Raw genomic sequence first — 286,193 nt, forward strand, 5'->3', positions numbered from 1 at the left:
CCGCATTTGTTCTGTGAATCAAGGTCTGTGAGTTTCGCTGGTGTCGCGAGCACCGATTCCTTCTCCCTTACGAGGATGTGAAGACATATCACCTCATCTATCAGAGACAGTTTTTCGCCCGTTTCCTTTTCGAAATTTTCCTCATTCCATAATCTGTCTGTCTGCCTGTGCGAGAAGGTATGAGTCCAGTCTTGCTATTTCTGCAGTTTTTACATCGTGTTCACTTTTGTTACATTTTATCAAGTCCTTAAGTAGTTCCTCTCGATGTGTCTTAATGTCATTGATACAGCTCCCCTCCCATGTGTCTCTCTGCCTTGTCTGCTCTGTAGCAGACCGGCCTATACGTTTTAATACGAGTTCCCAGTATTCCGCAATCCATTCATGTGTGGCATAAGCTACTCTGGTATTCCACTTCAGAGTGCATATAAAAACAATTGTATCACAGAATGCAGTCAGTTCGACTCGAGCTACTCTGGTATTCCGCCTCAGAGTGCGTATATAACTTTCTTATCACAGGATGCAGTCAGTTTGACTCGAGAAAATGATCTTAATCCAACTGTCTTTGTTCTAACCCTGCTACTCTGGAATTTCGCCTCAGAGTGCGTTTTTTTTATGCCCGTTTACAATCACAAGGCAATGTTAGATCACAATACTCTGGTTAACACAACAGTGATTCATTCTTTCATTCATGCATAAACTGTCTGCGAGAGATCCCGGACGAGGTCCCCATTATGTTGTATATGTCGGGTTTTGAAAATTTAATACAAATAAAAAAAAAAAAATGAAGATTGGAAAAATTGCGTAGTTAAAGGAAATTATGCTAATGTATGCACTTATGGCATGTATTATGCAAATAGAGGAGATAATGTATGCGAATGTATGCGACTATGCAAATTTAGGTAGTTATGATAATTAGGCTTAGCTTCGTTGTCTAGCGTATCAATCGGGACAATACAATTATTTTCGCTTTGACATTTACTGATTATGTCTTAGTGTGTTTATGTCAGGTCTCCAAATTCTAATCTCAACGCAGGAAACAGTTCTCATAATTAAGATTATTATGCATGAACTCAGGAAGGAAGCACTCAGACTCTTCTGTGTTAAACAATTTTAATTCTAAACAAAAACGTAACACTCTAATATGCGAACTCTCATGCTTGGAATTATCCACAGTATCACCGGGGAATTTTCCCTCATTGATCCGTACATTCAACCATCAACCGAACAATTGATTAATTCCACGGAGTAACGAGAGCATATACGGCGATAGGGAAAGTCCTTAAAACATGCATGCGACGATATTCATACGAAAGGCAATAAAAAGCAAATTATTACATCCCGAAGGCAAAAGTATACGTCAATGGATTCATCGGCAAGATTATATAATTAACAAAATTTCTTGGGACAATGTGTGCATCCGTGTACACCTGCTTATGCAAGATGCTTATCTTTTGGCTAAGCTTCAATTAATTCGTGGGCAAGATTCTGTGATCCAACAAAAGGTTTAACACAATATTCTCCCTGTGAGCATGTAGATTCGTAACGAAGGTTTCAAACGTTTAGTTTACCTCGATGAATCTACAGTGAGACCTCGGTTCACGAACGCTTCGGTTCACGAACAACTCGGTTCACGAACAGAAAATTTCATAAAATTATGCTCCGGTTCACGAACTCCGCTTCGGTTCACGAACAGGAGCCGCGGCCATTTTTATGCTAATTCCAGGCTGTCACATGGTCGTGACTTCCTGTAGGAAGATCGTGGAGAGAAGCAGAGACACAGAAAGAAGTACTGTGAGTACTGTGAAGACACTTTCAGTGACTTTTTGATTTTTGGTGTGCTTTTACAGTACTGTACTGTACAATACTGTACTTACTGTATTGTACAGTTCACCCGTTTGAGTGCTTACTGTTTCCCACCCGCCTCCCACCTGCCTCCCACCTGCCTTCCTCCATGCCAGAAGTCATCTCAAGCAAGGTTAGTGTTCTCTCTTTATACATTACTATACTGTACAGTACTACAGTAATGTGTATTGTCATTTGTTTTATATTTTTGTGCTTCAAAAACCAAAAAAAAGGTCAGAACGGATTAACCGGATTTACATTGAACCCTATGGGAAAATGTGCCTCGGTTCACGACCAATTCGGTTCACGACCAGAGTCAGTTCACGAATTAAGTTCGTGAACCGAGGTATCACTGTATTGGTAATTTTGATGCGATTAAAAGAAAAGTAACGACTAATGTACTTATAGACGACCATGTTCATATCACTCGATGAGCAGTGATGCTTTCACAACCAGCTAATGGTTCATGTGTGTGTGTATATTGTCTCCTTGATAAATGATTTGTATTAAGCAGACGCCGGGCGCTGCGTCGTGGGCTTGTGAGGGTGGGGGAGGGGCATACAAACAGCTGCTTGCTCTTTCTCTCGCTCGTGTCCGCTGCTGGATGACGAGTCGGCACGACACTCGCCATCGGCGGTGCGCGATGATTCCGTCGTCAGATAGCACGCATAGCTCGTCCGCTGCTGGATGTCTTAGTTCCCAGCTGGTGCCGGATGGTGTGTGTGCTCAAACACACGGCGCTCTCGCTGGCGCTGACACCCTTGCTCACAGGCGGCTGGAGCTGTGATGCTGGCTTGGTCGAGATTTGGCGCTTTCCGCCCTTTCTCGAGGAGGATTGCTGGAATTCTCGTCAGTTCAACTCGAACTGCAGTGGCTCGCGGGAGCGGGCACTCATGGCAGAATGGCTTTCGAGCGATACTTCTTCAGTCAGCGCTGAATTCGCACTGGATAGCACATCGCTACTCAACGAGCCTCACCATCCTGGTTGATTGCTGGCCATTCTTCTGTTGCTGGAGTCTTCTTCTGCTGGCAAGCTTCTTCTCTCTCAAGGCTTCTGTGTTGGTGGTGTGTGTGGTCGAGCCCACGGTGCTCTCGCTGGCGCTGCTTGTGTGCTGGCACTCAATCTCAAAATTTGTGAATTGTATTCGCATACCTCTTAACTGTGAAAGCTTAGTACAATACAACCTTGACTTTGCGAGCGACTCAACACATCAGGATAAATGTAGAATAAAACTTTCAGCGATACATTGTCGGCTCATGCCGAACTCAGCTCTTAACAACACATCGGCCCTTCTCTCTGCGAGACACGACACCCATGGTTGATGTCGGGGCCTGCTCCCTCGCAAGCCTCCCTCGCAAGCCTCCATCGCAAGAATACTGCCCCTGCTCCCTCGCGAGACTGAGTCCACACGATCTGTGTTCGTGCTTAAAAATGTATAATTCCCTCCCCTCTTTCTTTCTCTTCTCACAAAGGACCCGAATATCCTTTGATGTCGCTTCGCTGTGGGGGGGGGGGGTGGGGGGGTTGGACGTGTGTCCGTGTGTGTGTGTGTGTTCTGATTCATTAAGCCATCTGTTTAGTCTCCTTCCCCAAGCCATCTTTTCATCCGTGTGTAATGCGAGCGTATGCTGGGTTTCGCCACCCCAGCCCCTAAGCCAACCAGGCGCCACGCGGAGCCCGCGGGCGTTAGGGGGTGGTATTATCTAGAAAGTTCTTAAGGGGTGTGGCGAAGGGTGGAGTCTGGGTGACGTGGGAAGAGGATATAAGAGGAAGGGGCTCGGGGTCAGTTGGTGGAAGCTGGAAACTGGGCCACGTCAAGGGTCTCCGCGAGCCATCGGCCACGTGGCGACGCGGAGATGGCTCCCAGCGCGCCGTCTGCCAGCAGTGCACGGGAGCGGGGAAGCGAGAAAGCGGCATGCGAGCGGGACGTCAGTTCCCGCGATGTGCCGCGGAACGACCGGGAGAGCGGAACGTGAGCTATCCAAATAACGAAAAAATAAAGAGACGGAGACACAGTCGCTTGTCGTCGACCTGCTTTATTATAATTGGGGTCAGAAGTGATTCTTGACATATCCAAGCATCTCAAGAAAAAAATTGCATCGTTGGGCGCAGATGGCCGCTTGGACGGGTGACCCTGCCATGGACGGCAACCCTACGGGACCGGCGACCTCGCGGCCGCTGCGGGCCACTGGATCCGAGGAAGGGGACCGCGGCGCATTCGGGCGCTTCGTCGGCGCCGCTCCGGGACGTCGGGGGGGCCGACCGGCGAGCCGGAATGGCGTGCTTTCGATGTGGCCGGCTGGGCCACTTCGCGCGGGACTGCGGCCGGCAACGGTCCTGGCTCATGCCACTACCGCGTTTACGGTCCACGATGAGGATTGGCAGCAAGGGTTGGCGGCGGCGGTTGAGCCTCGGGGAACGGCCGACGATCGCTGGATCGCCGAGTTGTGTCCTTGGACCACGCAGCAAAGGAGCGTGCTTCGGGCGCTTTTGTCCAATTACTCCGATGTTTTTAGCAAAAGCGATTTCGACCTGGGGCGCACTTCACTGTTGTCCCATCACATTGATACTGGGGGGGCGAGCCCTATACGGATGAATCCACACTGGCTGAGTCCCTCAGAGAGGGACCATGTGCGCGGCGCGGTGGACGACATGCTAGCCGCTGACATCATCTCCCTGTCGAATAGCCCATGGGGCGCTCCCGTTGTCCTTGTAAAGAAAAAGGATGGCAGCCTCTGCGTTGATTTCCGAAAGCTTAATAAGGTTTGGATGACTCCCTTGATGCCTTGTCGGGAGCGCAATACTTTTCTACTCTCGATCTCTCCTCTGGGTTTTGGCAACTTCCCCTCGACGAGTCGTTGAGGGAAAAGACAGCGTTTCGTACGCCTCAGGGGCCGTTCCAATTTAACTGTCTTCCCATGGGACTGAACGCCGCTCCTGCCACGTTCCAGCGGTTGATGAAACTGGTGTTGACCGGGTTACAATGGGACGCGTGCCTGATATACTTAGACAACGTCATTGTGTTCAGTCGTACGTTTGAGGAACACCTTCGGAGATTGAGGGCTGTTTTCGGCCGGATGCGTTCCGTGATTCTCAAATTCAAACCTAAAAAGTGCCACCTCTTGCAACGCTCCGTGCGCTATTTGGGACATTGTCAGCTCGGACGGTGTAGCCACGGACCCGGACAAGACGTTGTGCGTCCAGGACTGGCCGACCCACACCTCAGTGGGGGAGGTACGTCGGTTTGTCGGGTTCGCGTCCTACTACCGTCGATTCGTACCTAATTTCGCCACTATCGCGAGACCGCTGCACCTCCTCACAGCGAAAAATCAGAGGTTCAAGTGGGGACCGGAGGAGAAGGCGTTCCGTGACCTTCGCGATCGATTGGCGACCGCGCCGACACTTGATTACCCCGATTTCTCATTGCCCTTTATTCTGGACACGGACGCCAGTGATACGGGCATTGGCACCGTCCTGTCCCAGTGTAAAAATGGCGTCGAGCACGTGGTGGCGAATGGGAGCCACGTTCTCTCGTCGGCGGAAACCCGCTATTGTGCAACCCGTCGGGAATTATTGGCGATTGCTCATTTCGTTTGCCAATATCGGCCATACCTATAGGGCAATAAATTCCTGGTGCGCACGGACCATGCCGCCTAGCAATATTCCTTGAAAATTGAACAGCCCTCTGGCCAGCTGTCGCGGTGGTTGGAGACGCTGCAGGAATTCTCGTTTGACATACAGTACCTACAAAGGTTCTCGTCATGGTAACGCGGACGCCCTCTCCCGCTTACCACAGGGATCCTCTTACGCGTGCGCCTCGGGCACTAATCGGTGCACGCGCCCCCCTCAGCCCCTTCGGCCAGTCATGTCCACGATGGCGGATCCCACGGACCCGACCTGTCCGGAGTTTGACAAACGTAATCATTGAGGGTTAAATGTACGGATCAATGAGGAGAACATCTCCAGGAGTACTGTGTTGACATATACATACACCTCCATAATTAGCGTACATTATGTGCACAATGACATAAATTAACATAAATTCGGATAATTACACATTTTCCCATTTTCATTTCTTTCTATTTTTAAGACCCGACATATACAACATACCTACCCACACTAACCAACCCACTCACTCACCCACCCACCTACTCATGCACTCAGCCACTCACTCACTCACCCACCCTCCCACCCACCCAATCACCTACTCACTCAATTACCGACTCACAGACACTCACCCGTCCACTCACTCACCTGCCCACTCACCAACCCAGACACCCACTCACCAAAAGTACAAAAAACAACCCAGAGCCCTGGCATATTGACGATATCATAGGCCTTGATCAGGTCAATAAAGTAGAGATGTAGGTCCTTTTGGAATTTCCTATACATCTGCTGTAGCAGACGTAAAAAAGCTATGGCGTCTGTGCAGGACTGCCCTGGCCTGAAAACCCCATTGGGGCTCCGCAAGCCTCTCCTCAGCATGCTTGGCAAGACAATGTTGAATAATCCTTGCCAGGACCTTTCCCAGCTCACTGAGGAGGATGCCCTGTAGTTAGTCTGTGCGGTTCACCTTCAAGAGGGGGACCACCAGGACATCCTTCTATTCTTGCAAAACTCGTCCAGTGGTTCGGACAGTTGTGATGATGTCGTATAAAAGTCCACACAGACGTTACCCTCCCTCTGCATTTCACTTGGGAGATCGTCTCTGACCAGCACTTTTCCTGTTCTCAGACTCTGGATCACCTATGAAACTCTCAACAGATAACACAATACCGCAGCCCCAGCAGGGTCATCCCCACCTCACCTCTCCCAAGACCTGACAGAAATGCTCAGCACATTAGCAAACCTGTTCCAGCAGGTGAGAGATCGGATCACCGTTCTTTCCCCGAAGGATAGTAATAGGTGTGGTTCTGCAGGTAAAGTTTTTTTTAACGTAATTAAAGAGTGAATTGTGATCACGGGATACTTTGGCAGATTCCATCTCTTCAGCAACCCGGTACCACCACTCATCCTTGCAGCACCGCACAGCTCTCCAAACCTCCGAGCGAAGGCTGCGGTAAGCCTCATTTTCCAGCGTGGGATGCAACTTAGCACCAACACCATCAAATGGCCAAAAATACCTGGATATTGATGTGCTACTATTGATGCCGTTCCTAAAACCAGTTGCTTATCTCTGCAACACAACATATGAAGAATTGACGAATGTGTTGAGCCTTTTGAAAACATCATAACCACAAATAGGAATTGTCACTTGCTCTTTATTCGTAACAATACATTTTCGAACTGCACAGTTCGAGTTGGTTTTACTTTACATTTTTCAAAAATAACTATTGTGCACTCGCAACGACAAATAGCTATTGTGCACTAGCAAAAACAAAGCCAGCTGCTCGATTTCATTTTCAGAACAAGTCCCTGTTCTAAGCACTGATCGAATAAAGTAAATGGTCCCACGGTCTATGTACAAAATAAAATGATAGTCTTTGTGGCAACTGTTCCACCGAAAAAGGTGTGGCTATAGAAATCGAGGGGGGGGGGGTAGATAAGAGAGGAGAGGGGCTAAGGATAGAAAGGGAGGGCGATATGAAAAGGCCCTCAAGAAGCATCGGCTGGCGCTTGTGTTAGAACCACACAATATAAACTGTTAAACTGTATTCAAGTATTTTCAAATATTAAATAATTTATGTTTACCAGTCAAACGTGCCAGTTTTGTATTCATGGTCCTTTGTTCAAATACATTTACAGATTGATATCCGTATACACTCTGCACCAACAGTACGCTGGCATTGCAGCAATCACCTGCTTTCGCGTGTGCTCTCTACACCACGATGAACAAGCAGCAGGGCGCTGTGCAAATGCTCACTGGGACCCGCGTGCCTATTGGTAGGAATAGGAATAAACTGCTCAGAAAAATACCTGATCAGCACAGAAAGCTGACCTCCAAATCAAACGGCCGACACTTGCTTCTCAGTACAAATACCAAACGAAGCAAAGGAACGTGCGCGTTGCTTTTCTCTGTGGCCTGGGAATTATTGTTGTTATGATTATTGTTATATCGTAGAAATTGTATCCAGTAATTTAGGATTTATGGAATAATTCATGTGTTATCTTTAAAATATCTATGACTTTTTTGAAACCTTGAACACATCCTATTTTAAGGCTGTCTATGTTTCCAACATAAGAACATTGTAACAATTTCAAGATATACAATTATTCTAAAGATGTAAACTTGCGTGTATTTTGTACACACCAAAATGAACACTCCCGAAACGCCAAAACATAAAAAAACACCTTGTGCTATTTTTGCTCTTTGTATCAAGTAGGAAGTAGCTGTATGTTGATACACTGGCCTAAGCCCACTCCAGCAGCTTTCTTCTGGTGGTGGAAAATGCTTACAATAAATAAAATAAATAAAAAGGGAATATTTTGTTATGCCCATCTGTATTGTGGATGTGCAAAATATAACAAGGTCATATTACTCGTTATGTTTGGGTTTGGCCACAAACATCTGGCCAAATTTCTGCTGCTAGAGCCTCCACCACCCGACATAGCCAAACTAATTAAATTATGAAGCGTTTACGTGTTTAACAATAAGCCAATTCTTCACGTTTCAGTTCGCCAGTGGAAACAATTCTTACAATTGCACCATATCAAATCATTTGCTGCAAAAACCTACAGGCTAAGGTATTTTAAATTTTTAATTCCACAGCCTTGATCAAAATTGAAATTTTATTCGGGTGTGCATTAGCTCTGCACTCAACTTGTAACATTTACGATCTCAGTGAATTCCCACTCCTAATTCGCCAATTGAATTTCTGGTCTACGAAGGAGGTGACTTAAGCAACAACCGGTGACGCTGTCGAGGTGTCGTTGGCATCTTTGTCGTCGTTGTGAATCGGCGAGAGGGCGGCATGGCACCAGCTAGAGCACGGACTCACGGCTGGGCTCCACGATATCGCCATTGCCTGGCATGAGTGGCCGGTCTTCGTGCCACGTCTTCCCATTGGGCACTGGCTCGCACTTCACCTCCTGCAGCTCCTCTTCTCTGCCACGTTTCTTCTGGTCGCGTTGGCTCAGCACGTGCAGGATCCCCGCCCCGATCGCGTCACCCTCCACGTTAATCACGGTGCACGTCCGGTCCCTGGCACAACCAACAATGGCCTCGTTAGTGTGAACCCCCTCGCAATGGAGGATATGTTACCAGGGAGAAAACGTACCATTTTTATTTATAAACTCAATGCAATAAAACAACAAATCATTATCACCAGACTTGCTCAATACACTTCTGGGTAAAGGTTTCCCCAAGCCATCTCGCACAGTTTTGCGATGTAACAATCTGTCCGGCACCTGCAAACGAGCCAATCTCATCCCTCTGGACTTCCTCTCGAGCGTGTTCACTCAGTGGGCTGCCATTCCATCGTTAGTCTCAACCACTGGCCAAAACCCTTTCTAGTGCTGTGAATTTGCCCAAGACCATTTACTTTTATCAAGCTTTTTCCATTCCGATGACAAGGGTATGTCATCAGTTTTTCAATTCCGTTCTAGAATCAGAAGGCCATGCGGGAGGGTGTGTGGCACAGTTTGGTGCCAGCTATCATAGAGTGTGTTCGTGTGGCTACAGTTCTCTGCGGCGAGTACAGTACGTCTCTAAAAACTACGGCATTATGCCTCTAAATAAAATGTACGCAAACTACTTGCGCGTTCCGAGATTCAGCAGTGAACGGGACCCACCCTGCAACTTGCAGACGTCTCGGAACAGGAAAGGGTTAATCAGACAATGATGTCACTAACAGGACATAATTAACATTCAAAATATTAATTCAGAAGTCTAATTGTTTTCGAGCACATTCTTATGACCCAGAAGGTGATACTCATTTTATTGAGCCCAAAGGGATGAAACGCTGAGTCGACTTCCAACCAGGATTTGAATTCTCAACCTCTGGATTGCGAGCCACTCGCTTGAGGGCTGAGCCACCTGGCCGGATAGATGCAACACAGAGATGTACTGTGACCACAATAGGCAAATAACAACGTCTAGATTTATAGCATGTTTAACCTTTCAGGGCATCCTAAATTAGAGTGACAACCAGTTTGAATTGTCTATGCCAGCGGTTGCCAGCCTGTGCTCCATGGAACTGTTGCAGACACAACTTATGTTATCAAACATCACAGTTTGGATGGGTGGGTGGGTTGGTAATTGAGCGAGTGGTTGAGTTGGTTAGTGAGCGAGTTTGTGAGTGAGTGGATTGGTTAGTTGATGAGTGGGTGGGTGGGTGTACTGGTGTGTTAGTGGTAGAGCCCAACCGATGCCAGATTATTGGGTCCAATGCTGATACTGATTTTGGAGTACTAGTTCACCGACTGCCGATATAGACCGATATTGTAAAAAAATGCTACATTTTCTAATACATTTTTTATTCTTCTACTTTATTAAACTTTAAATATTTGAGAACATTGAACTGAAATTATACTATGAACAAGCAAACAAATAAAAACACACATCAAGAAGTTTTTTAATGGATTCAACATAAAACTAATAGTAAAAAATACTTTCAAATTTAACGTCAGCTATTTTGGCCAAGTCTGGCAGTGCTCGCACATCAGAGTTCATGTCTCTAGTCATGCCACTCGAGCAGTTGCAGATTGTAGTGAAGATAACAGCACCTCTGCATTCTCACTACTGCATGTTGAAGTGCACATTAATCAACACCTTTTTTGTAGCAAAATTGAAGAGGCCACGTGCAGAGACTGATGGCGGGGAGAAGAGTTGGTGAGGTAATGATGGGTCATGCACTGCAAGCATCGTACGACCCCGAATATGCTAGTGACTTAAGTGCACGCCTCAGCTGCGCCACCTCACGCTTGTAGTATCAGAGCTCCCTCTACCAGATCATTTAACAAATAGCAATACCAACTGCCAAACGTAACATTTACAGGTACAAGAATCGATTTATTTTTGGTTCATTATATATGTAATCGTGGCACATCAGACTGTTGACCGATACCTCGGTTAAGCCAATAACATCGGTTAAATCTATGTATCAGTCGGGCTCTAATTCGTGGGCAAGTGGGGACTATGATAGGTCGGACACCACAGGCACAGGTGTGGGGAATGCAAGTGCACTGGAGAACTCACACGAGCCAGTCGACTGCCAGGATGAGGGAAATGTCGTTGGTGGGCAGGCTCACTGCTTCCAAAATGATGGCCAGTGTAAGTACGCCACCTGCCGGAATCCCAGCAGCTCCCACACTCGACGCCGTTGCTGTAACGCTGTCAGTAAGACACACAGCACAGCTTGTGTTAACACAGGGGACGGGGGGGGGGGGGGGCAACACCACGCCTGGCCGCCTTTATCTCCCCAGTGGAGATGTTTACACGTCACACCAGGTACTCATTTAAGGCGGAGTCGACCTAGGGGAGGCCCATGACCAGTTCAGATAATTGTTACTGGTGTTTGCCATGAGCAGGAATCGAACTCGGGTCGCTGGGTTCGTAGCGCAGGGTGCTAACCGCTACACTACCACTCCCTACACTCCAACACAAACAGCTGTCAAAATTCAGGCATTGGCTCCATATCGCATTCGCCGCTTGTTGCAGGAGATGAGTGGTTCAAATCCGGCAGGCCGTCCTGGTTAATACTGAAGTGCATGTTGCGAGTTACTCTGGCAGCAACATCACAAGGAAGAGATGGTGTAATAAGAACAGCTCATATGCGGAAGAAAGATGGATAATGGATTCTAGATTTGAAGCTTTCGTGACTGCAAGGATTCATACTCTTAGTTCTTTCGGTAAAGTCACGTAGGTAAAAAATTAAATTAATATTATTTTATTTTATTTTTATAAATTTTAATTTCATTTTTTACGTACGTGACTTTACCTAAAAAACTAAAAGTATGGATAATGGCATCGTAGGGCTAAAGGATGACAATGGCATGAGGAGGTCTTCATGCAATAGTGGTTAAATAATGGTTGACAATGATGGCACACAATCCAAAGCATTATTTTGTTGGGTGGAGTTAAAACTTAAATAAACCGGTTTTACTTTATCGAGACCATAAACCCACGTACAGGTTCCTGCGAGTGACTCTGGGTCATTGTCCCCCCACTGATGGCACAGCATCGTGATGAGTGGAGGCATTCAACTGTTCAATGCGTCAGCACCACGGACTACTCCTCACCACTGTACAGGCAATAGGCGACTCACAGGATGGTGAAGATCTGTCCGGCGTCCAGTGTCACGTTGTTCATGTACGCGATGAAGACGGCCGCCACGCACTGGAAGAGGGCTGCTCCGTCCATGTTCACCGTGGCGCCAATCGGGAGGATGAAGCGGCTGATCTTCTTGTCCACGCCATTGTTCTCCTCGATGCATTTGATCATCAGCGGCAACGTTGCCGAGCTGCACCCCAATGGCGAGTGAAGAAACCGAACCTCCTTTTAGCACGGTTGGCTACGTACGATGTGAAAGAAATTCAACTTACATGTACGTGGAAGAAGATAAATACACCCCCCCCTCCTGTACCCGTCCTTCCACGTAGGAGAGAAAATGGCAGCATGGTTACGTCTCTTCAAACATCTGGAGGCAACACAGGTCGCCCTTGCTCTTAAAGAGAGGCAATGGTGGCACAAAGGAGAGCGGCCAATGTGCGGTGCACCATGTAGACCGTTTAACGGCGTTGTGTAATACGTAGTGGTAATGTCCTGTTGCCTTGTATGTTGTGGGTACAGTGTACGATATTGCATTTGGTTCTTTCGGTAAAGTCACGTAGAAGGGAAATAATAAAAATTTAACATAATAAAATGAAATTCTCACGACGTTTCGGCCACAACGCAAGCAGCCGTCCTCCGGTGAAGAAACAGAGCTGTCGGAAAGACAGCGTCTTAATGACCACTGCTAAGCTTGGCAGCATATTTTAAGCTGGGTGGGAGGAGGAGAGAGCATTGACAAAGGAGTTTACATATCAACATAGGAATTTAGCATATTGATGACAAATGCAGATATGGGGTTAGTCACTCCTTGTGGAATGTGTAGGCGGTTTCTAAGTCATATTATGCTAGTGTATTATGTAGGATTAGCAGTAATAAAGGGAGGGAAATTTTAATAATAAAGAACTGCAGCAGTCAAACCACCGCGTATCAAGCTAGTGCATTATGTGAAAAACAAAAAAGGAGTTTCTAAAGAACTACAAATTCCTACCATACAATAAACCGATGTGAAAAAACTAAATATAAACTACATCAATATAATCAATGTACTCAATATACTCTCCAATAAGCTGAACTATTAACATTAAGTAACTGGGTATACACTACACTATTGAGTACATTGATTATATTCATGTAGTTCATATTTAGTTTTTTCACATCGGTTTATTGTATGGTAGTAGGGTATTTGTAGTTCTTTAGAAACTCCTTTTTTGTTTTCCACATAATGCACTAGCTTGATACGCAGTAGTTTGGCTGCTGCAGTTCTTTATTATTAAAATTTCCCTCCCTTTATTACTGCTAATCCTACATAATACACTAGCATAATATGACTTTGAGACCCCCCACCGCCTACACATTCCACAAAGAGTGACTAACCCCATATCTGCATTTGTCATCAATATGCTAAATTTCTCCATTTATATGTAAACTCCTTTGTCAAGCCTCTCTCCTCCTCCCACCCAGCTTAAAATACGCTGCCAAGCTTAGCAGTGTTCATTAAGACGCTGTCTTTCCGACAGCTCTGTTTCTTCACCGGAGGACGGCTGCTTGCGTTGTGGCCGAAACGTCGTGAGAATTTCATTTTATTATGTTTTATTTTTATTCTTTTATTATTTCCCTTCTACGTGACTTCACCGAAAGAACCAATAATATGAATCCCTGCAGTCACGAAAGCTTTAAATCGAAAGGTATTGCATGTATGCTTAAGTGTTTGCCATGCTGTGTACGCAGCATTCATTGTGAAACATCCCGCACCTCCGATTAACACGGTTGGCTACGTACGGTGCAAAAAAAAGTTGTACACGCATACATGCGTAGTGAGTATTGTTAGCGTAATACGCCATCACCACTACCGACCTGATGTAGCGCCAGCCATGGGTCAAGAGGGGGCAACAGCGAGTCCGGCCTGCATGAAGTAACGCCGTTAGGCCAGGGAACCCAGAGGGTGGTTGGGAACCGGAGGTACACACCCCCAGTGGGGGCTGGGGGATTACGCAATAATCCAGGTACCTCCAGAAGGTTCTAGAGAGTAGGTGTGGCCAGGGGCGGAGTGACCCTGGGCACCGTAAATAAGTCGGACCTCTGAACAGGTTTTCCAGTTGTCGTCAAGCAGAAGACCAAAGAGCCAGCCCAGAATAGAACCCTGGGAACCCCCGGACCCGAAGTCCTTGTCAGGGCCGGGACCGAGTGGGCCAGTGGTCGGGACCCGAGGACCTTGGCTAGGTCGGGTCAGGCTAGCCTCCCCTGGGTCCCCCCGAGCTGGAGGGCTGTGATATAGAGAGTGGTCCCAGTGATTAGGGCATGTTAGCCCGGAGGCTATACCTCCTGTTGTATAGGAGCCTTTTTCCAAAATTCATACTAAGAATAATTCCGCCAATATATATATTTTTTTATAATATATAATGAAACCAAAACATTTAACCCCGCAGCGCACTCTCAAGCACCAAGCATCTGGAGGTCGTAAAATGTCATTAAATAATAAACTCGGGGCAAAGGAAGTGGCTCTCACAAAGGGTTTTATTGCAGTTTGGCATCTGTTTTCCGGATTAAAAGATGGCTCGAGGAAGCAAATTATCACCCCCAATAAACTAGAACAAACACACGCACACACGGACACACATACCACTCCCCCCTCCCCAACAGCAAAGCGACATCAAAGGAAATTCGGGTCCTTTGTGAGAAGACGCGCGAAGAGGGGAGGGAATTTCACGTTTTTTGTTTAAGCCCGAACACAGAGGGTGCACTCTCAGTATCCTCGCGACGGAGGCTTGTGAGGGAGGCTTGCGAGGAAGCAGGCACCGACATCAACCATGGGTGTTGTGGCTCGCAGAGAGAAGGGGCGATGCGTTGTTAAGAGCTGAGTTCGGCATGAGCCGACAGAGTATCGCTGAAAGTTTTATTCTACATTTATCCTGATGTGTTGAGTCGCTTGTAAAGTCAAGGATTGCGACAAGTTGTATTGTACTAAGCTTTCCGCAGTTGTTTAAGAGGTGTGCGAATATAATTAACAAATTTTGAGAGTGCCAGCGAACGAGCAGCGCCAGCGAGAGCACCGTGGGCTCGACCACACACACCACCAACACAGAAGCCTTGAGAGAGAAGAAACTTGCCAGCAGAAGAAGACTCCAGCAACAGGAGAAGGGCCAGCAACCAACCAGGATGGCGAGGCTCGCCGAGTAGCGATGTGCTACCCAGTGTGAATTCAGCGCTGACTGAAGAAGTATCGCTCGAAAGCCATTCTGCCCTGAGTGTCCGCTCCCACGAGCCACTGCAGTTCGAGTTGAGCTGACGAGAATTCCAGCAATCATCCTCGAGAAAGGGCGGAAAGCGCCAAACATCGACCAAGCCAGCATCACAGCGCCAGCCGCGCCATCGAACAAGGGGTCAGCTGCCAGCGGACGAGCGACAAGAGCGACCAAGCATCTTCAAGGACAAGCATCGTGCCGACGCAGCTCATTCAGCTGCGGAGAGAGAAGGCAGCTAACAGCAAACACGCCCCAAGCGAGAGAGAGGGCTCTCCGAAGCCGTTCGTATGACACGCCCGCATTCACACGCCAACACGCATCGCCGGCATCTGCCTGACGCAAAGAATTGATCAAGGGAACCAAAACCACACACACACATATACATACCCGGACTAACACAATCATTTATCAAGGGGACAATCCAACACACACCCACATGGAACCAACCCGAGCCAATCATAAGAAGACTAATTATAAGAGTGCATGAACCATTAGCTGATCGTGAAGACATTGGTGCTCATTGTGTGATAAGAATACGGTCGTTTATAAGTAGTACTTATATTAAAAAATTATTTTGATCGCGTAAAAATTACCAATAGATTCATCCATGTAAACTAAACTTTTGAAACCTTTGTTACGAATCTACACGCTCACAGAGAGAATAGTGTTAACCCTTTTGTTGGATCACAGAATCTTTCCCACGAATTAATTGAGGCTTAGCGAAAAGAAAAGCATCTGCGTCAGCAGACACACACCGCCGCACACCATCGTCCCAAGACATTTAGTTAATTATATAATCTTGCCGATGAATCAATTGACGTAAACTTTTGCCTTCGGGATATAATAATTAGCTTTTTATTGCCTTTCGTATGAATATCGTCGCATGCATGTTTTAAGGACTTTCCCTATCGCCGTATATGCTCGCGTTACTCGGTGGAATTAATAAATTGTTCGGTTGCCCAGTTTAACAATGCAATCATTGATGGTTAAATGTACGGATCAATGAGGGATATTTCCCCGGTGATACTGTGGATAATTCCAAGCATGAGAGTTCGCATATTAGAGTGTTATGTTTTTGTTTAGAATTAAAATTGCTTAAAAAGTCTGAGTGGTTCCTTCCGGAGTTCATGCATAATAATCTTATTTATAAGAACTGTATCCTGCGTTGAGATTTGAATTTGTAGACCTGACATAATCACACTAAGACATAATCAGTAAATGTTAAAGCAACTCATTGAATTGTCCCGATTGATAATACGACCCTCGACAACGAAGCAAAGCCTAATTATCATAACTACCCACATTAGCATAATCGCAAACAGTCACATAAATTAATAATATTAGCTTTCAAAACCCGACATATACAACACTCCCCAGGGTTAGTGTTAGGGACCTTGTATTCCCGTTATTATTGTTATAAATAAACGTGTTGCCTTCAGAAAAGACCGAGTCTCCATCTGTACCCAATACACATGCATACAAAATTGACACATTATGCTGTACGTACAGTGGCTGGCATGCATCGTGTATTTTGAAGTGTTTGTATATATCGTTTGTACAGATGACGTTTCGTTTGCATTGCGTATATTGCCCGCAGTATCTACCATGTGGCTTTAGAATAAGTGCCATTATGAACAGTCTCATCCGCCCCATTCAACCTGCCCCAAGTCACATGGCAACAAAGGAAGCAGCTGTGCTGGAGTCCAAAATCCTCGATATTTGCGTAGGGGCTTAAAACATTACGGCTATGTCATTCAAGTTGGTTAATGGAGTGAAACCCTCCCACGCCGTGGCACCCGTACGGTTTTCAGGATGAAGCAGTAACACGGTGCAAGATCATACAAGCAATGTGCAAATTCAACAACCATTAAAAGAACCAGGGTCGCGTTAACATTGCAAAGTTAATGAACCCCATCGAACCCATGATCAACTAGTTGACCACGTAACTCACATATTTCTCAGGAAACAGGTCTGTTTTGAAAACTGTACAATCGACTGCAATAAAACTGTGCAATCGACTGCAAGATCAGTACCAGCTCTCAGTACAAATCAATTTGTAAATATCGGTAACCATGTCAACATTGACGCCAATTCCTCTACTGTCCGGGTCAAACCTGGAGAGGTGGGGACCCTAGCAGAGCTGTCTGACAAGGGCCTAAACCATCACCTACGCGGTGCAGCAGACAAGACCGTCTTGTGCACAGATGTGTCCCTCCACATAAAACATACAAGTATTTATTTGCACATACAATCGGTATTATGATGCACTTACAACTGGTAGTGGATCATTTCAGCAGTATTGGTCCAACACAAGAAAACTCTGAACAGTTTTCAACATCGTCTCGTAACAGCAGAGTCCCAGCTTATTTTGACCAATGTTGGTGAATTGCCAAATGTTATAGGCAAGGAACCCCTCTGTTAAATATTGGGTCTTAGCTTGACGCAAAACTAAATACACAACACAAAATAATCAATGGCTAACAAATATTTTTACTCTGTGGGTCTCTGTGCGAGTCTACGGATCTGTGCGCAATTCCAACGATTGGATAATATATTCTCCAATAACAACAGAATACGTGCCTTGTGGTCTCGACGACAACATCAAACAGAAGAAGCGAGCTCGAGGACACGACAATTACATTCACCTGGACGCAGTGCCGAATGCCGTTGTGAGGGGGGTGATGATGCCCAGGAGGAAGCGGTACGGGTTCTGCCTCGTGCACGCAAAGTAGATGAGAGGTAGGATGATGCCGCCATGCATGGCATGTCCCAGAATGCAGCACAGGATGTACTTCCCCAGGCTGGTGATGAGCTGCACCAAATCGTCCATCTCCACAATCTTGCTGGCCACCAGAAACATGATACCCAGGGGCGCATACCTGAGGGGAAGGGAACACAGGACATAATTATTAGTGCGGTTCAGCAACCGACCAGGCGGCTCAGCGGTGGAGCAAGCGGTTCGCCAGCCCGAAGTGTTGAAAGTTCAAACCCTGGTTGGGGGTTGACAGCCCATCATCCTTCCAGGGTAGAAACAATTAATACAACTTTTTATGGAAGTCAACAGTCCTATGGACAGACTCATACCCTCCTTGTAGATGAGTAATTTTCACCACTGGCCCAGGGCTATCATCAGCAGTGCTTGCGAAGTAGACAGCAGAATGGTTTGTTTATTCTTCCCCCCTTAGTCATTTTGCTCAAGCGGCAGGCCCTTGGCGGCCATCTTCCCCATCCTTTTCCGTTTCTGCAGTCTTCTTCATTCTCACAAACGCCGCTTCTTTCAGCTCCCCCAACATCCCAACCCTTGGTTTTTCTCTCGAACCTTTCCATCTCTAACCTCCATCTTCATCAAACTGTGCCCTCCTAGCATGGGAACAATCCAGTTCTGCCCTTTCCTTCGAATGACTTCCATTAGCGTTATTATTTCATTGATGCCATTCAAGATTACTTTCTTGATCTTCTCGGTCCAGCTCACTCCAATTCCTTCTCCACACTATTCTAACCGTCTCAGTTGGCTCTTTCTCAAGGTCCACATTTCCACTCCATTTAAAATGGAATCTTTGTATGGATAAGAAACTAGTGGTTTATTTAATGCAAAACTATGTTTTGTGTTGGATCAAAGCCTTGGCTCATTGACAGAACAAGTTCACTGCACTTTACAAGGCAGTGTGAAGATAAGTATCGGTGTTATTAAGGTTAGTCCCTGATTTATCGCATGCCATGAAACTTCAATAGCTTGCAAGGTATAACTCTTTTTCAGAAGCGACCTGGCCATAAATGATAGCTCAAGAAAGTGGCTTATCACGTGTAAATTTATAGCAGCCAAATACTCTAAAAGCATGTTTCTAAATGTGGAGGGAAAAACCGGAGGACCCTGAGAAAAATCCACGTGACCACGGGGAGAACATGCAGGCGTCAGGGTCGGAATCAAACCCACGACCTCCTGTATACCTGACAAAGTAGTTAACACCTCGTCACCGTTTGCACCCTTAAATGATGCACAATACCTATTTGATGCACGATATGTGCCGAATACACACAGGCAGAGCGAAGGACACACACATACCACATGATCCAGGACACCAGTACCATCGTGGCCTCGTTGAAGCTGTTAAAGAACACGATCAGAGCTTCTCCCTCAGGGCCCAATTTGCGCAGAGCGATTCCAAAGCAAATAGCGAACATCACGAGACCCAAGATGTTCATTCCATCAGCATCAGAACCCATGGGCACCTGCAAATAACAAAAAGACAACGATCAACACTGAACAGTTGTCTTCAGTAACTAGCTTCGCATAAAACGAGTGGGAAAAAAAACACAATTACAGTGAGCAACTTAAAGATAACATCACGGAAATTACTCCAAGAGGACAATACAGTAAGAAAACTTCCGTAACTTCTTTGTCAGAGACTGCGAGCAGCTGCTCTAGTTTCTTGCATTATTCTTGACTTAAAGCTTTCGTGACTGCAGGAATTCATACTCTTTGGGTCTTTCGGTAACTCTTTGGGTCTTTTGGTAAAGACCCAAAGAGTATGAATTGCTGCATTATTAATTTCCAAACGTTCACAATAGCTAATTAGTAGCTCGTCGGCCAGATAGCTGTGGTAGAGCAAACCTTCTGGTTCTTTCACACAAATGAACTAGTCAGTCTATCTGACGACATCCATCTCACTGCATCTTTAAACTTGACTAAATCTCCATCCAAAAACATTACCATTCGGCTTCAATTAAAATCCGGCCTGGTTTCCAAATTCAGTGTTTGGCACAAAACTTAGAGCTAATGGCACCCACAAATATAATTTGAAATAGTTCCATTACAGTTAAGTTAAAAGTCAATGTTTATGAGAACTAGATGTGCTTTAGTATAACTGCTGAAGACACTGTGGAACTATGTCACTCACCTTTTCTTGTTTGATTATTTCCATCGTTCCATTATCGGTGGTCAAATTAATCTTAATGAACACCGTCTCGTATTTTGTTGCGTACTGAAAAAATATTAAACATCGCAAACTTAGAGCTAATGGCATACATCGAAAACAACAGTCATTTATAATACGTCATCTCCCATATAATTTGATGTTATTTTACAACTTGGTGATAAAATTGTTAAGTCGTCATGTCCTGTAAACCAGGACAAATGGCACAGTTATGTATGTACATAGTCAACCGTGATAATCGGAGGTTCATGAGAATATTCCACAGAAAGTCTTGTTTTGCAAAATTCTTACCGACTGGAATGCTGCAGAGACCAGATTTGCAGGAAATATGTTTCTGTTGAAAGAAAAACCAAACGGTGACGATCATGGAAAACAAAGATTAAGACTGCAATTGTGAACCACGTCCAGTCATATGCGAGCGAGTGACATAAAAGTATGAGGCTCGAGAAGAGAATAAGAGTTGAAAACATTGCAAAAACGTTGCCCCCCCCCCCCACAAAAAATGTAACGACAAAACATTTTAAACGTATATTGACTTCGGCCTGGCAAGTTTTCACGTTGTTTTGAAAGGTGAGCAAACCATAATTTTCAAAGTATCAACCATTGTTATTACAAAGGGACAGTTAAGATGATTGTAATTATGGAGAAGGATTCTTAATCTCTCCATGAACCAGATAAAGTTTTAAAGTTCATCTGAGAGAGTTTCCCAGATAACACTGGCACTGTGGCTTGACTTGTATTTTCCAAGTATCCAGTTGATGTTCTGATGCAGTTGACAGTTACACCACCGGTGTCTTCGAACAATGTCAAAGCCAGCCGAAGTCTGCGTTCTTCAACTCTGTTCGCCAACGTTCTTCCAGATCTAGGCGAGATTTTTTTGGACAGTGAAACAGCAGCACGATCCCAGAAGGGGGATCTGGACTAGTCAGCGACGAGGTACATTGTTGAGGTCTTGGTTGATGGCTAGGTGGTTGCCATAGGCAAGAAAACGTGGAAGATCCCTTGCAGTTTGCGTAACGTCTCTGCGAATATTTGGTGGCAGAATGTTCACCAGTCATTTCCAGTGTTCTGGTTGGTATGTACATCGCATTATTCCATTGTGCATCTAGCAGTTTTGTCTACAACTTCCCCGACCAGGCTGGAGTGCAGGGACTGCCACTGAGTAAATCAGTGAGGGGTCGGCAGTTCGCAGCACATCACCTGAGACACCCCTAGGTCGTTCGTGCAAGTTTCTATAGCAGGGCAATTCTTGATTTTTTATTTTCACAGATCTGTCTTTTGTGGAGCTTGAAAGTCTGTTCATGATAACACAGAGATATCTGGGAGTGAGGTTATAGTGCAGTGGGCTACCAACAAAAGGGCGCATCAAATGTTGCACCTGCTGAATTATAGCTGAACTCCTGTAAATTTGTAAAAAATATAACTTTATAGTTCATTGGATTCCTCCAGTATAAATAAACATTCTGATCGGATTCTGATTGTTTAGGTGGACGGATTATATGCCTCCAATAAAGTGAGATCCGCTGCTAGAGTATTGGCAATGTTCTCGACGTTTGTGGCCTGTGCAGCAAGGCCCATGCCACCTGCATAAATTAACTTGCAAAACGCTGAGCCTAGAGGGAGACCATTGCGGCCGAGCTCACCAGTTGCTGAGCATCTCGTCGAGTAGGGTTCATAAAGTAAACATCTCAAACACTAAAAGAACAAATTCCAAAAATATATATAGATATAAAATCAAAACAATTGGTCGTGACGTCCAACGCCGAAGGCACACACCACACCCGTAGTTTGCATGGGCGGCGCAGCCATGTCGACAAACACGTTTACACTCCATCGCTGACGCGTTTCAACATTCCAGCACTCACTGACATTTATCTTGTTTCAGTGAGAGGGTCTTCGTCTATAATTGCCAACATTGCTTTGCGCAAGAATGACTACCGACGAGACACTGAAATATCAAAACGGGTCCAGAGTTTGTATTAAATAAATGCTGCTGAAATTACACACTCCCAGATGGCCGCGTGGTTAACGGGGAGTGTAACAATACCTTTATGTTGTATGTGGAGGGGCAATTTTGTGAAGGAGCTATTGGTTTCTAATGGAGGCCGAGCGATCTACACGTGGCAGTACTTTTTGGTATGGATTCCAGCTGAAGCAGTCACTTCCTGTAGGCCACTGCAAGTCGCCCAGGTCACACGAGACCGTGGTTTAAGGCAATAATAAAAGCTCCTTGTGTAAGATCCTGCTTCCTGCACAACCACTCGCTATGGTGCGATTCCCATGTTTCAAAGAGAGACTTCATTGTCTCGCGTGTTTGCATTGTGGTTTTGATTGCCGTCAATATTAAGACTAATTAATGGGAAATTAAGGGTGACTGTGCATACTTTTTCCAAAAAATAATATTAAGAATAATTCGGCCAATATATATTTTTTTCTTAAATAATAAATAAGTAAACCCAACACTCTCAATCTGCTACCCCTCACAAACCGCACCAAGCATCTGGAGGTCGTAAAAGGCCATTAAACAATAAACTCCCAGGGCAAAGAGGGGTTAACGACGATCTGCGAAATCTCTAGGTTGTCAGACGACCATATGCCATGACCTCCCTAAACGTTTTGGACAGTTCACAAACAAATCTCCAGAGCCACAAATGGACATGATAACTGGAATATTTTTTTTAATACGGTAAAAGTTCGAAGCTTGATGAGAAGAATAAGTCGATATTATAGACTGCAGTCTACATTCGTGGCTGTATTATCAATTCCCTTATTTTACTCTTATTCACCGCATATGTATACATTTTGTATCTTTCTATCTACGTGACTTTACCAAATTAACCAAAGTACATGAGCTCCTGCAATCACGAAAACTTCAGTGTAAACTAAAGCTATCTCTCCAACCTCCAGATATCAAAATATAACTCGAGAATAAACACACACCGACAAGCATCAGCTGGGAACCAATGCAAGAGTGAGGAGTGGCGACCAGCAGACGAGCTGCACGCGCTATCTGACGACGGAATCGTCGTGCCGACTCGTCATCCAGCAGCGGACAAACAGCTGCAGACGACGCTCTGAGCGAGACAGGGAGCAACGAAGCCGTTTGTATGATACGCCCAACCTCACACACTCACCGCTCTGCAGGGAACAAACTAAATTTTGCTACAAGGAATGCCCAACCTCGGCATCTGCTTTACGCAGATAATTGATCAATGAAGACACACACACACACAACACGCATATCGGGACGAATAAGATTGTTCCAAAAATTATCTTTGTGTTTCAAGAAGGGTTGCCATTCCAAAATGGTGCGTTAAATATCAACTGATAGTGAAAATAATTTCTGCCGTCGAGTTACATGAATACGATTGTTAGAAGTATTTTAGTCATTCGTTTCGTTAATTGCATAATCTTGCCAATGAATTAATTGATAGCTACTTTTGCCTTCGGGATATGTTTCTCTATTGCCGTTCGTATGAATATCGCCGCATGCATGTTTAAGGACTTTTTCCTATCGCCGTATATGCTAGCGTTACTCCGAGGAAGTAATAATTGTTCTGATTACCCAATTTGACAACATAATCATTGAGGGTTAAATGTACGGATCAATGAGGAGAACATCTCCAGGGAGTACTGTGTTAACAATTCCAAGCATAAGAGTTCGCATATTAGAGTGTATGTTTTTGTTTAGAATTAAAGTTGCTTAACACAGAAGTGTCTGAGTAGTGCCTTCCTAAGTACATGCATAATAACCTTAATTATATGAACTGTATTCTGCGGTGAGATTTGAATTCGGAGACCTAACATAAACACACTAAGAAATAATAAGTAAATGTTAAAGCGAGAATAATTGTATTATCCCGATTGATAATACGACCCTAGACAACGAAGCTAAGCATAATTATCATAACTGCATACATTATCATAATTGAATACATTTACATCACTTAATATGATAATTACATTAAATTGCATAATTTCGGATAATTACGCATTTTTCCAATCTTCATTTAATTTTTATTATTTTTATTAATTTTCAAGACCCAGCATATACAACAATACCTCTCCTGCCATGCCGATCTATTTTAATTACTTTTGATCAAATGTGTCTCAGCTGGTTTAGACTTGACTTGTGGTGCTTCGGCGTGGGAACACAAAATCTGAATATTTATTTAGACTTGAGAAATCCGAAGAGCTAGAAAACTCTTTTTTCACAGATGTCCAGTAGGGGTGGGTCATAAAATTACTACAACAACAATCAATACAAAAACACGATCAGAGTGCAAAGTATAGGAAAGGAAAGCAAATCACAAAAAATACGTAAAATAGATCAAGTATGGAAGTTAAAACTCCCAAGCTTGAGCAAGACAGCACAACAGCAAGAAACAGTCCCAGACCACACCAAGACAACACACAGTCCCTTGATAAAATTTCACATTACAATTGAACGACTGAACACGCACACACATCGTTACCGCTTTATTATTTCAATGCTGACATATTATCTCGTTCTGATCGGACTTTTGGAAACATTACCGAATTGTGGTGCAGTGCTTGCATTGTCTTTATATATAGACTACCACCGCGTATACCTAAATTATTGGCTTAAGGTTTTCAAATACTGTATGTAATAGCCGAATAGTATATATCGTGGCTGCACCGGGGGTGCCCTTCAGCTGCTACGACTGTGCTACAGCAATAACAGCAACTCAACGAGTACTACAGCATTAATTACAGCTACTTTAGCAACAGAAATAACTACAGCAGTAATAGAAACAACCGCTTACAGCATAAACAACCACCACCAACGACTGCAACAGCAGCAACGACAACAACTGGCAACTACAGCAACAAAAACAAGTATTACACCAGCAACTAAAACAATAACAGCAACTAACTACGGCACAAACGGGAACAACTACTACAGAAAGCAACCACTACAAAAACAGCAGCAACTACACACAGTTATTGCAGTAGCTACTACCGCAAAACCATTGCCAATTACTGCTGCATAATCTCCAACTAGAGCCAATGAAGCAGTAACTTTAACAACCACTACAGCAGTAACGACCACTATAGCAACTACTCCCACGGAAATAACTACAACTATTAAAAACTATAAACTATTTTTATTTTACTAGGTAAGGCCCATTCAACTTTCAGGCTCGTTTTCAGAAGCCACCTGGCCACAAATGATGACCCCAACAAAGTGGTTTATTAAGTGGAAATGTATAGCAGCCAAATAGTCTAAACGCATGTTGATTATAAATGCAGAGGGAAAACACGGTGGACCTGGAGTAAAAACCAAACGACAACGGGGAGAGAGACATGCAAACTAAACATATACAGCAGGCGTCAGGGTCGGCATCGAACCCACGACCTCCTTCATACCAGGCGAGGGAGTTAAGACATCGCGACCGTGGCGCCCAACGACAGTTAACAGAAAATCAACAACTTACTACAGCAGCAACTGCGACGACAGCAATATCTGCTGCGACAACGGTGTTGTGAACACACATTTATCGTCTGCCTCGCACGCCTGGAATACCCACTTGTAAGTCTTTCAGTCGCTGGTTTTAAGTACAGACTATTATAATCAGCCGTAGCGGTGATGATGCCAACCTACTACTACACACGCGTGAGCAGTTCCTGCGCAACTGCCCAGATGTCTCCCCACTGAGAAGGGCACGCAAGGGCAAGGCTGCCATCTTTCGGCTCTGCCTATAGCAGCCACTGGATCGGCGTGCACATCATACAGAGAACGTGGCCGTGGTGTCCGATTCCATCTCCATCTCGTGTTTTAGCCCCACCGGATCCACTGCCTTATAGCGAAACTGCCGCACTACCTGCGACGGCTGGGCGACGGCTGGGCAATCGGCCGTGCTATCACCCACCGTCATGGAGATAGAAACAATAAAATAACACTTTACAACTATGAACTATTTTTATTTTACCAGATAAGGCCCACAGTGCTTTATAGTTGTTTTTCAGAAGCAACCTGGCTATCACAAATGATAGCTCAAGGTAGTGGCTTATCGTGTAGAAGTGTAGAGCAATCATATACTCTAAACGCATGTTTCTAAATATGGACAGAAAAACCGGAGGACCCGGATAAAAATCCACACGACCATGGAGAAAACATGCAAACTCCAAATATACAACAGGCGTCAGGGTCGGGATCTAACCTATGTGCACTGGCATACGAGGCAAGGGAATTAACATCTCACTACCACGGACAGCTACCACCGGTCCAGACCATAAATCACTCTGCCAGTGCTGCTGCCCCCTTTGGCCTGTGTAATTCGGTCTCCTAAATACACGGTCCATTGGAAACAAGTCATCGTTAAAAAGGTAGCTACAACGTGTTCCTAGTCACCGAGACGTGGCATACACAAGCGAAGATACAGCACTAAATCGGTGCACACCACCGGGCTACGTCTGGACGTACCACGCCCATAACAATGCGATGCCAGGACAAACCATGGTGGAGTGGCAGCCATCGCGTCCAAGAAGCTGGCGTGGAAGATCATCCCTCCACCATTTGCACCTGAAGACGTTCCGGGTCCCTGTGCTTCTCGGTCACCGCGTCCTCTAGCACAGCGGTCCCCAAACTTTTTGGCACCAGGGACCGGTTTCGTGGAAGACAATTTTTTCACGAACCGGATCTTTCCCCATTTTCAAAGAAGCTCTCCAGCGATGTTTGTTTTTTACTCATTTTGGATCGGGTTAGCTTGTGGGCTTACCAAAACTGAGACTGAGACAAGTGCGCAGTGCGGGAAAGAGGCGTGGTTGGAAGTGGTAAATAAAATAATGGGGCGGGCCACGTGCGGACTCGCCACTCACCTCCTGCTGTGCGGCCCAGTTCCTAACAGGCCACAGACCGGTACCGATCCGTGGCCCGGGGGTTGGGGACCCCTGCTCTAGCACTATCGTCCAGCTGCTTCTCTATCGCCCAAGGGTCATCGCTCATTCCCCGACACGTTCTTCGTCGAGCTGTTGAGGTACCTTCAAGCCATCGCGCTGTACAAGTGGCAGATCGTATCGGTCGGTGACTTGAATATTCACATTGAAAGAGCTCATGAGCCACACGCCATCCACATAAACTACATGCTCACTCATGTGCAACACGTGCCACAACGTGCCCACACACCGTGATGGTGGAACACTGGACCTTGCGATTATGTAGGTCGGAACTCTCGAGGAAATATTGGTTGAGCCACCAAACGTTATCTCAGACCACAGTCGAGTTCGCCGATACCTTTCATTTCCCCACCAATCATTGACGACAGTGTGGCGAGAGGTTAGCTGGGGAGTGCTAGATAAGGAAACATTCCGGACTGCTATCATCAACTCAAAGCTCTTCAGTGCTCACGAGCCAGATAGCGCAGACATTTTATTTTTTATCTGTGCTAGAGTACTCTCCAGTCCCTGGTTGATGAATTTTCACCAGTGGGGAAAGTGTCATTGGCCAGCAACTTCTGGCTCGGGGTAACTCCCAAGTGCTGCCAACTTCGATGACACTCACGCATGCAAGAGCAACGCTTCTGTTGAACAGACTTATCTTCGGATAGGCAGGTGGGCCGAAACGTGAACGGCACCGTGTCTCCCGTGGGAAGGAGCCATCGTATTGGAACCGCAGATTCACGGAGCGGTCTGCTCAGCCGAGTAAGCCGTTGAGCTCCAAGGCGAATCTTCTGGGAACAAACATGGTGGTGAAACCAGGAATGAACTGTCCATCAGCGCAGAACCTAATGACTTCTCTCACTGAAAAGTTTGCTGAAGTCCGTAGAGAAACAGAAGGCAATACCCCAGAGTAATTCCTGTCACCAGTCCCAGCCATTCTGGATATGTTCATGCCATGTTCAGCCAAGAAGATCCAGAGAATCATAATGATTGCTCCAACGAAGTTCTGTGGGCTGGACCCACTGCCGAATCAAGTCATGAAAGGAGTTCCTTCCAGAGCTTCTGCCGTTCATTAGGCACACGTGAAATACTTCAATTGTTCAAGGTTGCCTACCAACTTGCCATGTCGTCAATGAACAGTTGAAGAAGGCTAAAGCAAACCCTTCGGACATCAATAACTCCAGGCAAATTTCGAATTTAACATTCATGTCGAAGATAATTGAGAAAGTAGTGAATCGTCAGCTTGTGGATTTTCTTAAGCAAAACAGCCCCATCCCAAGCCTGCAGTCAGAATACCGACGCAGTTGCTCAACAGAAACGGCAAAGCTGAAGATCATCCGTGATGCATTTATGGCAACTGACCGTGGTGAAGTCACATTGCTCTGCCTACTGGACCTGTCTGCTTCGTTTGATACGGTTGATCACAGCATTTCAGTCAATCGTCTTCGGAGTACCTATGGCATTCAAGGTAATGTACTCTTATGGATTGAGTCCTTAATTACAGGTCTACACTATGGGAACCTCATTTGCCAGTAAAAATATGATAATTGGTCATGTTTGCGGTCTATGCAAACATGACTCCTTGTAAAAAGGTGTCAGTTTTGTTGCCAAATAGAAGGGTAAAAAAACAATTATCATATTTTTACTGGCAAATGAGGTTCCCATAGTGTAGATGCTTGCCCCGAGCTCTCATACTCTGATGGTGCATTGTCTTTGAGTTGTGCGCCTTTTGGCGTCATCTGGTCCAACCCATGTGAGACTAGGCTCTAAGGAAAGCTGTCTCGGGTGTGGACCAATCAACTTCAAGGACAGTGCACATTATCAGAGTTATGTTCTTTTGTTTGTATTATGACTGCAGGTATTGCGGTCTATGCAAACATGACTCCTTGTAAAAAGGTGTCAGTTTTGTTGCCAGATAGAAGGGTAAAAAAACAATTATAATATTTTTACTGGCAAATGAAGTTCCCATAGAGGAGAGACTTGATAACTCATTAACCCATTTGTAACTTTGTGTAATTATAACATGTTGCCATCGTGAAATATACTGCTTTGAAATTGGGTTCATATTTTTGAAACACCCTGTATAAATGACAATACAGACTTTCAGGGCAGAATTTGAAGGTGATTTGAATTAATTTTATCACATGCCAAATGTTGCATTATGCACCTCTCATATCTGGCCCTCCATATATACACACACAAGATATGTGGAGCAGGAAAATGTCCTGCGTGTTTAATTACTTGTATTGCCCACAACGATGGCAATGGTTATTTTGTATTGCCATTCTATGTTTGTGTATGGCAATATGGTTCAGGAGCCAGATGCCAATGTCGAGGTCTGCTGGTCACGAGGGGGCTTCAGGAGAGCGAGTTGGTGGACATTTGCTCTTCCTCCTCCACTGATGGAGTGCCGACTACTATGTGGGCCCATAGATTGCCACTTGTTTACTTTTTCACTTATCCATGTGCAATACTCACTTTTGAAAGCGTAAACATTGCGTAATGAATGCCTCCAGACTGGACATACAGCATGACTTGGATAAATATCAATGGGCTGAGTCAGCCTCAGTATTTGTGTTTGATAAGGGCTGCCTCGCGTCCAGCCAGACTTTGAAAAGCCTGCGAGTCATTTCCCCATCCCACGCATCCATAGAGGGATCTATCCACAACTAGATTACACACCATGTGCCACGTGCCATGTCAGCACTTGTATCCAGGACTGAAGTGCGATACAAACCAGCAGGGGGCAACGACACATCAACCCATCGATTAATATCGTTAGCCAATATTCTTCCTTCACATACTTGTCCCTCCACATAAAACATATATACCTATATATACTTTAAACATACCATTGGGCACAGCCCAATGTTATGTGGAAGTGCATAATTCCAGCAGCATTCAGTCAATACAAAAAACTATGATCCGTTTTCAAGTCTCAACAGCAAGTCAGGGCTTTCTTGAAGCAATATTGGTGAACTGCCAGATGTCTATAGGCAGGGTCCCTTTCTCTTACAGATGGGTCCTCATGTCGATTATTGTTGTGTGCAACACAAGGAACTGGAATCCTAGATCCTTCTTGCCAGATCCCCATTAACTTGAGTGTAACACTTCCAGTCACCTCATAGCTAAGTTATCCATAAAGCGATGCAGTCTTTAGGATCAGGCTCCTTTCCAATCCTCCAGACTCACGCTCTCGTAGTCCTGGGTTTAGGTGAAAGTGTATACAATTATCTCTAATTTTTAGGCCAGAAGATAAAGCGTGTGCTTTTAGATTTTGACGTCTTATTGACGCCAACAGATTCCAACATCCACACACAAACTGTAACACTGGTGGCGGTGGTTGTTGAAGGTTCGAAAAGAAAAAAGGTTGGCTCAAATTTGAAGTTAAAGATTTTAAATATATTTGCATACGGGTCTTTACCTGTTTGCCATGCATTGCACGAGTGCGTGTGTGCGTGTTTTTGGGGAGCGGTGGCACAGTGATTAATGCACAGCACAACGATTCCCGCTCACGGTCAACACCAGCAATGTTTATATCCGAACCGGTCCTGGGCCTCCCCTAGGTCGACTCCGCCTCAAATGAGTACCTGGTGCTGGGTGTAAACATCAACACTTGGGAAGACAAAGGCGGCCGGGCGTGGTGCTGGCCACCCACGCCCTCGTGTGCCGTGCCGGCCTTCAGAGGTGCTCGCTAACAGCACTTGGCACAAGTCTGTTAAGACTATACGGCAGGGGCGGTTTCTTCATTAGGGCGATTGGGCGACGCACCACCAATGTCATTCAACCACAGAGTCACGCTAGCCGTCACTGTCAGCCTCTGGATATAGTCCAATCAGCGTCATGTCACGTTCTGTGGAGTACCGCCTCTTTTTGGGCGATTTCACTACGGCTGAGAATCGCCCCGAGTGGCCCCATAGACTTACATTCAAAGATGTTTTTTTTCGAACGGGGGCGCTGCAATGCATTCTCTATGGCTTCCGGGAGGGCATGCACTAACGTGCTTACGTCATCATACGTGATAACGTCAGCATACGTAAGCACGTTTCATCCAACAATATAATTTATCGCCACCTAGTGGAATCTTTAATAAAATAAACTTGAGTGGTTTGTTTTAATAGTGAGTATATAAACAAACAAGATGTATTGTAAGAGTCACTTTATTTTTCATTAATATTAAAGAAGTGAAGTTGCCTTTACATGCTTAAGCTGTTAATTTATTCATTGCATGGGTGGACCTTATCCTTATCAATCATCCAGACATTTGCCCCCCCTGAGAGATTTTGCAGGAGCCGCCACTGCTATACGGGGGATGTTTGTCTTTTGTGTTAGTGAGAGATGCAAGTGAGAGTGAGTAGAGGTGAGTACGAGAGCCAAATGAGAGAGACGTGATAGTGATATGCAAGCGAGTAGACGTGTTTGTAAGATGAAAGTGAGAGCGTAGACGTGTGAGATGCAAGCGAGAGAGTAGACGTGAGTATGAGAGATGCAAGTGAGAGTGAGTACACCGTGTAAGAGATGCAAGTGAGAGAGTATACTGTGTGAGAGATTCAAGTGAGAGTGAGTAGACAAACGTGAGTGTGTGTGTGTGAGATGCAAGCGAGAGAGTAGACGTGAGTGTGAGAGATGCAAGTGAGAGTGAGTACACCGTGTAAGAGATGCAAGTGAGAGAGTATACTGTGTGTGAGAGATTCAAGTGAGAGTGAGTAGACAAACGTGAGTGTGTGTGTGAGATGCAAGCGAGAGAGTAGACGTGAGTGTGAGAGATGCAAGTGAGAGTGAGAACACCGTGTAAGAGATGCAAGTGAGAGAGTATACTGTGTGAGAGATTCAAGTGAGTAGACAAACGTGAGTGTGTGTGAGATGCAAGTGAGAGCGAGTTAAGACTATGCGCGAGTGGGTTGAGTGCATCACGGAGCGCGCGTGAGTCACTCAGCCGGGGAAGTCGCAACCATCGAACCCATCAACGCACGTGGCGGCGGAGGCGGATGATGTTGGCGGTGCCGGGAGCGACTCGCTCACGGCTCCCTCCCTCTTCGGGGTCGAGCGCCCTGGGGCCTCTTACCTGGCGAGGTCCAGGAAGGAGTCCACTGCCTCCTTCGACTGCGGCAGGACGACCGCGCCCGTGTACACCACGGGCTTCACGCCGCCCGCGCCGGGCTTGAGCATGAAGGCGAAGGCGACCCCCACGGAGGAGGCGATGAGAGTGGTGACGAGGAAGAAGAGGATGGCCAACCCACCGAGGCGTCCGAGCGAGCGCGGGTCGAGGCTAGCGGCTCCGGACACGAGGCTGCAGACCACGAGCGGGATGATGATCATCTTGAGCATGCGGATGAGCAGCTCGCCGGGAAAGGAGAAGTACGTCTTGGAGGCGAGGCTCAGGTCGGCGTTGCGCACCGCCATGCCGATGCCAATGCCCAGCAGCACGCCGGCGACCGTGAGCAGCACGAGGAGGTTGCCGCGCACGAACGCGCGCAGCCGCGAGCTCCACGGTCGCCTCTTCTCCTTGGCGGGTGCCATTCTTTCTCGTCGTCCCAACGGGGTTTTACCTCTCGAGGCAGGGGGGGTGATGGTGAGCAGGCCGGGTTTGCGAGCACAGAGAGGGGTGGGGTGGATAGACTGGTCCCTGGACAGCGGCGAGGAGAAGCGGCCGAGTGGATGAGCGCTCGGGGCGAGGAGAGTCGGGAGGGATTGTTGGTTGACAAAGAGGGGGGTCGGACAGTGAGTGAGGTGAGCAGCTGCAGGGAGAGAGGGCGAGCGAGTGGCGAGAGAGAACGCTACTTCAGCTACTTAAGGAAGGCGGAATGACGCAACCATTGCGATATCCTGCATCGAGTGACGGTGGGGGGTGTGGTGGGGGGAGCGGTGGGACAGCGGTTAGCGCTGCGCTTGCGCCCCGAGTTCGATTCCCGCTCACTGTGTGTGAATGTCGCCTCCTGGGGAGACAAAGGCGGCCGGGCGTGGTGTTGCCCATCCACACCCTCGTGTGCCGTGCCGGCCCTTCAGAGACGCTCGCTAACAGCACTTGCCCCAACAGTCTTAATAAGGCTATACGGGGGATCTTTGTGTGGTGATGGTAGGTGGTGTGTGGTGATGATGGTGTTGTGTTTTGGTGATGATGGTGAGGGGGGATTGGTGATAGTGTGATGATGGTGAGGGGGGATTGGTGATGATGTTGTGGTTAATGGTGATGTTGTTCGTAGCGGGGCGTGTGCGTCGACGTCACATTTGTTCACATTCCAGGACCCACACACACCATGACGCCGCGAGACTGCCGTGAAATATCATCCACTCCCAGTATTGTGTTGGAGGGCGAGGCTCCGTTGATGGGGCAGAGTTCAGCCTACTTAAAGTTATCCTGCCTGGGGAGTTATCTCAGCCCATCATCCCTTCAGGATCGATATATATATAAATGAGTACCACCTTGCGTGGGAAAGTCAACAGTGGCGGTCCCATGTAGAGACTCGTCCCCGCCATAGGAATGTTGAATTTCCACCACTGGCTTAAGGCCTCGACTTGGCCATTCCATCAGCCACACACACGGAACTCTGTGAGTACATTGATTTAAGCAATCTCTGGACGAGTATCGCCAATGTAGTGTCCCATCAGCAGTCATGTTTGACTGAAACAATGCTGAACTACCGGATAAGCCAGCCCTGGAAGCTACAGCCTGCATGTGGCGCGGTAGTTGACACAATGGATCACTTTAATTGTTCCCCCTTAGCGCGTGGATGCACCACAAGTATCGTGTGGCGAGGTAAAGCGTGGGTACCCCTGCCAAGACGTACGGCCGGTGTGCCAGAGGAGGCCAAATAGCGTCAGTTTAAGTGTTGTCATCACAACTACGCCTCTAAGGAACGAAACAAGTGGACTTCACAAATCTGGCTGTCGCCTGCCTGATGAAGCTAGTTGTAATTACACTGGTCTACAGCCAAAATGCTTCCGAAATAAATGTAGTCCAACTTTAATTCTGGGTCACTGAGAATGAAAATGATGCTTACAATTGTTGATTGGCTCTAGTTTTCAAGATATGCTACTGGGTCAGTATATACAACCCTTAACTTGGTAATGGCGGAGGATAAGTGAGTTATAAAGGGAAGGGGTCTCAATTTACACCAGAAATTACTAAAATACATCTTTGACTGGATCTATGAATAAATCTATGACTGGTTTTGGACAGTAATTTATTTTTGAGCAAAACAATGAATGATGCAATCTGAACCTGGTATTGCTTCACACATGATATGAATTGCATCATGTTATACTGGTAGGAACCTCCTGGTTACACCAGCCCACAAGGGATTATTGTGTCCGTCCGTCGTGCAGGAGGGGGTGGGTGGGGAGGGAGGGGCTGGGTGGGGAGGGGCTGGGTGGGGCTGGGTGGGGAGGAGCTGGGTGGGGAGGGTGGGGCTGGGTGGGGGGTGGGAGGGGTGGAGCTGGGCTGGGTGGGGAGGGGCTGGGTGGGGTGGAGCTGGGCTGGGTGGGGAGGGGCTGGGTGGGGAGGGTGGGGCTGGGTGGGGTGGGGCTGGGTGGGGAGGGGCTGGTCACCCCGTGGTGCCCTTAAACTCAACGTTTAACCTACTCACGCCGGCTTGTGCCCACCCTCTCAGTCGGGCATATTTGCGGAATACACCACGCCACCGTTTACCCTGGCCATTGACCGAGCAACCCAACGTTCCTACCAGCTCCCTTTGCAGGAATGTGTTTCTTAGAAGTCATGGCTGATGTAATTATAACTCGGTTTACATCCCTCTGCTCAACAAATTGCCCTATATCAGCTCTAGAAATCATGCAGTCTCGTGCTGTCTTATTTGTCAGTGTTTGATTTTGCAAAGGGACATTTTCTGTTTAGCCAAAGTGATCAGAGATGTCTCGTACTTGTGTAAACAAAGCAGATAGCTTCTGCTATGTTTGTGGTGAAGTGACTTTCGCACCACAAAAGCACATTATAACCACTATGCTTAAGAAAGCCCATCACCTTTATTTTGGCTGCAAAATTGTAGATCAGGACAAGATGTGAACCCCACACATATGCTACAACACTTGTGTAACAAATCTTCGCCAGTGGTTGAACAGGAAAAGGAAATATATGCCTTTTGTAGTGCCAATGATTTGGAGAGAGCCAACAGGTCATGTTATTTCTGCATGGCGCCTCCAGTTGGGAAAGGTGTATCATTGGAGAAAAAGTGGACTGTGCATTATCCTAACATTCCATCAGCTATACGCCCAGTACCCCACAGAGAATGACTGCCGGTTTCTGATGAACCAGAATCAATCTCACTTGAGTCAGACAATGAAGAGGAAAAGGATGAACTTCTGGCCATGAACCATCAAGGTCACATGACCCATATTTTCTCCCATCCTCTTCCTCTGAACCACACCTCATAACACAAGGTGAACTGAAAGACCTTGTCAGGGATTTGGAACTACCCAAGAGTAAGGCAGAGCTTTTGGGCTCCAGACTGCAGCAGTGGAATCTCCTGGCAGGTGATGTTAGGGTTTCCATGTTCCATGACCGTCAAAAGCATATTGCCCCATTCTTATTCATGGAAGGTGATCTTGTAGCCTACAACAACATCGATGGTGTGATGGCAGCCCTCAACATCGTTCATGATCCAGATGAGTGGAGACTGTTCATTGATTTATCGAAGATGAGTCTTAAAGCTGTTTTGCTGCATAATGACAATGTTTTGCCATCCATTCCAGTTGGTCATGCAGTCCATATCAAGGAAACCTATGACAACAGGAAACAACTTTGGAGATGCATACACTATGACCATCAGTGGCAACTTTGTGGCGATTTGAAGGTTGTTGCTCTCTTGCTTGGTCTGCAGACTGGATACACAAAGTACTGCTGTTTTCTCTGTGAATGGGATAGTCATGCGAGAGATTCCCACTACATCAAGATAAATTGGCCACACCAATAGTCATTGTAGCCTGGGAGGAAAAGTGTTCAGCATCCACCACTTGTTGAATCAAGGAAGATTTTGTTTCCACCCTTACACTTCAAGCTGGGTCTGATGAAGAACTTTGTCAAAGCCATGTACAAAACACAAGCAGCTTTTAAGTACCTCCGTGGAAAATTTCCAAGGTTAAGTGAAGCTAAGATAAAGGAAGGTGTCTTTGTTGGTCCTCAGATTCGTGAACTTCTTTGAAATAATGCATTTGACAGTGCACTGCGTAGCAAGGAAAAGGCGGCATGGAAAGCCTTCCAGTTAGTGGTACATTTTCTCGGAAACAACAAGGCAGACAAAAGCCTTGGTTGCAACGTGTCACTAACGATACATTTTATGCATATTCTTAGGTTTTTTCGGTAAAGTACGTAGGTAAAACATTAAAATTAATAAAAGTAAAATAAAATAAAAATCACGACGTTTCGGAGGCAACACAAGCTTCCGTCTTCAGGTGGAACCGTCACAGCCACGACAGCTGTATCAAGTAAATGAGAGATTACAAGAGCTACCACTCCGTATATATAATGGTTGGAGAGGGGGAGGGCCAAGTACGGCACACTTTTTATTAATATGGTAAGGTGAGGCTTAAGACTAAGAATAGACTTGCATAACAAAAGGCTGAGCCTTTGTTATGGAGAGGTACGGTTTGTGATTAAGCCTGGCCTACATAACAAAAGTGTGAAAAACGAAACTAAACCTGGTAAAACAAGCCTGGCTGTCTATCAATAACCTGTAATAGTTGTCTGTCAAATAAGATGGTCCAAATAAGTGTAGTTAAATCTTTTTTGCATGGTTAATCACATCTTTCCAATGATTACTCAGTTTGTAACCACCATCACGGTTGAAATTATGTCTGTGTTTGTATATTTGTATGGCTTAGTGTACAAACCTTTGATGGTAGCCAGGAGGTTTGCAGAGCACCTTGGTTTCGGAAAAGACAATTTTATGCACTCTCATCTAAAAAAATTCCCACCTAACTGCAGAGCAGTGAGCGACAAGCATGACGAGCGATTTCACCAGGACATTGCAACAATGGAGAAACCCTATCAGGGCAAATGTAGCCGATCAATGCTTGCAGAATTTTGCTGGCCATAACGGTTTTTGGGTTGGATCGCGTCTACTCTTACCTATAAACGTCATTCTTTGTCTGCGTACGCTCGTGCTTGTGGGGGATTTGGCTCTCGGACCGTGGGGTTGACGAATAATTTTTTTTGCCGGAAGGCACGCCCCGAGCCCAGCGGTGGGAATAGGCATTTCCGTTTTTTCATTCCTAAACTTTAAAGTAGTTTAATTGTCGATTTAGTGCGGTTTTTCTTTATTCATTTACTTTTGCTGACCGGCGCCCCTGGCAACGCGCGCACGCCGTCGCTGCAGGATGGACGCCATTTATCACTCACGTTAAAAATGCACACGCATTTACACGCAACGCTGAGGTAAATTAATCAAAGTTTCACGACCTCTTCTCTCCCTCCCACCCCAATGTGTGCACTTACTATTATAGGGTCGGTAGATAATAAAATTATAGCGATTAGACAGTATTATTGTAGCGCGAGGGGGGGTGGTAGCGGCCCAGCCCCCAGCCTCGGCCGGTTGGGCAATCTAGGCGAGGCCGGAGGCTCTGCACAGTACTAGGCCTCGACACGCCACTCTGTCAGGCGAGGACTTTGTGCTATCGAGTCGATATACCCAGCGTTGCCCGGGGCGAAAATATATTTAAAAACTGCTGAAAACTTTAAAACATAACATACCAATGAAAATAAAACTCAGTTATTAAAAATTAAACCCGAGCGTGCCAAGAATCGATTCTTTGAATCGTGCAAAGGAATCGAAGATTGTAGATTACTTTAGAATCGCCCTATTCCCGTTTTAAAAACTGCATGTCGCCAAGTACTGTATGCTTAACATTTCGAACAGACACACACATTCACAAATTTACCTTTTACATTTAACATACATAACGTCAGCATGTACTGCTGTCATCATAGCAGGTACCACCACCACAGTATGTACTGCTGTCATCATAGGCAAAAATATATACACCCTCACCACTCTCCCTCACCACTCACCCTCACCACTCACCACTAACCCTCACCACTCACGCTCACTACTCACCCTCACCACTCACCCTCACCACCACCACTCACCCTCTCCTCTCACCCTCACCACCACCACTCACCCTCACCCACTCACCATCACCACTCACCCTCACCACTCACCACACCATCCTCGCGCTGTTGTTCTTTTGCCTCGGATCTTACCTTCCTTACCTCCCTTCTCCCAAATTTCTGCCTTATTCCTATTACAAATTTTATACCGTCTGTGTATTGTGAAGTGCCTTCCTACAGTACAAATAAATACGTGTTTTTCTACCATTAACCATATACTTACGACTCATCGGATTCAATAAAAAAAACAAAGGCATATCATACAAGTAAAGTATGACCTTGAGTTTTGATTATAGTGTACTGATCTGGTGATTTCGAAAACATATGGTTAAGCCATGTTTGTTTAAAGTATAGAGTTAGCCTGATAACTTTAATCTCAATTGTTATATGGTTGTTATTTTGCACACAGCGTTGATATACGGCGGTTTATTCTGGAAGATTTTGCTGTTTTTTCCTGGATGTTTCTGATGCGCGTCGTCACTTTAAGATGTTCTTTGTTCATGTTTTTATTTGTTGCGGTTGCACCTGAGTCAAGAGCTGCATGGCTCAAAGGGCTATACCGATTGAATGAAACTGAAAAAAGGCACTAAATAAATGTTAACTACAATTAAATACATGTTTCTGTTTGTCTTCTGGTGTATGGCACTTTTGGAGAGCTAAATGTCAATGTTCAGGTCTGCTGGCAATGAAAGGGCTTCAGGAGAGAGCTCATGCAAGTCCTGTTATTCCTCTATTAAAGAGACGGAGACCACACTGGCTTATTATGTGGTCCATCATTTGGGTTCACAGTTCCATTGCTTATTTAGTATTAGTTTTTATTCTCCTAAACACGTTAAATTCATACACAAATACTTTTTACATACATGAAACCTTTTTTGTGTCTGTGTATGTATATGTAGTGGTGGTGTTGACGTGCGCCGACAGTGATGGATTACGGGGCGGCGCGGGGTGCGGGGTTGGGCACGCATGTGGGCGTGGTGTGGACGCGCGCGCCGGGAGTGAGTGAGTACGGGGCGGCGCGGCGTAGGGGATTGTGCGCGCTGACACGAGGTGAGAAAAGGGGATCGTGGGCAGCGAGCAGTGATTGGTCAAATGGGATGGGTGCTCTCAGCGACGTCCGCAGGATGGACATAAAAGAGGACGCGCGGGAGCACTCGGGGTTGTTGTTAACCAGTTGAAGATTGAAGACGGAGTTGAAGAAGTAGTGCCCTGAGACCCCTAGTCCCGCTGTCCTTGTCAGGACCGGGGCCCTGTGTGGCTCGGAGGCGAGACTGTGGGACCCGTGGTCCGACGCCCATGTGGGTCGGGACTGTGGGACCCAGAGTCGAGACGGACACCCCGGCTGGGTGTGTTCCGAGAGGCTACGGGGCGTAAGAGCCCGTGTTGGTGTAGCCAGGAGAACCGTGTGGGTTAGGCTGGTGTTAGCCAACCGTGTAACTAAGTGGGTGTTGGTCACCCGAGTAACTATAGCTGGTGTTAGTCACCCGTGTAACTATAGTTGGTGAAATAAAAGAGTGTGCTACCCGTGAAGTCGTCTCCCGCCGAGTTACTACATTACATATATGTAAGGTTTTTAAGAGAAGTCTTGTAATATATTTTCACCCGGGCAACGCCGGGTACTTCCCGCTAGTAATTAACCCTCAACCATTCTAGATTTGAAGCTTTCGTGACTGCAAGGATTCATATTCTTAGGTTTTTTCGGTAAAGTTACGTAGGTAAAACATCAAAATAAATAAAAATAAAATAAAGATCACGACGTTTCGGAGGCAACACAAGTCTCCGTCATCAGGTGGGACCGTCACAGCCAGATTAGCTGCATCAAGTAAGGCAATGATTCAAGATGTAATCCCTTAAAAGCAAGTTGAGGGGGGAGGAGAGGGGGGGGGGAGCTCATCAGAATGTGGTAGCCAATGAATGGAACGTATCGGGAGGGAGGGGGGCGGGGCTCAAGGACGGCACGGAGTGCCACGTACAACGCATCGGGAGGGGGAGGGGGCGGGGCCAAAAGGATGGGCGACGGCGTGGACGCGGTTGAGCGCAAGCGACTACTGCTGCACACGCCAACGCATTGGACAGAGAGGGGGAGGGGAGGCCTGATACACATGATAGAAAATAACGAAAATGCCCATGTTTATACCAATGCTGGCTGAACAATGAAGAGAGTACTGTTAAACACTGGGGATGTTAACACTCGGTAAAGTAAAGTAAAATAGTGCCTGTCAGATAAGATGGTCCAAAAAAGTGTAATTAAGTCTTTTTTGCGTGGTTGATAACATCTTTCCAATGATTACTAAGTTTGTACCCATCATCACGGTTGAAACTTGCTTTTAAGGGATTACATCTTGAATCATTGCCTCACTTGATGCAGCTAATCTGGCTGTGACGGTCCCACCTGATGACGGAGACTTGTGTTGCCTCCGAAACGTCGTGATCTTTATTTTATTTTATTTTTATTAATTTAGATGTTTGACCTTCGTGACTTTACCAAAAAAACCTAAGAATATGAACCCTCAACCACCTGACACGGCCAATCAGTAAAAAATGTGTCACGTTCACAAAAGACAAATAGTTCACTGCTTTAGCCCAACGGTGTGTTGAAGAGCAGATCCACAACATTTACAATTCGAGTCCGATGTTTTGATGAAAATTACATCCAGCATCTACGGGCGATTTGCCAGAATAGTGAAGCCATCTACCGGATTCCGGTCTTAAATAGTGCAGGATGACGTCATCATTGTTGAACCTCATCAGGATTCTAGATCAGAGGCGGGGGTGGGAGTGTATGCAATTATGTAATAGATCAGTAATCAGCCACTTAGCATGTGACTCACCTGTAAGGAATTGCATATGTGTTGTGTATTACTTAATAATATGCTTCCAGGCTGCGCTTAGTCGAAAGCTATCACAGCGGTTGAAATTATTTGAATTAGTCTCAATTTCAATTGATTTTCCGACTAATCTTGGCCAGTTATAATTGTTTCTGCATAACACTTCAACGCTATCAAAATCAATTGAATGTCCTTGTTGGCAAGCATGCTCTGCCACTCCTGACAACTGTGTTTGGGAAAATGTAATGTTCCTTTGGTGTTATTTTAGTCTTATGCTAATGTTACGTCCCGTCTGTCCAATATTACACTTACCGCCTAAGCAATTGATCTGGTATACACCTTCTGTTGATAACTTTGGTAATTCATCTTTAGTACAAGACACTAGTTTTATTATTTTGTGTACCGTACCAAATCTCACTTTAATGTTTTGCTTTTGCAAAACAAGGGCTAATCTGTCAGTAACTCCTGAGATATACGGTATTTTAATTGTTTTGATAATCTGATAACTTTCAGCAGTATTGTTGTTTGATCTTGATTTGGCATTCAATGCTCTGTTAATTTGATCATTATTGTAGCCATTCAGTCGCAGTGCTTCCTTAACATGTTTAATCTCTTTTCTTAAACTTTCACCATCTGACACTGTCTTTGCCTGATGTATGAGCGTCTTGATGAGAGAGGATTTTTGTGCTGGGTGATGATGCGCATCTGCATTCAGATATGCATCAGTGTGCATACCCTTTCGGTAGACGCTGTTTGTTATTTTGCCATTTTGACCACGTCCAAGCAAAATATCCAGGAAGGGGAGTGTGTTGTTCACCTCCATTTCCATGGTGAACTGAATGTCTGGGTTTTGCGCATTGAGATGATTTAAACATTCATTCAGTGTATCTTTACCATGTGGCCAGACAACCAAAGTGTCATCGACATATTTAAACCACAAAGATGGGTTTAATGTACTTGAGGCAAGTGCTCTAGTGAACTATTTGTCTTTTGTCAACGTGACACATGTTTTACTGATTGGCTGTGTCGGTGGTAGAGGGTTGCGACACATTTATAAATAACGCGATCTAACCCAAAAACCTTTATTATGAATAATACTGGTCGCGAAAGCCCACGTTTAAACTATTGCTGGACATTTCGATTTAAAGCTTTCGTGACTGCAGGGATTCATCTTCTTGGTTCTTTCGGTAAAGTCACGTAGAAGGGAAATAATAAAATAATAAAAATAAAACATAATAAAATAATTATCACGACGTTTCGGCCACAACGCAAGCAGCCGTCACCTGAGGACGGCTGCTTCTTTGTGGAGCTCTTCAATAATTTCCTGTTCATTGTTATTGGTTATGACAGCAGGATGTCAGTGAATTTGCGCTGATTATTGCTTTCTCTGTTTATATTTGTACCTTTATTTCTCCAAATTTGTGTTTAAATATATCATGTTCTGTTGTTATGAATCGCCAATGACAATCACCCAGAATGCGGTCGCCTATATCTCGTCGGATCTTGGAAGCCACGCCGGGTTGAGCCAGAATCGGGTTTACTGCTCCGAGATAGAGGCTCCCCACTCATGAATAAATTAAGTGTTTAGTTTGTTATCCTCCCCCCGCACCTCCAATTAGCACGGTTGGCTACGTACGGTGCGAAAGAAGTTCAACATACAGATACAGACAAATACATTCCTCAGCAACTAAAAGTGCCTTACATGGCATCTCATGTCAACCAATCGAAAGGGGCCCCCAGTGGCAGCTGTCCCTGTGTGCAGGTGGGTTTTAATCTTCCAGGTATTTTTTGTATACATTTAGACCGTGACACGAGCACACGTAGCCGAATATTTTTTTTAGAAATGACGTCAAGGGATCTTTAACGCCCTCTGTGAAGCAGATGCGCCCATAGTATTTACGGTTAATATACCCACCATACAGTATTAACCAGGGCAGCCTGCGGCTAACGCGCTCAGGCTAGGCCACGTCTCACCGCCCACCTTGACGTTTGTGTTTCGGTGCATACATGGGCAGCAGCAGAAAGAGCAGCATTCAAACATTGTTTAGCTGAAGATGACAAACAAAAGCGGGCTAGTGCCGTGGGCGGCGCGTTCTGAACGAAGCAGCGAGAATCAGGTTTTGTCAGGTGAAGGCTGTGGTTCTCCCACGTCGCGTTGCCCACGTGGAGCCACGTGCTCAGTATTCAGTTTCCTATCCAGGCTTTCACATCGCATTGTTGCGGGCGCGCCTGAATGAGTTGACGAGAAGACGGCCGCCGCACCTCAGTGGTGGAGGCGCTCAACAAGCGCAGCAGCCTGACCCCGGAACACCACGCGTGGATTTACTAAGCGGCTGCGAAACCTCGTGTGTTTAAAAATAAAAATCCCCACACAGACGGTAGATGCCCGTGGATTTGGAGGCAGGTCCGCGAATCTAAACAGATGTTTAACAGAGAGAGGCAATCCAAATAGCTGTGAATTTAATAATAATTAAGTGCATCGTTCGTCAAAAAACAACAGTTACATAACACACTAACCTTGAGCATTGCTGTGCAGTATATGCTTAGCAACATAATATGCAGGCAGTTTGCCTCCTGCACATAGTCGCCTCTCCACACAAATTAGCAGTGTCTTTTTACACGCATCCTGTCAACCAACACAACCTTATGAGTGCATAATTTCAGCAGCATTTATTTAATACAAGCCAACTGTGGACTTGTATTAATTCTAGATTTGAAGCTTTCGTGACTGCAAGGATTCATATTCTTGGGGTTTTTTTTCACACGCTGGTTTCCTGCTTTAAGTTTTACCCACCAAGCAACATAGCAGGAGGCTGTTTCTTCCTGACCGGCTTTTTTGCTTTTACCATCTAAATAGCAGTGGCTCAGTCCCATTAGCAGCAGCCGCACTTTAACAACTCTGGCACCCCCCCTCTCAGCCAGTCTACATAACAAAGGCTCAGTCCTTTGTTATGTAGACTAGCCGTAGCTTCAGCCGCACCAACCTTACCATAAAAACTCCTATCCAGGGACGTGCCCTAGCTCCTCCCCCCTCAACCACCGGGTCGGATCTCTTGGAATTTTGGAATTTCTCATTTACTTGATACAGAAAGCGTGCTGTGACGGTTCCACCTGAAGACGGAAGCTTGTGTTGCCTCCGAAACGTCGTGATTTTTATTTTATTTTTTATTTTACTTTTATTAAGTTTAATAAAAAAAAATTACCTACGTGACTTTACCGAAAAAACCCAAGAATATGAAGACTTGTATTAATATTCAGTGTCTCTACAGCAATCAGGCTTGCGTGAACTAATGATAGTGAACCGCCAGATGCTTATAGGCAAGGACCCTCTCTTAGATGGGAGTCCTGGTTCAAAGCAGACTCTCTAATGGATAATATTCAGTGTCTCTACAGCAATCAGGCTTGCGTGAACTAATGATAGTGAACCGCCAGATGCTTATAGGCAAGGACCCTGTCTTAGATGGGAGTCCTGGTTCAAAGCAGACTCTCTAATGGATAACACGAAGTAATAAAGCCCTGTGGCCAATCAGTTGTGTAAGAAAATACCCTCAGTATGTGGGGAGACAGAGACGGGAAAGTTGTATGGTCTGGTTATCCACATTGCAGTGAGACGCGTCCTTCATGTGTCACACTGCACTGCCAACGGTGGAAAACCACCCAGGGTCTAAAGACAGTGCATTCCACCAGTAACCATACACGCAATAATAATTAACCACACTCAGATTGGGGTTGTTTTTTTTTTGTTACAAAGAAGCCACATTGAAGCCTGTCGTAAGACTAGAATTAGACTTGTGACTCAAGCACTGATGAAACGCGGTTCAATTCGTTTTGGAGAAAATTTGACAAGAGCCCGGTCACGCTGCAACTACATTGGCAGTGGTGCACAAATAAAAAACATCACATTCCTCAACAACACTGCCTCATGTGCTATGTAGGAGGAGGGTCATTGTCCCAAACGTCACCAATCGCGATGGTGTTCCTCTTCACGGCCACATATTTATCACCAGACTGGTTAGCACGGCTGGTAAGGAGATAAAAGTTCACGAAGTTCCACCCTCGAGGTGTGGTGATCTTTCCCCAAAGTGGGAGATGTTCATCCCCTGCCTCTCCCTGTCCCCTCATTGAGCCACCGCAGCGCCCTTATTGGGGCAGGAGATTACACCCGACGCCTGTATGATCGTATCGTTCGTATGTGCACTGTACAGGACTGGTACAGGACTGGTTGTTTTGAAACGCGTGATTAAAAATGTGGATACGATTGAGAGCACCGCGGTGATGAGATGGTATCTCCCTCGCCAGGTATGCAGGAGGTCGTGTGGTGGATGCTGAACCTGACGCCTGTTGTATATGTTGAGTTTGCGTGTTCTCCCCGTGGTCGCGTGGATTTTTTTTCCGGGTCCTCCGGGTTTTCCCTACACATTTAGAAACATGTGTTTAGATTACTCGGCTGCTATACATTTCCACATTATATCATTTGTGGCCAGGTCGCTTCTTAAAAAGCGCTACATAGCTCAGTGCGCTTTACCTGGTAAATAAAATACTATTAGTTTAAAATAGAGTTGAGGCGACTTGTGCACGAAGATTGTTGCTGCTGCTTCTCCCAAGAATCTGCTCAGCCTCCCCACTCGACTTTTTGAAGGTGTTTTCACCATTACTGGTCACCACGTGAAAATAATTGCTTAAAAACATGGTCACAAAGTTTGCTATAAATGTCTAGAGCAATAAACACGATAGCTTCACCTATTTAACTCAGAAACCAAGGGACCTGCCGCGGTGGCGTAACCGTCATTGGACTTGCAATCCAGAGTCTCAGGTTCGATTCCATCTTCTGGGGCGGCATCTTTAACTTTTATCAAGTTTCTTAACTCCCCCGCCCCCACCGTCTCTATCCACCCAGCAGTGCACGGTCGTTCGGCAGGTCGCGAGTGGTGGGATTCTATTCTCGCGGCTGGCACTACGTTATAAAGGCTCGATGCCAATGTCGAGGTCTGCTGGCACCGGGAGGGCTTCGGGAAAGAGAACGCGCAGTTTTTCTATTGTTGGGGTAAAGTGTGGGTACACCCACCTTTTCCAAGACATCGAGTCAGCGTGGAGGAGCTGACGATGTTCAAGAAAAATTAACTGCGGCGCCCAAAGGAATGGAACACAGCTGGGAGGATGTCGACCCTAGGAGATGGAGCGATGAAATAATTTCAGGTGCTGGATGGTTTGTTGTATCGCTGGATCTGGAGAGGTGGCAGCAGCTTGGGGAGGCATTCATCCAGCAGTAGATTGACCGTCGCTGATGATGATCTGTCACAGACAGTATCGTGTGGAAGAGTTTATGGTTGGATGCTAGTTCCAGGACTTTAATGCTGATGCCAGATTTCGCTTGTCGCGAATCCAAGTTTTGCTGACTCAGAATGACTTGTTTAAACACTAAGCAAACAAATTACTCAGCGGGGTGTTGAACAAGCTGCAATTTGTGATTAGTCACGTTAGGATGACTATGCCAACGGCATTGGAAGATACACATATCAGAAGCCATGCGACCACTGCAGCTTGAGCTTTCATTTTGGCCACTTTATCATGGCGTGACGTAACTTGCGCAATGTAACGAAACGCCACAACACGTCATTTGTTTTATTTGCCGTCAAAGCTCCCCACCCCCCCTTGAAATGCATAATCCATGACAGTGCTTTTTATCGTAAGGTTTAGTGTTGTGACATCAATTTCATTATTTATCTCACCTAGGCATATAAAGGTGTTGCTTAGAGTCATCAAATACTCAGGTATTTGATTTTAACTACACTGTATATTGTTTTCCTGTCAAAAGAATGTGCGCTCTTTGGCCAACAGGTTGCAGATCGATCATCAGAATTTGCTGAGGACAGAGACGTCTCTATCCACAGAGACATGCAAACTGCAAGGGAGTTTCCACCTTTTCTTGCCAAAGACGACCACATACCCATCAACGAAGACCTCAAACATGTACCTCGCCGCCGACTCAAGTCCAGATCGCCGACTCAAGTCCAGATCGCACCCCTTCTGGGATCGCACTACTGCTGCTGCAGTCACCATCCCAGAATCTCATCCAGATCCAGAAGAACGCTGCTGGCAAACAAAATGGAACCCGGAGGTCCAGAACAAACTCCTCCTGGCTTTGACATTCCTCCTCAAAGACCCCTGTGTAACCATCAATCGCATCAGACCGTTAACAGTTCGATGCTAATGTAATACGAGAGCTCACCGACGGTCCCCGATCGGTGGGATTGGCTCCGCGGCTTCAGCCATTAGCCAATCAGATGGATGCGATCAATTGGGCCAAAGTTTAAGGGCGGAGCTCAAGGGTACTTGTGGGTAAACACCGAGAAGGTTCGTAAGGGGGCATGGCTATAGGCGGGGCTTTTTGACGTAGGTGAGGGGTTATAAGGCGAAGCAGGAAGGGGCTCGGGGTCAGTGTGTGGAGTCTGGAAGCGGGACCACATCTCGCGCCTCCGGAATGCCAGCGGTCACGTGGCGGGCCGGAGGCTGTCTCCTCGCACGCCGTCTGCCAGCGACGCGCAGGAGTGGCGAGCGTGAGCGAGCCATGCGCGGAACAACAACTTACGCCGCGGAGCGAGGTGGAGCGGTGTTACTGTGAAGAGAACGCGGAGCTGTCCAGCCGTCGAGAAATAAATAATAAAGACACGAACTACAGATCATCGTCGAAGTGATTTATTACAAGTGGTGTAAGTGACTCTTGAAATCGGACGAAGCAGGCGCTGCGACAATGTCCAAGCATCTCAAGAAAAAGAACCCACCTGCGCCATCTTTGGACGACGATGACGACTCGCTCAACCAAGACCTACTGACCCCGGGTGCTGCAGACCCGGTTACTGTAACCGCGGCTGGTGCGGCTGGCGCGGCCGGCCAAGGATGTCGGAGCGGAGCCGTCTTCGCCTCCGGCTGTGGACGACGGCTGGCGCGGCTGGCGCGGCCGGCCAAGGACGTCGGAGCGGAGCCGTCTTCGCCTCTGGCTGTGGACGACGGCTGGCAGCGGGTGGCGGAGCAGATCGATTCTCTCCTCGCAGTTCTACTCAACCTCGTGATGCTGGTCACCTCATCCACGGTGCCTGGACGTCCGCAGGAAACGCTGCCGAGGGGTGACGAGCGGGGCTCCCGTCGGGGGGTCTCGGAGGGTCCCCTCGTGCAAGACTCGGCCGCCATGGCGCTTTTGGAGGGACCATCTGCCGTCACAGTCATGGCGGCCGCCACGTGGCGCAAAGCCGCCATCTTGGGCGTGGCTGCGGGTGCGCAGTCAGAGCCCGCCATTTTGCCAGAGCCACGTGGCGTGCGGACGGCGGGGGCAGCTTCGCCCAAGGATAGCGGTGCGGGACGCAGCCATCGCCTTCCGAATATAAAGGAATTTGTCACGGGCGGCGACTGGAGTGCTTTTAATTGGCGGTTCGAATCCGCTTTCCGTTCAGTGCGGTGGATGGAGGAGGCGTTGGACACCTTGCCTACTCTTCTCGACGACGTCTCGTTGGCGGTGTTCCGCTCTATTCCCTCGGAGAAGAAAAAGACGTTGAAGGCCGCGTTCGCCGAGATGGCGGACGTTTACGAACCACCGTCCGACGCTCAGAGGAAGTTCATGCACCATCAACAGGGGTCCAACGAGTCTCCCCTTGCCTACCGGGGGGCCCTGTTAGCGCTCGCAATGGCCGCTTACCCCGATGCCACGCCTGACGTGCTTGACCCTCTGATCCTGGCGAGGATGTTAGTTGTCCAAGGAAATGGGTATCTCGCTGCCGGTGTGCGGCCATGAGTCGTTAACGTCCCGGTGGGCCGCTAGATGCCTCGATGCTAAGGACAACTTGCGTTGTTGGGCGCAGATGGCCGCCTGGACGGGGGACCCTGCCAAGGATGGTGAGCCAATTGGATGGGTGCCATCTCACGTTGTCCACGTTCCGCATGACGCAGGAGTCGAGGACCAAGCCGCCGCTGCGCCCCGCTAGGTGCCGTGGCGGGGACCGGTGGGACGTCGGGACGGGGCCTCGACGCTGCGCAGGGATGGTGATGGGGCCGCCCGGCGGGCTGGGACGACGTGCTTCAACTGTGGCCGGATGGGCCACTTCGCGCGTGACTGTCAGTCGTCTCCATCCCCCATCGTCTCCTGTGACTCCGTCTTTGGCGTCGCCTCCTTGGACGGACCGTGACCCCGGCCAGGCAAGTCGGCATGCATCAGACACCCGGCATATATTGACACCTCATGCATCGTCCCAAGCGTGTAATGTTCCATCGGTTCGCGATTCACACGGTGCCGTTGAGGGATTGCCGCGTACGATCACTCAATGGAGAAAATTGGCGCTTCGCGTTATGGCGGCTGCGGCGGCATCCTCCACGGTGCCGGATACTATACAGGGGGTGGACGTTCGGATTTTGGTAGACATCGGCGACTATCATATCCGACGTCATCTTCCACCTCCTGTCTATTCCTGCTTCGTATGTGCGGCCGGCTTTCGATGCGTGCATTGCCGCCAATGGGGGGGGAGTATGGGCATCATCGGACAGGTAGAGGTCCATGTCGCCATTGGTAATGTAGCTGCGTCGGGGACGGTTTTGATTTCGAGGTCCTTGGCGGTGCCCTGCTTGTTGGGCACTGACTTTCTTCGTAGAATGTTCATTAAAATTCTTGTTAACCAGGGCTGTCTGGAGTTGCCAGAGGGGTGGAAAATGTATTTTTTGCCATCCCCGTTGAATCGTCCATCGCCGTGCGTTGCTATGCAGGCGCTCGCAGAGGTCACGGTGGAGATTCCTCCGGGCACCCAAATGCTCATTCCATTACGATATCGGAAACGTTTCAATGAAAGTGACGCGTGGCAGGGGTTCTACTGTCCCCGTCCAACACCGCCACCAACAATTTTTCTCTTGCGGCTGCTCAGACGAATGTCCGGGCTGGTCAGGCCCCATTTTTGCAAGTTTTGAACGGGGGTCCGGAAGGCATTTTGGTCCCGGCCGGTACAGTTTTGGCTCACGCCACTACCGCGTTTATGGATCACGAGGATGGTCGACCGCACATATTGGCTGGCGGAGTGGATTACGGTGCTAATTCCGACGATTGGTGGATTGGATGGATGCGATCAATTGGGCCAAATTTAAAGAGCGGAGCTCAAGGGTACTTGTGGGTAAACACCAAGAAGGTTCGTAAGGGGGTGTGGCTATAGGCGGGGCTTGGTGACGTAGGTGAGGGGTTATAAGGGGAAGCAGGAAGGGGCTCGGGGTCAGTGTGTGGAGTCTGGAAGCGGGACCACGTCTCGCGCCTCCGGAACACCAGCGGACACGTGGCGGGCCGGAGGCTGTCTCCTCGCGCGCCGTCTGTCAGCGGCGCGCAGGAGCGGCGAGCGTGAGCGAGCCATGCGCGGAACAACAACTTACACCGCGGAGCGAGGTGGAGCGGTGTTACTGTGAAGAGAACGTGGAGCTCTCCAGCTGTCGAGAAATAAATAATAAAGAAGACACGAACTACAGATCGTCGTCGAAGTGATTTATTACACTAACATCTCCTTCATGAATTACAAATTAAAGCAAAGCCTCAGTAGTGTGATTGTGGCCATGCAACCCAAACTATGGACCATGTAGCTAACCCACTATAGTCTGCGCTCCTTCAATGGAGGAGGTACAGCAAACTGGCACGAACGAACTCTCTCTGATTTAAAGCTTTCGTGACTGCAGGAATTCATCTTCTTGGTTCTTTCGGCAAAGTCACGTAGAAGGGAAATAATAAAATAATAAAAATAAAACATAATAAAATGCAAAAGAAAAAGTTTAGCTGGAAGCATATTATATTTTTTGCGATGTAGAATTGTAATGTATTACTTACTGTTAGTTGCTCAGCTTATTGGAGAGTATATTTAGTATACTGATGATACTATGTAGTTTATACTTTAGTTTTTTTACGTTGTGGTTTATTTACTGCAGCTACATACTATTAACATTCCTTCCCTTTATTAATGCTACCCCTATCCCCTCCCTTTGATGCTGCTAATCCTGCATAATGCACGGGCATAATGACTTTGAAACCCCCCGCCCACCTCCTACACATTTCACAAGTAGTGACTAATCCCATATCTGCATTTCCCATAAATATGCTAAATTCCTCTTGATATGCAAATTATTTTGTCAAGGCGCTCTTCCTCCTCCGACCCAGCTTAAATATACGCTCCAAGCCTGGTGGTGTTTCATTCAGACGCTGTCTTCCTGACAGACCTGTTCTTCACCTGAGGACGGCTGCTTGCGTTGTGGCCGAAACGTCGTGAGAATTATTTTATTATGTTTTATTTTTATTATTTTATTCTTTCCCTTCTACGTGACTTTACCAAAAGAACCAAGAAGATGAACTCTCTCTGCTGAAGCCCTCTGGTCGTGGCGAGCAGCAGCATGACATTGGCATCTCGCTCCTGAACACATTGCTTGCCAACATCACCAAGCGAGAACATAATGTAATTGCTGTTGGAACGCATACCTGAATCATATCAAACGTTTAGTTATTTGACAGCCTTAACCATGCTGACGAAGAGAAATCATGCAAAAAATGTTTCATACTGTATTCAAATATTTCACCTGGAAAATCCCTTGAGATAGAACTCATTTGCAAGGTTGACCAGGATGTCAAGCGAAACATGCATAGCACGCACACGACAAACTTAGATGCACCTCCGATTCGCGCGGTTGACTACGTACAGTGCGAAAGCAGTTCAACATACATCATACATAGGTGCTGTGGTATTGTTTGAATCAAATTGCATGGTTTATCGGTGCAATGTGGCTTTAAACGAAAGGCAGAAACTGGGATTAAATCTGTTCTCTTTGATGTTTGCTAAAAATGTGGGATTAAAATCGGGTGATAATTAGTGATGGAGCTCTAGGCCATGTGACGATTTAGGCAAGACATATCGGTCTTGACATTGAATCCCAAACGAAATGGTGATTCGGGGTAAAGAGAGGGGGATGAATGCTTCTGCTTTGTTCACACGGTCGCTCCGTCACATTTCCCAGCACGTGGTCACTCGGATTCTTGGCAGAACAGTCTGAGCCCTCAGGAGTTGCACAGTTAATTTGGTTTGGGCTGGATTCTTAAAATTTTAGCTTCTTTTTATATTTCACTGTAACCGATTATAAACTTTGCACAGCAAAGCAATGCGTTGTGCTGCGATGTTTGAGAGTGGATTTCATTTTTGTTGATGTTTTTTTTGAAAACATTTTCTTTTTGTTCATCAGTATTTATCCAAACTTTGTTTTGCACGTGTTAGTGTGTGTACTTTATTACGTGGGCAGTTGCACATGTGCTGTGCCCAACATGCAGGCTGTTAAAGCTTCTCAAGCGCCTGTGGTATCAACAAAGCTTGGACCAGCGGTTTCATCCCGGGTCGATGTTTTCTGAGGGCTTCACAGGGGAGGGTTGTTTACAATAGGCCTCGTCGCCTTGCCTGCCGCGTGTGTTTGGAGAACGCCAACGCTGTGCTAAGGTCAAGAAAAGCCTCACGGCGTCTGAGAGTACAGAGTCAAATAAAACAGCAAGCGTTAACAATAGCAAGCGTTAATCATTAGATCATTTCGAGTTAGGCCACGTGATTATCTGACCAAATTGGTGTTATGATCCTCCACCACCCAACACAGCAAACACATTCATTGGTGTGCGGACGCGCGTTTAACGCACCAACTGTGATTGTTTCAGCTCAACGGCGAGTTGACAAATTGTCAGACTCGTCGTTGTGAGAATAAATAACGGCTCATAATTGGCTGCGCAAATGTGCACGAGTTTTAAGAGATTATTGTCTTACTTTGTTTTTATTTAACTCGCCTTGTTCTACAATTGCTCTTTCAATCTGTGTCCATGTTTTGTGTCCCTTACTTGGGTGCCCTTTTTTGCAACCCATCGCGAGAAGTCGTAACCTCTCATCAGGCTCTCACCCGGGAATCAATAAACTTCCTCCGTGTCTCCCCAAAAGACACCCCCCCCCCCCGTCTCAAGGTTAACTGATTTGTTCAATTTCGATTTAAAGCTTTCGAGACTGCAGGGATTCATCTTCTTGGTTCTTTCGGTAAAGTCATGTAGAAGGGAAGTAATAAAATAATACAAATAAAACATAATAATAAAAATAAGAGAATTATTTTATTATGTTTTATTTTTATTATTTTATTACTTCCCTTCTACGTGACTTTACCGAAAGAACCAAGAAGATGATTTGTTCAAGTTGAACTAAGTTCAATGTTTAAACTAAATGGAGAAGCCCAACATGTTTCCGTAGGGGCTGTGTGCACGTATGAGCACGCAAGCGTGTACTTGCCAGGGTAGGCGTCTGGTTTCTGCACGCCAAACTTACAGTGCTCGCTTTGGCATATCGCGAGATCTCATTTGCTCAGGGATGTAATTAAAACATGTTGATACATCATTCGTCTCCAATTAAATAACCTTACTACCACACAATGTATCAACTACCCATGGTCCACACGCTTCACTAAACATCCACATCACAACTTTGATTATGTTTAAATGCACATTTTAGTCCCATTTGAGCCAGCTGAGGACTGTAACTGGGCCAGTGCCTGCATCACCGGATACTCCACAAAAGGACAAGCTCCAGGCTGCCTTCCTGTCTGAAAGAGTCAGCGTGGATTTAGCAGACCAGCAGTGTGGTAATCCTCTCACCCACTGTGTTGGGTTCCGTTTCAACAATTTGGGGCCAAATTAAAACAAAACGGGGGCCAAATTAAAACAAAACGGGTTCCAAAAGCATTCCAATACTGAATGTAAAAGAACTGTGGTTCAGTTGTTCTCTTGGAGATTTGATTCTTTTCAATGTGCAGCAGCCACTTTGCTGGAAAATCAACAGTGGTTGACGCGGATAGACTCACCCCCATCATAGGAATGGAGAATGCCCACCACTGGCTCTACAGGCCTGTAAAGCAGCAGATGACCACTGCCCCGTTGCCCATTTGATATCACTTTGGCTTGGAATTGACAATTAATAAGCTTCGTAATTGTTAGGGTTGTGAGTTTTTGTGTCCCTTCAGAAAATTCGCTTTGCTTGGCAGAGCTCCCGCGCATTGCGTGCCAAGGACACTGCTGCCTCAGCCACGCCACACGTCAGGTCTGGGGCACGCTTCAGCCTGCGAGGGCGTTATGTAACGACGGCCATTTTCGACTCCACAGATCATCAGCAGACGATGCTGGTGCATGAGTAAGACTAACCGTGTGCGCTAGGGTCACTCGACGAACCTGGACACGCTTGCAAACGACACATTCCCCATCTCGAGCGATATTCCAGGTGAAATATTTTAACAAAATAAAAAAATACGTTAATTTGACACTTAAATGTGAGTTTGTACCTCGTCCAAAATAAATAATTAATCACGTTAAATTTCAATCTTGATTTGAAGCTTTCGTGACTGCAGGAATCCATACTCTTTCGTTCTTTTGGTAAAGTCACGTAGGTGGAAAATTAAAAATTTTAAAAATCACGACGTTTCGATCGCAACACAAGCGGTCGTCCTCAGGCGGAAAAAAATAACCCAGCAGTAGAATTGCTGAACCAGGAAGAACACAGCGAGAGAGCTGTTACAACAAGAAGTTATATATGTTGGCGAAGGGCAAGCAGGCGGGGTCTGAGCTGGAAAGGAATTCCATCCCCACACGCAAGCACGTCAATTGTGTTAATGGGGGAGATTAGGGAGAGATGAGCATGAAATGAGCTTCCGTCACCGCATAAGAGTATCGTCCCCGCATATGTGCACAATAGCAGTGTTAATGGAAGATTAGCACAATGTTGATGGGAGAGATTAGGCAGAGAGATTAGGGAGATTAGCAAGTTAATGTCATGTCTATGTGTAACACAAGCTGCGGCGCTGTAAGAGGCAAGCGCGTCAACGCAAGAGAACCACCGCAACAGTGGTCGCACCAGTGAGACACACAGCCCATCACACAGCCAGAACCATCGAGGCTAAGGGAGCAGAGGTGGCCATGTTAGTGAGATCCCAGCCCGTTAATGCAGGCACCCAACTGGGCAATGCAACTCAGAGAGTTGGAGATAACAGCCAAACGGCAGGAAGGCTGGAAGCACCACAGCAAGTTACGACTTTGCTTGGTTAATAACGTCCTTCCAATGATTGCTCAGCTTATACCCATCTTCTCGGATGAAATTGTCTCTGTTTATATATCTGGATGGCTTCATGGACAAATCTTTGATGGTAGCCCGAAGGTTTGCTTTCTACCTACGTGACTTTACCGAAATAACCAAAGAGTACGCTACATTTCACACTTAGATGTGGATTTGGCAGCGTGGAAGAGTAGGTCAAAACACCTTCTATCTCTCGAGCTTCCTGGAGTGGAGGCTGCTCCGCCAGCAGTGGCGAAAGTAAGCAATTGCAGGACTGTACCATTATTTTTAGCTGTAGGGTTTGACGTCTTTCAGTCCACAAGGTTTCAAAAGAAATTCACTTTGGAGTTGCCTCTAGTGCATCCAAGCCAAGCGTTCAAGTTCATTTTTGTATCCGGGTGAGAGCTCAAGAGACCAGGATGAGTGTCATTTGCAATGAGTGACCTGGTTTACCAAGATGGCAAAAGCAAAACAAATCAAATAAAGGAATGCACAAAAATCAGGGAAAACACAACTGTCACATGAGGCATTTAAAAAAAATTGCACAAACATAAATCAATGTTAATTAATACACTCCCTGTAGCACAAGTCTCTGCTTGTGAATATTATTTTTAAGCTTATCATGGAACCATTACAAGTTACAGGCACATGAAACAGATATATTGTGCCTTTTGTTCGAATATTTAAATACACGGATATAAGAGTGAAGTTATAAAGAATCTACAGCTTAGCATAAAAGTGGGATATCCCTGTGCAAATGTGAAAAGGGTGTTCACATTTCCACCCACACATCCATCACCACAACCACAACACCCTTGCAGCCAGGACTGATCAGCGTGCCATAATTTTGTAACTGATTGCAAAAAAGCGGTACTGTTTTATCTATTTCTGACTAAAAAACAGCGACCTTCGTGACACTTCTGCTTATTCCGATGTGCTCCTAACTGGCCAAAGTAAAATAGGTTTAGAATGGAAGGGAAACGATGACGTTCGTACATATTTCCATTCCGACAGTTCACACGGCCTGGTGGATCGGGCGGCTCTCATTCGGGAAATTGTGAGTTCGAATCCTGGTTGGGAGTTCTCGGCCCATCATCCCACTGGGGTCAATAAAATTGATACCGCGCTGTGGGGAAGTCAACAGTAGTTTTCTTATGGGTAGACTCAACCCTGCCTTAGGACGCTGGAGTTCCCACCACTGATTCGAGGGCTGTAAGCAGGATATCAGCAGCGTCTAATTGCTCATTGAGTACGAATTCACTCGGCCTATGCAGAGTGGAATAGAGCCGGAGTTTTTGATTGTTATAAGAAAAATAATAACCCGAGTACAGCAGTGCCACGAGGAGTGTGGAGGTTGTGAGGGGTCAGTCAGAGAGGAGCCCAGCTTCTGTAAAATCTGAAGACACTTGTGTCAGTGGAAACTGATGCAATTATCCGAGCTATTACAAACCAATACTGTAATTCTTAAATTAGAAATATGCTTAAGTTACATATATATAAAACACACCCATTTGTTGAGATGGACCAGTTACACAGATGTGTTTTCTTAAGAAAGCAAAAAAAATACAAATAAGGAGTGAGACAAGGAGGCTCTTACACGAGATCTAAAGGCACCTGTGCATTAATGTCATATACAAATTATACAAGCATGGCCTCTCACTGCAGAAGAGATATGAATATATAGACAGACACGTTAAAACAGAATCAAGCAGACAAGTATGAGTATGTTTCACAAGTCCCGTCAACAGCACGGCATTGTTGAGAGCGCATAATTTAACAGCATTTGTGTACACAGTACAAGCAAACTGGGGACTGACGTCAACATTGAGTGTCTTCTCAGCAGTCAGGCTTGCTTGAGCCAACGCTGGTGAACCGCCAGATTTTACAGCGTTGGCAAGGACCCCCGTATGTTAGATATGAGACGAAGGTCGATGCAAAATTATATGAAGCACAACACAAGATGAAGGGTTGGAAGCTTCTGGACCCGAAGGCAGTGGCTTTCCCCTACAGTGGACACATCGCGTTTGTCAATCACACGAACGAGCAGAGCATGTGCTTCCCATATTTGTCTCTCCACATACACTAAGAATGTTACACATCCCATCAGCCACACGGCCTTCTGGCAGTGTATTTCAGAAGGACATGTGGCTGATGAGATGTGTACTATTTTAAATAAATATCGGAAGACACACGGGGAGGATCCGTACGTCTGCTTCTTTATTTTGTTGCTGATATCCTGCACAACGATGTTCATGATGGCGTGGTGTTGTCTACATTTGTCAATAGCTGGGCCACTGCCTCACACTTTGAAGTGTCCCAGTTTTCTCAGAGCCTCACACTGTGCAATTTTTTTTTTTATAATACTTTGAAATTATGTTTTTAATTAACACAACAGACTTGATTATTGTGCGGTTTTAAATTTAGCATTCTCAATATCTAAACATTATAAACGTGGACAATTGCACACACACAGTACATGAACTCAGCGCTCTTTCGCTGTACTACAATGACCCAAATTGCTCCGGGACCCACAATGCGCAGCGCAATCTCCAACGCAGGTTCAGTCAATCTCTCTCCGCTCTCTCCCTCTCTGGCAAAGGACCATTGCCCAAAACGTTAGCCTGATACATTTGTCGTCCATCGTACGGCAGCGCTCTGGACAAAATGTGGCACGTGGCATTTTACTCCAGGTCACTCCCGTAAATGAGATTGCTGGTCTCTCGAGTTGTCAACAAACTACTGTAACTTGAAAGACTGCGCTTGTGCACATACCACCGCCAAAGGGGGCCCTCGACGTTATAGTTCATTACAAAGCACAGTGACATCACTGAAGTCTGCACACTCATTTAAGGTACAATGAGTGGGACAAGTTACCATATTACTCCGTTGCTGCCCTCGAATGGCAGAAATACCCCGTGGTTGGTACCCTGTATTAGGAACCCGGTGACTCGATCAGTGTGCGAGTCAAGGCTAAACCTGCCTGCCATGATCAGCGTGGTGAAGTATGGTCGAACACACCCCAAGACTTGCACAGGGTGGGGGAGACCGTCATCCAGCAGTGGATTGACATAAACCTGTGGTTTAAAAATAAAAGTAGGTAGATACCTTCCAGCTACTTGCAAAACAACCAAGAATCTCTCAGCATTTCCGCAGGCATGACATTGGCATACCTACAGACCAGTGCCATACCTACAACCCAGTGCCATACCTACAAACCACTGTCATACCTATGCGCCAGCGACATATCTACAGACAAGTGCCCCGAGCATGTGCATACACGGCGCCCGTATCTAATCTTCCAAGTGAGAATTGCGGTTACGATCTCACGACCACCATGCTACGCATAATAAACGAGTCATTGTGAACTGATAATAGATGTGTTGCTCCCTACAGAAATAACTCAAATATATCATCTACGTGCATACTACAATGGATGTGAGGGCAACGTTAAAGCTAATTAATACATCTGGTAACGTAGCATTATTTTAATTGTTTGTCTTCATCTGCTTTTGCGCAAACCACAATAAACCAAAATGAATGCGACTGTATCGATGTATTGGATCTTGGGAGCCAGACGCTAATTTGCATCCTGTTGTGTTTCCGTGACGTAGCCTCCGCCAAACACCAACGTCCGTCTCGGATTGCATCAGCTGCCTGCTGCTGCCTTTCGCATAAATGAACACAGATGTCTGTATAAAAACTCACGCAACCGTAAGGGTGAGTGTTATCATAGGAGCGGGGTGGTGGCAGAGCGGTGAGCGCACTGCACTATGAAACAGGTAACCAGAGTTCGATCCCCAGCCATGGCCATCATCAGTGGTGTATTAAATCTCCGAACCGATCCCGGGCATCCCTCTTCACCCACCCGCACTGAGCGGCGTGGTGAAGTATGATCGTGACCGTCATCGCTGGGGAAGGCTTTCATCCAGTAGTGAATTGACCAAAGGACCAGGTGGCTAAGCCACGGAGCAAACGGCTAATCGGGACGTGCGAGCTCACATTCTGGTTTGGGATTGACGAAGCCCATCAACGCTCAGGCCTCCAGGGTTATTAAATTGGGTACCACTTTGTGGAGGAAATAAACGGAGTCTCGCAACGTGGAATTTCCCCCACTGATCTCAGATGAGCACAAACTATTGGCTCGTTTGAGCAGCAAATCACTGAACGTTTTATGTTGTACATCATTATTAATGTAATATATTCCGCTAAGTGTAATTGAAACGTATACTGTGACGCAATGAACGTGTTTCAATTATACGTTTGTCATTTAAATGATTCGACCGTTACAAAGGTCACCGAGATCGCAGCTCTCTCCAATAATTGACTATCAAAAGCAGCTGGGTGGTAGGAGCTGCAACCCAGCCTCTGCTGGGGCTGTCTACATCCACTCCACGTCGGCATCCCAGCCCAGGGGGAGCTGTGGGTACCTCCTGCACTTGAACACGAGCACCTGCCTCCCTCCACCCGGGCACGAATCTCAAGTGGGCAAAATAAGTCAGCGCTGCGCGGGAGCTCCCACGACTGGCCCGGACGTCTATTTACCCCAAGCCCACACCAAAAAAGTTAATCTCCCTAGAATTGAAATGCAATAAAATGAACAGCTACAGCCATAGCAGCCACATTGCCACTTAAACGCACCACTATAAAGTGGCAGGAAAACACATTCCTACTTAAACTGCATCGTCGCCAAAGGCAATGCGATCATCATCTACCCAGCTCAGCATCACCATCATTGTCATGACCATCATCACAAATTCCATTTACATCAACATTGTCATCAACATCATCCCCATCATTAACAATTCCAAAATTGTCACCATCAATATCTGCATTGCCTCATCATCATCACCCTTGCCAACATCAATACCTAAACGTAACAGCGTCAGCATTATCACCTTCATCATCAACATCACCAACTTCATGCTCGTCAACATCAGTAGCATCCCCAACTTCAACATCACCAAACAATGTGTGTACGCTGAACCTCTTTCGCGCCGTACTTAACCGACCGTGCTAATCGGAGGGTGCAGTTTACAAACACCCAATTCTGCAGGTTCAGGGAGCATGCGCACTCCTAATGCAGAAGCCGATGATGCCACCACACCTCCTCGCTACCCACGAGTCCTCCTCTCCGCCAGATGCCGCAGCTGCAGTAGCAGCACAGTGAACGCGCAGCGACCTCGAACAACTAGCCTGAACGTCTCACCCCCTCCGTCTGTCCTATAGCTAATGAACGTAAAAGCATCTGCTGTCATTGTGGATAAAGAAGTAACAAAAAATAAACACGCAGACAATATATGTGTTCCTTCCGCATAAAAAAATTACACATCCCATCGACCAGTACGTAATTTCACCGGCATTGGTTCAACAGAAGCAAAATAGGGTCAATTTTGACATGTCTCATCAGCACTCGGGCTTGCATGAACCGATGCTGGTTAACCGTGATGTTAATGCATGTGAAAATATATAACTGGTCGTGACTGATATAACTTATAACAATGTTCCAGGACTAGGGAGCTGAACCTTGAATGCGTACATTGCCGAGTCTAGTGCATAGGTGCTGCTTGAGTGGCTGCCGGTAAAGCTGGTTTTCAAGCAGCATGCGGAGCACTTCTAGACGGCGAAATTCACGCGCAACACGGTTTCCCTTTTAATGGCGGATATCCGAGCGTGTGGCCGGCAACGCGAGACACCCAAAGTGCACCCCCGCCCCCCATGGACACTCACATACCGTACGGGAACATTGAGAAAGCTTGGCTGGAATGATCTGGGACATTCGGAAGAACCCAGACTCAGCCACTTCAGATTTCCATCTCTCTGGGCATGTAATAGAAGCTCCAAATGGGAGGCTGTGAAGAGAGTGGTGCCATTACGGTCCAAGGACCAACCATAAGACGTCTGTGCCGATGGTGACCTTGACGGTCATGGGCACCATGGTGGCGAGATGTTACCTTATCTGGTATACAGGAGGTCGTGGGTTCAATCCCGATCCGACGCCTGTATAAATGCAGTTTGCATGTTCTCCCCATGGTCGCTTAGATTTTTCTCCAGAAGCTCCGGTTTTTAACTCAACATTTAGAAACACGTGTTTTAGACTATTTGGCTGCTATAAATTCCCCAGAACGAAACGCCATTTCGTTAAGCTATCATTTGTGGTCAGGTCACTTCTGAAAAAGAGCTATATAGCTCAGTGGTCCTTACTTGGTAGAATAAAAAATATATAGTTTATCGTTAATTAGTTTGTAGGCGGTTATAAGAAGTAGAGTTCAGTAGAGGTGACCATGCAGAGAAAGTCTGTCAAGGTGATGGCAAACATGTTCTCTGAAAAACCCTCGTACTTTTTATGTCATGATTTGAACAAAGACATCAACCAAACTTTGTGTTTGAAAAGTGAACATGTTTACTTTAATCAAGAAAATTATGCATCGAGGACACCGTGCAAAAATTATGTGATTTTAAGGAAAAAGCAACTTGAATTATAAAAAAAACATTAGTAACTGCTCTGTAATTTGAATCACAACACTATTACAACTATCACATACGTACATTGACTAAACCAAGCCCATGTGTACCATGTGTGCGTTTGTCAAAGTTCATTGTGCTGTCGATTAATCGGCCGGGAGAGGCGAGTGGAAAGATCCTGGTGCAACTTCTTGACCTGTAACCACACAGTGCCACAGAACACGCACCGTGACCACCAGCGATCAGCATTGCATGTGCTGCGTACGTTCTCATCAGAACCTCTACGGCCATTCCTGAACATTATGATCATTATTTTGAATGCATTAAGCATTCAACTTTCATATTCAGCACTTACATAATTATCATCCGCCACAATCGATCCACTGCTGGATGAAGGCCTCCTAATGCTGCCATGGCCGCCACCTCTCACGATCCTGCGATGCAACAATCCACCCAGCACCGACCGGTACGCAAGCTGCTCTCATCGCTCCATATACTCGACGGACATCCTCTCGGACACGGTCCATTCCTAGGCTGCCACTCTGCTAAAGCCACTTCCAAGACTGAAAAATCTCGTCACCGCTGGCCAAGTTGAAGACGTCATTGTGGCCAACGCCATTCAAGGCAACCATCACCACACCCCGCTGCCAAAGTTCTCTACCCCTCCGCTAGATCTCGCAGCTGCTGTAAAGAGGAAGACGGTTACATCCCAGTCTCCCACCGTCTGCTCTTTGGTCTTCCGCTTGGTCACTTGATGTGATGTTAATGCTGCACTATTGCAGCAAAAACTACGAGGTAAATGTCGTAGTCATTGGCCCTTCAGAGCAGGGAGAGGGTGAGTGGATAAAGCATTTCACAATGTAACGCTTTAAACGAGTTTAATGTTTTCATCTGTACTTGAAATTTGCAGAGATAAAAAAATATCTTCGATTGAAGATATTCGTTAGCAATAACATGAAAATAAATATATAAAAAACTAAGCTCAAGCTGCCTCTTCAAGTAAAATAATTTGTAGTTAAAAAGCTTATTTAAAAAATTCCTTTGAGCAGGTTATATTTCTCTAACACAAAAGCCTTACAGCTCATTTGCCTCAAAGTGCCACTGGAGAGACAATGCAGGCAATGATAAAGTTGTAACGTGGGAGAGAAAATGGCTGCAAGGCCATGGGTGAATAACTCGTGCCTTGTAAACATGGGATCGCACACAGATGTCACCATGGGAAGTATAATCAATACATACATTGCAGACTCTTTAAACGATCCATAAATAACGGCAATCATTAGCATCGTTGTGAATAACAAAATAAATACAGAATTCACCTCCTTCACATATTTGTCCCTCCATGTAAAAAAATATATATATTTGACACATCCCATCAGCCAACAGGCTATCTGGGAGTATACTTTTTGGTTTTTTCAGTAAAGTAAAAACCAGGTAAAAAACAAAAGAAATTAAAATGAAAACAACTAAATTAAATCACGACGTTTCGGAAGCAACACAAGCCTCCATCTTCAGGTGGAACCGCCACAGCAAAATTACTGTAGTGAATAAAGAGAGCTGTTTAGAGACCTGTGATTATATAGCGTAAGAGGGGGGGGGGACCAAAGAGTGGGGGGGGGCGGGGGATTAGCTGATTAATAGTTAAGATAAGGGTAAGTGTAAGAGAAGTGAAGTACCGCTTAAGTGTGCCTAATAAATGGCTGTGACGAAGGATTATACAGCTGCGGCGGGGAGAGGGGGGGCCAGGGTGAGTGTGGGGGCGGGGTGTGCGCTGAGAGGTGCGCATGTGATGCAGGGGGCAGAAGTTGAACTGGTTGATAAGAAAGTTAAATTAAGCCGATTAATGAAATAATTTGTTATGCTGCAGGGGAGTAAATTAGAGTTGCTAGGGAGCTAAGCTTGCACGCTCAAAACAACGCGCGGCAAATTTCCAAGTGATGGGAGTAAGCAGGGCTTGGAGTCACATTTCTTAGTGATGGTAGTGTGTAAAGCTGGGAGTGAAAGACTGGGAATATGGATATGAATATGAACTAGCTGCCTTGCAGTTTACTGCAAGACAGCTAGTTGTGTTCAGCTAACAGTGGTCAGCTACGGCCGAAGAATGCGTCCTACCGTGTTTCAAATCTGACTTGTGCTCGAGAATGCGGTCAGAAATGTCGTTTCATTGCCCCGATATAACAATCACCACAGATGCAACTCAGTTTGTAGACACCAGGGTATTGTAAGTCAGGAATGACATCGTTTACGGATGGGATCAGATCACGGATTTTGTGTACTGTACTGAATCGGACCTGGGTCTTGTGTTTGTTTAGAATTTTGGAGATCTTTTTGGTAACGCCTGCTATGTTTGGCAACATAATGATTTTGATCGAATTCTCAGGGGGTTGTTTCTCCACGGTAGGAGAAACAGCTTGGCGGATAGTACGGTCCGAGTATCCATTCATCTTACGGGCCAGGTGTACATGTGTAATACGAGAGTTCACCAACGATCGGTGGGATAGGCTCCGCCGCCTGGGCCATCAACCAATCAGAGGGATGAGCCGAAGTTCAAGGGCGGTGCTCAAAGGCCCTGGGGAGTAACCATCTAGAAGGGTCGGGAAGGGGCGTGGCTGTAGGCGGGGCTTGGTGACGTAGGTCAGGGGATATAAGGGGAAGCCGGAAGGGGCTGGGGGTCAGAGTGTGGAGTCAGGCAGAGGGACCACGTCGCTCGCCTCCGGGACGCCAGCGGCCACGTGGCGGGCCGGAGGCTTCCTTCCAGCGAGCCGCCTGTCAGCGGCGCGCGGGAGCGGGAGAGGATGTGAGCGAGCTGGCGCGAGCGAGAACATCTAACCGCGCGGGAATGGGAGTGCAGCCGTGTCAGAGTGAAGAGCGTGGAGCTGTCCAGCTGTAAAGGAATGAATAAATAATAAAGAAGACACAAGTTACAGATCGTCGTCGCAGTCACATCGTTGTGGAGACTTTAATGATATTTATCCATGACCCTGTAGCCAACACATTCAGTGGAAATAATTGTAACCTATGTAAACAAATTCTCACCTTGTACGCTAGCGAGCGTGTCTTGTCCGTCAACTCATTATGCCTGCGTTGCATTTCACCAAGACGATCCACATCGTGCGATAGTTTTACGTTTTCCCGTTTACTGTCCTGTGCCGTCTTGTCAAAGGGTACATCGTCATACGTTGCCTTGGCGTGCTGAAGTTTCTCGTGGGACACCTGCAGCTGTTCGCGGAAATGGCTGTGTTTTTCTGAGATTCGCTCCAACGTCAAGAGTTCCTCCTGGGGATTCAAAAGACAATGCTTACACTTGGACAAAAACGAGATCGTACGCAAACATGTCAGACACGGTGTCTTTTAACACAAGCCAACATTCTAAACTATTCGTAAACATTCAAACACAAATTTAATTGTAGCTTGCTGACTTAATTATGTGAACAAAGCCTACTTTGGGCCACGAAAAAACATTGAGGACACTCCCTTAAAAACTGTAACAAACCTTCATGACCACCTCCATACCTTGACTCCATACACCAAGATAAATAAGTTATTAATCGGCACATAACACCTGCTACAACATACGGTTCAGAAACATGGTCATTTATGAAAAACACAAGAGAAGACAATGGAAGAAAGCGCAAAGATGTATAGAGACGCGTGCAAGTTCTTCTGTCACGTGGATGTTTTAGCTCCAATTTTTATTTGCTTAATTGTACTTGTTTTTGTGCGACTGCTTTTGTCATTGTGGTGACCCAGGTCAGCATGTATGTTGAACTTCCTTTGCACCATACATAGCCAACCGTTCTAATTGGAGGTGCGGGGAAAGGACAACAAACTAAACACAAAAACATGTCCTTGCAAATGAGGCTGACCTAGTCTCTCGAGTTATGTCCTCGTTAAACAAAATGAACTTGAGTCACGTACCTTTACATCGTGCAGCTCTTTCTCAGAGAGGTTTGCTTGTTGGGCCATTTCCCACAGTTCCATTGCAACAGGCTCGGTGAACTCTGTGCAAATACGAGATATAGAACAATGTGGAAATATTGTTAGAGCAACATAATCCAGTTCTACGCCAGCTGTTCCTGATTTGCAAAGTGCAATTTGCAGCATCAACACTCAGGAAAGATCATTAGTGTCCCCTGTCAATATTTAATGTATTTTGAGTTATCCAGCACTTTATACTTCATAGCTATGCAGTGCTGAAAGGGGAAGTTACCTTTCAGATATAGTTTTAAACGAGACAAATTATAACACGACCTATCACCAGATGTTTAAGACTGATATAAAAAAAGTCTAAGTGATTTCCAGCTCAAATGAGCATTGAGGTGGTGCTCTTCTCCTGTTCACAGCCTTGAGGCAGTGGGGGAAATTCCATATTCCTATGACGGGGGAGAGACTACCTATGGATCAATCATTTTTGACTTCCCAACAAAGTGGAACTTGTTCCATTGACCCCAAAAGGATGATGGGTTGAGTCAACCCTCAACCAGAATGTGAACTCGCGACCTTCCCGATTGTGAGCCCCTCACTCTACCACTAAGCCACCCGGCCAAACAAAACTAGAGCAAGACAAGCACATGGCACTTTTACTGCAAATCTCTTACCTACAATTGGATTGTATCCCTATACATTACAGCTTTAGATGACCTCTACTGTTAACAAACCTGAAAATTATGTTTAATGAAGGCATTAATGAGGCACAATCTTCGACGCTCCATGATGCTCGTGATTATATTGTGTTGCGTGATAATTAGTTGAGTCGACCTAGAACCCATATTTGAGAGGGTCCTTGCCTATCACATCCAGCAGTTTACCAGCATTGGTTCAAGGAAGCCTGATTCTGCTGATGAGACATTAAATGTCTAAACCAGTCCAGAATTTGCGTTGAACCAATGCTACTGAAATTATGTACTTCCAAAAGGCAGTGTGGCTGGCAGGGTGTGTAAAACATACTTTGTATGTTTCATGTAGAAGGACAGATATGGAAGAGATTTGTCGGCTTAGTTATCTTGTAACTCATGAGACAGCCTCGCCTAATGTGCGCCTCTATCCAGCACTGTGCATTACCGCTGTTCACGTATCCCATGCTCATCAACTCTCGCAGGCGCTGCAAGGAGTTATGCAGTTTACTTCTCTCTTCCTTCAGCTGCTTATCTGGGATTCCAGCTCCATCAACTGTGTTCATGTTGTGTCCTGAAAGAATGACAAGAATGGGTGCCTTTTATTATGACGACCAGACGAGCTGGCTCAGCGATATAGCAAGCAGCTCCCAATCAGAAGGTTGCCAGGTCACATCCCGGTTGACGGTCGACTCGGCCAAACATCTCTGCAGGATCAATAAAGTGAGTACCACGTTGTGCAGAAAGTCAACAGTGGTTATCCTCCTGATACACTTGCCACTGTCAAAGGAATGTGGAATTTTCACCACTGGCTCAGGGCTGTAAACAGGAATGAGCACTGTATCAATGCTCATTTGTGTAGGAAAAAACTTTATTTATGTTATGATAATCATGCACATGGCCATTGATGTACATTCGTTTTTTTGTTTATATATACCCTGAGGCAACAACATGGCAATTTGTGTTGACCGAGAACAGCCTCAGGAATGTGTTTACTTGGAGTTCATGAATTACTTTCCTGTGTCAACTCAGAACATTTTCAAGTTTCAAGTTTATTTTTTTTAACCACGTAATAACTCAATAGACCAGGATAGGAGCCTCATTAGGGTGACAGGGTGGTTCATTCATAACACCCAGTGCCTTACAGCAAGAAGGGCCTGGGTTCGGTTCTTGACTTGGGCACATTTCTGCATGGAGTTTGTATGTTTTCCCCATTCTACAAAGCAAAAGATAGTTAGTATGCATGAGTGAGAGTGGAGCTTGTTTGTTCTCTCCACTCGAAATATTGAGATAGTTAGTGAGAGTGAGTGTGCATTAGTGTGAGTGTAGTTTGTTTGGTCTCCTCATTTATCAAGTGAGAAAGAGAGAGTGTGCATGAGTGAGTGACTGTGCAGTTTGTTTTCCCAATTTTAGAGAGTGAGTGAAAGTGAGTGTGCATAACCGAGTGAGTGCGAGTGGAGTTGAATTATTCTCCCCATTCTACAAAGCGAGAGTGAATGTGAGTGGAGTTTGTTCTCTCCATTAACAGAGTGAAAGTGCATGCCATTCTACAGAGAGTGGAAGGAGGGTGCATGAGTGAGTGTGAGTGAAGTTTGTATGTTCTCCCCATTTGTCCGTCCAGTGCTCGCCGAGCTGCATTGGCTTCCAGTTTCCAAACGAAACATTATAAAGTAGCACTCATTACACACAAAGTGCTTGCCACAAATAAACGACAATACCTTGATGATCTTGTCAGGAGCACGAACCATCACGCAAACTCTGGTCACCCTCACAGTGGCTTTTGGCTAACCATCGAACAAAGACAGTCACTGCATAACGCGCTTTCATATGTGCTTCTGCGGCCGTCTGGAACGCTCTTCCTTCCAATATTAGGAAGCCAATTGAGCTTTGTAATTTTAAATCTAGATTCAAAGGTATTTTTTTATAACTCCTTTTTGTGTTTAGTTTATTGTCCTCCCCCCACACCCCCAATTAGCACTGAAGGCTACATACGCGGTGCAAAAGAAGTTCAACATACATACATTCTACAAAGTGGGAGAGTGAGTGAGTGGAGTTTCTATTTTCTCCCCCTGTTCTGCGTCAGTTTCCTCCACATTCTGCATTTTTTTCATACAGCTAAAATAAACCATGCAACGGGTATTGGCCAAACATCCCAATGCTCAATAATTACCTGAACATACTCAACTGGGATTACACGTAGCAACATTGCCGGACTAGGAAAGGTTTTTAGGACACTCCTAAAACAGTCTTTATATATTTGGAGAGTTGTTTGTAGCTGCGTCTATTTTGAGAAGCATTCGCTACAGGGTGCCGCAGTGGCGAGATGTTAACTACCTCGCCTGGTATGCAGGAGATCATGGGTTCGATCCCGACCCTAATGTTTTTACATTTGGAGTTTGCGTGTTCTCCCCATAGTCACGTGGATTTTTCTCCGGGTCCTCTGGATTTTCCCTCCACATTTAGAATCATGCGTTTAGAGTATTTGGCTACTGCTAAAAATTTCCACGGGATAAGCCACTTCGTTGAGCTATCATTTGTGGCCAGGTCACTTCTGAAAAAGAACTACGTATGCCGAACTTCTTTTGGAACGAACGTAGCCAACCGGGCTAATTGGAGGTGTAGAGGAAGAACAACTAAACACAAAAAGCATTTGTAAAGAAATTAGTTTTCAATCTAGCTCAGTGGGCCTTACCTGGTAGAATAAAAAATAGTTTAGTTTCGGGTGGATGTACTGAACATGGGGTGTGGCGGAAACCTTAACACCGTTTGATGTGGTGATGGTGCCTGTAAATTATCACTTGAATTAAACCATGAATCAGCAGGCAATACGTATCCTTCCCATATCTCATCCTCCACACAAAAATATAAATATTTTTACACATCCTATCAGCCACATGACCTTCTCGGAGTAAACCAATGCTGATGTATTGGAATACGTTGGGAAAGGGTCCTTGCCTACACAGGATATATATATCTCTCTCTGACAGTTACAACTATTATTGGTTTAGCCTGACTATTCATGAAACACTGAAAGTCAAAACCAGTCAAGAGATTGTATTGCACCAATCCCGGTAAAGATATTCACTCCCAGAAGGCCGTGTACAGACCATGCTGTGGAGGAACAGATATTAGGTTATTTATTAAATATCGATAATTTACAGGCATTACCACATCACCCTGTGTGCAGTAGATCCAGCCTGTAACAGATGCATCTCAAACAGGCACAGCTACAGACGATTTGCCAGATTTAGCAGTCCTGCCTCGCACAGCAACACATAAATAACCTCCTTAAAAATACTGCACAAACTTTTCATCTTGCGTTCACATGGAGAAGACAGGCTATTGCAGGTCAACAAATACATTATTAATAGAGGCGAGTGGGCCTCCGCAGGACATGCTAACAAGAGACAATGGACGCCTATCAAAAATAATAACGCAACCAAGGAATTGAGACATCGAATGGGCCATCTACTGAGGAGATGGAGCGATGGAATCAGCTCGTGTGCAGGTGCTGGATGGATTATTACATCGCAGGATCGCGAGAGGTGGCGATTTTTGGAGGCCTTCATCCAGCAGTGGATTGACCATGGCGACAATATGTCGAGTATGTAATTGTCATGCTCTGTACATGGGTGTGTACGTACCTGTCGATTGGATGACCATCGCCTCGTACTCTTGTATTCGCTCATCATGGAGATGGAAATCTCGCTCTAAGCGCTGCAAGTCGCCGGCATTTTCAAACCTCCCAGAGGCACGCGCCTAGTGGGTGCCACATACAAACGTAATGCCCTAAATGTAACAGGTGTGTAGGATTACGCGGAGGAATTTTCACCAATTTTTTTTTATCCCATTCAAGAGTTCACTCACAGTTAGCATTTATCGACAGAATTAAATAATTTAACACGTTGGCTTTCGCAAACCAAATAGGTGGCGTGATGTGATTAACATGCCCAAAACGGACGAGGACATCCATTGAGGAGATGCAGCAACGAAGTCAGTTTGTGGTGAATGGATTGAACTAATGGTGGAAAACTCCACATTCCGAGGGCAAAACCAATCTCACTCGCTGTCCACCAATGCACTCACCTTCTCCCACATCTTGTTGAGTTTTGGGTCTCTGAACGGCTTGCTGTCTCCAAACTCCATCAGCCGGTTGGAATTAAGCCCGAAGTTCTCCTTCTTTCCTCCATCCAGGCCGTAGCGTGCCAACACAGCTACGTTACACAGCATGAGTGTAGACATGCCACCCATTTTAATTGATTAAAAGCCAGTCAATTCATTAACACCACAAGAAAAAATACATATGCCCACGTGGCAACTTGATTTTTGATTGGCTTTGTCAGGTGGCAGGGGGTAAAGCTGAAAGTTGGCATTATATGCACACAATCTAACCCAAAAGTATGAAATTATTAATCAAGAAAGATAAGTTTTGATTGAAAGCTTTCGTGACTGCAGGAATTAATATTCTTGGTTCTTTCAGTAAAGTCACGTAGAAAAGAACCAAGAATAAGAAAGATAAGCTTTCACAATATTTACCATAATGTAAAAAAGTAAGATATTGCTAAAAGGCAACAAATGGCAAAGAATAAAAACCAGATCATCAGCAAGTGGCACCAAAATGAAATCAAAGCAAAAAAATTAGCTGTTTTTAGTCACCTGTAAACAATATATAAATATTGACATTCTGCATAAACAACCGCAGCTGTTTAAAAAAATATTCCACTTAATCAGAAGGCAGTGGTTGCTTACCAAAGACAAAAATCCCCCATATAGCCTTAACAGGCTGTTGGGGCAGGTGCTGTTAGCGAGCACCTATGAAGGCCGGTACAACAGCACATGAGCGGGTGGGTGGCCAGGACCACGCCCTGGCTGCCTTTGTCTCCACAGTGGCGATGTTTACTCACCACACCCGGTTAAGTCGACCTCGGGGAGGCCCAAAAGCAATTCAAATAACCTTTACTGTTGTTGGCCGTGAGTGGGAATCAAACTTGGGTCACTGGGTTCATAGCGCAGCGCGCTAACCACGACACTACCACTCCCCACAGGTAGTTGTACCCACAGTGCATGACAGACTCTGGATGTTGAAGCCGATCGTCTATCCTAGTAGTTTTCTCCCTGTGCTCTGCAGAACTACCATTTAATTCCTAAAACACCACAGGTTTTGCTGTCGATCAATCAGTCCAAGATTGGTAACACGCCATATTCAGCAAGAATTTGAGAAATATTTAATTAAGTTAAACCAAACAAAAAAGAAAATGAATGTATTCATTCCGGTCTTAAAAGAACCGATTGTCACAGCTGAGTGGACTTCAGTGGGCAGACTGTTCCCGATGGAAACCTCCATTTCCATTGTCATAAGTAAGTACATTTTGTACACAGCAGGTCCATATCAGATGAGCGTAGGTGTCGTAAAGGTGCATATGGGCGATTGGTATCACTTAGGTAGGTTGGTTGACCGGCTGTCTTTGCTGCGACCTTAAACTCAACTCTCTTATGCACTGGTGACCAGTGGAGCTCCTTCAAAAGGTTTGAGGAGCTCAAAAGAGATGGGGCCGGGCAAAGGACTCTGGCGAGGAGGGTGTTTTGGAGACACTGGAGACGTTTGCTGAGGCGAGTTACAAAAGTAAAAGGCATGTGGCACCAAGACGATACACGAAAGTATTTGTGACACCCTTATCTTTGCAATTTCTGATGTGACGTCGAGGTTGGGTGTGTTAAGTGCAAATCCGGATTAACTCACTGATATCTTTCGATTTAAAGCTTTCGTGACTGCAGGGATTCATCTTCTTGGTTCTTTCGGTAAAGTCACGTAGAAGGGAAGTAATAAAATAATAAAAATAAAACATAATAAAACAATTCTCACGACGTTTCGGCCACAACGCAAGCAGCCGTCCTCAGGCGAAGAATGAGAACATTATCAAGCTAGGAGCTTATATAGGTGTTGCGAGGAGGAGCGCCTTAACAAAAGAATGTGCATATGAAGAGGAATTTAGCATACCAATGGACAATGCGTAGGAGGTGGGCGGAGGGGTTTCAAAGTCCCATTATGCCCATGCATTATGCAGGATCAACAGCACCACGGGGGGGCGCAAGGAACAGCGTTAATAAAGGAAAGGAATGTTAGTGATATGTAGCTGCATTTACCAAACAACCACGTAGAAAACCAAAGTAAAAACTACATAAAAAACTAAAATATAAACTGAAACTTACTATACTCTACAATAAGCTGAGTTACTAACAACAAATAATAAATTACAATTCTACGTCGTAAGAAGTATATAATATACTTCCATCTAAACTTTATTCTCTTAGCATATACAGTACTATATACTGCCATAGATAAACCCAACATTAAATTATATACTGTATTGCTGTAAACCACCCTATACTTTATACATTTTAATATAACACTATGTATTATTCAACTCACCCTAATGTGTATCGAAATGGTTTATTACGTCCTTCCAATGATTGCTAAGCCTGAATCCATCTTCTCGGTTAAAATTGTCTCTGTGTTTGTATATGTGAATCGCCTCATGAACGAATCTCTCATGATAGCCAGATGGCTTGCAGAGAACCTCCGTCTTGGAGAAGTCAATGTCATGTGAGCCCACTGAGTTGTAACAGTGGTCTGCCACGGCTGAGGTGTTTGTCCTACCGTGTTTTAGATCAGCTTTATGTTCACGAATGCGGTCTGAGACGTGTCGTTTGGTTTCCCCAATGTAACTGCTACCACAGAGGCAACTTAGTTTGTAGACGCCAGGGTACTGTATGTCTGGAATCACATCTTTTACAGATGGTACCAGATCACGGATTTTATGTACTGTGTTGAATCGGACCTGGATCTTGTGTTTAATCAGGATTTTGGAGATCTTTTTTGTGACCCCAGCAATGTAGGGTAAGGTGATGGTCTTGAAAGGCTCCTCAACAGGATCTTTCTTGATGGTTGGAGTGATGGCTTTGCGGATTGTGTAGTCGGAGTAACCATTAGCCTTAAGAGCTTGGCGTACGTGTTTGAGTTCCCTGGAAATGTGTTCATGGTCGGAGATGCATTGGGCTCTATGATATAGAGTCTTGATGAGGGAATTCTTCTGGGATGGATGGTGGTGGGAATCCGGTTTTAGATAAGCATCCGTGTGGGTGGCTTTCCTGTAGACAGAGTGGCTCATTGAACCATCAGGTCTCCTTTTGATTAGGACATCCAAAAAGGGTAGCTTGCCATCATTTTCGACTTCCATGGTGAATCTGATGGCTGGGTGTATGGAATTGATGTGGTCGAGAAATTGGTCTAGAGCAGGCCGGCCATGTGGCCAGATGACAAAAGTGTCGTCTACGTACCTCTTCCATAAGGTCGGGCGTAGAGTGGCAGTCTGGATGGCGTCCGTCTCAAATTTCTCCATGAAGATGTTGGCTACAACCGGAGATAGGGGGGAGCCCATTGGGGTGCCCTCAATTTGCTTGTAGAAGGTTCCATTCCAGGTGAAGTATGTATTGGTTAAGCAGTGTCTCACCAGGGGGGGTACCCCAGCATTTAGTCCTTGATGAACCAAGTCTTCAATGATTGCGATGGTGTCAGGCACAGGCACCTTTGTGAACAAGGAAACCACATCAAAACTGACAAGCAGGTCGTCTGGGGACAGGGCAATCCCCTTGATTGTCGATACCAGGTCAGTAGAGTTTAGTACTGCAGGTGGTTTTTCCAGTGAAAGGCCGTAGGATTTCGGACAAAAAACGAGCCAGTTTGTAAGTGGGGGAGTTGATAGTAGAGACAATGGGACGAAGAGGTGTATCTTCTTTATGTATCTTTGGCAAGCCGTACAATCTTGGTGGCCTGGCTGCAGAAGTTTTCAACGAGAACTGTTTGGTCTGATCAATTAATGCGGTTGAAGCAGAAATGATGTTGTTGGTTTTGGAGACGAGGCTGTTGGTGGGGTCTCTTTTTATTTTTGTATAGCTGCCATCGTTGAGTAGTTCTTGAATTTTGTTGTTGTATTCTATTTTGTCCATGATGACAGTGGCATTGCCTTTGTCGGCTGAGAGGATGACAATGTCATCCCTCTTTTTTAATTGAGCTAATTCAAAACGCTCATCTTTGCTGATGTTGCTAGCTGGCATCTCTGTAACCCTCAAAAACGCTAAGATGCCAGCTAGCAACATCAGCAAAGATGAGCGTTTTGAATTAGCTCAATTAAAAAAGAGGGATGACATTGTCATCCTCTCAGCCGACAAAGGCAATGCCACTGTCATCATGGACAAAATAGAATACAACAACAAAATTCAAGAACTACTCAACGATGGCAGCTATACAAAAATAAAAAGAGACCCCACCAACAGCCTCGTCTCCAAAACCAACAACATCATTTCTGCTTCAACCGCATTAATTGATCAGACCAAACAGTTCTCGTTGAAAACTTCTGCAGCCAGGCCACCAAGATTGTACGGCTTGCCAAAGACACATAAAGAAGATACACCTCTTCGTCCCATTGTCTCTACTATCAACTCCCCCACTTACAAACTGGCTCGTTTTTTGTCCGAAATCCTACGGCCTTTCACTGGAAAAACCACCTCTGCAGTACTAAACTCTACTGACCTGGTATCGACAATCAAGGGGATTGCCCTGTCCCCAGACGACCTGCTTGTCAGTTTTGATGTGGTTTCCTTGTTCACAAAGGTGCCTGTGCCTGACACCATCGCAATCATTGAAGACTTGGTTCATCAAGGACTAAATGCTGGGGTACCCCCCCTGGTGAGACACTGCTTAACCAATACATACTTCACCTGGAATGGAACCTTCTACAAGCAAATTGAGGGCACCCCAATGGGCTCCCCCCTATCTCCGGTTGTAGCCAACATCTTCATGGAGAAATTTGAGACGGACGCCATCCAGACTGCCACTCTACGCCCGACCTTATGGAAGAGGTACGTAGACGACACTTTTGTCATCTGGCCACATGGCCGGCCTGCTCTAGACCAATTTCTCGACCACATCAATTCCATACACCCAGCCATCAGATTCACCATGGAAGTCGAAAATGATGGCAAGCTACCCTTTTTGGATGTCCTAATCAAAAGGAGACCTGATGGTTCAATGAGCCACTCTGTCTACAGGAAAGCCACCCACACGGATGCTTATCTAAAACCGGATTCCCACCACCATCCATCCCAGAAGAATTCCCTCATCAAGACTCTATATCATAGAGCCCAATGCATCTCCGACCATGAACACATTTCCAGGGAACTCAAACACGTATGCCAAGCTCTTAAGGCTAATGGTTACTCCGACTACACAATCCGCAAAGCCATCACTCCAACCATCAAGAAAGATCCTGTTGAGGAGCCTTTCAAGACCATCACCTTACCCTACATTGCTGGGGTCACAAAAAAGATCTCCAAAATCCTGATTAAACACAAGATCCAGGTCCGATTCAACACAGTACATAAAATCCGTGATCTGGTACCATCTGTAAAAGATGTGATTCCAGACATACAGTACCCTGGCGTCTACAAACTAAGTTGCCTCTGTGGTAGCAGTTACATTGGGGAAACCAAACGACACGTCTCAGACCGCATTCGTGAACATAAAGCTGATCTAAAACACGGTAGGACAAACACCTCAGCCGTGGCAGACCACTGTTACAACTCAGTGGGCTCACATGACATTGACTTCTCCAAGACGGAGGTTCTCTGCAAGCCATCTGGCTATCATGAGAGATTCGTTCATGAGGCGATTCACATATACAAACACAGAGACAATTTTAACCGAGAAGATGGATTCAGGCTTAGCAATCATTGGAAGGACGTAATAAACCATTTCGATACACATTAGGGTGAGTTGAATAATACATAGTGTTATATTAAAATGTATAAAGTATAGGGTGGTTTACAGCAATACAGTATATAATTTAATGTTGGGTTTATCTATGGCAGTATATAGTACTGTATATGCTAAGAGAATAAAGTTTAGATGGAAGTATATTATATACTTCTTACGACGTAGAATTGTAATTTATTATTTGTTGTTAGTAACTCAGCTTATTGTAGAGTATAGTAAGTTTCAGTTTATATTTTAGTTTTTTATGTAGTTTTTACTTTGGTTTTCTACGTGGTTGTTTGGTAAATGCAGCTACATATCACTAACATTCCTTTCCTTTATTAACGCTGTTCCTTGCGCCCCCCCGTGGTGCTGTTGATCCTGCATAATGCATGGGCATAATGGGACTTTGAAACCCCTCCGCCCACCTCCTACGCATTGTCCATTGGTATGCTAAATTCCTCTTCATATGCACATTCTTTTGTTAAGGCGCTCCTCCTCGCAACACCTATATAAGCTCCTAGCTTGATAATGTTCTCATTCTTCGCCTGAGGACGGCTGCTTGCGTTGTGGCCGAAACGTCGTGAGAATTGTTTTATTATGTTTTATTTTTATTATTTTATTACTTCCCTTCTACGTGACTTTACCGAAAGAACCAAGAAGATGAATCACTGATATCTGATTCAAAGGTGAGATCTTTGTTGAGTGTAATACCCAGCAACTTGAGATTGCTGTGGTGTTATGCAACTACCCACCACAATGATGAGGTGCAAGGATCATGGCCTCAGAGTTTGAGGGGTTGATTTGCAGGTAGTTTAGCATCAGCCAGTGTTGTGGAGCTGATGCAAATTCTGATAGCAATGTTATTATGTCCGTATCAGAAGTTTTCAAAGGAGATGTGGAGCTGGGTATCATCAGTGTACTGATGTACGTTTACACTGACACTCTTGAGCCTGGCTACTGGAGACGCATGAGACACATACGCTGACAAGAGAATGGGGCCAAGAACAGATCTCCCTGCACATTGTGTAATGATTTGGATTAATAAACAAAAAAGGAGGTTAAATATTTTCTTGACATCTTTTTCCCTTGACATTTTAATTCATGTTACAGAGCGTTTTTATGGTGGGGTTTTTTATTTGGAAAAAAATATGTTGGGTGTGTGCTTGGTGGCGGGCGGTGACTGCGTGTTCAAGTTTCTTTTGTTTGAACAGGTGGAACTAAAGAGGCCGGGATGAGTCTCATTTGCAAGCGTGACCTGGATCACCAACATTAGAATAGCAACAACAAAGTAAATAACAGCAATGAAGAAATATAAATCAGCACAAAAATAACTATCACAAGAGAGCGATCGAAAATATTGCACAACCATAAATACATGTTAAACGAAAGATAAATATTCAATCCCCTGCAACACAAATCGGCTAGGACAGATCATTTATAAATTCATCAAAGTATAATTACAGAATTAAATTACAGAAACATTAAACATATTATAGGGTGATTATAGTACCGACAGGTAACAGACGAGGATGAATGTCAAATGCACGTGCGTCAAAAGTGCTGAGGGTTGACAGTGAGTGAGCGAGTGGTGCGTGGGCCCAGAGAGGGCAGGAAGTCTAGACACCCTGTAGCTGTGACTGTGTAAAACTATTCACAACGTGATTTCACGAAACTGATCAACTCCAAAAGTGCTAAATCGGTTCTACTACATTGGTCGCAAAATGATGGCAAGTAAAAACTGTGCCCTCTCTAGGGTCTGCAGAAATCGATGCCAAATAAGTTTAGCCTATGTTGATACAACAGCCCTTGATAACATATGTTATCCTATTATTGATTTTTTTATTTTTATTTTCTATTGTAAAAACAATCTAAACCAAAAACCTTTTATAATGAAAAATAAATAGTTGTTAACATGGACAAACTGAATAAAAAAAGCGGAGAAATCACCGAGTGGCGAGCAACAAAGGTCAGTGCAGTGACCAATCGGCAAAGATCGACTTATCACGCAGGTAACGTTGAGCAAAGCCATCACAAAAAACACCGCAAGCAACACTCAGTGATTTTTCTTCGTGGCAATAGAGGGAGTTAAGATGACCCAAATAAGATGCAGATAATGTAACTGCAGTAGCTATAAAATGTATTTATCGATTACCAAACGTAGAATGGGGGCGAAAATGTAGATTGCAATGACTGCTTTTGTTGCGTCGTAGAACCACGCGGAGACGGAACTTCTTGTAAGGGCTTTCACCGTTTATTAACACGGTTTAAACACTCGGCTCACACCAGGGGTAGGTGTTCGCTATACTTGGTCCTTCCCGTGGACCCCCAAGCTCTACTCGTCGAAACGTAGGCTATCCCTTGGGCTCTCCCACTTGTCGACCCCGGACGGGGGTTCAGCCAAGACCGTCTGGTCACGAGCGGGAGAGACCTCCTTCAGCTGATCCACACTCCGGGCTCCCACAACGACCACGCCTTTGTTACGGGGTCCCCTTTAAGTACCCCTTGGGCAGCTCCTTCCCTTCACTCGGACCGCCCCTGTTGTCGAAGGTGTCTCCTTACAGCGCTCATGACATGACGTCATCACACTACTCCTCTACACTTTTATTGCTTCTTAAAGTAATCCGTTTATTTGCCGATGTGTTTAATGTCCCATGGGCAGTGACTGAACCTCAAAGACTGAGCAACGTACAAAACCAGTGTGCACTTGTGTAAATATATTTATTATTTTTGAGCCCAGTTAATCCAAAAACCCGGATAATCCACCCATGTCTAATCAAGGGCCAACTGTAATCGACAAGAGAACTGCCAAAAAGATACGTTTTTTATATGTAGTTCAGACAAATATATATTTTATGTGGAGAGACGTATATGAAGGAGGCGTAATGTCTTCTTATTTATTTTGATACTCGTGTTCTCTACAACGCTATAATTTGTGTTACGTATTATATTATTTCGCATCAAACGAGGACCCGATCTTTCAAAGAGGGCCTTTTTCTACAAGATTTGGCAGTTCACCAGTATTGGTTCACGCAAGCCTGACTGCTAATTAATAAATGAATGTCAAAGCTGATCCAGAATTTGCTTATATTGCACCAATGCTACAAAAAACATGCCCTCCCAGAAGGCTATGTGGCTCAGGGAATATATGGAGAGACAGCTATGTGAAGGAGGCGAATTGTTCACATCAGCAATTAAAAACTAATGCCTAAAGAAGAAAGTTTTCAATCAGTGCCGATGACTTGCGATAAAATATGGATCACATACTATGGAGAAAATGGAACCGATGCAAATATGCGAAGGAGGCGTTTTGTCTGCGTATTGATTTTGTTGGTCAATTGGGCGCTGATTGCTTTCTAGGCTTGCCCAAGCAGAGCGAGTGGCCTTACGGCTCTGTGACTCTCGTACCCAAAAGGTTGCGGTTGAGCTGCTCTGTCTGCTGCTCCTCCACGTGGCCGTCCCGCTTCACAGAAAGCTCCTGCCGCTCCAGCATGCGCAGCTCTCCGTGCAGGTCCGACAGCTGCACTGCCGATAGCTGTATCTGTTGCCCCAAAGACAAAGATCCCCAGTATAGTCTTAACAGACTGTTGGGGCAAGTGCTGTTAGTGAGAACCTATGAAGGCCGCAATGGTACACGAGGGGGTGGGTGGCCAGAACTACGCCCAACCGCCTTTGTCTCCCCAGTAGCGATGCTTAAACATTTCACCAGGTACTAATTTGAGGCCGAGTCGACCTAGAGGAGCCCCAAGACAGTTCAGGTAATTGTCATTGGTGTTGGCCATGAGCGGGAATTGAATTCGTCTTGCCAGGTTTATGGCACAGTGCACTAACCACTACACTACTGCTCCAAAAATAAACAAAGGCAAATATCCCCTGTATCGCCTCCATAAACTTTTGGGGTAAGTACTGTTAGCGAGTACCTATCAAGGCCACCACACTAACCACCACACTATCACTCCACTCACAAACATGTGCTTAGTTTTCTGGGGCAAACAATGTCAGCAAAAAAAATTGCGAGACAGAATAAAAAACGATTATCACAAATAATAACCGAGTGGCAGCCTAGGAATGTAAAGCATCCGAGAGTTTTCTAGTGGAGTAGATGGAGTGATGAGGTCAGTTTATATGCAGGTGCTGGATGGATTGAAGAAATGCATTGTGGTCCTTTTGTCTTTGGTCATCTCTTGCAAACTTTACAGCAGCCAGCATTAGTGACTATACTGTGCTGATGAGTCCTAATGAGAATAAAACCAGTCTACAGTTATCTGTCTCGATGCTGCCTGGTATTCCATCACATTTGCTCAAATGGATGTTTACATATGACAAGAGGACCACAATTCAGTTCTTCAGGAATTGCTGATGGGTTTTTTTCATAACATACAAGGCTGAGGAGTACTTTTTGATCACGTGTCTATGTGTTTTTGAAACCGTACTTGCCTAAAAAAACCTATTAACACCAACACGGAGGGAAAGACTGCAAGAGGCTGGGCTACGGTGCAGGGTGGCGCGCACAGTGCCAACACTTTTTCGGGCACCTTGCTGTATTATCTGCCCATGATCTGCATGGGTTTCCGCTGGGTTCTCTGGTTTCTTCCCAAAGCTACAAACATAGGATGTACTGAATGTATGTTGAACTTCTTCTGCACTGTACGCAGCCAACCGCGCTCATCGGAGGTGCAGGATATAATTGGTATTGGTCAAATAACCCAATGCAAGACCCTCCTGAAAAAAGCATCTTCGGACATAGCAGTGGCTTTCAAAGGTAAAAGGTTAAATAATAAATAGGGTGCAGCGGTGCACGTAGCTACGTCTCGAGCGCCACCTTTTGTGCGTGTGATGCAGCTCTAGGTGGCCCAGAGGCTGCGCCAATTTATTATATTTTTTTAATAAAATAAAACAAGCCATGCAACCCAACCTTTAGACCATACCGTAAACCCATATAGATTCAGAGATACATACAGACTCAAACAAATCCAGAGACACAAAGATACATTAAAGACAAGACACAGTGGTGCGATTGTCGCCATGCAACCCAACTTATGGACCACAGAGTACACCCATTAGATCCAAAGAGATACAGAGACACAGGGAGACATTAAAGAGAAGCCACAGTGGTGCGACTGTGGCAATGCCGTTCAAACTATGGACCATATCCCGGAGAAAATGCCGAGCTCCTCCGTTAATAGAGAGTGAATAGCAAAATCACAAAATGCTCTTTCATGAAGCATCTAGCTCCTGAACATCTTTGCTGTCATCATATGCAAGAACAAAAAGTTGTATCCAGCACTGGTCCAGTTGAATGTTGCCACTCAAGGGTTCTGATGTAATTAATATATAACTATAATTAATAATTAAGATACAGTGCTCATTTATTTACCCGCGAACCACCTCACCACCAATCCACCTCATTTTAAAACGTCGAGGGTATGTCCTACTAAAATAAGAATTGAGGCGCTGCTCATCTACTGATTATATCCCTTAGCCATTCAAGTGATGGAAATTCCACAATCCTATGGTGGAGGCGAGTCTATCCATAGGACAACCGCCGTTGTCCCAGATACTCTATAACAAAAACAAAGTCGATACACCACACAAACATAAATCAATATTACGTAAATACATTTCGCATATGTAAGTTGGGCTATAATTTCCGATATGGAAGTGGGGATATAACAATGTATGTAAAACTAACATGTAGAATGAGGGTGAAGTTCCGTTAGTTTTAAAGCGTAGTCATAGGTCACGAGTTATAAGGTAATACGTGAACCATTGCACGTGGTAATGGGGAATGATAGGAATGAATGTTAGATGTGTTACTTTTTTACAAGCAGAGTTAATCTGCAACCACAATAAAGGGGTTAATTGTATAATTAACCAGATGCAACCTCAGTGGTTTTGACCAAACATCACAATCCAGGACACTCCGCGAAAAGTCGTCACTCGAATTGAACATCTTTGGAAAAGAGCTTCATACTTCATCGGATTCCTCCAGTCTAAATACAACATCTTAAATGAGCAGAAAATTCGCCTCATTCCCAAATCCTGGGGTTAGAAAATAAATATTAAACTCTTTTCTACACGTGCCATCAGCCATACGGCCTTCGGAGAGTGCAGTTTCAGCAGCGTCGGACCAACACAGGCAAACATGGGACCTGTTTCGACATTCAAGTGTCTCATCAGCAGTCATGCGCGCTTGGTGATCTGCCAGATGTTTATTGGCAAGGACGTTCTCTCTTCGACATGGGTCCTGGTTCAACACAAATCTATTTCAGACCTCATACAAAGACATCAGAAGCGCCGTGACACAAGGGCGAGGCCAGATGGGGCTCTGATTAATGCGACACAAAGCGGAACGTTTGACCCCGCAAATCCTTAGTCATAGTAATGCCCCTAGTGATGTCCCGCTCAAATAAACACTGAGGGTACACATCCCGTTTAAAGCCCTGAAACCAGTGTTGGACATTCCACATTCCTATGGCTGGGGCAATTCTCTGCATATGACAAGCACTGTTGACTTCCCCATTAAGTGTTAATCGAAGCGAGTAGAAAGAGAGCACACCAGGGTGATCCAGATGTCATGTGACCCCGATGTTCAAACGTAGTATTGTTGTATACCAATGAGTTTGAAAACATGAATTAATACGCAAAGGAAAAAACAATTCGGGGTCAATTATTTGGGCGGTCACAAGACATTTTGACCACACTGGTACTGTAGAGACAACCCTTTGCCAATCCACTGCTGGATGATGGTCTACCCGATGAAGGCGAGTGCCTGCGTGAGGTGGGATGGTGGTCAGTAGTCGATGGTGCTTACTGCCCCTGTGGGGTATGATGTTGGTGAGGAGTGATGTTGGTGAGGAGTGATGTTGGTGAGGAGTGATAGTTGGGGTTGAGTAAGAAGTAAGGAATTATGGTGGTTAGGCGTTATGGTGGGTGGGTGAGTGGTGGGGAGGAGTGAGGATGGGGGAGCGTTTGGTGGGGAGTGAGGAAATGTCGGTGGTGAGTGATGGTAAGCAGTGATGGTGGGGAGTGATGGTGGGGAGTGATAGTGGGGAGTGATCGTGAAGAGTGATGGGTGGGGAGTGATGGTGGGGAGTGATGGTGGGGAGTGATGGTGGGGAGTGAGGAGTGATGGTGGGGAGTGATGGTGGGGAGTGAGGAGTGATGGTGGGGAGTGATGGTGGGGAGTGAGGCATGATGGTGGGGAGTGATGATGAGGAGTGATGGTGGGGAGTGATGGTGGGGAGTGATGGTGGGGAGTGATGGTGGGGAATGAGGAGTGATGGTGGGGAGTAATGGTGGGGAGTGAGGAGTGATGGTGGGGAGTGGGGAGTGATGGTGGGGAGTGATGGTGGGGAGTAAGGAGTGATGGTGAGGAGTGATGGTGGGGAGTGAGGAGTGATGGTGGGGAGTGAGGAGTGATAGTGGGGAGTGATGGTGGCCAGTGAGGAGTGATGGTGGGGAGTGAGGAGTGAAGGTGGGGAGTGGGGAGTGATGGTGGGGAGTGGGGAGTGATGGTGGGGAGTGAGGAGTGATGTTGGGGAGTTAGGAGTGATAGTGGGGAGTAATGGTGGGGAATGAGGAGTGATGGTGGGGAGTAATGGTGAAGAGTGAGGAGTGATGGTGGGGAGTGATGGTGGGGAGTGATGGTGGGGAGTGATGGTGGGGAGTGAGGAGTGATGGTGGGCAATGATGGTGAGGAGTGATGGTGGGGAGTGATGGTGGGGAGTGATGGTGGGGAGTGAGGAGTGATGGTGGGGAGTGATGGTGGGGAGTGATGGTGGGGAGTGATGGTGGGGAGTGATGGTGGGGAGTGATGGTGGGGAGTAAGGAGTGATGGTGGGGAGTGATGGTGGGGAGTGATGTTGGGGAGTGAGGAGTGATGGTGGGGAGTGATGGTGGGGAGTGATGGTGGGGAGTGATGGTGGGGAGTGATGGTGGGGAGTGATGGTGGGGAGTGATGGTGGCGAGTGATGGTGGCGAGTGATGGTGGCGAGTGATGGTGGCGAGTGATGGTGGCGAGTGATGGTGGGGAGTAAGGAGTGATGGTGGGGAGTGATGGTGGGGAGTGATGGTGGGGAGTGATGGTGGGGAGTGAGGAGTGATGGTGGGGAGTGATGGTGGGGAGTGATGGTGGGGAGTGATGGTGGCGAGTGATGGTGGCGAGTGATGGTGGCGAGTGATGGTGGCGAGTGATGGTGGCGAGTGATGGTGGCGAGTGATGGTGGCGAGTGATGGTGGCGAGTGATGGTGGCGAGTGATGGTGGGGAGTGATGGTGAGGAATGATGGTGGGGAGTGATGGTGGGGAGTGGGGAGTGATGGTGGGGAGTGATGGTGGGGAGTGATGGTGGGGAGTGATGGTGGGGAGTAAGGAGTGATGGTGGGGAGTGATGGTGGGGAGTGATGTTGGGGAGTGAGGAGTGATGGTGGGGAGTGATGGTGGGGAGTGATGGTGGGGAGTGATGGTGGGGAGTGATGGTGGGGAGTGATGGTGGGGAGTGATGGTGGGGAGTGATGGTGGGGAGTGATGGTGGGGAGTGATGGTGGCGAGTGATGGTGGCGAGTGATGGTGGCGAGTGATGGTGGGGAGTAAGGAGTGATGGTGGCGAGTGATGGTGGGGAGTGATGTTGGGGAGTGAGGAGTGATGGTGGGGAGTGATGGTGGGGAGTGATGGTGGGGAGTGATGGTGGCGAGTGATGGTGGCGAGTGATGGTGGCGAGTGATGGTGGCGAGTGATGGTGGCGAGTGATGGTGGCGAGTGATGGTGGCGAGTGATGGTGGCGAGTGATGGTGGCGAGTGATGGTGGGGAGTGATGGTGAGGAATGATGGTGGGGAGTGATGGTGGGGAGTGGGGAGTGATGGTGGGGAGTGATGGTGGGGAGTGATGGTGGTGAGTGATGGTGAGGAGTGATGGTGGGGAGTGATGGTGGGGAGTGAGGAGTGATGGTGGGGAGTAATGGTGGGGAGTGATGGTGAGGAGTGATGGTGGGGAGTGAGGAGTGATGGTGGGGAGTGAGGAGTGATGGTGGGGAGTGATGGTGGCGAGTGAGGAGTGATGGTGGGGAGTGAGGAGTGATGGTGGGGAGTGAGGAGTGATGGTGGGGAGTGGGGAGTGATGGTGGGGAGTGAGGAGTGATGGTGGGGAGTTAGGAGTGATGGTGGGGAGTGGGGAGTGATGGTGGGGAGTGAGGAGTGATGGTGGGGAGTGAGGAGTGATGGTGGGGAGTGGGGAGTGATGGTGGGGAGTGAGGAGTGATGGTGGGGAGTTAGGAGTGATGGTGGGGAGTGATGGTGAGGAGTGAGGCGTGATGGTGGGGAGTGATGGTGGAGAGTGGGGAGTGATGGTGGGGAGTGATGGTGGGGAGTGATGGTGGGGAGTGATGTTGGGGAGTGAGGCGTGATGGTGGGGAGTGATGGTAGGGAGTGACGAGTGATGGTGTGGAGTGACGAGTGATGGTGGGGAGTGATGGTGAGGAGTGAGGCGTGATGTTGGGGAGTGATGGTGGGGAGTGAGGAGTGATAGTGGGGAGTGATGGTGGGGAATGAGGAGTGATGGTGGGGAGTAATGGTGGGGAGTGAGGAGTGATGGTGGGGAGTGATGGTGGGGAGTGATGGTGGGGAGTGAGGCGTGATGGTGGGGAGTGAGGAGTGATGGTGGGGAGTGATGGTGGGGAGTGAGGAGTGATGGTGGGGAGTGATGGTGGGGAGTGATGGTGGGGAGTGATGGTGGGGAGTGAGGAGTGATGGTGGGGAGTGATGGTGGGGAGTGATGGTGGGGATTGAGGTGTGATGGTGGCGAGTGATGGTGGCGAGTGATGGTGGCGAGTGATGGTGGGGAGTGATGGTGGGGAGTGATGGTGAGGAGTGATGGTGGGGAGTGATGGTGAGGAGTGATGGTGGGGAGTGACGAGTGATGGTGGGGAGTGGGGAGTGACGGTGGGGAGTGACGGTGGGGAGTGATGGTGGGGAGTGATGGTGGGGAGTGATGGTGGGGAGTGATGGTGGGGAGTGAGGAGTGATGGTGGGGAGTGAGGAGTGATGGTGGGGAGTGAGGAGTGATAGTGGGGAGTGATGGTGACGAGTGAGGAGTGATGGTGGGGAGTGGGGAGTGATGGTGGGGAGTGGGGAGTGATGGTGGGGAGTGAGGAGTGATGGTGGGGAGTTAGGAGTGATGGTGGGGAGTGATGGTGAAAAGTGAGGCGTGATGGTGGGGAGTGATGGTGGAGAGTGGGGAGTGATGGTGGGGAGTGATGGTGGGGAGTGATGGTGGGGAGTGATGGTGGGGAGTGAGGCGTGATGGTGGGGAGTGATTGTGGGGAGTGACGAGTGATGGTGGGGAGTGACGAGTGATGGTGGGGAGTGATGGTGAGGAGTGAGGCGTGATGTTGGGGAGTGATGGTGGGGAATGAGGAGTGATGGTGGGGAGTAATGGTGGGGAGTGAGGAGTGATGGTGGGGAGTGAGGAGTGATGGTGGGGAGTGAGGAGTGATGGTGGGGAGTGATGGTGGGGAGTGATGGTGGGGAGTGATGGTGGGGAGTGAGGCGTGATGGTGGGGAGTGAGGAGTGATGGTGGGGAGTGATCGTGGGGACTGAGGAGTGATGGTGGGGAGTGATGGTGGGGAGTGATGGTGGGGAGTGATGGTGAGGAGTGATGGTGGGGAGTGATGGTGGGGAGTGAGGAGTGATGGTGGGGAGTGATGGTGGGGAGTGATGGTGGGGAGTGAGGCGTGATGGTGGGGAGTGAGGAGTGATGGTGGGGAGTGATGGTGGGGAGTGAGGCGTGATGGTGGGGAGTGAGGCGTGATGGTGGGGAGTGATGGTGAGGAGTGATGGTGGGGAGTGATGGTGAGGAGTGAGACGTGATGGTGGGGAGTGATGGTGGGGAGTGAGGAGTGATGGTGGTGAGTGATGGTGGGGAGTGATGGTGGGGAGCGATGGTGGGGAGTGATGGTGGGGAGTGATGGTGGGGAGTGATGGTGGGGAGTGGGGAGTGATGGTGGGGAGTGATGGTGGGGAGTAAGGAGTGATGGTGAGGAGTGATGGTGGGGAGTGATGGTGGGGAGTGATGGTGGGGAGTGAGGAGTGATGGTGGGGAGTGATGGTGGGGAGTGAGGAGTGATGGTGGGGAGTGATGGTGGGGAGTGAGGAGTGATGGTGGGGAGTGATGGTGGGGAGTGATGGTGGGGAGTGATGGTGGGGAGTGATGGTGGGGAGTGATGGTCGGGAGTGATGGTAGGGAGTGATGGTGGGGAGTGAGGTGTGATGGTGGCGAGTGATGGTGGCGAGTGATGGTGGCGAGTGATGGTGGCGAGTGATGGTGGCGAGTGATGGTGGCGAGTGATGGTGGGGAGTGATGGTGGGGAGTGATGGTTAGGAGTGATGGTGGGGAGTGACGAGTGATGGTGGGGAGTGGGGAGTGACGGTGGGGAGTGACGGTGGGGAGTGATGGTGGGGAGTGAGGAGTGATGGTGGGGAGTGAGGAGTGATAGTGGGGAGTGATGGTGGCGAGTGAGGAGTGATGGTGGGGAGTGAGGAGTGATGGTGGGGAGTGGGGAGTGATGGTGGGGAGTGGGGAGTGATGGTGCGGAGTGAGGAGTGATGGTGGGGAGTTAGGAGTGATGGTGGGGAGTGATGGTGAGGAGTAAGGCGTGATGGTGGGGAGTGATGGTGGAGAGTGGGGAGTGATGGTGGGGAGTGATGGTGGGGAGTGATGGTGGGGAGTGATGGTGGGGAGTGATGTTGGGGAGTGAGGCGTGATGGTGGGGAGTGATGGTGGGGAGTGACGAGTGATGGTGTGGAGTGACGAGTGATGGTGGGGAGTGATGGTGAGGAGTGAGGCGTGATGTTGGGGAGTGATGGTGGGGAGTGAGGAGTGATAGTGAGGAGTGATGGTGGGGAATGAGGAGTGATAGTGGGGAGTAATGGTGGGGAGTGAGGAGTGATGGTGGGGAGTGATGGTGGGGAGTGATGGTGGGGAGTGAGGCATGATGGTGGGGAGTGAGGAGTGATGGTGGGGAGTGATGGTGGGGAGTGAGGAGTGATGGTGAGGAGTGATGGTGGGGAGTGATGGTGGGGAGTGATGGTGGGGAGTGATGGTGGGGAGTGAGGAGTGATGGTGGGGAGTGATGGTGGGGAGTGATGGTGGGGAGTGAGGCGTGATGGTGGGGAGTGAGGAGTGATGGTGGGGAGTGATGGTGGGGAGTGAGGCGTGATGGTGGGGAGTGAGGCGTGATGGTGGGGAGTGATGGTGAGGAGTGATGGTGGGGAGTGATGGTGAGGAGTGAGACGTGATGGTGGGGAGTGATGGTGGGGAGTGAGGAGTGATGGTGGTGAGTGATGGTGGGGAGTGATGGTGGGGAGCGATGGTGGGGAGTGATGGTGGGGAGTGATGGTGGGGAGTGATGGTGGGGAGTGGGGAGTGATGGTGGGGAGTGATGGTGGGGAGTAAGGAGTGATGGTGAGGAGTGATGGTGGGGAGTGATGGTGGGGAGTGATGGTGGGGAGTGAGGAGTGATGGTGGGGAGTGATGGTGGGGAGTGAGGAGTGATGGTGGGGAGTGATGGTGGGGAGTGAGGAGTGATGGTGGGGAGTGATGGTGGGGAGTGATGGTGGGGAGTGATGGTGGGGAGTGATGGTGGGGAGTGATGGTGGGGAGTGATGGTAGGGAGTGATGGTGGGGAGTGAGGTGTGATGGTGGCGAGTGATGGTGGCGAGTGATGGTGGCGAGTGATGGTGGCGAGTGATGGTGGCGAGTGATGGTGGCGAGTGATGGTGGGGAGTGATGGTGGGGAGTGATGGTTAGGAGTGATGGTGGGGAGTGACGAGTGATGGTGGGGAGTGGGGAGTGACGGTGGGGAGTGATGGTGGGGAGTGAGGAGTGATGGTGGGGAGTGAGGAGTGATAGTGGGGAGTGATGGTGGCGAGTGAGGAGTGATGGTGGGGAGTGAGGAGTGATGGTGGGGAGTGGGGAGTGATGGTGGGGAGTGGGGAGTGATGGTGCGGAGTGAGGAGTGATGGTGGGGAGTTAGGAGTGATGGTGGGGAGTGATGGTGAGGAGTAAGGCGTGATGGTGGGGAGTGATGGTGGAGAGTGGGGAGTGATGGTGGGGAGTGATGGTGGGGAGTGATGGTGGGGAGTGATGTTGGGGAGTGAGGCGTGATGTTGGGGAGTGATGGTGGGGAGTGAGGAGTGATAGTGAGGAGTGATGGTGGGGAATGAGGAGTGATGGTGGGGAGTAATGGTGGGGAGTGAGGAGTGATGGTGGGGAGTGATGGTGGGGAGTGATGGTGGGGAGTGATGGTGGGGAGTGAGGCATGATGGTGGGGAGTGAGGAGTGATGGTGGGGAGTGATGGTGGGGAGTGAGGAGTGATGGTGAGGAGTGATGGTGGGGAGTGATGGTGGGGAGTGATGGTGGGGAGTGATGGTGGGGAGTGAGGAGTGATGGTGGGGAGTGATGGTGGGGAGTGATGGTGGGGAGTGAGGCGTGATGGTGGGGAGTGAGGAGTGATGGTGGGGAGTGATGGTGGGGAGTGAGGAGTGATGGTGGGGAGTGATGGTGGGGAGTGATGGTGAGGAGTGATGGTGGGGAGTGATGGTGGGGAGTGATGGTGGGGAGTGATGGTGGGGAGTGATGGCGGGGAGTGAGGAGTGATGGTGGGGAGTGATGGTGGGGAGTGATGGTGGGGAGTGAGGCGTGATGGTGGGAAGTGAGGAGTGATGGTGGGGAGTGCTGGTGGGGAGTGAGGCGTGATGGTGGGGAGTGAGGCGTGATGGTGGGGAGTGATGGTGAGGAGTGATGGTGGTGAGTGATGGTGAGGAGTGAGACGTGATGGTGGGGAGTGATGGTGAGGAGTGATGGTAGGGAGTGATAGTGGGGAGTGATGGTGGGGAGTGATGGTGGGGAGTGAGGAGTGATGGTGGGGAGTGATGGTGGGGAGTGAGGAGTGATGGTGGTGAGTGATGGTGGGGAGTGATGGTGGGGAGTGATGGTGGGGAGTGATGGTGGGGAGTGATGGTGGGGAGTGATGGTGGGGAGTGGGGAGTGATGGTGGGGAGTGATGGTGGGGAGTAAGGAGTGATGGTGAGGAGTGATGGTGGGGAGTGATGGTGGGGAGTGATGGTGGGGAGTGATGGTGGGGAGTGATGGTGGGGAGTGAGGAGTGATGGTGGGGAGTGATGGTGGGGAGTGATGGTGGGGAGTGATGGTGGGGAGTGATGGTGGGGAGTGATGGTGGGGAGTGATGGTGGCGAGTGATGGTGGCGAGTGATGGTGGCGAGTGATGGTGGCGAGTGATGGTGGGGAGTGATGGTGGGGAGTGATGGTTAGGAATGATGGTGGGGAGTGACGAGTGATGGTGGGGAGTGGGGAGTGACGGTGGGGAGTGATGGTGGGGAGTGAGGAGTGATGGTGGGGAGTGAGGAGTGATAGTGGGGAGTGATGGTGGCGAGTGAGGAGTGATGGTGGGGAGTGAGGAGTGATGGTGGGGAGTGGGGAGTGATGGTGGGGAGTGGGGAGTGATGGTGCGGAGTGAGGAGTGATGGTGGGGAGTTAGGAGTGATGGTGGGGAGTGATGGTGAGGAGTGAGGTGTGATGGTGGGGAGTGATGGTGGAGAATGGGGAGTGATGGTGGGGAGTGATGGTGGGGAGTGATGGTGGGGAGTGATGTTGGGGAGTGAGGCGTGATGGTGGGGAGTGATGGTGGGGAGTGACGAGTGATGGTGTGGAGTGACGAGTGATGGTGGGGAGTGATGGTGAGGAGTGAGGCGTGATGTTGGGGAGTGATGGTGGGGAGTGAGGAGTGATAGTGGGGAGTGATGGTGGGGAATGAGGAGTGATGGTGGGGAGTGATGGTGGGGAGTGATGGTGGGGAGTGATGGTGGGGAGTGAGGCGTGATGGTGGGGAGTGAGGAGTGATGGTGGGGAGTGATGGTGGGGAGTGAGGAGTGATGGTGGGGAGTGATGGTGGGGAGTGAGGAGTGGGGAGTGAGGAGTGATGGTGGGGAGTGATGGTGGGGAGTGATGGTGGGGAGTGATGGTGGGGAGTGATGGTGGGGAGTGATGGTTAGGAGTGATGGTGGGGAGTGACGAGTGATGGTGGGGAGTGGGGAGTGACGGTGGGGAGTGATGGTGGGGAGTGAGGAGTGATGGTGGGGAGTGATGGTGGGGAGTGATGGTGGGGAGTGATGGTGGGGAATGATGGTGGGGAGTGATGGTGGGGAGTGAGGAGTGATGGTGGGGAGTGAGGAGTGATGGTGGGGAGTGAGGAGTGATAGTGGGGAGTGATGGTGGCGAGTGAGGAGTGATGGTGGGGAGTGGGGAGTGACGGTGGGGAGTGATGGTGGGGAGTGAGGAGTGATGGTGGGGAGTGATGGTGGGGAGTGATGGTGGGGAGTGATGGTGGGGAATGATGGTGGGGAGTGATGGTGGGGAGTGAGGAGTGATGGTGGGGAGTGAGGAGTGATGGTGGGGAGTGAGGAGTGATAGTGGGGAGTGATGGTGGCGAGTGAGGAGTGATGGTGGGGAGTGAGGAGTGATGGTGCAGAGTGGGGAGTGATGGTGGGGAGTGGGGAGTGATGGTGCGGAGTGAGGAGTGATGGTGGGGAGTTAGGAGTGATGGTGGGGAGTGATGGTGAGGAGTGAGGCGTGATGGTGGGGAGTGATGGTGGAGAGTGGGGAGTGATGGTGGGGAGTGATGGTGGGGAGTGAGGAGTGATGGTGGGGAGTGATGGTGGGGAGTGATGGTGGGGAGTGATGGTGGCGAGTGATGGTGGCGAGTGATGGTGGCGAGTGATGGTGGCGAGTGATGGTGGCGAGTGATGGTGGCGAGTGATGGTGGCGAGTGATGGTGGCGAGTGATGGTGGCGAGTGATGGTGGCGAGTGATGGTGGCGAGTGATGGTGGCGAGTGATGGTGGCGAGTGATGGTGGCGAGTGATGGTGGCGAGTGATGGTGGCGAGTGATGGTGGCGAGTGATGGTGGCGAGTGATGGTGGCGAGTGATGGTGGCGAGTGATGGTGGCGAGTGATGGTGGCGAGTGATGGTGGCGAGTGATGGTGGCGAGTGATGGTGGCGAGTGATGGTGGCGAGTGATGGTGGGGAGTGATGGTGAGGAATGATGGTGGGGAGTGATGGTGGGGAGTGATGGTGGGGAGTGATGGTGGTGAGTGATGGTGGGGAGTGATGGTGGGGAGTGATGGTGAGGAGTGAGGAGTGATGGTGGGGAGTGATGATGGGGAGTGATGGTGGGGAGTGATGGTGGGGAGTGATGGTGGGGAGTGATGGTGGGGAGTGATGGTGGGGAGTGATGGTGGGGAGTGATGGTAGGGAGTGATGGTGGGGAGTGAGGTGTGATGGTGGCGAGTGATGGTGGCGAGTGATGGTGGCGAGTGATGGTGGCGAGTAATGGTGGGGAGTGATGGTGGGGAGTGATGGTTAGGAGTGATGGTGGGGAGTGACGAGTGATGGTGGGGAGTGGGGAGTGACGGTGGGGAGTGATGGTGGGGAGTGAGGAGTGATGGTGGGGAGTGAGGAGTGATAGTGGGGAGTGATGGTGGCGAGTGAGGAGTGATGGTGGGGAGTGAGGAGTGATGGTGCGGAGTGGGGAGTGATGGTGGGGAGTGGGGAGTGATGGTGCGGAGTGAGGAGTGATGGTGGGGAGTGATGGTGAGGAGTGAGGCGTGATGGTGGGGAGTGATGGTGGAGAGTGGGGAGTGATGGTGGGGAGTGATGGTGGGGAGTGATGGTGGGGAGTGATGTTGGGGAGTGAGGCGTGATGGTGGGGAGTGACGAGTGATGGTGTGGAGTGACGAGTGATGGTGGGGAGTGATGGTGGGGAATGAGGAGTGATGGTGGGGAGTAATGGTGGGGGAGTGAGGAGTGATGGTGGGGAGTGATGGTGGGGAGTGATGGTGGGGAGTGATGGTGGGGAGTGAGGCGTGATGGTGGGGAGTGAGGAGTGATGGTGGGGAGTGATGGTGTGGAGTGAAGAGTGATGGTGAGGAGTGATGGTGGGGAGTGATGGTGGGGAGTGATGGTGGGGAATGAGGAGTGATGGTGGGGAGTGATGGTGGGGAGTGATGGTGGGGAGTGAGGAGTGATGGTGGGGAGTGATGGTGGGGAGTGATGGTGGGGAGTGATGGTGGGGAGTGATGGTGGGGAGTGATGGTGGGGAGTGATGGTAGGGAGTGATGGTGGGGAGTGAGGTGTGATGGTGGCGAGTGATGGTGGCGAGTGATGGTGGCGAGTGATGGTGGCGAGTGATGGTGGGGAGTGATGGTTAGGAGTGATGGTGGGGAGTGACGAGTGATGGTGGGGAGTGGGGAGTGACGGTGGGGAGTGATGGTGGGGAGTGAGGAGTGATGGTGGGGAGTGATGGTGGGGAGTGATGGTGGGGAGTGATGGTGGGGAATGATGGTGGGGAGTGATGGTGGGGAGTGAGGAGTGATGGTGGGGAGTGATGGTGGGGAGTGATGGTGGGGAGTGATGGTGGGGAGTGATGGTGGGGAGTGATGGTGGGGAGTGATGGTGGCGAGTGATGGTGGCGAGTGATGGTGGCGAGTGATGGTGGCGAGTGATGGTGGGGAGTGATGGTGGGGAGTGATGGTTAGGAATGATGGTGGGGAGTGACGAGTGATGGTGGGGAGTGGGGAGTGACGGTGGGGAGTGATGGTGGGGAGTGAGGAGTGATGGTGGGAAGTGAGGAGTGATAGTGGGGAGTGATGGTGGCGAGTGAGGAGTGATGGTGGGGAGTGAGGAGTGATGGTGGGGAGTGGGGAGTGATGGTGGGGAGTGGGGAGTGATGGTGCGGAGTGAGGAGTGATGGTGGGGAGTTAGGAGTGATGGTGGGGAGTGATGGTGAGGAGTGAGGTGTGATGGTGGGGAGTGATGGTGGAGAATGGGGAGTGATGGTGGGGAGTGATGGTGGGGAGTGATGGTGGGGAGTGATGTTGGGGAGTGAGGCGTGATGGTGGGGAGTGATGGTGGGGAGTGACGAGTGATGGTGTGGAGTGACGAGTGATGGTGGGGAGTGATGGTGAGGAGTGAGGCGTGATGTTGGGGAGTGATGGTGGGGAGTGAGGAGTGATAGTGGGGAGTGATGGTGGGGAATGAGGAGTGATGGTGGGGAGTGATGGTGGGGAGTGATGGTGGGGAGTGATGGTGGGGAGTGAGGCGTGATGGTGGGGAGTGAGGAGTGATGGTGGGGAGTGATGGTGGGGAGTGAGGAGTGATGGTGGGGAGTGATGGTGGGGAGTGAGGAGTGGGGAGTGAGGAGTGATGGTGGGGAGTGATGGTGGGGAGTGATGGTGGGGAGTGATGGTGGGGAGTGATGGTGGGGAGTGATGGTTAGGAGTGATGGTGGGGAGTGACGAGTGATGGTGGGGAGTGGGGAGTGACGGTGGGGAGTGATGGTGGGGAGTGAGGAGTGATGGTGGGGAGTGATGGTGGGGAGTGATGGTGGGGAGTGATGGTGGGGAATGATGGTGGGGAGTGATGGTGGGGAGTGAGGAGTGATGGTGGGGAGTGAGGAGTGATGGTGGGGAGTGAGGAGTGATAGTGGGGAGTGATGGTGGCGAGTGAGGAGTGATGGTGGGGAGTGGGGAGTGACGGTGGGGAGTGATGGTGGGGAGTGAGGAGTGATGGTGGGGAGTGATGGTGGGGAGTGATGGTGGGGAGTGATGGTGGGGAATGATGGTGGGGAGTGATGGTGGGGAGTGAGGAGTGATGGTGGGGAGTGAGGAGTGATGGTGGGGAGTGAGGAGTGATAGTGGGGAGTGATGGTGGCGAGTGAGGAGTGATGGTGGGGAGTGAGGAGTGATGGTGCAGAGTGGGGAGTGATGGTGGGGAGTGGGGAGTGATGGTGCGGAGTGAGGAGTGATGGTGGGGAGTTAGGAGTGATGGTGGGGAGTGATGGTGAGGAGTGAGGCGTGATGGTGGGGAGTGATGGTGGAGAGTGGGGAGTGATGGTGGGGAGTGATGGTGGGGAGTGAGGAGTGATGGTGGGGAGTGATGGTGGGGAGTGATGGTGGGGAGTGATGGTGGCGAGTGATGGTGGCGAGTGATGGTGGCGAGTGATGGTGGCGAGTGATGGTGGCGAGTGATGGTGGCGAGTGATGGTGGCGAGTGATGGTGGCGAGTGATGGTGGCGAGTGATGGTGGCGAGTGATGGTGGCGAGTGATGGTGGCGAGTGATGGTGGCGAGTGATGGTGGCGAGTGATGGTGGCGAGTGATGGTGGTGAGTGATGGTGGCGAGTGATGGTGGCGAGTGATGGTGGCGAGTGATGGTGGCGAGTGATGGTGGCGAGTGATGGTGGCGAGTGATGGTGGCGAGTGATGGTGGCGAGTGATGGTGGCGAGTGATGGTGGCGAGTGATGGTGGCGAGTGATGGTGGCGAGTGATGGTGGGGAGTGATGGTGAGGAATGATGGTGGGGAGTGATGGTGGGGAGTGATGGTGGGGAGTGATGGTGGTGAGTGATGGTGGGGAGTGATGGTGGGGAGTGATGGTGAGGAGTGAGGAGTGATGGTGGGGAGTGATGATGGGGAGTGATGGTGGGGAGTGATGGTGGGGAGTGATGGTGGGGAGTGATGGTGGGGAGTGATGGTGGGGAGTGATGGTGGGGAGTGATGGTAGGGAGTGATGGTGGGGAGTGAGGTGTGATGGTGGCGAGTGATGGTGGCGAGTGATGGTGGCGAGTGATGGTGGCGAGTAATGGTGGGGAGTGATGGTGGGGAGTGATGGTTAGGAGTGATGGTGGGGAGTGACGAGTGATGGTGGGGAGTGGGGAGTGACGGTGGGGAGTGATGGTGGGGAGTGAGGAGTGATGGTGGGGAGTGAGGAGTGATAGTGGGGAGTGATGGTGGCGAGTGAGGAGTGATGGTGGGGAGTGAGGAGTGATGGTGCGGAGTGGGGAGTGATGGTGGGGAGTGGGGAGTGATGGTGCGGAGTGAGGAGTGATGGTGGGGAGTGATGGTGAGGAGTGAGGCGTGATGGTGGGGAGTGATGGTGGAGAGTGGGGAGTGATGGTGGGGAGTGATGGTGGGGAGTGATGGTGGGGAGTGATGGTGGGGAGTGATGTTGGGGAGTGAGGCGTGATGGTGGGGAGTGACGAGTGATGGTGTGGAGTGACGAGTGATGGTGGGGAGTGATGGTGGGGAATGAGGAGTGATGGTGGGGAGTAATGGTGGGGGAGTGAGGAGTGATGGTGGGGAGTGATGGTGGGGAGTGATGGTGGGGAGTGATGGTGGGGAGTGAGGCGTGATGGTGGGGAGTGAGGAGTGATGGTGGGGAGTGATGGTGTGGAGTGAAGAGTGATGGTGAGGAGTGATGGTGGGGAGTGATGGTGGGGAGTGATGGTGGGGAATGAGGAGTGATGGTGGGGAGTGATGGTGGGGAGTGATGGTGGGGAGTGAGGAGTGATGGTGGGGAGTGATGGTGGGGAGTGATGGTGGGGAGTGATGGTGGGGAGTGATGGTGGGGAGTGATGGTGGGGAGTGATGGTAGGGAGTGATGGTGGGGAGTGAGGTGTGATGGTGGCGAGTGATGGTGGCGAGTGATGGTGGCGAGTGATGGTGGCGAGTGATGGTGGGGAGTGATGGTTAGGAGTGATGGTGGGGAGTGACGAGTGATGGTGGGGAGTGGGGAGTGACGGTGGGGAGTGATGGTGGGGAGTGAGGAGTGATGGTGGGGAGTGATGGTGGGGAGTGATGGTGGGGAGTGATGGTGGGGAATGATGGTGGGGAGTGATGGTGGGGAGTGAGGAGTGATGGTGGGGAGTGAGGAGTGATGGTGGGGAGTGAGGAGTGATAGTGGGGAGTGATGGTGGCGAGTGAGGAGTGATGGGGGGGAGTGAGGAGTGATGGTGCAGAGTGGGGAGTGATGGTGGGGAGTGGGGAGTGATGGTGCGGAGTGAGGAGTGATGGTGGGGAGTTAGGAGTGATGGTGGGGAGTGATGGTGAGGAGTGAGGCGTGATGGTGGGGAGTGATGGTGGAGAGTGGGGAGTAATGGTGGGGAGTGATGGTGGGGAGTGAGGAGTGATGGTGGGGAGTGATGGTGGCGAGTGATGGTGGCGAGTGATGGTGGCGAGTGATGGTGGCGAGTGATGGTGGCGAGTGATGGTGGCGAGTGATGGTGGCGAGTGATGGTGGCGAGTGATGGTGGCGAGTGATGGTGGCGAGTGATGGTGGGGAGTGATGGTGGCGAGTGATGGTGGCGAGTGATGGTGGCGAGTGATGGTGGCGAGTGATGGTGGCGAGTGATGGTGGGGAGTGATGGTGGGGAGTGATGGTGGGGAGTGGGGAGTGATGTTGGGGAGTGATGGTGGGGAGTGAGGTGTGATGGTGGCGAGTGATGGTGGCGAGTGATGGTGGCGAGTGATGGTGGCGAGTGATGGTGGCGAGTGATGGTGGCGAGTGATGGTGGGGAGTGATGGTGAGGAATGATGGTGGGGAGTGATGGTGGGGAGTGGGGAGTGATGGTGGGGAGTGATGGTGGGGAGTGATGGTGGGGAGTGATGGTGGTGAGTGATGGTGAGGAGTGATGGTGGGGAGTGATGGTGGGGAGTGAGGAGTGATGGTGGGGAGTAATGGTGGGGAGTGATGGTGGGGAGTGATGGTGGGGAGTGATGGTGGGGAGTGATGGTGGGGAGTGATGGTGGGGAGTGATGGTGGGGAGTGATGGTGGGGAGTGATGGTGGGGAGTGATGGTGGGGAGTGAGGTGTGATGGTGGCGAGTGATGGTGGCGAGTGATGGTGGCGAGTGATGGTGGTGAGTGATGGTGGCGAGTGATGGTGGGGAGTGATGGTGGGGAGTGATGGTGGGGAGTGATGGTGGTGAGTGATGGTGAGGAGTGATGGTGGGGAGTGATGGTGGGGAGTGAGGAGTGATGGTGGGGAGTGAGGTGTGATGGTGGCGAGTGATGGTGGCGAGTGATGGTGGCGAGTGATGGTGGCGAGTGATGGTGGCGAGTGATGGTGGGGAGTGATGGTGAGGAATGATGGTGGGGAGTGATGGTGGGGAGTGGGGAGTGATGGTGGGGAGTGATGGTGGGGAGTGAGGAGTGATGGTGGGGAGTAATGGTGGGGAGTGATGGTGGGGAGTGATGGTGGGGAGTGATGGTGGGGAGTGATGGTGGGGAGTGATGGTGGGGAGTGATGGTGGGGAGTGAGGTGTGATGGTGGCGAGTGATGGTGGCGAGTTATGGTGGCGAGTGATGGTGGGGAGTGATGGTGGGGAGTGATGGTGGGGAGTGATGGTGGGGAGTGATGGTGGGGAGTGATGGTGGGGAGTGATGGTGGGGAGTGATGGTGGGGAGTGATGGTGGCGAGTGATGGTGGGGAGTGATGGTGGCGAGTGATGGTGGCGAGTGATGGTGGCGAGTGATGGTGGCGAGTGATGGTGGCGAGTGATGGTGGCGAGTGATGGTGGCGAGTGATGGTGGCGAGTGATGGTGGCGAGTGATGGTGGCGAGTGATGGTGGCGAGTGATGGTGGCGAGTGATGGTGGCGAGTGATGGTGGCGAGTGATGGTGGCGAGTGATGGTGGCGAGTGATGGTGGCGAGTGATGGTGGCGAGTGATGGTGAGGAATGATGGTGGGGAGTGATGGTGGGGAGTGATGGTGGGGAGTGGGGAGTGATGGTGGGGAGTGATGGTGGAGAGTGATGGTGGTGAGTGATGGTGAGGAGTGATGGTGGGGAGTGATGGTGGGGAGTGAGGAGTGATGGTGGGGAGTAATGGTGGGGAGTGATGGTGGGGAGTGATGGTGGGGAGTGATGGTGGGGAGTGATGGTGGGGAGTGATGGTGGGGAGTGATGGTGGGGAGTGATGGTGGGGAGTGATGGTGGGGAGTGATGGTGGGGAGTGATGGTGGGGAGTGATGGTGGGGAGTGATGGTGGGGAGTGATGGTGGGGAGTGAGGTGTGATGGTGGCGAGTGATGGTGGCGAGTGATGGTGGCGAGTGATGGTGGCGAGTGATGGTGGGGAGTGATGGTGGGGAGTGATGGTGGGGAGTGATGGTGGTGAGTGATGGTGAGGAGTGATGGTGGGGAGTGATGGTGGGGAGTGAGGAGTGATGGTGGGGAGTAATGGTGGGGAGTGATGGTGGGGAGTGATGGTGGGGAGTGATGGTGGGGAGTGATGGTGGGGAGTGATGGTGGGGAGTGATGGTGGGGAGTGATGGTGGGGAGTGATGGTGGGGAGTGAGGAGTGATGGTGGGGAGTGATGGTGGGGAGTGATGGTGGCGAGTCATGGTGGCGAGTGATGGTGGCGAGTGATGGTGGCGAGTGATGGTGGCGAGTGATGGTGGCGAGTGATGGTGGCGAGTGATGGTGGCGAGTGATGGTGGCGAGTGATGGTGGCGAGTGATGGTGGCGAGTGATGGTGGCGAGTGATGGTGGCGAGTGATGGTGGCGAGTGATGGTGGCGAGTGATGGTGGGGAGTGATGGTGAGGAATGATGGTGGGGAGTGATGGTGGGGAGTGGGGAGTGATGGTGGGGAGTGATGGTGGGGAGTGATGGTGGGGAGTGATGGTGGTGAGTGATGGTGAGGAGTGATGGTGGGGAGTGATGGTGGGGAGTGATGGTGGGGAGTGATGGTGAGGAGTGAGGAGTGATGGTGGGGAGTGATGGTGGGGAGTGATGGTGGGGAGTGATGGTGGGGAGTGATGGTGGGGAGTGATGGTGGGGAGTGAGGTGTGATGGTGGCGAGTGATGGTGGCGAGTGATGGTGGCGAGTGATGGTGGGGAGTGATGGTGGGGAGTGATGGTGGGGAGTGATGGTGGGGAGTGAGGTGTGATGGTGGCGAGTGATGGTGGCGAGTGATGGTGGCGAGTGATGGTGGCGAGTAATGGTGGGGAGTGATGGTTAGGAGTGATGGTGGGGAGTGACGAGTGATGGTGGGGAGTGGGGAGTGACGGTGGGGAGTGATGGTGGGGAGTGAGGAGTGATGGTGGGGAGTGAGGAGTGATAGTGGGGAGTGATGGTGGCGAGTGAGGAGTGATGGTGGGGAGTGAGGAGTGATGGTGCGGAGTGGGGAGTGATGGTGGGGAGTGGGGAGTGATGGTGCGGAGTGAGGAGTGATGGTGGGGAGTGATGGTGAGGAGTGAGGCGTGATGGTGGGGAGTGATGGTGGAGAGTGGGGAGTGATGGTGGGGAGTGATGGTGGGGAGTGATGGTGGGGAGTGATGGTGGGGAGTGATGTTGGGGAGTGAGGCGTGATGGTGGGGAGTGACGAGTGATGGTGTGGAGTGACGAGTGATGGTGGGGAGTGATGGTGGGGAATGAGGAGTGATGGTGGGGAGTAATGGTGGGGGAGTGAGGAGTGATGGTGGGGAGTGATGGTGGGGAGTGATGGTGGGGAGTGAGGCGTGATGGTGGGGAGTGAGGAGTGATGGTGGGGAGTGATGGTGGGGAGTGATGGTGGGGAGTGATGGTGGGGAGTGAGGAGTGATGGTGGGGAGTGATGGTGGGGAGTGATGGTGGGGAGTGAGGAGTGATGGTGGGGAGTGATGGTGGGGAGTGATGGTGGGGAGTGATGGTGGGGAGTGATGGTGGGGAGTGATGGTGGGGAGTGATGGTGGAGAGTGATGGTGGAGAGTGATGGTAGGGAGTGATGGTGGGGAGTGAGGTGTGATGGTGGCGAGTGATGGTGGCGAGTGATGGTGGCGAGTGATGGTGGCGAGTGATGGTGGGGAGTGATGGTTAGGAGTGATGGTGGGGAGTGACGAGTGATGGTGGGGAGTGGGGAGTGACGGTGGGGAGTGATGGTGGGGAGTGAGAAGTGATGGTGGGGAGTGAGGAGTGATGGTGGGGAGTGATGGTGGGGAGTGATGGTGGGGAGTGATGGTGGGGAATGATGGTGGGGAGTGATGGTGGGGAGTGAGGAGTGATGGTGGGGAGTGAGGAGTGATGGTGGGGAGTGAGGAGTGATAGTGGGGAGTGATGGTGGCGAGTGAGGAGTGATGGGGGGGAGTGAGGAGTGATGGTGCAGAGTGGGGAGTGATGGTGGGGAGTGGGGAGTGATGGTGCGGAGTGAGGAGTGATGGTGGGGAGTTAGGAGTGATGGTGGGGAGTGATGGTGAGGAGTGAGGCGTGATGGTGGGGAGTGATGGTGGAGAGTGGAGAGTAATGGTGGGGAGTGATGGTGGGGAGTGAGGAGTGATGGTGGGGAGTGATGGTGGCGAGTGATGGTGGCGAGTGATGGTGGCGAGTGATGGTGGCGAGTGATGGTGGCGAGTGATGGTGGCGAGTGATGGTGGCGAGTGATGGTGGCGAGTGATGGTGGCGAGTGATGGTGGCGAGTGATGGTGGGGAGTGATGGTGGCGAGTGATGGTGGCGAGTGATGGTGGCGAGTGATGGTGGCGAGTGATGGTGGGGAGTGATGGTGGGGAGTGATGGTGGGGAGTGATGGTGGGGAGTGGGGAGTGATGTTGGGGAGTGATGGTGGGGAGTGAGGTGTGATGGTGGCGAGTGATGGTGGCGAGTGATGGTGGCGAGTGATGGTGGCGAGTGATGGTGGCGAGTGATGGTGGGGAGTGATGGTGAGGAATGATGGTGGGGAGTGATGGTGGGGAGTGGGGAGTGATGGTGGGGAGTGATGGTGGGGAGTGATGGTGGTGAGTGATGGTGAGGAGTGATGGTGGGGAGTGATGGTGGGGAGTGAGGAGTGATGGTGGGGAGTAATGGTGGGGAGTGATGGTGGGGAGTGATGGTGGGGAGTGATGGTGGGGAGTGATGGTGGGGAGTGATGGTGGGGAGTGATGGTGGGGAGTGATGGTGGGGAGTGATGGTGGGGAGTGATGGTGGGGAGTGATGGTGGGGAGTGATGGTGGGGAGTGATGGTGGGGAGTGAGGTGTGATGGTGGCGAGTGATGGTGGGGAGTGATGGTGGGGAGTGATGGTGGGGAGTGAGGTGTGATGGTGGCGAGTGATGGTGGCGAGTGATGGTGGTGAGTGATGGTGGCGAGTGATGGTGGCGAGTGATGGTGGCGAGTGATGGTGGCGAGTGATGTTGGCGAGTGATGGTGGGGAGTGATGGTGAGGAATGATGGTGGGGAGTGATGGTGGGGAGTGGGGAGTGATGGTGGGGAGTGAGGAGTGATGGTGGGGAGTAATGGTGGGGAGTGATGGTGGGGAGTGATGGTGGGGAGTGATGGTGGGGAGTGATGGTGGGGAGTGATGGTGGGGAGTGATGGTGGGGAGTGATGGTGGGGAGTGAGGTGTGATGGTGGCGAGTGATGGTGGCGAGTTATGGTGGCGAGTGATGGTGGCGAGTGATGGTGGCGAGTGATGGTGGCGAGTGATGGTGGGGAGTGATGGTGGGGAGTGATGGTGGGGAGTGATGGTGGTGAGTGATGGTGAGGAGTGATGGTGGGGAGTGATGGTGGGGAGTGAGGAGTGATGGTGGGGAGTGATGGTGGGGAGTGATGGTGGGGAGTGATGGTGGGGAGTGATGGTGGGGAGTGATGGTGGGGAGTGATGGTGGGGAGTGATGGTGGGGAGTGATGGTGGGGAGTGATGGTGGGGAGTGATGGTGGCGAGTGATGGTGGCGAGTGATGGTGGCGAGTGATGGTGGCGAGTGATGGTGGCGAGTGATGGTGGCGAGTGATGGTGGCGAGTGATGGTGGCGAGTGATGGTGGCGAGTGATGGTGGCGAGTGATGGTGGCGAGTGATGGTGGCGAGTGATGGTGGCGAGTGATGGTGGCGAGTGATGGTGGGGAATGATGGTGGGGAGTGATGGTGGGGAGTGGGGAGTGATGGTGGGGAGTGATGGTGGAGAGTGATGGTGGTGAGTGATGGTGAGGAGTGATGGTGGGGAGTGATGGTGGGGAGTGAGGAGTGATGGTGGGGAGTAATGGTGGGGAGTGATGGTGGGGAGTGATGGTGGGGAGTGATGGTGGGGAGTGATGGTGGGGAGTGATGGTGGGGAGTGATGGTGGGGAGTGAGGTGTGATGGTGGCGAGTGATGGTGGCGAGTGATGGTGGCGAGTGATGGTGGCGAGTGATGGTGGCGAGTGATGGTGGGGAGTGATGGTGGGGAGTGATGGTGGGGAGTGATGGTGGTGAGTGATGGTGAGGAGTGATGGTGGGGAGTGATGGTGGGGAGTGAGGAGTGATGGTGGGGAGTAATGGTGGGGAGTGATGGTGGGGAGTGATGGTGGGGAGTGATGGTGGGGAGTGATGGTGGGGAGTGATGGTGGGGAGTGATGGTGGGGAGTGAGGAGTGATGGTGGGGAGTGATGGTGGGGAGTGATGGTGGCGAGTCATGGTGGCGAGTGATGGTGGCGAGTGATGGTGGCGAGTGATGGTGGCGAGTGATGGTGGCGAGTGATGGTGGCGAGTGATGGTGGCGAGTGATGGTGGCGAGTGATGGTGGCGAGTGATGGTGGCGAGTGATGGTGGCGAGTGATGGTGGGGAGTGATGGTGAGGAATGATGGTGGGGAGTGATGGTGGGGAGTGGGGAGTGATGGTGGGGAGTGATGGTGGGGAGTGATGGTGGTGAGTGATGGTGAGGAGTGATGGTGGGGAGTGATGGTGGGGAGTGAGGAGTGATGGTGGGGAGTGATGGTGGGGAGTGATGGTGGGGAGTGATGGTGGGGAGTGATGGTGGGGAGTGATGGTGGGGAGTGATGGTGGGGAGTGATGGTGGCGAGTGATGGTGGCGAGTGATGGTGGGGAGTGATGGTGGGGAGTGAGGTGTGATGGTGGCGAGTGATGGTGGCGAGTGATGGTGGCGAGTGATGGTGGCGAGTGATGGTGGGGAGTGATGGTGGGGAGTGATGGTGGGGAGTGATGGTGGTGAGTGATGGTGAGGAGTGATGGTGGGGAGTGATGGTGGGGAGTGAGGAGTGATGGTGGGGAGTGATGGTGGGGAGTGATGGTGGGGAGTGATGGTGGGGAGTGATGGTGGGGAGTGATGGTGGGGAGTGATGGTGGCGAGTGATGGTGGCGAGTGATGGTGGCGAGTGATGGTGGGGAGTGATGGTGGGGAGTGAGGTGTGATGGTGGCGAGTGATGGTGGCGAGTGATGGTGGCGAGTGATGGTGGCGAGTGATGGTGGGGAGTGATGGTGGGGAATGAGGAGTGATGGTGGGGAGTAATGGTGAAGAGTGAGGAGTGATGGTGGGGAGTGATGGTGGGGAGTGATGGTGGGGAGTGATGGTGGGGAGTGAGGAGTGATGGTGGGCAATGATGGTGAGGAGTGATGGTGGGGAGTGATGGTGGGGAGTGATGGTGGGGAGTAAAGAGTGATGGTGGGGAGTGATGGTGGGGAGTGATGTTGGGGAGTGAGGAGTGATGGTGGGGAGTGATGGTGGGGAGTGAGGAGTGATGGTGGGGAGTGATGGTGGGGAGTGATGGTGGGGAGTGATGGTGGCGAGTGATGGTGGCGAGTGATGGTGGCGAGTGATGGTGGCGAGTGATGGTGGCGAGTGATGGTGGCGAGTGATGGTGGCGAGTGATGGTGGCGAGTGATGGTGGCGAGTGATGGTGGCGAGTGATGGTGGCGAGTGATGGTGGCGAGTGATGGTGGCGAGTGATGGTGGCGAGTGATGGTGGGGAGTGATGGTGAGGAATGATGGTGGGGAGTGATGGTGGGGAGTGGGGAGTGATGGTGGGGAGTGATGGTGGGGAGTGATGGTGGGGAGTGATGGTGGTGAGTGATGGTGAGGAGTGATGGTGGGGAGTTATGGTGGGGAGTGAGGAGTGATGGTGGGGAGTAATGGTGGGGAGTGATGGTGGGGAGTGATGGTGGGGAGTGATGGTGGGGAGTGATGGTGGGGAGTGATGGTGGGGAGTGATGGTGGGGAGTGAGGTGTGATGGTGGCGAGTGATGGTGGCGAGTGATGGTGGCGAGTGATGGTGGCGAGTGATGGTGGGGAGTGATGGTGGGGAGTGATGGTGGGGAGTGATGGGGGGGAGTGATGGTTAGGAGTGATGGTGAGGAGTGATGGTGGGAAGTGACGAGTGATGGTGGGGAGTGGGGAGTGACGGTGGGGAGTGATGGTGGGGAGTGAGGAGTGATGGTGGGGAGTGATGGTGGGGAGTGATGGTGGGGAGTGATGGTGGGGAGTGATGGTGGGGAGTGATGGTGGGGAGTGATGGTGGGGAGTGAGGAGTGATGGTGGGGAGTGAGGAGTGATAGTGGGGAGTGATGGTGGCGAGTGAGGAGTGATGGTGGGGAGTGGGGAGTGATGGTGGGGAGTGGGGAGTGATGGTGCGGAGTGAGGAGTGATGGTGGGGAGTTAGGAGTGATGGTGGGGAGTGATGGTGAGGAGTGAGGCGTGATGGTGGGGAGTGATGGTGGAGAGTGGGGAGTGATGGTGGGGAGTGATGGTGGGGAGTGATGGTGGGGAGTGATGGTGGGGAGTGATGGTGGCGAGTGATGGTGGCGAGTGATGGTGGCGAGTGATGGTGGCGAGTGATGGTGGGGAGTGATGGTGGGGAGTGATGGTGGGGAGTGATGGGGGGGAGTGATGGTTAGGAGTGATGGTGAGGAGTGATGGTGGGAAGTGACGAGTGATGGTGGGGAGTGGGGAGTGACGGTGGGGAGTGATGGTGGGGAGTGAGGAGTGATGGTGGGGAGTGATGGTGGGGAGTGATGGTGGGGAGTGATGGTGGGGAGTGATGGTGGGGAGTGATGGTGGGGAGTGATGGTGGGGAATGATGGTGGGGAGTGAGGAGTGATGGTGGGGAGTGAGGAGTGATAGTGGGGAGTGATGGTGGCGAGTGAGGAGTGATGGTGGGGAGTGGGGAGTGATGGTGGGGAGTGGGGAGTGATGGTGCGGAGTGAGGAGTGATGGTGGGGAGTTAGGAGTGATGGTGGGGAGTGATGGTGAGGAGTGAGGCGTGATGGTGGGGAGTGATGGTGGAGAGTGGGGAGTGATGGTGGGGAGTGATGGTGGGGAGTGATGGTGGGGAGTGATGGTGGGGAGTGATGGTGGGGAGTGATGGTGGGGGAGTGAGGCGTGATGGTGGGGAGTGATGGTGGGGAGTGACGAGTGATGGTGTGGAGTGACGAGTGATGGTGGGGAGTGATGGTGAGGAGTGAGGCGTGATGTTGGGGAGTGATGGTGGGGAGTGAGGAGTGATAGTGGGGAGTGATGGTGGGGAATGAGGAGTGATGGTGGGGAGTAATGGTGAAGAGTGAGGAGTGATGGTGGGGAGTGATGGTGGGGAGTGATGGTGGAGAGTGAGGCGTGATGGTGGGGAGTGAGGAGTGATGGTGGGGAGTGATGGTGGGGAGTGAGGAGTGATGGTGGGGAGTGATGGTGGCGAGTGATGGTGGCGAGTGATGGTGGGGAGTGATGGTGGGGAGTGAGGCGTGATGGTGGGGAGTGATGGTGGGGAGTGAGGAGTGATGGTGGGGAGTGACGGTGGGGAGTGAGGAGTGATGGTGAGGAGTGATGGTGGGGAGTGAGGAGTGATGGTGGGGAGTGATGGTGGGGAGTGAGGAGTGATGGTGGGGAGTGATGGTGGGGAGTGATGGTGGGGAGTGATGGTGGGGAGTGAGGAGTGATGGTGAGCAATGATGGTGAGGAGTGATGGTGGGCAGTGATGGTGGGGAGTGATGGTGGGGAGTGATGGTGGGGAGTGAGGAGTGATGGTGGGGAGTGATGGTGGGGAGTGATGGTGGGGAGTAAGGAGTGATGGTGGGGAGTGATGGTGGGGAGTGATGTTGGGGAGTGAGGAGTGATGGTGGGGAGTGATGGTGGGGAGTGAGGAGTGATGGTGGGGAGTGATGGTGGCGAGTGATGGTGGCGAGTGATGGTGGCGAGTGATGGTGGCGAGTGATGGTGGCGAGTGATGGTGGCGAGTGATGGTGGCGAGTGATGGTGGCGAGTGATGGTGGCGAGTGATGGTGGCGAGTGATGGTGGCGAGTGATGGTGGCGAGTGATGGTGGCGAGTGATGGTGGCGAGTGATGGTGGCGACTGATGGTGGCGAGTGATGGTGGCGAGTGATGGTGGCGAGTGATGGTGGCGAGTGATGGTGGCGAGTGATGGTGGCGAGTGATGGTGGCGAGTGATGGTGGCGAGTGATGGTGGCGAGTGATGGTGGCGAGTGATGGTGGCGAGTGATGGTGGCGAGTGATGGTGGCGAGTGATGGTGGCGAGTGATGGTGGCGAGTGATGGTGGCGAGTGATGGTGGCGAGTGATGGTGGGGAGTGATGGTGGGGAGTGATGGTGGGGAGTGGGGAGTGATGGTGGGGAGTGATGGTGGGGAGTGATGGTGGGGAGTAATGGTGGGGAGTGATGGTGGGGAGTGATGGTGGGGAGTGATGGTGGGGAGTGATGGTGGGGAGTGATGGTGGGGAGTGATGGTGGGGAGTGAGGTGTGATGGTGGCGAGTGATGGTGGCGAGTGATGGTGGCGAGTGATGGTGGCGAGTGATGGTGGCGAGTGATGGTGGCGAGTGATGGTGGCGAGTGATGGTGGCGAGTGATGGTGGGGAGTGATGGTGGGGAGTGATGGGGGGGAGTGATGGTTAGGAGTGATGGTGAGGAGTGATGGTGGGAAGTGACGAGTGATGGTGGGGAGTGGGGAGTGACGGTGGGGAGTGATGGTGGGGAGTGAGGAGTGATGGTGGGGAGTGATGTTGGGGAGTGATGGTGGGGAGTGATGGTGGGGAGTGATGGTGGGGAATGATGGTGGGGAGTGATGGTGGGGAGTGAGGAGTGATGGTGGGGAGTGAGGAGTGATAGTGGGGAGTGATGGTGGCGAGTGAGGAGTGATGGTGGGGAGTGGGGAGTGATGGTGGGGAGTGGGGAGTGATGGTGCGGAGTGAGGAGTGATGGTGGGGAGTTAGGAGTGATGGTGGGGAGTGATGGTGAGGAGTGAGGCGTGATGGTGGGGAGTGATGGTGGAGAGTGGGGAGTGATGGTGGGGAGTGATGGTGGGGAGTGATGGTGGGGAGTGATGGTGGGGAGTGAGGCGTGATGGTGGGGAGTGATGGTGGGGAGTGACGAGTGATGGTGTGGAGTGACGAGTGATGGTGGGGAGTGATGGTGAGGAGTGAGGCGTGATGTTGGGGAGTGATGGTGGGGAGTGAGGAGTGATAGTGGGGAGTGATGGTGGGGAATGAGGAGTGATGGTGGGGAGTAATGGTGAAGAGTGAGGAGTGATGGTGGGGAGTGATGGTGGGGAGTGATGGTGGGGAGTGATGGTGGAGAGTGAGGCGTGATGGTGGGGAGTGAGGAGTGATGGTGCGGAGTGATGGTGGGGAGTGAGGAGTGATGGTGGGGAGTGATGGTGGCGAGTGATGGTGGGGAGTGATGGTGGGGAGTGATGGTGGGGAGTGAGGCGTGATGGTGGGGAGTGATGGTGGGGAGTGATGGTGGGGAGTGATGGTGGGGAGTGAGGAGTGATGGTGGGGAGTGATGGTGGGGAGTGAGGAGTGATGGTGAGGAGTGATGGTGGGGAGTGAGGAGTGATGGTGGGGAGTGATGGTGGGGAGTGAGGAGTGATGGTGGGGAGTGATGGTGGGGAGTGATGGTGGGGAGTGATGGTGGGGAGTGAGGAGTGATGGTGGGGAGTGATGGTGGGGAGTGAGGAGTGATGGTGGGGAGTGATGGTGGGGAGTGATGGTGGGGAGTGAGGAGTGATGGTGGGCAATGATGATGAGGAGTGATGGTGGGCAGTGATGGTGGGGAGTGATGGTGGGGAGTGATGGTGGGGAGTGAGGAGTGATGGTGGGGAGTGATGGTGGGGAGTGATGGTGGGGAGTGATGGTGGGGAGTAAGGAGTGATGTTGGGGAGTGATGGTGGGGAGTGATGTTGGGGAGTGAGGAGTGATGGTGGGGAGTGATGGTGGGGAGTGAGGAGTGATGGTGGGGAGTGATGGTGGGGAGTGAGGAGTGATGGTGGGGAGTGATGGTGGGGAGTGATGGTGGCGAGTGATGGTGGCGAGTGATGGTGGCGAGTGATGGTGGCGAGTGATGGTGGCGAGTGATGGTGGCGAGTGATGGTGGCGAGTGATGGTGGCGAGTGATGGTGGCGAGTGATGGTGGCGAGTGATGGTGGCGAGTGATGGTGGCGAGTGATGGTGGCGAGTGATGGTGGCGAGTGATGGTGGCGAGTGATGGTGGCGAGTGATGGTGGCGAGTGATGGTGGCGACTGATGGTGGCGAGTGATGGTGGCGAGTGATGGTGGCGAGTGATGGTGGCGAGTGATGGTGGCGAGTGATGGTGGCGAGTGATGGTGGCGAGTGATGGTGGCGAGTGATGGAGGCGAGTGATGGTGGCGAGTGATGGTGGCGAGTGATGGTGGGGAGTGATGGTGAGGAATGATGGTGGGGAGTGATGGTGGGGAGTGGGGAGTGATGGTGGGGAGTGATGGTGGGGAGTGATGGTGGGGAGTGATGGTGGGGAGTGATGGTGGAGAGTGAGGCGTGATGGTGGGGAGTGAGGAGTGATGGTGCGGAGTGATGGTGGGGAGTGAGGAGTGATGGTGGGGAGTGATGGTGGCGAGTGATGGTGGGGAGTGATGGTGGGGAGTGATGGTGGGGAGTGAGGCGTGATGGTGGGGAGTGATGGTGGGGAGTGATGGTGGGGAGTGATGGTGGGGAGTGAGGAGTGAGGAGTGATGGTGGGGAGTGATGGTGGGGAGTGAGGAGTGATGGTGAGGAGTGATGGTGGGGAGTGAGGAGTGATGGTGGGGAGTGATGGTGGGGAGTGAGGAGTGATGGTGGGGAGTGATGGTGGCGAGTGATGGTGGGGAGTGATGGTGGGGAGTGAGGCGTGATGGTGGGGAGTGATGGTGGGGAGTGATGGTGGGGAGTGATGGTGGGGAGTGATGGTGGGGAGTGAGGAGTGAGGAGTGATGGTGGGGAGTGATGGTGGGGAGTGAGGAGTGATGGTGAGGAGTGATGGTGGGGAGTGAGGAGTGATGGTGGGGAGTGATGGTGGGGAGTGAGGAGTGATGGTGGGGAGTGATGGTGGGGAGTGATGGTGGGGAGTGATGGTGGGGAGTGAGGAGTGATGGTGGGCAATGATGGTGAGGAGTGATGGTGGGCAGTGATGGTGGGGAGTGATGGTGGGGAGTGATGGTGGGGAGTGAGGAGTGATGGTGGGGAGTGATGGTGGGGAGTGATGGTGGGGAGTGATGGTGGGGAGTAAGGAGTGATGGTGGGGAGTGATGGTGGGGAGTGATGTTGGGGAGTGAGGAGTGATGGTGGGGAGTGATGGTGGGGAGTGAGGAGTGATGGTGGGGAGTGATGGTGGGGAGTGAGGAGTGATGGTGGGGAGTGATGGTGGCGAGTGATGGTGGCGAGTGATGGTGGCGAGTGATGGTGGCGAGTGATGGTGGCGAGTGATGGTGGCGAGTGATGGTGGCGAGTGATGGTGGCGAGTGATGGTGGCGAGTGATGGTGGCGAGTGATGGTGGCGAGTGATGGTGGCGACTGATGGTGGCGAGTGATGGTGGCGAGTGATGGTGGCGAGTGATGGTGGCGAGTGATGGTGGCGAGTGATGGTGGCGAGTGATGGTGGCGAGTGATGGTGGGGAGTGATGGTGAGGAATGATGGTGGGGAGTGATGGTGGGGAGTGGGGAGTGATGGTGGGGAGTGATGGTGGGGAGTGAGGCGTGATGGTGGGGAGTGAGGAGTGATGGTGGGGAGTGATGGTGGGGAGTGAGGCGTGATGGTGGGGAGTGAGGCGTGATGGTGGGGAGTGATGGTGAGGAGTGATGGTGGGGAGTGATGGTGGGGAGTGAGGAGTGATGGTGGGGAGTGAGGAGTGATGGTGGTGAGTGATGGTGGGGAGTGATGGTGGTGAGTGATGGTGGGGAGTGATGGTGGGGAGTGATGGTGGGGAGTGATGGTGGGGAGTGATGGTGGGGAGTGATGGTGGGGAGTGGGGAGTGATGGTGGGGAGTGATGGTGGGGAGTAAGGAGTGATGGTGAGGAGTGATGGTGGGGAGTGATGGTGGGGAGTGATGGTGGGGAGTGATGGTGGGGAGTGAGGAGTGATGGTGGGGAGTGATTGTGGGGAGTGATGGTGGGGAGTGATGGTGGGGAGTGATGGTGGGGAGTGATGGTGGGGAGTGATGGTGGGGAGTGATGGTAGGGAGTGATGGTGGGGAGTGAGGTGTGATGGTGGCGAGTGATGGTGGCGAGTGATGGTGGCGAGTGATGGTGGCGAGTGATGGTGGCGAGTGATGGTGGCGAGTGATGGTGGGGAGTGATGGTGGGGAGTGATGGTTAGGAGTGATGGTGGGGAGTGACGAGTGATGGTGGGGAGTGGGGAGTGACGGTGGGGAGTGATGGTGGGGAGTGAGGAGTGATGGTGGGGAGTGAGGAGTGATAGTGGGGAGTGATGGTGGCGAGTGAGGAGTGATGGTGGGGAGTGAGGAGTGATGGTGGGGAGTGGGGAGTGATGGTGGGGAGTGGGGAGTGATGGTGCGGAGTGAGGAGTGATGGTGGGGAGTTAGGAGTGATGGTGGGGAGTGATGGTGAGGAGTGAGGTGTGATGGTGGGGAGTGATGGTGGAGAGTGGGGAGTGATGGTGGGGAGTGATGGTGGGGAGTGATGGTGGGGAGTGATGTTGGGGAGTGAGGCGTGATGGTGGGGAGTGATGGTGGGGAGTGACGAGTGATGGTGTGGAGTGACGAGTGATGGTGGGGAGTGATGGTGAGGAGTGAGGCGTGATGTTGGGGAGTGATGGTGGGGAGTGAGGAGTGATAGTGGGGAGTGATGGTGGGGAATGAGGAGTGATGGTGGGGAGTGATGGTGGGGAGTGAGGCGTGATGGTGGGGAGTGAGGAGTGATGGTGGGGAGTGATGGTGGGGAGTGAGGAGTGATGGTGGGGAGTGATGGTGGGGAGTGATGGTGGGGAGTGAGGAGTGATGGTGGGGAGTGATGGTGGGGAGTGATGGTGGGGAGTGAGGAATGATGGTGGGGAGTGATGGTGGGGAGTGATGGTGGGGAGTGATGGTGGGGAGTGATGGTAGGGAGTGATGGTGGGGAGTGAGGTGTGATGGTGGCGAGTGATGGTGGCGAGTGATGGTGGCGAGTGATGGTGGCGAGTGATGGTGGCGAGTGATGGTAGAGAGTGATGGTGGGGAGTGAGGTGTGATGGTGGCGAGTGATGGTGGCGAGTGATGGTGGCGAGTGATGGTGGCGAGTGATGGTGGCGAGTGATGGTGGCGAGTGATGGTGGCGAGTGATGGTGGCGAGTGATGGTGGCGAGTGATGGTGGGGAGTGATGGTGGGGAGTGATGGTTAGGAGTGATGGTGGGGAGTGACGAGTGATGGTGGGGAGTGGGGAGTGACGGTGGGGAGTGATGGTGGGGAGTGAGGAGTGATGGTGGGGAGTGATGGTGGGGAGTGATGGTGGGGAGTGATGGTGGGGAATGATGGTGGGGAGTGATGGTGGGGAGTGAGGAGTGATGGTGGGGAGTGAGGAGTGATGGTGGGGAGTGAGGAGTGATAGTGGGGAGTGATGGTGTCAAGTGAGGAGTGATGGTGGGGAGTGAGGAGTGATGGTGCAGAGTGGGGAGTGATGGTGGGGAGTGGGGAGTGATGGTGCGGAGTGAGGAGTGATGGTGGGGAGTTAGGAGTGATGGTGGGGAGTGATGGTGAGGAGTGAGGCGTGATGTTGGGGAGTGATGGTGGGGAGTGAGGAGTGATAGTGGGGAGTGATGGTGGGGAATGAGGAGTGATGGTGGGGAGTGATGGTGGGGAGTGATGGTGGGGAGTGAGGCGTTTATGTGGGGAGTGAGGAGTGATGGTGGGGAGTGATGGTGGGGAGTGGGGAGTGATGGTGCGGAGTGAGGAGTGATGGTGGGGAGTTAGGAGTGATGGTGGGGAGTGATGGTGAGGAGTGAGGTGTGATGGTGAGGAGTGATGGTGGAGAGTGGGGAGTGATGGTGGGGAGTGATGGTGGGGAGTGATGTTGGGGAGTGAGGCGTGATGGTGGGGAGTGATGGTGGGGAGTGACGAGTGATGGTGTGGAGTGACGAGTGATGGTGGGGAGTGATGGTGAGGAGTGAGGCGTGATGTTGGGGAGTGATGGTGGGGAGTGAGGAGTGATAGTGGGGAGTGATGGTGGGGAATGAGGAGTGATGGTGGGGAGTGATGGTGGGGAGTGATGGTGGGGAGTGAGGCGTGATGGTGGGGAGTGAGGAGTGATGGTGGGGAGTGATGGTGGGGAGTGAGGAGTGATGGTGAGGAGTGATGGTGGGGAGTGATGGTGGGGAGTGATGGTGGGGAGTGAGGAGTGATGGTGGGGAGTGATGGTGGGGAGTGATGGTGGGGAGTGAGGAGTGATGGTGGGGAGTGATGGTGGGGAGTGATGGTGGGGAGTGATGGTGGGGAGTGATGGTGGGGAGTGATGGTAGGGAGTGATGGTGGGGAGTGAGGTGTGATGGTGGCGAGTGATGGTGGCGAGTGATGGTGGCGAGTGATGGTGGCGAGTGATGTGGCGAGTGATGGGGGCGAGTGATGGTGGCGAGTGATGGTGGCGAGTGATGGTGGCGAGTGATGGTGGGGAGTGATGGTTAGGAGTGATGGTTAGGAGTGATGGTGGGGAGTGACGAGTGATGGTGGGGAGTGGGGAGTGACGGTGGGGAGTGATGGGTGGGGAGTGAGGAGGATGGTGGGGAGTGATGGTGGGGAGTGATGGTGGGGAGTGAGGAGTGATAGTGGGGAGTGATGGTGGCGAGTGAGGAGTGATGGTGCAGAGTGGGGAGTGATGGTGGGGAGTGGGGGAGTAATGGTGCGGAGTGAGGAGTGATGGTGGGGGAGTTAGGAGTGATGGTGGGGAGTAAGGAGTGATGGTGGGGAGTGATGGTGAGGAGTGAGGCGTGATGGTGGGGGAGTGATGGTGGAGAGTGGGGAGTGATGGTGGGGAGTGAGGAGTGATGGTGGGGAGTGATGGTGGGGAGTGATGGTGGGGAGTGATGGTGGGAGTGATGGTGGCGAGTGATGGTGGCGAGTGATGGTGGCGAGTGATGGTGGCGAGTGATGGTGGCGAGTGATGGTGGCGAGTGATGGTGGCGAGTGATGGTGGCGAGTGATGGTGGCGAGTGATGGTGGCGAGTGATGGTGGCGAGTGATGGTGGCGAGTGATGGTGGCGAGTGATGGTGGCGAGTGATGGTGGCGAGTGATGGTGGCGAGTGATGGTGGCGAGTGATGGTGGCGAGTGATGGTGGGGAGTGATGGTGAGGAATGATGGTGGGGGAGTGATGGTGGGGAGTGGGGAGTGATGGTGGGGAGTGATGGTGGGGAGTGATGGTGGTGAGTGATGGTGAGGAGTGATGGTGGGGAGTGATGGTGAGGAGTGATGGTGGGGAGTGATGGTGGGGAGTGATGGTGGGGAGTGATGGTGGGGAGTGAGGAGTGATGGTGGGGAGTGATGGTGGGGAGTGATGGTGGGGAGTGATGGTGGGGAGTGATGGTGGGGAGTGATGGTGGGGAGTGATGGTGGGGAGTGATGGTGGGGAGTGATGGTAGGGAGTGATGGTGGGGGAGTGAGGTGTGATGGTGGCGAGTGATGGTGGCGAGTGATGGTGGCGAGTGATGGTGGCGAGTGATGGTGGGGAGTGATGGTGGGGAGTGATGGTTAGGAGTGATGGTGGGGAGTGACGAGTGATGGTGGGGAGTGGGGAGTGACGGTGGGGAGTGATGGTGGGGAGTGAGGAGTGATGGTGGGGAGTGAGGAGTGATAGTGGGGAGTTTATGGTGGCGAGTGAGGAGTGATGGTGGGGAGTGAGGAGTGATGGTGCGGAGTGGGGAGTGATGGTGGGGAGTGGGGAGTGATGGTGCGGAGTGAGGAGTGATGGTGGGGAGTGATGGTGAGGAGTGAGGCGTGATGGGGGGGAGTGATGGTGGAGAGTGGGGAGTGATGGTGGGGAGTGATGGTGGGGAGTGATGGTGGGGAGTGATGTTGGGGAGTGAGGCGTGATGGTGGGGAGTGATGGTGGGGAGTGACGAGTGATGGTGTGGAGTGACGAGTGATGGTGGGGAGTGATGGTGAGGAGTGAGGTGTGATGTTGGGGAGTGATGGTGGGGAGTAAGGAGTGATGGTGGGGAGTGATGGTGGGGAGTAAGGAGTGATGGTGGGGAGTGATGGTGGGGAGTGATGTTGGGGAGTGAGGAGTGATGGTGGGGAGTGATGGTGGGGAGTGAGGAGTGATAGTGGGGAGTGATGGTGGCGAGTGAGGAGTGATGGTGGGGAGTGAGGAGTGATGGTGCAGAGTGGGGAGTGATGGTGGGGAGTGGGGAGTAATGGTGCGGAGTGAGGAGTGATGGTGGGGAGTTAGGAGTGATGGTGGGGAGTTAGGAGTGATGGTGGGGAGTGATGGTGAGGAGTGAGGCGTGATGGTGGGGAGTGATGGTGGAGAGTGGGGAGTGATGGTGGGGAGTGAGGAGTGATGGTGGGGAGTGATGGTGGCGAGTGATGGTGGCGAGTGATGGTGGCGAGTGATGGTGGCGAGTGATGGTGGCGAGTGATGGTGGCGAGTGATGGTGGCGAGTGATGGTGGCGAGTGATGGTGGCGAGTGATGGTGGCGAGTGATGGTGGCGAGTGATGGTGGCGAGTGATGGTGAGGAATGATGGTGGGGAGTGATGGTGGGGAGTGGGGAGTGATGGTGGGGAGTGATGGTGGGGAGTGATGGTGGTGAGTGATGGTGGTGAGTGATGGTGGGGAGTGATGGTGGGGAGTGAGGAGTGATGGTGGGGAGTGAGGAGTGATGGTGGGGAGTGATGGTGGGGAGTGATGGTGGGGAGTGATGGTGGGGAGTGATGGTGGGGAGTGATGGTGGGGAGTGATGGTGGGGAGTGATGGTGGGGAGTGATGGTGAGGAGTGATGGTGGGGAGTGATGGTGGGGAGTGATGGTAGGGAGTGATGGTGGGGAGTAAGGTGTGATGGTGGCGAGTGATGGTGGCGAGTGATGGTGGCGAGTGATGGTGGCGAGTGATGGTGGCGAGTGATGGTGGCGAGTGATGGTGGGGAGTGATGGTTAGGAGTGATGGTGGGGAGTGACGAGTGATGGTGGGGAGTGGGGAGTGACGGTGGGGAGTGATGGTGGGGAGTGTGGAGTGATGGTGGGGAGTGAGGAGTGATAGTGGGGAGTGATGGTGGCGAGTGAGGAGTGATGGTGGGGAGTGAGGAGTGATGGTGCGGAGTGGGGAGTGATGGTGGGGAGTGGGGAGTGATGGTGCGGAGTGAGGAGTGATGGTGGGGAGTGATGGTGAGGAGTGAGGCGTGATGGGGGGGAGTGATGGTGGAGAGTGGGGAGTGATGGTGGGGAGTGATGGTGGGGAGTGATGGTGGGGAGTGATGTTGGGGAGTGAGGCGTGATGGTGGGGAGTGATGGTGGGGAGTGACGAGTGATGGTGTGGAGTGACGAGTGATGGTGGGGAGTGATGGTGAGGAGTGAGGTGTGATGTTGGGGAGTGATGGTGGGGAGTGAGGAGTGATAGTGGGGAGTGATGGTGGGGAATGAGGAGTGATGGTGGGGAGTAATGGTGGGGAGTGAGGAGTGATGGTGGGGAGTGATGGTGGGGAGTGATGGTGGGGAGTGATGGTGGGGAGTGAGGCGTGATGGTGGGGAGTGAGGAGTGATGGTGGGGAGTGATGGTGGGGAGTGAGGAGTGATGGTGAGGAGTGATGGTGGGGAGTGATGGTGGGGAGTGAGGAGTGATGGTGGGGAGTGATAGTGGGGAGTGATGGTGGGGAGTGAGGAGTGATGGTGGGGAGTGATGGTGGGGAGTGATGGTGGGGAGTGATGGTGGGGAGTGATGGTGGGGAGTGATGGTGGGGAGTGATGGTAGGGAGTGATGGTGGGGAGTGAGGTGTGATGGTGGCGAGTGATGGTGGCGAGTGATGGTGGCGAGTGATGGTGGCGAGTGATGGTGGCGAGTGAAGGTGGCGAGTGATGGTGCCGAGTGATGGTGGGGAGTGATGGTGGGGAGTGATGGTTAGGAGTGATGGTGGGGAGTGACGAGTGATGGTGGGGAGTGGGGAGTGACGGTGGGGAGTGATGGTGGGGAGTGAGGAGTGATGGTGGGGAGTGAGGAGTGATGGTGGGGAGTGATGGTGGGGAGTGATGGTGGGGAATGATAGTGGGGAGTGATGGTGGGGAGTGAGGAGTGATGGTGGGGAGTGAGGAGTGATGGTGGAGAGTGAGGAGTGATAGTGGGGAGTGATGGTGGCGAGTGAGGAGTGATGGGGGGGAGTGAGGAGTGATGGTGCAGAGTGGGGAGTGATGGTGGGGAGTGGGGAGTGATGGTGCGGAGTGAGGAGTGATGGTGGGGAGTGATGGTGAGGAGTGAGGCGTGATGGTGGGGAGTGATGGTGGAGAGTGGGGAGTGATGGTGGCGAGTGATGGTGGCGAGTGATGGTGGCGAGTGATGGTGGCGAGTGATGGTGGGGAGTGATGGTGGGGAGTGATGGTTAGGAGTGATGGTGGGGAGTGATGGTGGCGAGTGATGGTGGCGAGTGATGGTGGCGAGTGATGGTGGCGAGTGATGGTGGCGAGTGATGGTGGGGAGTGATGGTGGGGAGTGATGGTTAGGAGTGATGGTGGGGAGTGACGAGTGATGGTGGGGAGTGGGGAGTGACGGTGGGGAGTGATGGTGGGGAGTGAGGAGTGATGGTGGGGAGTGAGGAGTGATGGTGGGGAGTGATGGTGGGGAGTGATGGTGGGGAGTGATGGTGGGGAATGATGGTGGGGAGTGATGGTGGGGAGTGAGGAGTGATGGTGGGGAGTGAGGAGTGATGGTGGGGAGTGAGGAGTGATAGTGGGGAGTGATGGTGGCGAGTGAGGAGTGATGGGGGGGAGTGAGGAGTGATGGTGCAGAGTGGGGAGTGATGGTGGGGAGTGGGGAGTGATGGTGCGGAGTGAGGAGTGATGGTGGGGAGTGATGGTGAGGAGTGAGGCGTGATGGTGGGGAGTGATGGTGGAGAGTGGGGAGTGATGGTGGCGAGTGATGGTGGCGAGTGATGGTGGCGAGTGATGGTGGCGAGTGATGGTGGGGAGTGATGGTGGAGAGTGATGGTTAGGAGTGATGGTGGGGAGTGACGAGTGATGGTGGGGAGTGGGGAGTGACGGTGGGGAGTGATGGTGGGGAGTGAGGAGTGATGGTGGGGAGTGAGGAGTGATGGTGGGGAGTGAGGAGTGATGGTGGGGAGTGATGGTGGGGAGTGATGGTGGGGAGTGATGGTGGGGAGTGATGGTGGGGAATGATGGTGGGGAGTGATGGTGGGGAGTGAGGAGTGATGGTGGGGAGTGAGGAGTGATGGTGGGGAGTGAGGAGTGATAGTGGGGAGTGATGGTGGCGAGTGAGGAGTGATGGGGGGGAGTGAGGAGTGATGGTGCAGAGTGGGGAGTGATGGTGGGGAGTGGGGAGTGATGGTGCGGAGTGAGGAGTGATGGTGGGGAGTTAGGAGTGATGGTGGGGAGTGATGGTGAGGAGTGAGGCGTGATGGTGGGGAGTGATGGTGGAGAGTGGGGAGTGATGGTGGGGAGTGATGGTGGGGAGTGAGGAGTGATGGTGGGGAGTGATGGTGGGGAGTGATGGTGGCGAGTGATGGTGGCGAGTGATGGTGGCGAGTGATGGTGGGGAGTGGGGAGTGATGGTGGGGAGTGATGGTGGGGAGTGATGGTGGTGAGTGATGGTGAGGAGTGATGGTGGGGAGTGATGGTGGGGAGTGATGGTGGGGAGTGAGGAGTGATGGTGGGGAGTGATGGTGGGGAGTGATGGTGGGGAGTGATGGTGGGGAGTGATGGTGGGGAGTGATGGTGGGGATTGATGGTGGGGAGTGATGGTGGGGAGTGATGGTGGGGAGTGATGGTGGGGAGTGATGGTGGGGAGTGATGGTAGGGAGTGATGGTGGGGAGTGAGGTGTGATGGTGGCGAGTGATGGTGGCGAGTGATGGTGGCGAGTGATGGTGGCGAGTGATGGTGGCGAGTGATGGTGGCGAGTGATGGTGGCGAGTGATGGTGGGGAGTGATGGTGGGGAGTGATGGTGGGGAGTGATGGTGGGGAGTGACGAGTGATGGTGGGGAGTGGGGAGTGACGGTGGGGAGTGATGGTGGGGAGTGAGGAGTGATGGTGGGGAGTGAGGAGTGATAGTGGGGAGTGATGGTGGGGAGTGATGGTGGCGAGTGAGGAGTGATGGTGGGGAGTGAGGAGTGATGGTGCGGAGTGGGGAGTGATGGTGGGGAGTGGGGAGTGATGGTGCGGAGTGAGGAGTGATGCTGGGGAGTGATGGTGAGGAGTGAGGCGTGATGGGGGGAGTGATGGTGGAGAGTGGGGAGTGATGGTGGGGAGTGATGGTGGGGAGTGATGGTGGGGAGTGATGTTGGGGAGTGAGGCGTGATGGTGGGGAGTGATGGTGGGGAGTGACGAGTGATGGTGTGGAGTGACGAGTGATGGTGGGGAGTGACGGTGAGGAGTGAGGTGTGATGTTGGGGAGTGATGGTGGGGAGTGAGGAGTGATAGTGGGGAGTGATGGTGGGGAATGAGGAGTGATGGTGGGGAGTAATGGTGGGGAGTGAGGAGTGATGGTGGGGAGTGATGGTGGGGAGTGATGGTGGGGAGTGAGGAGTGATGGTGAGGAGTGATGGTGGGGAGTGATGGTGGGGAGTGATGGTGGGGAGTGATGGTGGGGAGTGAGGAGTGATGGTGGGGAGTGATGGTGGGGAGTGAGGAGTGATGGTGGGGAGTGATGGTGGGGAGTGATGGTGGGGAGTGATGGTGGGGAGTGATAGTGGGGAGTGATAGTGGGGAGTGATGGTGGGGAGTGATGGTGGGGAGTGATGGTAGGGAGTGATGGTGGGGAGTGAGGTGTGATGGTGGCGAGTGATGGTGGCGAGTGATGGTGGCGAGTGATGGTGGCGAGTGATGGTGGCGAGTGATGGTGGGGAGTGACGAGTGATGGTGGGGAGTGGGGAGTGACGGTGGGGAGTGATGGTGGGGAGTGAGGAGTGATGGTGGGGAGTGAGGAGTGATGGTGGGGAGTGATGGTGGGGAGTGATGGTGGGGGATGATGGTGGGGAGTGATGGTGGGGAGTGAGGAGTGATGGTGGGGAGTGAGGAGTGATGGTGGGGAGTGAGGAGTGATAGTGGGGAGTGATGGTGGCGAGTGAGGAGTGATGGGGGGGAGTGAGGAGTGATGGTGCAGAGTGGGGAGTGATGGTGGGGAGTGGGGAGTGATGGTGCGGAGTGAGGAGTGATGGTGGGGAGTTAGGAGTGATGGTGGGGAGTGATGGTGAGGAGTGAGGCGTGATGGTGGGGAGTGATGGTGGAGAGTGGGGAGTGATGGTGGGGAGTGATGGTGGGGAGTGAGGAGTGATGGTGGGGAGTGATGGTGGGGAGTGATGGTGGCGAGTGATGGTGGCGAGTGATGGTGGCGAGTGATGGTGGCGAGTGATGGTGGCGAGTGATGGTGGCGAGTGATGGTGGCGAGTGATGGTGGGGAGTGATGGTGGGGAGTGATGGTGGGGAGTGATGGTGGGGAGTGATGGTGGGGAGTGATGGTGGGGAGTGATGATGGGGAGTGATGATGGGGAGTGAGGAGTGATGGTGGGGAGTAATGGTGGGGAGTGATGGTGGGGAGTGATGGTGGGGAGTGATGGTGGGGAGTGATGGTGGGGAGTGATGGTGGGGAGTGATGGTGGGGAGTGATGGTGGGGAGTGATGGTGGGGAGTGATGGTGGGGAGTGAGGTGTGATGGTGGCGAGTGATGGTGGCGAGTGATGGTGGCGAGTGATGGTGGCGAGTGATGGTGGCGAGTGATGGTGGCGAGTGATGGTGGGGAGTGATGGTGGGGAGTGATGGTGGGGAGTGATGGTGGTGAGTGATGGTGAGGAGTGATGGTGGGGAGTGATGGTGGGGAGTGAGGAGTGATGGTGGGGAGTGAGGAGTGATGGTGGGGAGTGAGGTGTGATGGTGGCGAGTGATGGTGGCGAGTGATGGTGCCGAGTGATGGTGGCGAGTGATGGTGGCGAGTGATGGTGGGGAGTGATGGTGAGGAATGATGGTGGGGAGTGATGGTGGGGAGTGGGGAGTGATGGTGGGGAGTGATGGTGGGGAGTGATGGTGGTGAGTGATGGTGGTGAGTGATGGTGAGGAGTGATGGTGGGGAGTGATGGTGGGGAGTGAGGAGTGATGGTGGGGAGTAATGGTGGGGAGTGATGGTGGGGAGTGATGGTGGGGAGTGATGGTGGGGAGTGATGGTGGGGAGTGATGGTGGGGAGTGATGGTGGGGAGTGATGGTGGGGAGTGATGGTGGGGAGTGATGGTGGGGAGTGATGGTGGGGAGTGAGGTGTGATGGTGGCGAGTGATGGTGGCGAGTGATGGTGGCGAGTGATGGTGGCGAGTGATGGTGGCGAGTGATGGTGGCGAGTGATGGTGGGGAGTGATGGTGGGGAGTGATGGTGGGGAGTGATGGTGGGGAGTGATGGTGGGGAGTGATGGTGGTGAGTGAGGAGTGATGGTGGGGAGTGAGGAGTGATGGTGGGGAGTGATGGTGGGGAGTGATGGTGGGGAGTGATGGTGGGGAGTGATGGTGGGGAGTGATGGTGGGGAGTGATGGTGGGGAGTGATGGTGGGGAGTGATGGTGGGGAGTGATGGTGGGGAGTGAGGAGTGATGGTGGGGAGTGATGGTGGGGAGTGATGGTGGCGAGTGATGGTGGCGAGTGATGGTGGCGAGTGATGGTGGCGAGTGATGGTGGCGAGTGATGGTGGCGAGTGATGGTGGCGAGTGATGGTGGCGAGTGATGGTGGCGAGTGATGGTGGCGAGTGATGGTGGCGAGTGATGGTGGCGAGTGATGGTGGCGAGTGATGGTGGCGAGTGATGGTGGCGAGTGATGGTGGCGAGTGATGGTGGCGAGTGATGGTGGCGAGTGATGGTGGCGAGTGATGGTGGCGAGTGATGGTGGCGAGTGATGGTGGCGAGTGATGGTGGCGAGTGATGGTGGGGAGTGATGGTGAGGAATGATGGTGGGGAGTGGGGAGTGATGGTGGGGAGTGATGGTGGGGAGTGATGGTGGTGAATGATGGTGAGGAGTGATGGTGGGGAGTGATGGTGGGGAGTGAGGAGTGATGGTGGGGAGTAATGGTGGGGAGTGATGGTGGGGAGTGATGGTGGGGAGTGATGGTGGGGAGTGATGGTGGGGAGTGATGGTGGGGAGTGATGGTGGGGAGTGATGGTGGGGAGTGATGGTGGGGAGTGAGGTGTGATGGTGGCGAGTGATGGTGGCGAGTGATGGTGGCGAGTGATGGTGGCGAGTGATGGTGGGGAGTGATGGTGGGGAGTGATAGTGGGGAGTGATGGTGGTGAGTGATGGTGAGGAGTGATGGTGGGGAGTGATGGTGGGGAGTGATGGTGGGGAGTGAGGAGTGATGGTGGGGAGTAATGGTGGGGAGTGATGGTGGGGAGTGATGGTGGGGAGTGATGGCGGGGAGTGATGGCGGGGAGTGATGGCGGGGAGTGATGGTGGGGAGTGATGAGTGATGGTGGGGAGTGATGGTGGGGAGTGATGGTGGGGAGTCATGGTGGCGAGTGATGGTGGCGAGTGATGGTGGCGAGTGATGGTGGCGAGTGATGGTGGCGAGTGATGGTGGCGAGTGATGGTGGCGAGTGATGGTGGCGAGTGATGGTGGCGAGTGATGGTGGCGAGTGATGGTGGCGAGTGATGGTGGCGAGTGATGGTGGCGAGTGATGGTGGCGAGTGATGGTGGCGAGTGATGGTGGCGAGTGATGGTGGCGAGTGATGGTGGGGAGTGATGGTGAGGAATGATGGTGGGGAGTGATGGTGGGGAGTGGGGAGTGATGGTGGGGAGTGATGGTGGGGAGTGATGGTGGTGAGTGATGGTGAGGAGTGATGGTGGGGAGTGATGGTGGGGAGTGAGGAGTGATGGTGGGGAGTGATGGTGGGGAGTGATGGTGGGAAGTGATGGTGGGGAGTGATGGTGGGGAGTGATGGTGGGGAGTGATGGTGGGGAGTGAGGTGTGATGGTGGCGAGTGATGGTGGCGAGTGATGGTGGCGAGTGATGGTGGCGAGTGATGGTGGGGAGTGATGGTGGGGAGTGATGGTGGGGAGTGATGGTGGGGAGTGATGGTTAGGAGTGATGGTGAGGAGTGATGGTGGGGAGTGACGAGTGACGATGGGGAGTGATGGTGGGGAGTGAGGAGTGATGGTGGGGAGTGATGGTGGGGAGTGATGGTGGGGAGTGATGGTGGGGAATGATGGTGGAGAGTGATGGTGGGGAGTGAGGAGTGATGGTGGGGAGTGAAGAGTGATGGTGGGGAATGAGGAGTGATAGTGGGGAGTGATGGTGGCGAGTGAGGAGTGATGGTGGGGAGTGATGGTGGGGAGTGAGGAGTGATGGTGGGGAGTGATGGTGGGGAGTGATGGTGGGGAATGATGGTGGAGAGTGATGGTGGGGAGTGAGGAGTGATGGTGGGGAGTGAGGAGTGATGGTGGGGAGTGAGGAGTGATAGTGGGGAGTGATGGTGGCGAGTGAGGAGTGATGGTGGGGAGTGGGGAGTGATGGTGGGGAGTGGGGAGTGATGGTGCGGAGTGATGGTGCGGAGTGATGGTGAGGAGTGAGGCGTGATGGTGGGGAATGATGGTGGAGAGTGGGGAGTGATGGTGGGGAGTGATGGTGGGGAGTGATGGTGGGGAGTGAGGCGTGATGTTGGGGAGTGATGGTGGGGAGTGAGGAGTGATAGTGGGGAGTGATGGTGGGGAATGAGGAGTGATGGTGGGGAGTAATGGTGAAGAGTGAGGAGTGATGGTGGGAAGTGATGGTGGGGAGTGATGGTGGGGAGTGATGGTGGGGAGTGAGGAGTGATGGTGGGCAATGATGGTGAGGAGTGATGGTGGGGAGTGATGGTGGGGAGTGATGGTGGGGAGTGATGGTGGGGAGTAAGGAGTGATGGTGGGGAGTGATGGTGGGGAGTGATGTTGGGGAGTGAGGAGTGATGGTGGGGAGTGATGGTGGGGAGTGAGGAGTGATGGTGGGGAGTGATGGTGGGGAGTGATGGTGGGGAGTGATGGTGGCGAGTGATGGTGGCGAGTGATGGTGGCGAGTGATGGTGGCGAGTGATGGTGGCGAGTGATGGTGGCGAGTGATGGTGGCGAGTGATGGTGGCGAGTGATGGTGGCGAGTGATGGTGGCGAGTGATGGTGGCGAGTGATGGTGGCGAGTGATGGTGGCGAGTGATGGTGGGGAGTGATGGTGAGGAATGATGGTGGGGAGTGATGGTGAGGAGTGGGGAGTGATGGTGGGGAGTGATGGTGGGGAGTGATGGTGGGGAGTGATGGTGGTGAGTGATGGTGAGGAGTGATGGTGGGGAGTTATGGTGGGGAGTGAGGAGTGATGGTGGGGAGTAATGGTGGGGAGTGATGGTGGGGAGTGATGGTGGGGAGTGATGGTGGGGAGTGATGGTGGGGAGTGATGGTGGGGAGTGATGGTGGGGAGTAATGGTGGGGAGTGAGTTGTGATGGTGGCGAGTGATGGTGGCGAGTGATGGTGGCGAGTGATGGTGGCGAGTGATGGTGGCGAGTGATGGTGGGGAGTGATGGTGGGGAGTGATGGTGGGGAGTGATGGGGGGGGAGTGATGGTTAGGAGTGATGGTGAGGGGTGAGGAGTGATAGTGGGGAGTGATGGTGGCGAGTGAGGAGTGATGGTGGGGAGTGGGGAGTGATGGTGGGGAGTGAGGAGTGATGGTGGGGAGTGAGGAGTGATAGTGGGGAGTGATGGTGGCGAGTGAGGAGTGATGGTGGGGAGTGGGGAGTGATGGTGGGGAGTGGGGAGTGATGGTGCGGAGTGAGGAGTGATGGTGGGGAGTTAGGAGTGATGGTGGGGAGTGATGGTGAGGAGTGAGGCGTGATGGTGGGGAGTGATGGTGGAGAGTGGGGAGTGATGGTGGGGAGTGATGGTGGGGAGTGATGGTGGGGAGTGATGGTGGGGAGTGAGGCGTGATGGTGGGGAGTGATGGTGGGGAGTGACGAGTGATGGTGTGGAGTGACGAGTGATGGTGGGGAGTGATGGTGAGGAGTGAGGCGTGATGTTGGGGAGTGATGGTGGGGAGTGAGGAGTGATAGTGGGGAGTGATGGTGGGGAATGAGGAGTGATGGTGGGGAGTAATGGTGAAGAGTGAGGAGTGATGGTGGGGAGTGATGGTGGGGAGTGATGGTGGGGCGTGATGGTGGGGAGTGATGGTGGAGAGTGAGGCGTGATGGTGGGGAGTGAGGAGTGATGGTGGGGAGTGATGGTGGGGAGTGAGGAGTGATGGTGGGGAGTGATGGTGGCGAGTGATGGTGGGGAGTGATGGTGGGGAGTGATGGTGGGGAGTGAGGCGTGATGGTGGGGAGTGATGGTGGGGAGTGATGGTGGGGAGTGATGGTGGGGAGTGAGGAGTGATGGTGGGGAGTGATGGTGGGGAGTGAGGAGTGATGGTGAGGAGTGATGGTGGGGAGTGAGGAGTGATGGTGGGGAGTGATGGTGGGGAGTGAGGAGTGATGGTGGGGAGTGATGGTGGGGAGTGATGGTGGGGAGTGATGGTGGGGAGTGAGGAGTGATGGTGGGCAATGATGGTGAGGAGTGATGGTGGGCAGTGATGGTGGGGAGTGATGGTGGGGAGTGATGGTGGGGAGTGAGGAGTGATGGTGGGGAGTGATGGTGGGGAGTGATGGTGGGGAGTGATGGTGGGGAGTGATGGTGGGGAGTAAGGAGTGATGGTGGGGAGTGATGGTGGGGAGTGATGTTGGGGAGTGAGGAGTGATGGTGGGGAGTGATGGTGGGGAGTGAGGAGTGATGGTGGGGAGTGAAGGTGGGGAGTGATGGTGGCGAGTGATGGTGGCGAGTGATGGTGGCGAGTGATGGTGGCGAGTGATGGTGGCGAGTGATGGTGGCGAGTGATGGTGGCGAGTGATGGTGGGGAGTGAGGAGTGATGGTGAGGAGTGATGGTGGGGAGTGAGGAGTGATAGTGGGTAGTGATGGTGGGGAGTGATGGTGGGGAGTGATGGTGGGGAGTGAGGAGTGATAGTGGGGAGTGATGAGTGATGGTGGGGAGTGATGGTGAGGAGTGATGGTGGGGAGTGAGGAGTGATGGTGGGGAGTGATGGTGGGGAGTCAGGCGTGATGGTGGGGAGTGATGGTGGGGAGTCAGGCGTGATGGTGGGGAGTAAGGAGTGATGGTGGGGAGTGAGGAGTGATGGTGGGGAGTGATGGTGGGGAGTGAGGCATGATGGTGGGGAGTGATGGTGGGGAGTGATGGTGGGGAGTGATGGTGGGGAGTGATGGTGAGGAGTGAGGCGTGATGGTGGGGAGTGATGGTGGGGAGTGATGGTGGGGAGTGAGGAGTGATGGTAGGGAGTGATGGTGAGGAGTGAGGCGTGATGGTGGGAAGTGATGGTGGGGAGTGATGGTGGGGAGTGATGAGTGATGGTGGGGATTGATGGTGAGGAGTGATGGTGGGGAGTGAGGAGTGATAGTGGGGAGTGGGGAGTGATGGTGGGGAGTGAGGAGTGATAGTGGGGAGTGATGAGTGATGGTGGGGAGTGATGGTGGCGAGTGATGGTGGCGAGTGATGGTGGCGAGTGATGGTGGCGAGTGATGGTGGGGAGTGATGGTGAGGAATGATGGTGGGGAGTGATGGTGGGGAGTGGGGAGTGATGGTGGGGAGTGATGGTGGGGAGTGATGGTGGGGAGTGATGGTGGTGAGTGATGGTGAGGAGTGATGGTGGGGAGTTATGGTGGGGAGTGAGGAGTGATGGTGGGGAGTAATGGTGGGGAGTGATGGTGGGGAGTGATGGTGGGGAGTGATGGTGGGGAGTGATGGTGGGGAGTGATGGTGGGGAGTGATGGTGGGGAGTGATGGTGGGGAGTGATGGTGGGGAGTAATGGTGGGGAGTGAGTTGTGATGGTGGCGAGTGATGGTGGCGAGTGATGGTGGCGAGTGATGGTGGCGAGTGATGGTGGCGAGTGATGGTGGCGAGTGATGGTGGGGAGTGATGGTGGGGAGTGATGGTGGGGAGTGATGGGGGGGAGTGATGGTTAGGAGTGATGGTGAGGAGTGATGGTGGGAAGTGACGAGTGATGGTGGGGAGTGGGGAGTGACGGTGGGGAGTGATGGTGGGGAGTGAGGAGTGATGGTGGGGAGTGATGGTGGGGAGTGATGGTGGGGAGTGATGGTGGGGAGTGAGGAGTGATGGTGGGGAGTGAGGAGTGATAGTGGGGAGTGATGGTGGCGAGTGAGGAGTGATGGTGGGGAGTGGGGAGTGATGGTGGGGAGTGGGGAGTGATGGTGCGGAGTGAGGAGTGATGGTGGGGAGTTAGGAGTGATGGTGGGGAGTGATGGTGAGGAGTGAGGCGTGATGGTGGGGAGTGATGGTGGAGAGTGGGGAGTGATGGTGGGGAGTGATGGTGGGGAGTGATGGTGGGGAGTGATGGTGGGGAGTGAGGCGTGATGGTGGGGAGTGATGGTGGGGAGTGACGAGTGATGGTGTGGAGTGACGAGTGATGGTGGGGAGTGATGGTGAGGAGTGAGGCGTGATGTTGGGGAGTGATGGTGGGGAGTGAGGAGTGATAGTGGGGAGTGATGGTGGGGAATGAGGAGTGATGGTGGGGAGTAATGGTGAAGAGTGAGGAGTGATGGTGGGGAGTGATGGTGGGGAGTGATGGTGGGGCGTGATGGTGGGGAGTGATGGTGGAGAGTGAGGCGTGATGGTGGGGAGTGAGGAGTGATGGTGGGGAGTGATGGTGGGGAGTGAGGAGTGATGGTGGGGAGTGATGGTGGCGAGTGATGGTGGGGAGTGATGGTGGGGAGTGATGGTGGAGAGTGAGGCGTGATGGTGGGGAGTGATGGTGGGGAGTGATGGTGGGGAGTGATGGTGGGGAGTGAGGAGTGATGGTGGGGAGTGATGGTGGGGAGTGAGGAGTGATGGTGAGGAGTGATGGTGGGGAGTGAGGAGTGATGGTGGGGAGTGATGGTGGGGAGTGAGGAGTGATGGTGGGGAGTGATGGTGGGGAGTGATGGTGGGGAGTGATGGTGGGGAGTGAGGAGTGATGGTGGGCAATGATGGTGAGGAGTGATGGTGGGCAGTGATGGTGGGGAGTGATGGTGGGGAGTGATGGTGGGGAGTGATGGTGGGGAGTGAGGAGTGATGGTGGGGAGTGATGGTGGGGAGTGATGGTGGGGAGTGATGGTGGGGAGTGATGGTGGGGAGTAAGGAGTGATGGTGGGGAGTGATGGTGGGGAGTGATGTTGGGGAGTGAGGAGTGATGGTGGTGAGTGATGGTGGGGAGTGAGGAGTGATGGTGGGGAGTGATGGTGGGGAGTGATGGTGGGGAGTGATGGTGGGGAGTGATGGTGGCGAGTGATGGTGGCGAGTGATGGTGGCGAGTGATGGTGGCGAGTGATGGTGGCGAGTGATGGTGGCGAGTGATGGTGGCGAGTGATGGTGGCGAGTGATGGTGGGGAGTGATGGTGGGGAGTGATGGTGGGGAGTGATGGGGGGGAGTGATGGTTAGGAGTGATGGTGAGGAGTGATGGTGGGAAGTGACGAGTGATGGTGGGGAGTGGGGAGTGACGGTGGGGAGTGATGGTGGGGAGTGAGGAGTGATGGTGGGGAGTGATGGTGGGGAGTGATGGTGGGGAGTGATGGTGGGGAGTGAGGAGTGATGGTGGGGAGTGAGGAGTGATAGTGGGGAGTGATGGTGGCGAGTGAGGAGTGATGGTGGGGAGTGGGGAGTGATGGTGGGGAGTGGGGAGTGATGGTGCGGAGTGAGGAGTGATGGTGGGGAGTTAGGAGTGATGGTGGGGAGTGATGGTGAGGAGTGAGCGCGAGATGGTGGGGAGTGATGGTGGGGAGTGACGAGTGATGGTGTGGAGTGACGAGTGATGGTGGGGAGTGAGGAGTGATGGTGGGGAGTGATGGTGGGGAGTGATGGTGGGGAGTGATGGTGGGAAGTAATGGTGGGGAGTGAGTTGTGATGGTGGCGAGTGATGGTGGCGAGTGATGGTGGCGAGTGATGGTGGCGAGTGATGGTGGCGAGTGATGGTGGGGAGTGATGGTGGGGAGTGATGGGGGGGAGTGATGGTTAGGAGTGATGGTGAGGAGTGATGGTGGGAAGTGACGAGTGATGGTGGGGAGTGGGGAGTGACGGTGGGGAGTGATGGTGGGGAGTGAGGAGTGATGGTGGGGAGTGATGGTGGGGAGTGATGGTGGGGAGTGAGGAGTGATGGTGGGGAGTGAGGAGTGATAGTGGGGAGTGATGGTGGCGAGTGAGGAGTGATGGTGGGGAGTGGGGAGTGATGGTGGGGAGTGGGGAGTGATGGTGCGGAGTGAGGAGTGATGGTGGGGAGTTAGGAGTGATGGTGGGGAGTGATGGTGAGGAGTGAGGCGTGATGGTGGGGAGTGATGGTGGGGAGTGACGAGTGATGGTGTGGAGTGACGAGTGATGGTGGGGAGTGATGGTGAGGAGTGAGGCGTGATGTTGGGGAGTGATGGTGGGGAGTGAGGAGTGATAGTGGGGAGTGATGGTGGGGAATGAGGAGTGATGGTGGGGAGTAATGGTGAAGAGTGAGGAGTGATGGTGGGGAGTGATGGTGGGGAGTGATGGTGGGGCGTGATGGTGGGGAGTGATGGTGGAGAGTGAGGCGTGATGGTGGGGAGTGAGGAGTGATGGTGGGGAGTGATGGTGGGGAGTGAGGAGTGATGGTGGGGAGTGATGGTGGCGAGTGATGGTGGGGAGTGATGGTGGGGAGTGATGGTGGGGAGTGAGGCGTGATGGTGGGGAGTGATGGTGGGGAGTGATGGTGGGGAGTGATGGTGGGGAGTGAGGAGTGATGGTGGGGAGTGATGGTGGGGAGTGAGGAGTGATGGTGAGGAGTGATGGTGGGGAGTGAGGAGTGATGGTGGGGAGTGATGGTGGGGAGTGAGGAGTGATGGTGGGGAGTGATGGTGGGGAGTGATGGTGGGGAGTGATGGTGGGGAGTGATGGTGGGGAGTGAGGAGTGATGGTGGGCAATGATGGTGAGGAGTGATGGTGGGCAGTGATGGTGGGGAGTGATGGTGGGGAGTGATGGTGGGGAGTGAGGAGTGATGGTGGGGAGTGATGGTGGGGAGTGATGGTGGGGAGTGATGGTGGGGAGTGATGGTGGGGAGTAAGGAGTGATGGTGGGGAGTGATGGTGGGGAGTGATGTTGGGGAGTGAGGAGTGATGGTGGGGAGTGATGGTGGGGAGTGAGGAGTGATGGTGGGGAGTGATGGTGGGGAGTGATGGTGGGGAGTGATGGTGGCGAGTGATGGTGGCGAGTGATGGTGGCGAGTGATGGTGGCGAGTGATGGTGGCGAGTGATGGTGGCGAGTGATGGTGGGGAATGATGGTGGGGAGTGAGGAGTGATGGTGAGGAGTGATGGTGGGGAGTGAGGAGTGATAGTGGGTAGTGATGGTGGGGAGTGATGGTGGGGAGTGATGGTGGGGAGTGAGGAGTGATAGTGGGGAGTGATGAGTGATGGTGGGGAGTGATGGTGAGGAGTGATGGTGGGGAGTGAGGAGTGATGGTGGGGAGTGATGGTGGGGAGTCAGGCGTGATGGTGGGGAGTAAGGAGTGATGGTGGGGAGTGAGGAGTGATGGTGGGGAGTGATGGTGGGGAGTGAGGCATGATGGTGGGGAGTGATGGTGGGGAGTGATGGTGGGGAGTGATGGTGGGGAGTGAGGTGTGATGGTGGGGAGTGATGGTGGGGAGTGATGGTGGGGAGTGAGGAGTGATGGTAGGGAGTGATGGTGAGGAGTGAGGCGTGATGGTGGGAAGTGATGGTGGGGAGTGATGGTGGGGAGTGATGAGTGATGGTGGGGAGTGATGGTGAGGAGTGATGGTGGGGAGTGAGGAGTGATAGTGGGGAGTGGGGAGTGATGGTGGGGAGTGAGGAGTGATAGTGGGGAGTGATGAGTGATGGTGGGGAGTGATGGTGGGGAGTGATGGTGAGAAGTGATGGTGGGGAGTGAGGAGTGATGGTGAGGAGTGATGGTGGGGAGTGAGGAGTGATGGTGGTGAGTGATGGTGGTGAGAGATGGTGGGGAGTGATGGTGGGGAGTGATGGTGGGGAGTGATGGTGGGGAGTGATGGTGGGGAGTGATGGTGGGGAGTGATGGTGGGGAGTGGGGAGTGATGGTGGGGAGTGATGGTGGGGAGAAAGGAGTGATGGTGGGGAGTGATGGTGGGGAGTGATGGTGGGGAGTGATGAGTGATGGTGGGGAGTGAGGTGTGATGGTGGCGAGTGATGGTGGGAAGTGGGGAGTGATGGTGAGGAGTGATGGTGGGGAGTGATGGTGGGGAGTGAGGAGTGATGGTGGGGAGTGATGGTGGGGAGTCAGTCGTGATGGTGAGTGATGGTGGGGAGTGAGGAGTGATGGTGGGGAGTGATGGTGGGGAGTGAGGCGTGATGGTGGGGAGCGATGGTGGGGAGCGATGGTGGGGAGTGATGGTGGGGAGTGATGGTGGGGAGTGATGGTGAGGAGTGAGGCGTGATGGTGGGGAGTGATGGTGGGGAATGATGGTGGGGAGTGAGGAGTGATGGTGAGGAGTGATGGTGGGGAGTGAGGAGTGATAGTGGGAAGTGATGGTGGGGAGTGATGGTGGGGAGTGAGGAGTGATAGTGGGGAGTGATGAGTGATGGTGGGGAGTGATGGTGAGGAGTGATGGTGGGGAGTGAGGAGTGATAGTGGGGAGTGATGAGTGATGGTGGGGAGTGGGGAGTGATGGTGGGTAGTAATGGTGAGGAGTGATGGTGGGGAGTGAGGAGTGATGGTGGGGAGTGAGGAGTGATGGTGGGGAGTGGGGAGTGATGGTGGGGAGTGATGGTGGGGAGTGAGGAGTGATGGTGGGGAGTGATGGTGAGGAGTGATGGTGGGGAATGAGGAGTGATGGTGGGGAGTGATGGTGGGGTGTGATGGTGGGGAGTGATGGTGGGGAGTGAGGAGTGATGGTGGGGAGTGATGGTGGTGAGTGAGGAGTGATGGTGGGGAGTGATGGTGGGGAGTGATGGTGGGGAGTGATGGTGGGGAGTGATGGTGGGGAGTGATGGTGGGGAGTGATGGTGGGGAGTGATGGTGGGGAGTGATGGTGGGGAGAAAGGAGTGATGGTGGGGAGTGATGGTGGGGAGTGATGGTGGGGAGTGATGAGTGATGGTGGGGAGTGAGGTGTGATGGTGGGGAGTGATGATGGGGAGTGAGGAGTGATGGTGGGGAGTGATGGTGGGGAGTCAGGCGTGATGGTGGGGAGTAAGGAGTGATGGTGGGGAGTGAGGAGTGATGGTGGGGAGTGATGGTGGGGAGTGATGGTGAGGAGTGAGGCGTGATGGTGGGGAGTGATGGTGGGGATTGATGGTGGGGAGTGAGGAGTGATGGTAGGGAGTGATGGTGAGGAGTGAGGCGTGATGGTGGGAAGTGATGGTGGGGAGTGATGGTGGGGAGTGGGGAGTGATGGTGGGGAGTGATGGTGAGGAGTGATGGTGGGGAGTGAGGAGTGATAGTGGGGAGTGGGGAGTGATGGTGGGGAGTGAGGAGTGATAGTGGGGAGTGATGAGTGATGGTGGGGAGTGATGGTGGGGAGTGATGGTGAGAAGTGATGGTGGGGAGTGAGGAGTGATGGTGAGGAGTGATGGTGGTGAATGAGGAGTGATAGTGGGGAGTGATGGTGAGGAGTGATGGTGGGGAGTGATGAGTGATGGTGGGGAGTGATGGTGAGGAGTGATGGTGGGGAGTGAGGAGTGATAGTGGGGAGTGATGAGTGATGGTGGGGAGTGGGGAGTGATGGTGGGGAGTGATGGTGAGGAGTGATGGTGGGGAGTGAGGAGTGATGGTTGGGAGTGGGGAGTGATGGTGGGGAGTGATGGTGAGGAGTGATGGTGGGGAATGAGGAGTGATGGTGGGGAGTGATGGTGGGGAGTGATGGTGGGGAGTGATGGTGGGGAGTGATGGTGGGGAGTGATGGTGGGGAGTGAGGAGTGATGGTGGGGAGTGATGGTGGGGAGTGAGGAGTGATGGTGGTGAGTGATGGTGGGGAGTGATGGTGGGGAGTGATGGTGGGGAGGATGGTGGGGAGTGATGGTGGGGAATGAGGAGTGATGGTGGGGAGTGATGGTGGGGAGTGAGGCGTGATGGTGGGGAGTGATGGTGGGGAGTGATGGTGGGGAGTGATGGTGGGGAGTGATGGTCGGGAGTGATGGTGAGGAGTGAGGCGTGATGGTGGGGAGTGATGGTGGGGAGTGATGAGTGATGGTGGGGAGTGATGGTGGGGAGTGATGGTGGGGAATGATGGTGGGGAGTGAGGAGTGATGGTGAGGAGTGATGGTGGGGAGGGAGGAGTGATAGTGGGGAGTGATGGTGGGGAGTGATGGTGGGGAGTGATGGTGGGGAGTGAGGAGTGATAGTGGGGAGTGATGAGTGATGGTGGGGAGTGATGGTGAGGAGTGATGGTGGGGAGTGAGGAGTGATAGTGGGGAGTGATGAGTGATGGTGGGGAGTGGGGAGTGATGGTGGGTAGTGATGGTGAGGAGTGATGGTGGGGAGTGAGGAGTGATGGTGGGGAGTGAGGAGTGATGGTGGGGAGTGGGGAGTGATGGTGAGGAGTGATGGTGGGGAGTGAGGAGTGATGGTGGGGAGTGATGGTGGGGAGTGATGGTGGGGTGTGATGGTGGGGAGTGATGGTGGGGAGTGAGGAGTGATGGTGGGGAGTGATGGTGGTGAGTGAGGAGTGATGGTGGGGAGTGATGGTGGGGAGTGATGGTGGGGAGTGATGGTGGGGAGTGATGGTGGGGAGTGATGGTGGGGAGTGATGGTGGGGAGTGATGGTGGGGAGAAAGGAGTGATGGTGGGGAGTGATGGTGGGGAGTGATGGTGGGGAGTGATGAGTGATGGTGGGGAGTGAGGTGTGATGGTGGGGAGTGATGGTGGGAAGTGGGGAGTGATGGTGAGGAGTGATGGTGGGGAGTGATGGTGGGGAGTGAGGAGTGATGGTGGGGAGTGATGGTGGGGAGTCAGGCGTGATGGTGGGGAGTAAGGAGTGATGGTGGGGAGTGAGGAGTGATGGTGGGGAGTGATGGTGGGGAGTGATGGTGGGGAATGAGGAGTGATGGTGGGGAGTGATGGTGGGGTGTGATGGTGGGGAGTGATGGTGGGGAGTGATGGTGGGGAGTGAGGAGTGATGGTGGGGAGTGATGGTGGTGAGTGAGGAGTGATGGTGGGGAGTGATGGTGGGGAGTGATGGTGGGGAGTGAGGAGTGATGGTGGGGAGTGATGGTGGGGAGTGAGGAGTGATGGTGGTGAGTGATGGTGGGGAGTGATGGTGGGGAGTGATGGTGGGGAGGATGGTGGGGAGTGATGGTGGGGAGTGAGGAGTGATGGTGGGGAGTGATGGTGGGGAGTGAGGCGTGATGGTGGGGAGTGATGGTGGGGAGTGATGGTGGGGAGTGATGGTGGGGAGTGATGGTGGGGAGTGATGGTGAGGAGTGAGGCGTGATGGTGGGGAGTGATGGTGGGGAGTGATGAGTGATGGTGGGGAGTGATGGTGGGGAGTGATGGTGGGGAATGATGGTGGGGAGTGAGGAGTGATGGTGAGGAGTGATGGTGGGGAGGGAGGAGTGATAGTGGGGAGTGATGGTGGGGAGTGATGGTGGGGAGTGATGGTGGGGAGTGAGGAGTGATAGTGGGGAGTGATGAGTGATGGTGGGGAGTGATGGTGAGGAGTGATGGTGGGGAGTGAGGAGTGATAGTGGGGAGTGATGAGTGATGGTGGGGAGTGGGGAGTGATGGTGGGTAGTGATGGTGAGGAGTGATGGTGGGGAGTGAGGAGTGATGGTGGGGAGTGAGGAGTGATGGTGGGGAGTGGGGAGTGATGGTGAGGAGTGATGGTGGGGAGTGAGGAGTGATGGTGGGGAGTGATGGTGAGGAGTGATGGTGGGGAATGAGGAGTGATGGTGGAGAGTGATGGTGGGGAGTGATGGTGGGGTGTGATGGTGGGGAGTGATGGTGGGGAGTGAGGAGTGATGGTGGGGAGTGATGGTGGTGAGTGAGGAGTGATGGTGGGGAGTGATGGTGGGGAGTGATGGTGGGGAGTGATGGTGGGGAGTGATGGTGGGGAGTGATGGTGGGGAATGATGGTGGGGAGTGATGGTGGGGAGAAAGGAGTGATGGTGGGGAGTGATGGTGGGGAGTGATGGTGGGGAGTGATGAGTGATGGTGGGGAGTGAGGTGTGATGGTGGGGAGTGATGGTGGGAAGTGGGGAGTGATGGTGAGGAGTGATGGTGGGGAGTGATGGTGGGGAGTGAGGAGTGATGGTGGGGAGTGATGGTGGGGAGTCAGGCGTGATGGTGGGGAGTAAGGAGTGATGGTGGGGAGTGAGGAGTGATGGTGGGGAGTGATGGTGGGGAGTGATGGTGGGGAATGAGGAGTGATGGTGGGGAGTGATGGTGGGGTGTGATGGTGGGGAGTGATGGTGGGGAGTGAGGAGTGATGGTGGGGAGTGATGGTGGTGAGTGAGGAGTGATGGTGGGGAGTGATGGTGGGGAGTGATGGTGGGGAGTGATGGTGGGGAGTGATGGTGGGGAGTGATGGTGGGGAGTGATGGTGGGGAGTGATGGTGGGGAGTGATGGTGGGGAGAAAGGAGTGATGGTGGGGAGAAAGGAGTGATGGTGGGGAGTGATGGTGGGGAGTGATGGTGGGGAGTGATGAGTGATGGTGGGGAGTGAGGTGTGATGGTGGGGAGTGATGGTGGGGAGTGAGGAGTGATGGTGGGGAGTGATGGTGGGGAGTCAGGCGTGATGGTGGGGAGTAAGGAGTGATGGTGGGGAGTGAGGAGTGATGGTGGGGAGTGATGGTGGGGAGTGATGGTGAGGAGTGAGGCGTGATGGTGGGGAGTGATGGTGGGGAGTGATGGTGGGGAGTGAGGAGTGATGGTAGGGAGTGATGGTGAGGAGTGAGGCGTGATGGTGGGAAGTGATGGTGGGGAGTGATGGTGGGGAGTGGGGAGTGATGGTGGGGAGTGATGGTGAGGAGTGATGGTGGGGAGTGAGGAGTGATAGTGGGGAGTGGGGAGTGATGGTGAGGAGTGAGGAGTGATAGTGGGGAGTGATGAGTGATGGTGGGGAGTGATGGTGGGGAGTGATGGTGAGAAGTGATGGTGGGGAGTGAGGAGTGATGGTGAGGAGTGATGGTGGTGAGTGAGGAGTGATAGTGGGGAGTGATGGTGAGGAGTGATGGTGGGGAGTGATGAGTGATGGTGGGGAGTGATGGTGAGGAGTGATGGTGGGGAGTGAGGAGTGATAGTGGGGAGTGATGAGTGATGGTGGGGAGTGGGGAGTGATGGTGGGGAGTGATGGTGAGGAGTGATGGTGGGGAGTGAGGAGTGATGGTTGGGAGTGGGGAGTGATGGTGGGGAGTGATGGTGGGGTGTGATGGTGGGGAGTGATGGTGGGGAGTGAGGAGTGATGGTGGGGAGTGATGGTGGTGAGTGAGGAGTGATGGTGGAGTGATGGTGGGGAGTGATGGTGGGGAGTGATGGTGGGGAGTGATGGTGGGGAGAAAGGAGTGATGGTGGGGAGTGATGGTGGGGAGTGATGGTGGGGAGTGATGAGTGATGGTGGGGAGTGAGGTGTGATGGTGGGGAGTGATGGTGGGAAGTGGGGAGTGATGGTGAGGAGTGATGGTGGGGAGTGATGGTGGGGAGTGAGGAGTGATGGTGGGGAGTGATGGTGGGGGAGTCAGGCGTGATGGTGGGGAGTAAGGAGTGATGGTGGGGAGTGAGGAGTGATGGTGGGGAGTGATGGTGGGGAGTGAGGAGTGATGGTGGGGAGTGATGGTGGGGTGTGATGGTGGGGAGTGATGGTGGGGAGTGAGGAGTGATGGTGGGGAGTGATGGTGGTGAGTGAGGAGTGATGGTGGGGAGTGATGGTGGGGAGTGATGGTGGGGAGTGATGGTGGGGAGTGATGGTGGGGAGTGATGGTGGGGAGTGATGGTGGGGAGAAAGGAGTGATGGTGGGGAGTGATGGTGGGGAGTGATGGTGGGGAGTGATGAGTGATGGTGGGGAGTGAGGTGTGATGGTGGGGAGTGATGGTGGGGAGTGAGGAGTGATGGTGGGGAGTGATGGTGGGGAGTCAGGCGTGATGGTGGGGAGTAAGGAGTGATGGTGGGGAGTGAGGAGTGATGGTGGGGAGTGATGGTGGGGAGTGAGGAGTGATGGTAGGGAGTGATGGTGAGGAGTGAGGCGTGATGGTGGGAAGTGATGGTGGGGAGTGATGGTGGGGAGTGGGGAGTGATGGTGGGGAGTGATGGTGAGGAGTGATGGTGGGGAGTGAGGAGTGATAGTGGGGAGTGGGGAGTGATGGTGGGGAGTGAGGAGTGATAGTGGGGAGTGATGAGTGATGGTGGGGAGTGATGGTGGGGAGTGATGGTGAGAAGTGATGGTGGGGAGTGAGGAGTGATGGTGAGGAGTGATGGTGGTGAGTGAGGAGTGATAGTGGGGAGTGATGGTGAGGAGTGATGGTGGGGAGTGATGAGTGATGGTGGGGAGTGATGGTGAGGAGTGATGGTGGGGAGTGAGGAGTGATAGTGGGGAGTGATGAGTGATGGTGGGGAGTGGGGAGTGATGGTGGGGAGTGATGGTGAGGAGTGATGGTGGGGAGTGAAGAGTGATGGTTGGGAGTGGGGAGTGATGGTGGGGAGTGATGGTGAGGAGTGATGGTGGGGAGTGATGGTGGGGAGTGAGGAGTGATGGTGGGGAGTGATGGTGGGGAGTGAGGAGTGATGGTGGTGAGTGATGGTGGGGAGTGATGGTGGGGAGTGATGGTGGGGAGGATGGTGGGGAGTGATGGTGGGGAGTGAGGAGTGATGGTGGGGAGTGATGGTGGGGAGTGATGGTGGGGAGTGATGGTGGGGAGTGAGGAGTGATGGTGGGGAGTGATGGTGGGGAGTGAGGAGTGATGGTGGTGAGTGATGGTGGGGAGTGATGGTGGGGAGTGATGGTGGGGAGGATGGTGGGAAGTGATGGTGGGGAGTGAGGAGTGATGGTGGGGAGTGATGGTGGGGAGTGAGGCGTGATGGTGGGGAGTGATGGTGGGGAGTGATGGTGGGGAGTGATGGTGGGGAGTGATGGTGGGGAGTGATGGTGGGGAGTGATGGTGAGGAGTGAGGCGTGATGGTGGGGAGTGATGGTGGGGAGTGATGAGTGATGGTGGGGAGTGATGGTGGGGAGTGATGGTGGGGAATGATGGTGGGGAGTGAGGAGTGATGGTGAGGAGTGATGGTGGGGAGTGAGGAGTGATAGTGGGGAGTGATGGTGGGGAGTGATGGTGGGGAGTGATGGTGGGGAGTGAGGAGTGATAGTGGGGAGTGATGAGTGATGGTGGGGAGTGATGGTGAGGAGTGATGGTGGGGAGTGAGGAGTGATAGTGGGGAGTGATGAGTGATGGTGGGGAGTGGGGAGTGATGGTGGGTAGTGATGGTGAGGAGTGATGGTGGGGAGTGAGGAGTGATGGTGGGGAGTGAGGAGTGATGGTGGGGAGTGGGGAGTGATGGTGAGGAGTGATGGTGGGGAGTGAGGAGTGATGGTGGGGAGTGATGGTGAGGAGTGATGGTGGGGAATGAGGAGTGATGGTGGAGAGTGATGGTGGGGAGTGATGGTGGGGTGTGATGGTGGGGAGTGATGGTGGGGAGTGAGGAGTGATGGTGGGGAGTGATGGTGGTGAGTGATGGTGGTGAGTGAGGAGTGATGGTGGGGAGTGATGGTGGGGAGTGATGGTGGGGAGTGATGGTGGGGAGTGATGGTGGGGAGTGATGGTGGGGAGAAAGGAGTGATGGTGGGGAGTGATGGTGGGGAGTGATGGTGGGGAGTGATGAGTGATGGTGGGGAGTGAGGTGTGATGGTGGGGAGTGATGGTGGGAAGTGGGGAGTGATGGTGAGGAGTTATGGTGGGGAGTGATGGTGGGGAGTGAGGAGTGATGGTGGGGAGTGATGGTGGGGAGTAAGGAGTGATGGTGGGGAGTGAGGAGTGATGGTGGGGAGTGATGGTGGGGAGTGATGGTGGGGAGTGAGGAGTGATGGTAGGGAGTGATGGTGAGGAGTGAGGCGTGATGGTGGGAAGTGATGGTGGGGAGTGATGGTGGGGAGTGGGGAGTGATGGTGGGGGAGTGATGGTGAGGAGTGATGGTGGGGAGTGAGGAGTGATAGTGGGGAGTGGGGAGTGATGGTGGGGAGTGAGGAGTGATAGTGGGGAGTGATGAGTGATGGTGGGGAGTGATGGTGGGGGAGTGATGGTGAGAAGTGATGGTGGGGAGTGAGGAGTGATGGTGAGGAGTGATGGTGGGGGAGTGAGGAGTGATAGTGGGGAGTGATGGTGAGGAGTGATGGTGGGGAGTGATGAGTGATGGTGGGGAGTGATGGTGAGGAGTGATGGTGGGGAGTGAGGAGTGATAGTGGGGAGTGATGAGTGATGGTGGGGAGTGGGGAGTGATGGTGGGGAGTGAGGGTGAGGAGTGATGGTGGGAAGTGAGGAGTGATGGTTGGGAGTGGGGAGTGATGGTGGGGAGTGATGGTGAGGAGTGATGGTGGGGAATGAGGAGTGATGGTGGGGAGTGATGGTGGGGAGTGATGGTGGGGAGTGATGGTGGGGAGTGATGGTGGGGAGGATGGTGGGGAGTGATGGTGGGGAGTGATGGTGGGGAGTGATGGTGAGGAGTGATGGTGGTGAGTGATGGTGGTGAGTGATGGTGGTGAGTGATGGTGGGGAGTGATGGTGGGGAGTGATGGTGGGGAGTGAGGAGTGATGGAGGGGAGTGATGGTGGGGAGTGATGGTGGGGAGTGATGGTGGGGAGTGATGGTGGGGAGTGATGGTGAGGAGTGATGGTGAGGAGTGATGGTGGTGAGTGATGGTGGTGAGTGATGGTGGTGAGTGATGGTGGTGAGTGATGGTGGGGAGTGATGGTGGGGGAGTGATGGTGGGGAGTGATGGTGGGGAGTGAGGCGTGATGGTGGGGGAGTGAGGAGTGATGGTGGGGAGTGATGGTGGGGAGTGAGAAGTAATGGTGGGGAGTGAGGAGTGATGGTGGGGAGTAATGGTGGGGTGTGATGGTGAGGAGTGATGGTGGGGGAGTGATGATGGGGAGTGATGGTGGGGAGTGATGGTGGGGAATGGGGAGTGATAGTGGGGAGTGATGGTGGGGAGTGAGGCGTGATGGTGGGGAGTGATGGTGGGGAGTGAGGAGTAATGGTGGGGAGTGATGGTGGGGAGTGAGGAGTGATAGTGAGGAGTCACGGTGGGGAGTGATGGTGGGGAGTGACGGTGGCGAGTGATGGTGGGGAGTGATGGTTGGGAGTGATGGTGGGGAGTGTTGGTGGGGAGTGATGGTGGGGAGTGATGGTGGGGAGTGATGGTGGGGAGTGAGGAGTGATGGAGGGGAGTGATGGTGGGGAGTGATGGTGGGGAGTGATGGTGGGGAGTGAGGAGTGATGGTGGGGAGTGATGGTGAGGAGTGATGGTGGGGAGTGAGGAGTGATAGTGGGGAGTGATGAGTGATGGTGGGGAGTGATGGTGGGGAGTGATGGTGGGGAGTGATGGTGGGGAGTGATGGTGGGGAGTTGGGAGTGATGGTGGGGAGTGATGGTGGGGAGTGAGGAGTGATGGAGGGGAGTGATGGTGGGGAGTGATGGTGGGGAGTGATGGTGGGGAGTGATGGTGGGGAGGATGGTGGGGAGTGATGGTGGGGAGTGATGGTGGGGAGTGATGGTGGGGAGTGATGGTGAGGAGTGATGGTGGTGAGTGATGGTGGTGAGTGATGGTGGTGAGTGATGGTGGGGAGTGATGGTGGGGAGTGATGGTGGGGAGTGATGGTGGGGAGTGATGGTGGGGAGTGAGGAGTGATGGAGGGGAGTGATGGTGGGGAGTGATGGTGGGGAGTGATGGTGGGGAGTGATGGTGGGGAGTGATGGTGAGGAGTGATGGTGAGGAGTGATGGTGGTGAGTGATGGTGGTGAGTGATGGTGGTGAGTGATGGTGGTGAGTGATGGTGGGGAGTGATGGTGGGGAGTGATGGTGGGGAGTGATGGTGGGGAGTGAGGCGTGATGGTGGGGAGTGAGGAGTGATGGTGGGGAGTGATGGTGGGGAGTGAGAAGTAATGGTGGGGAGTGAGGAGTGATGGTGGGGAGTAATGGTGGGGTGTGATGGTGAGGAGTGATGGTGGGGAGTGATGATGGGGAGTGATGGTGGGGAGTGATGGTGGGGAATGGGGAGTGATAGTGGGGAGTGATGGTGGGGAGTGAGGCGTGATGGTGGGGAGTGATGGTGGGGAGTGAGGAGTGATGGTGGGGAGTGATGGTGGGGAGTGAGGAGTGATAGTGAGGAGTCACGGTGGGGAGTGATGGTGGGGAGTGACGGTGGCGAGTGATGGTGGGGAGTGATGGTGGGGAGTGTTGGTGGGGAGTGATGGTGGGGAGTGGGGAGTGATGGTGGGGAGTGATGGTGGGGAGTGAGGAGTGATGGAGGGGAGTGATGGTGGGGAGTGATGGTGGGGAGTGATGGTGGGGAGTGAGGAGTGATGGTGGGGAGTGATGGTGAGGAGTGATGGTGGGGAGTGAGGAGTGATAGTGGGGAGTGATGAGTGATGGTGGGGAGTGATGGTGGGGAGTGATGGTGGGGAGTGATGGTGGGGAGTGGGGAGTGATGGTGGGGAGTGATGGTGGGGAGTGAGGAGTGATGGAGGGGAGTGATGGTGGGGAGTGATGGTGGGGAGTGATGGTGGGGAGTGATGGTGGGGAGTGATGGTGGGGAGTGATGGTGAGGAGTGATGGTGGTGAGTGATGGTGGTGAGTGATGGTGGTGAGTGATGGTGGTGAGTGATGGTGGGGAGTGATGGTGGGGAGTGATGGTGGGGAGTGAGGAGTGATGGAGGGGAGTGATGGTGGGGAGTGATGGTGGGGAGTGATGGTGGGGAGTGATGGTGGGGAGTGATGGTGGGGAGTGATGGTGAGGAGTGATGGTGAGGAGTGATGGTGGTGAGTGATGGTGGTGAGTGATGGTGGTGAGTGATGGTGGTGAGTGATGGTGGGGAGTGATGGTGGGGAGTGATGGTGGGGAGTGATGGTGGGGAGTGATAGTGGGGAGTGAGGCGTGATGGTGGGGAGTGAGGAGTGATGGTGGGGAGTGATGGTGGGGAGTGAGAAGTAATGGTGGGGAGTGAGGAGTGATGGTGGGGAGTAATGGTGGGGTGTGATGGTGAGGAGTGATGGTGGGGAGTGATGATGGGGAGTGATGGTGGGGAGTGATGGTGGGGAATGTGGAGTGATAGTGGGGGGTGATGGTGGGGAGTGAGGCGTGATGGTGGGGAGTGATGGTGGGGAGTGAGGAGTGATGGTGAGGAGTGATGGTGAGGAGTGATGGTGGGGAGTGATGGTGGGGAGTGATGGTGGGGAGTGAGGAGTGATAGTGGGGAGTGATGGTGGGGAGTGAGGAGTGATAGTGAGGATTGACGGTGGGGAGTGATGGTGGGGAGTGAGGAGTGATGGTGGGGAGTGATGGTGGGGAGTGATGGTGGGGAGTGATGGTGGGGAGTGAGGAGTGATGGTGGGGAGTGATGGTGGGGAGTGAGGAGTGATAGTGAGGAGTCACGGTGGGGAGTGATGGTGGGGAGTGACGGTGGCGAGTGATGGTGGGGAGTGACGGTGGGGAGTGATGGTGGGGAGTGTTGGTGGGGAGTGATGGTGGGGAGTGGGGAGTGATGGTGGGGAGTGATGGTGTGGAGTGATGGAGGGGAGTGATGGTGGGGAGTGATGGTGGCGAGTGATGGTGGGGAGTGATGGTGGGGAGTGATGGTGAGGAGTGATGGTGGTGAGTGATGGTGGTGAGTGATGGTGGTGAGTGATGGTGGTGAGTGATGGTGGGGAGTGATGGTGGGGAGTGATGGTGGGGAGTGATGGTGGGGAGTGATGGTGGGGAGTGGGGGAGTGATGGTGGGGAGTGATGGTGGGGAGTAACGAGTGATGGTGAGGAGTGATGGTGGGGAGTGATGGTGGGGAGTGATGGTGGGAAGTCAGGCGTGATGGTGGGGAGTAAGGAGTGATGGTGGGGAGTGAGGAGTGATGGTGGGGAGTGATGGTGGGGAGATAGGCGTGATGGTGGGGAGTGATGGTGGGGAGTGATGGTGGGGAGTGATGGTGGGGAGTGATGGTGGGGAGTGGGGAGTGATATTGGGGAGTGATGGTGGGGAGTGATGGTGGGGAGTGATGGTGGGGAGTGATAGTGGGGAGTGAGGCGTGATGGTGGGGAGTGAGGAGTGATGGTGGGGAGTGATGGTGGGGAGTGAGGAGTGATGGTGGGGAGTGACGAGTGATGGTGGGGAGTGATGGTGGGGAGTGATGGTGGGGAGTGATGGTGGGGAGTGATAGTGGGGAGTGATAGTGGGGAGTGGGGAGTGATGGTGGGGAGTGATGGTGGGGGAGTGATGGTGGGGAGTGAGGAGTGATGGTGGGGAGTGATGGTGGGGAGTGAGGAGTGATGGTGGGGAGTGATGGTGGGGAGTGAGGAGTGATGGTGGGAAGTGATGGTGGGGAGTGATGGTGGGGAGTGGGGAGTGATGGTGGGGAGTGATGGTGGGGAGTGAGGCGTGATGGTGGGGAGTGATGGTGGGGAGTGGGGAGTGATGGAGGGGAGTGATGGTGGGGAGTGATGGTGGGGGAGTGAAGTGTGATGGTGGGGAGTGATGGTGGGGAGTGAGGAGGGATGGTGGGGAGTGATGGTGGGGAGTGATGGTGGGGAGTGATGGTGGGGGAGTGATGGTGGGGAGTGATGGTGGGGAGTGATGGTGGGGAGTGAGGCGTGATGGTGGGGAATGATGGTGGGCAGTGATGGTGGGGAGTGATGGTGGGGAGTGAGGAGTGATGGTGGGGAGTGATGGTGGGGAGTGATGGTGGGGAGTGATGGTGGGGAGTGATGGTGGGGAGTGAGGCGTGATGGTGGGGGAGTGATGGTGGGGAGTGATGGTGGGCAGTGATGGTGGGGAGTGAGGAGTGATGGTGGGAAGTAATGGTGGGGAGTGATGGTGGGGAGTGATAGTGGGGAGTGGGGAGTGATGGTGGGGAGTGATGGTGGGGAGTGATGGTGGGGAGTGAGGGAGTGATGGTGGGGAGTGATGGTGGGGAGTGATGGTGGGGAGTGGGGAGTGATGGTGGGGAGTGATGGTGGGGAGTGAGGCGTGATGGTGGGGAGTGATGGTGGGGAGTGGGGAGTGATGGAGGGGAGTGATGGTGGGGAGTGATGGTGGGGAGTGAAGTGTGATGGTGGGGAGTGATGGTGGGGAGTGAGGAGGGATGGTGGGGAGTGATGGTGGGGAGTGATGGTGGGGAGTGATGGTGGGGAGTGATGGTGGGGAGTGAGGCGTGATGGTGGGGAATGATGGTGGGCAGTGATGGTGGGGAGTGATGGTGGGGAGTGGGGAGTGATAGTAGGGAGTGGGGAGTGATAGTGGGGAGTGATGGTGGGGAGTGATGGTGGGGAGTGATGGTGGGGAGTGATAGTGGGGAGTGAGGAGTGATGGTGGGGAGTAATGGTGGGGAGTGATGGTGAGGAGTGAGGAGTGATGGTGGGGAGTGATGATGGGGAGTGATGGTGGGGAGTGGGGAGTGATAAGTGGGAGTGATGGTGGGGAGTGAGGCATCATGGTGGGGAGTGAGGCATCATGGTGGGGAGTGATGGTGGGGAGTGATGGTGGGGAGTGATGGTGGGGAGTGATGGTGGGGAGTGATGGTGGGAAGTGGGGAGTGATGGTGGGAAGTGGGGGAGTGATGGTGGGGAGTGGGGAGTGATGGTGGGGAGTGATGGTGGGGAGTGAGGAGTGATAGTGGGGAGTGATGGTGGGGAGTGGGGAGTGATGGTGGGGAGTGATGGTGGGGAGTGATGGAGAGTGAGGAGTGACGGTGGGGAGTGACGGTGGGGAGTGACGGTGGGGAGTGATGGTGGGGAGTGAAGAGTGATGGTGGGGAGTGATGGTGGGGAGTGATGGTGGGGAGTGGGGAGTGATAGTTGGGAGTGATGGTGGGGAGTGAGGCATCATGGTGGGGAGTGAGGCATCATGGTGGGGAGTGATGGTGGGGAGTGATGGTGGGGAGTGATGGTGGGGAGTGATGGTGGGGAGTGATGGTGGGAAGTGGGGAGTGATGGTGGGAAGTGGGGAGTGATGGTGGGAAGTGGGGAGTGATGGTGGGGAGTGGGGAGTGATGGTGGGGAGTGATGGTGGGGAGTGAGGAGTGATAGTGGGGAGTGATGGTGGGGAGTGATGGTGGAGAGTGATGGTGGGGAGTGATGGAGAGTGAGAAGTGACGGTGGGGAGTGACGGTGGAGAGTGACGGTGGGGAGTGATGGTGGGGAGTGAAGAGTGATGGTGGGGAGTGATGGTGGGGAGTGAGGAGTGATGGTGGGGAGTGATGGTGGGGAGTGATGGTGGGGAGTGATGGTGGGGAGTGAGGCGTGATGGTGGGGAGTGATGGTGGGCAGTGATGGTGGGGAGTGATGGTGGGGAGTGATGGTGGGGAGTGATGGTGGGGAGTGGGGAGTGATAGTGGGGAGTGATGGTGGGGAGTGATGGTGAGGAGTGATGGTGGGGAGTGAGGCGTGATGGTGGGGAGTGAAGAGTGATGGTGGGGAGTGATGGTGGGGAGTGATAGTGGGGAGTGAGGAGTGATGGTGGGGAGTAATGGTGGGGAGTGATGGTGAGGAGTGAGGAGTGCTGGTGGGGAGTGATGGTGGGGAGTGATGGTGGGGAGTGAGGCGTGATGGTGGGGAGTGATGGTGGGCAGTGATGGTGGGGAGTGATGGTGGGGAGTGATGGTGGGGAGTGGGGAGTGATAGTGGGGAGTGATGGTGGGGGAGTGATGGTGGGGAGTGATGGTGGGGAGTGAGGCGTGATGGTGGGGAGTGAAGAGTGATGGTGGGGAGTGATGGTGGGGAGTGATAGTGGGGAGTGAAGAGTGATGGTGGGGAGTAATGGTGGGGAGTGATGGTGGGGAGTGATGGTGGGGAGTGATGGTGGGGAGTGATGGTGGGGAGTGATGGTGGGGAGTGATGGTGGGGAGTGATGGTGGGAAGTGGGGAGTGATGGTGGGGAGTGGGGAGTGATGGTGGGGAGTGATGGTGGGGAGTGAGGAGTGATAGTGGGGAGTGATGGTGGGGAGTGAGGAGTGATGGTGGGGAGTGATGGTGGGCAGTGATGGTGGGGAGTGAGGCGTGATGGTGGGGAGTGAGGAGTGATGGTGGGGAGTGAGGAGTGATGGTGGGGGAGTGATGGTGGGGAGTGAGGAGTGATGGTGGGGAGTGAGGAGTGATGGTGGGGAGTGATGGTGGGGAGTGATGGTGGGGAGTGAGGCGTGATGGTGGGGAGTGATGGTGGGGAGTGAGGAGTGATGGAGGGGAGTGATGGTGGGGAGTGAAGTGTGATGGTGGGGAGTGATGGTGGGGAGTGAGGAGTGATGGTGGGGAGTGATGGTGGGGAGTGATGATGGGGAGTGAGGCGTGATGGTGGGGAGTGATGGTGGGCAGTGATGGTGGGGAGTGATGGTGGGGAGTGGGGAGTGATAGTGGGGAGTGATAGTGGGGAGTGATGGTGGGGAGTGATGGTGGGGAGTGATGGTGGGGAGTGAGGAGTGATGGTGGGGAGTGATAGTGGGGAGTGAGGAGTGATGGTGGGGAGTAATGGTGGGGAGTGATGGTGAGGAGTGAGGAGTGATGGTGGGGAGAGATGATGGGGAATGATGGTGGGGAGTGAGGAGTGATAGTGGGGAGTGATGGTGGGGAGTGAGGAGTGATAGTGAGGAGTGACGGTGGGGAGTGATGGTGGGGAGTGAGGAGTGATGGTGGGGAGTGATGGTGGGGAGTGATGGTGGGGAGTGATGGTGGGGAGTGAGGAGTGATGGTGGGGAGTGATGGTGGGGAGTGAGGAGTGATAGTGAGGAGTCACGGTGGGGAGTGATGGTGGGGAGTGACGGTGGCGAGTGATGGTGGGGAGTGACGGTGGGGAGTGATGGTGGGGAGTGTTGGTGGGGAGTGATGGTGGGGAGTGGGGAGTGATGGTGGGGAGTGATGGTGGGGAGTGAGGAGTGATGGAGGGGAGTGATGGTGGGGAGTGATGGTGGCGAGTGATGGTGGGGAGTGATGGTGGGGAGTGATGGTGAGGAGTGATGGTGGTGAGTGATGGTGGTGAGTGATGGTGGTGAGTGATGGTGGTGAGTGATGGTGGGGAGTGATGGTGGGGAGTGATGGTGGGGAGTGATGGTGGGGAGTGATGGTGGGGAGTGATGGTGGGGAGTGATGGTGGGGAGTGGGGAGTGATGGTGGGGAGTGATGGTGGGGAGTAACGAGTGATGGTGAGGAGTGATGGTGGGGAGTGATGGTGGGGAGTGATGGTGGGAAGTCAGGCGTGATGGTGGGGAGTAAGGAGTGATGGTGGGGAGTGAGGAGTGATGGTGGGGAGTGATGGTGGGGAGATAGGCGTGATGGTGGGGAGTGATGGTGGGGAGTGATGGTGGGGAGTGATGGTGGGGAGTGATGGTGGGGAGTGGGGAGTGATATTGGGGAGTGATGGTGGGGAGTGATGGTGGGGAGTGATGGTGGGGAGTGATAGTGGGGAGTGAGGCGTGATGGTGGGGAGTGAGGAGTGATGGTGGGGAGTGATGGTGGGGAGTGAGGAGTGATGGTGGGGAGTGACGAGTGATGGTGGGGAGTGATGGTGGGGAGTGATGGTGGGGAGTGATGGTGGGGAGTGATGGTGGGGAGTGATGGTGGGGAGTGATAGTGGGGAGTGGGGAGTGATGGTGGGGAGTGATGGTGGGGGAGTGATGGTGGGGAGTGAGGAGTGATGGTGGGGAGTGATGGTGGGGAGTGAGGAGTGATGGTGGGGAGTGATGGTGGGGAGTGAGGAGTGATGGTGGGGAGTGATAGTGGGGAGTGATGGTGGGGAGTGGGGAGTGATGGTGGGGAGTGATGGTGGGGAGTGAGGCGTGATGGTGGGGAGTGATGGTGGGGAGTGGGGAGTGATGGAGGGGGAGTGATGGTGGGGAGTGATTGTGGGGAGTGAAGTGTGATGGTGGGGAGTGATGGTGGGGAGTGAGGAGGGATGGTGGGGAGTGATGGTGGGGAGTGATGGTGGGGAGTGATGGTGGGGAGTGATGGTGGGGAGTGAGGCGTGATGGTGGGGAATGATGGTGGGCAGTGATGGTGGGGAGTGATGGTGGGGAGTGAGGAGTGATGGTGGGGAGTGATGGTGGGGAGTGATGGTGGGGAGTGATGGTGGGGAGTGATGGTGGGGAGTGAGGCGTGATGGTGGGGAGTGATGGTGGGGAGTGATGGTGGGCAGTGATGGTGGGGAGTGAGGAGTGATGGTGGGAAGTAATGGTGGGGAGTGATGGTGGGGAGTGATAGTGGGGAGTGATAGTGGGGAGTGGGGAGTGAGGGTGGGGAGTGATGGTGGGGAGTGATGGTGGGGAGTGAGGAGTGATGGTGGGGAGTGATAGTGGGGAGTGATGGTGGGGAGTGGGGAGTGATGGTGGGGAGTGATGGTGGGGAGTGAGGCGTGATGGTGGGGAGTGATGGTGGGGAGTGGGGAGTGATGGAGGGGAGTGATGGTGGGGAGTGATTGTGGGGAGTGAAGTGTGATGGTGGGGAGTGATGGTGGGGAGTGAGGAGGGATGGTGGGGAGTGATGGTGGGGAGTGATGGTGGGGAGTGATGGTGGGGAGTGATGGTGGGGAGTGAGGCGTGATGGTGGGGAATGATGGTGGGCAGTGATGGTGGGGAGTGATGGTGGGGAGTGAGGAGTGATGGTGGGGAGTGATGGTGGGGAGTGATGGTGGGGAGTGATGGTGGGGAGTGATGGTGGGGAGTGAGGCGTGATGGTGGGGAGTGATGGTGGGGAGTGATGGTGGGCAGTGATGGTGGGGAGTGAGGAGTGATGGTGGGAAGTAATGGTGGGGAGTGATGGTGGGGAGTGATAGTGGGGAGTGATAGTGGGGAGTGGGGAGTGAGGGTGGGGAGTAATGGTGGGGAGTGATGGTGGGGAGTGAGGAGTGATGGTGGGGAGTGATGGTGGGGAGTGATGGTGGGGAGTGGGGAGTGATGGTGGGGAGTGATGGTGGGGAGTGAGGCGTGATGGTGGGGAGTGATGGTGGGGAGTGGGGAGTGATGGAGGGGAGTGATGGTGGGGAGTGATGGTGGGGAGTGAAGTGTGATGGTGGGGAGTGATGGTGGGGAGTGAGGAGGGATGGTGGGGAGTGATGGTGGGGAGTGATGGTGGGGAGTGATGGTGGGGAGTGATGGTGGGGAGTGAGGCGTGATGGTGGGGAATGATGGTGGGCAGTGATGGTGGGGAGTGATGGTGGGGAGTGGGGAGTGATAGTAGGGAGTGGGGAGTGATAGTGGGGAGTGATGGTGGGGAGTGATGGTGGGGAGTGATGGTGGGGAGTGATAGTGGGGAGTGAGGAGTGATGGTGGGGAGTAATGGTGGGGAGTGATGGTGAGGAGTGAGGAGTGATGGTGGGGAGTGATGATGGGGAGTGATGGTGGGGAGTGGGGAGTGATAGTTGGGAGTGATGGTGGGGAGTGAGGCATCATGGTGGGGAGTGAGGCATCATGGTGGGGAGTGATGGTGGGGAGTGATGGTGGGGAGTGATGGTGGGGAGTGATGGTGGGAAGTGGGGAGTGATGGTGGGAAGTGGGGAGTGATGGTGGGGAGTGGGGAGTGATGGTGGGGAGTGATGGTGGGGAGTGAGGAGTGATAGTGGGGAGTGATGGTGGGGAGTGGGGAGTGATGGTGGGGAGTGATGGTGGGGAGTGATGGAGAGTGAGGAGTGACGGTGGGGAGTGACGGTGGGGAGTGACGGTGGGGAGTGATGGTGGGGAGTGAAGAGTGATGGTGGGGAGTGATGGTGGGGAGTGATGGTGGGGAGTGGGGAGTGATAGTTGGGAGTGAGGCATCATGGTGGGGAGTGAGGCATCATGGTGGGGAGTGATGGTGGGGAGTGATGGTGGGGAGTGATGGTGGGGAGTGATGGTGGGGAGTGATGGTGGGAAGTGGGGAGTGATGGTGGGGAGTGGGGAGTGATGGTGGGGAGTGATGGTGGGGAGTGAGGAGTGATAGTGGGGAGTGATGGTGGGGAGTGGGGAGTGATGGTGGGGAGTGATGGTGGGGAGTGATGGAGAGTGAGAAGTGACGGTGGGGAGTGACGGTGGAGAGTGACGGTGGGGAGTGATGGTGGGGAGTGAAGAGTGATGGTGGGGAGTGATGGTGGGGAGTGAGGAGTGATGGTGGGGAGTGATGGTGGGGAGTGATGGTGGGGAGTGATGGTGGGGAGTGAGGCGTGATGGTGGGGAGTGATGGTGGGCAGTGATGGTGGGGAGTGATGGTGGGGAGTGATGGTGGGGAGTGGGGAGTGATAGTGGGGAGTGATGGTGGGGAGTGATGGTGGGGAGTGATGGTGGGGAGTGATGGTGGGGAGTGAGGCGTGATGGTGGGGAGTGAAGAGTGATGGTGGGGAGTGATGGTGGGGAGTGATAGTGGGGAGTGAGGAGTGATGGTGGGGAGTAATGGTGGGGAGTGATGGTGGGGAGTGATGGTGGGGAGTGATGGTGGGGAGTGATGGTGGGGAGTGATGGTGGGGAGTGATGGTGGGGAGTGATGGTGGGAAGTGGGGAGTGATGGTGGGGAGTGGGGAGTGATGGTGGGGAGTGATGGTGGGGAGTGAGGAGTGATAGTGGGGAGTGATGGTGGGGAGTGAGGAGTGATGGTGGGGAGTGATGGTGGGCAGTGATGGTGGGGAGTGAGGCGTGATGGTGGGGAGTGAGGAGTGATGGTGGGGAGTGAGGAGTGATGGTGGGGAGTGATGGTGGGGAGTGAGGAGTGATGGTGGGGAGTGAGGAGTGATGGTGGGGAGTGATGGTGGGGAGTGATGGTGGGGAGTGAGGCGTGATGGTGGGGAGTGATGGTGGGGAGTGAGGAGTGATGGAGGGGAGTGATGGTGGGGAGTGAGGTGTGATGGTGGGGAGTGATGGTGGGCAGTGATGGTGGGGAGTGATGGTGGGGAGTGATGGTGGGGAGTGATGGTGGGGAGTGATGGTGGGGAGTGGGGAGTGATAGTGGGGAGTGATGGTGGGGAGTGATGGTGGGGAGTGATGGTGGGGAGTGAGGCGTGATGGTGGGGAGTGAAGAGTGATGGTGGGGAGTGATGGTGGGGAGTGATAGTGGGGAGTGAGGAGTGATGGTGGGGAGTAATGGTGGGGAGTGATGGTGGGGAGTGATGGTGGGGAGTGATGGTGGGGAGTGATGGTGGGAAGTGGGGAGTGATGGTGGGGAGTGGGGAGTGATGGTGGGGAGTGATGGTGGGGAGTGAGGAGTGATAGTGGGGAGTGATGGTGGGGAGTGAGGAGTGATGGTGGGGAGTGATGGTGGGCAGTGATGGTGGGGAGTGAGGCGTGATGGTGGGGAGTGAGGAGTGATGGTGGGGAGTGAGGAGTGATGGTGGGGAGTGATGGTGGGGAGTGAGGAGTGATGGTGGGGAGTGAGGAGTGATGGTGGGGAGTGATGGTGGGGAGTGATGGTGGGGAGTGAGGCGTGATGGTGGGGAGTGATGGTGGGGAGTGAGGAGTGATGGAGGGGAGTGATGGTGGGGAGTGAAGTGTGATGGTGGGGAGTGATGGTGGGGAGTGAGGAGTGATGGTGGGGAGTGATGGTGGGGAGTGATGATGGGGAGTGAGGCGTGATGGTGGGGAGTGATGGTGGGCAGTGATGGTGGGGAGTGATGGTGGGGAGTGGGGAGTGATAGTGGGGAGTGGGGAGTGATAGTGGGGAGTGATGGTGGGGAGTGATGGTGGGGAGTGAGGAGTGATGGTGGGGAGTGATGGTGGGGAGTGATAGTGGGGAGTGAGGAGTGATGGTGGGGAGTAATGGTGGGGAGTGATGGTGAGGAGTGAGGAGTGATGGTGGGGAGAGATGATGGGGAATGATGGTGGGGAGTGGGGAGTGATAGTTGGGAGTGATGGTGGGGAGTGAGGCATCATGGTGGGGAGTGAGGCATCATGGTGGGGAGTGAGGCATCATGGTGGGGAGTGATGGTGGGGAGTGATGGTGGGGAGTGATGGTGGGGAGTGATGGTGGGGAGTGATGGTGGGAAGTGGGGAGTGATGGTGGGAAGTGGGGAGTGATGGTGGGGAGTGGGGAGTGATGGTGGGGAGTGATGGTGGGGAGTGAGGAGTGATAGTGGGGAGTGATGGTGGGGAGTGGGGAGTGATGGTGGGGAGTGATGGTGGGGAGTGATGGAGAGTGAGGAGTGACGGTGGGGAGTGACGGTGGAGAGTGACGGTGGGGAGTGATGGTGGGGAGTCAAGAGTGATGGTGGGGAGTGATGGTGGGGAGTGAGGAGTGATGGTGGGGAGTGATGGTGGGGAGTGAGGAGTGATGGTGGGGAGTGATGGTGGGGAGTGATGGTGGGGAGTGGGGAGTGATAGTGGGGAGTGATGGTGGGGAGTGATGGTGGGGAGTGATGGTGGGGAGTGAGGCGTGATGGTGGGGAGTGAAGAGTGATGGTGGGGAGTGATGGTGGGGAGTGATAGTGGGGAGTGAGGAGTGATGGTGGGGAGTAATGGTGGGGAGTGATGGTGAGGAGTGAGGAGTGATGGTGGGGAGTGATGATGGGGAGTGATGGTGGGGAGTGGGGAGTGATAGTGGGGAGTGATGGTGGGGAGTGAGGCATGATGGTGGGGAGTGATGGTGGGGAGTGAGGAGTGATGGTGGGGAGTGATGGTGGGGAGTGATGGTGGGGAGTGATGGTGGGGAGTGATGGTGGGGAGTGATGGTGGGGAGTGATGGTGGGGAGTGATGGTGGGAAGTGGGGAGTGATGGTGGGGAGTGGGGAGTGATGGTGGGGAGTGATGGTGGGGAGTGAGGAGTGATAGTGGGGAGTGATGGTGGGGAGTGAGGAGTGATGGTGGGGAGTGATGGTGGGCAGTGATGGTGGGGAGTGAGGCGTGATGGTGGGGAGTGAGGAGTAATGGTGGGGAGTGAGGAGTAATGGTGGGGAGTGATGGTGGGGAGTGAGGAGTGATGGTGGGGAGTGATGGTGGGGAGTGATGGTGGGCAGTGATGGTGGGGAGTGAGGAGTGATGGTGGGGAGTAATGGTGGGGAGTGATGGTGGGGAGTGATAGTGGGGAGTGATAGTGGGGAGTGGGGAGTGATGGTGGGGAGTGATGGTGGGGAGTGATGGTGGGGAGTGAGGAGTGATGGTGGGGAGTGATGGTGGGGAGTGATGGTGGGGAGTGATGGTGGGGAGTGAGGCGTGATGGTGGGGAGTGATGGTGGGGAGTGATGGTGGGCAGTGATGGTGGGGAGTGAGGAGTGATGGTGGGAAGTAATGGTGGGGAGTGATGGTGGGGAGTGATAGTGGGGAGTGATAGTGGGGAGTGGGGAGTGATGGTGGGGAGTGATGGTGGGGAGTGATGGTGGGGAGTGAGGAGTGATGGTGGGGAGTGATGGTGGGGAGTGATGGTGGGGAGTGGGGAGTGATGGTGGGGAGTGATGGTGGGGAGTGAGGCGTGATGGTGGGGAGTGATGGTGGGGAGTGGGGAGTGATGGAGGGGAGTGATGGTGGGGAGTGATGGTGGGGAGTGAAGTGTGATGGTGGGGAGTGATGGTGGGGAGTGAGGAGGGATGGTGGGGAGTGATGGTGGGGAGTGATGGTGGGGAGTGATGGTGGGGAGTGATGGTGGGGAGTGAGGCGTGATGGTGGGGAATGATGGTGGGCAGTGATGGTGGGGAGTGATGGTGGGGAGTGGGGAGTGATAGTAGGGAGTGGGGAGTGATAGTGGGGAGTGATGGTGGGGAGTGATGGTGGGGAGTGATGGTGGGGAGTGAGGAGTGATGGTGGGGAGTAATGGTGGGGAGTGATGGTGAGGAGTGAGGAGTGATGGTGGGGAGTGATGATGGGGAGTGATGGTGGGGAGTGGGGAGTGATAGTTGGGAGTGATGGTGGGGAGTGAGGCATCATGGTGGGGAGTGAGGCATCATGGTGGGGAGTGATGGTGGGGAGTGATGGTGGGGAGTGATGGTGGGGAGTGATGGTGGGGAGTGATGGTGGGAAGTGGGGAGTGATGGTGGGAAGTGGGGAGTGATGGTGGGGAGTGGGGAGTGATGGTGGGGAGTGATGGTGGGGAGTGAGGAGTGATAGTGGGGAGTGATGGTGGGGAGTGGGGAGTGATGGTGGGGAGTGATGGTGGGGAGTGATGGAGAGTGAGGAGTGACGGTGGGGAGTGACGGTGGGGAGTGACGGTGGGGAGTGATGGTGGGGAGTGAAGAGTGATGGTGGGGAGTGATGGTGGGGAGTGATGGTGGGGAGTGGGGAGTGATAGTTGGGAGTGATGGTGGGGAGTGAGGCATCATGGTGGGGAGTGAGGCATCATGGTGGGGAGTGATGGTGGGGAGTGATGGTGGGGAGTGATGGTGGGGAGTGATGGTGGGAAGTGGGGAGTGATGGTGGGAAGTGGGGAGTGATGGTGGGAAGTGGGGAGTGATGGTGGGGAGTGGGGAGTGATGGTGGGGAGTGATGGTGGGGAGTGAGGAGTGATAGTGGGGAGTGATGGTGGGGAGTGGGGAGTGATGGTGGGGAGTGATGGTGGGGAGTGATGGAGAGTGAGAAGTGACGGTGGGGAGTGACGGTGGAGAGTGACGGTGGGGAGTGATGGTGGGGAGTGAAGAGTGATGGTGGGGAGTGATGGTGGGGAGTGAGGAGTGATGGTGGGGAGTGATGGTGGGGAGTGATGGTGGGGAGTGATGGTGGGGAGTGAGGCGTGATGGTGGGGAGTGATGGTGGGCAGTGATGGTGGGGAGTGATGGTGGGGAGTGATGGTGGGGAGTGGGGAGTGATAGTGGGGAGTGATGGTGGGGAGTGATGGTGGGGAGTGATGGTGGGGAGTGAGGCGTGATGGTGGGGAGTGAAGAGTGATGGTGGGGAGTGATGGTGGGGAGTGATAGTGGGGAGTGAGGAGTGATGGTGGGGAGTAATGGTGGGGAGTGATGGTGAGGAGTGAGGAGTGCTGGTGGGGAGTGATGGTGGGGAGTGATGGTGGGGAGTGAGGCGTGATGGTGGGGAGTGATGGTGGGCAGTGATGGTGGGGAGTGATGGTGGGGAGTGATGGTGGGGAGTGGGGAGTGATAGTGGGGAGTGATGGTGGGGAGTGATGGTGGGGAGTGATGGTGGGGAGTGAGGCGTGATGGTGGGGAGTGAAGAGTGATGGTGGGGAGTGATGGTGGGGAGTGATAGTGGGGAGTGAGGAGTGATGGTGGGGAGTGATGGTGGGGAGTGATGGTGGGGAGTGATGGTGGGGAGTGATGGTGGGGAGTGATGGTGGGGAGTGATGGTGGGGAGTGATGGTGGGAAGTGGGGAGTGATGGTGGGAAGTGGGGAGTGATGGTGGGGAGTGGGGAGTGATGGTGGGGAGTGATGGTGGGGAGTGAGGAGTGATAGTGGGGAGTGATGGTGGGGAGTGAGGAGTGATGGTGGGGAGTGATGGTGGGCAGTGATGGTGGGGAGTGAGGCGTGATGGTGGGGAGTGAGGAGTGATGGTGGGGAGTGAGGAGTGATGGTGGGGAGTGATGGTGGGGAGTGAGGAGTGATCGTGGGGAGTGAGGAGTGATGGTGGGGAGTGATGGTGGGGAGTGATGGTGGGGAGTGAGGCGTGATGGTGGGGAGTGATGGTGGGGAGTGAAGAGTGATGGAGGGGAGTGATGGTGGGGAGTGAAGTGTGATGGTGGGGAGTGATGGTGGGGAGTGAGGAGTGATGGTGGGGAGTGATGGTGTGGAGTGATGATGGGGAGTGAGGCGTGATGGTGGGGAGTGATGGTGGGCAGTGATGGTGGGGAGTGATGGTGGGGAGTGGGGAGTGATAGTGGGGAGTGGGGAGTGATAGTGGGGAGTGATGGTGGGGAGTGAGGAGTGATGGTGGGGAGTGATGGTGGGGAGTGATAGTGGGGAGTGAGGAGTGATGGTGGGGAGTAATGGTGGGGAGTGATGGTGAGGAGTGAGGAGTGATGGTGGGGAGAGATGATGGGGAATGATGGTGGGGAGTGGGGAGTGATAGTTGGGAGTGATGGTGGGGAGTGAGGCATCATGGTGGGGAGTGATGGTGGGGAGTGATGGTGGGGAGTGATGGTGGGGAGTGATGGTGGGGAGTGATGGTGGGGAGTGATGGTGGGGAGTGATGGTGGGAAGTGGGGAGTGATGGTTGGAAGTGGGGAGTGATGGTGGGGAGTGGGGAGTGATGGTGGGGAGTGATGGTGGGGAGTGAGGAGTTATAGTGGGGAGTGATGGTGGGGAGTGGGGAGTGATGGTGGGGAGTGATGGTGGGGAGTGATGGAGAGTGAGGAGTGACGGTGGGGAGTGACGGTGGAGAGTGACGGTGGGGAGTGATGGTGGGGAGTGAAGAGTGATGGTGGGGAGTGATGGTGGGGAGTGAGGAGTGATGGTGGGGAGTGATGGTGGGGAGTGAGGAGTGATGGTGGGGAGTGATGGTGGGGAGTGATGGTGGGGAGTGGGGAGTGATAGTGGGGAGTGATGGTGGGGAGTGATGGTGGGGAGTGATGGTGGGGAGTGAGGCGTGATGGTGGGGAGTGAAGAGTGATGGTGGGGAGTGATGGTGGGGAGTGATAGTGGGGAGTGAGGAGTGATGGTGGGGAGTAATGGTGGGGAGTGATGGTGAGGAGTGAGGAGTGATGGTGGGGAGTGATGATGGGGAGTGATGGTGGGGAGTGGGGAGTGATAGTGGGGAGTGATGGTGGGGAGTGAGGCGTGATGGTGGGGAGTGATGGTGGGGAGTGAGGAGTGATGGTGGGGAGTGATGGTGGGGAGTGATGGTGGGGAGTGATGGTGGGGAGTGATGGTGGGGAGTGATGGTGGGAAGTGGGGAGTGATGGTGGGGAGTGGGGAGTGATGGTGGGGAGTGATGGTGGGGAGTGAGGAGTGATAGTGGGGAGTGATGGTGGGGAGTGAGGAGTGATGGTGGGGAGTGATGGTGGGCAGTGATGGTGGGGAGTGAGGCGTGATGGTGGGGAGTGAGGAGTAATGGTGGGGAGTGAGGAGTGATGGTGGGGAGTGATGGTGGGGAGTGAGGAGTGATGGTGGGGAGTGATGGTGGGGAGTGATGGTGGGCAGTGATGGTGGGGAGTGAGGAGTGATGGTGGGGAGTAATGGTGGGGAGTGATGGTGGGGAGTGATAGTGGGGAGTGATAGTGGGGAGTGGGGAGTGATGGTGGGGAGTGATGGTGGGGAGTGATGGTGGGGAGTGAGGAGTGATGGTGGGGAGTGATGGTGGGGAGTGATGGTGGGGAGTGATGGTGGGGAGTGATGGTGGGGAGTGAGGCGTGATGGTGGGGAGTGATGGTGGGGAGTGATGGTGGGCAGTGATGGTGGGGAGTGAGGAGTGATGGTGGGAAGTAATGGTGGGGAGTGATGGTGGGGAGTGATAGTGGGGAGTGATAGTGGGGAGTGGGGAGTGATGGTGGGGAGTGATGGTGGGGAGTGATGGTGGGGAGTGAGGAGTGATGGTGGGGAGTGATGGTGGGGAGTGATGGTGGGGAGTGGGGAGTGATGGTGGGGAGTGATGGTGGGGAGTGAGGCGTGATGGTGGGGAGTGATGGTGGGGAGTGGGGAGTGATGGAGGGGAGTGATGGTGGGGAGTGATGGTGGGGAGTGAAGTGTGATGGTGGGGAGTGATGGTGGGGAGTGAGGAGGGATGGTGGGGAGTGATGGTGGGGAGTGATGGTGGGGAGTGATGGTGGGGAGTGATGGTGGGGAGTGAGGCGTGATGGTGGGGAATGATGGTGGGCAGTGATGGTGGGGAGTGATGGTGAGGAGTGGGGAGTGATAGTAGGGAGTGGGGAGTGATAGTGGGGAGTGATGGTGGGGAGTGATGGTGGGGAGTGATGGTGGGGAGTGAGGAGTGATGGTGGGGAGTGATGGTGGGCAGTGATGGTGGGGAGTGAGGCGTGATGGTGGGGAGTGAGGAGTGATGGTGGGGAGTGAGGAGTGATGGTGGGGAGTGATGGTGGGGAGTGAGGAGTGATGGTGGGGAGTGAGGAGTGATGGTGGGGAGTGATGGTGGGGAGTGATGGTGGGGAGTGAGGCGTGATGGTGGGGAGTGATGGTGGGGAGTGAGGAGTGATGGAGGGGAGTGATGGTGGGGAGTGAAGTGTGATGGTGGGGAGTGATGGTGGGGAGTGAGGAGTGATGGTGGGGAGTGATGGTGTGGAGTGATGATGGGGAGTGAGGCGTGATGGTGGGGAGTGATGGTGGGCAGTGATGGTGGGGAGTGATGGTGGGGAGTGGGGAGTGATAGTGGGGAGTGGGGAGTGATAGTGGGGAGTGATGGTGGGGAGTGATGGTGGGGAGTGAGGAGTGATGGTGGGGAGTGATGGTGGGGAGTGATAGTGGGGAGTGAGGAGTGATGGTGGGGAGTAATGGTGGGGAGTGATGGTGAGGAGTGAGGAGTGATGGTGGGGAGAGATGATGGGGAATGATGGTGGGGAGTGGGGAGTGATAGTTGGGAGTGATGGTGGGGAGTGAGGCATCATGGTGGGGAGTGAGGCATCATGGTGGGGAGTGATGGTGGGGAGTGATGGTGGGGAGTGATGGTGGGGAGTGATGGTGGGGAGTGATGGTGGGAAGTGGGGAGTGATGGTGGGAAGTGGGGAGTGATGGTGGGGAGTGGGGAGTGATGGTGGGGAGTGATGGTGGGGAGTGAGGAGTTATAGTGGGGAGTGATGGTGGGGAGTGGGGAGTGATGGTGGGGAGTGATGGTGGGGAGTGATGGAGAGTGAGGAGTGACGGTGGGGAGTGACGGTGGAGAGTGACGGTGGGGAGTGATGGTGGGGAGTGAAGAGTGATGGTGGGGAGTGATGGTGGGGAGTGAGGAGTGATGGTGGGGAGTGATGGTGGGGAGTGAGGAGTGATGGTGGGGAGTGATGGTGGGGAGTGATGGTGGGGAGTGGGGAGTGATAGTGGGGAGTGATGGTGGGGAGTGATGGTGGGGAGTGATGGTGGGGAGTGAGGCGTGATGGTGGGGAGTGAAGAGTGATGGTGGGGAGTGATGGTGGGGAGTGATAGTGGGGAGTGAGGAGTGATGGTGGGGAGTAATGGTGGGGAGTGATGGTGAGGAGTGAGGAGTGATGGTGGGGAGTGATGATGGGGAGTGATGGTGGGGAGTGGGGAGTGATAGTGGGGAGTGATGGTGGGGAGTGAGGCGTGATGGTGGGGAGTGATGGTGGGGAGTGAGGAGTGATGGTGGGGAGTGATGGTGGGGAGTGATGGTGGGGAGTGATGGTGGGGAGTGATGGTGGGGAGTGATGGTGGGAAGTGGGGAGTGATGGTGGGGAGTGGGGAGTGATGGTGGGGAGTGATGGTGGGGAGTGAGGAGTGATAGTGGGGAGTGATGGTGGGGAGTGAGGAGTGATGGTGGGGAGTGATGGTGGGCAGTGATGGTGGGGAGTGAGGCGTGATGGTGGGGAGTGAGGAGTAATGGTGGGGAGTGAGGAGTGATGGTGGGGAGTGATGGTGGGGAGTGAGGAGTGATGGTGGGGAGTGATGGTGGGGAGTGATGGTGGGCAGTGATGGTGGGGAGTGAGGAGTGATGGTGGGGAGTAATGGTGGGGAGTGATGGTGGGGAGTGATAGTGGGGAGTGATAGTGGGGAGTGGGGAGTGATGGTGGGGAGTGATGGTGGGGAGTGAGGAGTGATGGTGGGGAGTGATGGTGGGGAGTGATGGTGGGGAGTGATGGTGGGGAGTGATGGTGGGGAGTGATGGTGGGGAGTGAGGCGTGATGGTGGGGAGTGATGGTGGGGAGTGATGGTGGGCAGTGATGGTGGGGAGTGAGGAGTGATGGTGGGAAGTAATGGTGGGGAGTGATGGTGGGGAGTGATAGTGGGGAGTGATAGTGGGGAGTGGGGAGTGATGGTGGGGAGTGATGGTGGGGAGTGATGGTGGGGAGTGAGGAGTGATGGTGGGGAGTGATGGTGGGGAGTGATGGTGGGGAGTGGGGAGTGATGGTGGGGAGTGATGGTGGGGAGTGAGGCGTGATGGTGGGGAGTGATGGTGGGGAGTGGGGAGTGATGGAGGGGAGTGATGGTGGGGAGTGATGGTGGGGAGTGAAGTGTGATGGTGGGGAGTGATGGTGGGGAGTGAGGAGGGATGGTGGGGAGTGATGGTGGGGAGTGATGGTGGGGAGTGATGGTGGGGAGTGATGGTGGGGAGTGAGGCGTGATGGTGGGGAATGATGGTGGGCAGTGATGGTGGGGAGTGATGGTGGGGAGTGGGGAGTGATAGTAGGGAGTGGGGAGTGATAGTGGGGAGTGATGGTGGGGAGTGATGGTGGGGAGTGATGGTGGGGAGTGATAGTGGGGAGTGAGGAGTGATGGTGGGGAGTAATGGTGGGGAGTGATGGTGAGGAGTGAGGAGTGATGGTGGGGAGTGATGATGGGGAGTGATGGTGGGGAGTGGGGAGTGATAGTTGGGAGTGATGGTGGGGAGTGAGGCATCATGGTGGGGAGTGAGGCATCATGGTGGGGAGTGATGGTGGGGAGTGATGGTGGGGAGTGATGGTGGGGAGTGATGGTGGGGAGTGATGGTGGGAAGTGGGGAGTGATGGTGGGAAGTGGGGAGTGATGGTGGGGAGTGGGGAGTGATGGTGGGGAGTGATGGTGGGGAGTGATGGTGGGGAGTGGGGAGTGATGGTGGGGAGTGATGGTGGGGAGTGATGGAGAGTGAGGAGTGACGGTGGGGAGTGATGGTGGGGAGTGACGGTGGGGAGTGATGGTGGGGAGTGAAGAGTGATGGTGGGGAGTGATGGTGGGGAGTGATGGTGGGGAGTGGGGAGTGATAGTTGGGAGTGATGGTGGGGAGTGAGGCATCATGGTGGGGAGTGAGGCATCATGGTGGGGAGTGATGGTGGGGAGTGATGGTGGGGAGTGATGGTGGGGAGTGATGGTGGGGAGAGATGGTGGGAAGTGGGGAGTGATGGTGGGAAGTGGGGAGTGATGGTGGGAAGTGGGGAGTGATGGTGGGGAGTGGGGAGTGATGGTGGGGAGTGATGGTGGGGAGTGAGGAGTGATAGTGGGGAGTGATGGTGGGGAGTGGGGAGTGATGGTGGGGAGTGATGGTGGGGAGTGATGGAGAGTGAGAAGTGACGGTGGGGAGTGACGGTGGAGAGTGACGGTGGGGAGTGATGGTGGGGAGTGAAGAGTGATGGTGGGGAGTGATGGTGGGGAGTGAGGAGTGATGGTGGGGAGTGATGGTGGGGAGTGATGGTGGGGAGTGATGGTGGGGAGTGAGGCGTGATGGTGGGGAGTGATGGTGGGCAGTGATGGTGGGGAGTGATGGTGGGGAGTGATGGTGGGGAGTGGGGAGTGATAGTGGGGAGTGATGGTGGGGAGTGATGGTGGGGAGTGATGGTGGGGAGTGAGGCGTGATGGTGGGGAGTGAAGAGTGATGGTGGGGAGTGATGGTGGGGAGTGATAGTGGGGAGTGATAGTGGGGAGTGAGGAGTGATGGTGGGGAGTAATGGTGGGGAGTGATGGTGGGGAGTGATGGTGGGGAGTGATGGTGGGGAGTGATGGTGGGGAGTGATGGTGGGGAGTGATGGTGGGGAGTGATGGTGGGAAGTGGGGAGTGATGGTGGGGAGTGGGGAGTGATGGTGGGGAGTGATGGTGGGGAGTGAGGAGTGATAGTGGGGAGTGATGGTGGGGAGTGATGATGGGGAGTGATGGTGGGGAGTGAGGCGTGATGGTGGGGAGTGAGGAGTGATGGTGGGGAGTGAGGAGTGATGGTGGGGAGTGATGGTGGGGAGTGAGGAGTGATGGTGGGGAGTGAGGAGTGATGGTGGGGAGTGATGGTGGGGAGTGATGGTGGGCAGTGATGGTGGGGAGTGAGGAGTGATGGTGGGGAGTAATGGTGGGGAGTGATGGTGGGGAGTGATAGTGGGGAGTGATAGTGGGGAGTGGGGAGTGATGGTGGGGAGTGATGGTGGGGAGTGATGGTGGGGAGTGAGGAGTGATGGTGGGGAGTGATGGTGGGGAGTGGGGAGTGATGGAGAGGAGTGATGGTGGGGAGTGATGGTGGGGAGTGAAGTGTGATGGTGGGGAGTGATGGTGGGGAGTGAGGAGGGATGGTGGGGAGTGATGGTGGGGAGTGATGGTGGGGAGTGATGGTGGGGAGTGAGGCGTGATGGTGGGGAGTGATGGTGGGCAGTGATGGTGGGGAGTGGGGAGTGATAGTGGGGAGTGGGGAGTGATAGTGGGGAGTGATGGTGGGGAGTGATGGTGGGGAGTGAGGAGTGATGGTGGGGAGTGATGGTGGGGAGTGATAGTGGGGAGTGAGGAGTGATGGTGGGGAGTAATGGTGGGGAGTGATGGTGAGGAGTGAGGAGTGATGGTGGGGAGTGATGATGGGGAGTGATGGTGGGGAGTGGGGAGTGATAGTTGGGAGTGATGGTGGGGAGTGAGGCATCATGGTGGGGAGTGAGGCATCATGGTAGGGAGTGATGGTGGGGAGTGATGGTGGGGAGTGATGGTGGGGAGTGATGGTGGGGAGTGATGGTGGGAAGTGGGGAGTGATGGTGGGAAGTGGGGAGTGATGGTGGGGAGTGGGGAGTGATGGTGGGGAGTGATGGTGGGGAGTGAGGAGTGATAGTGGGGAGTGATGGTGGGGAGTGGGGAGTGATGGTGGGGAGTGATGGTGGGGAGTGATGGAGAGTGAGGAGTGACGGTGGGGAGTGACGGTGGGGAGTGACGGTGGGGAGTGATGGTGGGGAGTGAAGAGTGATGGTGGGGAGTGATGGTGGGGAGTGAGGAGTGATGGTGGAGAGTGATGGTGGGGAGTGATGGTGGGGAGTGATGGTGGGGAGTGAGGCGTGATGGTGGGGAGTGATGGTGGGCAGTGATGGTGGGGAGTGATGGTGGGGAGTGATGGTGGGGAGTGGGGAGTGATAGTGGGGAGTGATGGTGGGGAGTGATGGTGGGGAGTGATGGTGGGGAGTGAGGCGTGATGGTGGGGAGTGAAGAGTGATGGTGGGGAGTGATGGTGGGGAGTGATAGTGGGGAGTGAGGAGTGATGGTGGGGAGTAATGGTGGGGAGTGATGGTGAGGAGTGAGGAGTGATGGTGGGGAGTGATGATGGGGAGTGATGGTGGGGAGTGGGGAGTGATAGTGGGGAGTGATGGTGGGGAGTGAGGCGTGATGGTGGGGAGTGATGGTGGGGAGTGAGGAGTGATGGTGGGGAGTGATGGTGGGGAGTGATGGTGGGGAGTGGGGAGTGATAGTTGGGAGTGATGGTGGGGAGTGAGGCATCATGGTGGGGAGTAAGGCATCATGGTGGGGAGTGATGGTGGGGAGTGATGGTGGGGAGTGATGGTGGGGAGTGGGGAGTGATGGTGGGAAGTGGGGAGTGATGGTGGGGAGTGATGGTGGGGAGTGATGGTGGGGAGTGAGGAGTGATAGTGGGGAGTGATGGTGGGGAGTGGGGAGTGATGGTGGGGAGTGATGGTGGGGAGTGATGGAGAGTGAGGAGTGACGGTGGGGAGTGACGGTGGGGAGTGACGGTGGGGAGTGACGGTGGGGAGTGATGGTGGGGAGTGAAGAGTGATGGTGGGGAGTGATGGTGGGGAGTGAGGAGTGATGGTGGGGAGTGATGGTGGGGAGTGATGGTGGGGAGTGATGGTGGGGAGTGAGGCGTGATGGTGGGGAGTGATGGTGGGCAGTGATGGTGGGGAGTGATGGTGGGGAGTGATGGTGGGGAGTGATGGTGGGGAGTGAGGCGTGATGGTGGGGAGTGAAGAGTGATGGTGGGGAGTGATGGTGGGGAGTGATAGTGGGGAGTGAGGAGTGATGGTGGGGAGTAATGGTGGGGAGTGATGGTGAGGAGTGAGGAGTGATGGTGGGGAGTGATGATGGGGAGTGATGGTGGGGAGTGGGGAGTGATAGTGGGGAGTGATGGTGGGGAGTGAGGCGTGATGGTGGGGAGTGATGGTGGGGAGTGAGGAGTGATGGTGGGGAGTGATGGTGGGGAGTGATGGTGGGGAGTGATGGTGGGGAGTGATGGTGGGGAGTGATGGTGGGGAGTGATGGTGGGAAGTGGGGAGTGATGGTGGGGAGTGGGGAGTGATGGTGGGGAGTGATGGTGGGGAGTGAGGAGTGATAGTGGGGAGTGATAGTGGGGAGTGAGGCATGATGGTGGGGAGTGATGGTGGGGAGTGATGGTGGGGAGTGATGGTGGGGAGTGATGGTGGGGAGTGATGAGTGATGGTGGGGAGTGATGGTGGGGAGTGAGGCATGATGGTGGGGAGTGATGGTGGGGAGTAATAATGGGGAGTGATGGTGGGGAGTGATAGTGGGGAGTGATAGTGGGGAGTGATAGTGGGGAGTGGGGAGTGATGGTGGGGAGTGATGGTGGGGAGTGATGGTGGGGAGTGAGGAGTGATGGTGGGGAGTGATGGTGGGGAGTGATGGTGGGGAGTGATGGTGGGGAGTGATGGTGGGGAGTGATGAGTGATGGTGGGGAGTGATGGTGGGGAGTGAGGCATGATGGTGGGGAGTGATGGTGGGGAGTGATGGTGGGCAGTGATGGTGGGGAGTGAGGAGTGATGGTGGGAAGTAATGGTGGGGAGTGATGGTGGGGAGTGATAGTGGGGAGTGATAGTGGGGAGTGGGGAGTGATGGTGGGGAGTGATGGTGGGGAGTGATGGTGGGGAGTGAGGAGTGATGGTGGGGAGTGATGGTGGGGAGTGATGGTGGGGAGTGATGGTGGGGAGTGGGGAGTGATGGTGGGGAGTGATGCGTGATGGTGGGGAGTGATGGTGGGGAGTGAGGAGTGATGGAGGGGAGTGATGGTGGGGAGTGATGGTGGGGAGTGAAGAGTGATGGTGGGGAGTGATGGTGGGGAGTGATGGTGGGGAGTGAGGAGTGATGGTGGGGAGTGATGGTGGGGAGTGATGGTGGGGAGTGATGGTGGGGAGTGATGGTGGGGAGTGAGGCGTGATGGTGGGGAGTGATGGTGGGCAGTGATGGTGGGGAGTGATGGTGGGGAGTGGGGAGTGATAGTGGGGAGTGATAGTGGGGAGTGATGGTGGGGAGTGATGGTGGGGAGTGAGGCGTGATGGTGGAGAGTGAAGAGTGATGGTGGGGAGTGATGGTGGGGAGTGAGTGGGGAGTGAGGAGTGATGGTGGGGAGTAATGGTGGAGAGTGATGGTGAGGAGTGAGGAGTGATGGTGGGGAGTGATTGTGGGGAGTGATGGTGGGCAGTGATGGTGGGGAGTGAGGAGTGATGGTGGGAAGTAATGGTGGGAAGTGATGGTGGGGAGTGATAGTGGGGAGTGATAGTGGGGAGTGGGGAGTGATGGTGGGGAGTGATGGTGGGGAGTGATGGTGGGGAGTGAGGAGTGATGGTGGGGAGTGATGGTGGGGAGTGGGGAGTGATGGTGGAGAGTGATGGTGGGGAGTGAGGCGTGATGGTGGGGAGTGATGGTGGGGAGTGAGGAGTGATGGAGGGGAGTGATGGTGGGGAGTGATGGTGGGGAGTGAAGAGTGATGGTGGGGAGTGATGGTGGGGAGTGAGGAGTGATGGTGGGGAGTGATGGTGGGGAGTGATGGTGGGGAGTGATGGTGGGGAGTGATGGTGGGGAGTGATGGTGGGGAGTGAGGCGTGATGGTGGGGAGTGATGGTGGGCAGTGATAGTGGGGAGTGATGGTGGGGAGTGATGGTGGGGAGTGGGGAGTGATGGTGGGGAGTGATGGTGGGAAGTGATGGTGGGGAGTGATGGTGGGGAGTGATGGTGGGGAGTGATGGTGGGGAGTGATGGTGGGGAGTGATAGTGGGGAGTGAGGAGTGATGGTGGGGAGAAATGGTGCAGAGTGATGGTGAGGAGTGAGGAGTGATGGTGGGGAGTGATGATGGGGAGTGATGGTGGGGAGTGGGGAGTGATAGTGGGGAGTGATGGTGGGGAGTGAGGCGTGATGGTGGGGAGTGATGGTGGGGAGTGAGGAGTGATGGTGGGGAGTGATGGTGGGGAGTGATGGTGGGGAGTGATGGTGGGGAGTGATGGTGGGGAGTGATGGTGGGGAGTGATGGTGGGAAGTGGGGAGTGATGGTGGGGAGTGGGGAGTGATGGTGGGGAGTGATGGTGGGGAGTGATGGTGGGGAGTGAGGAGTGATGGTGGGGCGTGATGGTGGGGAGTGATGGAGAGTGAGGAGTGACGGTGGGGAGTGACGGTGGGGAGTGATGGTGGGGAGTGATGGTGGGGAGTGAAGAGTGATGGTGGGGAGTGATGGTGGGGAGTGAGGAGTGATGGTGGGGAGTGATGGTGGGGAGTGATGGTGGGGAGTGATGGTGGGGAGTGAGGCGTGATGGTGGGGAGTGATGGTGGGCAGTGATAGTGGGGAGTGATGGTGGGGAGTGATGGTGGGGAGTGGGGAGTGATGGTGGGGAGTGATGGTGGGGAGTGATGGTGGGGAGTGATGGTGGGGAGTGATAGTGGGGAGTGAGGAGTGATGGTGGGGAGAAATGGTGCAGAGTGATGGTGAGGAGTGAGGAGTGATGGTGGGGAGTGATGATGGGGAGTGATGGTGGGGAGTGGGGAGTGATAGTGGGGAGTGATGGTGGGGAGTGAGGCGTGATGGTGGGGAGTGATGGTGGGGAGTGAGGAGTGATGGTGGGGAGTGATGTGGGGAGTGATGGTGGGGAGTGATGGTGGGGAGTGATGGTGGGGAGTGATGGTGGGGAGTGATGGTGGGAAGTGGGGAGTGATGGTGGGGAGTGGGGAGTGATGGTGGGGAGTGATGGTGGGGAGTGATGGTGGGGAGTGAGGAGTGATGGTGGGGCGTGATGGTGGGGAGTGATGGAGAGTGAGGAGTGACGGTGGGGAGTGACGGTGGGGAGTGATGGTGGGGAGTGATGGTGGGGAGTGAAGAGTGATGGTGGGGAGTGATGGTGGGGAGTGAGGAGTGATGGTGGGGAGTGATGGTGGGGAGTGATGGTGGGGAGTGATGGTGGGGAGGGAGGCGTGATGGTGGGGAGTGATGGTGGGCAGTGATGGTGGGGAGTGATGGTGGGGAGTGATGGTGGGGAGTGATGGTGGGGAGTGATGGTGGGGAGTGGGGAGTGATAGTGGGGAGTGATGGTGGGGAGTGATGGTGGGGAGTGAGGCGTGATGGTGGGGAGTGAGGCGTGATGGTGGGGAGTGATGGTGGGGAGTGATAGTGGGGAGTGAGGAGTGATGGTGGGGAGTAATGGTGGGGAGTGATGGTGAGGAGTGAGGAGTGATGGTGGGGAGTGATGATGGGGAGTGATGGTGGGGAGTGGGGAGTGATAGTGGGGAGTGATGGTGGGGAGTGAGGCGTGATGGTGGGGAGTGATGGTGGGGAGTGAGGAGTGATGGTGGGGAGTGATGGTGGGGAGTGAGGAGTGATGGTGGGGAGTGATGGTGGGGAGTGATGGTGGGGAGTGATGGTGGGGAGTGAGACGTGATGGTGGGGAGTGATGGTGGGCAGTGATGGTGGGGAGTGATGGTGGGGAGTGATGGTGGGGAGTGGGGAGTGATAGTGGGGAGTGATGGTGAGGAGTGATGGTGGGGAGTGATGATGGGGAGTGATGGTGGGGAGTGATGGTGGGGAATGGGGAGTGAAAGTGGGGAGTGATGGTGGGGAGTGAGGCGTGATGGTGGGGAGTGATGGTGGGGAGTGAGGAGTGATGGTGGGGAGTGATGGTGGGGAGTGATGGTGGGGAGTGAGGAGTGATAGTGGGGAGTGATGGTGGGGAGTGAGGAGTGATAGTGAGGAGTGACGGTGGGGAGTGATGGTGGGGAGTGAGGAGTGATGGTGGGGAGTGATGGTGGGGAGTGATGGTGGGGAGTGATGGTGGGGAGTGATGGTGGGGAGTGATGGTGGGGAGTGAGGAGTGATAGTGAGGAGTCACGGTGGGGAGTGATGGTGGGGAGTGACGGTGAGGAGTGATGGTGGGGAGTGATGGTGGGGAGTGATGGTGGGGAGTGATGGTGGGGAGTGTTGGTGGGGAGTGATGGTGGGGAGTGATGGTGGGGAGTGGGGAGTGATGGTGGGGAGTGATGGTGGGGAGTGATGGTGGGGAGTGATGGTGGGGAGTGATGGTGGGGAGTGATGGTGGGGAGTGATGGTGGGGAGTGATGGTGGGGAGTGATGGTGGGAAGTGATGGTGGGGAGTGATGGTGAGGAGTGATGGTGGTGAGTGATGGTGGTGAGTGATGGTGGTGAGTGATGGTGGTGAGTGATGGTGGGGAGTGATGGTGGGGAGTGATGGTGGGGAGTGATGGTGGGGAGTGATGGTGGGGAGTGATGGTGGGGAGTGATGGTGGGGAGTGATGGTGGGGAGTGATGGTGGGGAGTGATGGTGGGGAGTGGGGAGTGATGGTGGGGAGTGATGGTGGGGAGTAACGAGTGATGGTGAGGAGTGATGGTGGGGAGTGATGGTGGGGAGTGATGGTGGGGAGTGATGGTGGGGAGTGAGGAGTGATGGTGGGGAGTGATGGTGGGGAGTGAGGAGTGATGGTGGGGAGTCAGGCGTGATGGTGGGGAGTCAGGCGTGATGGTGGGGAGTAAGGAGTGATGGTGGGGAGTGAGGAGTGATGGTGGGGAGTGATGGTGGGGAGTGAGGCGTGATGGTGGGGAGTGATGGTGGGGAGTGATGGTGGGGAGTGATAGTGGGGAGTGATGGTGAGGAGTGAGGCGTGATGGTGGGGAGTGATGGTGGACAGTGATGGTGGGGAGTGATGGTGGGGAGTGATGGTGGGGAGTGAGGCATGATGGTGGGGAGTGAGGAGTGATGGTAGGGAGTGATGGTGGGGAGTGAGGAGTGATGGTGAAGAGTGAGGACTGATGGTGGGGAGTGATGGTGGGGAGTGATGGTGGGGAGTGATGGTGGGGAGTGGGGAGTGATATTGAGGAGTGATGGTGGGGAGTGATGGTGGGGAGTGATGGTGGGGAGTGATGGTGGGGAGTGAGGCGTGATGGTGGGGAGTGAGGAGTGATGGTGGGGAGTGATGGTGGGGAGTGAGGAGTGATGGTGGGGAGTGAGGAGTGATGGTGGGGAGTGATGGTGGGGAGTGATGGTGGGCAGTGATGGTGTGGAGTGAGGAGTGATGGTGGGGAGTAATGGTGGGGAGTGATGGTGGGGAGTGATAGTGGGGAGTGATAGTGGGGAGTGGGGAGTGATGGTGGGGAGTGATGGTGGGGAGTGATGGTGGGGAGTGAGGAGTGATGGTGGGGAGTGATGGTAGGGAGTGATGGTGGGGAGTGATGGTGGGGAGTGATGGTGGGGAGTGGGGAGGGATGGTAAGGAGTGATGGTGGGGAGTGAGGCGTGATGGTGGGGAGTAATGGTGGGGAGTGATGGTGGGCAGTGAGGAGTGATGGTGGGAAGTAATGGTGGGGAGTGATGGTGGGGAGTGATGGTGGGGAGTGATAGTGGGGAGTGATAGTGGGGAGTGGGGAGTGATGGTGGGGAGTGATGGTGGGGAGTGAGGAGTGATGGTGGGGAGTGATGGTGGGGAGTGATGGTGGGGAGTGATGGTGGGGAGTGATGGTGGGGAGTGAGGCGTGATGGTGGGGAGTGATGGTGGGGAGTGAGGAGTGATGGAGGGGAGTGATGGTGGGGAGTAATGGTGGGGAGTGATGGTGGGGAGTGAAGAGTGATGGTGGGGAGTGATGGTGGGGAGTGAGGAGTGATGGTGGGGAGTGATGGTGGGGAGTGATGGTGGGGAGTGATGGTGGGGAGTGATGATGGGGAGTGATGGTGGGGAGTGATGGTGGGGAGTGAGGCGTGATGGTGGGGAGTGATGGTGGGCAGTGATGGTGGGGAGTGATGGTGGGGAGTGATGGTGGGGAGTGATGGTGGGGAGTGATGGTGAGGAGTGATGGTGGTGAGTGATGGTGGTGAGTGATGGTGGTGAGTGATGGTGGTGAGTGATGGTGGGGAGTGATGGTGGGGAGTGATGGTGGGGAGTGATGGTGGGGAGTGATGGTGGGGAGTGATGGTGGGGAGTGATGGTGGGGAGTGATGGTGGGGAGTAACGAGTGATGGTGAGGAGTGATGGTGGGGAGTGATGGTGGGGAGTGATGGTGGGGAGTGAGGAGTGATGGTGGGGAGTGATGGTGGGGAGTGAGGAGTGATGGTGGGGAGTGATGGTGGGGAGTCAGGCGTGATGGTGGGGAGTAAGGAGTGATGGTGGGGAGTGAGGAGTGATGGTGGGGAGTGATGGTGGGGAGTGAGGCGTGATGGTGGGGAGTGATGGTGGGGAGTGATGGTGGGGAGTGATGGTGGGGAGTGATAGTGGGGAGTGATGGTGAGGAGTGAGGCGTGATGGTGGGGAGTGATGGTGGACAGTGATGGTGGGGAGTGATGGTGGGGAGTGATGGTGGGGAGTGATGGTGGGGAATGAGGCGTGATGGTGGGGAGTGAGGAGTGATGGTAGGGAGTGATGGTGGGGAGTGAGGAGTGATGGTGAAGAGTGAGGACTGATGGTGGGGAGTGATGGTGGGGAGTGATGGTGGGGAGTGATGGTGGGGAGTGGGGAGTGATATTGAGGAGTGATGGTGGGGAGTGATGGTGGGGAGTGATGGTGGGGAGTGATGGTGGGGAGTGATGGTGGGGAGTGATGGTGGGGAGTGAGGCGTGATGGTGGGGAGTGAGGAGTGATGGTGGGGAGTGATGGTGGGGAGTGAGGAGTGATGGTGGGGAGTGAGGAGTGATGGTGGGGAGTGATGGTGGGGAGTGATGGTGGGCAGTGATGGTGGGGAGTGAGGAGTGATGGTGGGGAGTAATGGTGGGGAGTGATAGTGGGGAGTGGGGAGTGATGGTGGGGAGTGATGGTGGGGAGTGATGGTGGGGAGTGAGGAGTGATGGTGGGGAGTGATGGTAGGGAGTGATGGTGGGGAGTGATGGTGGGGAGTGATGGTGGGGAGTGGGGAGGGATGGTGGGGAGTGATGGTGGGGAGTGAGGCGTGATGGTGGGGAGTAATGGTGGGGAGTGATGGTGGGCAGTGAGGAGTGATGGTGGGAAGTAATGGTGGGGAGTGATGGTGGGGAGTGATAGTGGGGAGTGATAGTGGGGAGTGGGGAGTGATGGTGGGGAGTGATGGTGGGGAGTGAGGAGTGATGGTGGGGAGTGATGGTGGGGAGTGATGGTGGGGAGTGATGGTGGGGAGTGGGGAGTGATGGTGGGGAGTGATGGTGGGGAGTGAGGCGTGATGGTGGGGAGTGATGGTGGGGAGTGAGGAGTGATGGAGGGGAGTGATGGTGGGGAGTGATGGTGGGGAGTGAAGAGTGATGGTGGGGAGTGATGGTGGGGAGTGAGGAGTGATGGTGGGGAGTGATGGTGGGGAGTGATGATGGGGAGTGATGATGGGGAGTGATGGTGGGGAGTGATGGTGGGGAGTGATGGTGGGGAGTGAGGCGTGATGGTGGGGAGTGATGGTGGGCAGTGATGGTGGGGAGTGATGGTGGGGAGTGATGGTGGGGAGTGGGGAGTGATAGTGGGGAGTGATGGTGGGGAGTGATGGTGGGGAGTGAGGCGTGATGGTGGGGAGTGAAGAGTGATGGTGGGGAGTGATGGTGGGGAGTGATAGTGGGGAGTGAGGAGTGATGGTGGGGAGTAATGGTGGGGAGTGAGGAGTGATGGTGGGGAGTGATGATGGGGAGTGATGGTGGGGAGTGGGGAGTGATAGTGGGGAGTGATGGTGGGGAGTGAGGCATGATGGTGGGAAGTGATGGTGGGGAGTGAGGGGTGATGGTGGGGAGTGATGGTGGGGAGTGATGGTGGGGAGTGATGGTGGGGAGTGATGGTGGGGAGTGATGAGTGATGGTGGGGAGTGATGGTGGTGAGTGATAGTGGGGAGTGATGGTGGGGAGTGGGGAGTGATGGTGGGGAGTGATGGTGGGGAGTGAGGCGTGATGGTGGGGAGTGATGGTGGGGAGTGAGGAGTGATGGAGGGGAGTGATGGTGGGGAGTGATGGTGGGGAGTGATGGTGGGGAGTGAAGAGTGATGGTGGGGAGTGATGGTGGGGAGTGATGGTGGGGGAGTGATGGTGGGGAAACAAACACAGACATAATTTCAACCGTGATGATGGGTACAAACTCAGTAATCACTGGAAAGATGTTATTAACCACGCAAAAAAGACTTAATTACACTTTTTGGACCATCTTATCTGACAGGCACTATTTTAATTTACTTCACCGAGTGTTAACATCCCCAGTTATTTTTAACAGTACTCTCTTCATTTTTCAGCCTGCATTGGTATAAACATGGGCATTTTCGTTCCTTTGTTCTATCATGTGTATCAGACCTCCCCTCCCCCCTTTCTGCCCATTGTGTTGGCGTGCGCAGCAGCCGCGTCCAAGCCGTCGCCAAATGTTTTGTTGGCTCCCTCCCCCTCCCCACCCCCCTCCCTCCCGATACGTTCCATTCATTGGCTACCACATTCTGATGAACTCCCCCCCCCCTCTCCTCCCCCCCTTCAACTTGCTTATAAGGGATTACATTTTGAATCATTGCTTCACTTGATGCAGCTAATCTGGCTGTGACGGTCCTACCTGATGACGGAGACTTGTGTTGCCTCCGAAACGTCGTGAATTTTATTTTTATTTTTGTTTTGTTTTATTTTACTTTCATTACTTTTAATGTTTTACCTACGTGACTTTACCGAAAAAACCTGAGAATATGGTGGGGAGTGATGGTGGGGAGTGATGGTGGGGAGTGAGGCGTGATGGTGGGGAGTGATGGTGGGCAGTGATGGTGGGGAGTGATGGTGGGGAGTGATGGTGGGGAGTGGGGAGTGATAGTGGGGAGTGATGGTGGGGAGTGATGGTGGGGAGTGAGGCGTGATGGTGGGGAGTGAAGAGTGATGGTGGGGAGTGATGGTGGGGAGTGATAGTGGGGAGTGAGGAGTGATGGTGGAGAGTAATGGTGGGGAGTGATGGTGAGGAGTGATGGTGGGGCGTGATGGTGGGGAGTGAAGAGTGATGGTGGGGAGTGATGGTGGGGAGTGATGGTGGGGAGTGAGGCGTGATGGTGGGGAGTGATGGTGGGCAGTGATGGTGGGGAGTGATGGTGGGGAGTGATGGTGGGGAGTGGGGAGTGATAGTGGGGAGTGATGGTGGGGAGTGATGGTGGGGAGTGAGGCGTGATGGTGGGGAGTGAAGAGTGATGGTGGGGAGTGATGGTGGGGAGTGATAGTGGGGAGTGAGGAGTGATGGTGGAGAGTAATGGTGGGGAGTGATGGTGAGGAGTGAGGAGTGATGGTGGGGAGTGATGATGGGGAGTGATGGTGGGGAGTGGGGAGTGATAGTGGGGAGTGATGGTGGGGAGTGAGGCGTGATGGTGGGGAGTGATGGTGGGGAGTGAGGAGTGATGGTGGGGAGTGATGGTGGGGAGTGATGGTGGGGAGTGATGGTGGGGAGTGATGGTGGGAAGTGGGGAGTGATGGTGGGGAGTGGGGAGTGATGGTGGGGATTGATGGTGGGGAGTGAGGAGTGAAAGTGGGGAGTGATGGTGGGGAGTGAGGAGTGATGGTGGGGAGTGATGGTGGGGAGTGATGGAGAGTGAGGAGTGACGGTGGGGAGTGACGGTGGGGAGTGATGGTGGGGAGTGAAGAGTGATGGTGGGGAGTGATGGTGGGGAGTGAGGAGTGATGGTGGGGAGTGATGGTGGGGAGTGATGGTGGGGAGTGATGGTGGGGAGTGAGGCGTGATGGTGGGGAGTGATGGTGGGCAGTGATGGTGGGGAGTGATGGTGGGGAGTGATGGTGGGGAGTGGGGAGTGATAGTGGGGAGTGATGGTGGGGAGTGATGGTGGGGAGTGAGGCGTGATGGTGGGGAGTGAAGAGTGATGGTGGGGAGTGATGGTGGGGAGTGATAGTGGGGAGTGAGGAGTGATGGTGGGGAGTAATGGTGGGGAGTGATGGTGAGGAGTGAGGAGTGATGGTGGGGAGTGATGATGGGGAGTGATGGTGGGGAGTGGGGAGTGATAGTGGGGAGTGATGGTGGGGAGTGAGGCGTGAAGGTGGGGAGTGATGGTGGGGAGTGAGGAGTGATGGTGGGGAGTGATGGTGGGGAGTGATGGTGGGGAGTGATGGTGGGGAGTGATGGTGGGGAGTGATGGTGGGAAGTGGGGAGTGATGGTGGGGAGTGGGGAGTGATGGTGGGGAGTGATGGTGGCGAGTGAGGAGTGATAGTGGGGAGTGATGGTGGGGAGTGAGGAGTGATGGTGGGGAGTGATGGTGGGGAGTGATGGAGAGTGAGGAGTGACGGTGGGGAGTGACGGTGGGGAGTGATGGTGGGGAGTGATGGTGGGGAGTGAGGAGTGATGGTGGGGAGTGATGGTGGGGAGTGATGGTGGGGAGTGATGGTGGGGAGTGAGGCGTGATGGTGGGGAGTGATGGTGGGCAGTGATGGTGGGGAGTGATGGTGGGGAGTGATGGTGGGGAGTGATAGTGGGGAGTGATGGTGGGGAGTGATGGTGGGGAGTGAGGCGTGATGGTGGGGAGTGAAGAGTGATGGTGGGAAGTGATGGTGGGGAGTGATAGTGGGGAGTGAGGAGTGATGGTGGGGAGTAATGGTGGGGAGTGATGATGGGGAGTGATGGTGGGGAGTGGGGAGTGATAGTGGGGAGTGATGGTGGGGAGTGAGGCGTGATGGTGGGGAGTGATGGTGGGGAGTGGGGAGTGATGGTGGGGAGTGATGGTGGGGAGTGATGGTGGGGAGTGATGGTGGGGAGTGATGGTGGGAAGTGGGGAGTGATGGTGGGGAGTGGGGAGTGATGGTGGGGAGTGATGGTGGGGAGTGAGGAGTGATAGTGGGGAGTGATGGTGGGGAGTGAGGAGTGATGGTGGGGAGTGATGGTGGGGAGTGATGGAGAGTGAGGAGTGACGGTGGGGAGTGACGGTGGGGAGTGACGGTGGGGAGTGACGGTGGGGAGTGATGGTGGGGAGTGATGGTGGGGAGTGATGGTGGGGAGTGATGGTGGGGAGTGATGGTGGGGAGTGGGGAGTGATGGTGGGGAGTGATGGTGGGGAGTGATGGTGGGGAGTGAGGAGTGATGGAGGGGAGTGATGGTGGGGAGTGATGGTGGGGAGTGATGGTGGGGAGTGATGGTGGGGAGTGGGGAGTGATGGTGGGGAGTGATGGTGGGGAGTGATGGTGAGGAGTGATGGTGAGGAGTGATGGTGAGGAGTGATGGTGGTGAGTGATGGTGGTGAGTGATGGTGGGGAGTGATGGTGGGGAGTGATGGTGGGGAGTGATGGTGGGGAGTGATGGTGGGGAGTGGGGAGTGATGGTGGGGAGTGATGGTGGGGAGTGATGGTGGGGAGTGTTGGTGGGGAGTGATGGTGGGGAGTGATGGTGGGGAGTGATGGTGGGGAGTGGGGAGTGATGGTGGGGAGTGATGGTGGGGAGTGAGGAGTGATGGAGGGGAGTGATGGTGGGGGAGTGATGGTGGGGAGTGATGGTGGGGAGTGATGGTGGGGAGTAATGGTGGGGAGTGATGGTGAGGAGTGATGGTGGTGAGTGATGGTGGTGAGTGATGGTGGTGAGTGATGGTGGGGAGTGATGGTGGGGAGTGATGGTGGGGAGTGATGGTGGAGAGTGATGGTGGGGAGTGATCGTGGGGAGTGGGGAGTGATGGTGGGGAGTGATGGTGGGGAGTAGGGAGTGATGGTGGGGAGTAAGGAGTGATGGTGAGGAGTGATGGTGGGGAGTGATGGTGGGGAGTGAGGAGTGATGGTGGGGAGTGATGGTGGGGAGTGATGAGTGATGGTGGGGAGTGAGGCGTGATGGTGGGGAGTGAGGAGTGATGGTGGGGAGTGATGGTGGGGAGTGAGGAGTGATGGTGGGGAGTGATGGTGGGGAATCAGGCGTGATGGTGGGGAGTAAGGAGTGATGGTGGGGAGTGAGGAGTGATGGTGGGGAGTGATGGTGGGGAGTGAGGCATGATGGTGGGGAGTGATAGTGGGGAGTGATGGTGGGGAGTGATGGTGGGGAGTGATAGTGGGGAGTGAGGAGTGATGGTAGGGAGTGATGGTGGGGAGTGGGGAGTGATATTGGGGAGTGATGGTGGGGAGTGATGGTGGGGAGTGAGGCGTGATGGTGGGGAGTGATGGTGGGGAGTGATGGTGGGCAGTGATGGTGGGGAGTGATGGTGGGGAGTGAGGAGTGATGGTGGGGAGTAATGGTGGGGAGTGATGGAGAGTGAGGAGTGACGGTGGGGAGTGACGGTGGGGAGTGATGGTGGGGAGTGAAGAGTGATGGTGGGGAGTGATGGTGGGGAGTGATGGTGGAGAGTGAGGAGTGATGGTGGGGAGTGATGGTGGGGAGTGATGGTGGGGAGTGATGGTGGGGAGTGAGGCGTGATGGTGGGGAGTGATGGTGGGCAGTGATGGTGGGGAGTGATGGTGGGGAGTGGGGAGTGATAGTGGGGAGTGATGGTGGGGAGTGATGGTGGGGAGTGAGGCGTGATGGTGGGGAGTGAAGAGTGATGGTGGGAAGTGATGGTGGGGAGTGATAGTGGGGAGTGAGGAGTGATGGTGGGGAGTAATGGTGGGGAGTGATGATGGGGAGTGATGGTGGGGAGTGGGGAGTGATAGTGGGGAGTGATGGTGGGGAGTGAGGCGTGATGGTGGGGAGTGATGGTGGGGAGTGAGGAGTGATGGTGGGGAGTGATGGTGGGGAGTGATGGTGGGGAGTGATGGTGGGGAGTGATGGTGGGGAGTGATGGTGGGGAGTGGGGAGTGATGGTGGGGAGTGGGGAGTGATGGTGGGGAGTGATGGTGGGGAGTGAGGAGTGATAGTGGGGAGTGATGGTGGGGAGTGAGGAGTGATGGTGGGGAGTGATGGTGGGGAGTGATGGAGAGTGAGGAGTGACGGTGGGGAGTGACGGTGGGGAGTGACGGTGGGGAGTGACGGTGGGGAGTGATGGTGGGGAGTGATGGTGGGGAGTGATGGTGGGGAGTGATGGTGGGGAGTGGGGAGTGATGGTGGGGAGTGATGGTGGGGAGTGAGGAGTGATGGAGGGGAGTGATGGTGGGGAGTGATGGTGGGGAGTGATGGTGGGGAGTGATGGTGGGGAGTGGGGAGTGATGGTGGGGAGTGATGGTGGGGAGTGATGGTGAGGAGTGATGGTGAGGAGTGATGGTGGTGAGTGATGGTGGTGAGTGATGGTGGGGAGTGATGGTGGGGAGTGATGGTGGGGAGTGATGGTGGGGAGTGGGGAGTGATGGTGGGGAGTGATGGTGGGGAGTGATGGTGGGGAGTGTTGGTGGGGAGTGATGGTGGGGAGTGATGGTGGGGAGTGGGGAGTGATGGTGGGGAGTGATGGTGGGGAGTGAGGAGTGATGGAGGGGAGTGATGGTGGGGAGTGATGGTGGGGAGTGATGGTGGGGAGTGATGGTGGGGAGTAATGGTGGGGAGTGATGGTGAGGAGTGATGGTGGTGAGTGATGGTGGTGAGTGATGGTGGTGAGTGATGGTGGGGAGTGATGGTGGGGAGTGATGGTGGGGAGTGATGGTGGAGAGTGATGGTGGGGAGTGATCGTGGGGAGTGGGGAGTGATGGTGGGGAGTGATGGTGGGGAGTAGGGAGTGATGGTGGGGAGTAAGGAGTGATGGTGAGGAGTGATGGTGGGGAGTGATGGTGGGGAGTGAGGAGTGATGGTGGGGAGTGATGGTGGGGAGTGATGAGTGATGGTGGGGAGTGATGAGTGATGGTGGGGAGTGAGGCGTGATGGTGGGGAGTGAGGAGTGATGGTGGGGAGTGATGGTGGGGAGTGAGGAGTGATGGTGGGGAGTGATGGTGGGGAATCAGGCGTGATGGTGGGGAGTAAGGAGTGATGGTGGGGAGTGAGGAGTGATGGTGGGGAGTGATGGTGGGGAGTGAGGCATGATGGTGGGGAGTGATAGTGGGGAGTGATGGTGGGGAGTGATGGTGGGGAGTGATGGTGGGGAGTGATAGTGGGGAGTGAGGAGTGATGGTAGGGAGTGATGGTGGGGAGTGGGGAGTGATATTGGGGAGTGATGGTGGGGAGTGATGGTGGGGAGTGAGGCGTGATGGTGGGGAGTGATGGTGGGGAGTGATGGTGGGCAGTGATGAGTGATGGTGGGGAGTAATGGTGGGGAGTGATGGTGGGGAGTGATAGTGGGGAGTGATAGTGGGGAGTGGGGAGTGATGGTGGGGAGTAATGGTGTGGAGTGATGGTGGGGAGTGAGGAGTGATGGTGGGGAGTGATGGTGGGGAGTGATGGTGGGGAGTGATGGTGGGGAGTGATGGTGGGGAGTGATGGTGGGGAGTGGGGAGTGGTGGTGGGGAGTGATGGTGGGGAGTGAGGCGTGATGGTGGGGAGTGATGGTGGGGAGTGAGGAGTGATGGACGGGAGTGATGGTGGGGAGTGATGGAGGGGAGTGAAGAGTGATGGTGGGGAGTGATGGTGGGGAGTGAGGAGTGATGGTGGGGAGTGATGGTGGGGAGTGATGGTGGGGAGTGATGGTGGGGAGTGGGGAGTGATGGTGGGGAGTGATGGTGGGGAGTGAGGCGTGATGGTGGGGAGTGAGGAGTGATGGTGGGGAGTGATGGTGGGGAGTGAGGAGTGATAGTGGGGAGTGAGGAGTGATGGTGGGGAGTAATGGTGGGGAGTGATGGTGAGGAGTGAGGAGTGATGGTGGGGAGTGATGATGGGGAGTGATGGTGGGAGTGATGGTGGGGAGTGAGGCGTGATGGTGGGGAGTGATGGTGGGGAGTGAGGAGTGATGGTGGGGAGTGATGGTGGGGAGTGATGGTGGGGAGTGGGGAGTGGTGGTGGGGAGTGATGGTGGGGAGTGATGGAGAGTGAGGAGTGACGGTGGGGAGTGACGGTGGGGAGTGACGGTGGGGAGTGACGGTGGGGAGTGATGGTGGGGAGTGATGGTGGGGAGTGATGGTGGGGAGTGATGGTGGGGAGTGGGGAGTGATGGTGGGGAGTGATGGTGGGGAGTGAGGAGTGATGGAGGGGAGTGATGGTGGGGAGTGATGGTGGGGAGTGATGGTGGGGAGTGATGGTGGGGAGTGGGGAGTGATGGTGGGGAGTGATGGTGGGGAGTGATGGTGAGGAGTGATGGTGAGGAGTGATGGTGGTGAGTGATGGTGGTGAGTGATGGTGGGGAGTGATGGTGGGGAGTGATGGTGGGGAGTGATGGTGGGGAGTGGGGAGTGATGGTGGGGAGTGATGGTGGGGAGTGATGGTGGGGAGTGTTGGTGGGGAGTGATGGTGGGGAGTGATGGTGGGGAGTGGGGAGTGATGGTGGGGAGTGATGGTGGGGAGTGAGGAGTGATGGAGGGGAGTGATGGTGGGGAGTGATGGTGGGGAGTGATGGTGGGGAGTGATGGTGGGGAGTAATGGTGGGGAGTGATGGTGAGGAGTGATGGTGGTGAGTGATGGTGGTGAGTGATGGTGGTGAGTGATGGTGGGGAGTGATGGTGGGGAGTGATGGTGGGGAGTGATGGTGGAGAGTGATGGTGGGGAGTGATCGTGGGGAGTGGGGAGTGATGGTGGGGAGTGATGGTGGGGAGTAGGGAGTGATGGTGGGGAGTAAGGAGTGATGGTGAGGAGTGATGGTGGGGAGTGATGGTGGGGAGTGAGGAGTGATGGTGGGGAGTGATGGTGGGGAGTGATGAGTGATGGTGGGGAGTGATGAGTGATGGTGGGGAGTGAGGCGTGATGGTGGGGAGTGAGGAGTGATGGTGGGGAGTGATGGTGGGGAGTGAGGAGTGATGGTGGGGAGTGATGGTGGGGAATCAGGCGTGATGGTGGGGAGTAAGGAGTGATGGTGGGGAGTGAGGAGTGATGGTGGGGAGTGATGGTGGGGAGTGAGGCATGATGGTGGGGAGTGATAGTGGGGAGTGATGGTGGGGAGTGATGGTGGGGAGTGATGGTGGGGAGTGATAGTGGGGAGTGAGGAGTGATGGTAGGGAGTGATGGTGGGGAGTGGGGAGTGATATTGGGGAGTGATGGTGGGGAGTGATGGTGGGGAGTGAGGCGTGATGGTGGGGAGTGATGGTGGGGAGTGATGGTGGGCAGTGATGAGTGATGGTGGGGAGTAATGGTGGGGAGTGATGGTGGGGAGTGATAGTGGGGAGTGATAGTGGGGAGTGGGGAGTGATGGTGGGGAGTAATGGTGTGGAGTGATGGTGGGGAGTGAGGAGTGATGGTGGGGAGTGATGGTGGGGAGTGATGGTGGGGAGTGATGGTGGGGAGTGATGGTGGGGAGTGATGGTGGGGAGTGGGGAGTGGTGGTGGGGAGTGATGGTGGGGAGTGAGGCGTGATGGTGGGGAGTGATGGTGGGGAGTGAGGAGTGATGGACGGGAGTGATGGTGGGGAGTGATGGAGGGGAGTGAAGAGTGATGGTGGGGAGTGATGGTGGGGAGTGAGGAGTGATGGTGGGGAGTGATGGTGGGGAGTGATGGTGGGGAGTGATGGTGGGGAGTGGGGAGTGATGGTGGGGAGTGATGGTGGGGAGTGAGGCGTGATGGTGGGGAGTGAGGAGTGATGGTGGGGAGTGATGGTGGGGAGTGAGGAGTGATAGTGGGGAGTGAGGAGTGACGGTGGGGAGTAATGGTGGGGAGTGATGGTGAGGAGTGAGGAGTGATGGTGGGGAGTGATGATGGGGAGTGATGGTGGGAGTGATGGTGGGGAGTGAGGCGTGATGGTGGGGAGTGATGGTGGGGAGTGAGGAGTGATGGTGGGGAGTGATGGTGGGGAGTGATGGTGGGGAGTGGGGAGTGGTGGTGGGGAGTGATGGTGGGGAGTGAGGCGTGATGGTGGGGAGTGATGGTGGGGAGTGAGGAGTGATGGAGGGGAGTGATGGTGGGGAGTGATGGTGGGGAGTGAAGAGTGATGGTGGGGAGTGATGGTGGGGAGTGAGGAGTGATGGTGGGGAGTGATGGTGAGGAGTGATGGTGGGGAGTGATGGTGGGGAGTGATGGTGGGGAGTGGGGAGTGATAGTGGGGAGTGATGGTGGGGAGTGATGGTGGGGAGTGAGGCATGATGGTGGGGAGTGAGGAGTGATGGTGGGGAGTGATGGTGGGGAGTGATGGTGGGGAGTGAGGAGTGATAGTGGGGAGTGAGGAGTGATGGTGGGGAGTAATGGTGGGGAGTGATGGTGAGGAGTGAGGAGTGATGGTGGGGAGTGATGATGGGGAGTGATGGTGGGGAGTGGGGAGTGATGGTGGGGAGTGAGGCGTGATGGTGGGGAGTGAGGCGTGATGGTGGGGAGTGATGGTGGGGAGTGAGGAGTGATGGTGGGGAGTGATGGTGGGGAGTGATGGTGGGGAGTGGGGAGTGATGGTGGGGAGTGATGGTGGGGAGTGAGGAGTGATAGTGGGGAGTGATGGTGGGGAGTGAGGAGTGATGGTAGGGAGTGATGGTGGGGAGTGATGGAGAGTGAGGAGTGACGGTGGGGAGTGACGGTGGGGAGTGACGGTGGGGAGTGACGGTGGGGAGTGATGGTGGGGAGTGGGGAGTGATGGTGGGGAGTGATGGTGGGGAGTGATGGTGGGGAGTGATGGTGGGGAGTGATGGTGGGGAGTGGGGAGTGATGGTGGGGAGTGATGGTGGGGAGTGATGGTGGGGAGTGATGGTGGGGAGTGGGGGAGTGATGGTGGGGAGTGATGGTGGGGAGTGATGGTGAGGAGTGATGGTGAGGAGTGATGGTGAGGAGTGATGGTGAGGAGTGATGGTGGTGAGTGATGGTGGTGAGTGATGGTGGTGAGTGATGGTGGGGAGTGATGGTGGGGAGTGATGGTGGGGAGTGATGGTGGGGAGTAAGGAGTGATGGTGAGGAGTGATGGTGGGGAGTGATGGTGGGGAGTGAGGAATGATGGTGGGGAGTGATGGTGGGGAGTGATGAGTGATGGTGGGGAGTGAGGCGTGATGAGTGATGGTGGGGAGTGATGGTGGGGAGTCAGGCGTGATGGTGGGGAGTAAGGAGTGATGGTGGGGAGTGAGGAGTGATGGTGGTGAGTGATGGTGGGGAGTGAGGCGTGATGGTGGGGAGTGATGGTGGGGAGTGATGGTGGGGAGTGATGGTGGGGAGTGATAGTGGGGAGTGATGGTGAGGAGTGAGGCGTGATGGTGGGGAGTGATGGTGGGCAGTGATGGTGGGGAGTGATGGTGGGGAGTGATGGTGGGGAGTGAGGAGTGATGGTAGGGAGTGATGGTGGGGAGTGGGGAGTGATATTGGAGAGTGATGGTGGGGAGTGATGGTGGGGAGTGATGGTGGGGAGTGAGGCGTGATGGTGGGGAGTGAGGAGTGATGGTGGGGAGTGATGGTGGGGAGTGAGGAGTGATGGTGGGGAGTGAGGAGTGATGGTGGGGAGTGATGGTAGGGAGTGATGGTGGGAAGTGATGGTGGGGAGTGAGGCGTGATGGTGGGGAGTGATGGTGGGGAGTGATGGTGGGGAGTGAAGAGTGATGGTGGGGAGTGATGGTGGGCAGTGATGGTGGGGAGTGATGGTGGGGAGTGAAGAGTGATGGTGGGGAGTGATGGTGGGGAGTGATGGTGGGGAGTGATGGTGGGGAGTGAGGCGTGATGGTGGGGAGTGATGGTGGGGAGTGAGGAGTGATGGTGGGGAGTGATGGTGGGGAGTGATGGTGGGGAGTGATGGTGGGGTGTGGGGAGTGATGGTGGGGAGTGATGGTGGGGAGTGAGGAGTGAAATTGGGGAGTGATGGTGGGGAGTGATGGTGGGGAGTGATGGTGGGGAGTGAGGAGTGATAGTGAGGAGTGATGGTGCGGAGTGATGGTGGGGAGTGAGGAGTGATGGTGGGGAGTGAGGAGTGATGGTGGGGAGTGATGGTGGGGAGTGATGGTGGGGAGTGAAGAGTGATGGTGGGGAGTGATGGTGGGGAGTGATGGTGGGCAGTGATGGTGGGGAGTGAAGAGTGATGGTGGGGAGTGATGGTGGGGAGTGATGGTGGGGAGTGAGGCGTGATGGTGGGGAGTGATGGTGGGGAGTGAGGAGTGATGGTGGGGAGTGATGGTGTGGAGTGATGGTGGGGGAGTGATGGAGGGGAGTGATGGTGGGGAGTGAGGAGTGATAGTGAGGAGTGATGGTGGGGAGGGATGGTGGGGAGTGAGGAGTGATGGTGGGGAGTGATGGTGGGGAGTGATGGTAGGGAGTGAGGAGTGATAGTGGGGAGTGATGGTGGGGAGTGAGGAGTGATGGTAGGGAGTGATGGTGGGGAGTGATGGAGAGTGAGGAGTGACGGTGGGGAGTGACAGTGGGGAGTGACGGTGGGGCGTGACGGTGGGGAGTGACGGTGGGGAGTGACGGTGGGGAGTGATGGTGGGGAGTGATGGTGGGGAGTGATGGTGGGGAGTGATGGTGGGGAGTGATGGTGGGGAGTGATGGTGGGGAGTGATGGTGGGGAGTGGGGAGTGATGGTGGGGAGTGATGGTGGGGAGTGATGGTGGGGAGTGATGGTGCGGAGTGGGGAGTGATGGTGGGGAGTGATGGTGGAGAGTGATGGTGAGGAGTGATGGTGAGGAGTGATGGTGAGGAGTGATGGTGAGGAATGATGGTGGTGAGTGATGGTGGTGAGTGATGGTGGGGAGTGGGGAGTGATGGTGGGGAGTGATGGTGGGGAGTAAGGAGTGATGGTGAGGAGTGATGGTGGGGAGTGATGGTGGGGAGTGGGGAGTGAGGAGTGATGGTGGGGAGTGATGAGTAATGGTGGGGAGTGAGGCGTGATGGTGGGGAGTGAGGAGTGATGGTGGGGAGTGATGGTGGGGAGTGATGGTGGGGAGTAAGGAGTGATGGTGGGGAGTGAGGAGTGATGGTGGTGAGTGATGGTGGGGAGTGAGGCGTGATGGTGGGGAGTGATGGTGGGGAGTGATGGTGGGGAGTGATAGTGGGGAGTGATGGTGAGGAGTGAGGCGTGATGGTGGGGAGTGATGGTAGGCAGTGATGGTGGGGAGTGATGGTGAGGAGTGATGGTGGGGAGTGAGGAGTGATGGTAGGGAGTGATGGTGGGGAGTGATATTGGGGAGTGATGGTGGGGAGTGATGGTGGGGAGTGATGGTGGGGAGTGAGGCGTGATGGTGGGGAGTGAGGAGTGATGGTGGGGAGTGATGGTGGGGAGTGAGGAGTGATGGTGGGGAGTGAGGAGTGATGGTGGGGAGTGATGGTGGGGAGTGATGGTGGGGAGTGAGGCGTGATGGTGGGGAGTGATGGTGTGGAGTGATGGTGGGGAGTGATGGTGGGGAGTGAAGAGTGATGGTGGGGAGTGATGGTGGGGAGTGATGATGGGCAGTGATGGTGGAGAGTGATGGTGGGGAGTGAAGAGTGATGGTGGGGAGTGATGGTGGGGAGTGATGGTGGGGAGTGATGGTGGGGAGTGATGGTGGTGAGTGAGGCGTGATGGTGGGGAGTGATGGTGGGGAGTGAGGAGTGATGGTGGGGAGTGATGGTGGGGAGTGATGGTGGGGTGTGGGGAGTGATGGTGGGGAGTGATGGTGGGGAGTGAGGAGTGAAATTGGGGAGTGATGGTGGGGAGTGATGGTGGGGAGTGATGGTGGGGAGTGAGGAGTGATAGTGAGGAGTGATGGTGGGGAGTGATGGTGGGGAGTGAGGAGTGATGGTGGGGAGTGAGGAGTGATGGTGGGGAGTGATGGTGGGGAGTGATGGTGGGGAGTGATGGTGGGGAGTGAAGAGTGATGGTGGGGAGTGATGGTGGGGAGTGATGGTGGGGAGTGAAGAGTGATGGTGGAGAGTGATGGTGGGGAGTGATGGTGGGGAGTGATGGTGGGGAGTGATGGTGGGGAGTGATGGTGGGGAGTGATGGTGGGGAGTGATGGAGGGGAGTGATAGTGGGGGTGTGGGGAGTGATGGTGGGGAGTGAGGAGTGAAAGTGGGGAGTGATGGTGGGGAGTGATGGTGGGGAGTGATGGTGGGGAGTGATGGTGGGGAGTGAGGAGTGATAGTGAGGAGTGATGGTGCGGAGTGATGGTGGGGAGTGAGGAGTGATGGTGGGGAGTGAGGAGTTATGGTGGGGAGTGATGGTGGGGAGTGATGGTGGGGAGTGAAGAGTGATGGTGGGGAGTGATGGTGGGGAGTGATGGTGGGCAGTGATGGTGGGGAGTGATGGTGGCGAGTGGGGAGTGATGGTGGGGAGTGAAGAGTGATGGTGGGGAGTGATGGTGGGGAGTGATGGTGGGGAGTGATGGTGGGGAGTGAGGCGTGATGGTGGGGAGTGATGGTGGGGAGTGAGGAGTGATGGTGGGGAGTGATGGTGTGGAGTGATGGTGGGGAGTGATGGAGGGGAGTGATGGTGGGGTGTGGGGAGTGATGGTGGGGAGTGATGGTGGGGAGTGAGGAGTGAAAGTGGGGAGTGATGGTGGGGAGTGATGGTGGGGAGTGATGGTGGGGAGTGAGGAGTGATAGTGAGGAGTGATGGTGGGGAGTGATGGTGGGGAGTGAGGAGTGATGGTGGGGAGTGATGGTGGGGAGTGATGGTGGGGAGTGAGGAGTGATAGTGGGGAGTGATGGTGGGGAGTGAGGAGTGATGGTAGGGAGTGATGGTGGGGAGTGATGGAGAGTGAGGAGTGACGGTGGGGAGTGACGGTGGGGAGTGACGGTGGGGAGTGACGTGGGGAGTGACGTGGGGAGTGATGGTGGGGAGTGATGGTGGGGAGTGGGGAGTGATGGTGGGGAGTGATGGTGGGGAGTGATGGTGGGGAGTGATGGTGGGGAGTGATGGTGGGGAGTGGGGAGTGATGGTGGGGAGTGATGGTGGGGAGTGATGGTGGGGAGTGATGGTGGGGAGTGATGGTGGGGAGTGGGGAGTGATGGTGGGGAGTGATGGTGGGGAGTGATGGTGAGGAGTGATGGTGAGGAGTGATGGTGAGGAGTGATGGTGAGGAGTGATGGTGAGGAATGATGGTGGTGAGTGATGGTGGTGAGTGATGGTGGGGAGTGATGGTGGGGAGTGATGGTGGGGAGTGATGGTGGGGAGTGGGGAGTGATGGTGGGGAGTGATGGTAGGGAGTAAGGAGTGATGGTGAGGAGTGATGGTGGGGAGTGATAGTGGGGAGTGGGGAGTGAGGAGTGATGGTGGGGAGTGATGGTGGGGAGTGATGAGTGATGGTGGGGAGTGAGGCGTGATGGTGGGGAGTGAGGAGTGATGGTGGGGAGTGATGGTGGGGAGTGATGGTGGGGAGTCAGGCGTGATGGTGGGGAGTAAGGAGTGATGGTGGGGAGTGAGGAGTGATGGTGGGGAGTGAGGAGTGATGGTGGTGAGTGATGGTGGGGAGTGAGGCGTGATGGTGGGGAGTGATGGTGGGGAGTGATGGTGGGGAGTGATAGTGGGGAGTGATGGTGAGGAGTGAGGCGTGATGGTGGGGAGTGATGGTAGGCAGTGATGGTGGGGAGTGATGGTGGGGAGTGATGGTGGGGAGTGATGGTGGGGAGTGAGGAGTGATGGTAGGGAGTGATGGTGGGGAGTGGGGAGTTATATTGGGGAGTGATGGTGGGGGAGTGATGGTGGGGAGTGATGGTGGGGAGTGAGGCGTGATGGTGGGGAGTGAGGAGTGATGGTGGGGAGTGATGGTGGGGAGTGAGGAGTGATGGTGGGGAGTGAGGAGTGATGGTGGGGAGTGATGGTGGGGAGTGATGGTGGGGAGTGAGGCGTGATGGTGGGGAGTGATGGTGTGGAGTGATGGTGGGGAGTGATGGTGGGGAGTGAAGAGTGATGGTGGGGAGTGATGGTGGGGAGTGATGATGGGCAGTGATGGTGGGGAGTGATGGTGGGGAGTGAAGAGTGATGGTGGGGAGTGATGGTGGGGAGTGATGGTGGGGAGTGATGGTGGGGAGTGAGGCGTGATGGTGGGGAGTGATGGTGGGGAGTGAGGAGTGATGGTGGGGAGTGATGGTGGGGAGTGATGGTGGGGAGTGATGGTGGGGTGTGGGGAGTGATGGTGGGGAGTGATGGTGGGGAGTGAGGAGTGAAATTGGGGAGTGATGGTGGGGAGTGATGGTGGGGAGTGATGGTGGGGAGTGAGGAGTGATAGTGAGGAGTGATGGTGGGGAGTGATGGTGGGGAGTGAGGAGTGATGGTGGGGAGTGATGGTGGGGAGTGATGGTGGGGAGTGATGGTGGGGAGTGATGGTGGGGAGTGAAGAGTGATGGTGGGGAGTGATGGTGGGGAGTGATGGTGGGCAGTGATGGTGGGGAGTGAAGAGTGATGGTGGGGAGTGATGGTGGGGAGTGATGGTGGGGAGTGATGGTGGGGAGTGATGGTGGGGAGTGAGGAGTGATGGTGGGGAGTGATGGTGGGGAGTGATGGTGGGGAGTGATGGAGGGGAGTGATGGTGGGGTGTGGGGAGTGATGGTGGGGAGTGATGGTGGGGAGTGAGGAGTGAAAGTGGGGAGTGATGGTGGGGAGTGATGGTGGGGAATGAGGAGTGATAGTGAGGAGTGATGGTGGGGAGTGATGGTGGGGAGTGAGGAGTGATGGTGGGGAGTGATGGTGGGGAGTGATGGTGGGGAGTGATGGTGGGGAGTGATGGTGGGGAGTGATGGTGGGGAGTGAGGCGTGATGGTGGGGAGTGATGGTGGGGAGTGATGGTGGGGAGTGATGGTGGGGAGTGATGGTGGGGAGTGATGGTGGGGAGTGATGGTGGGGAGTGAGGAGTGATGGTGGGGAGTGATGGTGGGGAGTGATGGTGGGGAGTGAGGCGTGATGGTGGGGAGTGATGGTGGGGAGTGAGGAGTGATGGTGGGGAGTGATGGTGGGGAGTGATGGTGGGGAGTGATGGTGGGGTGTGGGGAGTGATGGTGGGGAGTGATGGTGGGGAGTGAGGAGTGAAAGTGGGGAGTGATGGTGGGGAGTGAGGAGTGATGGTGGGGATTGATGGTGGGGAGTGATGGTGGGGAGTGATGGTGGGCAGTGATGGTGGGGAGTGAGGAGTGATGGTGGGGAGTGATGGTGGGGAGTGATGGTGGGGAGTGATGGTGGGGAGTGAGGCGTGATGGTGGGGAGTGAGGAGTGATGGATGGTGGGGAGTGATGGTGGGGAGTGAAGGTGGGGAGTGATGGTGGGAAGTGATGGTGGGGAGTGATGGTGGGGTGTGGGGAGTGATGGTGGGGAGTGATGGTGGGGAGTGATGGTGGGGAGTGAGGAGTGATAGTGGGGAGTGATGGTGGGGAGTGAGGAGTGATGGTGGGGAGTAATGGTGGGGAGTGATGGTGGGGAGTGAGGAGTGATGGTGGGGAGTGAGGAGTGATGGTGGGGAGTGATGGTGGGGAATGATGGTGGGGAGTGATGGTGGGGAGTGAGGCGTGATGGTGGGGAGTGATGGTGGGGAGTGATGGTGAGGAGTGATGGTGGGGAGTGATGGTGGGCAGTGATGGTGGGGAGTGAGGAGTGATGGTGGGGAGTGATGGTGGGGAGTGATGGTGGGGAGTGAGGCGTGATGGTGGGGAGTGATGGTGGGGAGTGAGGAGTGATGGTGGGGAGTGATGGTGGGGAGTGATGGTGGGGAGTGATGGTAGGGAGTGATGGTGGGCAGTGATGGTGGGCAGTGATGGTGGGGAGTGATGGTGGGGAGTAAGGAGTGATGGTGGGGAGTGATGGTGGGGAGTGATGGTGGGGAGTGATGGTGGGGAGTGATGGTGGGGAGTGATAGTGGGGAGTGAGGCGTGATGGTGGGGAGTGATGGTGGGGAGTGAGGCGTGATGGTGGGGAGTGATGGTGGGGAGTGAGGAGTGATGGTGGGGAGTGATGGTGGGGAGTGAGGAGTGATGGTGGGGAGTGAGGAGTGATGGTGGGGAGTGATGGTGGGGAATGATGGTGGGGAGTGATGGTGGGGAGTGAGGCGTGATGGTGGGGAGTGATGGTGGGGAGTGATGGTGAGGAGTGATGGTGGGGAGTGATGGTGGGCAGTGAGGAGTGATGGTGGGGAGTGATGGTGGGGAGTGATGGTGGGGAGTGAGGCGTGATGGTGGGGAGTGATGGTGGGGAGTGAGGAGTGATGGTGGGGAGTGATGGTGGGGAGTGATGGTGGGGAGTGATGGTAGGGAGTGATGGTGGGCAGTGATGGTGGGGAGTGATGGTGGGGAGTAAGGAGTGATGGTGGGGAGTGATGGTGGGGAGTGATGGTGGGGAGTGATGGTGGGGAGTGATGGTGGGGAGTGATAGTGGGGAGTGAGGCGTGATGGTGGGGAGTGATGGTGGGGAGTGAGGCGTGATGGTGGGGAGTGATGGTGGGGAGTGAGGAGTGATGGTGGGGAGTGATGGTGGGGAGTGATGGTGGGGAGTGATGGTGGGGAGTGATGGTGGGGAGTGAGGAGTGAAAGTGGGGAGTGATGGTGGGGAGTGAGGAGTGATGGTGGGGAGTGATGGTGGGGAGTGATGGTGGGGAGTGATGGTGGGGAGTGATGGTGGGCAGTGATGGTGGGGAGTGATGGTGGGGAGTGAGGAGTGATGGTGGGGAGTGATGGTGGGGAGTGATGGTGGGGAGTGATGGTGGGGAGTGATGGTGGGGAGCGAGGCGTGATGGTGGGGAGTGATGGTGGGGAGTGAGGAGTGATGGATGGTGGGGAGTGATGGTGGGGAGTGATGGTGGGGAGTGATGGTGGGGAGTGATGGTGGAGAGTGATGGTGGGGTGTGGGGAGTGATGGTGGGGAGTGATGGTGGGGAGTGAGGAGTGAAAGTGGGGAGTGATGGTGGGGAGTGAGGAGTGATGGTGGGGAGTGATGGTGGGGAGTGAGGAGTGATAGTGAGGAGTGATGGTGGGGAGTGATGGTGGGGAGTGATGGTGGGGAGTGAGGAGTGATGGTGGGGAGTGAGGAGTGATGGTGGGGAGTGATGGTGGGGAGTGAGGCGTGATGGTGGGGAGTGATGGTGGGGAGTGATGGTGGGGAGTGATGGTGGGGAGTGATGATGGGCAGTGATGGTGGGGAGTGAGGAGTGATGGTGGGGAGTGATGGTGGGGAGTGATGGTGGGGAGTGATGGTGGGGAGTGAGGCGTGATGGTGGGGAGTGATGGTGGGGAGTGATGGTGGGGTGTGGGGAGTGATGGTGGGGAGTGATGGTGGGGTGTGAGGAGTGAAAGTGGGGAGTGATGGTGGGGAGTGAGGAGTGATGGTGGGGAGTGATGGTGGGGAGTGATGGTGGGGAGTGATGGTGGGCAGTGATGGTGGGGAGTGAGGAGTGATGGTGGGGAGTGAGGCGTGATGGTGGGGAGTGATGGTGGGGAGTGAGGAGTGATGGTGGGGAGTGAGGCGTGATGGTGGGGAGTGAGGAGTGATGGTGGGGAGTGATGGTGGGGAGTGATGGTGGGGAGTGATGGTGGGGAGTGATGGTGGGGAGTGATGGTGGGGAGTGATGGTGGGGAGTGATGGTGGGGAGTGAGGAGTGAAAGTGGGGAGTGATGGTGGGGAGTGAGGAGTGATGGTGGGGAGTGATGGTGGGGAGTGATGGTGGGGAGTGATGGTGGGCAGTGATGGTGGGGAGTGATGGTGGGGAGTGAGGAGTGATGGTGGGGAGTGATGGTGGGGAGTGATGGTGGGGAGTGATGGTGGGGAGTGATGGTGGGGAGTGATGGTGGGGAGCGAGGCGTGATGGTGGGGAGTGATGGTGGGGAGTGAGGAGTGATGGATGGTGGGGAGTGATGGTGGGGAGTGATGGTGGGGAGTGATGGTGGGGAGTGATGGTGGGGTGTGGGGAGTGATGGTGGGGAGTGATGGTGGGGAGTGAGGAGTTTAAGTGGGGAGTGATGGTGGGGAGTGAGGAGTGATGGTGGGGAGTGATGGTGGGGAGTGAGGAGTGATAGTGAGGAGTGATGGTGGGGAGTGATGGTGGGGAGTGAGGAGTGATGGTGGGGAGTGAGGAGTGATGGTGGGGAGTGATGGTGGGGAGTGAGGCGTGATGGTGGGGAGTGATCGTGGGGAGTGATGGTGGGGAGTGATGATGGGCAGTGATGGTGGGGAGTGAGGAGTGATGGTGGGGAGTGATGGTGGGGAGTGATGGTGGGGAGTGATGGTGGGGAGTGAGGCGTGATGGTGGGGAGTGATGGTGGGGAGTGATGGTGGGGTGTGGGGAGTGATGGTGGGGAGTGATGGTGGGGAGTGAGGAGTGAAAGTGGGGAGTGATGGTGGGGAGTGAGGAGTGATGGTGGGGAGTGATGGTGGGGAGTGATGGTGGGGAGTGATGGTGGGCAGTGATGGTGGGGAGTGAGGAGTGATGGTGGGGAGTGAGGCGTGATGGTGGGGAGTGATGGTGGGGAGTGAGGAGTGATGGTGGGGAGTGATGGTGGGGAGTGATGGTGAGGAGTGATGGTGGGGAGTGATGGTGGGGTGTGGGGAGTGATGGTGGGGAGTGAGGAGTGAAAGTGGGGAGTGATGGTGGGGAGTGAGGAGTGATGGTGGGGAGTGATGGTGGGGAGTGATGGTGGGGAGTGATGGTGGGCAGTGATGGTGCGGAGTGATGGTGGGGAGTGATGGTGGGGAGTGATGGTGGGGAGTGAGGCGTGATGGTGGGGAGTGATGGTGGGGAGTGAGGAGTGATGGTGGGGAGTGATGGTGGGGAGTGATGGTGGGGAGTGATGGTGGGGAGTGATGGTGGGGAGTGATGGTGGGGAGTGATGGTGGGGAGTGAGGAGTGAAAGTGGGGAGTGATGGTGGGGAGTGATGGTGGGGAGTGATGGTGGGGAGTGATGGTGGGGAGTGATGGTGGGGAGTGATGGTCGGGAGTGATGGTGGGGAGTGATGGTGGGGAGTGATGGTGGGGAGTGATGGTGGGGTGTGGGGAGTGATGGTGGGGAGTGATGGTGGGGAGTGAGGAGCGAAAGTGTGGAGTGAGGAGTGATGGTGGGGAGTGATGGTGGGGAGTGATGGTGGGGAGTGATGGTGGGGAGTGATGGTGGGGAGTGATGGTGGGCAGTGATGGTGGGGAGTGATGGTGGGGAGTGAGGAGTGATGGTGGGGAGTGATGGTGGGGAGTGAGGCGTGATGGTGGGGAGTGATGGTGGGGAGTGAGGAGTGATGGTGGGGAGTGATGGTGGGGAGAGAGGAGTGATGGTGAGGAGTGATGGTGGGGAGTGAGGAGTGACGGTGAGGAGTGATGATGGGGAGTGAGGAGTGATGGTGAGGAGTTATGGTGGGAAGTGGGGAGTGATGGTGAGGAGTGATGGTGGGGAGTGAGGAGTGATGGTGAGGATTGATGGTGGGAAGTGGGGAGTGATGGTGAGGAGTGATGGTGGGGAGTGATGGTGGGGAGTGAGGAGTGATGGTGGGGAGTGATGGTGGGGAGTGATGGTGAGGAGTGATGGTGGGGAGTGATGGTGGGGTGTGGGGAGTGATGGTGGGGAGTGAGGAGTGAAAGTGGGGAGTGATGGTGGGGAGTGAGGAGTGATGGTGGGGAGTGATGGTGGGGAGTGATGGTGGGGAGTGATGGTGGGGAGTGATGGTGGGGAGTGATGGTGGGCAGTGATGGTGCGGAGTGATGGTGGGGAGTGATGGTGGGGAGTGATGGTGGGGAGTGAGGCGTGATGGTGGGGAGTGAGGAGTGATGGTGGGGAGTGATGGTGGGGAGTGATGGTGGGGAGTGATGGTGGGGAGTGATGGTGGGGAGTGATGGTGGGGAGTGATGGTGGGGAGTGAGGAGTGAAAGTGGGGAGTGATGGTGGGGAGTGATGGTGGGGAGTGAGGAGTGAAAGTGGGGAGTGATGGTGGGGAGTGATGGTGGGGAGTGATGGTGGGGAGTGATGGTGGGGAGTGATGGTGGGGAGTGATGGTGGGGAGTGATGGTGGGGTGTGGGGAGTGATGGTGGGGAGTGATGGTGGGGAGTGAGGAGCGAAAGTGTGGAGTGATGGTGGTGGAGTGAGGAGTGATGGTGGGGAGTGATGGTGGGGAGTGATGGTGGGGAGTGATGGTGGGGAGTGATGGTGGGGAGTGATGGTGGGGAGTGATGGTGGGGAGTGATGGTGGGGAGTGATGGTGGGGAGTGATGGTGGGGAGTGATGGTGGGCAGTGATGGTGGGGAGTGATGGTGGGGAGTGAGGAGTGATGGTGGGGAGTGATGGTGGGGAGTGAGGCGTGATGGTGGGGAGTGATGGTGGGGAGTGAGGAGTGATGGTGGGGAGTGATGGTGGGGAGAAAGGAGTGATGGTGAGGAGTTATGGTGGGAAGTGGGGAGTGATGGTGAGGAGTGATGGTGGGGAGTGAGGAGTGATGGTGAGGAGTGATGGTGGGAAGTGGGGAGTGATGGTGAGGAGTGATGGTGGGGAGTGATGGTGGGGAGTGAAGAGTGATGGTGGGGAGTGAATAGTGACGGTGGCGAGGAGTGATGGTGGTGCAAGCTCCTCACGCGTTGCGCTTTGTTCCACGCCTGCTCGATCTTCGCCACTCGGAACTCCCCAGGACTCACGTCTGCCCCGCAACTTGCGCACGCCACCATCACCAACGCCATCGCCACGAACCGCATCGCCTCCGCGTCTCTCGCTCTCATCCCTCGCGTGACTGCCTACTCTACCTCGCCGACTCAATCCACAACAAATTCGCGAACACGCTGCGGCATGCACACCAAGAGCGATACAGTGCAGCTGGGCGCCGCGTCTGCGATGCGAGACCCCCCAAGGGTGAATCGCCGAATCGCGTCGCGCACCGCTGGATGCGGCCTTGAACTAAACAAGATGGCCACCCGCTCCCACTGCAATCCGTGAACTAAACAAGATGGTCGTCGCATCCGGCGCGGGCAATGACATCGCCCGTTGCGATCCTTGCTCTGTGGGCGAGCGGGTCAATGGGGAGGAGGGTGTGGACGTCATCGCTCACCCCCCACCCACGCACAAATGACGTCATGGGAAGCGTGCAGACGTCAAGGGGAATGTGCTGACATCATGGCGAGAATGAATGGGCCGGATGCGTGTGTGTCAGTCTGTGAATTGACACGTGTGGAACGGTAGTGCAGCGGTTACGAACCTGGCGACCCGGCTTTCTGGTCGACTCAGCCTCAAATGAGTACCTGGCGCGGTGTGTAAGCGTCGCCACTGGGGAGACAAAGGCGGCCGGGCGTGGTGCTGGCCACCCAACCCCCTCTTGTGCCGTGCTACTCGCTAACAGCACTTGCCCCAACAGTCTGTTAAGGCTATGCCAGGGATGTTGTCTTTGTTTGACACAGTAGAGGGTACAGCTGGTGCACCTCAGCCAACCCATGGCACCTGCTGGGTCTGTCCCGATACCTTCCTATCAGCGAGCCTTCGACACTTCACGTGGTCTCAAAGTGCACCTGGCCTGGCACAGGCGCCGTGGTGACGTCACCATCAGCGGCGAGTGGCGGGTTTTGGTATTGGTTGAACTTCTTTCTGGTACCAGCCGTGTCATGATCGGCCTCTGTGGAGGAAGCTCGCGAATGACGCTGCTACTGGACAGTTGGAGGCAGTCGCCCTCCAACAACAACGGAGGGGCAAGAGGAGCGACGCTCACAACAACGAGCGGAGTGCCGGGCAGATAAAATGCTGAAAATTGGCTCAGCAGGGGGCACAGTTGGTGTGCATCTGCCAGTCATATCAGTCAGCCAACCCACTGTACCTGCTGGGTCTGTCCCGAGACCTTCCTGTCGGCAATCTTTCGACACCTCACGTGGCCTCAAAGTGCACCTGGCTTGGCACAGGCGCCGTTGGCGAATGGCGGCTGTTTTTGAATTTCTTTCGCACCGCACGTAGCCAACGTGCTAATCGGTGGTGCGGGACGTCGTGACGTCTGCAACCTGAAGCAGCCCTGAAATAACTCAACACGTTCGTCCAAAAACATCACCCTCAACTTCACAGCAACAGTATGGACAACATTTATCCAGGAAAGCCAACGTCATCATCGTCACGATCCATTGGGCAGATAGCCCGTAGGTGTTCACTGCACATTTCATCATTTCTCTTTGGTTTTTTCGGTAAAGTCACGTAGGTAGAAAAATAAAATAAAACAAAAAATTATGTATCGCGACGTTTCGATCGCAACACAAACGGTCGTCCTCAGGCGGAAAAAAAATCCAGCAGTAGAACTGCTGAACCAGCAAGAGAGCTGTTACAACAAGGTTAAATATGTGGCGATGGGCAAGCAAGCGGGGTCTGAGCTAGAAAGGAATTCCATCTTAGTCGATATGTGTCTGTGTAAGTACATGTGTGTTTACGTCAATGTGTGTGTGAGTCCACGTATGTCTGTGTGTGAGTCGATGTGTGTGTGTGAGTCGTTGTATGTGTGTCAGTCTATGTCTGTGTGTGTCAGTCCATGGGCGTCTGTGTTGGTCGCTTTGTGTGCATGGCTCCATGTCAGTCAGTGTAAGTCCATTTCTTTGCGTGCCTGTAGGTCCGTGTGTGTGTGAGTGAATGTATGTGCTTTATTGACCTGCTCAAGGCCTATGATACCATCAGTAGGCCTGGCTTCTCGGTTGTTTTTCATGCTTTCGGAGTCCCTCAAACTTTGCTCACGATCCTTAAGGACCTTCATGATGGTGAGCGGCTCCGCGTCAAACTACGTGGCCGTCAGTCAGAGCCATTCCCTCTACACCTTGGGGTGTGACAGGGTCACAGGGATGTCCTCTGGCTCCACATTATGTAACATATCTTTTGACCACGTAGTTCGTGAAGCCTTCACTGGCTGTACCCGATCAATTACCATATGGTGCAGATACAATGGGGGCTGATCGATGCCCGGGTGCGGTCAACGGATGCCTCCCTATTGCTCAACCATGTTATGTATGCCGATGCTCTGGTGATTGCTGCTCGCTGCTGCTGAACCTGGAGCTTGCCACTAAGAGGTGGGGCCTTACCATCAGCCCCTCCAAAACTAAGCACCTGCCTGGGTATTTTGTACCATCGAACAATCCACCCCCACAGCTCACAATTCGTGATGCTCCAGTTGTGGAGAGATTGCCGAGATTCCCATACCTGCCCAGTGTGCTCATGACCGGCTCCAGTTAAACAGCAGAAGTCTCACTTCAAATCAGTCGAGCGCCATTATCTTTTCATCGGCTGCGTTATGCTGTGTGGAAGCTACCTGGTCTGTCGCTCCGCACGAAGCTTCAGCTCTTCTCGGCCACGGTAATTCCCTCCCTTCTAAACGCTTGCGAAACGTGCATCCCCCTAATGGAACATCTTCGCCAGTTAGAAACATTTAGGCTGGCCTGCTAACGATCCATCCTGGGTTTAACCTTATATGTGTGTGTGTGCGTCTAAGTCGATGTGTTTCTATGTGTGTGGGTCAATGTCTGTGTGTAAGTCCATGTGTGTGTGTGCCTTTTTCGCCCGAGCAACGCCAGGTACTTACCGCTAGTAAAGCTATAAAAACAATGTAACAGTGATCATAGAAACTGTGATTCAAATTTAACAATAAACGATATACATAACATGTACGACCAAACTTTGCAGCCATAGCTAGCTGCATGAGTAACTCCATAACAGCAGGAATATCAGTAGCAAAATCAAAATGTTTCAATACACCTTTAAAGATCAGCACACTATAATCAAAACTCAAGATCATACTTTGCAGCGGTCATCTGGAACGATACATTTCATTCCAGGCCATTCTGAATAGCAGTGGCAGCTAGGGGTGTACAACTCCTCTAGAGCAGTTTTGAGTGGAGATCTCATAGGTAGTGATCCAAGTTGCAGTTTATTGGCGATGGCATTCCAGACCCTGGGGGCATCAATAGAAAAGGCCCTTCCTCCAGTATTTGTACGGCAATAAGGACTGTGAAGCTGGTAAATGAGCGAAAACCTTAGGTCACATTTGTTCTTCGAAACAGTGAGGAGATCCACCAGGTAGTCTGCTGATTTTTTTGTAAGTACATCGTGAATAAATAAGATCTGATGCACAAGCCGTCGATCATTAAGAGAAGTTAAGTTTGACCCAATGTAGAGATCGCAGTGGTGGGTCCTATATGGGTAGTTCAATGCAAATCTTAAGGCCGAGTGATGAATTGAGTCAAGATTCTTCAGTATAGTACTGGGGACTGATTTATATATGATATCACAGTAATCAAGTAGAGGCAGTACGGTAGTTTTTATAAATTCCAAGCGGAACATAGGAGGGAAGCAGTGCTTGTGTCGATACAGAAAACCAATTTATAATTTTGTCTTTTTACCAATATAATCAATCTTCTTAGGTTTTTTCGGTAAAGTCACGTAGAAAGTAAAATAAAATAAAAATAAAAACAAAAATCACGACGTTTCGGAGGCAACACAAGTCTCCGTCATCAGGTGGGACCGTCACAGCCAGATTAGCTGTATCAAGTGAGGCAATGATTCAAGATGTAATCCCTTAAAAGCGAGTTGAGGGGGGAGGGAGAGGGAGGGGGGAGCTCATCAGACTATGGTAGCCAATGAAAGGAACGTATCGGGAGGGAGGGGGGGCGAGGCCAAAAGGGTGGGCGATGGACGTGGAAGCGCTTGTGCCCAAGCGGCCAATTACTGCACACGCCAACACAATGGAGCGATTGTGCGCAAGCGGCCAGCCACTGCACCCGCCAACACAATGGGCAGAGAGGAGGAGGGGGAGGTCTAATACACATGATAGACAAAAGAACGAAAATGATGATGGGTACAAACTTAGGGGGAGCTCATCAGACTATGGTAGCCAATGAATGGAACGTATCGGGAGGGAGAAGGGGGGCGGGGGGGGGGGGCGAGGCCAAAAGGGTGGGCGACGGACGTGGAAGCGCTTGTGCACAAGCGGCCAATTACTGCACACGCCAACACAATGGAGAGAGAGGGGGAGTGGGGGGTCTGATACACATGATAGACAAAAGAACGAAAATGCCCATGTTTATACCAATGCTGGCTGAACAATGAAGAGAGTACTGTTAAAATAACTGGGGATGTTAACACTCGGTAAAGTACAGTAAAATAGTGCCTGTCAGATAAGATGGTCCAAAAAATTTGTGATTAAGTCTTTTTTGCGTGGTTGATAACATCTTTCCAATGATTACTAAGTTTGTACCCATCATCACGGTTGAAATTTTGTCTGTGTTTGTATATTTGTATGGCTTCGTGTACAAACCTTTGATGGTAGCCGGGAGGTTTGCAGAGAACCTTGGTCTCGGAAAAGACAATTTCATGAGAGCCCACCGAGTTGTAGCAATGATCGGCCACGGCAGAAGAATCAGTTCTGCCGTGTTTCAGATCTGACTTGTGCTCGCGGACACGATCAGAAACATGACGTTTCGTTTCTCCAATGTAGCAATCACCACAAATGCAACTCAATTTGTAGACTCCAGGATACTGTAAGTCAGGAACGACATCCTTCACAGATGGAATCATATCACGGATTTTATGCACTGTACTGAATCGGACTTGGATCTTATGTTTGTTTAGAATTTTGGAGATCTCTGCTCCCTTTCACAGGCAAGACCTCTTCAGCAGTACTCAACTCAACCCAATTAGTCTCTATGGTTAAGGACATGGCACTATCTCCTGATGACATCCTCGTCAGCTTTGATGTAGTATCTTTGTTTACCAAAGTCCCAGTACCGGACACCCTAACAATAATTGAGGACTTAGTCCAACATGGATTGAATTCTGATGCACCTGCGCTGGTTAGGCATTGCCTCACCAACACCTATTTTACCTGGAATGGCACCTTCTACAAACAGAATGAGGGTACCCCTATGGGCTCCCCTTTGTCACCAGTTATAGCCAACATATTCATGGAAAAGTTTGAATCAGACGCCATCCAGACATCCACCCTGCGTCCTTCCCTGTGGAAGAGATATGTGGATGACACTTTCGTCATCTGGCCACATGGCCTCCCAGCATTGAACCACTTCTTTGACCACATCAATTCTAGACACCCATCCATCAGATTCACCATGGAAGTGGAGAAAGACGGTAAACTACCATTCTTGGATATTCTGTTTGAGAGGAGTCCTGACGGTTCCTTGGGACATTCTGTCTACAGAAAAGCCACCCACACAGACTCCTACTTGAAACCGGATTCCCACCACCACCCATCTCAAAAGAACTCTCTCATCAAAACGCTATACCACAGAGCACATGGCATTTCTGACAAACACCACCTGACCGGTGAATTAAGACATGTACATCGGGCCCTCAGGATGAACGGATACTCTGACCGTACTATCCGCCAAGCTGTCTCTCCCACCACACAGAAACAGCCACATGAAACTCCGACCAAAACCATCACGTTACCATACATAGCTGGCGTGACCAAAAAGATCTCCAAAATTCTAAACAAACATAAGATCCAAGTCCGATTCAGTACAGTGCATAAAATCCGTGATCTGATTCCATCTGTGAGGGATGTCGTTCCTGACTTACAGTATCCTGGAGTCTACAAATTGAGTTGCATTTGTGGTGATTGCTACATTGGAGAAACGAAACGTCATGTTTCTGATCGTGTCCGCGAGCACAAGTCAGATCTGAAACACGGCAGAACTGATTCTTCTGCCGTGGCCGATCATTGCTACAACTCGGTGAGCTCTCATGAAATTGTCTTTTCCGAGACCAAGGTTCTCTGCAAACCTCCCGGCTACCATCAAAGGTTTGTACACGAAGCCATACAAATATACAAACACAGACAAAATTTCAACCGTGATGATGGGTACAAACTTAGTAATCATTGGAAAGATGTTATCAACCACGCAAAAAAGACTTAATCACAATTTTTTTGGACCATCTTATCTGACGGGCACTATTTTACTGTACTTTACCGAGTGTTAACATCCCCAGTTATTTTAACAGTACTCTCTTCATTGTTCAGCCAGCATTGGTATAAACATGGGCATTTTCGTTCTTTTGTCTATCATGTGTATCAGACCCCCCACTCCCCCTCTCTCTCCATTGTGTTGGCGTGTGCAGTAATTGGCCGCTTGCGCACAAGCGCTTCCACGTCCGTCGCCCACCCTTTTGGCCTCGCCCCCCCCCCCCCCCGCCCCCCCCCCTCCCTCCCGATACGTTCCATTCATTGGCTACCATAGTCTGATGAGCTCCCCCTAAGTTTGTACCCATCATCATTTTCGTTCTTTTGTCTATCATGTGTATTAGACCTCCCCCTCCTCCTCTCTGCCCATTGTGTTGGCGGGTGCAGTGGCTGGCCGCTTGCGCACAATCGCTCCATTGTGTTGGCGTGTGCAGTAATTGGCCGCTTGGGCACAAGCGCTTCCACGTCCATCGCCCACCCTTTTGGCCTCGCCCCCCCTCCCTCCCGATACGTTCCTTTCATTGGCTACCATAGTCTGATGAGCTCCCCCCTCCCTCTCCCTCCCCCCTCAACTCGCTTTTAAGGGATTACATCTTGAATCATTGCCTCACTTGATACAGCTAATCTGGCTGTGACGGTCCCACCTGATGACGGAGACTTGTGTTGCCTCCGAAACGTCGTGATTTTTGTTTTTATTTTTATTTTATTTTACTTTCTACGTGACTTTACCGAAAAAACCTAAGAAGATGATTCCTTGCAGTCACGAAAGCTTCAAATCTAGAATATAATCAATGTGATTTTGAAAATTCAGTTTTGAATGAAAGATGACCCCAAGATACTTATAGATCTTGACTTGCTCTATTTGATGATTATTTAAGAAATATAATTGGGGAAAAATAACTTCCTGCTTTAGTCCTGGTGAGAAGCATAGCACCTTGGTTTTGGAAGTATTCAAGACTAGTTTAAGAGCAACTAGCTGATGTTATAGTTTGTTAAAATCCCCCTGGAGCTTAGCAATCACGTCATCTGGAGAGCGACCAGCAGTAATCAGTATCGTGTCATCTGCAAACAGATTTACCCTGGAATGATCTAGATCATTGCCCAAGTCATTGACATGAAGAGAGAACAAGAAGGGGCCGAGGATGAAACCCTGTGGAACCCCTTTTGTTATCTTAACACTGTTTGACCTTCAACCATCTATAGTGAGGGAAAAAAGTATTTGATCCCCTGCTGATTTTGTACGTTTGCCCACAGGTTTGCACACATCTCAGGAGGGATTTTGTCCCACTCCTCTTTGCAGATCTTCTCCAAGTCATTAAGGTTTCGAGGCTGACATTTGGCAACTGGAATCTTCAGCTCCCTCCACAGATGTTCTTTGGCAGGGGTGGGCAAACTTTTTTACTCGCGGGCCACAATGGGTTCTAAAATTTGACAGAGGGGCCAGGCCAGGAACAGGTGGATGGAGTGTTTGTGTGAACTAATATAAATGACACGTAAAAATCATTACATGAAAGGATTTGACCTTTAACAGGTAGCAAATAATTTATTTGCAAGGCAATTTAACAATTTCGATTTAAAGCTTTCGTGACTGCAGGGATTCATGTTCTTGGTTCTTTCGGTAAAGTCATCTGGTTTTCACCTGAGGATGGCTGCTTCCGTTGTGGCCGAAACGTCGTGAGAATTGTTTTATTATTATTATTATTTTATTATTATTATTATTTTATTACTTCCCTTCTACGTGACTTTACCGAGAGAACCAAGAAGAAGGGGCAATTTAACAAATTATACGAACACGAACAATACAAAAACATGTCGTAACGTGACTGATCAAACATCATGAAAACATCTGAGGCCTGCGCCAAACCAATTACCTCACTTGAACTTCTTTATTATACTGGTAGGAACGAAGTGGACCAGACCACCAATAGATTATATCGTCCGTCCGTCCGTCCGTCCATCCGTCCGTCCGCCCGTCCGTGTATCAACATCGCCCCCTACTGCAAACACTTGGCATGACCCTGTCCGACAAGATGGCCGCCCGCTCCCCCTGCGATCTTTTGAAATAAACAAGATTGCCGTCGCTTCCGGCGCCTCACAACGAAACTTTAAACACTAGAATACAGTAATTTTTTCTTTAACTCCTCTATACCCAGTCGATATCCCTGTACCGGTACTAAGTATTATTCCTACCAGCCCACCCCGCAGGGTCCTGTTCTACATTAACAGGTTAGAGCAGCTGTCATGCCGCCGCCACGAAGCCGTTCAGCAGGCGCCCCATCTCCGACCTCGCCACCACCAAGCGACGGAGCCGACCCCGCGTCCCCCTCACCTCACCTCACATGAACACACCCGCACGCATTCCCCCCCCCCCCCCATAGAGCTCCTAGGGGAGGTCACCTGGCCGACCGGTTTTTATCCGAGAAGCCCTTACCGGGATTAAACTTTCACGGTTTCCGGCGACCAGGGAATTGGACGACCTCCCCCGACGCTACTTTGCACCGCGGCGCTGCGACCGGCCTTAAGATTGCAAGGTCGCAGCGAGGGGCCACTCGGCCACCGCGGATGAAATGCATCCCACACACCCCACACACGCAAGTATCGACGGGGCAGGCAGAGGGAATAAGCATTGTGATGGAGGAGCATCATTAGAAAACACGCAGCGCATCTGAATTGCATAATCAGGCACCCCCGCACAGGGAGCGGAGGGACGGCATAATTACGCTCGGGCACGCAGGCACCATTGTTAGGGGAGTTAAAGGATAAGGCTGTTGGTATGAGTAATCGGGAGAGCGGAGTCACGCGGGGAGCCGTGCATAAATTCCCACGGCGCAGCTTTGTGACGGACGCCGCCGCATAAACTGCGATAATGGGGGGGCCTGCGTGAGAAAGGGATTGATTGGAATTTGCGCCGCGCAGGTTGAGCATTAAGTAGCATATCAAAAGCGCCCGGAACCGCGGTGCGCGTGCCAGAGGGTCGCGAGCCTATTGTCCAGAGCCGCATTCCCTTTGAGGTAGGGAGGATAAATAGTGGGCGCAAAGGGGAAATCGGGCTCTTACTCCAGTGCCAGGCGACCAGACGCAGCTTCAGCCAGCGACCTGGACGTCCGTGCGACGCGCCGAGGTACGCTGTTAGCACAAGGATCAGCGGACCGCCGTGGACACTTAACGGTGAGTAAGGAGGTAAAAGTAGGATCATAGCCGATAAATAGAGAATAGATTCAGAGGTATCAGCGTAGGCCAGCCTCGTCGACTCACTGATTTAACATCTAGTTCCAGGTAGCGGATAATAAATCATTAATAGCTGATCGTGGCCTCGTGTGATCTCGTGTTATAAGTGCGAACGCGTGTGGTACTGTGTATGCGTAAGCTCGCGGCGTGCGTAATCGGCGTACCCCAGGTGCGCGATCATAACGTGAGCGGCCAGCGCGGCGCAGAGCGGCGCAAGAGTGGGTATCGCGTGTGGAGCTGTATGTGTGTGTGCGCGCACGTTCACGACGTGTATAATACAGGTGCGCGATCCTAACGTGAGTGGTCAGTGTTGAGTGAGTGCCGCGCAGAGCTGTGTGTGGGTGTGCGCATACGTAATTAACCATGCCTACTACGCGGACCCGCGGGGGAGGGGAATCCTCGAGCGACGGCTCTCACCCCATGGGTGAAGAACCCAGCAGCGGTTCGCCTAGCAGCGAGGGGGCGAGTAATGAGGTTAACCCGGCCGTTAGGGGTACCGAGGGAGGGATCTCGGGGGCTAGCGACCCCCACATATTGGTGTCAGAAACGGGACGATCCCCCGCGCCCCCAAGGGAGAGAGGCCCCCTAACCCAAGTTAAAGTAAAATGCACATTTACGGGCAAAGGAATTCCATCATGGAAATCGTTTGCCCGCAGCATCAGGGGGGCTAAAAAGGTTAATGGGTGGTCAGAGGAGGAGGCGTTGCAGCAGTTAGAGCTACATTTAGATGGACGGGCAGCTGACTTTGTGGAAGCTTTGCCCGCAAGCGCACAAACTCAGTGGGAAGAATTAATGTGCGAACTCGAACGACGCTTCGGCGCCTATGACGAGGAGGAGGCGCAGGCAGCATTAGAGGCACGCCGTCGCCAACCCGGCGAGGATTTGCGAGATTACGCTGAGGACGTGCGCACGCTGACCCAGCTCGCGTACCCGGAGTACGAGTCAAAAACAATTGAGGGCCTCGCCGCCGGGAAGGTCCAGCGATATTTGGCACAAACCCCGTGGTGGCAGCCAAATGTCGACGGTGCACGCCTCTCCTTTAACACCCTCGTCGAGCGCGCGCGCAAATGCCAGAAACTCTCGGGTGAGCGCGCGCAGCCTCGAGGGAGGGGACGAGAGTGCGCCGTAGCGAGCCTACTCTCCGACGAGGAGGAAGAGCTCGACATCGCAGGAAGGGGACGGGAAAGGGAGCCCCAGAGACCCAGCGAGACAACCCCGGGTTGGGTAGCCGGGCTACAGACCGGCATAGGAGATATACGCGAGGAAGCGAATAGAAATGTGAAGACCATCCAGTCTGAGATGGGTGAGCTACACTCCACAGTAGGGGGGCTGGCCGGGAAGGTATCCCAATTAGAGTCCGAGTTGGAACAACTGCGTACAGGGAGAGGGAGCGAGCAGGGGACCCACTACGGAGCCGCCACCCCTCCCCGGACGTGTTATGTTTGCGATCGGCGAGGGCATCTCAGGAGGGACTGTCCTCAGGTCGCCCGAGCTAGACAAGAGCTAAGGTCAAACACTAAGGCCTCCCTAGAGAGGGGACCACCGGGGGGTGAAATCGACGTAGCCCCGACACGAACAAGCTGTAGTGATAATGGCAAGCGAGTGATCTCCACACAGGTTCCAGCAACAACGCCCCCGGAAACGGTGACTCCTGGCGACTGGCTACGGGAGCTGGTGGCGGGGATCACGGGGGCCACGTCGCTGGTGGAAGGGGAGGTAAACGGAGTGCGTACCCGAATCCTGCTGGACACGGGGGCGGTGGCCTCGCTCGTGAGTGCAGCTCACTGCAGCGCGATCGGGGTCGACGTGCGTCACCTGCAGGCCCCGGACCGCGCGCTGCACACGGCGAGCGGAGCCGGAATGGGATTGCTGGGGAGAGCAACCCTAGAGGTCCGCATAGGCAGTCAGGTGTGCACCCAGGAGTTCTACGTGTCGAGTGCGTTGTGTCACGAGTGTATCGCAGGTACCGACCTCTTAGAACAACTGGGACTCAACGTGCAACCCCGCCAGCGATGCGCCACCATGGAGAGCAACGGCGAGCGGATACCGTTCCTGGGACGAGAACCAACGCGCCCCCGCTTCGCACCTGTGGCCGCTATCCTGGCGACGGCAGTCACCATCGGCTCGCTCACCGAGATGCTGGTGCCGGTGGCAACATATCCCACCGACCCCGCGCTCCGACCATCAGGGGAGGTAATGCTAACTCCTCACCCGGAGTTGGCAAAACGGTATGGGGTCGTGGGATCTGCCACGTTGGTAAACGCAGATGGGGACCGATTGTTTATGCGGATGTTTAACCCCCACAATACCCCAGCGATACTGCGACGGCGCACCCCGATAGCCACCGTACACCCCCTGCACGCACGCCACTCTAACGACTCGGTGTTCGCACTCTGGGCTGAAGACCCCGGTCGTCCTGAGGGTGACCAGGACCTGGCCTGGCGAGTCGGCCCGACTCCCCGAGCCGAGGTCGTTCCCCTGCTCGACGCGTTACATGTACCATGGGCGGATTTATCTAAGGGAGAGGCCGATCAGCTGCGCGAGTTACTGCGGGAGTATGCCGACGTGTTCAGCGAACACGACTCGGACGTGGGTCGGACCGACCTTGTTAAGCACCAAATTGACACCGGTGCAGCCCGACCCATCAAACTCCCTGCGTACCGAGTGGGCGCACCCGAACGCACCCAGATCAAAGAGGTGGTTGGGGACATGCTTCGCGATAACATAATTCAGCCCTCGGCGAGCCCCTGGTCAGTCCCGGTGGTACTAGTAACGAAAAAGGATGGGTCAACCCGGTTCTGCGTCGATTACCGTAAATTGAACGCAGTCACGCTCGGCGATGCCTTCCCCATACCTCGCATCGACGACACTTTTGACAGCCTCGACGGAGCGCGATATTTTTCTACCCTCGATCTCGCGTCCGGGTACTGGCAGGTGGAGATGGCGGAGGAGGATCGGCCGAAAACCGCATTCACCACCCCGATGGGACTATTCGAGTTTCGAGTACTCCCGTTCGGACTCACCAATGTGCCCGCGACGTTCCAGCGGCTGATGGAGTTGGTGATGCGGGGTTTGCAATGGGAACAGTGCCTGATTTACTTGGACGATGTGATCGTGTTCAGTAGATCTTTGTCTGAGCATTGGTCCAGGCTACGAGAGGTGTTCCAGCGACTGCGAGCGGCTCATCTCAAGCTCAAGCCACGTAAGTGTTACATCGCACAACGCGAGGTGGGGTACCTCGGGCATCGCGTCAACGAGGCAGGCGTGCGTACGGATCCGGAGAAGGTACGCGCCGTAGTGGAGTGGCCACGGCCAAGGAATCTGACGGAGATCAGATCATTTTTGGGGCTCGCCACCTATTATCATCGATTTGTAAAGGGATTCAGCGAGATTGCACGCCCCCTCACCCAACTCACCTCCCCTAAGCACCCCTATCAGTGGACGGGGGCCTGCCAGACGGCCTTCACCACTCTCAAAGACCACCTCACCCACGCCCCCACCCTCGCTTTCCCCGATTTTACCACCGATTTTATTTTGGACACCGACGCCTGCAGCAGCGGGCTGGGCGCGGTGTTGTCACAGGTACAGGATGGAACGGAACGAGTCATCGCGTACGCCAGCCGGACCTTGAGTGGGGCCGAGCTGAACTATTGCGTGACCCGCCAAGAGTTGTACGCAGTGATTTTCGCATGTAAGCAGTTCCGGCCGTATTTGTACGGCAGGAAATGTCGCGTACGCACTGACCATTATGCTCTGCAGTTCCTTCTTACATTCAAGGAGCCGCGGGGGCAGATGGCCCGGTGGTTGGCGCAGTTGCAGGAGTACAACCTGCAAATCGAGTATCGGGCTGGCCGGACGCATGCAAACGCGGACGCCTTGTCGAGGCGGCCCACGGTGTACGCCGAGACAAGGGCGGAGGAAGCCTGCCCGTGTTTCACGGGGGGACGCTGCCGGCAGGCAACGGACCCCCGAGAGGCCGCGGCCACTGACCCCCGCCCAGCGAGAGAGAGTGCAGTGTGCGCCACAGAGACCCTCACAGGTGGCACCGAGGATCCCTTCGACCGCCCGGCAAGCGCGGGACCCGCGGCTCGGGACCCGATCGGACGGATCCAGGAGGATGTCGGCTGTGCCTTCCCGGGCCTGAACGACGAGCAGCTGAGACAGACCCAGCAGCGAGATCCCGATCTGGCGGCAGTGGAGGCGGCACTGCGGGAGGAAAAAAGCGCCCTACCAGGACCCTGGAGCGGTTTGTATGCCCGGTTGTGTGTGCAGAACGGAGTGGTACGGGAGTTAACCGAGGCCGGCCAGCCGGGGTGCATCTGTGTTCCTGCCCAGGTGCGACCCCAGCTGCTACGGCTGGTGCATGACCACCCACTCGGGGGCCACGATGGGGAACGACGCACTCGAGAGACCCTGCGTCGCCAATATCTCTGGCCCAAATTGGCACAAGACGTGGCGGCCTGGGTACAGGGCTGCCGCGCCTGTCAGCAGTGCGGGCCGAAACCGGCACGATACCAGGTACCCCTAAGGCCGTTCCGCGTCAGCCGCACGAATCAGCTGGTCGGGATCGATCTACAGGGGCCATTCCCGCGATCCCATCGAGGCAACCGGTATATCCTAGTCGCAGTAGAGTATTTCACCCACTACCCCGTGGCAGTGGCCATCCCTGATAAAACGGCCTTGGTGGTGGCCCGGGCATTCGTGGAACATTACGTACTCAAGCACGGGATCTCAGAACGAGTCCTCACCGACCAGGGTAGCGAGTTCGAGGCCGAGCTGTTCCAGGCACTGTGCCGAGAATTCGGAATCCAGAAGGACCGAACCACAGCGTACCACCCCCAAGCGAACGGTATGGTAGAGCGCATGAATCAGACCCTAGCGGGGAAACTCAAACGTATGGCGGCCGCAAATCAACGGGATTGGGACGAACACCTCCCATACGCCCTTTCGCCTACGCCACCACCGTACACACGTCGACGGGACAAACCCCGTTTTTAATGATGTTCGGCCGTGAGTCTCGTTTACCCGCAGATCTGCTATTCGGCGTCCCTTCCCCCCAGCCGGAGGAGGGAAGCCACCCCGTGGAACACCTGTTGGAGACCCTGCGAGAAGCCTGAGGCCGAGCTTACCCGCAAGGGGAAGCCGCGCATCGGCGGCAGGAACAGGGCACCCGACCCCGCATGGAACTCCCCTTATTCCTGACAGGCGCTAAGGTGTGGCTACACACCCCTCGCGTCGGGGCCGGGCAGGTGGAGAAACTGACGACCTACTGGCGGGGACCCTGGACCGTGGTGCGGCAGATCTCCCCCTGGACGGTACTAATTTATGGCGGGGAGAGGGGTCGAGAGACGGTGGTCAACGTCCGCCACTTAAAACCGTGGAAAGCGGCCCCGGCGAGAGAGAACCCCGTCACCCGAAGGCCCCGAAATCCCGGAGTACCCGCACCCCTCATGTTGGGGGGCCTCGCACACTACATGGGCCCCGCCGCGCCCCCAAGACGCACCGATCCAGTCCGGAGACGGCGCGGACGACGGCCCCTAAACCCCTCCGCTTCTGAGTTTGTACCCCAGCCCGCAGGTACCGAGCGACAGGGAGAGCCGCTGGAGTGGAGGAGGAGGCCGCCGCAGGAGCTGCAGAGGATGGAGCCACCCACCCCGAGACCAGCCACGAGGTCCGGACGGACCCCCCGGACCCCGCAGCGTTTCCTCGTGGGCGCGGCCCAAGCAAGGTGCTCCAGTCAACCCGGGACGGGGACCGGCATCTCGGGGGGCTATGTCATGCCGCCGCCACGAAGCCGTTCAGCAGGCGCCCCATCTCCGACCTCGCCACCACCAAGCGACGGAGCCGACCCCGCGTCCCCCTCACCTCACCTCACATGAACACACCCGCACTCATTTCCCCCCCCCCCATAGAGCTCCTAGAGGAGGTCACCTGGCCGACCGGTTTTTATCCGAGAAGCCCTTACCGGGATTAAACTTTCACGGTTTCCGGCGACCAGGGAATTGGACGACCTCCCCCGACGCTACTTTGCACCGCGGCGCTGCGACCGGCCTTAAGATTGCAAGGTCGCAGCGAGGGGCCACTCGGCCACCGCGGGTGAAACGCATCCCACACACCCCACACACGCAAGTATCGACGGGGCAGGCAGAGGGAATAAGCATTGTGATGGAGGAGCATCATTAGAAAACACGCAGCGCATCTGAATTGCATAATCAGGCACCCCCGCACAGGAAACGGAGGGACGGCATAATTACGCTCGGGCACGCAGGCACCATTGTTAGGGGAGTTAAAGGATAAGGCTGTTGGTATGAGTAATCGGGAGAGCGAAGTCACGCGGGGAGCCGTGCATAAATTCCCACGGCGCACCTTTGTGACGGACGCCGCCGCATAAACTGCGATAATGGGGGGGCCTGCGTGAGAAAGGGATTGATTGGAATTTGCGCCGCGCAGGTTGAGCATTAATTAGCATATCAAAAGCGGATTGATTGGAATTTTCGCCGCGCAGGTTGAGCATTAAGTAGCATATCAAAAGCGCCCGGAACCGCGGTGCGCGTGCCAGAGGGTCGCGAGCCTATTGTCCAGAGCCACATTCCCTTTGAGGTAGGGAGGATAAATAGTGGGCGCAAAGGGGAAATCGGGCTCTTACTCCAGCGCCAGGCGACCAGACGCAGCTCCAGCCAGCGACCCGGACGTCCGTGCGACGCGCCGAGGTACGCTGTTAGCACAAGGATCAGCGGACCGCCGTGGACACTTAACGGTGAGTAAGGAGGTAAAAGTAGGATCATAGCCGATAAATAGAGAATAGATTCAGAGGTATCGGCGTAGGCCAGCCTCGTCGACTCACTGATTTAACATCTAGTTCCAGGTAGCGGATAATAAATCATTAATAGCTGATCGTGGCCTCGTGTGATCTCGTGTTATAAGTGCGAACGCGTGTGGTACTGTGTATGCGTAAGCTCGCGGCGTGCGTAATCGGCGTACCCCAGGTGCGCGATCATAACGTGAGCGGCCAGCGCGGCGCAGAGCGGCGCAAGAGTGGGTATCGCGTGTGGAGCTGTATGTGTGTGTGCGCGCACGTTCACGACGTGTATAATACAGGTGCGCGATCCTAACGTGAGTGGTCAGTGTTGAGTGAGTGCCGCACAGAGCTGTGTGTGGGTGTGCGCGTACGTAATTAACCATGCCTACTACGCGGACCCGCGGGGGAGGGGAATCCTCGAGCGACGGCTCTCACTCCATGGGTGAAGAACCCAGCAGCGGTTCGCCTAGCAGCGAGGGGGCGAGTAATGAGGTTAACCCGGCCGTTAGGGGTACCGAGGGAGGGATCTCGGGGGCTAGCGACCCCCACACAGCCACGCAGGCTGTGTGTCGGAGATTTGGCTCCAACCTCGCTGCAGCAACACATCATCACTTTCAGTTTCAGTGGGAACAGTGTTGTTGATCTCCCATTTTTGCCAGTGTATCCAAGTCTGGAGTTATACTGGTAGGAACGAAGTGGACCAGACACCAATAGATTATATCGTCCGTCCATCCGCCCGTCCGTCCGTCCGTGTAGCAACATCGCCCCCTACTGCAAACACTTGGCATGACCCTACAAAAACCTTTAGACTCAGTGACGCTATCCTGGCTAAACAAGTGTAACATTCCCTTATAATTCCCTCAAATAGCTTTTAATTAAAACATTTAAATTAATGAGGCTTTCCTGGCTAAACACGTGCAACATTCCCTTGTAATTCCCTGAGATAGCTTTTAATTAAAACTTTGAAATTAAATAAAAAACTCACAGCACCCTAATAATTCCCTGAGATAGCTTTTAATTAAAACTTTTAAATTAAATTAAAAACTCACAGCGCCCTAAAGCCTACAACTAGGCCTAAAGCCTAGAATTAGGCCTGAAACTCTCCTTTCGTATCGTACCCCCGCGTGTGTGAAAGGGAGTTAATGTTTAACAATGTTACATTCCCTCATGTTTTTAAATAGAAACATTTAAATTTAAAGCTTTTACATTAATAATTAAAACATTTCAATTAAAAATTAACTCACGGCGGCGTAAAGCCTACAGCTAGGCCTAAAGCCTAGAACTAGACCTGAAACTCTCCCTTCGTATCGTACCCCCGCGTGTGTGAAAGGGAGTTAATGTTTAACAATGTGTAATGCGGGCGAAAGCGACCTTCCGGATGTGACGTCACGAGGAGGCGGAGCCAGGTGACGTGGGTGAAAGGTAGGGGGTCCTTAAGCGCGTAAACCGGAAGGAGAAGTCAGTCGGGGTGTGAATGGAAAGGTGTGGGGCCACGCGGGCGTACGAGCCGAGGGGGCACCGTCAGAAGCGGGAGCCAACCCTGGGAACAGTAGGGAGCTACTGGGAGGTGCAAAGCTGCAGATAGAGATAGGCAGTAAGGCTGTGTGTGAGGGGCAGCGGGGTGGCTGCCAAGAGTCGCAGGAGCGACGAGAAGGCGAGACAGCACGAGGCTGTCAGAGCTGCAGCAGGAACAGCCAAGGGAGCTGTGTGGGGCTGCAAGAGCGACAAGAACAGCAGCGGGGCTGCTGATGTGGACTGGAGTGACATCGGAACCAGCACAGAGAGAATAAGAGAGACAGCCGTGTGGGAACGCAGTACGGACCGAATAAAGGACACTGAGCCAGAGACCGTGGTCAAGTCTTTTATTACACTGGGGTCAGAAGTGAAACGGCATGTCTAAGCAAGTAAGGAAGAAAATTCCCCCGGCGCCAGCATCGGCTTCTTCGTCCGACGACGACGAATTCCCTCCGACCACGGATTCTGCTGGGGTGGTGGAGGAGAGCCCTGCTGAGGCGAGCACGGGGACGGGCGTGGAAGATATCGGCGCGATGGCGGGTCCGTCAACAACATCGGACGCTGACCAAAGATGGCAACAGGTGGCAGAACAACTGAAGACACTCAAGGACGTCCTGGCGCATCTATGTCACCTCGTTACGCCAAGGACGATGATGGAACGAGAAGGTGCTCCACGGGCCGCCACGTTGCCTGCCCTGCCGCCGCCATTGGCCACGCGGCAAGAAGACGCCATCTTGCGCGCTCCTCGGCGCCAAACCGCCATCTTGGCCACGCCGCGGGCCGACGCCATTTTGAATTTGCCTCCAGAACAACCATCATTGGAAGACGGCGTAAAGAGGAGTCGGAGTCGCCACCTTACTACAGTTAAGGAATTCTCTATCGGGGGCGATTGGAGCGCTTTCGCCTGCCGATTTTTGGCGGCGGTTCGTTCAGCAAGATGGACCGATGCGGAGGCCTTGGAAGTGTTGCCGACTCTACTGGACGACGAATCTGTTCGATTTTTCCGTTCCATAACGGCCGATAAGAAGAAGACTTTATGTGGAGTTTTTGAGGAAATGGCCGACGCCTATGAGCCACCTGACGACGCGCATCGGCGATTCGCTCAACGACAACGAGCACCCGAAGAATCGCCCGTGGCGTTCAGGGGTGCGGTGTTGGAGCTGGCCATGGCAGCATATCCTGACACGCCACAGGATCTGCTCGAGCCTCTCATATTGGGGAAAATGCTGGAGCTGTCTCGGGATCTGGGGATCCCCATGCCTGTGTGTGGGCATGAGAAGCTCACGTCCCGGGCGGCAGCAAAGTGTCTGGATGCGCAGTTTAATCTCCGTCGCTGGAAGCAAGTGGCGGCATGGACGGGTGGGCCCGTCAAGGAAGGAGGCGCGATGGGGTGGGACCCCACAAGGGCGATCTATGTGCCGGATGAGCGGGGTCTGTTGCTGCTGACTCTGACTCTTCCCCGCCTGCGTCCATTGATCTTGCTGGAGCGCCTGTCGTACCTGTTCCAGACAGGCCGACCGTGACACCGCGGGGGAGGAGTGGGCCTGTTCGGAGGGCGCCTGCCAGGGCTGCGGTACCTTCAAGCCCGGCGACCCTTCCGACCCCGCTGCAGGCGCATTCGCGGAATACGACCAAGACTGATTCGTCAGGGACACGAGATGTCGGTGGACTTCCAATCGCAGCAGGGGAATTACCCCCTGTCATTTCTCGTGTTCCTTCGCGTCCCCGTTCTACAAGTGGGCCGCCGACCGTCCGGGACGGGCCGGCGACCCGCACTCGTTCCAAATCGCTTACGTTTCGTTGATTGTATGTTGTTATTGTTCTTGTTCTTGCCGTCGTATTTATCGCATGCTTTCGTACGTTCGTCGATGTTACTTGTGTGTTGTTCTTGTTGTTATATTGCATGCTTAGTGTCCTTTAAGGGGGAAGGTCGGTTCACCGCATTACGCTTTGGTGTTGTTCAGCCGAGGTCGGCTGGGTTTTTTCTATGGGGGAGGGTGGTGTAATGCGGGCGAAAGCGACCTTCCGGATGTGACGTCACGAGGAGGCGGAGCCAGGTGACGTGGGTGAAAGGTAGGGGGTCCTTAAGCGCGTAAACCGGAAGGAGAAGTCAGTCGGGGTGTGAATGGAAAGGTGTGGGGCCACGCGGGCGTACGAGCCGAGGGGGCACCGTCAGAAGCGGGAGCCAACCCTGGGAACAGTAGGGAGCTACTGGGAGGTGCAAAGCTGCAGATAGAGATAGGCAGTAAGGCTGTGTGTGAGGGGCAGCGGGGTGGCTGCCAAGAGTCGCAGGAGCGACGAGAAGGCGAGACAGCACGAGGCTGTCAGAGCTGCAGCAGGAACAGCCAAGGGAGCTGTGTGAGAGTACAGCAGCGGAGCTGCTGTGGGGCTGCAAGAGCGACAAGAACAGCAGCGGGGCTGCTGATGTGGACTGGAGTGACATCGGAACCAGCACAGAGAGAATAAGAGAGACAGCCGTGTGGGAACGCAGTACGGACCGAATAAAGGACACTGAGCCAGAGACCGTGGTCAAGTCTTTTATTACAAATGTTACATTCCCTCATGTTTTTAAATAGAAACATTTAAATTTAAAGCTTTTACATAAATCATTAAACATTTAAATTAAAAATTAACTCACAGCGCCCTAAAGCCTACAGCTAGGCATAAAGCCTAGAACTAGGCCTCAATCTCTCCCTTCGTATCGTCCGATTAGGTGTAGCAACATCGCCCCCTACTGCAAACACTTGGCAGGACCCTACAAAAACCTTTTGACTCAGTGGGGCTTTCCTGGCTAAACAAGTGTAATAATACATTATGTTTATATTCTTTGGTTATTCGTTCCTACCAGCCCACCCCGCAGGGTCCTGTTTTTGGTTGTGGCAATTCTCAGGATATATCTGAGGTGCTGATCCGTTAACTTTGATCTGTGACGAGCTTTGTTGGCGTTCATGACACTGAATGTCTGCTCACACACATTAGTCAAGCCAAACAAAGTCAGTATCTTCTGTGCAGGTTTGGAAACGTGGCTCTGTTAAGTGAAGCATAAAAGTCATTCAGTTGAACTTCTCCTTTAGGATGGAGTCAGACTGAAGATCTATCAGCAGCTCCTGTGGTGCTGTTTCAGGGTCTTGTGACAGGGCACAGGACACCAGCTGAAGTGACTGTTCAATGTTTTCGAAATCAGAGAACCTACGGCAGAATTCTCCGTGCAGGTCCTCAAGTGATTTGCTGTATTTTTTTGCGTTTCGCGGTGCCTCTTCCTGCATGGCAAGTGTGGGGAAATGAGCAAAAGATTTGTTCGCAACTTGTCTGGAGAACAAAGTGAGCTTGAATTTGAAGGCTTTCACATGTTTGTACATGTCGTGAACAAACTGATCTTTCCCCTGCAGTTTCACATTCAGCTCATTCATGTGTGAAAATATGTCCACAGCAAACGCAAAGTCACTAAGCCAGTTCTTGTCGCTTAGCTCAGGGAATTCGTCAGATTTCCCCATCAACTCCAAAAATGCGATGATGTCCTCTTTCAGCTCCCACACTCGTTGTAACACTTTCCCCAAACTTAACCAGCGGACACGAGAGTGGTACAGCAAGTCCTGATGATCCGCATCAGTTTCCTCCAGGGAGGTAATAAACTGACGGTGCTGAAGTCCCCTTGCTCGTATAAAGTTCACAAGTTGTACGACTGGATTCACGACATGATTAAGCTGCAATACAGACTTACACAGGGATTCCTGATGGATGATGCAGTGAAGGAAAATAAGATCCTGGACAGAGTTTTCCTCTTTCACTTTACCCTGGATTCTTTTCAGCAGCCCAACATTTTTTCCAGTTAAATTTGGCGATCCATCCGTTGTGACATTGACAAGTTTACTCTCCAAGGTAGCGTCATTCTTTCGATGACAGCAGATACCTGGTTATACAAGTCATCTCCCCGCGTTGTTCCTTTCAGGGACTCCATGGTCAAAAACTCCTCTGTTATCGCAAAACTGTCGTGAATGCCTCGGATAAAAATGAGGTGCTGAGCAGTGTCTTTTACGTCCGTACTTTCATCCAGTGCTAGTGAATATAATTCAAAGGAATCAGACTTTTTGTTTAATTGACTGGCTATCTTTTTAAATCCTTTATATTAAGTTCACTTGCGCGCTTGCTTGCTTGTGCGCTTACGACCGTGCAAATCTTTCGGTCGTTTTTTAACCCACTTTCCGTGATCCAATCGAACTGACATTTTCCACACAGACTCGTTGTGCGTGACAATTTATTTTCGTGAAAAATGTTTTCCAAAATTTTACACTTTTTAGGAAAAAATAATGGTATGACTGTGTGTGTGGGGGGGGTCTGTTTGTATGTATGTGCGTGCAAGTCTTCGTCCTGGTTCTGTTTGTATGTGCTTGTGTGTGAGAGTGCGTGAGACGAGGTGGCCGAGTGGTTAAGGCGATGGACTGCTAATGAATTGTGCTCTGCACGCGTGGTTTCGAATCCCTCCTTCGTCGCGATTTTTTTTTTTAAATCCTTTATATTAAGTTCACTTGCTTGCTTGCTTGCGCGCTTAAGACCGTGCAAATCTTTCGGTCGTTTTTTTACCCACTTCCCGTGAACCAATCGAGCTGACATTTTGCACACAGACTCGTTGTGCGTGACAATTAATTTTCGTGAAAATTATTTTCCAAAATTTTACACTTTTTAGGAATTTTTTTTTATATGGAATTACCAATTGCTTAATGGTGGCAGCCATCTCAAGCCAGAGGACGAGAGGACGCTAGTTTTACGGGTTAATTTTTTATCAATCAGTTCCACACGGCGAGTCACAGTCCTGCGTGATAAACTGACTTTTTCAAATTTGCTTTAGATCTCCGGACACAAGATGTCTGCTGTCTGTAGCATGCATTCTTTTACAAACTTGCCTTCGGAGAAAGTGGTAATGAGTGGTAATGTTGGTGAGAAGAAGGTTTTAAAGAAAATTTAAATCGAAGTGAAAAAGGAAATTATTGAAAAGTTTGTATAATTAATGATTTTTCAAACTTTATGTTTTCTGTGCTTAAAACTCTTTTAAAAACTGTGGGGTCTAGAACGGACTCGGGAAATTCGGAGAGAACTCGGAGTTAAGTTTTGTTTGTTTTGTTGAATTACACAAAGCGTAACAGTTATGTATATAACTTTTGTTCTATAAAATTCCTAGTAAGATATTAATTTTGTAAGTGTAGTCATACCCCTCCCCCTCATTCAAGCAGTAATTTAGAGAGCGACAACGCCGAGTATGTAAATCGCTAACATAAGAACCCGTTAATCTCTTCTCGCATCATTCATACAATGATGGGGTGAAGTAAACGTTCATACGATATTACGGTGAATGCTTCCAAAAACAATACTGTACCCAAATATTACTGTTAACTTACTTTCAATATAAACATGAATTGCTCATACGAATATTCTCTCTCTCTCTCAGAATCGACCGACTGATGTAGCAGACGAAACAATCATCTTGTTGAACGATTCTAAACCTTGATGCGGCAATGTTAGTTTTCTCTGTTGTTCAAGGCAGGGGCGGTTTCTTCATTAGGGCGATTGGGCGACGCACCACCAAAGTGTAAAAGGGACTTTTTCAATCACATTAACATTCAACCACAGAGTCACGCTAGCCGTTACTGTGCCTCTGGATATAGTCCAATCAGCGTCATGTCACGTTCTGTGGAGTACCGCCTCTTTTTGGGCGATTTCACTCTGGCTGAGAATCGCCCAGAGTGTTCCCATAGACTTACATTCAAAGATGTTTTTTTTCGAACGGGGGGCGCTCCAATCCATTCTCTATGGCTTCCGGGAGGGCTCGCACTAACGTGCTTACGTCATCATACGTAAGCACGTTTCAGTCAACAATATAATTTGTCGCCACCTAGTGGAATCTTTAATAAAAGAAACTGAGTGGATTGAAAATACATTTACTGGTTAAAAACCCTTGTCACACTCCATTTGAGCTTGAATTTTGGTAAAATGTTAATTAACGTAATAACACACACACAAATCATTGTTGTCGGACGGAAGCCTTGTATGTCCAAAACTGTTACTTTTCAGGAAACGAAAGAAAACCTGTTTTTTCCCCAAAATAATTTACAAGCTCTTTTAATGCTTTTCATTGGTTAAATATTTATAAAACACATTGACAGATGTAAAGGGTGACCAATAGCATTAATTTTTGAAAAAATATGGAGATATAAAATATGGATTCTGCCTGATACATTGTTGCTGTCGGGATAGAAACCTTGTATCTCAATATTTATATTATAATAAATAATTTATTTTATAACTAAAATAAATGTATTTATTTTGTCAGGTCTGCGACACAATCTTGGTCCACACCAAAGAAAGGTTCTCCTTTACTGACCACCTTGTAAGTGCCACGCTGCTACAAGGAGAGATGTTTCAAAAGCATGGCCATACATTCCCTGTTGAGGCTCTGAACATCACTGTCAGGGCATACCCTATGTTAACTAAGGCGAAGCTGAAGACTGAACTGTCTCTCATTTATGAGCGTCCAGAATTCAAGGGCTGCTGTGGTGCACGAGCGCTGTACCAGGTTTTGCTGAAGTACAACCTCCAGGATACTTTTCCAGAGACTGTTGCTCTGTTGAACATCCTCATAACCACTCCCATGACAACTGCTGAAGCTGAGAGGTGTTTCTCAACCTTAAAGAAAATCAAGACATTCCTGAGAAATGTAATGGGACAGGAACGTCTGAATGCAATGGCTATGCTTTCCATGGAGAGGGAACTAGTCAGGAACATGCCTGCTTTCAATGAGAGAGTAATTGATCACTTTGCTACTTTGAAAGAGAGAAGAGCAAAATTTCAGTATAAGTAAGCAGTGTATTAAGCGAGTAATGTGATGTAAGCAGTGTAATAATAGTGAGTATAGAAACAAACAAGGAGATGTATTGTAAGAGTCACTTTATTTTTCATTAATATTAAAGTAGTGAAGTTGCCTTTACATGCTTAAGCTGTTAATTTATCCATTGCATGGGTGGACCTTATCCTTATCAAGCATCCAAACATTTGCCCCCCCTGAGAGATTTTGCAGGAGCCGCCACTGGTTCAAGGGTTTCTCAGTGTTATTCAATGTTTTTACATTTAGTATACTATTACACTGAATTTTATAGCATAATTAACTATATTTGTGCTTAATAATCTTAAAAAAACAATATTTATATACAGTTCGTAGGAGTCTGGAACGGATTAATCGTATTTACATACAAGCCAATGGGAAAATTAGGTTCGAGTCACGACCAAACCGGTTGCGACCAAAGTTATGGAACGAATTATGGTCGTGACCAGATGTTCTACTGTACACCACACTCCCGGTCAAAGTGCGCTAACTATTGGGGAAATGGGGGCATTACAGGAGGAAGGTAACATTTTTTAAAATAATAATATTAGGACAAGTTCGGCGGGCCGGATTAAAAAGCCCAACGGGCCGTATACGCCAGCAGGCCGTACTTTGCCCATGTCTGTTCTATGGGATTAAGGTCTGGAGACTGGCTAGGCCACTCCGGGACCTTAATGCGCTTCTTCTTGAGCCACTCCTTTGTTGCCTTGGCCGTGTGTTTTGGTGGAATACCCATCCACGACCCATTTTCAATGCCCTGGCTGAGGGAAGGAGGTTCTCACCCAAGATTTGACGGTACATGGCCCCGTCCATCGTCCCTTTGATGCGGTGAAGTTGTCCTGTCCCCTTAGCAGAAAAACACCCCCAAAGCATAATGTTTCCACCTCCATGTTTGACGGTGGGGATGGTGTTCTTGGGGCCATAGGCAGCATTCCTCCTCCTCCAAACACGGCGAGTTGAGTTGATGCCAAAGAGCTCCATTTTGGTCTCATCTGACCACAACACTTTCACCCAGTTGTCCTCTGAATCATTCAGATGTTCATTGAGAAACTTCAGAAAGGCATGTATATGTGCTTTCTTGAGCAGGGGGACCTTGCGGGCGCTGCAGGATTTCAGTCCTTCACGGCGCAGTGTGTTACCAACTGTTTTCTTGGTGACTATGGTCCCAGCTGCCTTGAGATCATTGACAAGATCCTCCCATCCTCCCGTGTAGTTTTGGGCTGATTCCTCCCTGTTCTCATGATCATTGCAACTCCACGAGGTGAGATCTTGCATGAAGCCCCAGGCCGAGGGAGATTGACAGTTCTTTTGTGTTTCTTCCATTTGCGAATAATCGCACCAACTGTTGTCACCTCACCAAGCTGCTTGGCGATGGTCTTGTAGCCCATTCCAGCCTTGTGTAGGTCTACAATCTTGTCCCTGACATCCTTGGAGAGCTCTTTGGTCTTGGCCATGGTGGAGAGTTTGGAATCTGATTGATTGATTGCTTCTATGAAGAGGTGTCTTTTATACAGGTAACAAGCTGAGATTAGGAGCACTCCCTTTAAGAGTGTGCTCCTAATCTCAGCTCGTTGCCTGTATAAAAGACACCTGGGAGCCAGAAATCTTTATGATTGAGAGGGGGTTAAATACTTATTTCCCTCATTAAAATGCAAATCAATTTATAACATTTTTGACATACGTTTTTCTGGATTTTGTTGTTGTTATTCTGTCTCTCACTGTTCAAATAAACCTACCATTAAAATTATAGACTGATCATTTCTTTGTTAGTGGGAAAACGTACAAAATCAGCAGGGGATAAAGTGCTTTTTTCCCTCACTGTATGAATACATTCGTAATCAACCGGGCTATGCGTTAATTGTGTGTTGACCGACTCTCTGTGTTGCATTACATTATATTTCGATATTTTACTAGGTTATTTAATTTTAGTGTGTCTTTCTCCTGATTTTCAAGCTTGCATTGCTGTGCCGCGTCGTCATCTTACTTGCAGCATCACGTTGCCGTCCACTCATTGATATGCTAATTTTTTTCTCTGTCCCCTCCCTCTCTCCGCCCACGCCCCCCTCTCTATATTTAAGGCACCGACACAGAAACGACCTCTCTCTTTGTGCCAATATGTGTTCTCTCTCTGTGTGTCCTTGTGATGTCTGTCTGCTTGTATGTCTGTCTATAGTTTTCTAGTTAGATTTTTGTTGCTACTTTTATGCCTGATGATGATTGCTTGTGTTGCAATCGAAACGTCGTAATATGCTATTATTTAATTTATTATTTTATCTTTAGACGTGACTTAACCGAAAGAACCAAAGAATAATTCCTGCAGTCACGAAAGCTCCAAAATTAAGATTGTATGAATACAGTTTGGGTGCGAGAAGAGACGTAATTTTGTAACCATTCTACTGCGTGTTAGTTTACTAAGCAGGATGTTGTGGCTGACTGTATAAAAGGCTTTGGACAAGTCAAGAAAAAGACTGGCACAGTACTGCTTATTATCAAGGCTACCATAAATGTGATTCAGAGAGTCTAATGCAGCAGATGTGGTGCTGAATTTTTTTTCGGAACCCAGATTGGTTTCGATGTAATAGATTGTTGTCGGACAGGAAATTGCTAATTTGGTAGTTCAAGAATTTTTCAAAAATTTTCATCAACGAGGACAAAATTGAGATAGTTTGGTAGTTATTTGGATCATCTTATCGGCCCCCTTTGTGAAGTGGACGAACATAGGAATGTTTCCATTCGAGAGGTACTGATGCTTCTTTGATGGACAGGTTGAAAATATGGGCTATAGGTTTGTATATTAGGTGACCAACAGTTAGCAGAGCAAAGACGAGAATACTATCCGCTCCGGTATAGGAGGACCCTTTGAGGTAGGATAGTTGTTTCAGAACATTACTTTCGTGGATAGGCTGGAAACTAAATTCGTTTAATGTTTGGACAGGGGTGTAGGAAATTGCAAGAGCAGGGCTAACTTCCAATACATTATCAAAAAGGTCACCAGCTTCAGAAAAATGAAGGTTAAAATTGTCAACTATTTTTTGGGGCTCTGAAAAATAGTCCCCATTTCGGTTAAGCGCAATGGGCAGATTATCTGTGTTGGATGCCTTTTCGATACATTTTATTGTTTTCCAGAAGGTCCTGGAATTGCCATGTGATTCCAGGAGAGTGGAAGAAAAGTAAGCATTTTTTGCATGCCATATCTTTTTGACGCATCTATTCCTTAAAATCCTGTATTCTAGCCAGTCATTGACCAAATTACTTTTCTGAGCACATGCCCAAGCCTTGTCCCTAGTTTTCATGAGCTTAGTAATCAAAAGATTAAACCATGGTGGGCAGCTGCCTTTCATTTTAAATCTAACCAAGGGAGCATGTTTGTTAAGAATTTGGAGAAACGTGTACCTGAAGTTCTCCCAAGCCGTAGTCAGGTTGGGGGTATCACAGACCTTGCCAATATCTGAGTGAAGCACATCATTAGTAAATGCCTGTATGTTGAAGTGTCTCATGGAGTGCTTCTCAACCAATTTAGGGGGGCTTTGGGTCTGGCTGATGATCTCACCCCAAATATGAAGGAGTGATCACTAAGGTTATTACCCAGAACACCAGTCAGTGTGAAATTGTGAGGTGCATTTGTCAATAGGACTTCAAGCAAAGATGACTGTCCCGGATTTTTTAGTTTGGGTCTTGTGGGGACATTTATTAATTGAAATAGGTAAAATTAATCTGCTAAATTTGAGGCCACGGCCGGCGGGTTTAGCCAATTCCAATTCAGATCACCCACTAAAACTGTCACCTTAAGGGAGGCCCCCAAGAAGCTCTCTCAGTGCAGACGCAGCTTCAACATCCTTACCACTGTAATGCGAGCGTAAACGGGGTTCGCTGCTGGGCTCTGGCCCAATCATACGGCCCGGGGTATTGGGGGCGGAGCCCAGTATGGGGGAATATGGGAGGGCCCGCCGTTCACCTCGGGTCCAATCGGAAGCAAGGTGAATGGGGGTGGAGCCAGCAGGGCGCTATGGGAAGGCCGGATCTGACTGTCCGGAAGGGGAGGAGACAGGATCACGTGGTAAAGGGGATATAGGTGGGAGCCCGGAAGGGCTCCGGGTCAGTTGTTGGAGTGAAGAAGCTGGACCACGTTGGGTGGCCGGAGGGGATCCGCGCCATCAGCCACGTGGCTGGAGGAGCTTCGGCACACCGTCGGCCAGCGGTGTGCGGAGTGGGGGAGCAAAAGGACTGACGAGGGAGCGCGTGCGGGGCGCACGTGAGGAGACGCTGGTCCGCTGTCGGGACCAGCGGGGTGCGAGCAGGAATGGAAGGACTGACGAGGAAGCGAGTGCGGGGCGCGCGTGAGGAGATGCTGGTCCGCTGTCGGGACCAGCATGGTGCGAGCAAGAAGCTAAATAAAGAGCAATGGAGACCAGCAGTGTGTAACGAAGTCTTTTATTACATTGGGGTCAGAAGTGCTTCGAGATTTCAAAACATCTCAAGAAGAAAAATCAACCTACGCCTTCTTCAGAGGACGACGAGGACCTTCCTCCAGCGGTGGCGGTCCCGAGCACGGAGGGCGCGGGCGACACGGCGGCGAGCGACACGACAGGTGTACAAGATGTCATCGCGGGAGCCGGGCCGTCTGCGTATATCTACAAAGTCTCAGCAGCGGGGGGACTCGCAGCCACCGTCTGATGACTATTAAGGAATTTGCCGTCGGAGGGGATTGGAGCGCATTTGCTTGGCGCTTCGAATCGGCTGTCCGCTCCACCAAGTGGACGGATGCGGAGGCCTTGGAGGTTCTGCCAACGCTCCTCGATGACAAGTCCTTAAAATTTTACAGCTCCATCACGGCTGCGAAAAAGGCGGCGCTGAAAGGGGCTTTCGACGAGATGGCGGAAGCATACGAGCCTCCGGACAACTCACACCGTAAATTTGTCCAAAGACAACGGGCACTGGAGGAATCACCCGTGGCCTTCCGTGGCGCTGTGATTGCGCTGGCCATGGCCGCATATCCCGAGACAGAGCCCGACTTGTTGGAGCCCTTGATACTGGGGAAGATGTTGGAACTGTCCAAGGACCTGGGCATTCCACTGCCCGTGTGCGGCCACGAGCAGCTGACCTCCTGGTTGGCTGCCAAGTGCCTCGACGCGCAGTTTAACTTGCGCCGTTGGGCGCAGATGGCCGCCTGGATGGGCGGTCCGACCATGGAGGGGAAGGCCGTTGGTTGGACACTGTCGAAGGCCGTATTCGTCCTGGACGAGGCGGAGCCTGGCGATGTCACTGCGGCGGCCCAGTGGGTTCCACGGGGGGGAGCTCTGTCGCGCTCGGGGCCCTCGTCGGTGAATCGCCAGGACGCCGGGGGAGCCGGGCCGACATGGCGTGTTATCGCTGCGGACGTCTCGGACATTTTGAGCGTGACTGCCAGAGTTGCCCTCGTCCACCTCTTCGCCCGGAGGCCCCGACCAAGGACGCGCCATCGCCGTCGGACGATGACCCGTGTCAGGCAAGTCGGTACGCATCAGACACCCGGCAAGGCCTGTCATCTCATTCATTGTTGTCAGAGTGCGTTCCGGGGGGCTGTTCTAACGGGGGGACTCTTAGTGATCCGCGTCAGATGACAACACAGTGGCGGAAACTGGCTTGCAGAGTCATTGTGGCCGCCACTGGGTCTTCGACCGTGTCGGGCTCTATACAGGGGATTGACGTGCGGATTTTAGTTGATTCAGGCGCGTCCGCCACTATCATCTCGGACGTTATATTCCATCTCCTATTCATTCTGCCGTCGCGGGTACGTCCGGTTTTCGATGCGTGTGTTGCCGTTAACGGGGGGAGTATGGGCATCGTGGGTCAGGTGGAAGCACGCATTTCCGTTGGGGATGTATTGGCTTCGGGGACGGTGTTGATCTCCAGGTCCCTCGCTGTGCCTTGCTTATTGGGGACCGATTTCCTGGCAAAGATGCTGATTCAGATAAGGGTCGATCAGGATTGCATTGAGTTACCGGCGGGCCGTAAGATTTTCTTTTTGCCGACGCCGTGGGGCCGGTCCACCCCGGACCTCCCAGTGCAGGCGCTGTCCGACGTTTCGGTCGACATTCCGCCGGGCTCGCAGATGCTCATTCCGCTGAGCTATTGGAAACCCGTGCCTGGGGTTGAGGGGGCGGCGGGTGTGTTGTTGTCGCCGTCCAACGCTGTTACGGGCGGCCTGGTGCTGGTCGCAGCCCGGATGATTGTTCGGCCGGGTCAGCCTCCGTTTTTGCAAGTGTTAAACGGAGGCGCGGACAATGTTGTGGTGCCGGCCGGTATTGTCTTGGTCCATGCCACGACCGCTTTCACGGCCCATGATGATGCGGATCACCAGGGTCTCGTGGCGGGGGTTTCGGCTTCTACATCGCAGGACGATCGATGGATCGCCGGGTTGTGTCAGGAAAACGCATCCATGACTACGTACCAGCGGTCCGCGCTTCGCACGCTGCTGTCCAAATATTCCGACGCCTTTAGCAAAGATGATTTCAATCTGGGACGCACCTCACTGCTCTCCCATCACATTGATACCGGGGATGCTAGTCCTATTCGTATGAATCCGCATCGGTTGAGCCCAGCGGAGATGGATCATGTCCGCGGCGCAGTAGATGATATTCTGGCCGCAGACATTATCTCTCCGTCCAACAGCCCATGGGGCGCTCCGGTGGTCCTGGTGAAGAAGAAGGATGGTAGCCTGCGATTTTGTGTTGATTTTCGGAGGTTAAACAAAGTGTCGGTTGCAGACGCTTACCCCCTGCCGCGTATGGATGATTCCCTCGATGCCTTGTCTGGGGCGAAATTTATTTCGACTCTCGACCTCTCTTCAGGGTTCTGGCAGCTCCCCCTGGACGAATCGTCGTGGGAAAAGACGGCTTTCCGTACGCCGCAGGGCCTGTTTCAGTTTAATTGTCTCCCCATGGGTTTGAACGCTGCCCCTGCTACGTTCCAGAGGTTGATGGAACTCGTGTTGACCAGCCTGCAGTGGGACACGTGCCTGATATATTTGGACGTCATTGTTTTCAGCCGCACGTTTGAGGAGCATCTTCAGAGATTGGATGCTGTTTTTGCCAAGGTGCGTTCCGCCAATTTGAAATTTAAGCCCAAAAAGTGTCACCTTTAGCAGCACTCCGTGCGCTATTTGGGTCACATTGTCAGCCCTGATGATGTGGCCACGGACCCGGACAAAACGGCGTGCGTTCGGGACTGGCCGACTCCGGCCACGGTGGGAAACGTATGTCGATTTGTCGGGTGCGCTTCCTATTATTGGTTAAAAATTTTGCTACGATCACTAGGCCGCTACACCTCCTTACGGCAAAGAACCAGAGGTTCAGATGAAGGCCGGCGGAGGAGGCGGTGTTTCACGGCCTACACGATCGCTTGGCATCAGCGCCGACGCTGGATTACCCTGATTTCACTTTGCCTTTTATTTTGGATACCGACGCTAGTGACACCGGGTATTGGCGCCGTCCAATCGGAGTGTAAAGGTGGCGTCGAGCACGTTTTGGCTTATGGGAGCTGCGTTCTCTCTCTGGCGGAGACCCGCTATTGCGTCACCTGGCGGGAATTGTTAACTATTATGCATTTTGTCCGCCAATACCACCCGTATTTGTATGGCCGGAAATTCATTGTGCGCACGGACCATGCGGCTTTGCAATACTCCCTGAAAGTTGACCAGCCATCTGGCCAGCTGGCACGATGGCTGGAAACTTTGCAGGAGTTCTCGTTTGATGTTCAATACCGTAAGGGCTCGCGTCACACTAATGCGGACGCGCTCTCGCGACTGCCGCAGGGATCCACCTGCGCCTGTGCCTCTGGCACGAACAGGTGCACGCGGGTTCCACAGCCCCCGCGGCCTGTCGTGTCCACTGTGGAGATGCCCGCGGCTTCCACATGTCCGGAACCGGCTGACGGGGTTTTGAATTTTCCGCATTCCGTGTGGGTTCGTGAACAATTGCTCGATGACTCGCTTGGGGCCTTGCGGAGTCAGGCTGCAAAGTCGAAGGGGTATCCGTCATCTGATGGAATGCTGGGAGCAGCTCTCCGTGACGGGTTGTTGATGTGGAGAGAGGACTTGCAGGGTCGCTGGCGCCTTGTTGTGCCGTCGTCGTTGCGATACGAGTTGATTCGGATTCTGAACGCTGAGAAGTTGTTACATCTCGGGGTGCAGAAAATCTTGTTGACTTTGAAACGTGAATATTTTTGGCACGGCATGACGACTGACGTCGTCGGGCACATTCGGGGGTGCTCCGACTGTGCTGGGCGGAAGCCGCCCAAACAACCGTATGTTCCCCCAGTGCAGTCGATTAAAGTGACGCGGGTTAACGAATTGGCGGCGTTGGACATTCTGGGGCCCTTTCCCCCGTCCGCTCGGGGGAACAAATTTTTGTTGGTCGGGGTCGAATATCTTTCGCGATGGCTAATGGCTTGGCCTTTGCTCGACCAGTCGGCGTCGTCTATCACGGAGGCATTCCTGTTCGGGTACGTGATGGACAAGGGGGCGCCGGAAAGGCTGCTTACGGACCAAGGGCGTAATTTTTTTTCAAACCTATTGCGGGATGTGTGCGACGCACTGGGAACTAAGAAAGTTCAGACCTCTCCCTACCATCCACAAACTTATGGGATGGTTGAACGGTTGAACCGAACCCTGTCGGCCATGCTCTGCCATACGGTTAACGAGAAGCAGGCCGATTGGGATTTGCATATCCCGGGAGTGCTCTCCGCTTACCGGATGGCACCACATGCGTCGATAGGGTATTCACCTTTCTTTTTGATGTACGGTCGCGAGAATGTGCCGCCTGTGGAGGTGCAACTTGACATGCGGGCGAAGGGTCCTGTTAAACCCCTCCCCGATTATATTCGCGAATCCGTTCGGTGCATGGCAGAGGCGCGGGACGCGGCCCGATTGGCTATGGCCAAGACCCAGGCCCGGAATGAACGGTGCGCCCAGCGCTCTCATCGTGGGTCCCTTTGGCGAGTGGGGGACATGGCCTGGCTCCACTGCCCACAGGTGCCGGTGGGGACCTCCCCTAAGTTGCACAAACCCTGGCAAGGGCCGGTGGTGCTGATTGAGGTCCCTAGTCCACAGTCCGCACGCGTTCGGGTCGGGTCGCGCTGTTGGTACGATCACACGTCCCGATTGAAACCCTACGTTGCCCCACGTGTCGATGCGTCATCTCCTAACGTTGCCTTGCCGGTGTCTGTCGCGTCCGACGTGCCACTGCCCTTGCCTGTTCAACCTGCAAGCGCGCCTGTCGTGCCTCCTGTAGACGGGCCGACGGTGATCCTACCGGACAAAGGGATTTCTGCACCGGGTGGGCCTACCACAGCGACGGGGGCACCTGCTTCCGCTGCCCCTCCAACCCTGCCGAGGTTGCAGCTGCAAGGGGCCCCGATTACGGGCCTCTCTAGTGAGCGGGGTGCTGTGAAGGACGGGCCTCCACCAGCGGCGGATGATTCCGTTTCCGCTGCTCCTCAAACCCTGTCTGGACTGCGACCTCTGAGGGTGCTGGTTCTCGTAGAGGACGGGCCGGCGACCCACATTCGTTCCAGATCCCTTCCCTTTCATTGATTGTGTTCATCGTTATTGTGCTCTCCGTTGTGTCTGTTGTGAGTCGTGAATGTGTTGCCGTCGCTCGCATTATTTTATCCTGTTTCAGCTGGGACAGATAGTCTTTTACATCGGGGGGAGGGGTCATGTAATGCGAGCGTAAACGGGGTTCGCTGCTGGGCTCTGGCCCAATCATAAGGCCCGGGGTATTGGGGGGCGGAGCCCAGTATGGGGGCATATGGGAGGGCCCGCCGTTCACCTCGGGTCAAATCGGAAGCGAGGTGAATGGGGGTGGAGCCAGCAGGGCGCTATGGGAAGGCCGGATCTGACGGTCCGGAAGGGGAGGAGACAGGATCACTTGGTAAAGGGGATATAGGTGGGAGACCGGAAGGGCTCCGGGTCAGTTGTTGGAGTGAAGAAACTGGACCACGTTGGGTGGCCGGAGGGGATCCGCGCCATCAGCCACGTGGCTGGAGGAGCTTCGGCACACCATCGGCCAGCGGTGTGCGGAGTGGGGGAGCAAAAGGATTGACGAGGGAGCGCGTGCGGGGCGCGCATGAGGAGACGCTGGTCCGCTGTCGGGACCAGCGGGGTGCGAGCAAGAAGCTAAATAAAGAGCAACGGAGACCAGCAGTGTGTAACAAAGTCTTTTATTACACCACTAGGCGGTCTATAGCAGCACACTACCAATATCTGTTGATTATTTGGGAGAGTTATTCTGAGAGCTAGACCTTCAAAGCAACATTTTTTTTTACAAGGAGTGAGCTGGTGAACATGGAATAGTATTACAAACATACTGTAGATGGCAATTCCACCTCCTTTAGACCCTCGGTCAAGCCGAAAAAGGTTGTAGTTGTCAATCGTAATCTGCAAGTCATTTACGGCATGAGTGAGAAATGTTTCTGGTGGTAGAGTTAAGTGTGGCACTAGATATGGCCGGGAGGGACAGTAGTAGGATACACAGCAGGATAACTGCCATCTTTAAAATATCAAGGGTACACACACGTTTAACAACACAAGCGAAAAAAAATACTTGTAGGCCGAGCACGAGAAACGTCTTGCCGCACTCGTCACACATGCACGGCTTCTCGCCCGTGTGCTTGAGTTTTTGGAGATGAGCACCGCCCTCAATATGACATTAGAGCAAAAGATCACTATTGATCATAGTGTAATAAAAGACTCGGACGCTTCTCTCTGTCCTGTGTCCTTTATTTGGGTTCGATCTCTTTCCCTCACGGTACTCCCCTATATACTCTCCACCCTGCAGCCCCAGGCTGCTGTCGCTCCCGTAGCCCACACTCTGCAGCCCCAGGCTGCTGTCGCGCCGTGCAGACCCCTGCTGCCGACTCCTCCCTTGCAGACCCGCTGCTCTCTGCAGCCTCCTCGCTGCTCCTCCTGCCCCAGGGTCGGTCACCGTTGGCCGACGGTGCCGATCCTCCTGGCTTGGGTGTGTGGCGACCTCGCCACTCTCTCTCACCCTTCGCCCTGCGTGGCCTCTCACTTCTCCCAGTCCCCGATCACTCCCGACTGCTTCCGGTTACCCCCCTTATAGACCGTTACCCTCTCCCCCACGTGACGTAACTCCTCCCCCCATGACGTCACTTCCGGAAGGTCGTTTACGCCCGCATTACACCACCCTCCCCCGTAGAGAAAATCCAGCCGACCTCGGCTGAACACAACTCCAATAAGCAATGCGAGCGAACACGACCGAATACGTAAAAGGACACGGAACACACGATAATATACAGAAAGAACAAGAACACAACACAATAATTAACGAAATGTGAGGGATTTCGAGCGGGTGCGGGTCGCCGGGCCGTCCCGGACGGTCGGTGGCCCTCCCGCCGAGCGGGAACGTGGCAGGGTTTTAAGAGCGACAGGCTGAAGTTCGTCTGTCGCTATTGGAGGCCTGGCAACGTCCCGGTCCCCTGTTTTTGAAGGCGCAGCACCAGAGGCGTCCCGCAATCGTGTCCGCGGCAGGGTAGGAAGGGCTGCGGGCCTCAAAGGTTCCGCAGCCGTGGTAGGCGCACCCCGAGCTGGGTCCGCTTTCCCCTGCCGCGTCACGGCCGGCTCGTCTGTGAAAGGCACGACAGGCGCTCTCTAGCAAAGTCAGCAGGCACAGGCAAGGGCGAGTCGGCAGCGACAGACCCCGGCAAGGCAACCTCAGGAGATGACGCATCCGGTCGAGGGGCCACGTTTGGTTTCAACCGAGATGTATGGACGAACCAACGCCGAGAACCAAACCGAACACGCGCCGACTGTGGGTTGGGAACCTCGATGAGGCGAACCGGCCCTTGCCATGGCTTATGTAATTTAGGAGAGGTACCTGGCCGCACCTGTGGACAATGGAGCCAGGCCAGGTCCCCCATTTTCCAAGGGCATTCCCCTTTTGAACGTCGCGCACACCGCTCGTTCCGAGCCTGGGCTTTGGCCGTAGCCATGCGAGCCTCCACCCGCGCTTCAGTGACTCGGCGAATGGTGTCCTGAATGTAATCAGGAAGAGGCTTGACAGGTCCCCTCGCCTCGGTTCCCAACTGTTCATTAATCGGCGGTACGTTTTCACGACCGTACATTAGAAAAAACGGCGAATATCCTGTAGCCGCATGCGGCGTCATCCGGTACGCTAAAAGCACCCCAGGGATATGCAAATCCCAATCCGATTGTTTTTCACTAACCGTATGGCACAACATGGCGGACAGGGTCCGATTAAGCCGTTCCACCATACCATCCGTTTGTGGGTGGTAGGGAGATGTCCGTATTTTTTTTGTACCCAGCGCCGCACACACCTCCCCCAACAATTTGGAGGAAAAATTCCGGCCTTGGTCTGTAAGGAGCCTCTCCGGCGCCCCTTTGTCCATAACATACCCAAAAAGAAAGGCGTCCGTGATAGACGCCGCTGACTGGTCAGGCAAAGGCCAGGCCACCGGCCAGCGGGAGAGGTACTCCACCCCTACCAGCAAATATTTATTTCCCCTAGCGGATGGCGGAAAGGGTCCCAAAATATCTAACGCCACCAACTCATTAACTCGAGACACCTGGATGGATTGTATCGGCGGTACATATGGATGTTTAGGCGGCTTACGGCGGGCACAATCGGGACACGCGCGAACGTGCCCGACGACATCCGTCGTCATGCCGTGCCAATAGTAGTCTCGCTGCAGCGTCAATAGCGTCTTCTGCACCCCCAGATGTAAAAGCGTGTCACAATGCAGAGTCCTAATCAATTCGTGATGCCGGTACAACCAGACGCCAGCGTTCTTGCATCCCTTCCCTCCACATGAGCAAGCCATCACGGAGAGCGGTTTCCGGCACGCCGCCCGCACCGAGTCGCCCACTCCCCTTGACAGGCCGCTTACGTAACGTTACCAAGGAATCATCCAACATCTGTTCCCGAATCCACACAGACCTCGGGAGATGTAGAATGCCATCAGCCAGTCCCCCATCAGCCGGCCCCGGCTCAAGTGGAGCTTCCGGCACTTCGACTGCCAGCGCGACAGGCGGAGGGGGGTGCTGAATCGGGCCACACCTGTGCGTCCCCGATGCACATGCGCAAGGGGATCGCTGCGGCAGCCTGGAAAGTGCGTCCGCATTAGCGTGACGCACTCCCTTCCGATGGTGAATTTGGAAGGAAAATTCTTGCAGCGTGTCCAACCATCGCGCCAGCTGGCCGGATGGTTGGTCCATTTTAAGAGCATACTGCAAGGCCGCATGATCCGTGCGAACAATAAACGAACGACCGTACAGATACGGTCGAAATTGGCGGAGAAAAAAAACAATAGCCAAAAGTTCCCTGCGAGTGACACAGTAGCGGGTTTCAGCGGGAGACAAAACCCGGCTACCCTACGCGACCACGCGTTCTACACCATCTTTGGACTGAGATAACACCGCCCCAATACCCGTGTCACTCGCGTCCGTATCCAGAATGAAGGGATGCGCAAAATCCGGATAATCCAACGTCGGTGCCGTAGCCAATAGATCGCGTAGGCCTCGAAACGCCGCCTCCTCCGGGGGTCCCCAAGCGAACTTGTGTCCTTTACCCGTCAGGAGATGCAAAGGCCTCGCGATCGTAGCAAAATTTGGAACAAACCTCCGATAATATGAGGCGAACCCCAAAAACCGACGCACATCCCCCACCGTGGCAGGGATTGGCCAGTCACGGACGCACGCAGTTTTGTCCGGATCCGTGGCCACCCCGTCCGCACTGACTATGTGGCCCAAATAACGCATGGAGTGTTGCAGCAGGTGACATTTCTTGGGCTTAAATTTCAAATTAGCAGAACGCATCCTGGTGAACACGGCCTCCAACCGCGATAAATGCTCGTCAAATGTGCGGCTGAAAACGATAATATCGTCCAAATATATAAGACATGTCTCCCACTGCAACCCCGTTAACACCAACTCCATCAACCTCTGAAAAGTGGCAGGGGCCGCATTCAGCCCCATCGGAAGACATTTAAATTGAAATAACCCCTGCGGCGTACGGAAAGCAGTCTTTTCCCGCGAGGACTCGTCGAGGGGAAGCTGCCAGAAGCCTGAAGAGAGATCTAGCGTTGAAAAGAACTTCGCCCCCGACAAGGCATCGAGAGAGTTGTCCATACGCGGCAGGGGATACGCATCCGCCACCGACACCTTATTTAATTTACGAAAGTCTACACAAAATTGCAATTTGCCATCTTTCTTCTTGACCAAAACAACAGGTGCGCCCCATGGGCTGTTAGACGGAGATATTATGTCCGCAGCCAACATGTCATCCACTGCCCCTCGAACATGCTCTCGCTCAGCCGGACTCATCCGATGCGAGTTCAACCGAATAGGGGCAGCGTCCCCTGTGTCAATATGATAGTAAAGCAAGGAGGTGCGTCCTAAGTCCAAATCATCGGAACTAAACACATCAGAATAGCTCGATAACAATTTACGAATCGCACAATGCTGTTCCCCAGAAAGAGCTGAATTCTCCCCACACAATTCAGCAATCCAGCGGTCATCCACAGCTCCGGGCCCCGAAACACCTCCAACAACCCCCCGGCCGGACAGATCATCATGAGCTGTAAACGCAGTAGTGGCATGTGCCACCACGGTACCCGCCGGCACACACACGCTTTCGGCACTCGCGTTAAGCACCTGCAAGAATGGTTGCTGGTCTGGCCTAACAATAGTTTGTGCCCCAACGAGCGCCGATCCACCCGTGATGGTGGCGGACGGTGACAACAAAACCCCAATCGCTCCTTGACGACCAGGTACAGGCTTCCGATAACGCAAAGGAATGATAATCTGTGAGCCAGGTGGAATATCCACAGACACTTCGGACAACGCCTGCACCTGGGCGACAGGAGCAGGTCGCCCCCAGGGCGACGGCAAAAAGGCAATTTTACGGCCTTCCGGTAATTGAATGCAGTTCTCATTAATTCTAATTAAAATGGGCATTTTGGCCAGAAAATCGGTCCCTAATAAACAAGGAACCGCAAGAGACCTCGAAATTAACACAATACCCGAGGCCGACACTCCCCTGATAGCAATTGTAGCATACACCTGGCCCACAATGCCCATGCTACCCCCGTTCACGGCGACGCAGGAAGCGTAAGCCGGACTCACGGCCCCTGGTGGGATGTTCAAGAGATGGAATATTACATCCGAAATAATGGTCGCGGACGCCCCGGAATCTACCAAAATCCGTACGTCCACCCCTTGTATCGACCCAGGTACGGTGGACGAACCGGTAGCGGCCGCGACGACCCGCCGAGCCAACTTACGCCACTGCGTTACCGAACGACAAGGCACAGTCAATGGTCTCCCGTTATTAAAAACACCCGGATCGCATGACAACGGTGATGAGTGAGGTGTCAAGCCTTGCCGGGTGTCTGGTGCGCACCGACTTGCCTGTGCTGGCGAATCCTTCCTTGGAGCGGCCGCTGTCGAGGCCTCCTGCTGGGACGGACCCGGGACGCGGACCCAGCAGCCCCTTTGCATAATGGCCCTTATGCCCGCAGCGAAAGCAGTCGATGTTATTGCGCCTTGCTGTGGGCGCCCCGTCCTGACGCGGCCGTGTCGGCGGCGCAGCCCGCGGCTCCGGCCACGGAGCAGCGGCAGCCGACAGCTCCTGCGGGTTCCTGTCGTCCGGCACATAAACCGCATTCTTGGGGTCCCAACCCACGGCTCCCCCTTCGACGATGGGCCCACCCGTCCACGCCGTGACCTGCTTCCACCGGCGCAGGTTGAACTGGGCGTCCAGACACTTAGCCGCAGCCCGGGATGTGAGCTTCTCGTGACCGCACACCGGCATGGGAATGCCGAGATCCCGGGACAACTCCAACATCTTCCCCAGGATGAGAGGTTCCAACAGGTCAGGCTCCATCTCCGGGTATGCGGCCATTGCCAGCTCCAGTACCGCGCCCCTATACGCCACCGGAGACTCCTCGGGTGCGCGTTGTCGTTGCGCAAACCGGCGATGAGCGTCATCCGGCGGCTCGTAAGCGTCAGCCATTTCGTCGAACACACCACGCAATGTTTTCTTCTTCGCGGCTTTTATAGAGCGAAAGAATCTAACGGACTCATCATCAAGGAGAGTCGGAAGAACTTCTAATGCCTTGGCGTCAGTCCACCCTGCCGAGCGCACCGCTGCCAAAAATCTGCAGGCGAACGCACTCCAATCGCCCCCGATGGAGAATTCCTTGACAGTCGTTAGGTGACGACTGCGACGCCTTGGCGCGTTCCCTCCAGCCGCTGACTCCTCCGGTGGCATGTTCAACATGGCGTCGCAGCGTGGTGTCGACAAGATGGCGGCCTTCCGTCGCGGAGGGCCCAAAATGGCGGCTTCCCGCCTTTCGTCATGCGCCACGCCCAAGATGGCGTCTTCATGCCGCGTGGCTGATGGCGTCGACATTGAAGACAACCGGGGCTCCTGCAGACCACCAACATCGCCTTCCGACGCCGTCCTCGGCGTAACAAGCGCACACAACTGTGCAAGCACGTTCTTGAGAGTCTCAAGTTGCTCCGCCATCTGACTCCATCTCAAATCCGCGTCCTTTGGTGCAGACTGGTCCGCCGACTCGGCGACATCTTGGACCCCTGGACCCGCACTCGTCCCAGCACGGATCTCCTCCTCTGCCAGAGTCGGATCCACCGCAGGAGGAAGGTCATCGTCGTCGGAAGATGAAGCCGATGCCGGAGACGGAATATTCTTTTTTCTCAATTGTTTAGCCATACCGTTACACTTTGACACCAGTGTAATAAAAGACTCGGACGCTTCTCTCTGTCCTGTGTCCTTTATTTGGGTTCGATCTCTTTCCCTCACGGTACTCCCCTATATACTCTCCACCCTGCAGCCCCAGGCTGCTGTCGCTCCCGTAGCCCACACTCTGCAGCCCCAGGCTGCTGTCGCGCCGTGCAGACCCCTGCTGCCGACTCCTCCCTTGCAGACCCGCTGCTCTCTGCAGCCTCCTCGCTGCTCCTCCTGCCCCAGGGTCGGTCACCGTTGGCCGACGGTGCCGATCCTCCTGGCTTGGGTGTGTGGCGACCTCGCCACTCTCTCTCACCCTTCGCCCTGCGTGGCCTCTCACTTCTCCCAGTCCCCGATCACTCCCAACTGCTTCCGGTTACCCCCCTTATAGACCGTTACCCTCTCCCCCACGTGACGTAACTCCTCCCCCCATGACGTCACTTCCGGAAGGTCGTTTACGCCCGCATTACAATAGCATTGGAGGTGAAGCGGAAAAGGGTGGCGCGCTCATTGACGGCCTTTAGCTTCTCGCTGCACTCGGGTGGCAGCTTAAGGGTTTCCAGGTCGTTGAGCGAGCGCTGGAGGGCGGCTCCGTGTTTGTCGATCAGGTCGTTGCATGTGCTCATATCCTCGAGCTTGGAGGACAGCGAGCGGAGCGTGGTCTGCAGTTCCGTCTTGTCGGCCTGTGCGCCTGATTTCTCATCGCCCGAGTCATATGTTTGCAGCACGCTTGTAGAGCCAGCCCTCCTTCACCACCGTCACCTCCGCCATGGCGTCGTAGTCCTTCTGCCGTGGCTCTCTCGGTCTGCTCAAGCACTCTGCCATATACTCTCCGTGCACTTCACACGATCATTGGTGCTGCTCCCTGTGACTTCGGGAGACAAAGGCGGCCGGGCCTGGTGCTACCCACACACCTCCTCCTGTGCCATGCCGACCCCCATTTATGCTGCTCAGGAACAGCACTTGCTCCAAAAGCACGTTAAGGCTAAATGGGGGTCTTCGTCTGAGTGTGTTTGTGTCAGTCGACCCGTGGCACCTGGGTTGTGCACATAGCCTGGCACAAGCGTCGTGGTAATGTCACCGCCACTTAGCGGCAAATCTCGACGTTCATCCTACAGTCCCATCACAAGGGAGAAACGCAAACAAATAGACAAATGTATGTTCCTAAACAAAAAACTGTTTTGTGTATTAATTTTGAAAATTCGTGTTAATGATGCTGCCTATGCTATTGTATGTGATCTTGCATGCTGCTTGCTTGATATGTGGATGATACGGGGATCGCGACTCTCCAAGATAAAAAAAAACCTGGCCCACGATTGTTTTAATTTGGCCGTATGAATTTTGTTTTCCCAAATTGAAACGTCTGAAACGGCTGTATGCCATAAGGACATGAAAACTCAATTTCCCTGCACAAGAATACGGTTAAACCGTTTGGCTTGATAGGTGTGCATATATATGATGTATGTACCGTACGTTTAACTTCCTTTTCACCGTACATAGTCAACCATGTTAATCCGGAGGTGCTCGGGCATCGGCTGCGGACGCCCTGGTCCCGCCACCGTTGGTGGGTGGGTGGGGAAGAGCCCCGAGCAAGGTGAAAAGCTTCACAACCTCGAGTTGTAATTTGGACGGCATGCTCGTGAACGTCGTGGTGGAGAATATAAGTAACACGATGAGTAAGCGGACAACTATGCCCCCGTCACATAGCAGGAACCACGAACCATTGAGAACAGTGGTTCTCAACTCTTTTTGGCAACTGTGCCCACCTTGTTGAGTTTTATTTCAACCAAGTACCCCCTTGACTGGTTCTGAGAACTAAATATACGAATAATGAACGTCAATATTTTAAGCAATTGTCAATTTTGTGAGGTATCCTAACACCCTAGTAACTGCAAGCGAATAAAAAAAATAAACGGACGATCAGCGTTCATGATGTTATTTGTTGGTACTCGCTGGTTACTCTTGGAAACCACATTGTTTACGATCAATGAGTTTAGAAACGTATTTTATATCGCTTTAGGTTACCATACGGATTAAAATGTATCATAGTTTACATTGGAAGATTCTTACATGGTTATTCACCAATGACTCTCACGTATGCTATAATTTCACATTTATAAATAACCTCACGTACCCCCTGGGACATTGCCAGGTACCTCCAGGAGTCTGCCTACCCCCAGCTGAGAACCACTGATTTAAAGCATAAATAGAGTAGGAAGAGGTCGGATGTACCCACACTTAACCTCCCTCTTTGTTATCCACTTCGTGGCACGTGTTGCCGGTTTAGCACATACACTACTCAGTGTGGACGGGAGGGTTTATGAGACGTGCCCCCACTGTCTCTACTGCTGCGTGGGAAATGGAGTCGAATCGATTACCTCGGCATTGCAAGTCCAGTGCCCTGACCATTATACAACATTAGAAGCACTCCAATTAAAAAAAAATGTTATGTTTATTGCTCGAGAGCTGTCTATGTGTGCCGCAAACCGGTAACCAGTATTTAACTGTTTCTCATGTGGTTACCGGTAATGCAAAACTTTTATTTACCAACCCTAACTTAAATCTTGCACGGTTAGGGAGGAACTGGACCCTGACATTTAAGCAAAAAGGCGTGGCTGAGTGACTCGCTTCATCTCAACAACCGCCCTTCGCCAATAAGTTGCAGTAACATCACCACAGTGACTGTGCTAGGCTAGGTGCACCTTGAGGCCAAGTTAAGTGTTTAGGGCTCTCGCTGCTGACAGGTCCCGGGGCAGACCCTGGTGTTATGGGTTGATTGGAATAGCTGGCAGATGCACCACCTGTGTAGTGACTAACTCGGGGACACTAAGAGTTGGAGGCACTTCTTTATTAACAAGCACCATCGGGGTTAACTGTTCGTCTATGGTCGGCGACGTTTCTCAGTCAGGACAGTTGGTAGGCTGCCTGACTGGTGACGCCCCGAGATGGTGAAGACGGAGACGACGACAAGAAGGATGGTGAAGACGACAAGAATGACGAGAAGAATGGTGAAGATTTCAGCAGCACAACGGGGATCCAACTCCATACGACAGCTCCGAGGTCCCCTTCAGGGGTCCTCTCTTATACTGTCAGCGTGGCCTGGCTCCGCTCCCGGCCACGCCCCCTTTCTAGAACCTACCAGTGGTTCTTGGTGTGCCCTTCTGTGACATTTCCCCTAGACCCCCCTCTGGTGTATAACCTGGCCTGCTGACGTCAGGGCTGCTGAAAGCCGCAGATCCCCTTTTCTGCCAGCAGCCAGCGCTATGCTGCTACATTACTATTCTATGCCACTACACCTGTACTCACCACTGTGCCCAGTTGCTGCATTTTAGTTGCCCGGTGCTCTGCTTGTTATGAGCATCGCTCTTCTGCCTTCCGTTGTTGTTGGAGAGCAACTGTCTCCAACTGCTAAGTAGTGTCCTTTATGCGCCTCCTACATAGAGATCAATCTTGTACAAGTCATCGGCAAGTATACTCAGCTCCACATCTTCCTGTACTGCATCGGCCCATCTCTTCTCTAAACCATGTTGTTCCCATTTACCCCCCTCTATCTGGCTAAAAAGAAGCTGCTTGGGCATTCGGTGGTTGGGTATGCGGGTTACATGACCCAGCCAACGCATCTTCACCTGCCATAGGAGTTTACTGATAGGCCTGTGGTAAGGTCTTTCAAGGATTTGTGAGCTACTCACACAATCCAGTCTTGTTAAATCCGGGATGAATCCGGAAAGCCTGAATGCTTCAGAAAGGGCACCACGTTTCGCAAGCATAAAGAAGGGAAGACACAACTGTAGCCGATAAGACCCACATTGTCATCCGGAGTGATAGGCCGAGTAGCTTCCAGACAGATAGCTTCAACAAAACACACTACAGGAATTGCAAACAGTTTATTATTTACCAGCGCCATTGTGTACATTATCATTTTTATTATATAGATGTCTTTTTTTCTAATATGTTACGGCAACGACATTGAGCTCACATAATTGGCTGTCAACACTTCCCAAATATAATTTAAACAATCTGAGTAAAACACACAGTTACATATAATAACCTACTATTCATGTGTACATGACGTTTCATACCCCAAAGGTATTGTGCATATTTCAAATATCACACCTTATGCCTGTACAATGAATTAACATATGTTTAACCAATTGGAAATAAATGTTAAAATTACTCTTTAATAACAGATAAACATTTTCAATTTACAATTCCCAGAAGATTTCTCAATCAGAGGTCTTGCGTTGTTCCTTTGACTCTGAATGTCAGTGGTGATGTTTGCTACTCAGCTACTCAAGCATCCCAGCTGATATCGAGTGAATGCCCCCTCACCTCTCACAAGTTAGTAGCATTCTGGCTCTTTGTCTGTAAATGACACGCATTACGGACAGAAAACAGTTAAAACAACGTGCGGCCAATGCCCTTACATAATGTGCTGTACGATTGGTTTCCCATTATCCCTCAAGGGTTGATAAATAGACCACTACTTCATGGAGAAGTAAAAAAACCCTCTAAACTAATTTTATTTACCAGGTAAGGCCCACTAAGCTATGTAGCTTTTTATCAGAAGAGACCTGTCCACAAATAATAGCTCGACAAAGTGGCTTATCATGTGGGAATTTATAGCATCCAAATACTCTAAACACACGTTTATAAATATGGAGGGAAAACCCGGAGTAAAATGCACACGACCACGGATAGAGAGAGACGTGCAATCTCCAAATAAATGGGCATCATGGTCAGGATTGAATCCACGACCTCCTGAATACCAGGCAAGGTAGTTCACATCTGGCCACCACGGTGCCCTGCAAGTAAATAAGTGGGCTGTCCAATATGAGGATTGAGCAATTTCCACCACTGGCTCTGCCGGGCTGTAAACGGGAGATGAACACTGCCTCGATACTCAAATGAGCAGCCGGACATCACCTTGACTTTGACTAAACAATGGGGAATCTGAGCCGTAAGGTTGGGTTCAAGGACTCTTTAGAGACGCAAATGGTGCTGGACGTGTCATGTGAGGAAACTGGATGGGAAGTGTCAAGTGGAGGAAGTGGGGAAGGAGGAGGGAGTGGAGGAGGACGGCGTTGCATTGTTTATTACAGGCTTCATACATGAGATGCGCAGGTTTTAACATGTTTACAAGTAAAATGATAACTTGTACACGTGAATATTAATGTTTCACAATGCCAGATAGTGGAGGTCTTACGACACAAATTTGGCAATATCAATCGGTGTTTAGAGCAATTTCAAAACACTCCCCGAATTAAATTTAATAATACACCCGCTTATCCAGTATGCAAGTACAAAAAGTGACAGAAAATAGTTAACTTCCCCATTCATGCAGTCTATGCTTCACGAAGGGTTGCTGGGAACGAACGCCAATAACAACCATCGGGGGACTGCTGGTCTGGCTGTCGCCAATACAAAACAAGCCCAGCCGTGTGCATAACTCACATATGCTACATCGCCACGAATCCGCATTACACAAGGGATGGGGGCACGAGGTCAATGGGACCACTCACCTGAGTCGGGGGGAGCGAGAGGAGGGGTGGAAGGTGATTGGCCCGGGAGAGTTGAAAGGGAAAGGTACAGTAGGGTTAAAGGAAAAACACGCTAGGTGATCAGGAATTTTCGCCGTGCATCGGTCCGTTCGAAAAATGCCTAAAGAAAGAACAACCACGCATCTGGAAGTCCTCTACGCCTACGCGTGTGCAACAACATCACGTTGTACCCACCTGCTTGTGGGCAGCTCGTTTCTTATTCTTCCTCTTCAGGAGGAAAAAGGTGAGGCCCGAGGCGGCGAGCATCACCACGAACACCACCACCCCCGTCACCGCCGCGGGGATCACGATGTCCGAATCAGAGCCCCGCTTGCAGCGATCGTCCTTGTACCAGCCGTCGGCCAGAGGCGGGCAACTGCACAGCATGTACAACGACCCGGTCAGAAAATACAAACTATAGTATTATGTTCTTCTTGGTTCTTTCGGTAAAGTCACGTAGAAGGAAAATAGTAAAAATAAAACATAATAAAATAATTCTCACGACGTTTCGGCCACAACGCAAGCAGCCGTCCTCAGGTGAAGACCAGGTCGGGAGACAGCGGTGAAGACCAGGTCGGGAGACAGCGTCTCCCCGACAGACCTGGTCTTCACCTGAGGACGGCTGCTTGCGTCGTGGCCGAAACGTCGTGAGAATTATTTTATTATGTTTTATTTTTATTATTTTATTATTTCCCTTCTACGTAACTTTACCGAAAGAATCAAGAAGATGAATCCCTGCAGTCAAGAAAGCTTTAAATCGAAATTTATTCTTATGTTACCAGGTGAAGCCCACTGAGCTGTGTAGCTCTTTTTCAAAAGCGACCCTGCCATCACAAATGATAGCTCAACGAAGTAGCTGATCGTGTGGAAACATATAGTGGCAGCCAAATACTCTAAACGCATTTTTATTCTAAATGTGAAGGGGAAAAACGGAGAACCCAGAGACAAATCCACATGGTCACGGGGAGAACATGCTAATTCCAAATATATAGCAGGCGTCAGGGTTGGGATCAAACCTACGACCTCCTGCATACCAGGAGAGGGAGTTAACATCTCGCCACCACAGCGTCCGGCACGACACCTCATAGACAAGAGAGCACAGAATGGCATCATCATCATTGGCCTTAATCAATCCACTGCTGGATGAAAGCCTCCCCATGCAATCACCCCAATTACTGTACTCTCCTACCTCTCCCCTCTCATCTCGCTGTACTCTCCTCTCCACACTCTCCTACCTCTTATCTCAGTCTACTCCCCTCCACACTCTCCTACCTCTCATTTCACTCTACTCCCCTCCACACACTCTCCTACATCTCCCCTCTCATCTTACTGTAAGTGTTAAGCCACTGACGAGGGGCTTTATAGATTAGTACATTGGTTACATATAAATAATATCATTGTAAACTGACAATCTTGGTGGGTGGTTTAGGGTTAATGATAATAATTCGGGTGTAACTCTACCATGTAGCCCGACTCAGAACAAATCTTGCCTAGGAAAGCCTACATTTTAGGTATTCAATGGATAGACTTACCCCCACCATAGGAATGTGGAATTTTTCCACCACTAGTTCAGGGCTGTAAACAGATGAGCAGCGCCTCAATGCTCATTTGAGCCGGAAATACGGTAACTCTTGACTTGTTTTAAGGCCGTGTTCAGATATTTTACTCAAATATTTTGCTCTACTGTAAAAAAACACCATTGTCACCGTTGTACACACACGCACAGGCCACAGAGAAGGCAGTGCAAGATGAATCACTGCTGGCAGAGAACACCTTGATGGTAAAACACACGCAGCACAACACTAGGGGTACCACCTTTCCCACTTAAGACCAAACCCGCACACATTTCTCAGGCAGCCGAAGGCTAAGCTGTAATACAATTCAACACAATACCGGTACAGGACCTCGGTACAAATTAATTGCTGCCATCCAAACACAGATGCCAATCCCTGCATTATCATAGTCATACCCTAACAGGTGGCAACCCTAGGTCACACACACACAAGACGACTGCGACAAAGATCCCCGTATAGCCTGTCCAGACTGTTGGGACAAGTGTTGAAAATCACACCAGGTATTCATTTGAGGCTGAGTTGCCCTAGGGGAGGCCCAGGACCAGTTCAAATAATCGACACAGGTGCTGGCCGTGAGCAGAAATCGAACCCGAGTCGCCATGTTCGTAGCACAGCGTGCTAACCGCTACACCACCGCTCCCTCACAATTCGCACACACACGCACATACAGGGGTCATGATGCATATCTTACAAGCAAAGAGCATTCCCATCTTGCACGAGGCAGACTCCGTCATTCAAACACTCCACATCCGTGCACGGGTCCAGAGGCTTGGTCTCGCCGGGCTTGAGTGTCGTCTGGCCGGGCTTGAGTGTCGTCTGGCCGGGATTGGCTGTAGTCGAGGGGCGTGGTTGCTCCGCGACCAGGTGAGCCACATCTGCAGTTTTAATACATTTTGACATCATGGTACAATTAGAGATGAATAACCATCGTATGTATTTCTTGGCATGCAAATTATCAGCGCGGCAAAAGAGGCAGCTGTCACGGTGGTAAAGGGTGGCAGTGCGCCGGCCTTGCTGTCCCAGTCCGATGCGTTCTGCGGGCGCGGGCGGTCGCAACGGCGCAAGATTCTCAACCACCGCACTCCTCGCCGCCTCTGTCCACCTGGCAGCGAACGCGGGCGCACCGCAGTCGACGGGCAGGTCACGTGTGGTGAGGTGACATGTGGGTACGGCCACCTCTTCCGACGCGTCGGGGTCAGCGTGAAAGAGTAGGCTAGGTACCCTCGCGAGCTTGCTCTCACGGCCTGAGCAAGCAGTTGCAGGCCCTGCACCTTTACCTTTTCATGAGGCAGTATGAATGCATTGTCATCAGCCATGATCATTCTACTGGTGGATGAAGGCCTCCCCCAAGCCATTCACGCCACTGCAATATAACAATCACCTAGCGACTGCGCTCGAGGTTATTTCGTCGTTCCATCTCTGCAATCTCTCCTGTTCCTCTCTTCTTGCTCCTCTTCACTGGAACTAACTCCCACTGCAGCAGACAGAGCAACCATCTTCACGAACCAGCTTCCGTTCCTCCCTTAAAACAACCCCATCTCTTCTACCCTAGCCCATCATCAACCTACCACTGCTACTCCCTGCCCCCGATCCCAACCCCAAATCACTACCCCTATCACTACTCCTATTACTAACTCTATCACTACCCCTATCACTACCCCTGTCACTACATCTGTCCTCCTGTCACCATAACTGTACCACCCTTTTAATAGCCCCACTTTATTTTGAGCACTATCATATTTTGTACAATGTTATAATCGTTGTAAAGAGCCTTGGATTAAGGTGCCCTGTAAATCTATACAAGATATAAGATAAGGATCTAGCATGATCCCTTCCTTGACTGCCGCCCAGTCGTTACTCTTGACCACCGGTCATCGTCGCTGCCAGCCGAGCTGCGTGCTGCCCAAGCCTGATAGTGAAAATTACGTCTCCAACCCCTCCATGTTTTATATCCATGAGCTTATTATTTGGTTCTTTCGGTTAAGTCACGTCTAAAGATAAAATAATAAATTTAATTAAATAATAGAATACGACGTTTCGATTGCAACACAAGCAATCATCATCAGGTATAATGAAATAGCGACATAAAATCTAACCAGAAAACTATAGACAGACATATTAGCAGACAGATATCACCAAGATACATAGAGAGAGCAACACAGGTAACAGAGAGAGGTGGTCGTCTCTGTGGGGTGGCCTTAAATAGACAGAGGAGGGCGGATGCAGAGAGAGGGAGGGGGGTTAGAGAAAAAAATAGCATATCAATGAGTGGACAACAAAACGTGGTGCTGCAAGTGCGATGACACGGCAAGCAAGCCTGAAAATCAGGAGAAGGACACACTAAAATTAAATAACCTAGTAAAATATCGAAATGTAATGTAATACAACACAGAGGGTCGGTCAACACACAATTAACGCATAGCCTGGTTGATTACGTATTTCAAAGATTGCTAAGTTAGAATTTAAGTGTGAACATTCCAAAGAGAGGACACAGGCAGAGAGAACAAGTAGTCAGAGAGAGAGAAAAAAGAAGATAAGTTTAAAACTTCCCCGTAGAAGTGGTTCAATCTTAATTTTAGAACTTTCGTGACTGCAGGAATTATTATTTGGTTCTTTCGGTTAAGTCACGTCTAAAGATAAAATAATAAATTTAATTAAATAATAGAATACGACGTTTCGATTGCAACACAAGCAATCATCATCAGGTATAATGAAATAGCGACATAAAATCTAACCAGAAAACTATAGACAGACATATTAGCAGACAGATATCACCAAGATACATAGAGAGAGCAACACAGGTAACAGAGAGAGGTGGTCGTCTCTATGGGGTGGCCTTAAATAGACAGAGGAGGGCGGATGCAGAGAGAGGGAGGGGGGTTAGAGAAAAAATTAGCATATCAATGAGTGGACAACAAAACGTGGTGCTGCAAGTGCGATGACACGGCAAGCAAGCCTGAAAATCAGGAGAAGGACACACTAAAATTAAATAACCTAGTAAAATATCGAAATGTAATGTAATACAACACAGAGGGTCGGTCAACACACAATTAACGCATAGCCTGGTTGATTACGTATTTCAAAGATTGCTAAGTTAGAATTTAAGTGTGAACATTCCAAAGAGAGGACACAGGCAGAGAGAACAAGTAGTCAGAGAGAGAGAAAAAAGAAGATAAGTTTAAAACTTCCCCGTAGAAGTGGTTCAATCTTAATTTTAGAACTTTCGTGACTGCAGGAATTATTATTTGGTTCTTTCGGTTAAGTCACGTCTAAAGATAAAATAATAAATTAAATTAAATAATAGAATACGACGTTTCGATTGCAACACAAGCAATCATCATCAGGTATAATGAAATAGCGACATAAAATCTAACCAGAAAACTATAGACAGACATATTAGCAGACAGATATCACCAAGATACATAGAGAGAGCAACACAGGTAACAGAGAGAGGTGGTCGTCTCTGTGGGGTGGCCTTAAATAGACAGAGGAGGGCGGATGCAGAGAGAGGGAGGGGGGTTAGAGAAAAAATTAGCATATCAATGAGTGGACAACAAAACGTGGTGCTGCAAGTGCGATGACACGGCAAGCAAGCCTGAAAATCAGGAGAAGGACACACTAAAATTAAATAACCTAGTAAAATATCGAAATGTAATGTAATACAACACAGAGGGTCGGTCAACACACAATTAACGCATAGCCTGGTTGATTACGTATTTCAAAGATTGCTAAGTTAGAATTTAAGTGTGAACATTCCAAAGAGAGGACACAGGCAGAGAGAACAAGTAGTCAGAGAGAGAGAAAAAAGAAGATAAGTTTAAAACTTCCCCGTAGAAGTGGTTCAATCTTAATTTTAGAACTTTCGTGACTGCAGGAATTATTATTTGGTTCTTTCGGTTAAGTCACGTCTAAAGATAAAATAATAAATTAAATTAAATAATAGAATACGACGTTTCGATTGCAACACAAGCAATCATCATCAGGTATAATGAAATAGCGACATAAAATCTAACCAGAAAACTATAGACAGACATATTAGCAGACAGATATCACCAAGATACATAGAGAGAGCAACACAGGTAACAGAGAGAGGTGGTCGTCTCTGTGGGGTGGCCTTAAATAGACAGAGGAGGGCGGATGCAGAGAGAGGGAGGGGGGTTAGAGAAAAAATTAGCATATCAATGAGTGGACAACAAAACGTGGTGCTGCAAGTGCGATGACACGGCAAGCAAGCCTGAAAATCAGGAGAAGGACACACTAAAACTAAATAACCTAGTAAAATATCGAAATGTAATGTAATACAACACAGAGGGTCGGTCAACACACAATTAACGCATAGCCTGGTTGATTACGTATTTCAAAGATTGCTAAGTTAGAATTTAAGTGTGAACATTCCAAAGAGAGGACACAGGCAGAGAGAACAAGTAGTCAGAGAGAGAGAAAAAAGAAGATAAGTTTAAAACTTCCCCGTAGAAGTGGTTCAATCTTAATTTTAGAACTTTCGTGACTGCAGGAATTATTATTTGGTTCTTTCGGTTAAGTCACGTCTAAAGATAAAATAATAAATTAAATTAAATAATAGAATACGACGTTTCGATTGCAACACAAGCAATCATCATCAGGTATAATGAAATAGCGACATAAAATCTAACCAGAAAACTATAGACAGACATATTAGCAGACAGATATCACCAAGATACATAGAGAGAGCAACACAGGTAACAGAGAGAGGTGGTCGTCTCTGTGGGGTGGCCTTAAATAGACAGAGGAGGGCGGATACAGAGAGAGGGAGGGGGGTTAAAGAAAAAATTAGCATATCAATGAGTGGACAACAAAACGTGGTGCTGCAAGTGCGATGACACGGCAAGCAAGCCTGAAAATCAGGAGAAGGACACACTAAAATTAAATAACCTAGTAAAATATCGAAATGTAATGTAATACAACACAGAGGGTCGGTCAACACACAATTAACGCATAGCCTGGTTGATTACGTATTTCAAAGATTGCTAAGTTAGAATTTAAGTGTGAACATTCCAAAGAGAGGACACAGGCAGAGAGAACAAGTAGTCAGAGAGAGAGAAAAAAGAAGATAAGTTTAAAACTTCCCCGTAGAAGTGGTTCAATCTTAATTTTAGAACTTTCGTGACTGCAGGAATTATTATTTGGTTCTTTCGGTTAAGTCACGTCTAAAGATAAAATAATAAATTAAATTAAATAATAGAATACGACGTTTCGATTGCAACACAAGCAATCATCATCAGGTATAATGAAATAGCGACATAAAATCTAACCAGAAAACTATAGACAGACATATTAGCAGACAGATATCACCAAGATACATAGAGAGAGCAACACAGGTAACAGAGAGAGGTGGTCGTCTCTGTGGGGTGGCCTTAAATAGACAGAGGAGGGCGGATGCAGAGAGAGGGAGGGGGGTTAGAGAAAAAATTAGCATATCAATGAGTGGACAACAAAACGTGGTGCTGCAAGTGCGATGACACGGCAAGCAAGCCTGAAAATCAGGAGAAGGACACACTAAAATTAAATAACCTAGTAAAATATCGAAATGTAATGTAATACAACACAGAGGGTCGGTCAACACACAATTAACGCATAGCCTGGTTGATTACGTATTTCAAAGATTGCTAAGTTAGAATTTAAGTGTGAACATTCCAAAGAGAGGACACAGGCAGAGAGAACAAGTAGTCAGAGAGAGAGAAAAAAGAAGATAAGTTTAAAACTTCCCCGTAGAAGTGGTTCTATAGTTTTCTGGTTAGATTTTATGTCGCTATTTCATTATACCTGATGATGATTGCTTGTGTTGCAATCGAAACGTCGTATTCTATTATTTAATTTAATTTATTATTTTATCTTTAGACGTGACTTAACCGAAAGAACCAAATAATAATTCCTGCAGTCACGAAAGTTCTAAAATTAAGATTGAACCACTTCTACGGGGAAGTTTTAAACTTATCTTCTTTTTTCTCTCTCTCTGACTACTTGTTCTCTCTGCCTGTGTCCTCTCTTTGGAATGTTCACACTTAAATTCTAACTTAGCAATCTTTGAAATACGTAATCAACCAGGCTATGCGTTAATTGTGTGTTGACCGACCCTCTGTGTTGTATTACATTACATTTCGATATTTTACTAGGTTATTTAATTTTAGTGTGTCCTTCTCCTGATTTTCAGGCTTGCTTGCCGTGTCATCGCACTTGCAGCACCACGTTTTGTTGTCCACTCATTGATATGCTAATTTTTTCTCTAACCCCCCTCCCTCTCTCTGCATCCGCCCTCCTCTGTCTATTTAAGGCCACCCCACAGAGACGACCACCTCTCTCTGTTACCTGTGTTGCTCTCTCTATGTATCTTGGTGATATCTGTCTGCTAATATGTCTGTCTATAGTTTTCTGGTTAGATTTTATGTCGCTATTTCATTATACCTGATGATGATTGCTTGTGTTGCAATCGAAACGTCGTATTCTATTATTTAATTTAATTTATTATTTTATCTTTAGACGTGACTTAACCGAAAGAACCAAATAATAATTCCTGCAGTCACGAAAGTTCTAAAATTAAGATTGAACCACTTCTACGGGGAAGTTTTAAACTTATCTTCTTTTTTCTCTCTCTCTGACTACTTGTTCTCTCTGCCTGTGTCCTCTCTTTGGAATGTTCACACTTAAATTCTAACTTAGCAATCTTTGAAATACGTAATCAACCAGGCTATGCGTTAATTGTGTGTTGACCGACCCTCTGTGTTGTATTACATTACATTTCGATATTTTACTAGGTTATTTAATTTTAGTGTGTCCTTCTCCTGATTTTCAGGCTTGCTTGCCGTGTCATCGCACTTGCAGCACCACGTTTTGTTGTCCACTCATTGATATGCTAATTTTTTCTCTAACCCCCCTCCCTCTCTCTGCATCCGCCCTCCTCTGTCTATTTAAGGCCACCCCACAGAGACGACCACCTCTCTCTGTTACCTGTGTTGCTCTCTCTATGTATCTTGGTGATATCTGTCTGCTAATATGTCTGTCTATAGTTTTCTGGTTAGATTTTATGTCGCTATTTCATTATACCTGATGATGATTGCTTGTGTTGCAATCGAAACGTCGTATTCTATTATTTAATTTAATTTATTATTTTATCTTTAGACGTGACTTAACCGAAAGAACCAAATAATAATTCCTGCAGTCACGAAAGTTCTAAAATTAAGATTGAACCACTTCTACGGGGAAGTTTTAAACTTATCTTCTTTTTTCTCTCTCTCTGACTACTTGTTCTCTCTGCCTGTGTCCTCTCTTTGGAATGTTCACACTTAAATTCTAACTTAGCAATCTTTGAAATACGTAATCAACCAGGCTATGCGTTAATTGTGTGTTGACCGACCCTCTGTGTTGTATTACATTACATTTCGATATTTTACTAGGTTATTTAGTTTTAGTGTGTCCTTCTCCTGATTTTCAGGCTTGCTTGCCGTGTCATCGCACTTGCAGCACCACGTTTTGTTGTCCACTCATTGATATGCTAATTTTTTCTCTAACCCCCCTCCCTCTCTCTGCATCCGCCCTCCTCTGTCTATTTAAGGCCACCCCACAGAGACGACCACCTCTCTCTGTTACCTGTGTTGCTCTCTCTATGTATCTTGGTGATATCTGTCTGCTAATATGTCTGTCTATAGTTTTCTGGTTAGATTTTATGTCGCTATTTCATTATACCTGATGATGATTGCTTGTGTTGCAATCGAAACGTCGTATTCTATTATTTAATTTAATTTATTATTTTATCTTTAGACGTGACTTAACCGAAAGAACCAAATAATAATTCCTGCAGTCACGAAAGTTCTAAAATTAAGATTGAACCACTTCTACGGGGAAGTTTTAAACTTATCTTCTTTTTTCTCTCTCTCTGACTACTTGTTCTCTCTGCCTGTGTCCTCTCTTTGGAATGTTCACACTTAAATTCTAACTTAGCAATCTTTGAAATACGTAATCAACCAGGCTATGCGTTAATTGTGTGTTGACCGACCCTCTGTGTTGTATTACATTACATTTCGATATTTTACTAGGTTATTTAATTTTAGTGTGTCCTTCTCCTGATTTTCAGGCTTGCTTGCCGTGTCATCGCACTTGCAGCACCACGTTTTGTTGTCCACTCATTGATATGCTAATTTTTTCTCTAACCCCCCTCCCTCTCTCTGCATCCGCCCTCCTCTGTCTATTTAAGGCCACCCCACAGAGACGACCACCTCTCTCTGTTACCTGTGTTGCTCTCTCTATGTATCTTGGTGATATCTGTCTGCTAATATGTCTGTCTATAGTTTTATGGTTAGATTTTATGTCGCTATTTCATTATACCTGATGATGATTGCTTGTGTTGCAATCGAAACGTCGTATTCTATTATTTAATTTAATTTATTATTTTATCTTTAGACGTGACTTAACCGAAAGAACCAAATAATAATTCCTGCAGTCACGAAAGTTCTAAAATTAAGATTGAACCACTTCTACGGGGAAGTTTTAAACTTATCTTCTTTTTTCTCTCTCTCTGACTACTTGTTCTCTCTGCCTGTGTCCTCTCTTTGGAATGTTCACACTTAAATTCTAACTTAGCAATCTTTGAAATACGTAATCAACCAGGCTATGCGTTAATTGTGTGTTGACCGACCCTCTGTGTTGTATTACATTACATTTCGATATTTTACTAGGTTATTTAATTTTAGTGTGTCCTTCTCCTGATTTTCAGGCTTGCTTGCCGTGTCATCGCACTTGCAGCACCACGTTTTGTTGTCCACTCATTGATATGCTAATTTTTTCTCTAACCCCCCTCCCTCTCTCTGCATCCGCCCTCCTCTGTCTATTTAAGGCCACCCCACAGAGACGACCACCTCTCTCTGTTACCTGTGTTGCTCTCTCTATGTATCTTGGTGATATCTGTCTGCTAATATGTCTGTCTATAGTTTTCTGGTTAGATTTTATGTCGCTATTTCATTATACCTGATGATGATTGCTTGTGTTGCAATCGAAACGTCGTATTCTATTATTTAATTTAATTTATTATTTTATCTTTAGACGTGACTTAACCGAAAGAACCAAATAATAATTCCTGCAGTCACGAAAGTTCTAAAATTAAGATTGATCCATGAGCTTCTTTTTCTGCCCTTCCCCCCCAAGTCTCATTGTAATTATCTGCATGCATCTCTCTCCATGCTGCGTTGCACACTTTTCATCTGCAGTTTACATTTTCTACATCGGTGGTCACGTCTGTGGTGCATATTCCATCGCAGGTCATCAGCACTCATTGAAAACTTTCTTCTGAAGGCGCAAGTTTTTCATTACCGATGTGAACAATTCGCCTCCTTCACATAGGCAGGCCCTCCACGTGAAACATAAAAGTGTTTTTACACATTCCATCAGCCACCCGGCCTTCTGGGAGTGTAGAATTTTAACAGCATTGGTGCAATACTGTGGCAGCAAGCTCTGGAATGATGTCAACATTCAGTGTCTTGTCATAAAGTCAGGCATGCTTTAGCCAATGCTGGTGAACTGTCAGATGTTTATTGGCAAGGATCCTTATCCGGCAACTCACCAACGTCTATACCAGGGGTGGGCAAACTTTTTGACTCGCGGGCCACAATGGGTTCTAAAATTTGACAGAGGGGCCAGGCCAGGAACACGTGGATGGAGTGTTTGTGTGAACTAATATAAATGACACGTAAAAAGTCATTACATGAAAGGATTTGGCCTTTAACAGGTAGCAAAGAATTTATTTGCAAGGCAATTTAACAAATTGCACGAACATGAACAATACAAAAACATGTCGTAACGTGACTGATCAAACATCATGAAAACATCTGAGGCCTGCGCCAAACCAATTACCTCACTTGAACTTTATTATCTACATTAACAGGTTAGAGCAGCCACGCAGGCTGTGTGTCGGAGATTTGGCTCCAACCTCGCTGCAGCAACACATCATCACTTTCAGTTTCAGTGGGAACAGTGTTGTTGATCTCCCATTTTTGCCTGTGTATCCAAGTCTGGAGTTATTTTGGTTGTGGCAATTCTCAGGATAGATCTGAGGTGCTGATCCATTAACTTTGATCTGTGACGGGTTTTGTTGGCGTTCATGACACTGAATGTCAGCTCACACACATAAGTCGAGCCAAACAAAGTCAGTATCTTCTGTGCAGTCGTCCGGAGGTTTGGAAACGTGGCTCTGTTAAGTGAAGCATAAAAGTCATTCATTTGAATTTCTCCTTCAGGACGGAGTCAGACTGAAGATCTATCAGTTCCAACTGCAGCTCCTGTGGTGCTGTTTCAGGGTCTTGTGACAGGAGACAGGACACCAGCTGAAGTGACTGTTCAATGTTTTCGAAATCAGAGAACCTACGGCAGAATTCTCCGTGCAGGTTCTCAAGTGATTTGCTGTATTTTTTTGCGTTTCGCGGTGCCTCTTCCTGCATGGCAAGTGTGGGGAAATGAGCAAAAGATTTGTTCGCAACTTGTCCGGAGAACAAAGTGAGCTTGAATTTGAAGGCTTTCACATGTTTGTACATGTCGTGAACAAACTGATCTTTCCCCTGCAGTTTCACATTCAGCTCATTCATGTGTGAAAATATGTCCACAGCAAACGCAAAGTCACTAAGCCAGTTCTTGTCGCTTAGCTCAGGGAATTCGTCAGATTTCCCCATCAACTCCAAAAATGCGATGATGTCCTCTTTCAGCTCCCACACTCGTTGTAACACTTTCCCCAAACTTAACCAGCGGACACGAGAGTGGTACAGCAAGTCCTGATGATCCGCATCAGTTTCCTCCAGGGAGGTAATAAACTGACGGTGCTGAAGTCCCCTTGCTCGTATAAAGTTCACAAGTTGTATGACTGGATTCACGACATGATTAAGCTGCAATACAGACTTACACAGGGATTCCTGATGGATGATGCAGTGAAGGAAAATAAGATCCTAGACAGGGTTTTCCTCTTTCACTTCATCCTGGATTCTTTTCAGCAGCCCAACATTTTTTCCAGTTAAATGTGGCGATCCATCCGTTGTGACATTGACAAGTTTACTCCAAGGTAGCGTCATTCTTTCGATGACAGCAGATACCTGGTTATACAAATCCTCTCCCCCGCGTTGTTCCTTTCAGGGACTCCATGGTCAAAAACTCCTCTGTTATCGCAAAACTGTCGTCAATGCCTCGGAAAAAAATGAGGAGCTGAGCAGTGTCTTTTACGTCCGTACTTTCATCCAGTGCTAGTGAATATAATTCAAAGGAATCAGACTTTTTGTTTAATTGACTGGCTATATTTTTATCAATCAGTTCCACACGGCGAGTCACAGTCCTGCTTGATAAACTGACTTTTTCAAATTAGCTTTTGATCTCCGGACACAAGATGTCTGCTGTCTGTACCATGCATTCTTTTACAAACTTGCCTTCGGAGAAAGTGGTAATGAGTGGTAATGTTGGTGAGAAGAAGGTTTTAAAGAAAATGTTAATCGAAGTGAAGAAGGAAATTATTGAAAAGTTTGTATAATTAATGATTTTTCAAACTTTAATTATGTTTTATGTGCTTAAAACTCTTTAAAAAACTGTGGGGTCTAGAACGGACTCGTGAAATTCGGAGAGAACACGGAGTTAAGTTTTGTTTGTTTTGTTGAATTACACAAAGCGTAACAGTTATGTATATAACTTTTGTTATATAAAATTCCTAGTGTAATGCGAGCGTAAATGGGGTTGTTGCTGGGCTCGGGTCCAATCACACGACCCGGGGTATTGGGGGGCGGAGCCTGGTCTGCGGGGCGTGTGGGAGGGGCCACCATTCACCTCGGCTCCAATGGGAGGCGAGGTGAATGGGGGCGGAGCCAGCGGGGTAGTATGGAAGGCCGGATCTGAGGATCCGGAAGGGGAGGAACCAGGGTCACGTGGGGGGAATGTATATAAGTGGGAGCCCAGAAGAGATCAGGGCAGTCGGGGAAGTTAAGAGGCTGAACCACGTTTGGTGGTGAGGAAAGATCCGCGCCATCGGCCACGTGGCCGAAGGACCTCAGTACGCCGTCGGCCAGCGGTGTGCGGAGTGCGGGAATAGAGGAGCACGCGAGGAGCGTGCAGAACACGAGAGAGAGAGAGAGAGCGTGCGTGCGTGGCACGCGAGAGAAAGCGTGCGTGGCACGCGAGAGGGAGCGTGCGCGGGGCGCGCGCGAGACGACACTGGTCCGAGAGGAGGCCAGTGGGGGATGCGGAGAAGAACCTAAATAATAGACAAGCGGAGACCAGCAGTGCCTGATGGAGTCTTTTATTACACTAGTAAGATATTAATTTTGTAAGTGTAGTCATACCCTTTCCCCTCATTCAAGCAGTAATTTAGAGAGCGAAAGCGCCGAGTATGTAAATCGCTAACATAAGAACCCGTTAATCTCTTCTAGCATCATTCATACAATGATGCGGTGAAGTAAACGTTCATACGATATTATGGTGAATGCTTCCAAAAACAATACTGTACCCAAATATTACTGTTAACTTACTTTCAATATTAACATGAATTGCTCATACGAATATTCTCTCTCTCAGAATCGACCGACTGATATAGCAGACAAAACAATCATCTTGTTGAACGATTCTAAACCTTGATGCGGCAATGTTAGTTTTCTCTGTTGTTCAAGGGTTTCTCAGTGTTTTTCAATGTTTTTACATTTAGTATACTATTACACTGAATTCTATGGCATAATTAACTATTTTTGTGCTTAATAATCTTAAAAAAACAATATTTATATACAGTTCGTAGGAGTCTGGAATGGATTAATAGTATTTACATACAATCCAATGGGAAAATTAGGTTCGAGTCACGACCAAACCGGTTGCGACCAAAGTTATGGAATGAATTATGGTCGTGACCAGATGTTCTACTATACACCACACTCCCGGTAAAAGTACGCTAACTATTGGGGAAATGGGGGCATTACAGGAGGAAGGTAAAATTTAATTTAATAATAATATTTGGACAAGTTCGGCGGGCCGGATTAAAAAGCCCAACGGGCCGTATACGGCCCGCGGGCCGTACTTTGCCCATGTCTGGTCTATACTCTTTGGTTCTTTCGGTAAAGTCACGTAGGTGAAAATTATAAAATAAAATAAAAATGAAAACAACTAAATTAAATCACGACGTTTCAGGCACAACACAAGCGTCCTTCATCAGGTGGGGACCACCACAGCGAAAACAATCGCTGAAGTATGCCAAAGAGATGGCTGTAACAAGGGATTATATAGCTGAGGGGGCGGGGGGGGAGCCAGGGTGAGTGTGGGGGCGGGGAGAGCGGCAAGGATGTTCCAAGAGTTCGGACTAAAGCTGTGCCAGTACAGTAGTAGTACGCCTTTTGGCGTCATCTGGTCCAACACCAGTGGAGACTAGGCTCTAAGAAAAGCCGTCTCGGGTGTGGACCAATCAATTTCAAGGACAGTGCATATCATTATCAGAGTTGTCTCTTTTTGTTTGCATTTTGACTGCTTGTGTTGTGGTTATTACAAATATGATCCCTCGTATAAAGGTGTCAGTTTTGTTGCCAGATAAAAGGGTAAAGCCCTATTACTATATCTTGCTACTGGCAAAGGAGGTCACATAATGTCTGTGCTAGTATGTTGGGTGGGGGGGGAAATCTGCACGATCGAAACACCGCACGTCAAATTTCCTATTGATGGTAGCGTGCAAGGCTGGGAGTAAAATACTGGAGATGTGGGTATGAATATAAACTAATAGGCAGCTAAGGTTTTACTTGGTTAATAACATCCTTCCAATGATTGCTCAATTTGAATCCATCTTCTCGGTTGAAGTTATGTCTATGTTTGTATATCTGGATGGCTTCGTGGACAAATCTTTGGTGGCATCCAGACGGCTTGCAGAGCATTTTGGTATCAGAGAAAACAATATCATGAGAGCCCACCGCGTTGTAGCAGTGGTTAGCTACGGCAGAAGAGTTCGTCCTACCGTGTTTCAAATCTGACTTGTGCTCGCGAATGCGGTCAGATACATGTCGTTTTGTTTCCCCAATGTAACAATCACCACAAATGCAACTCAGTTTGTAGTAATTTAGTTGTTTTCATTTTTATTTTATTTTATAATTTTCACCTACGTGACTTTACCGAAATAACCAAAGAGTATGAATCATTGCAGTCACGAAAACTCCAAATATAGAATTCACCAACGTCTGTTCAGGTAAGCCCGACTCTGCTGTGTGAAGGAGGCAATCCTTGTGTGCTCGTTTATTCCGTTCCCTATATTCCCCACGACGCCGACGGTGGCGGTTTTGCTCTACCAGTGTGCGTGGCGGTGCCTGGCGGGGAGCCCACCTGCGAAGGCGATGAGCACCATGAGCTCGTCGCCCTTGACGTAGTTGCGCGACAGCAGCGTGTGATGCGACATGAAGCTGCTCGTTCCCAGACCGGGTCCCCGGAAGTACGTTTCACCGGACACCGGAGACCCCACCCTGTCTGGCCGGTCCCAGTAATAGTATGTGGTTCCGTTAGCTGTGAAGACATCGCATTGGGTGTGGGGGAGGGGAGGGGAGAGTGAGGTTGGTGGGAGAGATTAGTCGTCGTTGTGTAAAAGCCGTCGAAGTCGATCTGTTATGACAAACATCGGCGTTCACCCACTGGCTAATCGCTGTACTGGGACAATCCTAGTTTGGTCAGGCAGAACGGCCACTCGTGATCGATTGTCTGTTGCTACTGGCGAGAGTGCGATTGGCTGAAGGGCTCGCAAGGGGATTTAGGAGAGAGTTGGGAATTCAGGCGGGAGTTTGGTTAAATATCGCTGTGGCGGATTGGAAGGTTCCAGAAGTAGGAGGGATCGTGAGAGGACATAAAAGACAGGAGATAAGGTATCGTGGTCTGCTGGAGATCTCCCTATGGTTAGCCTGCTGGTGGTGTAAACATCTCAAAGTCTGCGAATAACGCCGACCGTCAGCAACCCTACTCACGTTAAATTCGATATTTGACAATCTTAAAAAATTCTGCCACAAATTAGTAAAATTGGGTTTACACGCAGCAGCAACCATCGCACATGACTGGTAGACGAATACCCACTTGCACGCCGGTGCTGAGTCACCTTGTGCAGCACAGGGTGCTCACTAAAACTATTTGGGAGACCTTTTGTCTTTGTGCGCGTGCGGTGCTCACGGTGGGTGCCCTCGTATTTCGGATCGGTGGTGACGCTGCGGGTACGCGACATGCGGTCCCCGACGTCCCAGTGCTGGTCCATCACGCTCATGGTCGCCTGCTTCCACGGGCAGGGCCAGGTCAGCGAGTTGTCCTTGTCGCCGCTCGTCAGGTGGAAATACAGCGCCAGGTTCTCGGGATTGTCGCTTGTGCCATTGATGTACATGGAGATCTGGAAGTTGTAGCCTTCGCCGCTCTCGAACCGCGGGCTGTAGATCCTGCCCCCGGGCCCCGACGGCGACGACGCCAGAACTCGCGAGAAATTCTGGATACGCCACATGTGGGTGGGACACTTCACCTCCATGATGCTGACATCATCGATGGCTATGCCCCCTGGAGAGGTGGCCAAGCCCTTCAATCCTTTGAACACCACGCGGAATGGCTGCGTCTCTGCCAGCGGATGGAAGACAAACTTCCACTGAGCATCACTAAAATCTGTGGGGTGGTGGGCCGGGGGGGGGGACAGACACACGCGCAAGGCTCCGAGTTGATTTTTAGTGGTGCAAATCCCATCTGAAAACGCTGGAGAATTGGTAATGCGCTCGATTTTTTTTGCATGGAGGCGCAGGAAACTAGAGACACGGAAAGCAGCCAGAACCGGTGGGCGGGTGGGTAAGTGAGTGGGTGAGCGGGTGAGTGAGTGCGAGAGTAAGTGGGTGAGTGAGTGAATGGGGGAGAGAGCGGGAGAGTGAGTGTGTGAGTGGGTGAGTGGGAGAGTGAGTGGGTGGGTCGGTGGATGAGTGAGTAGGTGCATGTGTGAGCGAGTGGGTGGGTGAGTAAGTGTGTGGGTGGGTGAGTGTGTTGTTGTGACCTACAGTGTCGTGGTTGAACACAGTGTGGTGGATGAGACAAGAGAGTCAGAGTCCAGTGGACCGAATCCTCAACATAGCTGGCGCAATCACCGAGTGGATATCAAAGGAACAGTCACCACTGTCGTTGTGATACAAGAGTAATAAGGTGGTGACTGATTGCCAGTGGGTATGTGATAGGAGTGAATCGGCGAGTGTTGGATCGTCTCAAGCAATACGACTGCTCCACGCTGTATGGGGTGTGGTGTTCGAGGCTGCAATGAAACGAGTGCCTCGAGGCGTCGAGCCGCAACGTTCGGTCTGCGTCGTTACCAGTGATCCACATGACCTCCTTGAGCTCGGTGGAGTTGCCGACGCGCAAGTGGACCCCGAGCTTGTCCCCGCGCTGCCCACTGCTGCCGGAGTAGTAGAACTGTAGGCATTGGTCCTGCTGGCGCTTTGGAACCAGCGTCCGCGTTTCGAGTAGCGCATGGCTCCCTTCGGTACCCACTGAGGTTCTCATGAACATGAAGTGGCCCTTCCCTGCAACGATGACCACCAAATGCAGAGGCGACCGCCCAACGCCGCTCGACGTCATTAAACGTCCGCTTGGAGAATGTGAAAAAAAGAATAAGTAGACGATACGCCTCCTTCACATAGCCGTCTCGCCATATCAACCATAAACTTTTTTTTTTTACACATCCCATCAGCCAACAGGCCTTCCGGGAGTGCATTATTTCAGCGGCATTGATTCAGTAAAAACAAGCTCTGGATGGGTTTCAACATTCATTGTCTCATCAGCAGAGTCAGAATCACTTGAACCAATGCTGAACTTGTAGATGTTTATAGGCAAGGATCCCCTCTGCCTCTGTTAGACGTAGGTAGTTCGACACAAAACTCTACAATACACAGCGGAAGATAATCATCAGTGTCGTGCAGAAGATCAGTAGCAAAATTTATAAGCAGGCCATACACCTCCTTCCCATAGCTCTCTCTCTACATTACAAATTAAAGTACAGTCTGTTCTCCTATAAAGCGTGTTGTTTTCATAACGCGAATTGGATATAACACGATGAGTGAACATAATTAATCCGTGCGAGAAGGAAATAAGCGGTTGTACGGCTGCCTCGGCGTTGCATCGCACAAAGCAGGATTGCTGCTGGATGCTTCTCCAGGTCCTTCGGTATTTCCCTCCACATTTAGAATCAACATGCGTTTAGAGTATTTGGCTGCTATAAATTTCCACGTGATAAGCCACTTCGTTGAGCTATCATTTGTGGCGAGGTCGCTTCTGAATCAGAGCTAGATAGCTCAGTGAGCCTTACCTGCTGAAATAAAAATAGAATAGCTGCCAGATGAGAAATGCGCAACTTCGCTCATTTACAGCCATGCGAACACAACGACGAAGACGACCTATAAAGGGGACTGTGGCTTATCCACGAGGATTTGAGTTCTCGGCTTTAGCTGACGCTATGAGAGCCACACGGGGGTTGGTCCAATTAAACAATGCTGTGATATATTTACCCGGGCAACTTGTCAAGTGAGTGAAGTCCGAAGCGGGTCCATTAACAGCAGACGTGACTTGTTGCCAGTCGAGCGTGTCACCGGCTCCCTGGATCATCCCGCAGATGTTGAGCTCCTCAAAGTTGCACTGCTCCATGAACGCAAGCGATCGAGCTGCTCAACACAGAGTTGACAAGGACAAAGATCCTTCCCGAGAGCCTTAGACTGTTGGGGCAAGTGCAGCTAGCGAGCACCTATCAAGGCCGGTGGTGAGGTGTTAATTACCTCGTCTGGTGTTCAGGAGGTCGTGGCTTCAATCCCAACACTGGCGCCTGTATAATTGGAGTTTGCATGTTCTCTCTCTCTCTCCCTGTGGTCGTGTAGATTTTCTCCAGGCCCTCCAGTTTCCTCCTCCCTCCTACCCCCCACTGCTGCTCATATATTTCCACGTGATAAGCAACTTCGTTGAGCTATAATTTGTGGCCAAGTTCCTTCTGAACAAGAGCTATGTAGCTCCAGTGGACCTTACCTGGTAAAATACAAAAAATAATATGGCCGCGACAGCCTCCGAAAATTTGGACCCTGGCCTACTGCTCGTTTGGAGTGGCGTTGTGGGATCTTAAACGCCCACTGTCAAGCAGACCGCATGTAGTATTCGCGGTTTACATGCCTGTGGCATTAATCGGGGCAGGCTGCTGGGTCCAAACCTCAAAACTCTGCAACGAGCGGCAAACACCGCATCGCGGAGGTGGCTGCGCTGAGGGACACAAGAGGCAGCGAGGGGAGTTGGCGGATCGCGTGAACGGTCGTGAATCGACCACCCACGCCCCGTGGCCACCATGGCCGTCGTCTCCTGGCCAGCCGGGGTACTGTGATGCTACGGCAAGGTGGTTAAATTTCCATTCTTTGATTATTGACAATTATGTTTACGGTTGTCGAGCACAAGGCCCACAAGGCCCAGAGCGTCAAGCGGCCGGAAACAAACAGCATTGTCAACGTGGTAATGTATGAGAGTCAACGCTTTTTGTGAATGGAGCGAGGTTATTATTGTGATTATGATGGTTATAAGAGCTCGGGGAAAGAGACAATGACAACGATGGGAGTGGGGAGTGTGCGACGCGGCAGGATCTGCACGCTCGTTTTGTGTGGCCATGGAGAAGACGTCACCACGTGTCGACGTTCCCTTCGCCCCGCGTGAGGCCTCAGCCGTCCGCGCATCACCAACCCCCCGCCGTCCGCGCGCCCCTCACTGCAGTTGTAGAGGCGGTTGAGCTTCTGGAGGTCGTATTTGCTGAAGTCGGAGCGCTGGCCGATGACCTGCATGAAGTCGGGGATGCGCGTGATGATGGTGGGCTCCTCGGCTTTCTGGAATGCGCCGGCGCCGTAGTGCATCACGGAGGAGTAGTCGTACGGCACATTCTGCAGATCCGTCACATCGTCCTCGTACTTGTCGAAGTTCCCATCCCTGCCTGCGAAACGCAACCACGCACCGCGCGGTTCATGCGGTGCGCAGGCACCATTACAACCACAGCCCACGTGGACGTCCTGGGCGAGAACGCTGGATGGGACACATGCGTGTAGGAGCAGGGAAGGGAAATTGAAGAAAACGAGACATGGAGGGACACGAACGCCACACTCGAGAGTTAGTGGACTGAGATGGATGTTAACATACAATGAGGGAAAAAGGTATTTGATCCCCTGCTGATTTTGTACATTTGCCCACTGACAAAGAAATGATCAGTCTATAATTTTAATGGTAGGTTTATTTGAACAGTGAGAGACAGAATAACAAAAAAAATCCAGAAAAACGCATGTCAAAAATGTTATAAATTGATTTGCATTTTAATGAGGTGTCTTTTATACAGGTAACGAGCTGAGAATAGGAACACACTCTTAAAGGGAGTGCTCCTAATCTCAGCTTGTTACCTGTATAAAAGACACCTGTTCACAGAAGCAATCAATCAGATTCCAAACTCCCCACCATGGCCAAGACCAAAGAGCTCTCCAAGGATGTCAGGAACAAGATTGTAGACCTACACAAGGCTGGAATGGGCTACAAGACCATCGCCAAGCAGCTTGGTGAGAAGGTGACAACAGTTGGTGCGATTATTCGCACCGTGTTTGGAGGAGGAGGAATGCTGCCTATGACCCCAAGAACACCATCCCCACCGCCAAACATGGAGGTGGAAACATTATGCTTTGGGGGTGTTTTTCTGCTAAGGGGACAGGACAACTTCACCGCATCAAAGGGACGATGGAAGGGGCCATGTACCGTTAAATCTTGGGTGAGAACCTCCTTCCCTCAGCCAGGGCATTGAAAATGGGTCGTGGATGGGTATTCCAGCATGACAATGACCCAAAAAAACACGGCCAAGGCAACAAAGGAGTGGCTCAAGAAGAAGCACATTAAGGTCCTGGAGTGGTCTAGCCAGTCTCCAGAACTTAATCCCATAGAAAATCTGTGGAGGGAGCTGAAGGTTCGAGTTGCCAAACGTCAGCCTCGAAACCTTAATGACTTGGAGAAGATTTGCAAAGAGGAGTGGGACAAAATCCCTCCTGAGATGTGTGCAAACCTGGTGGCCAACTACAAGAAACGTCTGACCTCTGTGATTGCCAACAAGGGGTTTGCCACCAAGTACTAAGTCATGTTTTGCAGAGGGGTCAAATACTTATTTCCCTCATTAAAATGCAAATGAATTTATACAATTTTTGACATGCGTTTTTCTGCATTTTTTTGCTGTTATTCTGTCTCTCACTGTTCAAACAAACCTACCATTAAAATTATAGACTGATAATTTATTTGTAAGTGGGCAAACGTACAAAATCAGCAGGGGATCAAATACTTTTTTCCCTCACTGTAGCTGCTGAGCACACACCCAAGGCCAACACCGTAAAGTGTCCAGCCACAAACAGCACGAGCATCGATGTCATAATATGCAGATACGAGTTTTTAAAGATGGTTACTGCATCGCTCACTTTTAGACGTGCTTCTGCGGCAGTTTGTAACGCTCTTCCTTCTGATACTAGGAAGCTACAGGAACTATGCACTTTTAGATCAGAAAATTTAAAACTGACTTCTTTCGAAGTGCTTTTTGTGTTGATTCTTTTGTCCTTCCCCCGTGCGGTTCAGTACGTACGGTGCAAAAGAAGCTCAACATACGCCCATTGAATGGGCGAGGTTAAAGGGACGATGAGGACGATGGGAGGGTAGGGGATTCCCAACGTGGAGCAATGTGAAGAAAGCAGCAGAGACAGACAGAGAGAAAGGAGAGAGTCGCTCAAAGTCGTTGCTCGGAACGAAGGCCGCGCCCGGGCCCTCACCGTTCAGGATCTGGTCCCACATGATGGTGACATAGTCGTCGCGGTCGGCGCGCGACTGCTCGTGCCAGAAGCCGAGCGCGTGCAGGAACTCATGCTCCACTGTGCCCAGGCGGTCGCAGTTAGCGCCGATGGAGAGCTCCTGCTTCCCGTAGTGAAGGTTGCCCACATAGGACCAGCACCTGTGGGGCACGGCGACCGCGGCACATCTCAGCTGGGTGTCGACGCGGCCCAACGTTGGCACGCCCCCCGGCCCGTAGCGGAGGTCCACGGTTCAAGGATGGCGGACCGCCCTGGATAATGCTGCCATGCGCATTAACTGTAAGACCCTGCACACCATCCGACTCGCTCGCCGGTGGACGTTAATAGTCAGTCAGAATCTGTATTTATCCTGGAGAAATCCGATGAGCTATGAAGCTATTTTTCACAGATGTCTAGTAGGGGCATAGGGTCAGATAGTTACAACATCAAACAATACAAAAAACCGATAGGAGTGCAAAGTATAAAAAAGGTAATAAAATCACAAAAAATGTATACATAAAAGAGTTTATAAGTTCGAATTGCACAAGTATACCAATTCCCAAGCTTGGGAAAAACAGCAAAGCAACAGCTAGAACAGTCCCAGACCACACCAAGACAACACAGAGTCGCTCAATAAAATTGCACATAAAAATGTAACAATCGATACATGTGGGTAAGGATGAACGTTACAAATTACATTTACAAATGCAGTTGTATGCAGCACTATCTCGTGACGTCGTTTTCCATGAGCAGTCGGCCATTGTGAGCCGGCGTGACGGTCCACATTCGACGAATTACAAAAATGTACACCATAACTTCGTTCACTAGGACCCACAATTAACGAAGTTGCGGTGTGGCAGTCTACGGAACGAGGTGACAGCAGGAGTGGTGATGGGCTCACGTCCAGGGAGAGTGCGTGCGTGAGCCCCCAAGCAGTTGCGCCGCCTGCAATGTGGTACTGTGTGTGATGGGCAGCGTTTACGTGTAAGAAGAAGAAAACGAGCTAAATTCCAAGCATGCTTGAAGTTACGTTAAAATACAGAGAGAAGAACGTGTGGATTGGAGAACACAGGCAGGGCGATGAACATCGTCCACACTGTTAAGGGTTAGTGAGCATTGCTGGGGCGGGACGCGTCGCAGCCAGAAGGGACAACGATCGACGGTCGAGACTAATAACGGAGCGGCAGCCAAGGAATAGAAAGCGTCTGAGAGGACGTCCGCTGGAGAGATGGAGTCATGAGATCAGTTCGTGCGTGGGTGCCGAGCAGATCGTCACATCGCCGGATCGCAAGAGGTGGTGGCGGTTTCAGGAGGCCATCTAGCAGTGGATGGATCGTGGCGAACGATGGTGACGATGGTGATGATGACGATGGTGGTGGTGTGGAGAACATTAGCGTAGCGGTTAACGCGCTGTGCTACGAACCCGGCGGCCCAAGTTCGATTCCCGCTCACGGCCAACACCAGCAACGATTATCTGAACTGGTTCTGGGCCTACCCTAGGTCGACTCAGCCTCAAATGAGTACCTGGTGCGGTGTGTAAACATCAACACTGGGGAGACGAAGGCAGTAGGTCATGGTGCTGGCCACCCACCCCCTCGTGTACCGTGCCGGCCTTCATAGGTGCTCGCTAACAGCACTTGCCCCAACAGTCTGTTAATGCTATACTGGGGATCTTTGTCTTTGATAATGGTGGTGGTGAAACGTGAGATAGTGAGAGAGTTACCCGCTGTCTTTGATGACTTGGATGTACTCTCGCTCGCCGGCCCAGGGCTTGAAGTCGATACAGGTCTTGAGTCGGTACATCTCAAACGCTTGCATAATGACGCCCTTGGCATTCACGTCTAAATGTACAAATCCAGACGCAAACCCTTGCTCATAAATAAATGTTGGTCTAATTCAATACACAACATTCGCATTGCACCACCGCCCTCGTTGGAGACCCCGAGATAGTTGTCACTCGGCAAGATGCAAGGATTGCCGCCTGTCCGGCAATTGGCGTCTGTGTACGGCTGGCAAGTATTGATTTGCACCAAGGCAGTGATATATGTTATCTACCTCGCCTCGTATACAGGAGGTCGTGGGTTCGATCATAACCCTGACGTCTGCTGCATATTTGTAGTTTGCGTGTTCTCCCCGTGGTCACGCGGATTGTTCTCCGAGTCCTCCAGTTTTCCCTCCAAATTTAGAATCACGCGTTTAGAGTATTTGGCTGCTGCTATCATTTTCAGGTGATAAGCCACTTCGTTGGACTATCATTTGTGGCCATGTTGCTTCTGAAAAAAGAGCTACACAGCTCAGCGAACCTTGCCTGCTAATATAAAAATTAGTTTAGTTAAAAAAACATTTGCACAGAGATCTGGCACTGGCGTTGTTGCGTTGAACTTTATTGTTGCAATCAACTGCGCAGTGTTGTAAAAAGAGGAGACGGTGGCAGCCCTGCCAGAAACAAACACTTCAGCACCTCCGCTGTTCTTCACCGTCTTTGTGTTCCACAATTATCTGCCGCAGTCCAAAAAGGGTGCACAGAGACGTGTATCGTGTTCACCCATCGCAGCAGAAAATAAGCGGAGCAAAATATCGTTGTCTTGAGGGATGCTCATGGGGCGTGGGGGTGAGGCCCCTCCACATACGAGGCTCCCAGATGTATACGGCAAGAGCTAACGTTGATGAATGTACTGTACTGATGAGTCATAATACCAATGAAACCGGTGTACAGCTGTGTCCTTGTTTCACCGCTGCCTGTTGGGATGGTGGCCACGTTTTTTTTTAATTAACTCTGTAAGTCGGTGGTCTAAATGACAAAATGGCCACACATGCAGACCTGGTGGTCTGGACAAAGCCGTTTGTACATACAATGCTGCACACCACCTTCGTGCGTTTTTTAATCTGTTCGTATTTTCCGGCCTGCACGAATGTTTCTGCTGTAATGTGTTCTGATCATCTTACAAATATGAATTGCAAGTTACGGAAACACGAGACAGATTCGGAGCAATTATTGCACCCATATATATCCACGCACACAGAAGGACATCTGTCAAATACGTCCACTTATCGGCGTATCGTACCGGGCTCGCGTTGTGTCGCAATAAAAACACAACCATTGAAATGCATCGAAGGCACTGGGAAATCGGCGCGACTGACCAAGGCTCATGTCCAGGTAGTAAGGGATGGTTTTGGGCCATCGGTAGCGGTCATCACGGACTGCACTTCGACCTCTTGAATACACCTTACGGAGCACAACACACGCAGCCACACACACGGGGCGCATCCAGAATACATTGTGGCGCATGCAGTGGCGTAGTAAACCACATTATTAGCTTAGGGGCTGCGGAAATCGGTCAAGTAGGGCCCCCAATATTGTGATTTGTCTCGCACTGTCGCACCCAGGCGATTATATATCGCGACTCCTCTTGCCTCATCACATCATTAAGCATTTTCATGAAAACTATTTATTCAAACCGCATTTTGAATATTTTTTGTTCTTTTACACTGTTGTTGAAAACACATCTCGTGGTGGGTGTCAAGGGGGCCCCCAACTCATAGCTTTGGCCACAACGCTACTGGGCCCATGGCACTCGTGACAAACGTCGACTCGTTAAAGTGGCGCCGCTCTCACTCGGACGCAGCGAACGACGCAAGAGGGGGCGAGGAGGAACCACAGACGAGCGGGGAGGGCAACTGTCACGCGGCGAGGGAGCCGACGTCAACAATTGCCCAAGCTCTGCGGTCCTCTAGTCATGATGCTGAGTCATCGGCTAATTAACGAGCTTTTACATTATTCGCATCGTTGTGCGTGCTTAACCCAGGAGAGTCTCAAGACTCCGTGTGAGGAGGGTGCTGGCGAAGTTGTCGCAGTAGAGGGGCAACGATTTGCTGTTTCTCATTTATCCAGCCATGCACGACGTCACTTTCACCATCTTACTCACGATGTTACACTACGAGCGGACGTGCCCCGTGCAGAATGGGCAATCATCAGGAGCAGAAACTTTATTTAGACTGCAGGAGGAATCCGATGAGCTATGAAGCTTTTTTTTCATAAACAACTTAACAATCCTAACAACTTGGTACGTGCGAGGTAGATCACACCACAACTAAACGCACGGCAAGGCAAATTCAGTTGCATGAAGAATAATCTACTCACCTGGTCGTACGCAATGTCTCCCTCAATCAGGTTCATATCTGTAATCGACCGCACACAATCAGTCCGACACCGCGTACATTGCAATCAGCGAGCAACGGAGAAGGTGACGTGCTGCTAACCGTGGGGGTGGGTGGAAGTTGGTGCACAGCGGAGGCTGCGTTACTCTGCCCACTGCTGCCCACGACTGCAATGCGCGGAGCTCGATACGGCACACGTGGATTATAGGAGCGGTGGATTACAGGAGTGGTGAATTATGTGAGTGGTGGATCATAGCAGTGGTGGATTATAGAAGTGGTGAATTACAGGAGTGGTGGATTACAGGAGTGGTGGATTATAGAAGTGGTGAATTACAGGAGTGGTGGATTACAGGAGTGGTGGATTATAGAAGTGGTGGATTATAGGAGTGGTGGATTACAGGAGTGGTGGATTACAGGAGTGGTGGATTATAGAAGTGGTGAATTACAGGAGTGGTGGATTACAGGAGTGGTGGATTACAGGAGTGGTGGATTACAGGAGTGGTGGATCATAGGAGTGGTGGATTATAGGAGTGGAGGATTATAGGAGTGGAGGATTACAGGAGCGGTGGATCATAGGAGTGGTGGATTATAGGAGTGGAGGATTATAGGAGTGGAGGATTATAGGAGTGGAGGATTATAGGAGTCTTGGATTATAGGAGTGGTGAATTATAGGAGTGGTGGATCATAGGCGTGGTGGATTACAGGAGTGGTGGATTATTGGAGTTGGTGGGTTACAGAAGTGGTGGATTATAGGAGTGGAGAATTATAGGAGTGGTAGATTATAGGAGTGGTGGACTAAGGAGTAGTGGATTATAGAAGTGGTGGATTTTGGAGTGGTGGATTATAGGAGTGGTGGACTACAGGAGTGGTGGATTATAGGAGTGGTGGGTTACAAGAGTGGTGGATTATAATAGTGGTGGACTACAGGAGTAGTGGATTATAGGAGTGATGTGTTGTATATTTTGTGATACAACATTTTTGTTAAATAAAATATATACTAAATATTGGGGTTTGTTCGTTCGGGATCTCCTGCAGTTGATGCATGAATTATTAAATGAGCCGCTGTTGTGTGTGTGTTTTACCATATTAATTAAATGTAACAAATGTAATAACAATATATACAAGAGGTGGATTATATGACTGGTAGATTACAAGTGTGGTGGATTACAGGAGTGGCAGTAATTGGAGTGGTAGGGGCTGGGTAGGTGGTAAAATTCGCAGCATCGTGAACATGGAAACTTACCCTTGTTAATGTCAAATATGTCCCATTTTTGACCTTCATCCACATCTTTCTCTGAAAAAAAAGAATAACGTCGAGAGTGGTCATCACATTGTATTTTACCTGTGATACGAGTGACATTTGGGGCATTATGAGATGCGGATGAACTTGACAATTTGGCTGCGAGTTAACGCGCCAGGCCAAATGCACGGAGCGGCTGTCATGATGTCTCACGCCGGGTTTCATGGCCACAGACCACCGAAACTGCGGCACTCACCCACGGTGTGCTGCCTGTCCGCAGTGGACTGTAACGAGAGAGAGAGCGCACAGCTGCATCAGTCGCAATGCCTGCTCGGTTATTGGTTCACAAGCAGAGAGGCGTTTACAGATCGTCCCAATGTTATCGTTTTTACTTTTTTTCATCGCAAGGAATGAAACACATGTTTATGCTGCAAGAATAACCACGCCTAAAGACACGTCACAGTAGAGTGAGATGAGAAGGGAGACGTAGGAGAGTGCGTGGAGGGGGCGGGGAGAGTGAGATGAGAAGTGTAATAAAGGACTCCTTCACACGTTGTCGCTCTCCGTTGGTCCTTTATTGGGTTCTTTTCCTCATACCCGCTGGTCCTCGCTCCGACCCTCACCGTGCGCCCCGCGCACACTCCGTGTGGCTCTCTCTCTCCATCGCCGTACGCCCCCGTGCACGCTCCGTGTGGCTCTCGCCACACCGTCACCTCCGGCCCCTCCATGTGCTCTTCCTCACCCACTCGGGCCACACCGCCCTTCGGGTCCCCCACACCCGCTCCGGCTCTCTCTCTCCCGTGCGCACCCGCTCGCTCCGCTGCCCGCGCACACTTCACCCCAGTACGCCTATCGGCCCCAACCACGTGGCAATGGCGCCACTTCTCCCCTCACCGCCAGCGTGGCTCCCCTCTGTCGTTCACTCTCTTCTCCCCCTGCTCCTCCTCCGTCTCTCCCTTATATCCCCTCTCTCACGTGACCCAAACTCCACCTTCTCATCCTGCCCCTGTCTCCGCCCCCACTCACCCCGACGACCAGGCTCCGCCTCTCCAATACACCGGCCCGTGTGAGTGGTGCGGAGGCAGCGCCCACCCTGTCCTTGCTCGCATTACAGAAGGAAGAGGTAGGTGGGGGTGAGTCTGTGGAGGATGTTGAAGATACTGATTGTGATTTTTGTCGCTGTTCTGGAACTGGACCGCGAGCCGGTGGTGCCAAGTGAAATTGGGGGTCGTTTGTAGTTGCGACTCGGTAACCTGGCTGCCGCAATCCGGGTGCATTATGTATTTATATTTGTATTCCGCTTGTCTGCTCAGAAAATCCGCACAGACTCTCAACTCCCCTGAAGACAGCTACGTGCAGAAGCAGGGTCCTGCAGAGTGTTCGCTTCGGGGGGGTGGGGGTGATGCTGCTACGTACATCACTAAAGACACCAACTTTATATCCACATGAACAGAGCAGTCACCTCCTTTCTGTGCAGTCCCGGATTCTCCCAGTAGCAAAAGTAGCTGCATAATGCTACGGGCCCCACACTTTCAAGGGCCCCGCACTAAATGCTTTTAAGCTATCAATTTCGGTTCAGTGATTCTACACTTGCTCTATTACTATAGTACTATACTGCCTTCAACGACTGGGTGTTTAAGGTTAGCGATTTGTCGTATTATCTGGCTGTGTAGCAAATGAAAAAATACAATTACTTTATTATGCAAGTAAAAAAATGTGTGTTTTAATATTTATGTTTTTTAGGGCCCCTTTATAACATCATAAGGTATAGGCCCGCACTAGCTTAATCCGGCACTGTTTCTGTGCTGTGTTTAACAGTCATTCGAGTTCTGTGCAGTAGCATAACGAGCGTGGGGCAAGCAGGGGGTGCCTTGGCCTCCCCTGGTGGACAAAGCCCGAGTTGGGACCCCCTTGACAACCACCATGAGATTTGTTTTAAACAATAGTGCAAAAGAACGCAACTTATTTGAAACGCGGTTTAAATGTATCTTAATGAAAATGCTTTCATTTATCTTCTTGGTTCTTTCGGTAAAGTCACGTAGAAGGGAAGTAATAAAATAATAAAAATAAAACATAATAAAACAATTCTCACGACGTTTCGGCTACAACCCAAGCAGCCGTCTTCAGGTGAAGAATGAGACACTACCAAGCTAGGAGCTTATATATAAACTGGGTTGGAGGTGGAAGAGCGCCTTAACAGAAGGAATGTGCATATGAAGAGGAATTTAGCATATTCATGGAAAATGCGTAGGAGGTGGGAGGGGGGGTTTCAAAGTCATTATGCCTATGCATTATGCAGGATCAACAGCACCAAGGGGGGGGTGCAGGGAGTAGCATTAACAAAGGAAAGGAATGTTAATGATATGTAGCTGCAGTTACTAAACAACCACGTAGAAAACTAAAGTATAAACTACATAAAAAACTAAAGTATAAACTGCATAGCACCATCAGTATACTTACTATACTCTACAATAAGCTGAGTTACTAACAGCAAGTAATACATTACAATTCTACGTCGTAAAAATTATATAATATGCTTCCATCTAAACTTTATTCTCTTACATCACACGAGCATATACCGTACTATATACTGCCATAGATAAACCCAACGTTAAATTATATACTGTATTGCTATAAACCACCCTATACCTTATACATTTCAACATAACACTATGTATTATTCTACCCACCCTAATGTGTATCGAAATGGTTTATTACGTCCTTCCAGTGATTGCTAAGCCAGAATCCATCTTCTCGGTTAAAATTGTCTCTGTGTTTGTATATGTGGATCGCCTCATGAACGAATCTCTCATGATAGCCAGATGGCTTGCAGAGAACCTCTGTCTTGGAGAAGTCAATGTCATGTGAGCCCACTGAGTTGTAACAGTGATCTGCCACGGCTGAGGTGTTTGTCCTACCGTGTTTCAGGTCAGCTTTATGTTCACGGATGCGGTCCGAGACATGTTGCTTGGTTTCCCCAATGTAACTGCTACCACAGAGGCAACTTAGTTTGTAGACACCAGGGTACTGTATGTCTGGAACCACATATTTTACAGACGGTACCAGATCACGGATTTTATATACTGTGTTGAATCGGACCTGGATCTTGTGTTTAATCAGGATTTTGGAGATCTTTTTTGTGACCCCAGCAATGTAGGGTAAGGTGATGATCTTGAAAGGCTCCTCAACAGGATCCTTCTTGATTGTTGGAGTGATGGCTTTGCGGATTGTATAGTCGGAGTAACCATTAGCCTTAAGAGCTTGGCGTACGTGTTTGAGTTCACTGGAAATGTGTTCATGGTCGGAGATGCATTGGGCTCTATGATATAGAGTCTTGATGAGGGAATTCTTCTGGGATGGATGGTGGTGGGAATCCGGTTTTAGATAAGCATCCGTATGGGTGGTTTTCCTGTAGACAGAGTGGCTCATTGAACCATCAGGTCTCCTTTTGATTAGGACATCCAAAAAGGGTAGCTTGCCATCATTTTCGACTTCCATGGTGAATCTGATGGCTGGGTGTATGGAATTGATGTGGTCGAGAAATTGGTCTAGAGCAGGCCGGCCATGTGGCCAGATGACAAAAGTGTCGTCTACGTACCTCTTCCATAAGGTCGGGCGTAGAGTGGCAGTCTGGATGGCGTTCGTCTCAAATTTCTCCATGAAGATGTTGGCTACAACCGGAGATAGGGGGGAGCCCATTGGGGTGCCCTCAATTTGCTTGTAGAAGGTTCCATTCCAGGTGAAGTATGTATTGGTTAAGCAGTGTCTCACCAGGGGGGGTACCCCAGCATTCAGTCCTTGATGAACCAAGTCTTCAATGATTGCGATGGTGTCAGGCACAGGCACCTTGGTGAACAAGGAAACCACATCAAAACTGACAAGCAGGTCGTCTGGGGACAGGGCAATCCCCTTGATTGTCGATACCAGGTCAGTAGAGTTTAGTACTACGGCCTTTCACTGGAAAAACCACCTCTGCAGTACTAAACTCTACTGACCTGGTATCGACAATCAAGGGGATTGCCCTGTCCCCAGACGACCTGCTTGTCAGTTTTGATGTGGTTTCCTTGTTCACCAAGGTGCCTGTGCCTGACACCATCGCAATCATTGAAGACTTGGTTCATCAAGGACTGAATGCTGGGGTACCCCCCCTGGTGAGACACTGCTTAACCAATACATACTTCACCTGGAATGGAACCTTCTACAAGCAAATTGAGGGCACCCCAATGGGCTCCCCCCTATCTCCGGTTGTAGCCAACATCTTCATGGAGAAATTTGAGACGGACGCCATCCAGACTGCCACTCTACGCCCGACCTTATGGAAGAGGTACGTAGACGACACTTTTGTCATCTGGCCACATGGCCGGCCTGCTCTAGACCAATTTCTCGACCACATCAATTCCATACACCCAGCCATCAGATTCACCATGGAAGTCGAAAATGATGGCAAGCTACCCTTTTTGGATGTCCTAATCAAAAGGAGACCTGATGGTTCAATGAGCCACTCTGTCTACAGGAAAACCACCCATACGGATGCTTATCTAAAACCGGATTCCCACCACCATCCATCCCAGAAGAATTCCCTCATCAAGACTCTATATCATAGAGCCCAATGCATCTCCGACCATGAACACATTTCCAGTGAACTCAAACACGTACGCCAAGCTCTTAAGGCTAATGGTTACTCCGACTATACAATCCGCAAAGCCATCACTCCAACAATCAAGAAGGATCCTGTTGAGGAGCCTTTCAAGACCATCACCTTACCCTACATTGCTGGGGTCACAAAAAAGATCTCCAAAATCCTGATTAAACACAAGATCCAGGTCCGATTCAACACAGTACATAAAATCCGTGATCTGGTACCGTCTGTAAAAGATGTGGTTCCAGACATACAGTACCCTGGTGTCTACAAACTCAGTTGCCTCTGTGGTAGCAGTTACATTGGGGAAACCAAGCGACATGTCTCGGACCGCATCCGTGAACATAAAGCTGACCTGAAACCCGGTAGGACAAACACCTCAGCCGTGGCAGATCACTGTTACAACTCAGTGGGCTCACATGACATTGACTTCTCCAAGACAGAGGTTCTCTGCAAGCCATCTGGCTATCATGAGAGATTCGTTCATGAGGCGATCCACATATACAAACACAGAGACAATTTTAACCGAGAAGATGGATTCTGGCTTAGCAATCACTGGAAGGACGTAATAAACCATTTCGATACACATTAGGGTGGGTAGAATAATACATAGTGTTATGTTGAAATGTATAAGGTATAGGGTGGTTTATAGCAATACAGTATATAATTTAACGTTGGGTTTATCTATGACAGTATATAGTACGGTATATGCTCGTGTGATGTAAGAGAATAAAGTTTAGATGGAAGCATATTATATAATTTTTACGACGTAGAATTGTAATGTATTACTTGTTGTTAGTAACTCAGCTTATTGTAGAGTATAGTAAGTATACTGATGGTGCTATGCAGTTTATACTTTAGTTTTTTATGTAGTTTATACTTTAGTTTTCTACGTGGTTGTTTAGTAACTGCAGCTACATATCATTAACATTCCTTTCCTTTGTTAATGCTACTCCCTGCACCCCCCCTTGGTGCTGTTGATCCTGCATAATGCATAGGCATAATGACTTTGAAACCCCCCCTCCCACCTCCTACGCATTTTCCATGAATATGCTAAATTCCTCTTCATATGCACATTCCTTCTGTTAAGGCGCTCTTCCACCTCCAACCCAGTTTATATATAAGCTCCTAGCTTGGTAGTGTCTCATTCTTCACCTGAAGACGGCTGCTTGCGTTGTAGCCGAAACGTCGTGAGAATTGTTTTATTATGTTTTATTTTTATTATTGTATTACTTCCCTTCTACGTGACTTTACCGAAAGAACCAAGAAGATGAATCCCTGCAGTCACGAAAGCTTTAAATCGAAATTTGCTTTCATTTATGATCCACGTTTTATTTTAATGTAATTAGAGCAGTAACGTTTGGAAAAGGTATTTCGTGAGATAGGCGTCAATTATATCGGAAAGAGGTAACTGCTACGGAGCTGCAGTGGCTGCATTTGGCAAAGGCGGTGCGCCCCCTACAGCGTCAAATGTCCGAGACCGTGAGCCGAACGGCGATGTGATGAGGCAAGAGGAGCCCGCGATATGAAATAGCCAAGCGTGCGACCGTGCTAGACAAATTGAATATCGGGGCCCCACCTGACCGATTGCCGCACCCCCTGAGCTGATATAATGGAGTTACTACGCCACTGGTTCTGTGTGAGCAACCAACCCTACCTCCCTCCCTCCACATTCTGCTCGATCACACCAAGCCGAACAGCTGTGGTCAAACCATAATCGGTTCGCACACAAACACCGCGGCCGTTTCCAAATACGGTTCCAAAACGTCAGGAATCGGTCACCGTTTATTGTGGAACGCGAGTAACGAACGGTGCAGCGATCAGCTTGTGTGAACGCAGAAACATCACGTCGGCCTAAGTCACGGCGTGGTGACACGTGCCCTCGTGTCTCAGCGATAAGGCAAAGCAGACCCCGAACTGGCCATAGGGCAGCAGTCCATAGGGCAAATGCCTCGGTGGGTTGGTCCATTTCGAGGGCCGGTGGGCCGGTCTGTGTGGGGAAATTGCAAATGTGGTCTGAGTGAAAAAAAAACGACTATATTTTTTTCCTTCTACGTGACTTTACCGAAAGAACCAATAAGATGAATCCCTGCAGTCACGAAAGCTTTAAATCGAAATTTAACGACTATATTTATGTATTAAAATATGTTATTACCTCTAATGTTCCCCGCTTCATTGCTACCTTACACTCTCAGTTGGCATTAAGCCCCCAAATTCGGCAGCCCCAAAGATTCTTCCTCACCGCCTACCCATTTGTTTTTTGGACCCAGCCCTAAATGGGTCAGTGAGATCGCATGGCAAAATCACGCTAACACCACGGTAACACCACGGTAACACCACGTTAATACCACGGTAACACCATGGTAACACCACGGTAACACCATGGTAACACTACGGTAACACCACGCTACGTCACATCGCAACGTCTCGCAGCTACTCCAGAGCCCCGATTTTGGCCCGGTGTGTTTGCAAATTCCTGGGCCTATTTTTTTTATCCCAGTTCACTTCTGCCTGCAAGTGCTGGCTCGCACCACTGCTGGCGGAAGACCTCCTGCACTCAAGGGAGCTCCAGAGGGTTACGGTATATGGTCCACTCTTCCATGCTGATCAGGTGTGTTGGAAGAGGTGGGAGTACCCACACTGCTGATTCACTCTGGTTGACCCCCTTTCACACGGCTGCTGCTGCTCAGTGGACAGAGTTGGGGGGGGGGGGTGTTGAGAAAGTTTCCTCCAACGGTTCAACTGTCGCCCAGGACATGGAATTGAACCGGCGACCTCTGAATTGCAAGTCCAGTGCGCTCGCCATGACCCCACGATCGCAGCTCCCTTCCTTTCACGATGTGTGTTGAACTTCTTTCCCACCGTACGTAGCCAACCGTGCTAATTGGAGATCATTCCTGCCAAACCGAATACCGTTTTCTTTCAATGCGTTGATTTGAACCATAGGTCCAACTAGGCGGATTAGACGTGCAATGATCGCCTGAGGCAAGTCACATGGGGAACTATTGAGTCCCAACGCACATCCATAGCTGTCAACCCATACGTTTCACTCGTATTCTTGAAAAGGGAAATTGAGTTTTCAGGTCCATACGGCGTACAGCTGTTTCAATACGGGCAAATAAAATGTATTTTTGTCTATTTTTTTGTTTGTCCCTTGTGAAGGGACCTTTTAGAATGAACGTTGAAATTTATAAAGGCACAGAGTGATCAATATAAGATCGGCACTGAAAGGGGTTGTCAGGTATGCACATCTCAACTGGATAACAAACACTTCAGTAAGCTTCATTGAGTCACATTACAGAACAATTGCTAAACTTGTCGCAGCTTACAGACTTGCAAGCTCAGATTCCACTGCACAACTACGATGGCGTTTGTTGGTTATCGAGTCAAACATATCACCTTATCAAATAGTCCTGAGCCAGTGGTGAATATTACACGTTCCTAATGCGGGTGCAAGACCTCTCCAGAGGACAACCACTGTTGACCTCCCTACAAAGTGGTACTCATTTAATCAACCACGCAGGGATGATGGTGTGAGGCAAACCCCCAATGTGTATTTAAACTCCCAACCTTCTAATCATTGCGAACCGCTCGCTCTCCCGCTGAGCCTCTCGGTTGGATGAACGAGAGGCAAAGCGCCCTCGTGGGCCTTGTAGGTAGCGCCGCGGTGGCGAGATGTTAACTACTTCGCTTGGTATACAGGAGATCGTGAGTTCGACCCTGGCATCTGTATATGTTGAGTTTGCATGTTCTCTCCGTGGTCGCGTGGTATTTTTTTCTCCGGTTTCTCCGTTTTTTCCCTCCACATTTAAAATCAATATGCGTTTAGAGTACTTGGCCGCTATACATTTCCACGTGATAAGCCACTTCGTTGAGCTATCATTTATGACCAGGTCGCTTCTGAAAAAGAGATACATAGCTCAGTGGACTTTGCCTGGTAAAATAAAAAAAAAGTTTAGTTTTAGGTGAAGCGTGTATCGACACGGGCACTGAAGAGGGAGACATACCTGGATTCCGGTCAAATGAGTGATGAACACCGTGAGAAGAAGCGTGCGGTGAAGAGACGACATCGCTGAGATGGGGATCACGACTACACCACCCGCTCAGTCCTACGGGGTGCCAATGAAAACCACTTCCCTCCTATCTACTGAGGCACGCTGCACAGGAGACAGTTCGTGCGTGTACTCGAAGGCGTGCCTAGCGGCATCTCGAGGGTTATGGCCATGAGTGCAAAGTTCTCACATTATCTCGTGAAACGTAGAGGCTCCCAGGGCCATCGTGCACGATGTGAGAGGCACGATTATCGCGACTGCCATGGCTCGATGGTCAATCTCATGCTGGTTACTTTAGGCGAACGTCTGAGCGAGGGTAAATTTGTGAATTGGAAACGTGGGAGAGATTAAAAGCAGAAGGATTATAATCAGACGTGACAAAGTAAACCACACGAATGAAATTAGACACGTATTGCTGATACACATGTAACGGGTGATGAAGATGATCCTTTAATGATTGTTTGATTGTAACTGCCGCCAATAAAACGTAGCCAGATATATAAATTCCAATTAACCGCTGCAATGCGCTAAGCATAGTTTTCACTGGCGACCACCGCCAAATTCCACTGTTATGAAGAGATGAACATTGCATGTCTGTCCGCGCCAGTTCCCATGAATCTATAATGAAGAAGATCAAGGTTGGCAGCAGTGCTCCCCAAGCGGTTCACTTGTGGACCCAATGGGTCACAGTTTTCTCCATGCGGCCCCCTGGTGAACTCCATGAAGCTCTCCAAGTGATTTGCAGGAATTTTTCAGATGGAATGGCCTCCTTTCGTTTCTTTCGACAGAAGACTCTCCTGTCTGCTAAAATGGCTTATGGCTCGCCATCCAACAAAGACGGTCGCTAGATCGCGTGCTTTCGGGTGCGCTTCTGCGGTCGCGTGGAATGCTGTTCCTTCTGATATTAGGAAGGCAATGGAGCTATGCACTTTAAAATAATCTAGTTTAAAAACGAATTTCTTTAAACTGCTTTTTGTGTTTAGTTTCTTGTCCTTCCCCCGCACCATCGATTAGCATGGTTGGCTACGTTAGGTGTGAAAGAAGTTTAACATACATCCAATGTGATATATTCTCGGGTTTCTAAATCTACGCATGTTCACCTTCTCAGGTGCCTCTTGAAAGAGCCTTCTTGAAACTAAGTAATCTCTTTTTTATCTCTACCATTCTACCAGAAGTATCTTCCGCCTATGGAAGTTTAATCCAGAGAATAGAGTAGCATTAGTAAAACTATAATTTAGAGTATTGTCACTTAATTTGTGTAAATTTATTAAGACTATAATTAAAAACACATGCACAAATCAATAGGATGTGCTTGTTCCAATGTTATTGCGATTTATGACAGAGTTGTCTTTCTTTGGGTTTGGGTCTTGGACATATTCACTGAAATAATACATTATACAATTCGCTTAATTTGGTGTGGGTTGTATGGGACAATCTATGGCTTTAAACAACCCCAACTCCACGCTTCGTTCGAAAGGACAAGAACGGACACCACTAACCAATTCACGAACTATCTGCAATTTTACAAATAGCCAACATGGACCGGCAGTGATGCACAGTGGATTACGGATACCGGGCATCACCTCAACACCATGACTACGTTGGAACTCTCTGAAGACCGACTGAAGCCCGACGCCCAATTGAAGAACCCGGAGCCACAGCCTGAAACCTTCAATACATTTATAAAAATTATGACATCTGCCACACAAAAACAACATCCCGAGGGGTTATCCTATATGAATGTTGTCAACCAGAAACAGAACTGTTGAAAGAGGTCATTAAAGCTGGTGACTAAAATAAGGGCACAGCACAGCACTGCTGCAGTGATTGCCGACTTGGCCTTCACTCAGTCCAGTCGTAAAGCCTTGAAGCTTATCTAGAACCGATGGGCATCCCGCGCGCTGCGGCGTCCCGCGCGCTGCGGCGTCCCGCGCGCTGCGGCTTCCCGCGCGCTGCGGCTTCCCGCGCGCTGCGGCTTCCCGCGCGCTGCGGCTTCCCGCGCGCTGCGGCTTCCCGCGCGCTGCGGCTTCCCGCGCGCTGCGGCTTCCCGCGCGCTGCGGCTTCCCGCGCGCTGCGGCTTCCCGCGCGCTGCGGCTTCCCGCGCGCTGCGGCTTCCCGCGCGCTGCGGCGTCCCGCGCGCTGCGGCGTCCCGCGCGCTGCGGCGTCCCGCGCGCTGCGGCGTCCCGCGCGCTGCGGCGTCCCGCGCGCTGCGGCGTCCCGCGCGCTGCGGCGTCCCGCGCGCTGCGGCGTCCCGCGCGCTGCGGCGTCCCGCGCGCTGCGGCGTCCCGCGCGCTGCGGCGTCCCGCGCGCTGCGGCGTCCCGCGCGCTGCGGCGTCCCGCGCGCTGCGGCGTCCCGCGCGCTGCGGCGTCCCGCGCGCTGCGGCGTCCCGCGCGCTGCGGCGTCCCGCGCGCTGCGGCGTCCCGCGCGCTGCGGCGTCCCGCGCGCTGCGGCGTCCCGCGCGCTGCGGCGTCCCGCGCGCTGCGGCGTCCCGCGCGCTGCGGCGTCCCGCGCGCTGCGGCGTCCCGCGCGCTGCGGCGTCCCGCGCGCTGCGGCTTCCCGCGCGCTGCGGCTTCCCGCGCGCTGCGGCTTCCCGCGCGCTGCGGCTTCCCGCGCGCTGCGGCTTCCCGCGCGCTGCGGCTTCCCACGCGTTGCGGCTTCCCACGCGTTGCTGCCCTGCTCTGGAAATAACTCGCCATCAACTTGAGTCATACCGTCTGGAAATAACTCGCCATCAACTTGAGTCAGCTACCCCAAGTAACAGATCTAAGGAAACCATACACGGTCACTGAAATCGAAGCGGCCGTCATGGCCACAAAGTCCAACAAGGCAATGGGGGTTTGATGGCCTGTGTCCTGACTTCCTACAAAACTTGGGATTCTATGAACGACAATGGCATGCAAGCCTCTAAAGTCTAAACCGTCATGCACAGGTCAGGCAAAATCCCAAATGAATAGAACCAGTGCCGGATTAAGCTAGTGCGGGACATGTAACATATGTTATAAATGGGCCCTAAATAAAATAATAACCAATATTTCAACACAAATGTATAACTTGCACAGTAAAGTAATTGTATTTTTTCATTTTCTATACAGCCAGATAACACAATAAACCTTAAACACCCAGTCGTTCATAATTGTTGAAGGCAGTATAGTATTATAGTAATAGAGCAAGTGCAGAATCACTGAACCGGAATTGATAGCTTGAAAGCATTTAGCGCGGGGCACTTGAAAGTGTGGGTCGCGTAACATATGCTATTTTTGCTGCTAGGATAATCCGGCACTGAATGGAACCCAAATTCATCACCTTTCTGAAACCCCAAAATCCGCAAGAATCGCCCTCCAGCTGCAGGCCAATATCCCTCTTGTTCTCAACCTCCAAGTTCATGGAACTTTCTCCATTATCGACCCCCAACTGCCTCTTGAGGCAGTTGGGGGTCGATAATGGAGTAGATCTCCTGCTCCTGCGTGTTGTATATATTGTCTTGAAAAATAATAAAATTTAGCGAAAATAAAAAATGTGTCATTTAACGAAATTAAGAAAATATGTAATTATGCAAATGTATACATTTATGCTAATTGAACTCTGCTTTATTGCCTAGGGGTATTATCAATCGTGATATTAAAATGAAGGTGTAATTGTATGACGTTATGCAAGTGTATGTAATTGTAGTGACATTGAATGAGTCACTGTAGCGCGTGCCACTCGGAGATTGGTAGACAATGGAATTAGGGGTAGCAGCCCGTTCTACCAGTTGGACCTGTGGGCAAGGCATGGAACCCTCTGGGGGATCCAGAGGGGTGCGGGGCCGAGGGCGGAGCCTGGCATCGCTGGGCAGGATAAAAGGCGAGCTCCAACTCACAGTCGAGGCTGCTATGATCTGGAACTCGTGCAAACGTCGTCGGAGACTCAGTCCAACTGAGTCTCAGACGTTCTTTAGAGGCAACACTTTTATTGTAACATCAACCCGTTAACACAAAGGGGTAACTGCCCATTCACCAGATACAGCCTAGGGTGGTGACCATCCAGCTAACTACACTATACTGTATGTAGGAGTTACAGCTACGAAGGGTCCGACCCTCACTCGGGTTCCCGATCACGTGTTGATGCCTCGTAGAGAGAGCTTCCAGCTTGTAGACGTGGAGATTCCAGCTTGTAGAACGAAGAACCCCGGTCCCTTCCAGGGACCCACCTTATATCTCCCCGGGTCGAAGCCACTCCACCCTTGGCCCTGCCCGCCTTCTCAAGCGTTCTAGCTCCCTCTTGATCCCTCTCGAGAGCTCTCCCCGGACACGTGATCACTCCCTAACCCCCCCACCTTGGGGTCTTCTCTGTGGACACTCCGGATCACGTGTCTACGGGGTCAACCAGAGTGCTATGGCCCGGGGCAACCCTGCCCCTGGGCTGACACTCTCCCACTCCCCCTTGTGGGGGCCCGCACTACACGCTATGCGTGGTGCCCGCGCTATCCCAGTGCTCACCAAGCCCGCTAGGGCTGGTACTACACCCACCTACACGGTGTACGCGATGACAGTGCATCGCACGCCTTGCTGTGCTAGAGCCGGCCTCACACAGCAACCCACCCGGTGCTGTCCACGATGTAGGGACATCACACGCCACGGCCCTCTCGGACCGACACCATACAGTGACATCCTTGATGTCACGACAATTACATTTTATGACTATCCTCCAGCTGCCCCTTGTGTGGCGAGGCAAGACGCAGCGAGGGGTGAGGGGTGACACCCCCCTCAACAACATGTGAGCAAATTGCTGCCTTCACCACCCTCACAGAAACTGGTTTCCAGCGCCAACAGAGAAACTGAACAGCAATGATTGACCTCTCTGCTGCCTGTTGAAGTTAGCCAACAAAAAAAAGATCTCTGAAAAGACCAAATCAATAATCGCTCTGCTACAGAAAGTTGCAGGGACGACCTGGGGGCGCCTCCGCTGATGCACTACGAACTGCCACCCCCTCACTGATCGACTCAGTGGCAGAGTCACTATGCTCCAGCTTGATCGGGGAGCTCGCAGACAAAACTGCTAGATGCACAATGGAATAATGTGACGTGCATTGTAACCAGAACACTGAACATGACACCAATCCCTATCTGCAGAGACATACAAACTTCAAGGGAGTTTAGACGTTGTCTTGGCAATGACAACCACCTACCCATCATCAATGAAGACGTCAACAATGGACCTCGGCGCCGACTCAAGTCCCGATCCTCTTTTTTAAATCCTTTATATTAAGTTCACTTGCTTGCTTGCGCGCTTACGACCGTGCACATCTTTCGGTCGTTTGTTAACCCACTTCCCGTGATCCAATAGAGCTGACATTTTGCACACAGACTCGTTGTGCGTTACAATTTATTTTCGTGAAAATTTTTTTCCACTTTTTAGGACATTTTTTTTCACATTTAATTTAAAATACCAATGTGATAAAAATGAAACTCTTACTCAAGAAAAACAGAAATGAATAATAAAATAAAACCGATGCCACGCATATAAAGGATTTATAGTGAAAAACTTTGTTTTTACGGGTAAATTTTTTGGGATTGCGCTGCTGCTGTCACCAACCTAGAATCTCACACAGATTTTGAATGACGCTGGCGAACTGAGTAGAACAATGTGAATGTCCAGAATAGGCACCTCATTTGAGACCCAAACATCGCACCTTCTGGCTTTGATGTTCGTTCTCGGAAACGCTAGTGGTGGAATCATCAACCCCATCAAAACATCAGCAGGCCAGTGCGCACATCTCCATTCAAAATGGAAAATTAGAGACATGCCACAGTAGTGCGATTGTGGCTATGTAACAAAAACTATGGACCCTATAGTAAGTCATTATAGTATTTGCTCCTTGAATAAAGTAATTGTGCATAAGGAAAACAAAACCAATCTTTCTCAAATGCCTCCTTCACCAATTAGTAACACTGCTCAGCCACCCTACGACAGGTCAGATTGGTAACACAGCCATCCCACAATAGGTTAGATGGATAACAGAGCTATCCCATCGATATGTTAAATGGGTAACACAGCCATCCCACGATAAGTCAGATGGGTAACACAGCCATCCCATGATAGCTCAGATGAGAATGTGCCAAGAACATTAATTACGTTACTATGGATTAGAATATCATCGTTAAATAAGATGGGTGACACGGCGCAATTGCTCGGCTCACAAAACATTATCTTCTTGGTGTTAAGTTGAACGTGACAAGCTTGCAGGAGCATCCACTTTTGAATTAGAAACTGGGATGCAGTATGTAGTCACCATCACTGTGGTGGACAGGGTGGCGTATTGAGGACAAGACATCAGTGATAAACATGGAAATGGGTTCAAGACAAGAAGTACCCCCAGGCAAAGTACAGGGAACCACTATCAGTGCAATGTCGGAGTTGGAAACGCTAGATAAAAAGCTGGTTAGTAATCCGAGAGCAAAGGTCAAGTCGTATTCGCGGAATGGCTGAGTTACTCACATGATTAACCGCTTGACGTATTTGGTCGAGTGAGTCTCAAGAGGTCACCACCACGGCCAAAGGCGCTAATGCCACCACCACTGAAACCTCTTCGTTCGACCCTCCACCCAACCCCACAACTGCTGCTGCAGGGTCGAGACACGCAGTGGCGGCCTCCACGATTGGCCTTCTAAGTGTCCAGCCATCTGGCCTGAAGTCTCCCCTTGGGCGCAGGCCTCAACATCACATCTACTGTGAGCCCAGTTGCATAAACCTCCCACATGGTGGCGAGATTTGAACTACCTCGTCTGATATACAGGTTGTGGGTTCTATCCCGACCCTAACACTTGCTGTATATTTTGAGTTTGCATGCTCTCCCCATGGTCGCGTGAATTTTTTTTGTCCGGGCGCTCTGTTTTTACACGCTTTCTTTTAACTCACTCTGTTGTTGTTGTCGTTGTTGTATCCTCAAATCTTGTAACTCAATTTTAACCCAATTACCAATGTGGTATCGACTGCAAACTTGGTATACTTATGTTATACTGATGACAATACTATATTCTATCATAAAAAATATATATATTTTTTACATTATTTTTTAAATGTTATGTTTCTGCTTGGATCTAATTGTCCACGGTCAACGGACGTTGGCTGTAATTGGCCACCGTCCCTTACGTTATGGCAAGCCTCGGCCTGCTTCTCGCTAACCATATGGCAGACCATAGCCGACAGGGTACGGTTCAACTGCTCAACCATCCCATCCGTTTGCGGGTGGTAGGGTGAAGTACGTACTTTCCTGGTGCCCAATGCATCACACACATTAAGCAACAATTTAGACCCGTACAGAAATGCCTCCGTGATAGACGACGCCGACTGATTGGGCAAGGGCCAAGCCATCGGCCACCGCGAGAAATATTCCACACCCACCAACAGAAATTTGTTATCCCGGGCGGATGGGGAAAAAGGCCCGAGGATGTCCAGAGCCACCAGCTCGTTAATGCGCGTCACCTGGAACGATTTCAAGGGCGGAATATAACCCCGTTTAGGCGGTTTCTGACGAGCGCACTCGGAACAGGCCTGAATATCCTTGACGACATCAGCCATCATGCCATGCCAAAAATAGTCCCGCTGTGACATGAGCAAGGTTTTATGCACGCCAAGATGTAACAACTTCTCGGTGTGCAGTACCTGAGTCAATTCATACCGAAGTGCGATAGGAACCACCAGGCGCCAACGGCCCAGTAAATCCTCCCTCCACATCAACAACCCATCCTAGAGGGCCACCGGCGGGAAATCGTCTGCAGACGAGGACACCCGCGGCCTGCCCACCTGACCCCGCAACGAAGTCAATGATTCGTCCAACAGTTGCTCGCGGATCCAAACACCCCGTCAGCCGGCTCAGGACAGGCCGGGCCCGTGGAATCCGTCATCGCGGACATGACCGGCCGAAGGGGCTGAGGGGGGCGCGTGCACCGATTAGTGCCCGAGGTGCATGAGCAAGAGGATCCCTGCAATAATCAGGAGAGTACATCCGCGTTACCATGACGAGAATCTTTACGATACTGTATATCAAACGAGAATTCATGCAATGTCTCCAACCACCGCGACAACTGGCCAGAGGGCTGTTCGATCTTCATGGAATATTCCAAGGCGGCATGGTCCGTGCACACCAAGAATTTCCTGCCGTACAGGTACGGTCGATATTGGCGAACAAAATGAACAATTGCCAATAATACCCTATGGTTACACAATAGCGGGTTTCAGCCGACGAGAGAACGCGGCTCCCATACGCCACCACGCGCTCGACGCCATTTTTACACTGGGACAGAACAGCGTCAATGTCCGTATTACTGGCGTCTGTGTCCAGAATAAAGGGCAAAGAGAAATCGGTGTAATCAAGCGTCGGCGCGGTCGACAATCGATCGCGAAGGTCCCGGAACGACGTCTCCTCCTCCGGTCCCCACTTGAACCTTTGATTTTTCGCCGTGAGGAGGTGCAGTGGTCTAGCGATAGTGGCGAAATTCGGCACAAATCGACGGTAGTAGGACGCGAACCCGACAAACCGACGTACCTCCCCCACCAAGGTGGGGGTCGGCCAGTCCCGGGTGCACGACGTCCCAAATAACGCAAGAGGTGGCACTTTTTAGGTTTGAATTTGAGATTTGCGGAACGCATCCTGTCGAAAACAGCCCTCAATCTCTGAAGGTGTTCTTCGAACGTACGACTGAACACAGTGACGTCGTCTAAGTATATCAGACACGTGTCCCATTGTAACCCGGTCAACACCAGTTCCATCAATCGCTGGAACGTAGCGGGAGCGGTGTTCAGTCCCATGGGAAGACAGTTAAATTGGAATAACCCCTGAGGCGTACGGAACGCCATCTTTTCCCTTGACGAATCGTCGAGGGGAAGTTGCCAAAACCCAGAGGAGAGATCGAGGGTGGAAAAGTATTGTACTCCCGACAAGGCATCGATGGAGTCATCCATCCGTGGCAGAGGGTACGTGTCTGCCACCGAAACCTTATTAAGCTTCCGGAAATCAATGCAGAAGAGGAGGCTACCATCCTTTTTCTTTAAGAGGACAACAGGAGCGCCCCACGGGCTATTCGATGGAGAGATAATATC

At 52.5% G+C, this 286,193-nt stretch overlaps 3 protein-coding genes, 1 long non-coding RNA gene and 1 other non-coding gene across 7 annotated transcripts; 2 read left to right on the forward strand and 3 right to left on the reverse strand.

Annotated features, from left to right (window-relative positions):
* Positions 1 to 7,088: 7,088 nt before the first annotated feature.
* Positions 7,089 to 32,946, reverse strand: SLC1A4 (solute carrier family 1 member 4). 2 transcript variants are annotated; one of them, XM_078593373.1, is made up of 8 exons: positions 32,198 to 32,946; positions 20,521 to 20,563; positions 20,194 to 20,277; positions 19,359 to 19,525; positions 17,941 to 18,174; positions 12,049 to 12,243; positions 10,980 to 11,114; positions 7,089 to 8,984 (listed from the first exon to the last, which is right to left on the reverse strand). In XM_078593373.1, the coding sequence occupies exons 1-8, from the start codon at positions 32,650 to 32,652 to the stop codon at positions 8,765 to 8,767; spliced, it is 1,533 nt and encodes a 510-aa protein (XP_078449499.1). In that variant the 5' UTR covers positions 32,653 to 32,946; the 3' UTR covers positions 7,089 to 8,764. The 2 variants fall into 2 exon arrangements, with proteins under 2 accessions (XP_078449499.1, XP_078449500.1); XM_078593374.1 differs by lacking the exon at positions 32,198 to 32,946 and adding an exon at positions 27,073 to 28,699.
* Positions 32,947 to 45,145: 12,199 nt separating this feature from the next.
* Positions 45,146 to 193,868, reverse strand: LRPAP1 (LDL receptor related protein associated protein 1). Of its 2 annotated transcripts, none has more exons than XM_078593375.1 (8): positions 193,549 to 193,868; positions 79,491 to 79,623; positions 70,358 to 70,485; positions 69,916 to 70,030; positions 66,720 to 66,845; positions 65,577 to 65,659; positions 64,695 to 64,934; positions 45,146 to 45,491 (listed from the first exon to the last, which is right to left on the reverse strand). In XM_078593375.1, exons 1-8 carry the CDS (start codon positions 193,687 to 193,689, stop codon positions 45,198 to 45,200), a joined length of 1,260 nt encoding a protein of 419 aa, XP_078449501.1. In that variant the 5' UTR covers positions 193,690 to 193,868; the 3' UTR covers positions 45,146 to 45,197. The 2 variants fall into 2 exon arrangements, with proteins under 2 accessions (XP_078449501.1, XP_078449502.1); XM_078593376.1 differs by lacking the exon at positions 45,146 to 45,491 and adding an exon at positions 61,579 to 61,854.
* A 15,619-nt stretch (positions 193,869 to 209,487) lies between these two features.
* Positions 209,488 to 210,012, forward strand: LOC144718009 (uncharacterized). The gene is made up of 2 exons (XR_013585171.1): positions 209,488 to 209,570; positions 209,626 to 210,012. It is a non-coding gene; the product is annotated as an uncharacterized LOC144718009 (long non-coding RNA).
* Positions 210,013 to 215,842: 5,830 nt separating this feature from the next.
* TRNAS-GCU (transfer RNA serine (anticodon GCU)) lies at positions 215,843 to 215,924 on the forward strand. The gene has a single exon. It is a non-coding gene; the product is annotated as a tRNA-Ser (tRNA).
* A 23,019-nt stretch (positions 215,925 to 238,943) lies between these two features.
* MEP1B (meprin A subunit beta) lies at positions 238,944 to 277,245 on the reverse strand. The gene is made up of 15 exons (XM_078593377.1): positions 277,067 to 277,245; positions 268,677 to 268,704; positions 268,424 to 268,474; positions 267,164 to 267,201; positions 266,164 to 266,248; positions 264,746 to 264,863; positions 263,005 to 263,183; positions 260,934 to 261,152; positions 259,705 to 259,857; positions 258,514 to 258,723; positions 257,354 to 257,827; positions 256,526 to 256,702; positions 242,877 to 243,060; positions 240,807 to 240,987; positions 238,944 to 239,436 (listed from the first exon to the last, which is right to left on the reverse strand). The coding sequence occupies exons 1-15, from the start codon at positions 277,127 to 277,129 to the stop codon at positions 239,407 to 239,409; spliced, it is 2,190 nt and encodes a 729-aa protein (XP_078449503.1). The 5' UTR covers positions 277,130 to 277,245; the 3' UTR covers positions 238,944 to 239,406.
* Between the last annotated feature and the right edge of the window lie 8,948 nt (positions 277,246 to 286,193).

This window comes from Lampetra planeri, chromosome 4 (assembly GCF_965212315.1).
Source record: "Lampetra planeri chromosome 4, kcLamPlan1.2.h2, whole genome shotgun sequence".
In the NCBI taxonomy this organism is placed as follows: domain Eukaryota; kingdom Metazoa; phylum Chordata; class Hyperoartia; order Petromyzontiformes; family Petromyzontidae; genus Lampetra; species Lampetra planeri.

Excerpts from the sequence above, each read along its gene's own strand:
- SLC1A4 (XM_078593373.1), bottom strand. The coding sequence starts at position 32,652 with ATGGCACCCGCCAAGGAGAAGAGGCGACCGTGGAGCTCGCGGCTGCGC. Across the intron at positions 20,278-20,520 it reads TCTCTGCAGCATTCCAGTCG|TACGCAACAAAATACGAGAC; the intron begins GTAAGAATTTTG and ends ATATTTTTTCAG. Across the intron at positions 12,244-17,940 it reads GCATTCGGCACTGCGTCCAG|CTCGGCAACGTTGCCGCTGA; the intron begins GTGAATGTAATT and ends ATTGGGGTGCAG.
- LRPAP1 (XM_078593375.1), bottom strand. The coding sequence starts at position 193,689 with ATGAGAGCGAGAGACGCGGAGGCGATGCGGTTCGTGGCGATGGCGTTG. Across the intron at positions 66,846-69,915 it reads GATGGTCATCCAATCGACAG|GACACAACATGAACACAGTT; the intron begins GTACGTACACAC and ends TCATTCTTTCAG. Across the intron at positions 65,660-66,719 it reads CATGGGATACGTGAACAGCG|AGTTCACCGAGCCTGTTGCA; the intron begins GTAATGCACAGT and ends GTATTTGCACAG.
- MEP1B (XM_078593377.1), bottom strand. The coding sequence starts at position 277,129 with ATGTCGTCTCTTCACCGCACGCTTCTTCTCACGGTGTTCATCACTCAT. Across the intron at positions 240,988-242,876 it reads GATGGGAATGCTCTTTGCTT|TTGCCCGCCTCTGGCCGACG; the intron begins GTAAGATATGCA and ends CATGCTGTGCAG. Across the intron at positions 239,437-240,806 it reads AACGAGCTGCCCACAAGCAG|ACAAAGAGCCAGAATGCTAC; the intron begins GTGGGTACAACG and ends TGTCATTTACAG.